Source organism: Lissotriton helveticus, chromosome 3_1 (assembly GCF_964261635.1).
Source record: "Lissotriton helveticus chromosome 3_1, aLisHel1.1, whole genome shotgun sequence".
In the NCBI taxonomy this organism is placed as follows: domain Eukaryota; kingdom Metazoa; phylum Chordata; class Amphibia; order Caudata; family Salamandridae; genus Lissotriton; species Lissotriton helveticus.
The window spans coordinates 1,379,267,166-1,379,555,523 of NC_136061.1; positions in this window are offsets into that span (position 1 = coordinate 1,379,267,166).

The following is a 288,358-nucleotide window of genomic DNA, read 5'->3' on the forward strand; positions in this document are numbered from 1 at the left end:
TCTCTCCAAGAAATCTCACTGAGTTTTGGTCTTCTGAGATTTTATCGTTTAAGTAAACATCTTTTTCCTCAATAGAGGCTTACATTACTCCCTTTTAAAGCTTGTGTCTCTTTACTCAAGGAGTGCTGCTGCTTTGTTGGATGGGGACTCAATAGCTGGCGTTTGAAGCAGGATGTGGTCTCCGTTTATTGTGGAGCCACACCCAGTTCCTTTGGCAGGTGAAGCAGGGTGTGGTCCCCTTTTTTATGGGGCCACACCGAGATGCAATATGACTGCCAGTGTTCTGTGGTATATAAATAAATAATACCGGATCTATTTTTGAATGAATGAATGAATAACAGACAGCTCAATAAAATAAGAGTCAAGATTCGAGGTAGTAGGAGTTTCTGCAGGTTTATTACAGCATAAGGACAGGATCAGGACAACCTGCATAGGAACAGAGGTGACAGGGCCCAGCAGGACAACTGGGGCCCAGCAGCTGCCGGGGCTTGATCTGGGATGAGCGCGCTAACTTTTAATAACAATACATGGACTTATATACATAGCGCAAACACATAGCATTACATTGCAGTAGGCGTAGCAGTGGGTGGAGCAGAAGGCGTGACGCGTAGCAGTCGCGAGAGATAACAGTAAAAGTAGGTGTAACTGGGAGTATACATAGACATGTGATGCAAACGTAACAGAATATGTCATGAATGGGCGGAAACATAGGAGGGGGCTACCTAAGGAGCCGGGACCTCTAATCTAATGGTGCGCGTAAACTGGCAATGACGTGTTACTAGGAGAAGCTGGGGGCTACGAACTCTGTGCTAGGAGCAGAGACTTGAGTCTGGAGGGTCGGAGCGACATGTACCTAAACCCTATCTGGTATCTGATGTTTAGGGAACATGTTGATATAAACTAGAAGTCATGAGGGGAAAAGCTAACTTGATTCTAAGACTGGACCATGCATTATTCTACATGTAGTGCGTGATGAAGAATATTAAATGACCATTAATACAGTATTTCTCTAACGTGGAGCCGAATAGGCTAGACAATGACGGAAACTATTGATGCAGTTCAGTAGCTTAGGAATGCAGAAGGAGGACTGAACTGATAACTGGAACTATAACATACTTTTGGCAGACTCAGAGGCAGAGCCAAGCTGCACCGGGCACTGCGAGGCAGGAAGTAAGTGAAGGGTCGAGGATACAGGTGGGGGCTGTATCGCTCCTCAGCGAGGCTTTCAGGAGACAGGAGCTGAATCTGTGGTCCGGGCCCTTTTGAGGCCTAGAAACGGGGACTTTATAATGGAATAACGTGCACACTGAGAAACGTGGCAACATTACTTTACATAGGCATGATATTCGTAGTATTCACGAGGACTGGAAAATGTCATACCAGAGGTGGACACAACTATAATTGCGTCATTAATCAGACATGGGGAATAACATATGCATATTGGTCATGCACACATAACATATGATGGATGAGTCGTAGGGACACAGAACATGGCAAAATTTACTTTTCCACATTCCCTCCTTGTCACTACGTATCCATCAGGAAACATCAATTTTCATGATACCGTCTATCATTTCATACAGTACCATTTGCTCGTCTCGAATTGTCTTGGAACGGGATTTAGAACGGGGCTTGGGACTAGGAATACAAGAGGTAGCACACATGCTGCAAATCGCAGGGCCACATTGTATACAGAGGCAGCAGCTAAATATGAACGCTACTGCAATACCTAGAAAGGACAGGACTTTCCATCCCCAGGCGGAAATTATATTCCAGAACCAACCGGACCATGTCCAGGTGCCTGGATCTTGGTGTAACAGATGGGCAATTTTATGGAGTCTGGTTATAGCTGAATAAACAGACGGCGCGTTATTTGGAATGAAAATGCAGCAACTAGATCCGATGACTCTACAGGCCCCGCCCCTATCGGCCAGTATGACGTCAAGGACGAGACGATTTTGCAAAACGACAAATCTCATAGCAGATTGTTCTTCGGTTAAGTTACCTAGAGCAGAGGCAGTCTCATTTACTACAGCTTCAAGGGTTCTTGTTAACCTACGGATCAGTTTACTATTCTGGACAGGTCCTACAAAGAAGAAGAAACCTTTATTGAAATCTGTATACTGTTCTAGAGTAGTTTCAGTATAATCAACAATTGGGGACTCCCTTCTATGTCTAATGTGTACTAGATGTGTGTTTCTGTGATAATCAGATGGGGCTAGGAAAACAGGTGGCAGTAGGAAAGCAATGTAACAGGTTCCCTCCCAATCGAGGGGCAGACGGACATATGCAGTTTGACCACAAATAAAATAAGAATGGCGTGAAGCTTTAAAAACAGATTTCCCACTGTCACTATACTGGACAACAGTAGTACATTCACTATGACCTACATGTATGGAACCATAACTACGGACACATAATTCGCCTTTGACTGGTAGTACTGAAATAGCAGGTAAGTCTGGAGTAGTATCAGACTGAACATTCAGGACCATGAAATTCGACGAATAATTACCTAAATTATATACTTCATTTTCTAGATCTAAACCTGTTCTGTGGGGGAAACCTTGCTTGTCTGAGAAACATGTACTGTTAAGAAAAGACATATCTGTTGAGGATGACGTTAACGTGGACCATGCTCCACACGAACCATTGTGTGAAAATGGATAAGGAAAGAGTGGCAGGACTCCCTTCGGTGTCTGGAAAGGGGGGAGTCGACCACACACCCAACAATTAGTGGCATTGCTGGTCTGGTGTGAATAATGTAACATACGGATAAATGTGTTGTTGCGCATAGCGAGGCGGTAAGAATATTCGTGAGGAGGTAGATCACTAAACGTGTGTTCTACTGTAGCATTAGCAGACATATTTACATGAAGAACTGGAAAATACAGATAGAATGCATAGCTGGTGCAGGAAATCATAATGCTGATGAATAATACGAAACTCAGAAAAACGATACATTGAATTGAACTTCGACTGACTCTCTCACTATGGGGGTCTATTTTATACATGTCAGAAACAGTCTAACCGTTTCACCTAGGGGAGGACTTATACAATCAAACTGACTGACTTATTTTACTAGACCTGAGCTTTAACTTATACTCCTGTTGCGGAGTTTTCTCTAACAAGGGAGGGGTTGTAATAATGTCTTGTGCGGGACAGTCCTTTAAAACAATGTCTCGACAGTTTTTAAAATCCTGGGAATCCTGGGAAATGTTCTTGGAGACTGGTTTCAATCCATTGAAAAGTTTTACATGAGAAAGATGGACCCATCCTTTTCTGCCTTCCAACTTGACGGCAGTACGGGTGGTCAAGAGGACCTGACGTGGCTCCTTCCAACGAGGTTCCAGCGGACTTGATCTGTCAAAATTTCTGATCATCACCAAGGAGCCTGGAACGATCTCGTGCGGTGCCACCTCGGTATTGTCTGGAAATGCGGCGGCAACCTGTGAACGACATGAGTTGAGGGCAGACATCAAGGAAGCTAGGTAATCTGTCAGCATATTACATGAAACATCGGTAATACTTCGGGGTCTAGGAGTACCCCACATGTTAGGGGGGCGGCCGAATACGACCTCATACGGGGACAGACCTGATCTGGAATGTGCAACCATGCGCATATAAAACAAAGCGACTGGCAGAGCTACTAGCCAGTCCACACCTTTTTCTTTACAAACTTTGGCAATACGGATTTTCAGGGTCTGATTATGTCTCTCGACCAGACCGGCTGCTTCAGGATGGCGTACACAATGAAACTTCCACTGGTACCCTAACAACAGGGAAACGTGCTTCATTAACTCTGAGGAGAATGGCTGGCCATTATCAGAATATACGACTCTAGGGAGTCCGTATCTAGGGAAGAATTCACGAACCAACTGCTTGGCAGTGGTCGCGGCTGTGTAATCTGGGACTGGATATGCTTCTGTCCACCTGGACAAAGCGCATACTACTACAAGGACATACTTGAAACCTCGACATCGCTCCATCTGAATATAATCCATCTGGAGGACCTCAAAAGGGTGGTCAGGGGGCTGGAAACCACCTTGTTCCACCGGGACACTTTTACCTGGATTAAACTGACAACATATCATACAGGTGCGGACTTTCTGCTTGGCTGCAGCTCGTAAATGCTTGTTGAACCAAATGTTCTGAATACTGTCTAACATAGCTTTTTCTCCTAAATGTGCTGGACTATGTGCGGTATTAATAATGACTTGAACCATAGAGTCGGGGAGAAACCATGTGGCTCTACCCTTCGTCAACCATCCTTGATCTGTCTGGACCCCTCCTTGTTCAGACCATTTCTTGATTTCGTCGGGGGTAGCATGTAACTGGATATCTATGACGTCTTGTGTAGGGTCCTTAACTGTCATGCATGTAGTCGGATCTGGAGTATGTGTCATGTTAACTGGAGTGTCTGGAGTCTGTGCTGTAAGCTTGGCTGTGCGGTCTGCTAGATCGTTACCTTGAGAAATAATGTCAGTAACTTTCGTATGTGCTTTGCACTTCATGATAGCAATAGATGTCGGTAAATGTATGGCATCTAACAGGGCTTGAATAAGGAGACCATGCTGAATCTTGGTTCCATGAGAAGTCATGAAACCTCTCTCCTGCCAGAGCACTCCGAAGTCGTGTACAACTCCGAATGCGTAACGTGAATCTGTATAAACATTAACTTTCAGGTTCTTGGCATGTATACAGGCTTGTGTCAGGGCGACTAGCTCTGCTGCTTGAGCGGACAGGGTATCAATACGGTGTGTTTCAATAACTTCGGTGTCAGTAGTCACTGCATACGCGGCGACTAGTTCTCCTGTACTAGTTCTCATACATGAACCATCCACATAAAGTGTCAGGTCAGGATCTGGTAACGGAATGTCTGTCAGGTCTTGTCTTGGCTTTGTCGTAATATTAACTACTTCCACACAATCATGTGTGTCTGGATTTGAATTAACTGATGGTAACAGTGTAGCAGGATTCAGGACGTTGCAGCGTCTAATTTCTATGTGTGGCTGGAACAGTGTCAATTCATAACCTGTTAAACGTGCAATTGTCAAGTGCTGAGTTTGTGTTCGGTTTAAAAGAACTTCTACGGAGTGTGGAACTTGTACTGTCAGGGAATGCCCTAAAACTATGGAATCACTTTGTCTGATAGCTAGTGCTGGGGCTGCAACTGACTTGAGGCACGCAGGTAACGCCTGGGCGACTGGATCTAATGTGCTCGAAAAATAAGCACAGGGCTTGTATTGTCCTGCTTGATCTTGTGTGAGAACAGATAATGCTGTACCTTCGCGTTCAGTAACGAAAAGTGTTAAAGGCTTACTGTAGTTCGGTGTAGCTAGAACTGGAGCTTGACATAGGGCTTTCTTTAACTCGTTGAAACTAAGTGTATGGTCAGATGTCCAAGGGAGGACAGTCGATACGGCTGCCTCCTGTGTCGTTAACTGTATCAGTGGCTTGGCTAGAAATGCATACTGGGGAATCCATTGTCTACAATAAGAAGTAAGGCCGATAAAGGCACGTACCTCCTTCTGGGTTCTGGGCTGGGGAAGACTCGCTATTAACTGGATACGGTCGGGTGTCAACTGCCTACCCCTCTTGGACAGCAAGTGTCCTAAGTATACCACTTGCTGGACACAGAATTGAAGCTTCGAAGGTGACACCTTGTGCCCCATCTCGGCTAGAAAATACAGGACTGTAAGTGATGCTCGCTCGCAGTCACGTTCAGAACGGGCTGTGATCAGTAGATCATCGACATACTGGAGCAGGGCAGTGTCAGTTGGCATGTGAATATTGTCTAGTTGTCTCTTGAGTGCTTGACTGTAAATACTAGGACTTTCTGTGAAACCTTGAGGAGCGCGTGTGAACATATAGCTCCTTCCGTTTAAACAAAATCCGAAAAGAAACTGGCTGTCTGGATGAATTGGAACACTAAAAAATGCATTCTTGAGGTCTATGACAGTGAAGAACGTGGCTTCGGAATCAATGGCTGTTAACAGGGAAGAAATATCTGGGACAACTGGGTACTGCGGAATAATACATTTATTAAGCTCTCGTAAATCAATCACTAATCGATATACTGGGGGTGCATTTGGATCAGTACGTTTCATGACTGGAATGATCGGAGAATTACACACATTGGAGTCAGTTTCTACAACTACTCCTTGAGCCATGAGCTCGTCAATAATTTTGGATAAGGCTGCTACAGCCTCAGGTGGCAATCTGTACTGTCTGATTCGTGGTAACACTACACCTGGCTTGAGAGTCACACGATGGGGTGTGATTTGCATGTAACCTACATCAGTTGGACCTTGCGCCCATAAGTGCTGTGGAACATTAGACAATCTGGAATCAAAATCTCGTAATACATAGTGACCCTTAAAGTCACGTAGGAACAGACGTATTCCCTCCGGGGAACAGCAAATAACTGCACCTAATTCTTTCAGTGTCTTAATACCTAATAGGTTTTCTGGACATGACTTAGTAAGTAACAGATCAGTAGTGCGGGACAATGGACCTACTTCTAGAGTGACTGGCTTTGATATCTCATTAACTATTGGCTTTCCTGAAAATCCAAGGGAAACATTTCTTGAGCCTGAGAGCGGAGCCCCTGGAACTTCGGCGTGACTAATTGTGGTCCTACTTGCCCCTTTATCGATCAGAAACTTTCTGTCTTTCCCTAATACTTGACTGTGAACATAGGGACCTTCTTGATCTACAGGTATCTCGATGAGAGGCAAGCCTACCTCCCTCTCCAGGCTGTTTCATGAATATGACTGGTACTCTGGATACTCAGACTGTGCATACTGGTACATCTGCGATGTAACGTGCTGTGTTGCAGCGATAGGCTGCGGTGCGGGAACTGTCTGTTGTGCATTCTGTGGTTGAGGAGTCTGTGAAACTTGTTCTTGTCTAGGCGGACGTGGTCTTTCTTTAGTCTTACCAGTAGCTATATTATGTTTCAGGACTGCACACTCGTTTATAAAATGACCTGGCTGTTTACAATAATTGCAGTTCCCTTTAACGGGAGCTGCAGGATGACTGGCTTGATTCGGACCCCTCTTCTGACTGTCTTGAGGAACAGATTGTGCAACTAGCACTTTCATTTTCGTGTCTTTCATACGTTTTCTCTCGTGTTCTTGCTCTTCCCTGATTCTATTCTGGTGGTACTGGAGCATCTGGAGCATCTGGGACGGAGTATTTGCTTGCCAGGTGCTTTCGACTTTCAAAACTCGGTTTTTAATTTGTGGGCTTGAATTCTCGACTAATTTGGTAACAAAAAGATGAGGGTATGACTCACTACTTGTCTTGAGACCACTGTTAATACTAAAACATTTTTCAAATCTAGAATAAAAATCACTAATATCTTCATCTTGTTTCTGTTTACAGGCTGAGATTGCATCCCAGTCTTCTTTTCTCGTTGTCAATAATCTGGGTAAAACTTGAATCAATAATTCTGGTAATTCTTTACATTTATCTCCAAGACCGGTACCTGGTACTCGTGCCTTGTCTTCAGCTTCTAGAACTGCCCAATCGATCTTTTTCTCTCCCACCTCCCATTCTTTTTCTTTTAACTTTTCATATACCCCTGCGGGCAGCAGGACCTTTAACATTTTAATGATATCTGGGTAAGTGTATTCTCCCATACGGAGCATGTCTTTTAATTCTCTATGGAACCCGGCTGGATCTTTGTCATGACAGGGAATTAATTTCTTCATTTCAAGAAGTTCCATCTTTGAAATCGGAGTGTATACAAACACTCGTTGCATTACGCCACCCGCCCCTTGGACTGGGTGGACTTCTCGTAACGGATTCTGTCTGTCTATGTAAAATGATTTACTTTCTGGGGGTGAGACATGAACAAAATGCGGATTCAGGAACGTTCTATACTTGTGACGCTGTTCTAGAATGACACTAACTAAATCGGTACCTAGACCTCTCCATCTATACTGGAGTAACTCGTTCAGAATATCATGCAATGGACCTGGATCAGAATGTTGACCCTCATACAGAGTAATGAGGTGCTGGATCATATACATACCCACCAGTCGTTGCTCGGCTGGGGGCAGTTTCAGAAACATTTGTGCCACTATTTCGTCTGGAAAAGTGGTAGAATCAGTAATCCATCGGACTGCTGATCGGGCTAGTTCTTGTTCATGCATAGTACCTAATTCACTGTAACCGACTCGTGATTTCAGAATGTGATCGGTAGCTTGAAATACTTGTTCTAGAGAACCTAGTTCTGGCGCTTGATGATGGAAAATAGACTTGCGTTCTAGGCGTAAATGGCGATCTGGAAATCTAGATTTTCCTACATACGCTATTCTGGCGGAATTCTCGTCTTCCTCTTCAGGATCAGAGATACTTTCTTTCTCGCTTACTTGTGCTGCTTTACGCTGGTCGTGTAACCTTATTATTTCTTTACGGATTTTCTTGTACATACTCTCCATGGCACCGCCGGTCTTGTGCTTACCCTCGGCTATATTATCACTCCACCTTGTCAGGATTCTCATTTCGGCGGGATCTTTAGACGGGTAATCTTGTTCTCTTATTAGACAATTGATCAGGAACTTTAATATCATGAGCTGAATCTCGGCTTTCCTTTGAGACATAATCTCGCCAATACTTTCTGGATCATCCCCTGTACGGATGAAACGATATATTCTGTCTAGATCTTCTTTCATATTCGGCAAGGTGACTAGATACTCGGTCACTCTCCTTACACGTAAGGAATATAAAACCATATTATATTCGCCTGGAACTGGATCATAGACACATTCGTTAAGGGTTTGCCTGATTTCTGTAACAGACTGATATCTAGGCGTACGCTGTGATGCTTGTGCATGTAATTCGAGTAATGTTAAACGCTTGTGTGGCGGCGGGGTTTGAGGAGGACCTCCTCCTACGGCCCCTAGACTAGAATCGTCGATTGACATTCTTCGTGCTGACAGGGTCGGTAGTTGTAACGTGGGCTGGACTTGTATGGCGGGCTGGACCGGGGGTACCGTAACAGGTACTCCGGTGTCTGGAGGAGCGGGAAGTGCCTGATTCGCAGGGACTGGCGGAGCGCGAACAGGATTTGCATATTCTGGGACTGTGTCGTCCAAGTAGGACGAAATAAAAATATCAGCTGCGGTCGGTTTATGACGTAGCTTGGTCGGAACTAATGGTGGCGGGAAATTACTGGATGCCTCTGGGGTCGCTTTTGGCAAACCTTCGGCAAGGAGAGGATACATACCCTTAATAAGGGCATGCCTCTGTCTGTCTGACTGTTCGGTTTTGACTCGTTCACCTATCTCGATTAATTCTCTTTCTTGGGCTCGTTCCTGGGATTCTCTACTTAACTCCGACTTTCTGACTTCCTTTTCCGTTCTTTTATGAGCTTCCTTACGCCATAACTCGATGGCATCTTTCTGTGACTGTCTGGCTTTCTTTTTCCATAATGCTTCTTCTACTCGCATGATACATTCGGCATCCCATGTACCCGATACGGGCCATCTATACTTTTCTCCTAACTGTTTGGTATATTCTACCCATAAATCTAGATACATTATGGCGCTTATGCCATGTTTCTGATACATAAAGGGACCTGGACTGTCCCTAGGCGGGACAGGAACTGCTTCCTCTAATAAACCCTTTCTAGTTTTTAACTGACGTAACTTGGAAAAGAGCGGCATTGTAAACTTGAATCGGAACACAATACAATACACGAAAAACAATAACAATTGGGAAAACAATTCAGGCATACCACGACATTGGAAATACATTGAACAACATTATAAATGACAGTTCGAACAGAATATTACCTGGAATACTGAGAACAGAACAGAACAGAATGTCTCGAGAACGGAACAGACTAGAATTACTGGATGCACTGCTGTAACAGTACGGAACATACCGGTCCCATAAAGGGACGCATCAAGACCCGTATCCACCTAGGTGAACACTTCGTTTGTGAGTCTGGGCACCACCAACCCACGGACCAGGAGTCAATTTAGATTGGTCCTGTCTAGATACTACCCCAGCAATGGTACTCACCGGGCAGCAAGAACGGAAAGGCCTCGGACTGGACTGGACGACGGACGACGAACTTCGGACTTCAGTTACGGGTGGGCCTCCGGATACCTCGGACCTTGGACTCTTGGCTTGGGCTCTGGTCGGGACTCGCCGCGTTCCTCCACCGTCTCGTTCGGATGCTGGACCGCCTCCTCCGTCTCCTCCGTGGGCCTGAGGGATACTTGAGGCAGAAATATCTGCACGTGGCCGGTATGGTTCCGTCACGGCTGCAGAGGGTCAGGGGGTCGGCGTGGCTTCACCGACGCGTGGGGAAAGGGCAAGTCCCTATTCGGGCGCCATTATGTGGTATATAAATAAATAATACCGGATCTATTTTTGAATGAATGAATGAATAACAGACAGCTCAATAAAATAAGAGTCAAGATTCGAGGTAGTAGGAGTTTCTGCAGGTTTATTACAGCATAAGGACAGGATCAGGACAACCTGCATAGGAACAGAGGTGACAGGGCCCAGCAGGACAACTGGGGCCCAGCAGCTGCCGGGGCTTGATCTGGGATGAGCGCGCTAACTTTTAATAACAATACATGGACTTATATACATAGCGCAAACACATAGCATTACATTGCAGTAGGCGTAGCAGTGGGTGGAGCAGAAGGCGTGACGCGTAGCAGTCGCGAGAGATAACAGTAAAAGTAGGTGTAACTGGGAGTATACATAGACATGTGATGCAAACGTAACAGAATATGTCATGAATGGGCGGAAACATAGGAGGGGGCTACCTAAGGAGCCGGGACCTCTAATCTAATGGTGCGCGTAAACTGGCAATGACGTGTTACTAGGAGAAGCTGGGGGCTACGAACTCTGTGCTAGGAGCAGAGACTTGAGTCTGGAGGGTCGGAGCGACATGTACCCAAACCCTATCTGGTATCTGATGTTTAGGGAACATGTTGATATAAACTAGAAGTCATGAGGGGAAAAGCTAACTTGATTCTAAGACTGGACCATGCATTATTCTACATGTAGTGCGTGATGAAGAATATTAAATGACCATTAATACAGTATTTCTCTAACGTGGAGCCGAATAGGCTAGACAATGACGGAAACTATTGATGCAGTTCAGTAGCTTAGGAATGCAGAAGGAGGACTGAACTGATAACTGGAACTATAACATACTTTTGGCAGACTCAGAGGCAGAGCCAAGCTGCACCGGGCACTGCGAGGCAGGAAGTAAGTGAAGGGTCGAGGATACAGGTGGGGGCTGTATCGCTCCTCAGCGAGGCTTTCAGGAGACAGGAGCTGAATCTGTGGTCCGGGCCCTTTTGAGGCCTAGAAACGGGGACTTTATAATGGAATAACGTGCACACTGAGAAACGTGGCAACATTACTTTACATAGGCATGATATTCGTAGTATTCACGAGGACTGGAAAATGTCATACCAGAGGTGGACACAACTATAATTGCGTCATTAATCAGACATGGGGAATAACATATGCATATTGGTCATGCACACATAACATATGATGGATGAGTCGTAGGGACACAGAACATGGCAAAATTTACTTTTCCACAGTTCTAAAAGGCAGGACAAAGTTCCTGTAATGTGCCCAAAAGTGTTGTAAAGTGCATTGTAGTCCAGGGACAGATCTCCCGTCCTCCTTCCAACTCTCTCACAAGTCATGTCACTGGCTGTGGCATACCACAGGGAGGAGTCGGAGAGAGTTCTGACAGGAAATACTTGATTATCAACGTACATTATGGTTGTGACGAAGGCTTAGTTTGAACCATATCTCCATCTCAATTAACTGCCTCTGGTCAGATTGAAAATGTACAATGTCCACCTTGCTCAAGAGGAGTTCCAAGGAGCATTAATGGGTCCAGATGTATGAAGATAGGAATCACAATTTCCTAATTGCAATTTCCTTTGAATCACAATTAGGAAATCACTATTTCTAATGTATGAAACTGTTTTAAGTTATATTAATGATTCCTAGTGGGGAACAAATAGACGTACCTTATGCATATTTGCGACCCATTAGGAATCACAGCCATCAGAAAGGACGGTGGCCTTCTAAGGTCAGCAGACCACCATGCCAGTGATTACTTTTAAATAAAGCAATGTGTTTATTTTTTTTAAAATGCAGCCCATTTTTCTTAAAGGAAAATGGGATGTGTTGTTTAAAAAGAAAAGAAAGAAACTTTGAAGTTTAGTTTTTTAAGAGTAGGCAGTTGTCCGTGAGACCACTACCTGCTCTTAAAAAATATTTTTACAACATTCTCGAAGGAGAAGGGGCCCCTAGGGGACCCCTTCCCATTTGTGAATGGGTTAGCAACACTTTTTAAAATGGTGGTAAAGTATTAATGTTTTGCGACCGGAATTCAGTCACACAATCTGTAATACATACCATGCTGATTCGGTATTTGGAAGAGATGCCCAAAGCACACTCCTTCCAAATACCTAAATGCAAAGGCAAATTGCTGTGTGTTAACGAGTCACTGAATCTCATTTTGCATTTTGTACATTAGAAAAAGCACTTTTCCGGTCGCAAATGACCCGATTCTGTGAATACAGCAAAATGCTTTTTACATCTGGCTCATAGTGCTTAAAGCATTGGAATTTTAGAATGTGATTAATTAAACTCCTCATTTTCAAGTAGAGGTTGTAATATGCATGGAATGCTGAAAATGTTTTGTACTGCAGCAGATAGTTGCAAATCAGTTGTCTCTTTTTTTTTATAAAGATGCTGAGCGTTAAGATGGACTAGCCTTGTCATCTGGATCCAAAGGGGGTGACGTGTGTTTCCACACATCTCTGAACCCACTGCCAAACATACCCTGACAATATGATGGTTAGAAGTATATGCAGAGAAGGAGACTAAGAAAAGAATCACTGGATGTTGTCACACTAACTGGCTGTACAGCAGGCTTAGTTTGCACTGCAGGAACATTCTTATCTAAAGACTAGAGGAACGTTCAGTATTTTATTATATTGATTCCACACCGAACTTCCAATAGTGCGCATGATATACATTATGACAATCTCTCTATTTCCTACTCTTTACGGTAATACGAAATTCCTAGAGCTGAAAAAGAATTAAAATTCACATCACCGATGCAAGTAGCACTTTAAGTTATTATAAGCTGCTTGCTGAATAACATTACCTTAAAGTTATGCAATACCGCTCTATGATTCAAATTACTTTCAATGTGACTTGTTCACAAGTTGTAACATAGTAAATGTACCTTAATATCATATAATGTACATGTGAAGCAATGCGTTAAAAACATGCGTCTCTACAATTGTTACAAAAGTTGGTGCAATGTGAGGATCATTATCCTTCCTATAGTGGAGTTTAATAGTGTAGAAAATAAGGGCCTCATTTATGAAAAGTGACGCATTGCTGCGAGAAAACAGCGTTGCGTCACTTTTCATTGCGGCCTCCTTCCGACACTAATGATGCATCATATTTACAGTGTGATGCATCATGTCGCAAGGAGTTACAGATACGTCAGTATTTCTGACTTATCTGTAGGCTCAAAAATGACGCATTGCTGGAGTGTGTCACAAAAGTGACGCAACTCTAGCAATGGGTCATTACACGTGGGCAAGTCCCAAGTGAAATGTGTTTGCGTCAGTCTTACGCCTGCAACAAGGCAGGCATAAAATATTGACGTATTTGCGGCCTAGATGTGGTGAAGTGAAATCTTATAGATTTCAATGCGTCACTTCTCTGGCCCTTACTTGCATCGGAACGCCCCCACTGCATACATTATACCTGGCGCAGGTATAATGTGGCGCAGGGGTTTACAAAGTGTTGCACCTACCTAGATGCGTCACTTTGTAAATATGGTGCAAGAAGTCAAATTTTTTATGCCGCTGGTGCGTCACAAAAAGTGACGCACCAGCGAGCTTATTATTACTACTGTCACAAGCACACAGTGTATATCCTGAGACACAAATACTGTACTAGAATACGTTTGTGACTCCAGGTTAGTCTTTTGTTGACTTGTAAGCAATAACAGACTTTGAGGTTTCTGGCAATCTTACAATAAGGTCCCAGCTTCAGCAACTAAGTGTCATGAATGCCTAAAAAGCAAGCTATGGACCACAAGGAACTTATACTATAAGTATTCAAGATAGCTATCACCACTTGCAAGTCTTGCAAAAGTCCTACATTGACTGTAAACCTGAGATTTTGTTGGTGAATTCTTAGGAAGACAAAGACTTATTTTAAAAACAAGAAGGATCTTTTTACCCTTCTTGTCTTCTCTCAATTGTTTAGCATTGCACATCTAGTAGAGACAGGAAGCCTCTTTCCAAGCAGCGCCCACAAACTGTGCACCTCACCATCATCTTCTGCTCCTGACAATTCATATGTTCAAGAGATTCATTGCAATGTGTTTCCCTGCGCAACTGGCACACAAAGGTAAGTGTATCTCACAGATTATAACACTGAGCTTCGACACGTTTTGGACGTCTGAGTGAAAGACTCTTACACCAATGTTAGTAATACTAACAATGCTCCTAAATGTACACACAGACCTACTCACTCTACTCATACAGAGTAACATTGCCCACAAGACTTGGTCTCTGTTGACAGTGGGCAGATTTAACCTAGTATGTTTCTGTTTGCTTAACAGCGCCTCACTGCGTTGGGCCTCTTTCACTCCTGAGTGTGAGGTGTGCTCCACTTATCCACATGATATACACTCATATTTAAGATACTGACCACTCCTAAAATGTTATGTATTTTGCAGTGAGTCTGTTCTCACACTCCCGACAACACATCTTTTATGTACAGTGATGTTTCCTGAAGCATGTTTTTGAACCACATGAACGTTACCGAGCACCTTCCATTTAGGCCAAACTAAATCTTATTTCCAACAATGCAATATTTAGGGACACCAGGAATCCGATGCCAATTGGAGAACTTTGTGGCATCCTCGGGGATTAGACCTACTGCGTAAATGCTACAATACCATAGAATGTAATAGACTGGCAATCTTGCATGCATTCACTTGAGCTGACTGGACTGAATGTTGGACGTCTGCAAACCCATCACTAAGTCATCCACTGACTCCTATCCCCTATAACCGAATGTGACACACACAAACTTGGGCTGATATATATATATATATACAAACACAAAAAATAGGCTACAGTGTAGTGCTTAAAGCTGCAGTTGGCAAGGTATCAGGACACACCAAGACTACTAATAGTAGTGCGCGAGGGAAGCCTGAGGGACATCAAACCACAATTTGAAGATGAACAGGCATGTGCATGAGGAACACTGTACATATTTAAATTCACCTGTATAAATATAGTGACTGAAGTTTGAAGTACTTTTCCCACAAATTTGAGAATTTATGTAAGTAAAATAATCCCCTTGTTTCTGCGGATTTTATCTCTCTTTGACGCAGAAATGTGAACATATTTCCACACATTTCATAATATTTGTCTCCATCTAGTCCTGGCTTTGGTCCTGGCCTGGGGGAGAAAACTTCATCTTGCAGAGTTTTTATTCGTAGCATGGATTGCTCATTGCTGGTGCAGCAGAGAGTCTTTAGAGGCTGAGATGGAGACAAGGGTGTGTGGTTCTGGTAGGATGCCCAGGCCAATCAAAGAGGTGCCTGCTCAAACTCTGATAATAAAGGTCAGCTAGAGTAAGTTAGGGTGCTCTTTAGCACCCTAACTTGGTCTAAATTAGCAATGTCCCTTGAGGAAACATCATTCAATCAAAACATGAACACTACATACGTGCCACAGCACAGAGTTACATGGAGGAAAAGTGATTACGATTATACATGGTGTGGATGGTCAGACTCCTCTCCCACCAATATAGGTACAATGTAGGTCTGGGTGATATTTCCATTATGCTGGTGTAGTCTCTGGTAATCACAGTAATTAAGTATTACCCTTGTTGTGTAAAATTCCCCAAATTACTCTATTATGCCATGTTGTGGAATGTCAACAGACAACCAGCTAGTAATAAGCACCTAAGGCAACAAGTCATCTAGGTGATAAAGAAAGACTCTAAGCTATGTAAACACCATCACTTCTGAGTGCTCCTGGACTCCCAGAATTCTGACCTGGAGCCTAACTTTATAGTTCCACTCCCTAGCTTAATCCACACGAGTAAAGATCTTGCTCACACCCCTTTGTTTAGTTCTGGCTTGTGGAAAAGATTTTGTTTATGCGATGAGGGAGCTCCTTGATGATGGAGGTTGAAGTTTGCCTCAGTCAGACATCATCTGTGGTCTTGGTACATCTGGAGTCTCTTCAGGAGTATTTTCATTTGATTCCACTATTTGCTATCTTGTGTGCTTTATCTGCTACCCAACGGGCATCTGCCTTGATTGACATGTTTCAACTTTCTTCATGCTGGGTCTTTTCATCTGCAGTGAGGCTTAGACTCTTCTGTGGTGTGGTGTCTCCCATCGACTGCATAAGCGGGGTTTTGAGACTACGGCCTGTTAGTTGTGGGCTTCATGTCATTTTAGCCATTTGTCCCTTCTCTGTGATTATTTTTTTAATCGTGTTAATTTATGTTCCTCTCTTCACTTTATCTGACATCCCTTCTTTTATTATTTCTATGCTTTCTTAGCTTTCTATTATACAACCATTTCGTTAAATATGGAGTAACATTACATTAATTATTTCTAAAGCTATCTGGGTAAAAGTGCTCTAGAGGAGATCTCTTCAAATATCCTTGGTCACTCATGTCCTGGCTGGGAGTAGGGGGTCAAACGGGAAGGGGCTGAACATAACCCTCAAAGTCCCTCACCCAATTTCTGATAAAGTGTCAGACTGTGGATACTTTAATACTTTAGCGAGATTAAGCTGCCTACAGCATATTGATAATCATGTATTTGATTACACTTTTCAATTTGATAACTAAACATTACTGATATGTTTAGATTTTTAATTATGTTTAGAGATGCCTGTTTTCTGGAATAACTGTGAATAAGTAATTTTTTTTAATATGAAAGGGCCGGCAGCATTACAAAGTTTGAAGATCACTGCTATAGAAGGTTAAATAAAGTGAGGTTACAACTGCAGTAAGAAATATCCAATGAATGGCAGTGATGTGACTTTTTTGCATTGAACTGTGTAAATACAGTAGAACAGACAAAGATAATAGTAATTGAACATAGAAAACTGAAATAGCATGATCCCACTTAAATCAGTTGTAAACAGTGGCGGCCAGCATGGATCCAGGGTGGTGAGGTGGGAGGGCGAGGGGGTAAGGAAGTATAATTGTAAAAAAAAAGAAAAATGTACTTACCTCCTAACTGCTCTGTCCGATGTGGTCTCTCCTCCGCTGAACAGGAAGCAGCCAGGCTCCCCTGAGCCAATCACAATGCTGCAATGCAGCGCTGTGATTGGTCTGGGTGCCTTGGTTCGGCACTCAGACAGGGACTGGTGGCCTGGGCATGTTCTCCATGCAGGCTGTAATGCAGCCTGCATAGAGAACATGCTAAAGTGTGCATGACTATTTGGCCAGTCCGAGAGGGCTCACCTCCCCATCTTAAAAGTTGTTACTTTTTTGAAAGTTTGCGACTAGACTTTGGTCGCAATACATTGCTACATCCCTCTTACCAAATTGCTACTTGGAAGGTCGCCTACAACACATTCCTTTCAATTTGCGATTAAGTTAAAGTTGCTAACTGACTTTAGGAGTATATAAAAATGTACAGACTCCTAGAGTGCCATTAGTACATGGAACCACTTATTTGGGGTCCTAAACACCAATTAGGACTGTTTGCAAAATGTTTAGGGCCTTATTTATGAAGGCCTTGCGCCGCCGGTGCGTCACTTTTAACATGGAAAAAAGTGACGCATCGGTGGCGCAAGGCTTCATAAATAAGGCCCTTAGTATATTTGACCATTGGCCCTAAACTTGAAAACAGGGTCATAGTGTGAAGGTCGAATTATTTTAAACATACATTTTGTATTTGTATAAATTGAGTATTAATGGAGCCATGAATAGGTTACTGGAAACATCCAAACTTCATAGATCAAGCTGCATTCTAGGCTCATATACATGCCAACATTTTAGAACAGTAAGGTGTGAGAATGTGAAAAAAAAAATCGTGAAATGTGTTTTTTCTCCATTCACTTCTACTGAAGCAGAAACAGTTTTAAGAGGAAGACAGCTAAAAGCCATTTTTGGCTTAAAAATCGCGAGTCTCTCGCCTGAATCGTGTCTGTTGTGATGTATGGACCCCGCTTTGTTTTCAATTGATCAGCACAAAACTGAGACATAAAAGCTACGCTTTGTGCCGAGGCACCGTGTTTTCAAACATGCCAAGCGTAAAGAGCACCCACGCAGATACTGTTGTTTTTTAATGCCACGGTGTTAAAATCTGCTGTGATATTAAGGCTAGCATGATGGAAGGCGACTGCCAATGCTCTTTAATTTCATGCTTGACAACGTTACCGGCAGGCGCACGCGACCTCGGCAGTTGCAAGCAACTTACAGGGAAAGATTCAAAATAAACACAAATCAGGTCAGGCAAACCGCAGTATATTTACTGTGTGTGGTGTACATGCTTGTTGAGTCAGGATTCACTAACGTTCAGAAGAGTTTAACGAATGCAGCTTTAGGTGACCTGTTTTATAATTTCTTATATCATTTCATTTAACGTGAACACATTTCCGTGCCTTAACTTACCCAGCTAACGGTCTTCTTCTGAGGCACAGATTCACTAAACCTTTACACGGGTGCTTGTATGCAAAATGGCGGGAACGGTGGTGTCAATCACATTCTCGTGCAAAAGGTTGTTTTGCAGCTTCAAGGGAGCTTCAAGGGAGTAGACAGCAAATTCAAATACCCCCAACTTTGATCCGTACCTCGAATGCCATTGGATGAGTGAAGTGAGTAAACCCTACCTACTTCAGATGAGGTCCCTTATTAACCCCTTCTGTTCATTTTTAAGCCTTTCATGTATATCCATTCCCCTTTTCACACTTTCATCCATCCTTTCATGATTCATCCATCCACTGTTTCATTATTAGGCAACCATTTATCTATTCACACAGACTTTTATCATTCCAGCCACTTTCTTTCTCTCACTCATGCAAATATTGTTTTAGCCTTACAAGTATCGCTCCATTTGCCCTTGCATCCATCCTTTCATCCTTTTTCAACACAATTTCTTCTTTATTTGCATATATCCTTCATTTCACTCTTCCTTCCAGCCCTTTCTCTCTCTCCCCCTTGCTCTCTCTCATTCTTTCCCTCTTAATTTCTTCGTTGTAATTAACTTTCCTTGCTTGACCTTCGTTATCAGTGTCATGTTTTGTAAGAGCTTTTGTCTGCAGAGTTACATACAGAAAAGGCTCATAAATTGTGTCAACACCTCCTCCGTTTAAGCTGCAAAAGGAGAGGTGGGGGTTAATGATGCCACTGGGCCACATAGTTTGAAACTCCTGATGATTGGTGCCTAGTGGGCGCGGCCATGTAATTTCCTCCACATAATAACTGGAAAATGTTCTGTCCACAGTGGGGCAGTAAGGGGAGTAATCTACGGTAGAGCGAGCCACAAAGTGATACCATTGTCCCTTAACCCCTTCCAGGAGGTGAGTTGTCACTCCACCTACCTTGCTTCCAACAACTGCGACCCTAATGCACAATAAAATCCAACCACTGACAATGTGCTTTGGTGTCAAAAAAGGTTGCAGTTTATTCAACATAACATGTTTATACATTTGCACAATCTTGGTTATCGTATTGCTCTCTTAATATTCATTCAATATACTTCCTTGTCTTTGCAATTATTCTCATTGCTGCATTGACCCAGCCTCCTCAAACTACCAAGGTGGGAGGGGCCACCTTCCTGGCCCTCTGTTCACGGGTCAAGGCTTCAACCTGGTACTGATTTGGGACCTGCCCGGGCTGCAAGTGCCATCCCGCTTGCCCTGCCCTTTCTTGGGCCCTCCTTGCTCCCCGGGGTCCCTGCCGTGTGGCATCCCAAGGACCTTGCTTGAGCCTCTACTCTATCTATCATGAGGCTGAGTCCTTCCATTTTTGCTCCCTTTGTACCCCAGCAGTGAGGCATTCCAAGGGTCCTGCGGGAGCATCACATCTATTCTTTCCATGGCGGTCGGCTGCCCTTGGTTCCCTTAGTGCCCCTGCAGTGAGACATCCCAAGGACCTGTGTGAGCCTTCCCTCTACCTTTTAGTAATTCTCTCTTTTTCTACATTTGTTGTGCTCCTTCCGTCTCACCTCTCCCCTTGCGGCAGCGACGCCCGTTCCTTCTGGTGTGGGTGGGGTTCCTTCTTCTATCCTGTGAGGAGGAGAGTATATGCCTATCTGGGCTGTTGCCCCTTATTTATCTGCCCCTCACCTCGTCAGCTCACCCCCCAGGATTGGGGGAGCTCACGCTTGCCCTAGGATGACTGATCCCGGTTGCCTCCTTTTTAGCGGGCTATTTACTCTGTGGGGGAGGAGCTTCCCGCAACCAGCCGGCGTTTGGCCCGGGCCCCTACGGGGTCCAGCTTTGCCTTCCTGGCCCAGGTTCATTCCATGGTGCACGGAAAAATCTCAAAATAGGTGCAGAAGCTGCCTAAATATTGTGTGTAGTGGCATTTATATGGGTGGGTTTTTTTCTGCACAAGATTTTACCACAAAATTTGGAATGAAGGGCTGCCAATGCATAAAGAGCATACCAGAACTTGGATAACTTCTTGAGAGAAGAAGTCATAATATTAAGCACCTCGGATTTTGAAAGTCATTTAGGTTTTTGGGAACCATAAATACCACTATAGGCACTTGAAGGGCATCACTTGCTGCATGTGCTGCACTTCTTCGTAGATCATCTTGATCTTGTAGTGGAAAGAAGGTGCTGAGTCTGTTAAAGATGTCTTAGACGGGTGGGACATCCATTGTTTCGCTGCAGGGTTTAGTGACTTCCTTGAAGATTGAGAAAAGTTCTTTGGTGCTGTGTGCTTTGGTGAGGATTCTGTCTTGGAGATTTTTCTTCCTTGTGGATTTGATGAGTTGGTGGTGTGCGGTGGTGGCTGCATTATAGTTGGTGTGTGTTTCTGGGGTTTTGTTGTTCCTCCGTGTGTTTTTGAGTTGTTTGCAGGAGCGCCTGGATTCTTGGAATGCAGGAGTGAACCAGCTTGCTTTCTTAATCTGTCTTCTGGTGGCTTTCTTGAGGGGGGCGAGTGTGTTGGTGCAGTTTGTGATCCAGCAGTGGAGCTTAAGTGCTGCATCTGATGTAGTAGGTCATTGGGTGCTGACGAGGGCGGAGGTGAGCTGATATTCGGTGACTTCATTCCAGCTTCTGCGGGAGAGGCGGTGAGCATGTTTGTGTACAGTGTTTTTTTTTCAAGGAGAAGTGGATGCAGTGGTGATCTTTCCAGAGGAGTTCCGTGGTGTGGCTGTAGGAGACGCTGTTTCTTTCGGTGAAGACGGGATCATGTGTGTATCTTGCTGTGTGCATGGGTGCGGTGACCAGTTGTTTCAGTCCTATGTTGGTGAGGTTCTTTAGGAGGGAGGCGGTGTATGAGTCATTGTGGTTATCCAGGTGGAAGCTTAGGTCTCCTAGTAGGATGTAGTCTGTGGATGCGAGGGCATGCGGTGCGATGAGGTCAGTAATGGTGTCTGTTAAGAGATCGTGGGGGCCGGATGGGCTGTAGATGTGGGTTCTATGTATAGTCGTTTTGGGATTGGTCTGGATCTGGAAGTGGAAGTGGACGGGCTCCATGTGGGTCATTGTGTCATTCAGGAGAGTGCTCATGCGGTGTGTGCTTTTGCGATGCCTCCTCCTGGATGATGGGGTGGTCCTTGTGCAAGATCTTGTATCCATTGGGAATCGCGGTGGCAATGTCGGGTGCAGAGTTGGCGTTGATTCAGGATTCTGTGAGGAAGGCAACATCGGGCAAGAAGGTGTTGAGGAAGTCCCAGATTTCTATGGCGTGCTTGTGTAGGGAACATATATATTGAGGAGGATGCAGCTGAGTGGTTGGTGAGTTGTGATGTCTGGTAGGTTGGGAGATGCTGCTTGAATACGGAGTGGGTGAAGGTGTGGTGGCAGTATCGACAGGAGAGAGGGTTGTGGGTGTTGTTCAGCATCGAGAGCTGGCAGTTGTTGGATCCAGGGTTGAGATTGTGAAGGCTGCTGGAATTGTAGCAGTGGTGAGTCTGAGTATCACTGTCTTTGGTGCTGATCATGGTCTTGCCCCTGATGGGCGCAGATGGGATTGCCTTTGGCACACCAGCGATGCGGCTGCGTTTAAGTAGGGATCAGGGGGAGGACAGGTCACCCGGAAGGTGGGAGCGGGAAGGATACACTGGAGGGGGGAGGAGCCACGGGGGCAGAAGCAGTGGGGAAAAGGAAGGAAAGAGTGAGAAGTGAAAAAGTGAAAAATTACAGAAGGGCAAAACGAAGGGAAGAGAAAAAGAAGGCACAAAATCAAAGAGGCAAAGAGACGCAGATGCAGAACAGCATAAGACTAGAGTGCTCTCTCATTGGACCACCAGGGATGAGGTGCAGGCAGGAGCCTGTGGGTGGAGGAGGGCCTCAAACACCCTGCAAAAAGAGAGCTCAGGAGCAGCACTTAGTGGTGGAGCTGTGTGGGGGGAGAGCAGTCACACTGACTAGGTCAGTGGTCTTGCTCTTCTTGCATGCAGCGGCTGCCAATAAGGAGGGATAGTAGGATGGAGGGTGGGTCAGCTGGGAGGCGGGAGTGGGAAGGACAAACTGGAGGGGGAGGGGCCGCAGGGGCAGCAGCAGCGGGGACGACAAAGGAAAACGAGGGAAAGAGAGAGGAGAGTGAGAAGTGAAAAAGTGAAAAGTGACAGATGAGGGCAAAATGAAGGGAGGAGAAAAAGAGGGCACAAAAGGTAAGAGCCTAAGAGAGGCAGAGCAGCAGAGTGCCCTGCCACTTGGCCACCAGGGATGAGGCACAGATAGGAGCCTGCGGGTGGAAGAGAGACTTGAACACCCTGCAAACAGAGAGCTCAGGGGGCTCAGAGGGCAGCACATAGTGGTGGAGCTGTTCAGGGGGAGAGCAGTCACACTGCCCAGGTCAGTGAAACCTTCTCTTCCATGGTAGAAACTGAGTAATGTTATATGTGATAGCGATTTATAAAGCACATGGCTGCCCTAACAAGGCTTCTCATCACTAAAAAGACAATTACTCAGGAAAGTTGCACAGAAAAATGCAACTTAAGACCCAGGTCTTTAGCCCGAAATTATCTTTGAAGGAGCTGAAACATAGAGAGGGATGGTGTTCCATATATTTGAGGCTGTGAACTTGAAAGTGTGTCTTACTTGTCTTGCATGATTGTTCTGGGGTACCAATGCTAGCTTCAAGTTGGAAGATTGGAATTGTTTTATTATCAACAACCAGTGTGCATCTCAAAGCTGGGATGAGATAGAGGAATGCTTAGGAATGTGGCAAAGTAGCCTGGCAGCTGCATTCTGGATGGATTGGAGTTTCTTCAGCAAGAATGTCAGTCCCAAATGCAGCACATTACCAGAATCTAGGCGAGATGTTAATAAAGCCTGGATTATGGTCTTTTGAGTACATGGTAGGAGGGCCCAAAGGATTTTCCTCAGACATCTGACAAGTCAAAGCAGCATGTGGTGTTTATCTACTGCTGGAAGGTTACCTTGCTCTCTTAGCCAGATACCCACATTTTGTACTCCCTGTTTGGGAGCGGTAGGTGGACCTGCATTGTCAGGCGACCATTGAGGTCCCCAGAGATTTTCCTGTTTTACTACCACTATCATGTAGTTCCTACAAGTCTATATAGGATCTGCACATTTAGACAACATAAACTAAGGGATTGGTGTTCACACTGATTCCAGACGTCCCAAAAGGATATGTTAGTCTTTAGACCAGCTAGCTCACAGTTCCACTATAAGCCCCCTAACCTTACCAAGTAGCGAATAGTGTCTGGCAACTATTGAACATGACAAACCTTGATTCTTCAGGGATCTTGGAAACAGTACAGCACTTTTTGCTCAGTCAAACGTGCCCACTTTGGCTCAGAGAGTTACACAGAATAAACGGTGGGGACATTTTCATTAAGCCTTTATTAAACCAGCGTCCTTCTAGTATAAATCATGTTTGCTGTGACAACCATTAGACAGAAACTGATACATAAGATAACAAGCACCAACAGAGTAATAAAAGGTAGAATTCTATCATGGTGATAAAACAATGAATATATGCTGGCAATTAGATACATGGCAGTAATCAATCATACTCCTACTATGCAGACCCTATCTAAGTGTACCTAAATGTACCTAGCATGTATGTGGGTGTAAATCCAAGAATCCCCTAAGAAAGATCCAACCCCATTACCTGATGGGAGAGAATCAAGGATCCCGTATTGGTCTTGAGTTGGACACCCCGCAAGGGATGTAGACCAGTGCGTGCTGGAGTTTTTGTGTGCAGGGACCTCAGCGGCTTTTCTCAGCATGGAAGCTTCTCCTCTGTGTAGTGTTCGGTATGGTTCTTTTATACCAAAATGATAGCCTCGGGGTGACTTACACAATCAATATGTTGTGAGTACGGTTATGCAAACGAGCCTAGAACAATACCTGCAATTATGCAAAGAAGTTCTTTCGCCCTAGGATGAAGATGACCATGACTTTTACGCAAAGTAAGTTCATGCTGTGATGTACATCATGTGCAGGGGACTTTTCAAGAATCCTCATGCATAATAAATTAGGCTAGTTTCCATGGAACTGTTCCACATTTATTCAGCACATAACTGGGTAAAAGGTCAGTGCTAGAACCGTCATGCAGAGCAAGATAGGACAAATGTAGGTAAAAGGTTGTGTAGCTACCTAGGCCTAGATTGGGGTAGATTGGTGTTTATAATACAACCAGTATATCAGTTCTACTGCTGTTGAATATCAGACAGTTCACGCCCAACCACACTGCCATTGCCAAAAGGCAGGATTAAAATTTTGGAGGATTCTTGTGAGGTACTGGGTTTTTAAGAACCGGCACAGAACCGGTAACCCAGCGGTGTCAGGGAATCAACACCCAGAGACCTAGGGTTCTTCCTGAGTCAGACCTACAGAAACTCAGAGTCTTCTAGGTGAAGTCAAAGATTAGTTTATTGGCTGCAACCAAGGTAACAGGTGTCCTAGAAGTACAATACGGGTATGTTCTCAGGAGACTGCACACTTTCACGAAGTCAGGCTTCTCTCTTTATACATGATATTCGGCCTTGGGCAAACATTCTTCGAATTCGTGGTATTTCATTTATAGTTACTGGTTACAAAAGAAAAGCAGAGTCATGATGACATGTACATATTTCACGTCGTGCTACCCATAACAAATCATCCGGCAAGGCCCAACATTTCATCAGATATCGCTGGACCCCCAATAAAAACGGTCACCTCCCCATCATAAAGCAAGTGAAGAAAAGGAGTGGAGAAAAGATGTGAGCGAGATATGGCAGGTGTGCGCGCTGAAATGGTTTTATGGCTGGTTGAGCCTAGATGCTATCTTGCTCGGCCACTGGGAGGGAACTGACCTAACGAGTTCGGCCTGGGGCAATGGTTCTAACTTGTACTGAGGTCAGGGAGAAGTCGATTAAGGAGTATGTGTCCTTGTGGAATCAAATTCAACTGGATTAAGGCCTATGTAAAGGGCAACATATAAATGGGAGTGGGGTTCAGAATGTAAATGACGATTTCGAGGTGAAATCGTCACTCGAATACGCCGAAAATACATGTACATGATGTACTCGTCATTCTCGGTCTTTTGATACCAAATTCGTCCTATTTCGACGAAGTTTTTATTCTCGAGTCCAGTACTATTATATGAATCCAGATTTTCAGAACCACAAACCCTCCTTTTGCCCTTACATAGGCAATTAATCTATCCTCATGTTAGTCTGAGTCCAGATCTATATTCCTAAAGTCATTGAGACGTTGCTGTAACATCATTCTAGTACTGAGTTCATCTCTTGACACAGGCTTCCTCACACATGATGTAGCACAGAGGCCACATATTGCAGGAGCACACTGTATGCATAGACAGAACAGGAAAAGAATGGCTAAGACCATCCCAATGACCATCAGAATTTTCCATCCCCAGGCAGATATCAGTTCCCAGAACCATCCCATTAATGACCAATCTCCTTTATCCACATGAATAGATTCGGAAATTTTATGCAGTTTGGAGATGGCCCTGTACACTGTTGGAGCATTATCTGGGATGAAAATGCAACAACTAGACTGGATCAATTTGCATACTCCACCTCGGTCCGCAAGTATTACATCCAAAGCGACCCGGTTCTGAAGGGTCATAAGTCGATCCGACTGGAGCTCAGCAGTCAGGTTACTAAGGGCACCAGCAGTTTCAGTCACGGTGGATTCAACTACCCTTGTCAATTGCCTTATGTTCCTGCTGTTAGCCATGGCTCCCCAGAACGGCAGAAAACCCATTGCAAAGTCACCAAATTCTTGACCTGCAGTATCTTCTTTACTCAAAACACCTCTAACTACCCTTGTCCGATGGTAATCCGCCGCTGCTGTGTAGGTGGGAGGTAACAGGAATGAAACAAAACATGAGCCCGAGAAGTCAGGGGGCAACCATGTATAGGCTCTATCATGGCAGATGAAATAAGTACCCTTAGCGGCTAAAAACGCAGGGGAAGTCTGAGATCCAAAAACATACGTTTCTGTACAGACACTCTTCCCTAGCTGAGCTCTGGGATTCTTGCCAATACCTTGCAGACACAGGTGACCTTGATGAGGTACGATCCAGATAGGGGACGATCTTTTGGCTTGCTGTTTCTCACTTAATGTAGTGCCATATCCGGTCACGTTCCAACCTACATATGCAAGTATCTCATCATCCGGGGTATCTTCGTAAGAGGTTACTTCCTTGATCATGTCAACTATACCTTTGACTAGGGCGCTAGTCTTGAGGTTGTCTTTTACAGAACGTAGGGGTTGGATTTCTCGTGCATATATGAACATTGTCCTATATGCCCAGACTGAACCATTGTGACTAAATGGCAGGACCAAATAGGGGATACCTTTATCCGTGGTGTGGGGCATGAGACCACACACCCAACAGTTAGTTGTGTTCATTACAAGTTGGTGTTGGTGTAATAACTGAACGAAGGAGTTATTAATGAACTCTAATCTCCTATTTGATTCGTGGTCAGGCAGAGGGTGGAAAGAATGAGAGGATACAGTAGGAGGAGGTGTGGGTGATGTAGTGGGCGCAAATGTCACATGAAAAGAGAATAAAACATAGCTTATCAAAAAGACCATTAGCTGGATAGCATAAAAATACACACTATTATAAAACTTTTCTTCGTCATCGTGTTAAAAAGTCTCTGCTTAAAGTTCATTTGTTTGGCAGGTCTCTCCACATCAGGAAACTCCATCCTCTCTAAAGTGCTGCCCGCGGTGGTAGGTTGCCTCTGCTAAAGGATGCTTCCGTCAGTCTAGGGCAACTCCCTTGGACCAACCAGAACTACCGACCTAACGTCGTCAGCTGCACCCAAAAGTCTTTAATCAACCGCGACCCTAGCAGCGGAACCCGGATGGCGGTTCGAAAAAACAAAAATAAGCAAGTTACCTAGATGGGAGATCTGCACTTTAAAAAATAGGATTTGGGGAAAAGACACATTTTATTAGTCCATGGGGTTTTCTCTTGAATCACAAAAGGAATCACTTTTAATTAGTCTGTTTTTCTTGGTCGTAAATTGTAGCGTCTCTTCCCGGGTACTGTCTGGTCCAGAAATAGTAGTTCAGGTTCCACAGAGTTCAGTTGTTCTGGTGGTGGCACAGTTTCTCGAAAAATGTTCTCGCTTTCACAGTCAGGGTTAGTTTCTTTTACACGTTCATCAGTTGTGCGCTCTGAGTCAGTGCCTCCTTTCTGGACCCATTGGTCATGTGGCAGAGGGAAGGGTATCTTCTTACAATGGATCCCGTGGACCCAATTGGCCTTCCCCTCCACCCTAACAGCCGACCCTGTAGACAGGAGGACGAGGTGAGGCCCGGTCCATCTGGGCTGGTCGTTTCTTGTTCTTTGAAAGTTGCGGACGAGGACCCATGAACCGGGGTCAATGGAGTGACCCGGAGTCTCAGAGACCGGAGGCAAGGCGTTGTGGACCTGTTGATATAAAACACGCAATTTAGCCGTCAATTCATACAAGTAATCAAGCAAAATAGGGTGTTGCAGCTCGCTAAACTTCGTGGGCCTAGGCACTCCCCATATGTTGGCTGGCCGACCAAAGATGATTTCATAGGGGCTGAGTTTCACTCGCGAATGCACAGTCATTCTGGTGGATAGGAGTGCTAAGGGTAGAGCGTCAGGCCATTTAAGACCTGTGCTCGCTTGGATTTTGGCCAATTTAAGTTTAAGCGTGCCATTGTAACATTCTACTAATCCAGCTGATTGGGGGTGATTTGCAGCGTGGAACTTCTGCCTAATGCCTAGCCCTTCACACACTCTTTTCATCACACGACCCACAAATTCACTTCCGTTGTCAGACCAGACCATTCTAGGCATTCCGAACCTGGGGAAGAACTCTTTCACAAGGGCTTTTGCTGTGGACAAGGCAGTATTGTCCTTTAGGGGATAGGCTTCTACCCATCTTGAGAAGGCACAAACAACCACGAGCACGTATTTTAAGTTGTTGCACCTCTCCATGTGTATGAAATCTAGCTGCAAAACCTCGAACGGATACGTAGGAGGTGCAAAATGACCAGCTGGAGTTGGGGTTCCCCTACCAGGATTGTGCTTCAGACATACCAAGCAATTCTTGACAACATTCTCTGCACACTTGGGAATCCCCGAATTCTTCCACACTGGGGCCAACAACTCGCAAATCCCTTTCACGCTGATATGGGCCATTCCATGAGCCATTGTAACCACTGCAAGCACATATGCATCGGGTAACAACCATCTCTGATGCTCGGTCAATTCAATCCAACAACCATTTGCATCCATTCTCCCTGTACTTTCTCTCCACGTGCTTAACTCTTTCTCCGTGGCCTCAGCTTGGATGGACTTCACGCTCTCTATCGTGTCCTCACATATTCCAACATCACCAGTCCATCTTTCTGGGCTCGCAACATACATTCGGCTCATCACATTCTTTGCAGTTTCCTTAGCGGTTTCATCAGCAAATGCATTTCCACGACCAACATCATCAGTCACCTTCTTGTGAGCACTACATTTCACGATCGCTATTTGCAGGGGCAACGTCAGTGATTCAAGAAGCTCATTCACCAACTGACCATGCTGAATCTTAGCTCCATGCGAAGTCAGGAACCCACGTTCTCTCCACAATCGTCCAAAACTGTGAGCCACACCAAAAGCATACTGGCTGTCGGTATAGACAGTCACTTTCATTCCTTTAGACAACACACATGCTCTCGTCAGTGCTACTAGTTCTGCGGCTTGAGCTGAACCATGTGGTATTCGTGCAGTTTCAATGACTGTGTGCAAAGTTGTGACAGCATATGCTGTAGTCACGTTCCCATTTGGGAGCTTAAAGCATGAACCATCTACCCATAATGTACCATCACATTCAGCAAGAGGAGTGTCGAACAAATCAACTCTCCCTTTCGTCTCTTCCTCTGTTCTAAGAAAACAATCGTGCTGTTCTGAAGCATCTGATTCTTCTGCAATTGGTAACAATGTGGCTAGGTTCAAGGTACTACACCTTTTTATGTGCACATGGCTCGCTAGTAGCGTCAATTCGTAACTGGACAATCGAGCACTCGTTAAGTGCTGTGTCTTGGTCCTATTTAGCAATGTGTCTACTGCATGCGGGACCATCACGATTAGTGTATTATTCATTACTAGACCAGCAGACTGTCGAATGGAAACAGCTGCTGCTGCTGTGGCCCTTAAACAACTTGGCAATGCTCGTGCTACCGGATCCAAAGTTGACGAAAAATAGGCGCATGGCCGCTGTCTATCTCCGAATAACTGAGTCAGCACAGACAATGCACAGCCATCCTTCTCGTGGACATACAATGTGAAAGGCTTACTGTAGTTGGGGGTACCTAACAAAGGAGCCGAACATAATGCTGTGCGTAATTCGAGAAAACTTTTCTGACAATCTTCAGACCAAGGAATGGGATTGGGTGTATTTTTACACGTTAATGCCACCAAGGGTTTGGCCAATAACGAAAAATTTGGAATCCACTGTCTACAGTACGATGTAATGCCCAAGAAAGCACGTACTTCTCTCTGTGTTCTTGGCACACTCAATTTTGCTATTGCCTGAATTCTTTCTGGGGTCAGTTTCCTTCCCTCCTTCGATAAGAGGTGACCTAAGTAGGTCACCTCTTGTCGGCAATATTGAAGCTTGGAAAGTGACACCTTGTGATGCAGATCACACAGATGACGCAATTATGTCAATGTGGCCTTTCTACAAATTTTCTCAGTATCTGCAGCAATGAGCAAATCGTCCACATACTGTACAAGAGTAGCACCTTTTGGTAAAACAATCGTGTCAAGTTGTGTTTTCAGAGCTTGACTGTATATTGAGGGGCTTTCACAGTAGCCTTGAGGAGCGCGTTTAAAGCGGAAGCTTCGACCTCCTAAACTAAAGGAAAAAATATCCCTGCTCTCCTCAGCAATTGGGACGCTGAAGAAAGCATTCTTTAGGTCAATCACTGAAAACCATGAAGCAGAAGCTGGAATCATAGTTAATAATGTGGTAATGTCGGGGACAACTGGGAATTGTGGCACAACTATCTTATTTACTTCTCTAAGATCAATCACGAATCTATACACAGGTGGCTGAGAAGGGTCAGTTCGTTTTAAAACAGGCAGAACAGGACTATTGCAAACATTGCCTCGTGTTTCTTCAATCACATCCTTTTCAATCAACTTGTAAACAATCGCTAGCAAAGCTTTTTCACCCTCATTAGATATTCTGTATTGGGGAATTCGTGGCATTTTGACATTCGACTTCAATGTTACAACATATGGTGGAATTTCTAAAAGACCTACATCATTAGGACCAGTAGCCCAAAGAATATCTGGGAGAAGTGCCAATTCTGCTGGAAGTGCATCTCTCGACAAATACATGGGAGAAACCACTTTCTTACCTAAAGTAAGTTGTACTCCTGAAGGAGAACAATACAAAGTCGCATACAATCTCTTTAACAAATCCAATCCTAGCAGATTCTCACCACAACCTGTCGTCAGAATAAGGGGTGCTTCGAATTCACAAGGACCAACAGAAAGAGATAACGGGTCAGAAATCGGATTTCTAACTGGGGCGCCAGAAAAACCTACAGAAACGTTCATTTCGCCAGACAAAGGTGCGCCAGGGAGTTTGGAGTGCATAATAGAACTCTTTGTAGCACCAGTATCCAACAGAAAAGGTTCTGACACACCTGATGTAATCACCTCAACGTAAGGTCCACTCTGATCTACTGGAACTGAAACAACTCCCTCTCTTTGTCTATGGCTGTCCTAGCAATCATTATTCTCCCACTGCTCATTTTCTGTGTAATACTCATCAACATAGTATTGAGCGGTCCTGTCAGATACATTATTCTGCTGATCAAACCTGTTCATAGAGTTTTGTGGCGGAAGGGGGCGCGCGTCCTGAGGGGCGTTTCCACGTCCTCTACCTCTAGGTGCTTGCTGACTGCCACGACCTCTAACGCCAGGAACTCCATTCGTACGTTGTGGCAGGGCAGGACAATTATATTTGTAGTGACCCTCTTGTTTGCAATATAAACACTGGTTGGGGCCTATACGGGGTTGAGCATACTCGAATCTTTACGAGTTTCTCTGATACTGTTGAGGCTGCTGAAAAGTATTTTGGTAGTGATTCTGACCATTATTATTTTGATTACCACCACCACGTGGCGGATAGGCTTGCTGTAGCAAAACCTTCGTTTTGAGTTCTCTAGTTTTCTTTTCTACTTTATCTTTCTCATCTTTGTCTCTATTCTCGTAGTATTGTGCAGTAGCTAATATCTGCGCTGAAGATGAGACTGCCCAAGAACTTTCTGAATCTTTTAATTTTCTACACAATTCTGGAAGCAGATTGTGCACAAATTTATCGACAAACAATCTCTGACCACCTTCTGTGGTCATATCTTGACCGCTGTGGTCAATGAATGTTTCTTCAAATCTGGTGAAGAAATCTGAAACAGTTTCTTCTTTCTTTTGCTTGCATGCAGACAACTTATCCCAATTTACGCGTATTGCAGGCATTATCGTTTTCATGTAATCTACTATTCTACCAGGGAGTTCTGCTATCAGAGGCTCAGGCTTGGCACCACCAACTTGTCGGGCATCTGCAGCAGTAATATTAGCCCACGTGTCACCTAATTCCTGGTCATGATCTACATGACGAATTTTACCCCATAAAGGCTGTGGAACAACATTCCCAAATAACATGTCGATATCGGCTAAATTCATTATACATGACCCAGCAGTTTGTGACAATTCTTTATAGTACCCTGCAGGATTTTTACGCAGATCTGGTAATGTTTGTTTGAGTGCTAAAACTTCAGCTCGCTTCCATGGGACATGTACCCATACACGCTGGAAGTGTGGCAAAACAGGTGGGACAGCAGTCGCGTCACCCTCTCTCCACTGTGGGGGAACTTCTCTCATAGGGTATTGTCGTGCCTTTTTCCTACTAGATGCACTAGATTCCGATGGTGACCCAGAACTGTTTCCCTTACTTCGATATGATAATAACATTTCAATTGCCTTTTCCACATCTGGACCTACAATCATACCCTCTCCGAACTTAAACCGTACACGACACATTTCTTGTGGGATGCATTCTTGATCATTGTCTTCCAAATCCTCGCCAAGAAAGACACACATCTGTTCGAAAACATATCTCTGTGTCGCTGCTTCCCATTGATGGAAGACTTCCATGACAGACTGTACATCATATTTTGCAGTGTCCATGACCCATTTCCGAGCTAAACTATTCAGGGAATCTCTCTCTTGATAATCAGGCAGTTGACTTCGCAACTGTCTTCTTCCTATGTTAGGGGTCGTAGCAGGCGACCCGAAAAGAGGTAAAAGAAGATTAGTAACAGTGCTGGCCATTTTCTGCCGAATGGAAGGTGAAACTGAAGGACAAACAGATGGAAAAACGGGGTGAGATAAGGCGGGGGTAGAGATGGCAGAAGAGGTATCAGGGAAAATAGATGTGGTACTAGGCAGAATCGTAGAGGGAGCATTAGGAGATGTAAAAAGTACAGTAGGCAAAATCGTAGAAAACATAGGTGAAACAGAAGTGGTCGGTGGGCCTGGAGGAGGCTGTACCGAAGAAGTAGGAGCCAGCTGAAGAACAGCTGGTGGGTGCTGTGGAAGAGCAGGAGGCGCAGCTTGTGCAACTAAAGGTTGCGGGGGTGCTGTGGCATTCTGCGCATAGGGGGGTGGTGAAGTTAATAATTGCGACATTAATGGGTCTTTTTCACGCTCTTTTGCTGCCTCTTGCTGAAGAGACGGCAAAACTGGATAACACTTATCTATTGCCATTTTACGTTGCCTGTGCAACTGCTCATTTATCTGCTCCTCCTCATTATCTTTAAACTGCGCGGCAGCTTGCATTACCGAAAGTCCCCCTTCTCTCTTATTTTTCTTAGCTAACTTAATTTCTTTTTGTTTGGCTTCTTTGCGCCATAAGCGGAAAGAGTCAAACATCGCCGGCCGGGCTTTCTTTTTAAAGAGTTTAACTTCAAGGTTGTCTAAGATTTCAGAATCAAAGCTACCATATTGGGGCCATTTTAAAACACCATCTTTCCTAGTGTATTTAATCCATACTTCGTTGTAAACGATGGGGCCTACCCCATGTTTAACATATAGCTCGTAAGTCGGAGTTCCAACTGGAGGAACCGGACATGAGTCCTCCAATCGGGAGTCCCTATTATTACCAAGACAAAACAAATTCCCAAGTCTAAGACTAGGCATCCTCGCTCTCTAGTCTAGTTCCAAAACTTCAAAGGATTATCGATTACGATATTTCTCGTGAATACACGAGTCCTTCGGTTATGGTGCTTGCAAGTACCAATACAAAACCTTTTGTATCCCAAAGATACCACAAAGTAAGTCCAACTAAGGACTGGGAGACGCTCCACTTATACTTAACTGAAAATATCGATGGCGTCACCAGAAGACTCGTCTCAGTGTTTCGCTCTACCGAAAACTTCAGGGGTCCAACTCAGGGCGATAGCCAGGGCAGCAGTCCTTGTAGCCGTCGGGAAGCGGGGAACCTCGCAGCAAAGACCTTCGGACCACGTCGACATGCAGGGGTCGATGAGGTGGTGGGCCCTCCTCCGGAATTTCCACACGAAGCTCCTCACGATCTTCAGGCTGACTGGTACCACTGGAATCGCCCCAAACGTTGGGCGCCAACTGAGGTACTGGGTTTTTAAGAACCGGCACAGAACCGGTAACCCAGCGGTGTCAGGGAATCAACACCCAGAGACTTCGGGTTCTTCCTGAGTCAGACCTACAGAAACTCAGAGTCTTCTAGGTGAAGTCAAAGATTAGTTTATTGGCTGCAACCAAGGTAACAGGTGTCCTAGAAGTACAATACGGGTATGTTCTCAGGAGACTGCACACTTTCACGAAGTCAGGCTTCTCTCTTTATACATGATATTCGGCCTTGGGCAAACATTCTTCGAATTCGTGGTATTTCATTTATAGTTACTGGTTACAAAAGAAAAGCAGAGTCATGATGACATGTACATATTTCACGTCGTGCTGCCCATAACAAATCATCCGGCAAGGCCCAACATTTCATCAGATATCGCTGGACCCCCAATAAAAACGGTCACCTCCCCATCATAAAGCAAGTGAAGAAAAGGAGTGGAGAAAAGATGTGAGCGAGATATGGCAGGTGTGCGCGCTGAAATGGTTTTATGGCTGGTTGAGCCTAGATGCTATCTTGCTCGGCCACTGGGAGGGAACTGACCTAACGAGTTCGGCCTGGGGCAATGGTTCTAACTTGTACTGAGGTCAGGGAGAAGTCGATTAAGGAGTATGTGTCCTTGTGGAATCAAATTCAACTGGATTAATGCCTATGTAAAGGGCAACATATAAATGGGAGTGGGGTTCAGAATGTAAATGACGATTTCGAGGTGAAATCGTCACTCGAATACGCCGAAAATACATGTACATGATGTACTCGTCATTCTCGGTCTTTTGATACCAAATTCGTCCTATTTCGACGAAGTTTTTATTCTCGAGTCCAGTACTATTATATGAATCCAGATTTTCAGAACCACACTTGCCTGAGTTGGGGGTCAGGGAGATGATGATCTGGGAATGATCTGCATAAGAAACTATGGTTTGACCACATGCTTTTACAATATCTGCTAGCGAGCTGGCAGAGATTTTAAAGAGTGTTGGACTCAGTGAATGATCCTTGCGGAACACCAAAAGCTGTAGACATGAAATTGACGTAAAAAGTCTTGAGGCTACCTGAAAGGAGCACTTGTCCAAGAAGGATTCAAACCAATCATGGGCATTGTCATGGATACCAAATTCCCTGAGTCTTCTCAGGAGCATGTGATGGTATACTGTGTCGAAGGGGCTCTAGAGTCCAACATGATGAGTGCTGCAGAGCCCACATTATCCATGGACTCTCTGAGTTCTTCTGTTGCATCTAAAAGAGCAGATGCGGTGCTGTGAAGGGGTGAAAGCCAGTTTGTGGTGAGTGCAGAAGATTGTGAAATCTGAGAGTTGCCAGTTATGTTTTTCAATAATATTGGCCTGAATCATCAGGAGACAGATAGGGTGAACATTCTCAAATGTGTTAGGATGCAGTGAAGGCTTTTTTAGGAGAAGTAGGGGGAGGTGGTAAATGAGGGAGCAAGAAAAGGAAAAATTAATGGAGAGGCAGAAAGAAGAAATGCCTTCAAACTTGGGTACCAAAAAATTTATAGTACGATTAAAAACTTTTTTGAAAACACATGCAGTGCTTCCACCCCTCTTCTTTTCCGTCGGTTGCATCTGAGAATACAATAACCCTTGGGCAAAGCAATTGCAATTTCTGGGGAGGAGCAATCATTCAGCCATGTTTCCATCAGGAACAAGGCGTCAGGATTATAATCTGTCACAAAATTAAAAATAATACATTTGTGTCTCGCAAAGCGGCACCATTTCAGACTTGTAGAGATGGAAAATATCTCTTCCGGCAGACAGCACGGCTAGAATACTCAGCAAGACTGTGAGTACAACCAAAGTTACAAAAGGTACATAGCAGAGATTTTTCTATAGGATGAAAGCTGCATGTGGATCCAGGAACATGAGCAGGGCACCAGGAGTGTAGCTGTCCAGAGGAGTCCTGGGAGCAATTTTTATCATTTAGAGCAGAGTTCCTGGGGTAGGGCCCAAGTCGGACATGGGTGGGTATAGAAGGGCTTGACTTTGGCACACCTTCAGAGCACCAGCAGCTCGTCCACACAAAGGCTGATTTTGATAGCTGGTAGGGTTTGTAGGTAGGAGAATTTGTTGGACAACTAGATCATACTAAAAATAGAGTTTAAGAATCAATTAAAAACAATTTCCTCAATGCACCAGTTGAGTGCCTCCCACGAGTAAAGTTGATAAATCAGTAACTCACAAGCGTAAATAGCATAAAACAATACATTACAAGCTGATTTGGAGTACTACTTCCCTGCATTCGTCTAGAATCAAGTGGTAAGCAAGGCCTCCAGCCCCATTTCCTAACAGAAGGTATTTCTAAGAAAATGGATACAGCAAATGGTTTAAAGCAAGAGTATATTTAGCACCTTTGATTTTCTCTTTATATATGTATGACCCTCCCACTATTTTTTACTAAATCTAAAAACTTATCCTTCCCTCAATCCCTGACTTGATAGAAAAACATTACACGCATTACTTTATGCTGATGATATAATTGTTTGGGACTAATCTCTGTTTGGTCTCCAGTGGAATCTCTCTTTACTATAATACTTATTCTCTAAAAATGAATACTGAATCAAGCAAGAAAGTGTTTTTTCGCAAAAAATATAAGAGGGGATTTTCGTTGCTAATTGGAAAATCGTGAAGGCAATTGTGGAGAACGTTACTAGTTGATATATTTTGGAGTGGTCTTTCCGTATAACCAGTCAAACAACCTATATCTCAAACACTTTGGAAATATTTCCACCCTTCATCTAGAATTGAGGCTATATTTAGCATTACTGGTATGAAACATTTTTGTCCTTAAACGTTATAGTTCAATATTTCCCTTAAAATGACTATAGGGGATTGAGTGTCTCTGTTGAGAAATGTTCTTTTTGAGCATAATTGAGGATAACATATTGTGATGTTTACTTCCACCCAGTAACAATTTATCCATTCAAGCATTGAGATCAGGACTGGGAATAATGAGCACATTAGCCAGAGTGACGAGTGCTAAGATTCACTGGGGCTTTCAAATAAAACATTCGGCGCATAACTCTTATAGTAAATTGATCATCATCAAGAAAACTTTATTTCGGTAAAATACCATAAAAAGTAGGCTAAAAACATGTAAGAACAGTACATATAGATGACAATGTGGGTCAGCTATGACAAAAATAATTTTTAGAGCATTATCTAGATAGAGACAATTGGACATAATTCATACATATTAGAACCCCATTAAAATGGTAAAAATAAATAGATTTGCACAAAACAGTAAAATTTATAAAAAGGACTGGGGAGTCGCTGACAGCCATTCCAGGCTTGAGCTCAGTCGATAAAAGTTCTGCGCTTGTGCCAAATAGCTGGCAAAATTGTGAAACGGCAAATACAATAAATCCAGCTGTTTCTGACTTTATCACTCTAAGTGCCTGCATGCAATGCCGAAAGCCCAAATATTTGCACAGGGGTACGAGCCAATACCTCCTTGGTCTGACGTACGACGGGCAAAAGAAGAAGACGTGGGGCTCAGTTTCAGTGTCACAAATGCATGCAGGGCAGTTTTTCTGGGCAATAGTCGACCACTTACTGGTAAAGGCTCGGAGGGGTAAAACTCCATGCCTCAATTGAACATATAATTTTTTTGCTAATATAGGGTATATGTCATATACAAATCGCTCAAACAAATAAAAGTCTTTTACAAAAGGAAAAGAAGCAGTAACAGAACCAATATGAGGATTACATAGTGCAGCATTAAGTTTGTCAGAACGATAGACTTTCGCAAGCATGGTGCGAGAGATGGTTTTGCATTCCCTCTCTGTTGGTCAGCCCAAAGAGCGGGGACTCCTAGCCTCGTGAACTCATTCTTAATAAAAGTGAGCCAAGGGATTTTCCAAGCGCTCGGAAAGGTCAGTATTTCTTTGAGTTCCTGTCTGTAGTTTGTCAGCTCAGATGTCACCCAGAGCCTGCGCCAAAACCTGAGAGGTTTTACTGCTAGCTCTTCATCAATTGATCTAATCCCCAGATCAAGCCTTAGAGGAAGGAGGGGTGTACTGGGTGGGAGTGCTAGCAGCTGTCTTAGAAATTTGCTCTTGGTCCTAGTGATTTCAGTCCTGTTACAGTGTCCCCATAGTTCGCCCCCGTACATAATGGCACCCCTTGCTTGTGATTTGTAGACCTCCAGCGGGTTTATTAGTGGACTTATTGGATAGTTTGAGAATTCCTCCCAAGAGTTGGGCCAGTTTTAGTTGCGATTTTGTTTGCTGGGGACCCCACGTCAGATTCTCATTAATGGTAACCCCCAGATAATCAAAAGTGTTTACCCTTTCAAGTCTCGTTGTCCCGAGACTTGGATTTGGTCGGGTTGTTCTGGGGGGATTGAAGATCATGAATTTGGTTTTAAGAGAATTGATCTCCAGTCCCCGAGCAGTGCAGAATTCTTCAAAACCATCCAATGTCCACTTTATACCCACTGGAGATTTAGAAAGCAAGAGGGTGTCATCGGCGAACATAATGGCAGGCAGCCTGTTGCCAGCCAACTTGGGGGCATCGTTGTCCTGTACTCCATTGAGGTGTGCGATTACCCCATTGACATAGAGGCAAAACAGGGTCGGTGCGAGCACACAGCCCCGCCTTACCCCCCTGTCAACAGGAAATCGAGATTACATGGCGTCGTTTTTTCCGCATCTAACTTGGGCAAAGTTAGCCTCATGTAACCTCATCAGGACGGATAGGAGGTGGATAGGAATGCCCAGCTCGAGAAGACACTCCAAGGCTTCCACCAGGGAACAAGATCAAAAGCAGAGCGGAGGTCCACGAATACCATATAGAGGCTGCCACCCTCTATTCTCACCGTTTTCCAATGCAAGAGTAGTAAACGAAAACTTTGGTCCACGGTGGAGGTATTCTTCCTAAACCCTACCTGATAGGGACTAAGAATTGTGAACTCCTCTATCCAGTCCTGTAAGCGATCCAAAATGAGTCTCACAAAGATCTTCTGGGGGACATCGATAAGGCTTATGGGTCTGTAATTGGATGGGAGCAGAGGAGAGCCCTTTTTGAAAATAGGGACAATCTCTGCACCCAGCCAAGTATGGGGGAACACCATGCCTCTCAGGACCGCATTGAAGATGATCTGGAGATATGGACCCCAAATTTTCGGCTCATGCTTAAGAAGGTCACCCAGGAGTTTGTCCAGGCCTGGTGCTTTGCCTGTGGCGAGTTTGGTAATTACATTACAAACTTCCGCCACCGTGAACTCAATCACCTCTGACTGCATAATCGGTCCAGATTGAATTGATATATTTTCATTGTCGTCAGAGAGGCCCTCGGTGGAGTACAAGGCCCGGTAATGGCCTTCCCAGACTTCCACCGCTATGTTGGATTCAATGGCTGCTTTAGGCTAGCTACAGCCAGTGTTAATAATGGACCTAAATTTCTGAGAGTCTTTGGTATCTAGCGCAAGTGATAAACTCGACCACTTGTCATAATCCCATTCCTCCTTCGCACACTGAGTTAGTCTTTTGTAGTGTGCCCTCCTGTCTTTGATTGCAGTTCTATTGTTATCTTTTATAGCCTGCAATAATTCTGTTTTAGCCTTCCTGCACATTGTGTTCTACCACGAGCAATGGGGGGCCCTGTTTCCCTTCTTAGGAGCCCGGGGATTAAGTACCTCTGCCAGATTGGATACTAAGCACACATGGAGAGCCCCCATCTTAATTAGATAGTCGGAGGGCAGTGGCGGATTGAATAGGGCTACAACCTCTGTAAAAGAGGGAATCGTCAGACTATAACATTTTTCTATCTATTCCGGGTGTTCCAATAATTTATGCCATCTTACTCTACGCCTGTCATTAGACAGGGTAAGATCACCAACGTTATCCCCGGAAGCTAAAGCACCACTCCTACTGATGTTAGGCAAACCCAGTTCTAAGATTAGGGCATTGTGGTCGCTATCCACTTTTGTGACAACTTTGAGATCTGATACATTTGGCCATAGCCTTGTTTCAACCAAGATGTAATCAAGATGGGACATTTGTCCAGGTTTGTTAAAATTGAAATTGGCTGGGGTATCAGAAGGGGTGCGGCCATTACATGCTCGTAGGGAGTGGGTTAAGGTTAATGCCATGATCTGTATAGCTAACGGGGACCATGCCCTAAGTGATGTAGCCTGAATCAGGGGGATAGACCAATGATCATCCTCTGCTGATAAGACAGCTTCACTTATACCCTCAAGAGGCTCGAAGTGGCAATTTAGATGGCCCCCCACCAGGAGGTAGGTGTCACTCTGGTTTGTTGAAATAAAGAGGGACAGGTCCTCAATAGTACTGGACTCTTTAGTTATGCTGACAGGGCGTGAGTAAACATTAATCAGCGCTAGCTGAAAAGCACTGGACTGGCAAGAACTACACATTGAATATCTTTGGAATAGGTGTTCCATGGCTTGACCGTACAACCCAAATGGGATCCAATCCAACTGGTGAGTCCCCCTAATGGGCGACCTCTCCCTCTCCATGCTGCCGGAACATGGAAGGAGGCGAAACCTGCCCGGTGTTGCTCTGTTCGGGCTCAGGTCTCTTGGAATAAGCACAAATCACATTCATCCATAAGAGAACCCCATTCAGGGCAGGTCAACTTGTTAGGCAAACCTGCCACGTTCCAGGATAGAATTTTTAGTGGCTCTATCCTTCGGCCCCTGGCCACATTCTTAGATGCCTCATCATTTCCCTCCTCAGTTAAACCCACTTTAGGTACTGAGGGGGGCGGAAGATTGCATTCCAAGAATAAGTCAACCACAGACTCCTTAGGTCTTTCAGTAAGGAGTGGGCTACGACTTGGGGTGGCTGGGGTCAATGTATCCACCATGCCTCTTGCAACACTCCTGCCCCCTATGGTGCTAGGGATTATTATACTACCTTCATCTGACTCTGCCCGCTCTGTCTCACAGACTATCCCATTTATACCCCCCAGAGTGGACCACAAGTTACAAGGGTTCAGTCAATCCACCATATCCAGGCAGCTATATCTATTTTGCAAGTGGACGGCCAGAGGAAGTAAGGGTTCTATGAACCTGCCTCGACTAGGACCCCCCACTGTTGGACACCCTACATTGTTCCAACCTTGATCATTGCCTAGACGGATCACTGAAATAATATCGACTACCAAAATATCGACTACCCAAAATATCGAGGAAAAAATATCTACAACCAAAATATCGAGTTTGTATGTACAAACAGGTAAGTACAAAAATATCGAGTACAAAATATCGTTTACAAAAATATCGTTGTAAAAAATATCGACTTTAATAAAAACAATGTTTAATTACATTAATATAAAAAATTAATTACTAAAATATAATTAACAATACTTAAATTAACTTTTAATAATTAAATAATTAATGAAAGTAAAAAAATAATATTTTTTTAATCATATTTCTTAAAGCATATATATATATAGTAACAAAATTTAATTAAATAATAGCCAATATTATTAACGTACAAATACAAAAGAGTAAAAATTACTATTCCCACTGCAAAGAGTGCAACAATGGATATATGACGTTACAACGCAACTTTTACAACGCACTACCATTACAACGTAAGTATTGGTAAGTATATAATATTTTTTTTTAATTTAAATTATTTAAAATTATTTAAATATAATTTAATTTCATTAAATTAAATTAATGTAAATTTAATTTTACTTTATTTTTACACTGTACCCCTGTACCCCTGTACCCCAAAACTGACCCTGAACCCTAAAAAAACCCTTTACCCAAAAACCCAAAACTGACCCTGAACCCTAAAAATACCCCTTTACCCAAAAACTAAAAACTGACCCTGAACCCTAAAAATACCCCTTTACCCAAAAACTAAAAACTGACCCTGAACCCTAAAAATACCCCTTTACCCAAAAACTAAAAACTGACCCTGAACCCTAAAAATACCCCTTTACCCAACAACTAAAAACTGACCCTGAACCCTAAAAATACCCCTTTACCCAAAAACTAAAAACTGACCCTGAACCCTAAAAATACCCCTTTACCCAAAAACTAAAAACTGACCCTGAACCCTAAAAATACCCCTTTACCCAACAACTAAAAACTGACCCTGAACCCTAAAAATACCCCTTTACCCAAAAACTAAAAACTGACCCTGAACCCTAAAAATACCCCTTTACCCAAAAACTAAAAACTGACCCTGAACCCTAAAAAAACCCCTTTAATTTAACATAATTAGCAATTACATTTTAATTAATTAACAAATATTATTTAATTACCAATTAATTAAATATTACTACCAATTAATACATTTACATATTTAATAAATAATAATTAAATTACTTCCCACCCTATTCCCCTATAAACCCACAACCCGCTACAGGAAATACATTATTTTAATTTACATAATTAGCAATTAATAAATTAAATTAAATTAATTACCAATTAAATTTTAAATAATTAACATATATTATTTAATTACCAATTAATTAATTATTACTACCAATTAATAAATTTACATATTTAATTAATTATAATTAAATTACTTCCCACCCTATTCCCCTATAAACCCACAACCCGCTACAGAATAAAATTACACAATAATTTAAAAAAAATCATTAATTAAAAATAATTATAACATAAAATGACACTTTTCACACATATTATAACATAAAACCACTATAAATAATTACATATTATATAAAAAACGATATTTTTTACTTTCGATATTATTTACAGTCGATATTACTTCACTTACCTTAAAAACGATATTTTGGCTGTCGATATTCTGTCCTGTCGATATTTTCTCCAAACGATATTTAAAACTCGATATTCTGTCCAAACGATATTTTGGAGTCGATATTATGTCTGTGTACCTGCCTAGACTAGTGCGCAATGAGCCAGGGGGGTAAAGGTGCGACAAGGGATGAGACTGGATACTTGACACAGGTCTGGGCTGGCTCCACTCGCAGATGTAAGTCACCATCCGTGTATCTCTAAAATTTATCAGGATGCAGTCTCCCATTGTGTCCTTTACTCTGTGGCCCACCCATGACACCCTGCGGACAAACATAATTTCCTGGTTACATGTGGCGGGAGTGGTCTGTTTTTATTGAGCCAGTCCGTGACTTTGTTCTTTAGTGACAGATATGATTCCTCGCTATCATTCCTCAGCTCAGGTACCCCAGCTAGGACCACTACATATGGGCTGGATTCGGGGGTTAAATCAATTCTTGTGGGCGGTGTTTTGTTGTTACGCTGATAGAGTGAGGATGCACCCTGTTCAGATCTAGATGTTAATATGTTTAGGGGATGCTGTTCACGTCTGCGGTTAGCAACATTCGATCCTTACCCTGTTTTGCCCATTTCCAGACTCCCAGCCCCCTGTACACTTTGATCGTCTGCCACAGACCTCGCTACACCCATGTCATTTAGGTCTGGTGAAATTAAAGGTGTTTGTTTGTTACTAACATTGCTTAGCCTAGCTAGGGCCCCAGAATTCCGATCAGAAACATTAATTAGAGAAAGTACATTTTTTTCAATGGCCGCCAATCTGTTTGTAAGGTGTAGTAAACAATCAGCAATTAGGGCCCCCACTTTGTCCCAAAAAGCAGTGTTCAATGTGGGCACAAGAACCTCTGGAGTATTGGGAGCAATCGGAACCGCTAGAGGTGTCTCTGGCTCTGGCTCCGACTCCTCGTTCTGGCCCAGGGTTTTCCGTCCATCCTCACCCCTCCTTGTCAGCTTTGGTTTGTTAGGACAGTTTTTCTTCGAGAGACCACCCTCCCGCTTCTTTTTGTTAGCACCTTGCGTGTCCATTGTGGGTTCCTTTCTTCTCGTGGAAGGGACGGACTTCGACCTGGTTATAGCACATGAAGGCTGGTCCTGTACCCGGTTCTCTGGCACAGAATCAGCCAGAACAGTTGCCGTTATAGTGTCCACCGTGAGGGGATAGTCAGTGCTGGTAATTGGACACTGAGCAGGAGAACGATCGAAGGTGAGCCCACCCTCAAATGAATACTTTGCAGATATTGGATCAAGTGATAGCCGTCGTTCCGTGACTGCTATCTCTTGTGCGAGTGCATTTGAAGCTCTTGTGATAAAGTAGTCCAATGTTCCCATCATGCTCCCCCCCTTCGAGCCCAACTTTTCCTTGTTGGCACCACTCGCCATCGCAATTATTAAAGCAGAACACAAGTTGGCGAGGCTTTTAGCAAAGCTTTGAATCTTACCGCACTTTGACAAACACCAATGTGCCGGGCCAGGCGTTAGAGAGTGAGCCCAGCCCAGCCTGCTCCGGGCTCGAACGGGCTCAAACGTGCCCACCATTGGCCCGGGCTTCGCCCGGGGCGCGTCCCGCGTGGCGGGGGGTGTATCCAGGGATATAGGCTATGGGCGGTAGTGGGAGGAGCACAGATGATGGTGGTTGCGGGGCTCCTGGTTGCTGGAGTCCTGCTTCGCTCCCTCTCTCCCTCAGTGGCCAGGCAAACCAGGTAGGAATCCAGAGAAAACAGAAACTGCTGCGAGCGGCCCCTGCGGTGCGGGGGCCGCAAGCAGTTTTGAAGGCGTCAGGGGAGAAGCACAGGTGATGGTGGTTGCGCGGCTCCTGGTCGTTGGAGTCCCGCTTCGCTCCCTCTCTCCCTCAGTGGCCAGGCAAACTAGGTAGGAATCCAGAGAAAACAGCAACTGCTGCGAGCGGCGCCCACGGAGCGGGGGCCGCGAGCAGTTTTGAAGGCGGTACGGGAGGAGCACAGGTGATGGTGGTTGCGGGGCTCCTGGTCGTTGGAGTCCCGCTTCGCTCCCTCTCTCCCTCAGTGGCCAGGCAAACCAGGTAGGAATCCAGAGAAAACAGCAACTGCTTACTGGTCTTACAATCAGGTGACATTTAGAGCTTGTACTGAATTATATGAAATGTGATCCTTGTATATTTGAAAGCTGCTCAAATATAGATGATGTCAGAAGAGGTATAAGCCTGGGCCTAAAATACCTAACCTTTAATTTGTTTAAAAAATGTATTTCTACTTCTCGTTAAAGCTATGCAGCAAATTTTGCTATGCGAGGCCAAATGCAATTATATATGGCAAACCTTCAGAAGCTTTTATTGTGCATATTGTAATTACAATCCTAACAGTAATGACCTGTCCTTACGGGTTAACCTTGCAAATTTGGGTAAACCAAATTAAATTTATCAAAACAGCCCTTATTATCCATTATTAACGCTAGATGAATTTCATGTTTTCTTGTCCACATATGAAACAGGCTCGGAAATTTGAGAGGCAAACTCTCTCCAAAATTGGCTAAATAACGCCAATTATGCTTCTCAATTTATATATGCACCACCAACAAATACCTATAGAATTTTTTTATGTTTTAACTAGTCTTAGACTCGTGTTAATCATTGCTGCTAATACTTTTCAACTATGACATGTATTGAATGAAATTGCTGACTTTGCAATTATGATCACGTATTTACGCTTTGTCTCAAACATTGGGTGGTAAATATTGAAGCAAAAAAAACTATGAGTGAAGCAGGGGGCTGTTGGTAATTATTGGTTAAAAAGTCTGCAGTAGGGTCACATTTTTGGAGAAAGGAGGGTGCAGGAACTGAGTAATGCTGTTTGTATACCCCTACCTTGAAGGTAGGGCAGAGACACAGGACCTGTGGGGGCTATTATTTATGAAGAAAGGCAGGGGCAAAGGATGAGAGAAACCAAGCTAATACCCAAATAGAACAAAGCCCATCTTTGGCTAGCGAGAAATATATTGATGACGTCTTTGATATTGCTTGTTTCCAATTACATACCCTTTATCCCTGAGAGAATATCAGGGCAATGGAATATGAGGCTTAGTCACTGTCAATGTTTCCCAGGCCCCTACTGAGAAAATCAGGGCGGGAGCACACTGCCTCATATCCTGACACTCAGTTTGCTCCAATGCATCATGGTAAATGCAGTGCATGATAACACTTACTTCAGTAACAGTCTGTAGTTTTTCATCCTTGTTGGTGCAACCAGTACTGTGTATCTCTAGACATGTTTTTCTTGCTGTGCTATTGGGCTGATGAGCTCTGGGGTGCACTGTGCTGTTGGAGTGATACTAAACCTGAGAACACTGTGAGCAGCATCGCTAGCACCCTAAAACTTCACTTGCAATGGCTGCACCAACAATGGTAACTACTAAAGACTTTTGACTGAAGTGAGAGTTATGATGTACTGCATTTACCACAATGCATCTGGACTAATTGTGTGCTGGTATGCCAGGCAGCATGCTCCCTCCTCATTTTGTGATTGGTTCCTTGCTGAGATATTGGGCTCACGAGCTCTGGAGTGCACATGTGCTCTGGGAGTTGTACTAAACCTGAGAAGACTGTGAGCAGCATCGCCGCCACCCTCAAAATTCAATTATCACTCTCTACCGAAGATGGGGAACAATTCTGAGCCACGTGTCTGGAGATACACGGCACTAGCTGCATCATCACTGTTGAATACTAAAGACTTTCGATCGAAGTGAGTGTTAACATGCACTGCATTTACCACAATGCATCTGGGCTTATTGTGTCCTGGTATGCCAGGCAGGGTGCTGCCTCCCATTTTTACTATTTGAACATTATTAACTTACATGGGCTAATGTCAATTAACTGATATGTATTATTGTTAGAACTGGCTATTTCTGGCTAGGCTAAAGCTGACGCCAAAGCCAGGCAGAAACCACCATTCTAGTCAGGGCAAGGGAGTCACACGCCAAGATAACCCCTGCTCACCCCCTTGGTAGCTTGGTACGAGCAGTAAGGCTAAACTCGGAGGCAATGTGTAAAGCATTTGCGCAAGCACACAACAGCAACAACATCCTCGGCACACCACAAAAGGAACTCCACACAAGGTTATATAAAAATAACTTCTGTATTGTCAAAACACATCAGATAGAAATCACACATGTACATTGTGCCAACTGGCACGGGCAATATTCACAAGGGATTATTTACAAGACAGGGCCACATGGGCCACTGTCAGAATCAGCACTTAGTAGAAATAGCACTTCTAGAACATAGAATATAGGATATAAAATCACTGTAGCACAAATTAGCAAATATAGCACACAACCAGTAACTACTGGTAACAGGTAAGTACCACCTACGCAACCCTAACCACCTTAGGAGAATGTCACGCAGGGGACCAGGACCTCACTAGGACCACCTATACTGGAAAGAACAACCACCTAAGAATAAAATACATTTAGGGGTATCAGCAAGAACACATTACACATGATGCATCACAACATTCAGAGGTGTAGGGAAAAGGTAAACACATGATGCATAAAACATTCAGAGGTGTAAGGAAAGAAAACACATGATGCATAAAAATACATTCAGTGGTGTGAGAACAGGGCACATGATGCATCAAAAACACATTCAGGGGTGCAAAGACAAGGAAATCACATGATGCATAAAAACATTCAGAGGTGCCAGGACACAACTCAATAGCACAAAAACACATGATGCTTAAAAACATTCAGAGGTGCAAGGAAAACCCACACAATTGCGCAAAACTCACATTAGGCAATTACCATCACATAGATAATCACATTGCGCCTAAATAAAATCACATACCAGCCCCCATCTAATAAAGGGCCTAAAGAGCCCTGTGTCCAGAATGTCAGGGCACGCTGCCAATGCAGCGCCAGTCAGGGGTGCGCCACCGGCGCAAAACCTAAACGTTGCAGGTGCCCACTACTTGCTGGGCACCTGGAAACATCACAAGACCTAAACGGTGCAGCTGCCCACTAATTGCTGGGCAGCTGGGAATCAAAACTGCGACAGGGGCTCTCACTAGTCCCTAGAATAAATCTGCGCCCTCTGTTGGAGCCCCACAGGCTCTGAACTGCGCACGTTGGAGCCACACAGGCTCTGGACATCCCACATGGCCAAATGCTGGAGCCACACAGGCTCTAAAACAAAGATGCCCCATGGAGCCCTTGAGGCTCTGAATGTACCTCTGGAGCCCTTCGTGGGCTAAACATGGCCAAGGGCCCCCATGAGCCTCAGAGACTCTTCACACAATATAGGGCGGCGGGAGCCTCTCGAGCTCTAAACGATTATCTCGCAGGCAGGCAGGAGGGGGCAGGCACCGGCAATGTGCCCCGACGCCCCCTCTAACCAAGAAAAATGGCCCCCGGAGCCTTCTCAGGGCTCTACAACAAATGCTGGCTAGGAGCCTCTCGGGGGCTCTCAACTCAATAATCACGTTGGGGCGGCCTACTGTCATCCGGGACCGCCCTAGGCACCAACAGCATACAAGGCCTCGCGCTGGCCTTAACACCCGCCCGGGGCTCCCCACCGCAGCCCCTCACTCACCGGGCTGTTTGCTGGCCGGGGCTCCTCCCGGCGGTAACTCCCTCCGTGGCTGCAGCAAGCGGGGCTCTCTCACTCATGAGAGCCCCGCCGATGTCGGCGGCCGCCATGCTCCTCTCCTCATGCCGCTCAGCTTCCTTTGGGCACCAGCAGGGCTCTCCCCAGAACACGGGAGCCCTGCTCACACCGGCGCTGCCATGCTCCTTCCTCCTCTGGCCGGGGTACTGGCCAATCAGTGCACGGCGGCGGGCGGGACTTCCTCCGAAAACCAGAAGTCCCGCCCCGTGTCAGGCACTACGATGCCTGGCTTTCTGATGGGGGCGCGGCGGTGATTACCAAAGGGGCAAAATGAGGGGTGGGCACCCTCGGTTTCAAAATAAAGAATAGCCGTGGGATGGCACCCACTAAATCACTTAATAAACGGGGTGGCACCCGTAATTTACAAAATAGCGCAAATCGGGCGCCAAGCAGGGTAGGCACCTGCAAGGCACAAAGAGCAGGACAGGGAGCAGCTCCACGCTGCAGAGCCCCAATAAAGCGCTCACACGCGCTGGGGGCACGGTCAGCCCCACAAGTCCTCAGAGGTAACCCCTGCATCAAGAAGGGTCACAGGTAGCTCAGGATTCAAGGACAAGGTCCTGGGCAGCCACTACTAGCAAGCAAAAAGGTCCCAGCAGTCCTGGAGGAGTAAAAGTGGAGCAAAACAGCTCCCTGCAAAGAAGAGTCCTCCAGCATCCAGGAAAGTCCATCAGGTGTCCAGGGGCTGGGCAGGGCTCAGGGAGGCAAGCCTTCCCCTGAGCCCAAGCAGCAGCATGCCCCTGGCAGGATTCAAGTTGGAAACAAGAACATTTTGGAAGGAGACACAGCCCCTTTTTATACAGAGAAATCCTTTGTCTAGCAGGGCGCAGGCAGTGTGAGAACCAGCTAGAACTGGTTATAGGGAATTCCTTTCACTGGCCAGGCTAGGGACATCAGACGCACCCCAGGGGGTGGAGCCAGCATTGTGTGGGGAAAACCCAGCCTCACTCAGGACCCTCAAACCAGATGGTCAATCCACAAGCAGGCCCAGGCTCACTCCTCCCCTCACATCAGCATGCTAAACACTCCATTCACCACCGGGGCAGACCCTCCCAGACTCTTGGAGCCAGGCTCACCAGCCAGCCTCAGCCAATCACACGCCAGACACAAATTACACAAATCTGCCAACTTCTAAAAGTGGCACTTCTACACTAGACACAATCATGCCGCATACATCATTACGCAGCATTCAATCTCACGAGTTCGCACATACCAAACTCGACCCTGCACTCCCCACACATCAGGAACTACCATGGGCATACATACTCCCCATTCATTCCTATTGGAGGGCAGGTCACTCACCACACATACACAGAGAGCTCACGCACTTTACACTGTACCACAGTGAAAAAATGCGCAGAGGCCTAAAATCACCAGCACCAGGTCACAGAAACAGGCTAGAAAAAAGCAAAAAGTTTCGGGGTGAACCTGCCAAAAGGGCCAGGTCCAACAATTATCATGCTGAGTAAAGGTAAAGATCAATCATTTGCCAAGGTGTTAGGCAAAGAAAAGCACCTGTTGATGTAGCTATTCTTGTTCCTGTGAGAGATACGCTGTTGAACATGAGCATGATTCAAAATGCTTTTATTTCCTTCAAGTAAAAAACATTTCTTTAAATCAATAAAATGATCAAATGTAAAAGCTCTCATTTCATATGTCATTACATATCAGACCCCAACGAAAAAGAACTTCTATTGCTTACCAAAGATAGTTATTAGGATGTAAGTGTACAACATGTAAAACTGCTTATCAAATCCACAAATTATAAAAAAAAACTCTTATAGACCAACTTATAGACCAACACCAACAGTAGCACAACAGTAGTACATCACCTCCAATGCCATCACTAATAACATCATCACCACCATCACCAATGTCATCACCACAAATGTCATCATTAATACCACCACCACACCACACTACTACCAATATAAAATAACCATCGTTACAAGGCAGAAGGAGGGTGTAGCACTTTATATTTAAATGAAACGGAAATTACAACCCTGTATTCCATATTCATAGAATTGTGTAGTATTGAGTTATACAATGAGAATAAAATTACTTTCTTTATACATAAAAGATAAGCAGTGGGCTTATGTTGTCAAGCTGGGAAAGAAGGGTGATACAAGAGCTCATGAATAAAATATGACACACCATTTATAGTATGACAGATAGTACAACTTTCTACCTGGAAGTCATAGTCAGTTTGGCAGTTGCTCATATGCAAGGCCACTCTCATTGTCAAAATTAAGATAAGTCCTTAAAGTTGGCCAGAGCTGATTGGTGTCAGTTTGCTTCCCCTGAGGCTCCAGGGAAGAGAGTACGCGATGAAGCCCCCTATGGCCATCTGTATGGACATCTGAAATGTGGTCGCCCGTCAAGGTTATGTCATTCTGCTTACTGATTACTTCTCAAAGGGCCCGATGTAGGTGGCCCAAATACCGGGTGGTAACGGTGAAATTCGGTAAATTTCACCGTTACCGACCGGTATTTAGGCATTTGTGATGTAGGGAAGGATTCGGTATTAAGGAATTGGTAAATACAGATTCCTTAATATCGATTCCTAATTGGCCTTGCATTTAAGGAATCTGTAATACCAATTCCTTAAATCAATGTAGAAAGCACATAAAAGAGTGCTTTTGGGCCTTAAGGAATCGGTAATTACCACCAACTTCAAGTTGGTGGTAATTACCTAATTCCTTTAAAAAAGCACTTTCTTGCTTTTTTAAGTGCCATGTGGCACATATCCATGCCCTTAGGGCATGCATGTGTGCCACATGTGCACACATGCACATTTCAGGGGTGCAACAATATCTCCCGGTAATACCGAATGTCTTCACATTCATTCCTATGGGCCTCCAAGCCTATAGGAATGAATAGGTAGGTATTCGTTATTACCGAATCTCAATTACCGATTCGGTAATAACGAATATTAAAAATTCGGTATTTTTTACCGAATTCTTACTTACATCTGAAATACCGATTTCTAAAAACCGAATTGGTAAAATTCGGTATTTAGAATTCGGTATTTCACTATTACCTACATCGGGCCCAAAGTGAACTGAAATCAACTGAATCAGTGATCCTAGCAAAGACTCTGTTATAGAATTTTAGGAAAACTGTTTCTTTATACAAAGTATTTCTAATATTATAAGATCTTATAATAAAGTCCAATTAACATCTCAGAAACTGAGCAATTTAAGAGACTTGGGGCCAGTAAAATACTAGTCAAATTGTCCTTCTAGGGCAGTTCGCATTCTTGACTGCCCACTCCGTCCCACAGCACGACCTCCACCGAGCTACCTATTGTAATTGCGCCACGAGGTAATAAAGTTTGAAATCAGGTGCCATCAACCCACCCGCCACCACCGGCAAGTTCAGTTTCTGTAGAGCCACCCAGCACAGTGAAGTTCCCCAATATAGTGTCAGTACAATACCATTCAACTCTTGAAGGAACATCCGCGGAAGGTCTACGAGCAGGGCCACAAAAAAATAGGGCAGAACCACCATCTTAGAGACAGATATCCGCCCACCCACCAACGGCAGCAGGGTGGTCCAGAAGGCCACTGAACATCATAGGGGAAAAACTGCACAGTCAAAATTGCCCGCATGGAGCATGTCTGCGGTTCGAATAATTGTCACTCCCAAATAAGGAATGGTGGCTGGCTTCCATCACAAAGTCGGGACAGTCGAGAGAGGTTTACTCACCCACCCCTTGATCGTCACACAGAGTAAATACAGGATTTAGTCCAGTTAACCTCCAGGCCAGAAAAGAGCACAAAATCCATCAAAGCCACCACAGCCCCCTCCTGATCTGAATCTTCCTCTGTCATATATAAAAGCATGTCATCCGTGTACAATAAGAGATAAAGGCAATCAGTGAAAAGCTGCAAAACCCGATAGTGGGCACCCTGTCGGACTGTCCGGGCAAATGACTCTAGAGCCAGAGCAAACAACAGAGGGGATAACGAGCAACCCTGCCTGGTATCTTACTCAACTGAGCACACTTCCAAAATCACCGAGCCAGTGTGGACCTGAGCCAACAGGCCAGTGTACAAGAGTTTCATTCACTTGATGAAGGGCACCCCAAAGCCGATGCTGAGCAAAGTAGAATACAAGAGCTCCCAGCTGAGCAATTAAAACACCTTTTGGGGATCCATGTAAAGGAAGAAAGAGTCTGACGGGAGACGTTCCCGTTTTTTGTTTATATAGCGCAAACTCGACCCAAATGTATCAGGTATGAGTGCTTTACATGAGCACTAGTTGCATTGCAGATGGACACATTCATTTTGTTAGACACGGGGAGATGAAGTGATTTGCTCAGCAACACAGGATGTTGAGCGCCGTTACAGAGACTCGAACCCAGTTCCTCAGAATCTAGGTTGACCACTCTAGCTGTTAGGCCACATCCTCTCCCCGATGTTCCGAGACAAGAAGCAACTGCCAAATGTAAGGCATGGTGCTACAGGTAGGAATAAAACCAGCCTGGTCAAGGTGGACCAGAGAGCACATGTGAGGTGGTATCTGGTTTGCCAGTACCTTACTCAGGATTTTATAGTCAGTGTTGAGCATCGAAAGAGGGCGATAAGAGTCAAGATGGAGTTTCAACTTCATATTCCCCTTTGAGAGGAGATAAGCTCAATGGAACTTCCAGATTCTCAAGTACATGTTGTTTAGCTCGAACTATGACCTTAACAAAAAATATTACAATTTCATCATATGGTTAATGCTACCTTTTTTAGTTTATCAACGGTAAGTGAAGTGTCATAGCTAAATTTACAATCGATTTGTAAGACCACAATATTTGAGGTCTGTTTGGTATGCAGTTCACATCATTGTATGCTCGCACTTATTCTGTAAGTGTTACGCATGTGAATGCATCTCTTGTTAGAGCTCGCAGTTCATGGTTCACAGGTTGACAGTATCTTTGCTCCCTCCTAATTGTTGGAACTCAGTACTATGAGTCGCCAATTAAAAATACTTGGTTTATTGAAATAAGGCTCCAGAGCAAGTACTAGCACAGGGCTTGGTGGATCTCCCAAATGAAAATATTTTGATTAATGAGGAAAATGTAGCATTTTTGGTCAGTAAAACTGATCGGAATTTATATGGATTAAATGCTATTTTACCGGGGTAGAAGGTACTCCCCAAAGTTTTTTTGGGAATTTAGTGAGAAACTATGCATTTTTAAAGCCCCTTAAGCTAATAACATTGATCAATACTGCTACGATCTTTATAAGGAGGTTGACTGACCTATCACTATCAATCTGTTGGCACTTTTTATTTTAGTGAATAAAGCATGTCAATGGACAATAGACTAATAATATTAGTCAGAACTATTATGTCTTACATTTTGCATGTTCTCCATGTCATTTAGTGAAGAAATGCCCTGATTATATTAATGACAAATGAAGCAAGTATTATGTACATGGTCTCTTTTGTTCCTGTTTATTTTACTGCATTTTTAAAGCAATCAAACTCCCCTAGGCAGGAAGCAACAACCAGTGGCGGCTTCCTCAGAATGGGGGTGGTGGGGCGGGGGGATGGATTTAAAAGAAATTAACTTATCTTCTCCACCGTGCTGCCACATGCCTCTCCTGCCATCTCACACCTCTCCTCCGTCCTCAGTCTGCTCGAAGCACTGAAAGCACCCAATCTTCTGGACTCTTCCAGCCAATCACGACGCTGAAGGAGCAGTGTTGTGATTGGTCTGAGCCAGGGCTCGAGTCGGGGTACCACGCGGGTGGACGGCGTCCCCCCACTTATTTTATGGGGTCTTACCGGGTGGACGTCGTCCCCCCTGCTAAACAGCTGGACTTCACTGTTTGGTCTCTCCGAGCTCCGATCTCGTCCCAGAGAGGACGCAGCGGTAAGGCGGGCTCATTCCACGAGCAGATGGGCATTTGAAGGAGGTGGGGCGGTGTGTAAGAACTGCACATTGTGGACAATCGAGGGGGGGGGGAGATGTGCGGACGGAGGACGCAAGAAGCCGCCGGCTGAGCAACAGATACAGGACCGGAGAAGTTAGAAGAATAGAGAGAAGCGGAGGGGGGGGGAGAAATACGGGGGGAAACTAAGGTTAGGGGAGACAGAAACAGAAGACTGGGGAATGGCAGAGTCCCGTTCTATTCAGTGCGAGGAAGCTGCGAAGGTGTTCTGGGGAAGGGGCGGAGGGCATTTAAGTTAGGGATTTGACATCTCGCCTCCTCCCTATGTTCATGCAATCACTGGCACAGCATGGCTGCGCTCATTGGCGTGAGGTGGTGCGGTGTGGGGAGGGGGTGGTTCTATTGGGTTTGTAAACACACAAGGAGGCAATTAGCTCAATTTTGCAAAACACCTTTCGTGACGTCACTTCCTGTCGTGACGTCACTTCCGGTGACAGCGTCCCCCCACTTCTTTTTTTAGGACTTGTGCCCTGGGTGAGATGCCTCATGGGGCTGGGATCAATCATCGACCAAACCGTAATATAGGCCCCACAGCAGCCTCCAGGGGCCCCATCAGTGGGTCCTGTCTCCTTAAACTGAATGCAGCAAACGTGTACTATTTTAGGTTTACAAACATGTAAAGAGGGTAGGATGACCAGAATTTTAAGCCAAAAATAGAAGAAGGACTACAGTTTTATTTCAAGCGAGCGCACAGAATAACAGCGCTCCTCAGCGGAGAATTACAGAACAGGCAGCTAGAACATACATAAAATGCAATTTTAAAACCCAGAAGCTTGCCTGTTAATTAAATTGTTCTCTTGAAACAACTGCTAACTATCCCTGCTTTGTAAAACGTAAAAAAAGCAAATGTTCAAAGAACAACAATGTGAAGAAGGAGGAAAAAAGCTGTACATGTTTCAATTAATTTGATAAAAAAAAATCAGGAATGTTTACAATATATACATTTTAGCAGTTTGATTTACTTTTCTAATTTCTAATGGCAGTGGTCTAGAAATTTTACACTGTAGTTTCAGATGATTTTCCTCTTTTCCCTGCAGACACCTGGAAATATTTCTGCAAATTGTCACAGATTTTTAGCCAACCAAGAATGGCTCAAAGGGATCTGCTACAGAGAGCCTGATTTTCATTAGTAGTCGATCATCTGGAGTAGAGATTCATGGGGATTCATAGGGGTCAGTGGCAAGAGTTTCTGACTATATTAGAGCTACAGAGCTGGCTGTTTGTAGCAAATACTGGCTCAAGAACAGACAATAAATACTGTGTCCAGAGGAAGGGAGTATAGAAATGTGTAGAGGATCCAGTATTAGCTGCAGGAAGTTCAGTGGTCCTGTAGGAGTTTCATCAAAGGGGAGGCCCAGAAACACACGTCTAAGGAAGGATAGCAAGAGATGGAAAGTTGAACAGTGGAGCCGTCATCAAGTCGAGAAAAGGCATTTATTAAACGTTTCAACACGTGAAGACTAATGCTGCTTCTGGGTAAGTTCCATTTTGGTTGCAATCCCCCATATCCACCTGAGACAGAATTCCAAGTCGGGCGGTGTTTGCCTATGCACTAATTGCATATATGCAATTTGCCCATTCGAAATGGAGTACCCCAGGCAACTAGCCCACAACTTTATTGTAGGTAAAACCTAGCAAGAACTCAGTAATCAAATAGCCTGAAATTCTGATTTTCACCCATTGAAGAATGCCCTCATGCAATTAAATTCATTGACTGAGGGTTCTGAAACTAACACAGTTTGAATATAGCAGTCTTTAAAAATGTTGTTGGCTCTCAGAGGAGCAGCGAGAAAGGGAGTGTAGGAGAGAGGACGGAAACAAATGGAGATATGCTGAGTAAAAGTTTCTTCTTGGTGATGCCACATACAGGGAGAAAGCAAGCATTTGCAAGTGTACAGCCGGCAGTAATTAGCAACAAAGCTCACGTTTTGGGACGGACGTTTACCCTTGCCCTGACTGCCTCAACTGCAACAACGTCTGGATCCCTAGTTCTGTTTTTTTGTCATCGGCGAACATAGCTCATGCGTGCCATCACATGTCCCTGGCTTGTCATATAGTTACTGCTTATCTATATATTGTGTTAAGTTAGCGTGAGCTTATTAAATGTTTAAACGCCATTTTTCCTTTTGCTGCTTCTGCACACGACACTTAATTGTTGATTTAGCTTTCAACCTACAAGAGCGTTGTGATTTACATGAGAATAATATGTTATTGCTCTGATATCAGCTTTGCTTAGTAAACTATGTCTGTACAGTGAGTGCTGAAGCCTAAAAGATAACTCGACACAATTATTGTGAAGTTTGATCTCCGCACCCTCATAGACATAGCATAAGTGCAGCTCCTGCCAAATTCTGGCTTTAGGCGGGTTTTATATTGCTTTGCTTGGGGCACACATACACACTTGATGCGGTTCGCATGCAGAGAGAGCTGGTGGAAGCAGATGTGATCTCTTCATACTAGGATCTTGAGGTATGGGCCCGCCCTGCTAAAACCCAAAGAGACCTTTTTAGATATTAATATAATATGCGAGTTAGGGAGGGTGAGAAATAGGTGTTGTTAACCCTTATTCGTTACAGCATGCTAACATGCTGTCACCTTTTGCTTTCTATGGACTAGTAACTATGCTGATAACTTTGCTTCTGATAATATGTTTCCTTGTATTATCTAAGATACTGTGTTTGAGAAAACGGCATTAGTAAATAAATATTTCAAATGTGCACGTGTCCTCATTTACTCCACCTTCTGGTTTGAAATGATTGTATAACGAAAGAGTGCTCATGTGTTCCACGTAACCTGAGGTATTGGAAGTTCATGTTCTGGTTTGTCTAAACATTGGGAGTTTGTTATGACCAATGAGACACTGTAGCTAGTCTGGTAAGGGGTTTTGGGTACTGAGGTGAGTTTTGGGTCACCCTAATTCACTGAGGTTCCAAATCTCTATGCACAGTTCTGTGGGAGAACGGAAACCCTGCGACAGGCTCACAGTTTGTAGTCTTTTTGAACTGGGAAGGACTCCCAAAGTTCTACCAGCATAGTGCTGAAAGGCTACTGTCTTTGCCAGGAATTAAGCAACACAAGCGTGGTGGTGGCAGCAAACATGAAGTGATCAGTAGAATTGAACAGGCCTTTTTACCTGTGTCACTGGAGTGAGGCCTACAGGCTCACTCACATACATTCTGCTGCTAAGTTCAGTCTTGGCCTCCATTAGGTTAATATGTATTGCTGTTCAGTGTGTGAATTTTGTATGCATGCACTGGGTGTATGTGTGCCTGTGAATGGTAAAGGACGTGACAAATTTTGGCTTTGATGTTGGAGGGCCAGGGGCGTAACACAGGCCCTTGCAGCCCCCGCATTGCAGGGGGCCCCTGCGCTCCAGGGGCCCCCTCCGCGGCCGCGCAGCCAGCCCTTACGTTACGCTCGCAGTAGATACCTTGCTGCAGCCTCTTTAATAAATTAAATGGTGCGTGGCACGCACATGCCTCCAGGTCTGCGCCGAGACTGGTAACCATTGTCATGGGCATTGTGCAATTAAAAGTGCGCGTGCGGAGATGAGGCATCCCTGAGACAACAGAGGGACTGCGCGGCCACACGCCATAATTTAATTATTACTAGCCACTGGCTAGCCTTGCCCTATCTTCTGCTACCCATTCACGTCTACCACAGAAGCTGCAGGCCAAGCATCAGGTGAGTGTCGGAGGAGCAAGGAGTCTCAGAGGGTGGGATGCCTCATGGGGCTGGGATCAAACCGTAATGTGGGCCCAACAGCAGCTTCCAGGGCCCCTATCAGCGCTGCCTGTTACGCACACAGACAGAACTTCACTTCTCTTGGCATTGGGTGCACCAGTTCAGTTGCCTCAAAACAGTTCTGCCTCATACATTACATGGTGCGTGCGGTGGGTGCAGGTGACCTGAGCTCCCAGGCCCAGCAGCACGGGGGTGGAAGGCAACTGCCTCGAGGCCAGAACCATTTGCATATTTACATACCTTTGTAAACTGGTTAGCGAGGCTTAGTTTTTTTCTGGTTCCAGTACCCCCTGGGCTCCCACTCTGCCTAGTCCTTACATTTGAAATTGACATTTACTGCTCTAGGGTGAGAATGCATTTCATGAAAATTAATATAGGTAGGGTTGCCAAAAGAAAAATGCTAGCAATGTGTTGTTTAAAGAGCCTGGAAAGACCTTGTGTTGACACTAACTAAGGTTATAAACAGGGCACAATTCGGGGGTAACGCAGGTGGATGGCATCCACCCACTATTTTCACAGAGTGGATGCCGTTCACCCTGCCAAGAATTTGGCCCCACTGAAAAATATGCTGAATGCGCCCCAGTGTAATTTGCAAACACCGGGACACATTCAGCAGTGCCTGCACGTTGTTGTCTGCTTTGGATCGCAATAACGTGCTGGCGGGGAGGGGGCTTTCTTAGTTCAGACACCTGCTGGGTCCATAACAAAGGTCGAATCTGAGGGGTCATCAGACCTTTTTTTGGAATCTCATGGCTGGCAGCAGTCAGGAGCCTCACACCTAGAGGCAAATTCAGCAGAGGGGAAACAAAGGCTCACACCTTGTTAGCACTTCACACATACTTAAAAGAGGCAGCTTTTCACTTAGTTAAGGCTCTGTTTGAGAGATATGTATGCGCTTTAAGAATGTCAGATGTGCTGGTCTTTCCCAGTATTTACATAAAATAAATAGCATTTACATAGTGCTTACTACCCCTGAGGAGGTCTTGTAAAAACTTAAATACCACAATTTTTTTTGTAAAGCACTACAGGTAGAATAAGTTTACGCTGACAAAAGGCAACACTGTTTTATGTGTAGCTTACAAAAGTGCAAATCTTCTGCCTAAATCAGGAAGGATTCCCTGTATACTGGAAATGTGCTTTAATGTACTCATGATAGACATGTTAAACATATATGTGAGGGCTTAAGATCTGATGTCACTTTTATGATGCCACTTCCTGTGCTGCCACCCGCCATGATGTCGCACACCATGATGTCACGCACTGTGATGTCACACGCCATGATGTCACTTGCATACTGATTAACTAGGTTAGTCCCCCCACTTCTTTTTTTAGGACTTGTGTCCTGGTCTGAGCAACCTGTTTGGGCGCTCAGGCAGTGCCTGTGAGCCTGGGTATGTTCTCCACGAGCTGTGCAACACAGCCCAATGGAGAACATGCCAAGGATGCATGACGGTTTGGCCAGCTGTATACAGGCACTAAACCGTCATGTGCACCTAGAGGAGTGCAAACTACTCCTCCCTTACTCTGGCGTTACAAATTCCAGCCTAGCCCCAACACCCGCATAGAAAAATAAAATTATTATAACGTCCTGTCATTATCATTTATTTTTTATTTTTTGCCCTGCTGAAATAGCAGTGAAGCAACACTCCTCCGCCTCAGCGGAGGAGCCGCCATGGGCAACAACACACAGTATAAATAGGGATGTCCATATGCAACTTCCTCTTTTCTTGGTGCTGAAAAAAAGTTGTGTGTGACAAGAGTGATTGTCTTGTGACTGAGCATTTTCGATATATGCATTGTGCTAGAAAGATGCGCGGTGGTCTCATTGTTGCAGTTTAACAGGGCCGTTGAGGGCGGCATATTACTTTGTAACTGTGTTATATTGGTATCAGAAGCAGGTGTTCACGCCACGATTGGTTGAATACTTTATACCCAGTGGTGTAGCTAGACCTTAAACCGCCCGGGCGGTCCTTGCGTTTGCCGCACCACGGCGGGCGCATTGAAGAGCGCGACGGTGCTGGTGATTTCTTGGAATGCTGCTGCCGCCCCGCGACAGCCACACAGAACAGCGGAGGGGGGGGAGGGGGGGGGGTGTGACGATTGCCACCCGAGATGGCAGGTAAGAGTTTGGGGGAGGCCGCCATCTCCAAATCACATGCCACCTGGGTTGGACCGCCCCACCTTGCTACGCCACTGTTTGTATCGCAAGAGACGTGCGCTGAAGGCAAAGCATTCCCTTTCAACACATGTAGCAAGTGACAGTGGATAATGTTTAATATGACATTTAGACCACATTACGGGGGAGAGATCTGTGGAATTTCCTCAAATGGCATAATAAAGAATCTCTCTCCTCCACCTAAATGCGCAGTATGCTTGATGCACCAATGGCAGAACGTGCAGTGATGAATTTACACTGCACCTAACCTGTGTCTCTGATTACAATGTTGTAGCTTTAAGTGAGTCTGGTGAAAGGTGCTCCCTGACAGTTGGATTGTAGAGCACCTTGGGCCTTATTTATGAAGGCGTTGCGCCGCCGGTGCGTCACTTTTAACATGGGGAAAAGGGAAAAAGTGACGCACCGGTGGCGCAAGGCTTTCATAAATAAGGCCCCTTGATTCTTGTGTTAAATCCCAAAAGATGTATCCCTAGAATTCAGTTCCCAAAAAAGTGGAAAGTGGAAAGGGGAATGCCGAGTCAACCCGGGGGAGGGGGCTGGGGGGGTTGTAGGCCAGAACATCATGGAAAAAACATATTGTAGCTAAAATATGGCCCAACAAAATATCGTCATGGTAAGTATATACAGGTGTGTATAAATAACATTTTTGGAACTCTGCATCTACTTACCTTGAAGATATGTGTTTTGTTGAGCTACATGCATTTAAAGTAAAGTATTGTAAAACTACACTAACCTAGATAAAGTTACAAGCAATATTTTGCAAGTCAGAATTTTTCCTATTTTTTTTGCAGCACAATATTTTTTCCATGACATTTGGTTAACACACCTGTGGGTTGGTGCTAAATAGAGGTGATGAGGCACAAACTCTGATGCTGAAAATCATGTCTGTCTCAAGGAACTGTTGCAATGTGCTGATTCAAACAATGCAAATTACAGGCTAAATTAACATGAATTCCTAGTATGATAACTGATAAGATCTTGATTTATTCACATGCTGGTGTTTTCTCTGTAGCATGAAGGGGAGAAACCTTGTGCTATGTTTCAATCTATGTGGGGGCTGTACGTGGCAGCCCTCATCCTCTTTTCAACATGCAGATAAGAATGTTGGTCATTATTTACAAAGGCCCCGATTCACAAAGGTAATCTGAGACAAAATCCTAACTTTACGACATTCGGTATTCACAGAAGGCATTTAAGAGTACTAAAGTTAGGATGCTGTCTCAATCAATCTTAAGTTTTGGTCTTAAATCAAATTTAAGACAAATTTAAGCTTAACTGAGACTAAATCCTCACTTTACGACTAGGATTTTATCTCAGTTAAACTTAAGTTTGTCTTAAATTTAATTGAAGACCAAATCTTAGGTTTAACTGAGAAAAAATCCTAAATTTAGTACTCCTAAATGCCGTCTGTGAATACCAAAAGTCGTAAAGTTAGGATTTTTTCTCAGATTACTTTTGTGAATCGGGCCCAAAGTTTTTTTTCCCAGTCTTAAACAGTATTAAATTAGGAAATATGGGTCTAGTTTGCACAGGTTTTTCTGTAAGTGTAAGGCAATATTAAAGGAGGCCGAGTATAACAGGATTCTTCCGTGGTAATTTCCCCTTCCCCCTTTCACTCATAGATGCACACTACAGACCCACACGTGTGCTGTTCCCATGAAAATAGGATAAAGCATACAGAAGCACTTTGCCTAAGTATACACATAGAAGCTGATTTACTGTGTGTTCATACAGCGCAGCAACAAACTTTGCTGCACTGTGTCGAGAGTAGGACAGTGCCATATCTACTTGGAAGGGCACTGTTTTCGATTCTCCCTGCACTGGTGCACAGTTTTGGCACAAGTACCATAGCACCAAAGTGCAGGTGTGTGTGTGTGTTTGTGTGAAACATAGGGTTTGTAATGGAAAATAACTCTTCCAGTAAAAAATACTGTACTCAGAAATGTTTAACACGTTTCCCACTTCCTATGTGTTCTGTAAGTTGCAGCATGTATGCAATGTTGAAATGTATCTGAAAAAGGAAACCTTTTCTCAAACTTTACCCGGGCCTCGACATAGTATTTATTTTTGGCACAAATTTCTATCTGCCTTTTTTAGTAGCTAGAGCTATGCTTCAAAATCCATGGGTGGTTGCATCGGGAAGCCCACGTGCCACTCATGTAATGCCCCTTTAATGCCAAGTAGCAGAAATTGCTAGTTTGCTTTGCATTACAGCTACTTTCCAACGCAGATAAGGATTTGCACTGGAAAGTACACCCAAACCAACATGTTGTGCAAATCGTGTCACATTTTGATGCAAACTCTGCACAAACTGTTAATACATTTTCCCACAATTAGTTTGCGGTTTAATTTTGAGGCTCTATTTGAGCTGCGGTGGGGCGGAGCTCTCTGTCATCTTTGAACACAACAGATACTTAATCCCATAAAATCCACCTAGAATCGTAGAGTATTTTCTGGAACGTTTCTGAGAAGCCCAGGATTGAAAGAGCCAGGTGAAATTAAACTTGGCCATGTGCGGTCTGGAGAAGAAACTGTGCCAGGGCGATACAGACAAATACTATATTGACCCAGAATTTTGGGCATAACTCTGGTTCCTCTACTTACTCTTTTACGAATTAAGCACTGTAGAGTCTGGTGTCTTATATAGTTCTAAAATCCCAAGTGTTTTGCATGTGTTTTTTAAAGAAAGATAGAACAGGACTGTCAACAAGAATTCGTAATGAAAGATAGGTCAGTTTCTTATTTTCTACTAGACCTTTCACCGCAGCCCTTAAGCTGCCTTGCAGCTCATCATGCATGATGTTCTTTTTAAGTCTGGCTTGACAGCTCAGCTGCACTAATGACATGTTGTCACCAGTTTAAAATATGCATAGAGTGGGAATGTGGCTACATTCAGGGCTTGGCCACTTTGTGCTAGTTTGTTTAGTGTACCTTTCCACCTCGTATGAAGTGCTTGGGCTGGACTGCATAAGGAGCTACTTTACATCTCAAACATTCACAGAGCCATCACACTTTAAACAATTTATATAATAGTTGCGTTGTATGCAAACAACAATACTTAATTTCTCAGTTTTTTCACTGCAGCAGTCTTTGTTGGTCTCCCAAACTGTTGCCAAAGATCTTTTACAACCAATACAATAACATATGCACATATAGTGGGCTAGTGGTGAGCCCCTTGCTCGTGATGGGAAGGCTTTCTTGTCTATTTAATTTCCCTACTTTTTATCAATGACTTTCAATTCTATTCTTTGTTTATCTTGCATCTGGAGCACTGCTTCTTTACAGTGTTCTGATTGAATGGCTTGTGTTCTTCCTCTGCTTGCATTAAATTAGTACTTTTGTTTTTTCTGTAGCACTCTGTGGGAGTGTATGTGCTTTCTTGCTCTCTCCCTCTCGTGCTGCTTCCCTCCTCAAATATCTGCGTCCTTGCCTGCTCCTTGTTGAGTCTCCCCTCCCCCGCTCCAGCTCGTCCGATGCTTCCCCCTGCACCCCTTTCCCTACTCCCTGTGGTTTTATCTTTTTTTGCCCGTACTGTACAGCTTTGGCAAAAAGCATTCATAAAGATAAGAGCTTGGCACTAGCAGTAAAAAAGGAGAGATTTAATGGCCGTGACAATGCTTAATAATGTTACAGCCAGGGCTAAGAATGCGAGCAAGAATGATTGCCATAGCCAATGCTTGTTCATGATTGGAGCCTTAAGCATAACCCACTTGTTATTCACCTTTGACTTCAGCAGGAATGGACTGGAAACAAAAATAATCCCCCTTGGGAAAAATATTCATACCAGACCCACACTGCTGGAGGATGCAGCTAGAATGGGGTCATTGGGTCATGCTTGGGACATGGCTGCCATCTCACTACTAAAGCCGCCGCCGCGCCCGCAGCCCACTGGGGAAATACAAGGGGGGGCCAATAGGCCCCCACGCAAGCATGGCGGGGCCCGGTCCCTCCCATAACCCGTCCCCTTCGGGGCCGCGTTCCCCGCCCCCTCGCCCCGGAAGTACTGGTGTGCTTCCGGGGCGAGGGGGCGGGGTCGCGGCAGCAAAGGGGTTAAGAGCCTGGGGAGCGCGGGAAGCGGCCTCTTTGTGCCCGCGCTCCCCAGGCTCGCTCCTCGCCCCACCGTGGGGCCGTTTAATTTTCCCCCTTTTTCTTTGTTTTGTAGGTCCGCTGCATCGCAATCGGTGGGAGAGCAGCAGAGGTTTTTCTCCGTTTCGTCGGGGGACGTGTGCCAGCCGGTTCCGCGTTGTGGAGCCCGGGAGAACAGCTGAGCAGCAACACTCTGGAGGAATGGACGAGTCTTCAGGCCCCGGGTGGCAGGGCTCAAGTGCGGGCAGAGACGGTAGTGCATTGGCCCTGACTGCAGCAAGACACTGGTTTGAGGTGAGCCATGGGCTGCGGGTACCGTGTGTATCCAGCGCGGGTGTGGTGCTGCATTCGGGGCAGCCGGTTGTGGGTGAAGCCTGATTGTGTAGCGTTACTGGTGCTAGGTAAAGCGCTCTGATGTTGGTCCGTTGTTGCCAACACAGGCATAATGTGACCTCTTGGTGGCTTCAAGGAGCTCTGTCGTTAGCTCAGGCTGGCCTCTCCGAGGGGGCGTGTGTGCTTCTGCCATGGTGATCGTGTGCGAGGGAGAGGTCGGAGGGACAGAGAAGCCTAGCGATGATTTACTTGCTTAATGAACTTGGAGTTCGGACAGAGATCTGTGTGGCATCATGAATGATTCTACACTTGTTCGTGATATATGATGCCTTAACATGTAATTAATGATCGGATATTTAAATGTAAGATTGCTGTGAGAATGTAAGATTGCTTTTAGTGACACTGTCTGCTCGAATACTGCCACTAGTACATCTGTAGCCTTTGATAGTTCGGGGCGACACTGCAGCACGTGCGGTTGTGCATTTACTCATTCGTGCACACAGCACCGCTGGCTGGCGGCAGATAAGGCGCGCACTGAATACTTCTGATGCCTTAACATGTAATTCATGATCGGATATTTAAATGTAAGATTGCTGTGAGAATGTAAAATTGCTTTCAGTGACACTGTCTGCTCGAATACTGCCACTGGTACATCTGTAGCTTTTGATAGTTCGGAGCGACACTGCAGCACGTGCGGTTGTGCATTTACTCATCCGTGCACACAGCACCGCTGGCTGGCAGCAGATAAGGCGCGCACTGAATACTTCTGTGCATAGAGCCTGCTCCTACTTAAACAGAGTTCATGTTTGGTTTAGCATAGACAACTCCAAGGTATTAACATTTACCGTATGGGCGCGCAGCAAATCCCCAGGCGTGCATCCATGTCCAGACAGCATATCACAATGTAGTGAGAGCTTTAGCCGGATCTATAGACACGTTTCCCTTTCGGACATGGTCTTTTTCATATTTGGTATTTGCGCCGCGCGGCCAGGCGCCGTGAATCCTTCCCCTATTCAACGGAGTCCCGTTCCCGCCTTTTTCAACGTTCACTACAGTTTTAAGTAAATGTTCTGCCAGACATTGGGCTGAATACCCGAAACGCACCGTTCTTCTCTTTTATTTTATTTTATTTTGTGAAAGGTATGAACCTGCGAATAGACGCGCTCCATTTATAATGGAGATTAAGCACGTGCGTATGCATAAATCCCCCTTCCACGCCTCGGTTTGGATTCCTGGCTGTCTGCGCGCTGCGAAACCGAAGCTGTCTGCGCGTGAGGGAAGTGCACAGCTGGCAGATAAGAAGCGTTTAGGCACGATACCTTCAATATTGTTTTTCTTCAATTCCAAGGATGTTCAGCACAGGGCCAGGAAGACTGTATCCATACCAGAGTTACAAAACAGTAAAATAAGTTGTATTTTGCATACACCATATGAACTAAAGGCTACTGCTAGAGATAAGCCTAAAAATACAATTAGCCATGCTAATACAGAAACCTAGCACGACTCTAACACCGTTTCTCTGTACTTTTACACAAGCCAAAGAATGTGTTTTACAAAGTGACGAGGCTTGGGTATTTGAATTCACTATTTTGTATTGTGCTATGAGTTCATCTCTTGCACAACAATCAATTGCAGATGGAAGCAATTTAACTTTCGCCCCGACTTCAAGGTGAAAGGTGTTTATGTACATAATTTGTGATTCTGGGCAAATCACTTGATCGCTATGTGTATAATTATGTGTAAAAGGTATTTTGTGTAATCCCCAGGTGATGGACACGATCTTGTAGATGTGCAGTGCCTTTTTTGCTTCACAGTTAGGTTTGCGCTGTATAAAGATAATTCCTACATTCATAAAACAAGTATTGCAAAGCGAGATCGACTGGCTTTGCCGGTAGCTCACAAGTTAATTAAAAGAATGGCAGGGCCACAAATAATTGCCTGATGAAATTGGAAGATCTTTATCTCTTTCTTTGAATCAAGAATGTCCAATGTAGGCCCGGGAGGGCTGTATCCATGACAGATTTGCAGGATAATCAACACGCTTTAAAATGTGTATATTTTGGATGCATTGTATCTAAATGCATTTAATATGTTAATTCTAATCTCAGAGATGCTGCCCATTGTATACCTACATTTGGGCATGAACACTTTAAATGATCATTTGTAAGTGTAGCCGTTGGAGGGAGTCATCCGGTAGCCCAAGGTTAACCAGCTTGCATACACTTAATGCTCGAGGAGTGGGATGCATAAAGCACTGCCTACAGACCTGAGGAGGAATGCACAGTGCAATGTTAATGTCCTCTTCTATCAGTATCCTTACCTTGCCAGGAGTCTGACCATTTAATTATTAAGATCGTGTAGCATTTGAGTATCTAATATCAGCGTGATCATATCAAATTGCGTCAGGGAGACTATTTAAATGTTAAGTTCCCCGCCTTCCTCATGCGGGTGTAAGGGATTGGGCAGATATATGCTCTGGGGTCGGTCTATGGGTTAGGGACGGTCACTTATGCCACTCCGAAACCTGAGTGAGAATATCTGGTGTTATCACCCTGCTTACGTTTGGTGTGTTGGTTCAGGGCCACAAAATATTTGCCTGCTGAAATTGGAAGATCTTTATATCTTTCTTCAAATTAAGAATGTCCAAAGTAGGCCCAGGAGGGCGGTATCCATGACAGATTTGCATGGGAATCAACACCCCAAATTGTTTATAATATTCAGATGCACTGGGTCTAAATACATTTAATATGTTAATGCTACTCTCAGAGAGGCTGCCCATTGCATACCTACATTTGGGCTAGAACACGTTAAACGATCATTTGTCAGACTGGTTGAGTGCAAGGAGCATGAAAAGCTGCACACATGGGGCTAAATGCTGTGACATTAGGATGACAATTACTGTTCCCCTTGTTTTACTTTCTGAATCAGCGACAAGACAGTCGTGGTGCTATTTATTTGGTGAATAGACAATGTAACCATAATTGGGGGGCGGGCACTGTAATTCTGATCCCTGTTTAACACCCTCCTTGTACTGACCCCGCCACCCCACAATATTTCTTTCTGGGTGCGGGAATTTATTATTGTATCAGAACGTCCACACCCTTCATAAAATAATAGATCCTGTCTGGTGCAACAGGAGGGATCTCAGTGCTCCCACAGACCAAGCTAAGGCTACTTATAACGATAACATGGCAGTGGGGTCTACGTAATCAATATATCTATCAGTATTATTGACAATACTAGTTCAGGGTCACCTGTGGGCTGGCTGATTCAAGTACACTTACGTGCGTACTTGCCTAGGTGGTAGGCCTCGAGTTGGTCGTAACAATGCCTAAGTCCCATCTCTGATACTGCTGGTGCTCTTCAATGGGCAGAAGGGTCAGACAGATTTGCATATGAACAGGGCTGAACTGGGGGAGGCAGAATGGGTTGACGAACGGTAACACATTAAACCCTGATCTGTGGAAACTAATGTTGCATCATGATTTACAATAGGTGGCGGTATACTATGAATTGATTGGACAATCATGTGTGGCAGCGGGAGGGGCACCTGCTGCTTGCAACTTGTTAAGGCAATGATGCTCAGTCTGGGATCATGAGAATAATATATATAGGTTATGGTTGCCCCTTAGTTATATTACGCGTTTACCACTGTCAGCCACGATCCAAGTCAACAGTCAGGCGCAAGGGGTTCGATACTTAGAACACGTATATCTCATCAAGTTGTGATTGGGTGGGTGCCAATGCAAACGGACTGTTCAATTTTAACTGATATCCTAATCATCCTTAAGGAGTCATGAGGGCGTTATGGTATGCACTGGGGACTCCATGCTTTGTGTCAATACACTACACACTGGGTAGTATTTGTTAATAAAGGCCAATTTTACAGGGTACTCTTCATAACACTAATACAGTCACGCTACAGGGGACACAAACTGAGGCTATGCTCCACACTTAGTCGGAAGTGTTTAGGAGTAGGCATCTGACGCTAATCGTATCTCAAACGTGGCAAGGGATGGCAATGTAAGACTAGCACATGTACTGCAGTTATCGCCAGAAACACTAATGGTTTGTGTTTATCTTTTCCATTTATGTATGGCCGGGTCCATGGTGGATATCTGGAGTGCTCCGCATCACAAAGCTGCTACAGGAGGACAGCCCAAGGGATGCTGACGTCAGGTAGAGGATGGCAAACAACAACGCAAGTGGGATGGTCGAGCGATTAAAAAACGCAGGAGGTGCCAACACAGAGTTGATTGTTTCGGTGTGTAAGCCCTTATATGGGGCTGGCGGCAGTAACGTAGCAGGATGTGGCTTCACAAAAAAAAAAAAATGGCAGTATTTGCCGTCACAGAAAAATGTATACCTTCAGTAACGGCGCCTGTGCACGCAGGGCCACCAGTGTCAGATATGCATAGATCACCAATTGGTAAGTGACAACGGTAGAGATGGGACAGTACACAAGGGTATGCAGTCCTAGCCTCGGCAACCCCAGGAAGGATAGGCCTATGCAACGCCTCGTTTCCCCGGTTCAGGAAGTGGGGACTTCCATGGTAAAAGTAGTATCATGCACTTAACACTTTCCAGGCGTAATGGCTGGGTGTGGATGGTTAGCAGACTGAACAGTATACCAGTGGGAAGGGTAGAATGTAGTACCAGGTACCCCCGGTCACAGCATCTGCAGGGAGCCTCGAGAGGCGTGCCCCCCACACCCTCATTCATGTTAGGACATGGGGTAACGGTGATAGGACCAGGCTGCACGTAAAAGGGGGGGGGGGGACTAGGCGAGTGCAAGGAGTCACTCAGTGAAGAATCACTCGATAAAGAGGATCAACACTTGGTTTGAGAAACTATTTCATATCCCACAGGGGGTCATCGCAGGACCAAGTAGACTAACAGTCGGTTGGTAATGAGGGGTTGACGTTTATTAGAGGCTCTACCCACAGGGTGGGGGGTCCGGTGGACAGAGTCAGCGATGCCCTAGGGATAGGGAATTAAATAGCAGGGGTAGAGGGTTTTTGGATTAGGAAGTTATGACCTTTCAGTGTAGGCGGTTTGGGGGGGGGGCCAGATAGTCGGTTAACTACCTGGCCTGTGGCGGTAAGGTCATTAATCGGTGAGCAGCATTTTAAGGTCCTTACGGGGGGGGCGGACCCATTCACGAAAGGGGCCGCCCGCGGGAGGGGCCATTTGGTCTCTCTCAGAACTTCAGGGGCAGGAGATGGTCTCCATTAATTTAAAGGGTGCGGGGGAGGGAGTCTACGCTTTCCTCAGGCTGGTAGCCACCCCTCACAACACTATGACGTCACTAAGGTGCGCGAGTGTCTGGGCCCTCCTGTTATGGTTAAATGGAGTTCGGGGAGCGCACGTGGGTGTAACGTGCCCTGGGTTGCGCATGCGCATCTTCAACGCGAGAGCGCAGCTGTAAAAGGATCTGACACCGGTTGGCGACCTTGCCGTAGGCCTTTATTAAAGTTATTAAAAAGTTATTAAAAAGTAATGGAAATATTAGAATGCAGTTTAATTTTCAGGATGATTAGATTACGTTAGGAGACACGCTGTATTAGCTATTTGTTAAGGTTAGCCCATCATACCATGTCGAAACGGATGTCAATCTAATATTCTGAAAAGTGTGCATTTTAATAATTGTCAGAAATGTTTATTTGATTAAAATTTTTGATTTGTTTTTATATTTTAATAAATACGGCCAGGGGGGGGGCCCCGTACCCCCCCTTGACTTCCAAAGACCCCCATGTGTTGACTGGTTGAATTGGGTAATTCAGTCGGTGTTCAAGGGGGGAGGTGGCCGGCAGTCCAAGACTATGATACAAGGGGGGGCCAATAGGCCCCCACGCAAGCATGGCGGGGCCCGGTCCCTCCCATAACCCGTCCCCTTCGGGGCTGCGTTCCCCGCCCCCCTCGCCCCGGAAGTACTGGTGTGCTTCCGGGGCGAGGGGGCGGGGTCGCGGCAGCAAAGGGGTTAAGAGCCTGGGGAGCGCGGGAAGCGGCCTCTTTGTGCCCGCGCTCCCCAGGCTCGCTCCTCGCCCCACCGTGGGGCCGTTTAATTTTCCCCACCCTCCATCCCTTATTAGCAGACCTTGGGGCTTGGCAAATGGTGAGTATCAGGTTTTGTCAATGTGCCGGAACATAGATATAAGGGGGACTTGATCCAGTAGGCCTTGAATTTCCTGTTTACTGGAAGGAAGTACAGAAGTTAAACGTGGGTGCAGTGCCGTGATTTTAACCAGTTTTTTCCTTAGGCCCCTTTTTTCCGCTTACAGGAGTAACTATATATGTAGATGTTTATGCTTTGCTGTGTGTTAACAATTTTATCCTTAGGCCTTTTTCCTTTTAGAATAGCATTGTCGTATTTATTATGTGTGTCTGGCGGTAAGGTCATTAATCGGTGAGCAGCATTTTAAGGTCCTTACGGGGGGGGCGGACCCATTCACGAAAGGGGCCGCCCGCGGGAGGGGCCATTTGGTCTCTCTCAGAACTTCAGGGGCAGGAGATGGTCTCCATTAATTTAAAGGGTGCGGGGGAGGGAGTCTACGCTTTCCTCAGGCTGGTAGCCACCCCTCACAACACTATGACGTCACTAAGGTGCGCGAGTGTCTGGGCCCTCCTGTTATGGTTAAATGGAGTTCGGGGAGCGCACGTGGGTGTAACGTGCCCTGGGTTGCGCATGCGCATCTTCAACGCGAGAGCGCAGCTGTAAAAGGATCTGACACCGGTTGGCGACCTTGCCGTAGGCCTTTATTAAAGTTATTAAAAAGTTATTAAAAAGTAATGGAAATATTAGAATGCAGTTTAATTTTCAGGATGATTAGATTACGTTAGGAGACACGCTGTATTAGCTATTTGTTAAGGTTAGCCCATCATACCATGTCGAAACGGATGTCAATCTAATATTCTGAAAAGTGTGCATTTTAATAATTGTCAGAAATGTTTATTTGATTAAAATTTTTGATTTGTTTTTATATTTTAATAAATACGGCCAGGGGGGGGGGCCCCGTACCCCCCCCTTGACTTCCAAAGACCCCCATGTGTTGACTGGTTGAATTGGGTAATTCAGTCGGTGTTCAAGGGGGGAGGTGGCCGGCAGTCCAAGACCATGATAGGAGAGTGGCATAATGGCCAGTTCGACCCTGCACTGCAGACTCGTGTAAGGATCTAATGCCTGCATAAGGAATGCGGTTGCCATCAATGTGCCCTCCAACCACCATCAAACAAAGCAAGTCCAAGAACGACTTTAGATTGAAATTGGTTTCCGTGTGAAACTCCGCACATATAATTTAATTTCCGCAGTGGTCCATAGATGTATCTAATTAAAGGCCTGGAGAAAAGGTAAACTTTTTATCTGCAGCAGGCCAATGCTGCCAGGCTGAATTTCCCTTTTTAAAGTAAGGTCGAACAAACGAAAGGTTATTCCTGCAAGCAGCCTAATCAATTCTTATTGGTTGTTCTAAATCACTAGAGCACATTTGCAAGGTGAACCAATAAATCAACTTCCTGCTGGGTATTGATTCTTCTGTATGTGAATAGGATGACAATATTTTCCACAAAAAATACACTTGAATGAGTTACTTCGCTGTGATGGGAGGTAGCACGTGTCGATTGCCTGTTCTTTGTCAAAGTGCTGAACGTTCCCACAGAGAAACCTTAGACGATTCTTGCAAATAATACGAGACTTAAGCGACTAGCAGGAAACAGGGGTGGCAGGGCAAAGGCGGGGGTGGGAAGGGGGGGGCGGTTAGGAGGGGCGCGGGGAGGTGGCATGGGGACAAATTACATTAAAAAAGACTTACCTCCTCACAGCAGCTGTCTCTCCACCGCCGTCTCTCCGCATCTCCGGTGAGTCCTGGAAGCAGGAAGCACACAGGCTCCCCTCAGCCAATCAAAATGCTGCAATGCAGCTTTGTGATTGGTATGAGCGCCGTGGTTCGGCGCTCAGATGGGGACTATGAGTCTGTGCATGTTCCCCGACCCCACCAGGCTATGCAGTACACCCTGGTGGGGAACATGCAAAGTGTGCATGAATGTTTGGCCGGCCCAAGGCGACTGGCCAAACTGTTATGCGCACTTAAGTGCATGAACCACTCCTCCCCTACCTATGCCACCAGCCCCGCCCTAACCCAGACCCAAACTTATGAAAAATATAATGATAATAACAAAGTTATTGTCATTTATTTTTCCTTTTTCCCGCTCTGAGAGCGGGGTGGGGGGCGGGGCGGGGGCGACGTTCCCAGAGACAGCGATAAATAACTATCAGATACCAGTGTGACCGAAAATGACAGCTGCTTTAAGCCTGCATTTCATTCCAATATACTTAGGCCAATTAATTGCAATATGTGATGTTTCTGCACATACTACAATGATGAGTTTTGTGATAAAAATCAGCATGTTAAACCAGCCGATATTAATCAAGGGAAAAAACGCCAGTTGTTAACAGAGCATGCGGATATTGGTGTGTAAGAATGTACATCTGCATGTTATTCCCTAAAAATGTTTAATTGTGTGGTATTTATCACATCCGAGAAATTCCAACTGAGATGAGACAAATGTTATCAGATATGATAAATATCGCTCCAATTACAGGGCCACTCATAATGAGGGCCAAACGTGCTGGGCTGATTCAGATAATTTTTCTACTCATAGGGCCTGATTGACATTGTGGTGATTCATTGTGGAGATTCCGCCCGAGTGCAGAGACTCCCCCATGGCCTCCACGAGTGTGGAGGCCCTTTGTGAATCAGGCCCATAAACTTTTGGAATGTTTTAGAGAAAAAGGCCACTCTGAAGAAGGCATAAAATGGACCGTTATTAAAAAAGTGAGACAGAGTACAAAAGCAGGAACTACCACCGATAAAGAACTATTGTAAATATGGCTAAACTTGACAAGATTTAAAATGAAATTGCATGGGGACAAATGCAGTTGATGGGATTTTCCAATGTTCATAAACTGCAGTGTGTTAAAGCCCCCACTTCGAGTTCGATGGCATTGGGGGAACAGGAAAATCAGATACGATTTTACAAACAATTTAATTCCGTACAGTAAATCAGCTCCCATACTGTGTAATTATAACCTAAACCCCATGGAGGCAGATTTACAAGCCCCTTGCGCCACTTTTACGTCATTTTTCCCATGTTAAAAATGAGGCAAAAGTGGCGCAAGGGGCTTGTAAATCTGCCCCATGGAATGTGGTATTTATGTGTGAGATGGATTTTACCGTCATAAAACCATATTGAATTCCCAATCCCCGAAGGTTAATCCATACATTTACCACCTGCTTCGTGCTAGTGATAAATGTATGCAGGAACTTCTGGTTGGGGCTGAGGGGCAAGGGTGGAGGGGTGGAGGGGTGGGAAGTGAGACAGGGAAGAGAATTGTGTTTTCTGTTAGGAGAGAGCACTGTATGCTTCCCATCAGAATAAACACAGAGAAGTAGAATAGGTTTGTGCGGCAGCCAAAACTTCACACAATATTACCAATGGAGAATTACCGCACAGTAAAATCAGGTTCGGATCTCCCACCACTGGAAAAACCAGATGAAAACCCGACCCACTTGAAATGAGGAGTGGAATTCCGTGAAGTAAGGCCATTCTGCCTGAGTCATGCGGAGGTCCTACGGGAGAAAAAAAGAACAAAGAACCAACTGTGCATTTTGACCTTTTACTCACCTCATGCTGATTGGTTAATTCCGCATTTCCCTTACAAATCTGGCATACTTCCTTTGGAGCACCAAATAAGCTAGGACAACCGTACAATTTGAGCAAATTCCAGGAAACTAAATTGTGTGTTTCGTTTAAATACACAAAGGCAGCATTAATCCTTCCCTTCACGATAGACTGAAACCATTGTAAGAGATGACACTTAGGACAAACTCTGCAAACCAAAATGGAGAACAGGGATGTATCTATGTACAGAATCTTTGTGTGCTTCTTTGCTGGGAAAATTATTTTCGCTTTCTTTAAAACACACAACATATTAAAGGCTGTAGACGGATGAGGGTTACCAATCATTCATAAAAACTAGGGGGCATATTATCAAGGACCAGTGATAAAATTATCGCTGTTTTATCGGCAGGAAACTGCCGATAAAACGTCGATAATGGGTTTGATAATACGCCCTTTTTATTTTTCATAGAAGCCCATGTTAACACCATAACATGGGCTTCCATGAGAATTAACAAGGGCGTATTATCAAGCCCATTATCGCCGTTTTATCGGCAGTTTCCTGCCGATAAAACAGCGATAATTTTATCACTGGTCCTTGATAATATGCCCCGAGAATCTCTAGCCCTAACGGCACATACACTAGCCCCTAAAATGCTGCTCTGTTGTTGCACTAAAGCTAGTCTTCACCATGCCTACTGGATGATATTCGGTAGAAGCTGCTCACTGTCAGTTAACTTAAATAAGGGGAGTGCATTTCCTCAGAGCACAGGCAACAACCAGAAGTACAGTAAGAACTGAGCTATCAGGAATTTGTTCTCTTAGGATCCCTGGTGGATGTCCAAAATGAATTGATTGAGTTGTAAATTCAGAGCTGCCCTAAGACTGTATGTCATCTCCTAACAGTGTTTTTTTTACCACAGCTAGACCCGTACCATTATTTCCCTAAAAGTCCGTTTTTGAACCAAGACGGGTAAGGAATCCCTTGAGAATAATGATATTGTTTCTTTAGAAACCGTTCAGTGATAAGGCAAATGAGACTGTATGTGCATCAAAAAGTGCACTGCATGTTGTTTACGATCAGGAGTGTGTGTGCAAGTAGTTAACCGCATGCGGCTATTTTCGCGCTGCGTGGCTTTTTGAAAAAAGCCGCGTTACATGACGAGCTGAGCTCGTCATCAGCGTGCGAGCGGCGCAACTGATGACGAGCTGAGCTCGTCATCAGCGCCGACGGGGTTAAGATTTCTTCGACATCTGTATAAAGTCTTGCTTGATAGTAGTTTATTAGTGATACTACAATAAAAATGATTATTTGACAATTTTAAGTACAGCATCTGGTGCACAATGTACACTGGCTGGAAATAGTCTCCTGGCAAGAAGTCCTTGTGATATGAATAACTGATTTGTATTTTGTTCCTACAGGTTATTTTACGACATTCGGAGAATAAAACATGTTTATTCTGGCACTAGGTAAACTTCTTCTATGTTGCCCAACTTACAATCCTGATGAATGCCGAACCAGTAGTGTTGAAACATGTCAATTACATGATAAATTCTTAATAAGCCTTCTTCATTTTTAACTTTATGCTAGGGAGGTTTCAGATAAATAATACACTAAACTACTACTGCAGAAAGATATCTTTTGATTCCAGTTAGTGACTAATCGTACCATAAGATCAAGGTGAGACCCTGAGAGAGTGAATATAGGTATGAAGATACTCACACAAACCACCCAGAACAAAAGTGTTTGGTTGGAGTACACCTTGCAAATTTGTCCTTGATGAGCTTAAGATGAAGCGTTTGCAACAAACAAACAAGTATTGGACCTGTGAGGCTAACACAAAAAGTTGGAAAGGTGGAATCACGTTTTCTTCCCAGCTGGCAAGGCAAACCCTGTCAAGAACGCAGGGAGGTCTGGGACATTTACCTGGAAGGCAGAATATGCCCCTCCTGTCCCATCGGTAAATGGAATTAACTGTGACCTGCCAGTCATACTGTGACCTCCGACCTATGAGCATAAATCTCCGTCGGTGGATCGAAGCACGAGGAAGGGGTGTCGGAGTCTAACCCGAGTCTTGGCACTTGTGGGGCGGCCTCGGGCTCTGAAATCAAGTCTGAACACTCACGTTTAAGGACAACGAACGCACCGCGTCAAAGAATTGAAAACAGCCGAGTCCGGGCCCTCAGTATTTATCCTCTCATTTAACAAGCTTTCTCCGTGGAGCCGATGAGCGGGAAGGGGGAGGGAGTGAAAGCGCGCGTGAGTGCAAATCTCCTGTCCTGCGTGCGCGTAGACAGGGAGGGAGGGGGAGATCTGGAGCGAGCTGAGCCCTACGCATGTGAACATCTCCTGTTCACGCCTGTGTCCACATTGCCAGTCCATCTCTTGCGCCTGCCCATCTCTTGTCTCGCATGAGAGACAACTCCGTAACAATACTTCTCGCTGGCGGCAGCGCGCAGGCTCGACCTAAAAAGAACGGGCCCTGATTTCCTTGCTTTTATGAAAGACTCTAACGAACTCAGATATTATTCATGAGTGTATGTGCAAAGAAACACACCAGTTATCATTAATCAGCACATTCATGCCTGTGGGCAAAATGGCAAACAGTCATAGATCAAGTGAATATTTTATAGGTTCTGTTTTGTTACCCAATATAATTCACTTTTTCAATAAGCTGCAAGTGAGACAATGCCCCTTTTTGAGTTCTCATTCGCATTTCTTTTGACTGATGCTGCTGGGTTTTTGCGCACTGAGATACTGATGTCCAGGCCCCTTGCATGTGCTCTGATCCCTAAAACATGGTTAAATTGGCTAACTCCTAATTGGTTTATTTAGCTTCCTTATAAGGCCTGAGTAAATGATGCAGAAAATTCACCTATGATATAAAAAGTTAACTGTCACCTGTGGACCGTAGCACTTATTATGCCATCCGCTATTGAGAGAAGGAAACCATGGCTTAAGGCCTACATCAGACTACTGCATGTGAAAATTGTGCACGGACTTGTCAAAATAACCTTTTTGACAGGTGAAAAACCCAACTTCTAAATACCAATAAGTAACTCCAGTGTAGGCCTTGTAGCCCACAAGGTAGAGTGTGTACTAATGCAGCGTAAAGAGTGGCAACATTTTTATCTCACTATAACATTTCATACCATACACACTACTGGGCCCATAAACAAAAATTTAAACGTTTCGGTCCTCCAAAGAATCTTTTTGTTACGCTAACAGGGACTTGGATAATTAGAGAACGTGAGGCAAATTCCTTATGAGGACCTGGAATAAAGAAATGCCAAATACATGCCTATATCTGAAAGAAACACGTTAGTTATAGATTCCTTACCTTAGATTTACCCCCAGGCGTCAGACTGGATCCGGAAACTTTTTTCCGTTAGCAGTAACTCTGCACGTCAGAAGGTGGCATCGGTCAGCTCCACGTCCATCATCGGCGTCATGGTTGCTGGGATGACGTTGAAGCAGCTACTTAGACACCGTCCTCGCGTGCTGATGTCAGTTCTTTCTTTTTCTGTGCCAGCCAGCGCAGATCCAGGAAGAGCGGTACCTGAGTCATTTTTTGATTACGTTTTTCTCAACTTTTGTTGACTTCTTGTTTCGAGTCTTCAACTCCGAACAGGTGCACGAGGGATGACCGGTTTCAAGGCCAGCGGTTCCTGTAACTGACTGATGTCAGGACCGATCCGCACCCCGTGTGCTTCTTTTGTCTGGAGCGCGACCATGACCCCAAGTCGTGCTCCAACTGTCGGCTGTTGACGCCGAAGGTTTTGTGGGAGCGGTCCCAAAAACTGCTTGAATGCCGACAGTCGGCTCCGCGCTGTGAGAGGTCCCGGTCAAGAGGGAGGTCGAGGGACCAGTCACTGAGCCATCGCCACTCCGGTTCCAAATGATTGAAGTCTTTGCACTCTGGGTTGGGTAAGTTGAAGCATAAGACAAAGCCGAAGAAGCATAGTCGCTCTTCGACTTCTCCTCGCCGGTCGACCGATCCGACGAGGCACGCGGGTGGTGCCACTCCCGCGGCTCCGAGCGCAGAGTCTGAAGAGTTGACTCTGAGTTTCCCTCCCTTTCGGGACCCGGAGTGACTCCCGCCCAGGTTCGTACATTCTACGAGGTGATGCATGCCATCTTTGGGCAAACTGACCCTGCTGGTGTGCCCCCAGGCCCCGTGGACTCGGTTGGGGGGCCTAGGTCTTCGCTGCCGGTGGCTCTGGCCCGGCTCCTTGGGCCCGCCTTGGATACAGGTCTCGATCCGGATTGGCACCGGTTGACCACCGGTGCAGCTTCCTCCGGTACCACTACTACGTTTGGCGCCGGTCAGCTCCCCCGCTGGCGTCGACCCCTGCCTCCATCCTGACCCGGCCTCCATCCGAACTTGGACATGGAGCCTGACTGGCATCCACTCACACCAGATCCGGCGCCGATTGGTACTTTTGTCCCTGTGTTTTACTCTGGCCAATTTCAGCCAGATTGGCAGCCCGAGGAGGGTGAGAAGGATTGGGAGGGGTCAGGTGACCCTTTAGCTGACTAGCTAGAAACTGAACAGGACTGGAGAGAGGAACTAGGGGTTGTCAGTGGTCTTGACACTTTTCCTGACCTTGGCATGTTGTCTCCTCCTACCGTGGCTACGGAGGAGGGAGCGTCATATGCTGTGGTGTTGTGTAGGGCGGCAGAGGCTCTCAACCTCAAGCTTCCAACGGTGGGGGTCAGGACTATCCTCCTGACTGAGGTGCTTCAACCGGTGGCGAGCGCTTCTTAGCCCCTGCTGCCGTTTAATGAGGCCCTCACCATTGTCCTTTTGGGCACGTGGTCCAGGCCCAACACTGGGGCTCCTGTGGACAGGATGATTGCCCGACACCACCACTTGGCTCCAGGCAACCCCACTTTCCTCTCCCAACGCCCCAACCCTTGAGAGCTTGGTGGTCCAAGCCTCCACCTCCAAAAGCGCCTTCCCTACCGCTCCACCGGAAAGGGATTCCAAGAAGCTGGGCTATCTTGGCAAGACATTTTTCTCTTCTGCCAGATTAGGACTGCGGTCCATAAATTCTGCATGTCTTTTGGGCTGTTATTTGCACTTAGTGTGGATATGGTGGTGCAAGTGCTGCGGAGGAGGCCCGGGCAGGGCTCTCCCAGGCTGTCACCACCGGGAGGGATGCAGCAAAGGTTATGATCCTTTATGGGTTAGACACCGCCGACTTACTGGACAGGACCATTTCAACGTCGGTAGCGCTTCGTCGCTACGCCTGAATGAGGTCCACTGGCTTTTCAGGGGATGTCCAGAACACCTTGAGGGACATGCCCTTTGATGGCCATCGTCTTTTTGGCAGCAAAACAGACAACGCCATAGAGCAGTTCAAGGACTCACGGGCTTTGGCCAAGTTCTTGGGCCTCTCCTCCCATCCCGCACAGTCTGCTTTTTGCCACTTTCATGGCCACAGAAGGGTTAACCCACTATGTCCCACCCAGGGCCATAGGCTGCAGCAAGTTACCCATCCTTCGTGTGGCCGGGTATGGGGAAACAACCGGATAGGTTCCGGGGGCCAGCGTGGGGGCCAGTCCACCAACCGCCACTCTGCAGCAGCCTCCTAGCTCGACCTTTCAGGCCCATCAAATGCCAGTGGGCGGCAGGATTCGCCATCACCTCGCCCACCGGGTCACCATCACTTCGGACAGGTGGGCTTTGCAGATAGTCCAATTGGGCTACTCCCTCCCCTTCGAGACTACCCCACCAGCCATGCCACAGCAATCCCACCACATGTCGGAGGATCATCTTGCCCTTCTCCAGCAGGAAGTTATGGCTCTCTTGGCCAAGGGAGCCATCAAGTGCGTTCCTGTTACAGTAGCATGTCGTAGTTGTTACTCCTACTACGTTCTGGTTCCCAAGAAGGACAAAGGCCTGCGTCCTATCTTGGACCTCAGGAAAGTCAATCGCTTCCTCCGGAAGGAGAAGTTCAAGATGTTGACGCTTGGTCAGGTCTTGTCTGCCCTCGACCCGCAAGATGGATGGTAGCGTTGGACTTGCAGGATGCTTATTTTCACATCCCCGACCTGCCGGCCCACCGGCGTTACCTGCGGTTCATGGTAGGTCACAAGCACTTTCAGTTTTCCATGCTCCCCTTTGGCCTTACCGGCACCCCTCGGGTGTTCACAAAGTGATGGCAGTGGTGACACCACCCGCAAACACCACCAGCTGATCCGATCCACCAAGAAATCAGCATTCAAGGATCGACTCGACAACAACGCCCACAACAGCAAGGAACTCTTCAACATCGTCAAAGAGCTTACCAATCCCAGCGCCGGCACCAACAACATCACTCCCTCTCAAGACCTCTGCGACTCTCTAGCATCGTTCTTCCACAGCAAAATCACTGACATACATAACAGCTTCGGCGACCAGCCCACTCCCCTTACCTCCGAACCGAAGCCCCCCACCACCACCCTCAGCACCTGGAACCCGATCAACACCGAAGACACCATCCGCTTGATGAACTCCATCCACTCCGGATCGCCAACCGACCCATGCCCCCACCACATCTTCAACAAGGCCGACTCCATCATCGCACCCCAACTCCGAGATATCATCAACAGCTCCCTAAACACTGCTACCTTCCCGGAAAGCTGGAAACATGCCGAACTCAGCGCCCTCCTGAAAAAACCTACTGCAGACCCCACTGAACTTAAAAACTACCGCCCCATCTCGCTCCTCCCATTCCCTGCCAAAGTCATAGAGAAACCGTCAACAGTCAGCTCGCCGCCTTCCTCGAATCTAACGGCTCCCTCGACCCCTCACAGTCCGTCTTCCGAGCCAAACACAGCACCGAGACCACCCTCATCGCAGCAACAGACGACATCCGAACACTACTCGACAACGGGGAAACAGTTGCCCTCATCCTCCTGGACCTCTCCGCAGCGTTTGACACGGTCTGTCATAGCACCCTTGTACAACGCCTCAGCAACGTCGGGATACAAGGAAAAGCATTGGATTGGATCATCTCGTTCCTCGCCGGAAGAACCCAGAGAGTCCGCCTCCCCCTTTCAGATCAGAGGCCACCGAAGTCATCTGCGGCGTACCACAAGGATCATCACTCAGCCCCACCCTCTTCAACGTTTACATGAGCCCCCTCGCGACCATCGCACGCCAACACAACCTCAACATCATCTCATACGCTGACGACACACAGCTGATCCTCTCCCTCACCAAAGACCCAAACACCGCCAAAACCAACTTACACGAAGGGATGAAAGACGTAGCCGAGTGGATGAAGAACAGCCGTTTAAAACTGAATTCAGACAAGACGGAAGTCCTCATCCTAGGATCATCCCCCTCTGCATGGGACGACTCATGGTGGCAGCCGGCCCTGGGCAGCGCACCCAAACCAACGGACCATGCTCGCAACCTGGGATTCATCCTAGACTCCTCCCTCTCAATGACCAGACAAGTCAACGCCATCTCATCATCATGCTTTAACATCTTACGCATGCTCCGAAAGATCTTCCGATGGATCCCCACCGAAACAAGAAAGACGGTCACCCAAGCACTCGTCACAAGCCGACTGGACTACGGAAACACCCTCTATGCCGGAACCACAGCCAAATTACAGAAAAAAATCCAACGCATTCAAAACGCCTCCGCCCGAATCATCCTAGACATACCCAGCCACAATCACATATCCGGTCACCTGAAAGACCTTCACTGGCTCCCCGTCAACAAGAGAATAACGTTCCGTCTCCTCACCCACGCACACAAGGCCCTCTATGACCTAGGACCCAGATACCTCAACACGCGCCTGACCTTTTACACCCCTACCCGCCAACTACGATCGTCCAATCAAGCCCTCGCCGCGATTCCACGCATCCGAAAAGCCACCATGGGAGGAAGATCATTCTCCTACTTAGCGGCCAAGACCTGGAATTCGCTCCCCACCCACCTCCGCCTCACACAGAACCACCTCTCCTACAGAAAACAACTCAAAACTTGGCTATTTGATAAGTAGCGAACCCCCCTCCTTCAAGCGCCTTGAGACCGTCTGGGTTAGTATTGCTGGGGTATCTATTCTAAGGTAAGGAATCTATAACTAACGTGTTTCTTTCAGATGCACAAGTTACTTACCCTCGGTAACAATATATCTGTAAGAAACATTAGTTAGTTATAGATTCCTTACCGCCCGACCCATCCTCGCCGTTCTGCTAACTGATTTCTAGGGTTAAGGACATCCTTTCACGGCCCAAGTTTTGGGCACCAATGGTCAGTGTCTTGCATGGCTCTGCGTTTCTGGTGCAGAAAGTCGTGTACAGAACTGACGTCAGCATGCGAGGGCGGCGTCTAAGTAGCTACCGCAACGTCATCCCGGTGACCACGACGCTGACGACAGACGCGGAGCCAACCGACGCCACCCTCCGAGGTGCAGATGTAATGCTGACGAAAAAACTTTCGGGATCCAGTCTGATGCCTGGGGGTAATTCTAAGGTAAGGAATCTATAATTAACTTATGTTTCTTACAACTATATTGTTACCGAAGGTTAGTAACTTGTGCTTCATCATCAATACACTATTGCCTAGAAATCCACAATGGTATAAGACAAAGAATATTTAACTCCAAGAAATGACACACTTACAGTAATGATTACTCATTGAAACTTTATCTAAGCCTCAATTTGAATGGTCAGAACATGAAATCACAATTTATAATCAGATTTAATAGCATTTAATTAGTACAAATAGCCACACAGTATAACACAGATTCAATAGGAACATTTTCCGGTTTCCATGGGAAAGAGAGAGAAAACATGAAAAAAGATATTGAGACTCAACTTTTAGATCACACAAAGCAATTATGTTTGCGATATTGCCCATCTTCGATAGAGATCTCAATACGTCAGAACTGTAGCACAGTGTGCCACAGTAAGGAGTCAGTTAGCCCTTCAGCCGAAATGTTCTTTCCTGCTCAACTTTACCAGCTACCAAAGCACAGGTTCCAGAACAGTAAGGAAAGTTCAGTTTAAGGGTTTGGCATTCAAAGAAAAATCAGAGTTCAGTCCGACTGCATGTCAGGCAGGAAAATTGGAAAATGATACAAGTGGGGATCTGTGCACACATTTTCTTAATATCACTTCAATCTTGTTATTCAATACATAAAGACCAACAGTCTTTCATCAGGTCACTCTGCCCACGACTTCATCAGGGCTCGGGTCGGACTGTCTTATCAGCGCTTTCTTGCACTAATTAATGTGCTCTCCGCCGGTTACTACTTCCGCATACACACGCGGACGCCAGAGAGGCGGAGATACCGGATCTGCCGAGTACATGATATCAACACTAGTGTTCTATTTGTTTACTGGTACTGACCAGCTTATTCGTTGCTGTTAACTGTCAGCGTCAGCACATTCCCAAACAGCCGAGACGGAAGTACAACCGGCGGAGAGCACATTAATTAGTGCAAGAAAGCGCTGATAAGACAGCCCGACCCGAGCCCTGATGAAGTCGTGGGCAGAGTGCCCTGACGAAACACGTGTTGGCTGGACGTTGTGATTAAAGAAATCGTGAAGAAAAACATCAATCAAGACTATATGTGCATTACTAAACGTTTTACTGTTGGTCTTTATGTATTGAATAACAAGATTGAAGTGATATTAAGAAAATGTGTGCACAGATCCCCACTTGTATCATTTATATGGGGATTTAGGTCCTAGTGGAGAAGTGTGGCTCACTGGTTAGAGGAGGCAGACCCTGATGCAGAGGTCAGACCCGGGACCAGGGTTCAATTCCCGACGCGGCAGGGTCTTGAGCCCAAATGTCCACGGACTCGATAATTCTCACCTCGGTGCCTACTCGAATCATGGGTTCACACTCTGCAGCTCTGGGCAATAGCTTGCTTAATCTCCACTACGGCCCCCCCCCGCGGCGGGATGCCTGGTCTTCACCTTGGGCATGCCCAGTAGGGGTAATCCCGCAGGGAAAGCCAGGACGGGTTCCCAAAGCAAGCGCTAAGAGACCTGTCGGTGATTTGGCGCTATATAAATCGAAATTAACATAACATAACATACTGGAGGTGTTGGGTTTTTCCTCCTTTCTGTAGCACCTTTTTACAAGGCAGCAGAAGTGATAAACGTGACACACTGTGGGCGGCATTTCTGATCGACCACAAAAAAGCCCTTTTCCAGTATTCAGAGGAAAATTGGAAAATGACAGCCAGCGCTGACTCCTCCTCCAAGGGGCAATTATACTTCCAAAAGTTTACAGTTTACGCCACAGAGTATCCTTTTAGTAAGCTCATATGGTTTCTATTTGTTATTCACAATGGGCTTCTCATGGTGTGATCAATACCTCACTAAGAAATCCGAAAGCATTAAGTAATCCTTTTACAAATTCATTAAATTCCAATTATGTTTAATTTCAATCCTTTCCTCGGAAGAAAGTAACTTTATTTTTCTCACAGTCTTTCTGTTGCCGGCACTTTCTCTGGATTTGCAACAGTATTGATACATTTCTGTCAAAATATGTTGCTTAATCAAAGTGAGTCTATTGTTGTAGAATACAGAAAAGAAACTTCACAAAAAAGTTCCCACAGCTGCTAAAGTGACTATTTCAGCTAGATTCTGCCTTTTGAGCAAATAAAAAGAAAAGCATCGGAGGCCTACATGAAAATTTCACTGAATCATTACCATGTTATGTTTAATACAAAGCACACATTATTAATTGTATTTCGACTTTTGTAAATGGTTCAATCATTCTTCTTCTCAAAGGTTATATGTCACTATTTGGCACTACTAAAAAAAAATATTTTGCACGTTTATCAGTTTCAAAACAATTATTTATGTGTCATTCTTGAACACACGTTTGTATCATGTAATGTTTAAGTAGGCAGCAGGTTTACATACTATAAATCATTTCTAAGTTAAGCATTTTTAGTAATTTCAGGTGCCTTATTATGCAGACATTAATTCCCTACAACACATTTTTAAAACTTATCGTCATTACATTTCCCAAGTTAACTAAGTTTCATTTCTCAAAACACATGGTTACATCCATTACTAAATAGTCAATATTTTCTCTCTTTTTGGTTTAGGTCTTCCTATTTAAATGTTTTCAATCACATTTGCATGCTTTTACGATGCAGTATGAGATTTCACGTTTTCTTTCTTCCAATTAGCCAGTTAACATAGTTTAATTCAACAAAATTATTGTAAATCTCTTTTGTTAGTGGGAATTGATAGAGGCAACTATCATTTAACTTTTACACTCCATCAGTACCATATGAAAATGGGATATGTAGAAATTGAAGGTTACTGTGTCTGGTGAAGGCTCTGGCAGTCCTATATAGAAAACTAAAGTACTGATTAAAATATGAATTCTGTATCTTGGATTTTGGGCCAGCTAATTAAATTATTAAACACCTCTTTTTAATATTTATTAAAAACCCAATTTAGTGGTGAAGTTTGATTTTTAATACATATTTAGGCGAAGTAATTTTTAGAAAATGTCCTTTTCCATGCCATAGGCACCTTGAGGCAAGTTTGTATTAGCTCTCCAGTAGGTGTCAATCAAGTGCTTGAGCATTATGAGGTTTGAAAACTCAACCCTGCTGAATTGCCATTTCTGTTTGATATTTGATTTGTGAATGAATGTTTCAACTATGCCAAGGATTACGTCTTTAAAAACGTTGGTTAATCAATTTGCTAATCTAAATTAAGTGTGCTGGACCACTGTGTTGTTTTAAAATTTGGAGATTTTGTGTATCTCGGGAGGCATAGAGGTTTTGAGTCTCCGGCATATCTAGATACCTAGAACTCTACTAAAGATAGGTGCAATCTGTTTTGCCTCAATCCCCTTTCTATTTGCATTGTAGTGTTAACTTTGGGCTGATTAGCACTGTCTGATGAACCTTCTTGTACAAATAATGGACTTCGATGACAATCAAGAGGAAATGTTGGGGGACTTATTTAAATCTAAGGGACCCAAAACGGGCATCTCAAAGACATCAGCCTTGAAAAATGAGGGCCTAAAAGAAAAATTCTATAGACTTGAGAAGTTAAAGAAGCAGGAACTCGCCAAATGGAAAATATATTGAAAATAAAAAAACACCTCGAGGATTTAGGATTTTAATATTCCCCAAATATGAAGACTTGGAGCAAGATCTCCTTGATGAATGGGAAGAGGGCTTCTATGATGCCTCATATCGTATGATGAGGATTCCTAACTCTAACTCAGAAAGAAAAGTCAGTAAGATAAAGGATATCATTCTGAAGCTAGACAAATATTGTTTTGAGATGAATCTGAAAGAGGCTGTGCAAAAGAATAATATAAAATCCTAAAGAAGGAGTTAGCAGCATATCAGATTTATCTGAAGGACAAAAAACAGAAACAAATATTAAGAGATGAGGTAGGCTATGTACCGTCCAAATCGGTTCTAAACCAAGGAAATGTTGAGAAATCTATAACTGTGTCTCCTCCAGTACTATTTCACTTTCATCCCAATAAAGCGATCCTGGGGAGGGACCTAGCAATTTAGAAACATCAGCTTTTACCTCTCTTTTTTTAAGGGAGGTACAATGATACAGATTGGGAAACAAAAAGAAAAAACAAAACTTAGAACAAGGAGGGGAGGCAAGAAGCACAAGAACAGGAATACAAACAAGATTGCAAAGAAAAGCACAGATGAAGAAGTAAGGGACTTATTTGTGGGAAGTCGCAATGAAAATGTTACTGTTGGGGACAGGCCTACACCTAATGAGTTGAGTATCATTAATCTGTCAACTAAGTCACTAACTGACCATGAAAAAAATCATTCTTCAGAAAGGCCTACATTTCTGTATAACTAACACATGTAATTTTGTAAATAGCCATATTGACTTGTACAAATTTGTTCAGAAATTGAGATTAAAATCTTTTTCTGAAGATAACCCCATGGTTCCAAATGTTCAGTCTGACAGAACCGATATGTCAACCTTAACTATCTCAGATTTAAATGTCACTCATTTGCTTGCGACCCTAGATAGTGATGATAATGATGTTGATATTGTTGAGACCGCTTGAATGTTAGAGATATATGAAGACACCGCTATTGACAATGCCTTATGGAATAGATCAAAAATTATGCCACCAAAGACACAATACTCCTTTATAGACAATTTCTATCAGAAAGTAACACAACAACTTTACCAGCTGGAAGACAAACACACCAACAATCCACATTGCAAACATGACTTTAATGTGTCTAAAACGGACAGGGCACTTTTAACATCTTTAAGAGACAACCCAGAGTTGGTAATCTGGGAGGCTGACAAGGGGAGAAACATTGGGGTGATGAATCATGCTGATTACATGGGAGAGATAGAAAGTCAGCTACCAAATACAGATTGCTGTGCCAAACTGAGTGAGAATCCCATAAACAATATAAAAAAAACATCAATGCCAGATTACGAGACTGGCATGAATCTTGTCTCATTTCCGATGAAGAGTATAAATACTTACAGGCACACGACTCCAGGCACCCATGTATCCATATCCTTCCCAAAGTCCACATAAGAGGGACCTTTCCCCCCGGTAGACCAATCATATCAGGGAACCGGGGTCCACTAGAACGTCTCTCTAAATATGTGGATGGCTTTTTGCAGCCCTTTGTAAAAAACTTGCCATCATACCTGAAAGACACTCGGGATGTCTTATGTAAACTCGAGGACTTTGTGTCGGACAGCCGTGATTTATTGTTTGTCACCATGGATGCTGAGAGTTTATATACATGCATCCAAAGAGAATGTGGTCTAGATACCCTTAAATACTTTTTGTATAAGCGGAACGCTCGACATTTGGAACACACTCTCATGCTACTTGTGTTGGCTCGGATGCTTTAAACCATGAATGTATTTTTGCATGATGAGAAGTGGTTCCTACTTATGCAAACCTTTTTATGGGTGTGTATGAGACTGAGCATGCCTGGGGACCAGGCTCACAAGAGTGGAACATCATATTCTATGGTAGATACATAGATGATGTTCTACTAATTTGGAATGAAGGTGTTGATGAGTTGCTTGCATACCATGAATACCTCAATCAAAACTCACACAGACGCTTGTGAAGTACAAATCCAGTAGGCAGACAACTTGCACAGTGATTGAATAGAAGTGTTTCCTATTCTGGTAGACCTGTTCTCTGGCATGTGGTGGCACTAAGTCAATATGTGTGCCAGTGGAGAAGTCTGGCTCAATGGTTAGAGCGGCAGACCCTGATGCAGAGGTCTAGCCTGGGACCAGGTTTCAATTCCCGCCTCGGCGGGACTCGGACTCAATTTCCTCGGACCTGATAATTCTCGCCTCGTGCCTATTCTAACCATGGTCCCACGCTGCGACTCTGGGCAATAGCTTGCTTAATCTCCACAACGGCCCCAACAGCGCTGGGATGCCTGGCTTCACCTTGGGGGTGCCCAGGAGTGGGCATTTCACAGGGAAAAGCCAGGAAGAGTTCCACAGCGGTATGCGTATAGCGCCAAGACACTCATGAGTATAAGTGCGCTTTACAAGAACAAATCATTTCATTTCATTTCAATTGCTCCAGCCACATGTGGTAGGCGACCCAACCATAAAACTCACCCTTCAAATTGGCTAAATCCGGATGCTGTGGAAAATGGATGAAGCTGTTGATGTGTCTCATCATTGAAGATAGAACTTCTTGTAGCACCCCTCTGAAAGTTGGTAATTACATTTCACCAGGTACTGCCACAGTGTATTGGAAGTATCATTTGGCCACCAAAATGAAGTACTGCCATGAGTTTGACAATTGGTATAATAGAAAGGGGGATATCTGTTGTGAGGCTGAATATCTGTTCTAGCTGATGACATAACTCCAGTATAGTTTGCCTATTCAAATTCTTGTTCATATCCCAAACTTCCATGGTGGGCAGTACACCTGAGACTGTCGTCTCCTCACTGCCCCAGGGTTCATATGTCTGCATTGGAAAATACATTTGTACATTTTGACACATTTCCACAGCAACATATTTTGTAATTAACTCTAGAGTCATGTAGTTCTACAAAATATATACGGTTTAACTACATATTTTAATCGAACAATATCTTTTGACCTTTTTGCTTCACAAATTAAATTTACAGCCTAAGATAAAAAAAATAGAAAATTGTAAATAATACCTTTGAAAGGTATCATTTATGCACATTTTAAAAAATATTGCCTTCTAAAAATACAGTCAATGGAGGTGTAAACCTTACCATGCTAATATCGGTTTCCAGCACAGTAACGCACCACATATAAATGAGTACTTTTAAAAGAATGAGTGTTCATCAGAGTTTGAATATGTGAACAAACTAGCCCCCATTTTGAGTGGTGGTGACACACTTAACAGTCAGAAACACACTATTTTAAACTTCTAAGATGGCTGGTGCCTGACCTCGCCGATAGGACAATTGGAATCAGATGGGCGCAGCAGAAGTTCATCGCATAGCAGGCAGTAAACTCCATGACTGACACTGCCATAGGCTGGTAAAAGTAATGTCCTAAGGCCAATGGCTGTCTCCGTCTATGCTGATGATGAGGTATGTCGCGTGCATGTATTCGTTATATGGAAAAATCTCACCTGCCTCCTAACACTGCTGCCATCAAGACCTCCTCTACGTTTGCTGCTGTCTGTCACCTCTGGAAGCAACAATGTCAGGTCGAGCAGGAGAGAGGTCCACAGCCTTCTTGCCAGAGGAGCTGGATTTGCTGGCACAAGAGGTCCTTTCCCTATAAGGCCAGAACTATGTTTCACCAGAGGCACAGGTACATGTTTGAAATGTATATGGGAATCTGTCCAACAGTTTTTTTCGATTAGCACAGGCTGCAATGTCCCTTTGAGTTCATGAGTAAGGTGTAGTTGGTAATGTGAACTGTCATATATTGTGTTCCTTACAGAGGACTCTGATGTTGGGGATTGAAAACTTACATCATGCAAATTAGGAAAAACACGATTTACTCTTTACAATTGTACATAAAAATGTTTTTGGTACAAACAAAATGGAAATCATTTTTGCTATGTGTATGGTCCCACAAATTACTCAGCCTATATCAGGGTTCTCTAAACAGTTGTATAGGAGCTATCAGTAGCTCCTAGAATCCTTTAGAGTAGCACACAGACTTACGGTCATTTATGAGATGGGCACAAGGTCATTTTTGCATGTAACCATTAAGGGGAGGCTTTGTTCGTGTGACATCAGGATTATAAGGCTGCAGATAACAGGGCCTGGCAATGAGCAGTGCTCAGTCAGGCTAATGGCTGGACTGGGGCTGAGTCAAAGGGACAAACAACTGAAGCACTGAGGTACTTCTGTCATGCTCATATATCCTTGCCAGGTCAAAGTTTGAGGTCTGCTTAAACATATGCCCCTGAATGCTTTTAATCTATGACAGTTGAAATGGAGAGTTACCACATTTATTTAACTAATAATTACATTTTTCTCCCATTTCAAAGTGTGTCATGTCCACACTGCAGGCCCCTTACTCATAATGGCAACTATTCACTGTGTCATAAGTATATATGTTTAGCCTTCAAGTTCACAATCTTTTACACTGATCAGAAGTAGGTCACATCACAGAATATGTAGGAGCCCCCTAGAATATATGATGTCACAGGCCTCGATTGGTGAGTTTAGACCATGACATGGGATGAGGGTAGGCAACAGGGCAGTGCAATAGTGTGTCTAAAGATATTGATTTTGGTCAGCATGTGACAATACCCTTGTATGCTAACTTGTGAGTTATTCTAAAGATAGTTGTAGAAACATTTTGTTATATCAATACAGACAAAAAAAGTCACCTAACCATTTATTTTTTCTTTTATTTCTGTATCCATACATATCAATGCCCATCAGATGTGAGACATATGTAAGGCCATCACCAGGAAGGTGTGGACCCTGAGGGTCTACAAGTGGCTCTGTATTCATTGCTGCAAGAGGTGGGAGGGCCTATGATGATGGACATGAAAGTCAGCTGAAGTTCAGCTAGGAATGTTCTCCCAACGTGTGAGGAGTGTGCACCGCACTGTGATCCCCTTAAAGGCATACATTCTTGCAGTGGCCTATCCGGAGCTTGATGGGGAGATGAGGGCCTAATGACAGCAACAAGGGTGTAAGTTCTTATCAGAGTTTTACTTTTTACATGACTCATTTTTTGTTGCCGACTATATTTTTCCCATCGACATTAACGGTGAGCCATGTCCAGCGCAAAAGAAGAGTTTTTCAGGGTGTAAGTTTTGCACATTTTGTATGATGATGTGCAAGGGTCAGGCTTGCTTGCTGCACTCCCTTACTATATGCAGTTTAGGATGGATCTAATCAAATTTGCTAGGGCTGCTATTTGTTCCCATTGGTTCGAAGTCCGTCCCTGAGTGCTGCTAGGTTTTACTGCAACTGTCTTGCTATCCATTTTATTGTTTGGACAGCATACAGAATATCTATAAAAACAATAAGAAATTCATCCTCTTTAGTCATATTTTTAGACTCATGAGTTATCTTGCTTCACAGCTCAATAGGATGGGGATAGTATCGGTTTATAAGTAATAACGCACCCATTACATCTCCTCAGTGTCTTAATCTTTTATAATACATTAATTATTTTGAATAACTTCTCGTTAGCTTACGAATAAGTCATGATCAGTTTAACGTATTAATGGTATTTGAGGTGCAACCTTCAACAGCACAGAGTGGCATGTAGATGTCCACGAAGCATTAAAATGAGTTAATTCTCTTTAATTTTATTTGTACATTGTGAGTGCCTTGTTACCAGTCATGACATGTAGTACATAGAAATCGTACATGTTTCTCAGCCATGTTGTCCAAGGTACAATCCCAACGATGTGTTTATCTTTCTATTGTAGCCTCATTTTTTATTACTTTTTTTCTCTAAAGCTTAACTTGAAAATGTAATCACAATCATTTGAAATGCATTGACAATCTTCAGTAACACACAAAGGCATCATCATTTCTGCCAGGCACCCAAAGGACTTGCTCCTCTTGAACCATATTTTAAATTGTAAAAGAGAAATTGCCAAGGACCTTTGGCTAAGAGTGCTGTGCTTAGTTATTTGTTAAAAGTATTTATCAATAGTTGAACATGCAGTCACGTTCTCTTACAATGATATAACACTGCACACAAAATATTTTATATAAATCCATGATTGACACTTTATAGCCGTGTGCTACAACAAAGAATGATTTAGCAAGCTGCGGTTCTACTTTTTTTTTAACTTCTGCCCGAGACCATTGAATTTATGCAATTCTGTGGCTTGACACATTCTACATTATGGTTATAAATATTTGCCACATAATCCATCAGTTGCTGCATAGTTTGCAGAATTTAACAAAATTAATTTGCTGTTAAATTGACAAAAATGTAAGTAATAATTTCATGCAATATGCCCTAATATGCAGCTTAATTTGACAAATCTTGCTGTATAGTTTAGTAACACCTGTCACATATTTTGCCCATCCTGTGCCTCATCGACCCACAGGTGATATGTGCGCTCAATAAATCTCAACGACTTATGACCTCAACCATTATTAACTTGTATTTTTGTGTACCGATTCAAATTACATGGTCTGACATTTTGTACTGCCATTTAATAGGGCTGTATGTTACCTGCACCATTGCTGCTAGCTGAATACTGATTATGTTTTGCAAGTAGTCATGCATAAAATTGAATAACATTTTAGAAAGAACACATTCATGTACTGAATCAATTGTAAATATTTTGTTGCTTTTTTTCAGTAATTTCAAGCATTTCATTGTCTTCTTCGTATATATTTTTTCATTTCACAATGATGCAGATGAACACAATGGAGCCAGTGAGGTTTGTGCAATGTTATCACAAAATGTACCTTTTGGATGAATGTGTGCATGTTAAACTTAGTTTGAGGCAAGTAAGTTAGTGTACAAAGGTGCAAAGAAAAAATATCCTGAGCTGGCCAATGCCAATCCTATTGTCTTTGCCAATGCTTGTTTTCTATGGGTCGATGTTGCTGTATGAGTGGTTGGCTATATGTGATACTGGCCTTACTACTGCATATTTTTTGGCAGTGGTAACTTACACATGGAAGTTTGGCTATTTCCCCTCCTTCATGGGGTAGAGGCATGTAAGTCTACATCAGCAGTTCTTATCCTTTGAATTCTCTGCCCCCCACCCCCAGATGGATCAATATTAAAAGCTGGGGAATAACACTCAAGCAATTTCCATGATTTGAACCCCCCAAAAATGCACAAAACTACAGAATACATCAAGAAAATACACAAATCATGAAATATTTTCCTGAATTCCCAAAAAAGTATATAAAAATCTAAATGTCAATCAGAAGCTTTTCAAAGTTTGATTTTATTTCTAAAAACAAAGTGCTATACTAGAATTTAGCATACTAATTTGTCTTTTTTGCTCCAAAAGCATCCTCTCATTTTCATCAGCACATGCTAGGTGTAAGAACTGGGGTTACCAATTCCACTGCGGTAGCTTGGCGCGAGCGGGAAGGCACACGAAAGCTAGGTGTAAAGTAGAAGTGCAGCACACACTCACACTGAGACAGGGAACGCACGCAATGAAATGACACCACACCAGCTAGTCGTTTTAAAACAAGATGCTTTCATCTAGATTTGTCTCATTGCAGGTAAGTAATTCATTATTAGAAACTAAGCATCAATTCCTCAGGCAACATTTAATTGTAGAAGCATAGGTAAAACCATTCTTTTAAAACACAGGCAACATTTCATTATGTAGGCATAGCATTTTCATGGGATAGGCATATGCAATAACATTCCTCATTCACTGGTGTATTATGGACAACATTGCATAAGACCACTGTCAAGGTAAAGCCTCCCTTATGCATGTGGAGTATCACAAGATCAACCTCTGCTTAAAATGGCACAACCAAACAGGAACACAGTTCCCTGCTACAGGGCAGGGTGTCAGGAAATCTCCCCTAGCCAGGGATTAGCGTTATGCACCAAATACAGTCAACAATGGGGGCTAATACCCAGTTCAGGGGACCCTCAGTCACTCCTCCCTTTAACTCGGGTCCTTATCAGCTTAACTAGGGCCAACGGGGACCAACTACAGTTCCCCAAGGGGAGGGGCGGTCACGGGGCTTCCCTTCTGCTCACCGGAGGCACGCTTCCATTCCAGTCTTCGGCCCTCCTCCCTAGGGGGTTACCTGGCTCTTCGGTCCTTTGCGGGACCCTTGCGATGTGATGCAGGCTTATGGGCTGAAAGGGGGGCTTGCGCTCTCTGGGGAGCCCCCTCGTTGGTGTCCTGAGCCCCCTGGTGGTGTTCGGGCCTGTCCGGGCTGGTACAGGCTGGTGGGGGGGGACTCTCCCTCTCTGTGGAGCCCCCGCGCATCTTCCGGACCCAGGCCTCCAGGTGCTTCCTGGGCCCAGAACCAATAAGGTGAGGGAGCAGGTGGGGTTCGCCTGCAGCCGCCAATGGCAACGTGGCCTGCGGGAGTCGGGCAGCCTGGCCCACTGGCTGCGCGGCTGGCGGGGGCGTGGCCTGTGACGTGGCCGTCACCCCGTCACGTGATGCTGGCGCAGAGCTTCTCAGGCCTAGCGCAGCCTCCCTGGGCACTGCGGCGGCCCTCTCCTGGCTCCGGAGGCCGCTGCGGGGTCAGAGACTGCATCGCGGACTCTTCCCAGAGAGCGCCGGGGCTGCGGCAGTGATGCGGGTCCTCAGGTGCACTCCGGGGCAGCGCTTTCTCGGCGACCGGGCCGGGCCCGCAACGGTGATCGGGAAGACTTCTGCCTCATCAGGCAGTGTAGGGGCCGCGGCAGTGAGTTCTTCTCACCCCCGCGCCGCACGGCCACCAGCTGCTGCGTGTGCCCCTTGCCTGCCTTGTGCCTCGCTGCTGCCTCGTTTGCCGGTTGCCGGCTGCCGCCGCTGCGGTTGTTTTTGCCCTTTGTTTTGACGATAATTTGTGCCTGCTTTGTTTTACTCTGAATTTGCCCTTGTTTTTTAGATTATTTGTGCCTGTTTTGTTTCAAATTCATTTTCCCCGTGTTTTGCTGTTCCTTCCTTGTTGGCCGCCTACCTCGCCGCCCTCCGCCCTCCCTTCCCGCCAACGCCGCTTTTCCCCGCCCTTTTTCTATTCTGTACCCTCCCCGCTCCCGCCTCCCAGCTGCTCCGCCCACCCGCGCACTTGGCCTTAAATGGCGACCGTGCGACGCAGGTGAGTGTGACCCACTTGTGGGACACCCCCGCGCCGCACGGCCACCAGCTGCTGCGTGTGCCCCTTGCCTGCCTTGTGCCTCGCTGCTGCCTCGTTTGCCGGTTGCCGGCTGCCGCCGCTGCGGTTGTTTTTGCCCTTTGTTTTGACGATAATTTGTGCCTGCTTTGTTTTACTCTGAATTTGCCCTTGTTTTTTAGATTATTTGTGCCTGTTTTGTTTCAATTTCATTTTCCCCGTGTTTTGCTGTTCCTTCCTTGTTGGCCGCCTACCTCGCCGCCCTCCGCCCTCCCTTCCCGCCAACGCCGCTTTTCCCCGCCCTTTTTCTATTCTGTACCCTCCCCGCTCCCGCCTCCCAGCTGCTCCGCCCACCCGCGCACTTCGCCTTAAATGGCGACCGTGCGAACGCGCAGCGTTGACGCGCAGCGGGCGCGCCGATTGTGCGCCGAAGGCGCGCCAAAGGTAAGCCCGTCTGCGCCCGTCCGCGCCTGGACCGCGCCCAGGGCCAGGACCCCTGGCCCACGAAGATCCCGACCGACCCGCCTGACGTACTCCGCCGCCACCCTCGCCGCTCTCAACACCGGCCGACTCCCAGAATGCCATCAAGCCACTCCAAAACGTACCCACGGAACTTTCAGCTGCCTCGCCTGCAAGTTCTCCTGCATCCGGACCTGCCCCGCACCAGCTCTCGCCAAGTCGAACACCAGCAGCACCCACCTCAAGTGCATCCTGCTCAACACCCGCTCCGTCCACAGACACGCCATCGAACTCTGGAACCTCCTAGACGCCACAGCCCCTGACGTTGCCTTCCTCACGGAGACCTGGATGAACGCCTCTTCAGCTCCCGACATCGCCATCGCTATCCCAGAGGGCTACAAGATCGTCCGGAGGGACCGAAACGCCAACCAGATGGGAGGAGGCATCGCCATCATCCACAGGAGCACCATCCGTCTCACGACCAGCACCGACAACACCCTGACCAGCGCCGAACACCTGCATTTCCAGATCCACACCAACCCGAACACCACCCTCAGAGGCACTCTGATCTACCGACCCCCTGGTCCACGCACGCAATTCAGCGAGGACATCGCCGACTTCGTCAGCCCGCATGCCCTCCCCTCCGCTGACTACATCCTCCTGGGAGACCTCAACTTCCATCTGGAAAACAACAACGACCGCAACACCAGCACCCTGCTCGACAACCTCGCCAACCTGGGACTCAAGCAACTGGTGTCCACCCCCACCCACCGCGCCGGACACACACTCGACGCCGTCTTCTCATCCAGCACAGACATCGACTTCAGCCACGCCACAGAGCTTCAATGGACGGACCACAGCTGCGTCCACTTCACCTTCAAGAGAACGACGACCCACCAACACCAGCAACAGGCCGCCCGCAGAAGCTGGAACAAGATCACAGCAGTCCAGCTCGCCACCTCCCTGAGCCAGCACCCTCCTGCCAGCTCAGCGAACCCCAGCCAGGCCGCCGACAACCTCACGAAGTGGATCAGCAACTGCGCGGACGAACTCGCCCCTCTGAGGACCCCGCCTAGCAGACCCGGCAGCAAGAAGGCCCCATGGTTCACCGACGAACTCAAGAGCTCCAAGAAGAACTGCCGAGCCCTCGAGAAAGTCTGGAAAAGGGAACCGACACCGGACAACAGGACCTCCTACAAACTTGCCACCCGGAAACACCACCAGCTGATCCGCGCCGCCAAGAAAACAGCATTTAAGGACCGGTTGGACAACAACGCACACAACTGCAAGGAACTCTTCAACATCGTGAAAGAGCTTTCCAACCCCAGCGCAGGAAACAACGACGTCACCCCATCGCAAGACCTCTGCAACTCCCTCGCTTCATACTTCCACAACAAGATCACGGACATACACAGCAGCTTCAACAACCAACCAACGCACACCATGACCGAACAACCACCCCCCACCACCACCCTCCACGCCTGGACCCCGATCAGCACCGAAGACACCATCCGCACGATGAACTCCATCCACTCCGGATCACCGACCGACCCCTGCCCTCACCACGTCTTCAACAAGGCCGACGCTGTCATCGCACCCCACCTGCGAGACATCATCAACACATCCTTCGACACCACCATCTTCCCTGAGAGCTGGAAACACGCCGAACTCAGCGCTCTACTCAAGAAACCAACAGCGGACCCCACCGACCTCAAGAATTACCGCCCCATCTCGCTTCTCCCGTTTCCAGCCAAAGTCATCGAGAAGACCGTCAACAAGCAGATGGCCGCCTTCCTCGAGACGAACGGATCCCTCGACCCCTCACAGTCCGGCTTCCGAGCCAACCACAGCACCGAGACCGCCCTCATCGCCGCCACCGATGACATCCGAGCCCTGATGGACAATGGAGAAACAGCGGCCCTCATCCTCCTAGACCTCTCCGCGGCATTCGACACTGTCTGCCACCGCACCCTAGTGCAGCGCCTCAGCGACGTCGGAATTCAGGAGAAGGCACTGGAATGGATCATCTCCTTCCTCGACGGAAGAACACAGAGAGTCCGCCTACCACCGTACAATTCAGAGGCCTCCGAAGTCATCTGCGGCGTCCCCCAAGGATCATCTCTGAGCCCCACCCTCTTCAACGTCTACATGAGCCCCCTCGCGGCCATCGTACGCAAACACAACCTCAGCATAATCTCCTACGCCGACGACACCCAGCTGATCCTCTCCCTGACCAACGACCCCGCCGCCGCCAGAGCCAACCTGCACGAAGGGATGAAAGAGGTAGCCGAGTGGATGACGATCAGCAGCCTGAAACTGAACTCGGACAAGACGGAGGTCCTCATCCTGGGCTCCTCACCCTCCGCCTGGGATGACTCCTGGTGGCCCCCCGCCCTGGGCACCGCACCCAAACCGACAGACCATGCACGCAACCTGGGCTTCATCCTGGACTCCTCCCTCTCCATGACCAGGCAAGTAAACAACGTCTCCTCGGCGTGCTTCAACATCCTACGCATGCTACGGAAGATCTTCTGGTGGATCCCCACCGAGACCAGGAAGACCGTCACCCAGGCCCTCGTCACCAGCCGTCTGGACTACGGCAACGCCCTATACGCCGGTACCACCGCCAAGCTCCAGAAGAGACTCCAGCGGATCCAGAACGCCTCAGCCAGACTCATCCTCGACATCCCACGAACCAGCCACATCTCCGGACATCTGAGAGACCTTCACTGGCTCCCCGTCAACAAAAGAATCACCTTCCGCCTCCTCACCCACGCACACAAAGCCCTACACGACCAAGGCCCGAGCTACCTCAACAGCCGAGTCAACTTCTACGCTCCCAAACGCCACCTCCGATCAGCCAACCACGCCCTCGCCGCCGTCCCCCGCATCCGAAGAGCGACTACAGGAGGAAGGTCCTTCTCCTACCTGGCCGCCAAGACCTGGAACTCCCTCCCGACCGACCTGCGCCTGACCCAAGACCACCTCTCCTTCAGGAAGAAGCTGAAGACCTGGCTGTTCGAGCAGTAGCGGCACCCCCCCCCCCCCCCCCCAGCGCCTTGAGACCCTACGGGTATGTAGCGCGCTTTATAAGTGTCACTGATTGATTGATTCAGATAGTGCTTTAAGGGCACAACGCTCTGGGGCTAGGCACTAGGGCCACGGCGGTGAAATGAACAAGTAGCGCTTCAAAGGGGCAACGCTCTCAGAGGCACATCGTTCACGGGGGCAACAGGGCTTGGGTCCAGACCATGTGGTGGGGCATAAAAGCAGCCTCTTTCAGCTGCGAGGCTGGCGATAGCGCTTGGAGCAGTACAGCGCTTTGGGGAGAAGGCAGTCTCTGACAATACAGCGCCCAGGAGGCTCAGCACAGGGGCACAGTTCTTGGCAGGACAGGGCACAGTGCAGCTTGGGGACAGTCACAGCTCAGACAGGGCAGCGCAGGGGCACAGTGCAGGTGGTAAGCACTGGTTACCTGGTTGATCCCCCAGCAGTTTTCACTGTAGGTAGGGGTTTCCTAGCGGCGCTGGATGGTTTCTGCGCTCTTCTTAGGTAGCTTCTAGGGGGGAGAAGAAGGGGGGTTGAGTTGGTGGCTCAGAGGCAGGATGGTCACTTGGCTCACTGGGGGTGGTTCCCTGTGTTCCCCAACGCTGGGCCAGATCAGTGGGCTTGGTAGAGTCCCTCACCTAACTTAGAAAGAAGTGCCTAGGCCCAGTCAATTCCAGTGGTGTAGGTTCCTCCCCTAGGCCCTACTGCCTAAACTCCTGCAGAGGTTCCCCCAGGTCCAGTGATGCCCCAACTGACTGGCAGGTTTCCCTCCTTCCCCTAAATACCCCTAGGTCAGGTGACCACTCTCTCAAGGCGGCAAAGTGTAACCCCTCCCCTATTCCAGAAGGTTTCAGGAGCTTCCACAGTCTAGGCTATGGGCAGAAAAGGCGGGAGGGCAGTGCTTCTGTATCCTAATGTCCCAGCCTGCTCCTGACTACAAGTGTTGTAGCACTGATTGGCTGTAGTAAGGCGCCCAGAGACCTAGGTTCAACAAAAAAGATGGTGGAAAAAACAAGGCAAAGGGCGCAAAAACGGGGTAAGACCACCCTAGGGCTGACAGGTCTAACACTAGGGCTTCGATTGAGCCCACCAATTATCCATACTGCTAAGTATACCAACTTAGGGGCTCATTACAATGTCGCTTTCATGGTCATGCCATGTTTAGTTCTTATGGTTATATTGTCTGCTTGCTTATATTATATTGCCTTACATGTGTTTAACAGCCCTTAAGAACTCCCTATGTTTCAGGACGAAACACATTGGCTGTGTCCTCTTTCTCCTTTTGACAATGGAAGTGAAGAAATAAAGGAAGAACATTATGAATATATGTGCCTTTGTGGGCTGAATAACTAAACTTAACCTTTCGTAACTTTGCTTGTTGTTACCATTTTCGGATATTAGGCAGAATGTGAAATTTCTTTTGTAGATTCATTGTCTAAATAAGGTGCATCTTCTGCCTGTTGTGATTTCTCTAAGTATTGGGGCATTCCAGATGGTTTGCCATAGGACTGAACACCTTACACTGTGGGAACTGTACAGTGTGCAGTAATAGCATACCACAACCATTCTACAAGGGTTCCTAACTAACCTGTATCCCTCTGTGTTCACTTGAACACCGCTAGCAACGGGAACCTGTGCTAAATTTACTGTAAACTCCTGTGAGGGATGGCGAAAACCTCGGACTCACCTGGCGAATCTGGGCTACCTGGTCACCATATTCCTGTAGCAACACCTCAAGGCCTCGCCATACGTTTCACCCATAGCATATTTGAAGATGCTGTGTTTTGAATACTTTAACCGGAGGTGGCAGCTGCATATTTGTCTCTTGATACCTGTAAATCAATAAGGATGCAACCACCTACTGATACTTCACAGCTGCTCTATTTGTGAGTTCATTGGATGTATCTGAAAAGTGTCATGGCAAATCAGCATTGTGCACCAGGTGTCAGCAGCATGGAACAAAGACCTTGTATCCACTTGTGTAGAAGAAATATTAGCTGAAATGTGAGTGCACACAGGGAGCTGCCACAGAACTCTTCTATATGCTCATGTTAAACAAGTGAAATCGCTATGACTACAAGATGCTTGTTTAAGTCTTCATCCTGGCCAAATTAAATTAGCATGGTGGAAATTCCAGATGACCAGTTACAAATGGTTTCTTTTGGATCGATTTGCTGGCAAATGGGTTATTGGACATCTACTAAATTGATAGGAGAACATTTGAGTAGATTCCTGCTGCATTTTGGAACTGGTAACTGGGATCTACCAGTATCTCAGGTGTTTTTGATTTTTAACGATTAGAATGCAGGAACACATAGTCCGAAATCCCGCAATCAATTTGCCACAACTGAAATCAGTTGACACCATGTGAGTCTGATCAAAGATATCAGTTTGCTGTATCTTTTAACACCTTAACCGCGGCTGCAATTCGGCCGCGGTGCGGGCGTTCTTAAGGGTGGGCGGGACTGCGACGGCCAACGGTCGTTTGCAGCACCAGGGAGGGAGTGCTCCGACGGGAGCACGGAACAGGTTAAGAATGCTCCTCTGGTTGCCTGTCAGTATTTCTGATTTGAAACTCACATTAACTCAGCACAAATGCAGATGTTTAATGTGTGCGTAAAACAGGATGAATTAGCAGCTTAATCTGTTTATCAAAGTGTTCACTGGAAGCAAAGATTTAGGTCAGCCTGCCTATCAGGCAAAGCACTTGGACACCATCTTATCTAGGATCAATAAACGTCTCATTTTAAAAGATCTGAACCAAAGAGAAATGTCTATAGGGAGTGAGGAATTCAGTGGCGGCCACTATTTACCAGGGATGGCAGGGCGGGGTAAGAGGAGTGTGGGGTGGTGTAAAGTAAAATAAAAACATTTTTTAAAGACCTTCAGGTTGGCCATCCCGTTGGCCACCGTCTCTCAGTCTGGGAAGCAGGAACCAGGAAGCACCCAGGCTCCTGACTCCCCTATCCAATCACAACTCTGCAAAGCAGCGTTGTGATTGGCTGAGCACTGTGGTTCGGCGCTCCGATGGGGAATGAAGGCCTGGGCATGTTTTGCACCCAGGCTATAATGCAGCCTGGGTGCAGAACATGCAAAGTGCGCATGACTGTTAGGGTCGGCCTGAGAGGTCTGGCCAAACAGTTATGCGCATTTTAGAGTGGAGCAACCACTTCTCCTCCTGGCCCCTGCCCTGGCAGTCCAGCCCCACCCACACCAGGAAACGGAAAACTAAACTGATAATAAAGCTGGTTATTATCATTTTAGTATTCCTTTAGTTACTGCTCATAGAGCCGTGGGGCAACGCTCCTTTGCCTTAGCGGAGGAGCGGGGTATAATAGGGGGGTTTACTCAATAGGAGTCCCTGGGACCTGGGTTAACTAAGTGTTATAAGGAAGGGGTCCCATAAGGATGAGAAACACAAACTATAACATAATACAAAACGCAATCACATAGACATTGAATCAAACCACCATGTTTTAATCACAATGGGGATGAATAACAAATAGCAACAATAATCACGTATTAAAAATGGACAGGTGGAGCATAGCCCCAGAGGGAGGGGGAGTGCGTGATGATGTGAGGATACTGTGATGAGGAAGGGTTAGGATAACAGAATAATCAAAACTTCAAGCCACAATAGTTTTGATAGTTACACAAAATGTACAAGAAAAACCAAAAAGAGCTTGGATTACAAATCAAGGCTACATCATACTCCACACAGTACAATACATGAACGGTTGGACCGTGGAGTTGACGTTTTAAATGGTTGTCGACGTTTCAACCCTCTCAAAATTGCAGGTCCTATTAAATCCTTGCGGTGGGGTCTTCTTCAGGACAAGGGAGTTGGGGCAGACCACCTATGTCGATATATAATGTATTGTATTATTATGCGGATTAAACTCAGGGAATTGAATTACATTCATTTGGATAAAAGGAAGAAAGCACACGGTTCAAATTACGATGGACGGGAACATGCGCCAATGCATAAAGACGTTGTGACACCCGAATTGTGGGATGCCAAAAAATAGATTATTCGCATTACCGTGAATGGTGGCACTTGTTGCAAAATACAAACGTGAAATGCTGTGTACATCACGTATGGTGACCCCCTGACTGACGGGTGTCGTTAATTAATAAATTACCCCGTGACTGGGAAGGTATATTTAAAAAAGGAAACGTAGTGAAATGGAAAATTGGTAGTCCGTGACCAGAAGGGGTGTAACTGGCATGACAAATCCGGACACGCATACCCAGGAATGAAAGTCATTACCTTAATTAGACCGATTTGGGATCTGGCATAGTTGAGGGGACATCCTGTTTGATGTTCCTGTGAGGAAATGTACAAGAAAAGGGAGGGTGTTTGTTTTTCGGACCAGTAGATATACGTCTGGACCGACACATTATACATTCATTACGGCAGACAGGCAGCCCGGGGGCACTTACCCCGTCAATCCGAGGACAGCGTTCAGGGTCAGATTCGATCGTCGAACAGATCTGTGCGTTAGGTAAAAGGAGAGTGTGATTAAGAGGGGGCGCTCCTTCTAATGTTGGGAAACGCACGCTTACATTACAATCTGGCTCGGAATCAACCCGGGTTCGCAATGGCGATTTTCGGTTCCTGATTCCTTAAGTTACTGTGGTAACGGAGTCATGTGAGGACTCGAGCTGGAATGGAGCTAAATGAAAGACTATTTGGCGGTTGCTAAGATACCGCGTGCCGGAGTAATACTGGAAAATTACAGTGCTACTCATTGGTAGCGTTCAGTGAGACCACGTGGAAGTTTGAATAAACAATCATTGGGAAATTCAACTAATACATACCAGGGTTACATGAGGACAGCAAAATTCGAGACGCTTATAGATGTTGATGCAGATAAGCAGGTATACCATATCACGTGCCAGAGGGGTTCACTGGCATACCCTGCGCGAGAGGGCGCATCCTATGGCGGGTGGTAAAAACGTGTATCAAATCATTGTATTGTATGATATACCCAGCGGAGGAGCAGCGCCTGGAGTAATTAAGAACATCTATTCATACCATCTTCTCAAATTCCAGCAGAATTTTGCTTAAGCTTGCAAATGCATTTCACTTTTATTATTGCTGACTCAAAAAGGTATTGGTGAAGCTAAATACGTTGTGCTAGACCTTATTTAACTGTAGTAAATGGTGTGCGAGGGGATCTTGTTTAAGACTAGCAATGTGCATAGTTGCATTCAACCGTATTGTTTAACATTGTGTTACTATTTGGGTGACTGGGTTGTTACATGTGTGATGATGGATGGAGGCCAGCCAAGTATGCCGTAATTAACATTATCAGAATGGTCAACGATTGGCAGCCCCTGAAGAAGAGTTAAGGCATGTACTACACGGTATCTCCCATCTACTAAAGTAATTACAGCGAGATTTAGCAGCAAATTATGACTTCCATCTCATCAGCGATTTACACTGGTCCCTTTAGATTTTCCAGTTCACAAGTGTCAGCACAACTTAGTATGGAACACAAACACTCTCATTATTACTGGGGTATTTCTCCAAGAGCAATAACTCCAGGTGAAGTACCACAACTTGCAATTCAAAGTTTCTCCATTCTAGGAATTATCTGGGCTAAAAATCCGGACCTGTTAATTCTGGGGATGACTTTGTGGATGCTTGGGCAAGGGCTGTGGGTAGCAGCACTGCCCAGCTCCCACCCAATCCCTGCAGCAGCTTAGGGAGAAGCAGACAATTCCTCCCGCCCCCCCTAAGCAGACAAAAGCCTGACAAAATCCATGGACATCAATTCAGCAACATGCCAATGGTAGGAGAGGTTATATCAAACAACATTTGTCCCCAATGACATCACAGAAAGATGCATTGCTTGATCTTTAATCTGATGTGATCCCAGGAAGTGTTGTCAATGAAAATGAAAACCATGGAATAAGTCCAGTGCCTGTTCTGATTAAACCTATTTTTAAGGAAGATGGTGTCAAGATATGACAGTGGCACAGATATCACCTGCCGAGGTACAACCATCATACGCCAAAGGTAGTCATATGTATTCACAGCCTAATATGCTCAGGCACAACTATTGAATGCTCGGGCATTTATCATCACTGCTCTACTCTCCATCTTCATGCTAGAGTGCCATACAACGCTCATACTATGCCATATTGTGAATATGTATCTGGTAGACGAAATAACTGCATTCATTTGCCATGTCACCCTCTTTTACCTCTTCCCTTCTCTCATTTTAAATCTCTCTCCCTTGTCACATTTCTGTTATATATTTCTCTAAGTAGCTCTTCCTTCACATATCTTGTCCGTTTTTGTTATCACCTTCCTTGCTTCATGGCTCAGATCATCTCTCTCCATGGCCCTATCTTTCTCTTCACATAGAATTTTCTTCCTTCGCCTGTTTTTCAATGTTTTTTCTTTCTAATGTCAATTTTCTATATAATTTGACTCTGTTTCTCACCAGCTGCCATCTCTTTATCATATACCCTCTTTTTTCAACTGTCTACTCTTATTAGCCATCTGTTTTTCACCTGTTCATTAACTCTGACATATCTCCTCTGATCTCTTTCTTTTCACTCTCACCTGTTTCCCACCTTTCTTCATCTTTTGCTTTCTCACCACTCTCTGTATCTCCTCTTTATCTGTCATCTGTGGTTTCTCTCCACCTCCCTTTTCAGCTTCCTCTTTATAGCCTGTCAACTTTCATTTTTACCAAATCTCTCACCAATCTATACCTCTCTATATTCTCTTTCAGGTGTCTCTATATCACCTCTAGTACCTCTATCACTACTATCCCAACAGCTCTTTAATCCATCTATCATCTATTCCCATCCTATCTCACCAACTCTTTCAGTTGTTTCTTTTTATTTTGCCTCTTTTTCATTGGTCTGTTTCTCTCTTCTGTCTCCCTCGCTCACTCTGGGCTGTCTCGAACCAGCCTGCTTCTCTGCCTCCCTCTCACCTGTCAAACCCTCAAGCTTGTTTCCCACTTTTTGTCTTTTTACTCTCTTTTCCGCACGCTTGTGTCTCTATTACCCCTCTCACTTATCTCACATCTGTCATGCATATCTCCCACAGCTGTAGTCTGTCTCCTCCAGCCAGAGGAGTAGCTTGGTCAGTAAGATGGGGGAGGAGGGGGGTGAGCTTCAGATTTCCCAACACTTGTACTGGCACATAGTGTTAAAATACATTATACGACAAGCAGGGTGCACAAGAGGGACTGAAGGGGCAGTGGAAAGGGAGATGAACGTGTATTGGTAGGGGCACTAAGTGAGAGGAAACACAATATTTGTGAGATAAATGTTTTTGAAGTCTTTCCGAACAGAAATAGATAATGTGTGTGTGGGTGTGTTTTTGTTTTTGTCTGTGTGTAAAACTTCTTGGTGAAATCCGACAGACACCTCACCTTAGCCAAGGCCTAGGCCCCAGTCAACTACAGGCCTATTTCTTTGCTGCCGGCTCTCGCAAAAATTTTGGAGAAGCACGTTCAGACGGTGCTCTCCAACTTCTTGGAGACTCACGAGATCCTGCATGCCACCCAGTGTGGCTTCCGTCCAAACCTTAGCACCGAGACCGCGCTCCTCGAGGTCTCTGAAACCATTAAAGGGGTGCTGGATACCGGGGGCAAAGTCAAGCTGGTGTTGTTGGATTTGTCGGCGGCCTTTGACACCGTCCCCCATGATGGCCTTCTCGCAAGACTCTATGAGATCGGCCTTCGGGGGACGGTGCTCAGCTGGTTTTCTTCCTTTCTAGCTGGTCGCCGGCAAACGGTCTGGGCATCTCCAGACACCGCCGTGATGCCGCCTCTGGGAGTTGGGGTCCCTCAGGGCTCTATACTGAGCCCGACCCTCTTTAACATCTTCATGACCCCTCTGGCGGCGTTGGCGGAGTCGTTTGGTGCCCGGATCGTATCTTATGCCGACGACACCCAGCTCCTCTTCTCCTGTGAGAGAGGTGGAGACTTTGATGGGGAGAGTATCCGGGATTGCCTTGGGGCTGTTTTTAAATGGTTCCAACTGAACAGCCTCAAGTGCAATTCCGATAAGTCCGAGGTACTCTTCTTTGGGTGCGACACAGAGCCAATCTGGCAGGCCTGGTGGCCCATCGATATGTTCCCCCCGTCTTGTTCTTCCCCTATGGCTAAGAACTTGGGAGTCAAGATGGACAAGGGGCTAACGATGAAAGCCCAGATTCTTGGGGTGACTGGCACCTGCTTCGGCCTGCTAAAGATGCTGCGGAGGTTTTTACCTCTGCTGTCAGAGGAACACAGGAAGCTGACCGTGCAGGCTCTGGTCGGTTCCAGGTTAGATTATGCCAACGTTCTTTACCTGGGCCTACCAGAGTATTTGCTGCAGCGGCTTCAAGTCGCGCAGAATGCGGCGGCTCGGGCCATCTTCGGTCTAAATAGACGAGCCAGCGCTTCGGGTCTATTGCTGACTCTGCACTGGCTACCCATCCGCAAACGGATCGCCTTTAAGGCAATGACTCTGGCCTATAAGGCTCTCCATGCGGTGGGAGCAAAGTACCTCCAAAAGAGACTGGCCTTCTACCATCCGGCTCGCTCGTTGAGGTCAGAATCTTTATTCCTGGCGGCTGTTCCGCGAGTGAAGAGAGCGCGCCTGGGTGGCCGCTCCTTCGGTTTGCTGGCTCCACAGATGTGGAATTCGCTTCCGCTCTCACTCCGGGGGGCCACCAGTCTTCTTGCTTTTAGGAGAGGTCTTAAAACCTGGCTGTTTACCCAGTAGGCCTCTCAGCAGCCCTTGTTACCATATTTGTCTTGTTTTCTCATTTTAAGTGTGTTATGTTATGGCGACGCAGCTTTCCTTACCTAAAGCGCCGGGACACTCTTTTCGAGTATCCGTTGCGCTATACAAAAGAAAAAATAACATAACATAACATAACAAAAGCACCAGTACCCAACTATTTATCACAAAATAGATTTATTAGGTGGGTGTAACACCCCAAACATCCCATTGAAGCTACGCCCCTTCCCCCAGCTCTGTATTCTTTCTCTCTTTCGACAACAGGATGTGGGAGCACACAGCTGACCTCTCAGGCAAGGTTCGCCCCTGTCATTCTGGGAAATGCAGTCTCTTGTAGCTCGCTCCGATATTTTCGAGTATTTCGCCAAGGTTGGCGCAGATAGTGCTGATCTCTAGATACGTGTTTCTGGTTTATTAACCATCACCAGTAGAGAATACAGTCTTGTATTTTGGGGTTTGCTGAGTAGGTTGCCAAACATTATATCAGGTCTGGTACCTCTCACTGGCAAGCAAGTGCTTAATCCACAAGCTTGTCAGCTCAATTACTCACGGGAGTACTTTAAATAGACAACAGGATGTGGGAGCACACCGCTAACCTCTCAGGCAAGGTTTGCCCCTTCTTTCTCTCCTTCACACACATGCATAGAAACGCCTTCCTTGTCTTTCCATTTCTCACCTGTTTCTTTGCAATGTCCTCTTTGTCTCTTCCCTTCTTTCAGCTTTCCAAGGTCCTCTCTCACTGGCCTCTACTAGATTTCCCTTTCTCATCTGCTAACCAGGGACAGCCAACGACGACATAGAGAATCAAGTTTGCAAGTTTGTTACTTTTTTGTGTTTATGTTTTTTTCATGCATTCATGCACTGGCTGCGAACTAATCGGAGGGGAACCTCAGAAAGGAGCCATGAGGACAAGGGGTGTAAAAGGGAAGCATTTTGTTTTAGTCAATGCGCTTTACACTATTACATTATATTACAAAATGGAGAAATGTCCCTGTTCCAAGCAGGCTACAGAAAGTAAACAAAGCCCAGAGAGCCCATCTTAATTTCTATTCCTTTAACTGTGTTTGCTACCTTTGAGGCCAGGGTTCGCAAAAGCCAGGCCAGGGGCCACAAGGACAAGCCAGGGGTCGCAGCCTCGACCGCTAGCAAACACTAAATGAGGTCCATGTCAAAACCGCTTGACCCATTCTCTTGAACCCAACCTCTTGACCCATCACCAACCATTATGGCCCTCCCACACCAACACTTTGACTGCTCGGAGCAGGAGGAAATATCAGGATTTGTTTGGGGTGGAATTGCGGGAAACTGTGCGATAAAAGATCCAGTGTGTCTGGGCCAAGAAGGTGTTTCCCAGTCTAACAAATACAATTTGGAATAGCCAGAATGTGATGTGGGTAAACAGGCCAGAATCATAGATTCTAATTTTCTTTTATACCCGAACAAAATGCTGACCAACTCTTAATGAGGCCTCTGAGCCTTATAAACAAAAGCCTAGATTTACGAACACTTTGCATCGGGGTAGTGTAATTTTTTTAGATTCAACCCGACCCAAAACATATTTCCGGATTTAATAAGCCATGCAAAGTCCGATTCGCCCTACTTAGTGAAAATATGTAAATCCACAGAGCGCATAGCACTGGCTTGCCATGCCTTGAGCCGAGGACATGTTCTGTGGGTGGAGCATGGGTATTCCTGTCTAACCACCATGGATTTTGGTGAAACCCATGATTTGCTAAAGTCAGTAAACCTGGGATTGTGCCAAAATGGTGGCCCTACTCAAGAGAGGCATATATCTCAATTTCTCCTTGTTATTTCTCTTTCCATGTGTGCTGCAATGTGCAGCACACTAGAGGAGGAATTTGCCCCCAAGGATTGTTTAGTGCAGTAAGGCACCACTTCCTGGCCATAAACAATCGTGCCCATAATGCAGGCACTCTTGTGCCAGGGTGCAAAGGTGCCTGCTTGGGTGCCAGACACCCACAAGTGTGGCAGAGCTAGGAGAGAGCTGAACTGTGCCATATATATATATATATATATATATATATATATATATATATATATATATATATATATATATATATATATATATATATATATATATATATATATATATATATATATATATATATATATATATATATATATATATATATATATATATATATATATATATACCAAACAAATGCCCTTAAGCTTTCACAGGACGCACACGGCAACCAGCTCACCTTTCGATTTATCACTGGCAACTCTCCATTGATCCAGGTTTCATTAATTTGCCTGACGCGTTTCAAGACTTTACATCCCTTCTTCATAGGCAGCTTATAACAAGTGAGTTCAGTGTGCTTTCCTTTATTTAAATTTCTCATGCTTCTGATTGGTTGTTTCCCTTAGTGGGCTGTACTTCGTTTTTAGAACAAACATTTAGCATGATGGGACTTGTGGTCGGTAAAAGCAACATTATTTCACCTCAAGTGGGTCCGTATTCACTTGTTATATTAAAAGCATATTTCTCCTTCAGTAGGATCCTCGAGGTACGAGAGCGTTAATTAAGTCTGGCTTGCTGCGCTGTATTGGTCACAAACAGTTTCTAACCACAGCCTCTTATCTTTAGAAGATGGTGCAGTCCTGTCACGACGGGGCCGCCTTGTGAATAGATGCCAAACAAATGCCGTTAAGCTTTCACAGGACGCACGCGGTAACCAGCCCACCTTTCGATTTACCACTGACAACTCTCCTTTGATCCAGGTTTCATTAATTTGCCTGACGCGTTTCAAGACTTTACGTCCCTCCTTCATAGGCAGCTTAAAACAAGTGAGTTCAACTCGTTGTATTAAAAGCATATTTCTCCTTCAGTAGGATCCTGGAGGTACGAGAGAGTTAATTAAGCCTGCTTTTAATACAACGAGTGAATACGGACCCACTTGAGGTGAAATAATGTTGCTTTTACGGACCACAAGTCCCATCATGCTAAATGTTTGTGCTAAAAACGAAGAACAGCCCACTAAGGGAAACAACCAATCAGAAGCATGAGAAATTTAAATAAAGGAAAGCAAACTGAACTCAGTTGTTTTAAGCTGCCTATGAAGAAGGGACGTAAAGTAATAAAAAAGGCAAATTAATGAAACCTGGATCAAAGGAGAGTTATCAGTGGTAAATCGAAAGGTGGGCTGGTTGCAGCGTGCGTCCTGTGCAAGCTTAAGGGCATTTGTTTGGCATATATATATATATGTAAATATAGTTCCGTTTAACTCTGTCCCTTTCACGCTATGCAGCACATCAACTTCCTTTGCTGCACTGCATTAAGTTAAATGTTAGTAAATATGTCCTAAAGTAGAAATTGCCACTATTGTGAAATTAGAATGCCCCTCTATTATTTATTTCAAAGGGTGGCAGCCATGGTAGACATTTCACTTTACTGATTATAAATGTCTTCCTTTTGGCCAAATAGAAGAATCTGGATTTTGGGGTAGTTAAATAAATGCACCCCTTTAAAAAGAAATACAACTCTGTTATCTAATAAAACTACCAGGGGGACACCAATATACAGTTGCATCCTTCCTCTTGACATTCTCTATGACCCGCAGACCACATAATTGAATCATGATAAGGCCTGTTTTGCCTTCCATCCTTCTGAGGTCAATTGAACAACCTCAATAAGTGAAATTGGAATGTTGACACCTATCAAAGACAAAAGGAAAATCCAAAGAAACTAAGAACAGGACCAATGCCTGATTCGCTTTGAGAAAGTGACAGCTGCGAAACACATGTCAGCAATTCAAGACTGATGAACTAAAATTGCTTTGTGAGAGTTTATGCAATTGAATTAACGGACAATACGAATGGAAATGCAATGAAATAAAAAGTAACCATAAATACATGAACTTGTGGAATCGGGAACTTTATTCTAAGATTTAAGGAGCATAGTGCATAGCGCCACAATCAGTGGTGGTTCTCCGCTGAGGCGGAGGAGCATCACCCCACTGCTTTTAAGCAGTGTGACAAAAGGAAAAAAATAATTATAATGTGTTATCATCATTTTAATATTTCCAGCTGCTTTGCGAGCAGGGGGTGGGGGGCGGGCTGTTATGCTTTCGGAGCAGGGCAGGGGAGGTGTGGTTTGCCCACACCAAGTACGCATGAATGCTTGGCTGGCCCTTAGGGGCCAGCCAAACAGTCATGCGCACTTTGCATGTTCTCCACGTTGGCTGCATACAGCCTGCGTGGAGAACATGCCCAGGCCCCAGTCTCTGTCGAAGCGCCGAACCACAGTGCTCAGACCAATCACAACATTGTATTGCAGTGTTGTGATTGGTCAGGGGAGCCTGGGTGTGCTTCCTGGTTCCTGTTCCAGTCTGACGGAGGCGAGACGGAGGAGAGACAGAGCAGAGCCACAGGATGTGGCGATAAGTTACGTTTTTTTTTGTTTTTTTACATTTCTCTTCCTCCCACTTCTCCCCCCTAACCTCCGCCCTGCCACCCCTGATCCATGCGAGCCACCACTCGCAACAATCATTATCTTTTTTTATTTTAGAATTATGCCAGCATTGTTTTCAGTGGTGATGCTATCATAGAGGCACTGCATGCACTGGACTTACAATTGGATTACTCAAACGTTCGTCAATAAACATATTTGACTCTAGTTCAGAGATGGACATGGAATTAATTGGAATTTTCACCCAGTGCTTAATTTGAGCCAGTGGTTTTGGGTGCTTAACACCAGCACTTTATTGCCGGCACCATCACTTAATTGCTACAACCTGCAATATGACGGCTGTCACATGGTGGTACTATTTGTGTACTTTAAAGATGAGCAGAAAAACAGTTGTTTGTTAATTTAATATACAGTAAAAACAACTATTATCTGCCATCCAAGCTATTCTTAAAGGTTTATATTTAAACTAAACAACTGCCAATACTGTTTTTTATGTTCTATGATGCAATCTATACAGTCATATTCTAAACGAAGACAATATGCACACCAGCCTAGTTGGTTCTGTCTGAATTAATCAATCTTTTATTTTCTTATTTCTCCCTGAAATAATTTTTTCAAATTATCTACATTTTTAAGATCACAACACATTAAGACAAACATTTGTATCAATGACATTATACCTCATCAAAAAATCACAATCACTCTCATTCAACTTTCATGCTCTCACTCAATTACTTGAACAAAATTCTCACACATACACACACTCGAAACAACAACAAATATTTTGTCTATTTACAACACTATTCAACTTAGAACATTTGAAAACAAAGACATAGAACTCAATATTATCCACATTTCATCATTTCATACAAAATGCAACAATCAATTTAAACATTCTTATGGCATTAAACAGTCTACGTGTTTCAAACTCTTCTTGTTAGTAGAGTTCTCTTCAGGACCACATAGTTTATCTTAATCTGAGCTTACTTAACCCGTCGCCAGACATTCCATCTTATCTCCTTATGCCCGAAATTGCTTCAAAATCCTCTCTATACCTGCAGTATTTTATATGCTTGGATAAATAGTCCGCAGATCTTCTCTTGCAATTTTTTGGGGACAACCGCTCCGAGAGGCCTGTTCCAAATCCACCTCGCGCCGAGAGGGAACAGGGCGTCCTATCGCGTTGTGATCACAGATCACAATAGGACGATAGGACGCCTCTACTAACAAGAAGAGTTCAAAACGCGTAGACCGTTTACTGCCATAAGAATGTTTAAAGCGATTGTTGCATTTTGTATGAAATGATGAAATGTGGATAATATTGAGTTCTATGTCTTTGTTTTCAAATGTTCTAAGTTGAATAGTGTTGTAAATAGACAAAATATTTTTTGTTTTTTCGAGTGTGTGTAATTTTGTTCAAGTAATTGAGTGAGAGCATGAAAGTTGAATGGGAGTGATTTTGATTTTTTGATGAGGTATAATGTCATTGATACAAATGTTTGTCTTAATGCGTTGTGATCTTAAACATGTAAATAATTTGAAAAAATTAAAAAATTATTTCAGGGAGGAATAATAAAATAAAAGATTGATTAATTCAGACAGAACAAACTAGGCTGGTGTGCATGTTGTCTTCGTTTACAATATGACTGTATAGATTGGATCATAGAACATAAAAAACAGTATTGGCGGTTGTTAAGTTTAAATACAGGTCAGTGGCTTGGCCTTACTGTTGGGAGCCCGAACCCAGTTGTGATAGCAATTTTTAAAGGTTTGGCAGCCTCAAACAGTCTGAATAGTCACACTTGTAGCAGTATAATGGTTAGTAGTCGTGTAAGTATAGTACCAATGTGTGATGCAAAATGTGGTGGTCTCCTGACGAGGGCCCCAGCAGTTTTACAAATTAAGCACTGTTTTCACCACAGCTCTTCAATGTCCAAAAACGAATATGTCAATAATTCGAACCAGTAGAAGTCATGCAAAGCAGGACATTCTAGCAAGAAGACTAAGTTTGCTGTGTCAAGATCTGAACAAGAGAGATTGGATTGTATCAAACTTCTTCAGCTTGCACATTGGTATAGCTCTCTGAAGTGCAGAAATTGCAGTGGCACACGATCCCAGGGTATGAAGACCAGTGAGATGTGGCAACACTGACTAGGCTGTCTTCTCTCCTGCTATTCCCTGCATAATGTACTTCAGTACTCCATATTGTTACGAAAGATGTTTGCATGCAGTGGTTAATTTGTAAAAGAATAAGCGCCGAAGCCTGAGGCCTTGTCTATGGAAGGTCAGGGTGTAGAATAGAAAGGCTGTGCAGTCTTGATTCCACCTCAAGCCTCTTTAATTCACCAGCAGACGCTCCCTGCCACGTTACCTCACTCTTGAATGTTACTTTTCATCCCAACTTTTTCTCTTTGTTACTGTTTTTCTATCTCTTCCTCGTTCTTTCCCCCTTTTGTGTTTTTCTCTCTCTTGCTCTGGATCAAAGTCTGCTGAGGAAAAATAAGTGCTGGTTCCCAAACATGAGTGCAGTTAGGTGCCAGGTGCAACCACCAGCTCAAATTAAGCGGGGAGGTTACATGCGATGTTTCCTTTATGGTCTTCAGAGTTGAAAGGATGGTATTTACGATGCTCTGTGTGCATCACTGGTCGTTGCTGTGCTCGACACAGCATCCATCTGCTGTTATAATCTGGGTACCCTGACTTTGCACTCTCCTGCGGGCCCACACCACGTCGATGTTAGTGACGTAACACAACTAGAGGAGTCCCCCCTGCAAAGTACATGCAAGGGCCCCCCCAGGCTCCAGACCCAGCCCGGGGCTCTCAGGCCAGGGACCTCCCGGTTCTGGAGGGGTTCCCCCCCAGAGATCCCCTCCCCCCCCACACTCCAGCTCGGGGGCCTTTGTTACGCCACTGGTCGGTGTTCCATTCAGCCTCTTCATTTGCTTGTGTAAAAGTAATTAGGAGTACAATCACCAGCGCTATCGATTTTTGGGGCAATCTGTAATTAAGATCAGCATGGCCCCCGCAGCAGAGTTTGCTTTCCCCAGGTGCAGCTCGAAGAGTTTTAATATTCTTGTTTCTGGTAATGGAATCTGTCAGGTGCCCGTGAGGAGAATGAATGGCCCGAGACAAGAGTGAAACAAGATGACAAAGTGCAGGCCTGCCGGTACAGTTTAGCGAAGATGGCTGAGATATGATAACAGTCGCAGTTGAGGTTAGCCTTGAACTGTGGTAGATAAAGCACAGGCTGTAAATAGGCTTACTTGTGTTTACCTGCGCGGAATGCTGGATGCCTCACCTGAATGTTTGACTTTCTGCTTTGCATGCAAGAACCTAGCACGTATTTGTCATGTTCACTTTCTAGTTCTGATAAACAAATCAGGGAAAAACATAAGAAACTATTACCTGGAAAACATATAGATGAGCAAATTTACCTAGGACTTACATTGTCCTTATGTGACGCAAGTCATCGGAAGGTAAAGCAGCACAAGTTCTTTGTATGGTTTGCTAAATACAAATGGTCTCATTGACAAAAAGTGGCACAGAGCTGCAAGCCAATTAGCTGTGGCGAGCTGCGTCATTTTAAAAGCACAGGGATGCATCATGTCAACAACAATACGACCCATCGGTGTGCTTTCCCCTACGCTGGCGCACTATTGGCTGCCATGCACCAGCGCAGACACCCTTGCTTCACGTTGCAAAGGTGCCTGTATGGCGGGAATGAATGTTTTTGTGCAGGAAGGTACACCTGCCAGATTTACAAAGTTCTGTAAAGCTGGGAATGCTTTGGAATCCTAGGCCTCTCAAAGGGAGGCGTTGGAGTGGTGCAAAGAGAAATACTTTTATTTCTCCTTGTTTTTTCCTCGTTCTATGCATGCTGCAGAATGCAGCATGCATAGAAAGGGGAAAATGCCATCAGTGATTGTTGCTGTGCAGGAAGGCACACCTTCAGGTACAAGAAGGTACACCTTCCCACATAAAAACAATCACTGTTGGCATTTTCTTCTTTCTATGCATGCTCCACAATGCATCACACATACAAAAATGAAAAACCGAGGAGAAGTAAAAGTATTTCTCCTCGTTGTGCCACTCCTATGCCTCTCCTGGGAGGCAAGGAATTCTGATGCATTCCCAGTTTGCAAAACTTTGTAAATCTGGGATTGTGTCAGGTTCCAGAAAAGTTGCGTGGGAAAACCCTCAGCAACACCCATGGAACGCTCTTTTCACATCGAGTAATGCCTTAAACTTGCCCATATTTACAAGGTCGTGAAAAGTCACGCAGGGTGACTTTACTAGGCCTTGTAAATAAGGGCAGGCACACTGCGCCTCAGGTGCATAAAAAACTGTGATACACAAGCGGCACCATGACCTTGTAAATGAGGCCCAAAGTGGGACAATTCGGTGCATAGCACTGACTTGCATCACTTTGCGTCGGGTGGGCGTCATCCACCCATGTATTTTGACACAAACCCAGATTTACTACAGCTTGTAAACCTGAGTTTGTTTCCCCCAAAATGGTGTGTCTACCCAACCGATGCGTAACCTGGAAAAGTATCTTTCTTTCTCCTTGTTAATTCCACTTTCCACATATGCTGCATACACAAAAAAAAGCAATATGTCTCTAAATATTGATTTTGGGCACGAAGGTGTTTAAAAGTTTTTCACTACCATGACATGTAAAACTAAAAGTATGCGTTCTGTTTTAAAATACATTGCACCCTGTCCTAGGTGTGACTTATATGTATTACAAAAGAAGGTTTGGGTGTGGCAAAGGGTTTATTTTGCCAGGTTGCCAGGGAAGTTCAAAACTTCACACACAGGCTACAATGGCAGGCCTGAGCCATGCTTAAAGGGATACTTAAGTGGTTGGCACAATCAGTGCTGCCGGCCCACTAGTAGCACTTAATTTACAAGCATTGGGCACATGTAGTACCACTTTACTAGGGACTTATAAGTTATTTAAATATGCCAGATGTGGAAAAACTAATGGTACCACATTTTAAGAAGGGAGCACACTTACTTTGGCACTGGTTAGTAGTGGTAAAATGCACAGACTCCTAAGGCCAACAAAAACTAGAACAGGAAAATATGGAAGAGAACCGGGGCACGCGCAGGCGATTGGGGTCTGTGGACGCACACGTACAGGCACGCGCACATCTCCTGTCCGGCTTCCTAGGCAAACCAGCATGCAGGTTCACTTTCGCCCCTCATTTTCCCCCCATCGTTGGAGCGGCCCGCAATAGCGGGTCCGCTCAGGAAATAAACATTGATACTGTGCCTTCATCGGCACAAATTGAGTATCCCCACTCACCCGGTCTGTGGGGGGAGGATACTCCTCAACGGTGGCTGGCCGGAGCACTCCAGCTCCTCTACACTTCTGGCTGCACGACAAAAGGCTCTCTCCATAGGCATGGTAGCCTTGTACTGCTGTGTGCCGCTCTTCCTCTCTGCTGGTTGCACGACGCAGGGCTCTCTCCATAGGCATGGGAGCCCCGCTCTGCTGTGTGCCGCTCTTTCTCTCTGGCACTGGGGCTCTCTCTTCAGCACGAGAGCCCCGGAAGGGGACAGCCGATGCCTGCATTGGCTGCACGCGCTACCACTGGGCATGAGCCACAGGGCCTGCAAAAGTTGCAGGGCACGCGAAAGTTGCAGCTACCATGCAAGTTGCAGGTGCCGCGCATGCACAGGCAGTCCTCGCCCTCCCAGCCCTCGCCCTCCCAGCTAACTCTGGGCGAAGCACTACGTTACGCTTGCGTAGTTTGTGAAGTTTGCGCAACTTCGCAATACGCGAACTGCACGTAGCACAGTGCAAACATGCGTAGCACATCTTAGCGTAGTGCAACGGTCATTTGTGGCTTGCTAGCGGTCCTCAACGTCAAGTTGGCGACCGCGAGCAAGCAAAATGACATCCTCGCGAGACTTTTTCCTTGTTTGCAATCACCATCACCAAGTTGCCGATCGCGAGCATGGAAAATAATCCTCCAGGCAAGATTCTCAACGCGGGGAGGTCAGGTTTCTCATGGCGCGTGCTCGCGACCGCTCGCGATGAGAAAATACCAGTCCGCATTGAGAAAGCTGCAGCTCGAGTAAAAATCTACTCGAGCAACAGAAAAGAACAGCTCGCACTGTGCAAGATGCTGTTTTCAATGATTGCACAGTGTCGGATGCTCGTCTGCACTGTACAATCATTGAAAACGACATCTTGCACAGTGCGTACATGCTACTACGCATTTCGCGTAGTGCTACGCGTAGATCGCGTAGTGCGAAGTGCACTTCGCGTAGCGCTACTTCGCGAACTACACCCACCCCTACTCCCAGCCCTCGCCCCCGGCCCTCGCCCTCGCAGGTCTCCTTCCCGGGCCGGATGTGAAGTTGCTCTCTGTTTTGCTTTTTTTTTTTATCCATTTCACGGCAAAGCAACTAAATAAAACAACCGCTGATGTCTTGTTTAATGGATGGATTTACACAATATACTGGGCGCCTTGGGGTCGAGAGATTTAGAGAGAAGCATGTGGGGCTTCGTTCATAAGCGGTCTGGCCATGGTGGTGCCCCCCTCCCTTCCCCCTTGCAAGCAGCTAAACTATTTCTGAAGCACAGGGCTCCAGGCCCTGAGGAAGGCTCCGCGAGGCAATTGGGTGCAGTTCCTGAGAAAGCTGACCGGAACCAGGCAGACTGACTGGACAAGGGGAGGCCATCCTGGAGGCCAGTGCAAAGTGGTGTAGTGTCCAATATCCAGCCCGATGCTTGCCCTGGTGGTAGCAGCAAATCAAGGGGGCCGATTGGGGACTTGGCTTAGGACACTGGACAGATGATGGCAGAACAGAGGCCCAATGTGAGAGCGAAGGAGACCGGAGTTAGTGGGTGAGGCAGATGTTAAGTGGGGGCAGAGAGATTGGGAGCAGTGGCCCACCTCATGTAAGAGACAGTGTGGGTGTGTGGTGCCTCCTTCCCTCATGTAGAAGGAATGTGGCAATTTCTACGTAATCAGCCTGAAGCTATGGTCTTGTCTCGGCTCGGGACGGCCCTACCTTGGTGCTAGAAGTGAGGGGAGGACCTAAATTTGTAACGCTGCAGTCCCGAGATAACAAACTAACAGCCCACACACACAATAAAATCTAACTGGTCACCGTACTATCAGCTAGAGACGTTGAAACCCAGAAGTGGTGTGGTGTAGACAGTGGAAGGGAGATGCACAATCTTGTTTCATTAGTAACATTCTGAGTGTTAATAAAATACAGATTCTGACTTCTAAAGGACTGTTTTTTTAATGTCTTCTTCCTCTAACTGCCCCGTCCCAGCCCCATGTGGGTGCTTTATGTGGAAGCCTGCTTTCAATGCTCCTGTCCTGGTGTGCCACTGTTGGCATTTACAGTGATATTCAAAGGTGTCGAGCGAGGATGCAGGCATCCTTATGCCATCAGCTCTTTGTGCCTCGCCACAAATCATACTGTCCTTTGCAGGGTGCATGTTTTGAACAAATTATTCAGTAGGATGCTCTGCACAGAAATCACCAAACACCGCTGTTACTCGCAGCACACGTTTGTGTAGGGCAGCCACTGGGACCTATGTAAGGCATGTGTGCCTGCAGTGTTGTGCTTGGTGTGCTGCGAGCGCTTTCAATGACCGGGCTGTTGATAACCTAGATGTGCACACAAACCTACCGTAGTATATCTGCTCTTAATCCTTCCGTCCCCGATTACTCGTGGTAAACACTGGCAAAGGCAAGGCTGCAAAATGTGTATCTGACTGCGTAAAGGGTTAGTGGTGTCTGTTAATACAGAGCAATTTGTTGTTGTAGACAGGTACTGCTGCTGAGAAATAACCAAACAGTTCAACCGGTTCGCTTCCGGTGCGGGAGAACTGTTTCTGCTGAAGGTTTGTTCAAATTCGCCTGTTTGCATCTGTAATATGTTAGAAATGAAAGAATAAAATCGCTGATATCAAAGGCAAAGCCAATAGGTATGGTTTTAATGTGCTACAGTCTGCAAACAGGCATCTACAAATGCACACAGGCCTTTTGCTCCATGTTTGTGTAGCTTGAAGCACAACAAACTGGGGAAGTTTTTTAAAACAAGCATTTGCAATGCAATATGTCTCGCATTTACGAGAGCTTGAGCTAATGGCATTGTAAATGACAATGCATTTTTTATTTCTGTGTTGGTTTTTACAAATGCGAGACCTATTGCATTGCAAATGCTTGTATTTATTGTAGCAGAGCGCCAAGATTGAGATGCAGCTCCACAACCACTTCTGGTAGAGTTTCACTGTACCTTGGAGCACCAGATGGCAGAAACAATGGCGAAGGGGCCTAATAGCAGTGTTCCCACCATCGAAAGAACGACAAATAAAGCAGGTTTGCAGTCAGAGGTGTGACCGGAGTAAGTACATATTTTAATTCAGTGGATTAAAACCATAAGCTTTTAACAAAGTCATAAAAGTGCAGAGTGTCCAAAAGTGCCTAGTGCCGAAATTTTTACAGCTGAAGTTTACATAATGCAGTCTGTGCAAAAAAGCAGATTATTGAGCTGAGTAGAGAAGTTTTAAAAGCAATCTAATACACGTTTTAAAACAAAAAATGGAAGGATGGTTAGCATGGGGCTGGAATGCAATTAAGCCATATGACAGATTGCAGTCCTTACTATAGGAACATCAAAGCCTTATGTTGCTAGCAGGTGTTAACGGCGATGCAGCCTTTCTCTGTGCTAGGCACTTGAGGCCCGATTCACAGAACTAATTTAAGATGAAATCCTAAACTTACTACTTTTGGTATTCACAGAATGGATTTACGACTACTAACTTTACGTCCGCACTCGGGCCGGAGATTCCAGCCTGGTGGCGGAGATTCCGGCCCGGAGGTGGAGATTCCAGACCTGAGGTGGAGATTTCGGCCGTGGCTAAGTCTCCGCCACCGGCCGGAATCTCCACCTCCGGGCCGGAATCTCCACTTTCGGGCCAGAATCTCCACCTCCGGGTCAAAATCTCCATTTCCGGGCAGGAATCTCCGCCACCAGGCCGAAATCTCCGGCCCGAGTGTGGACGTAAAGTTAGTAGTCGTAAATCCATTCTGTGAATACCAAAAGTAGTAAGTGCATTCTGTGAATACCAAAAGTAGTAAGTACGTTCTGTGAATACCAAAATTAGTACATTTAGGATTTTATCTTAAGTTAGTCCTGTGAATCGGGCCCTTGGTCTTCATATTTTGGGGCTTATTTACACAGCAGCAACTGCTGCCAATCCAACTTGGTGGGGAGGAGGGCAATGGGGGCAACGCAGGGAAAAAAATAATTTAAAAAAGTTTAAACACTTTCCTTTCACTGCCAGCCCGAGTTCTTCTGCTCACTCGCTGGCCCACGTTCTTCTGCTCCCTTGCCATGCCTCGCTATTCCTGGCACTATAATCCCCAGGGGCACAGGCTCCCAGACTCCCTACACAATCCCAGCGTTTCTCTCATGCAATTATTCCCTGCATGAGAGAAACGCTGGGATTGGGTGGAGCGGGTCAGTTTAACGCTCCCTGTGGACAGGGAGCATGTGCCCTGAGCACTGATGGTCTCTCCCAGGAACAGCCGAGATATATCAAAGTGCACATGTCGGTTTGGCGGCCAGCCAAACATACATAAATAAATAAACCTACATAAATAAATAAATCCAGTATTTGTTACGCGCAAACTAATCACCCCTAATGGTCTCAAGACATTGGGGGATGTCGGTGAGATTAAGGGAGCTATTGCCCAGAATCACATGGTGCTGAGCAGAGCTGCCGCTGGCGATCGAACTATGAGCCCCACGCTCCGGAGTCAGCAGCTCTTGCCACTGTGCCACACCTCTCCCAGGACAAACTTTAAGGGCCTACTACCACTCCCACCCTGCTGATGCAGAGACATGGCCCCACCCTGCTCCAGGCTCACGGTTGTGGACTAGAAGTGAAAAATAAAATGAAAATAAAATAGGTTTATTGTATTTTATTTTTCTTCTGTGTGCTGGCATTTCACCATAACTGAGGAGCTGCCCTTGTATTTACAAGCCCCTTGCGCCGCTGGTGCGTCACTTTTAATATGGGCTAAAGTGAGGCACTGGTGGTGCAAGGGGCTTGTAAATAAGCCCCTTCGTTTTCTAAATTAGTTTAGCAACTATTGTGTGGCTTCCTTAATACATCCACACATGAAAGAGCTTATGATTCCCCAGGCTAGGGAAATCCGAGCAATAAAGCCAGCTTTAAGTAACAGGTTTCAGAGTACTAAACTTGTTTTCAACTCCTGACACTTTCGACACTTATTGACTTTTATAGACAGTAAAGGCGATTAAGCAAACTTGTAACAACCTTCAGCTTTATTGAATCCAGTCAAATAGCATCCTTTACTATTCTAAACGGACAATATATTGTTCTGCGAGGTTTGCCCTGAAAAGAAGGAAGTTGTTTTTCAGTAAACATCAAAGTACTTTCTAATTCCGCAATTTACAGTACTTTTTTAGCATAATATTGTGAGGCATAGGTTCAAGAAAGTGGCAGACTGAGACGTTAGCCATCATGGCTTAACGCCTCACTCTACCACTTCAGAAACTCAAGTCTGTACCAGATTTACAACAATATGGTGCCGCCTTGCGTTTCCTCCTGCGCTGGCGCTACACTTAGTAGTGTAGCGCCAGTGCAGGTACCCTTGCAGGTACCCTTGCGCCATAGATCAAGGGTGTCTGCGTACAGGGGAGAGATTGTTTATGTACAGGTTCCTGTACATAAACAATCTTTAAATGCCATTTTGTCACTTCTGTGTGTGCTGCTTAATGCAGCACACACGGAAGTCACAAAACAGATTTTTTTTAAAAAGATTGTTGATGTACAGGAAGGGGGAACTTCCTGTACATGAACAATCCAAGGCATTTTGCTTTTTCCATGTGTGCTGTACAAGACAGCACACATGGAAAAAGCAAAAACTAGGAGAAATAATGCATTTCTCCTCGTTTCGCCAACTTAAGACCAGGTTTTACCTGGTCTTAATGTTGACACTGCCCCCTATTTACGCTGCCCTTGTAAATGGGGGAGGCGTCAAAATCAATGGGTGTTGCAGTGGAACGCCTACCGCAACACACACTGCCCACCCCTTTCACGCTAAGCATAAGGAGGCCTTATTTACAAGGCAGTGTTAAGCCACCTTGTAAATAAGGCAATGCCCCTATCGCCACCACAACGTCTTAAAAAGTGACGTTGTGGTGGCGGATGTGGCTTGTACATATGCCCCTGTGTGTCTCCAGAAGTTACACTAGTGTGTTGAACAAAGTGGATCTGTAATGCAACACTAGCAATGAAAGAGTGTACTAGGCACGTGCTTCATACTTTTTTCAGCACTGTCAAGGACATTTATTGCATATACAACTAGAAGAAGGCACTCTGGTCTTGCATGTACAATTGCAAGCCTTGTGATCCTTGCCACAAGACAGACATACCAGTGTAATGCACGAGTAGAGTTTAGCTGCTTCGCCATGTTAACATGGGGTCTGCTGACTCACAGCTCTGGACATCTTTATCTTCCTTATAAGTTTATTTCTTCTGTGTCTCATCTCACAGGATTCAAACAAACGTTTTCTGCAGCAGTCCAAAGAGCAAGCAGGGTAAACGCTCGTGCACTTCAGATTGCGCTCATCTGTTGCGGGAATGGAGGCTTTACTTGGAAGGGTTTCACTTTGGTTTTATTGTAAGCTGTTTACTGTCTTATCTGGAAAGCAGATCACAGTCCAAGGTTTTTGCAGAGAGCTGGGTATCCTATGGAATAGGAATTACGAGTCATTTTATAATTATATTAAGTCCCACACTGTTTTTCCCGCATAGATTCTGGCAGGTCAAACCCAACGAATTTGTGGGGAAAAGACCCATTCAAACAGCAAAAATGTGGACTTGAGTGTGGTAAAAACCAGTACTTCATGCCATGCCTCTTTTTCTTTTTCAAATTGAAAATTTGGAATAAGAGGTATTTACCCCATGTTTTAAATGCCTCACCCATGGTAATGCTATTTATCAGGAGTGGTAAATACCACACCACATTTCACCCAACTTGCAATGAGATGAAAAGGTTGTTTAACAGACAGAAGGGGATGGCTCATTCACTCATCCTTCTGAAGTCTTCAAATGATTACTGTTCTGTTGGGGTAAAGATAATACTGATTAATGAGTGTAAGACGCAATTCAATTTGAGTTATAGAGCATATGAATAGCAATCTTGCCTACGAAAGTCCTTGAATTTGGTAATAATTGTGAGGATATAAATATGAATTTATTTGACAGTTTCAATGCTTTTGTGGGTTTTGTGCCCCGATGCTTTATTTGCAGTATTTTTCACACTTTTGTACAAGAGATTGACATTTCCCTAGAACTAACGGAAGTTAATAGGAACCGGCCTTTTTGATGTCCAGCAGGGCTTTGTCAGTCAGTGGTGTGAGACATCTTTAATTTGCGTCCATGTGTGAAACTCCAGCCTTTCCTATAGGGTAGCTGATTGGGAGGAAGGGAGGGCAGGGGCAGAGTCAGTTGTGTGAATGGTGTGGCTTATAAATGACAATCGCTAGCCACGATCCACTAGGATTTCTGATTATTTGTTTTCTTTGTCAGACTTATCAGTGTGTTGAGCATGCGCTGATGAGATGTACAATGAATGTGTTTATAACTTGCATGTCACATATTTGAATGCCAGGAAGATAGCTCAGTGGGTTAATGTGCCAATGTGCAGCATACAACACACTGACTTGATTGTTGCTGAGACCATTTCAGTATTTCATCCCACAGAGGTTGCTGTGAGTATTGCTTTGAGATTTTGGTGAGTGTGTGCCCCACAATAGATAAGTGCTTCATTGCTTATTGTTATTTCAATCTTTTGAATAAATGCAAAGCACATATCTGTACCCAAACAGGGGCCGTGTTACGTAAGGTGCCTCGGGGGCGCAACGGGTGTTTACGTCCACTTTGAGCCCCCCCCCCCCACCCGGGGCACTTTGGTATTATAGAAGGGGGCGCAGACGCTTGTGCGCCCCCTTCTATAATACAGATAACGCTGACGCACTTAATGAGCCAGAGCAATCAACAGAGGGTGTTCCCTCATTTGCATTGGGGCATGCCCTATGCAAATTAAGGAATTCTGTTGACTCTATGCCCGCACCCTAATACAGACGCCTGCGCACACTGAAAGAAACCCTCAGGATGCGCACTGACAATGCGCGATTTAAAAGGTGGCACTCTGTCAGTGCATATCCCGACAGCAGCCATCTTGCAGGGGTAAAGGCAGGGGCTTAACACAGGCGTTCACACCCCCTGTGGTGTGGGGCCCCTAAGCTGCATGGGGCGCCCTCAGCACAGTACTCAGGCCTGAGAGCTCTGGATTAAATCTGGAGCGGGGGCCCCTCCGTGTACCTCGCAGGGGGGCCCCCTCAGCTGTTGTTACGCCACCGGGTAAAGGAGGTCCCATGGACCCCCCCAGACATCCCCTTGCAGGTGGGTGCAGTCTGTCACTACACGCTATCACTTACCTCTCCTTTTCTCTTAGAGCCTAGACACAGATTAATCTTCTGCCAGTGTGCTACCCAGTCCCATTTAATTATTCCAAATTGCCTTACCTATGGCAATTATCCTTCTTTGGCTCAATTCCTTCGCCATTATGGCCTTACCCCTTCTCTTTTCATCCAGTCTCTGGGTCCATGATTTAGTGTTTGTTTTTTACTCTCCCCCTACAGCACTGTACCCTTACTATCTGTAACCTGGTCCAGCTACTGGCCTAACATTGTATATAGGCCAAAATGCCATCGACTTTCACAGCGTAATTTACGGCACCTTTTCTCATGATTGCCCACCCAAATTATCTTGTACTATTTGCATTGATCGTATGGGCATCACCATGAATACACTATATATATATAAGTTGTTTTCTTTGCGCCCTCCTTCCGCTGTATATACTCTCTCACATGTCACCAGCCCCGTTCACTCCTACACGAGCACTTGTACACAGTATTACACAGGTTACATGTCATTTAATGTAACACAGTGCTTTATTTGACTTTGAATACATGACTGAATATAATCAAAAGTTTCTAATTTTTCACGTCTCCGCAATTTATTGTCTCCCTGCTCCCCCTACCTTGCTCACAGCAACTAATTGGGCTCCCTCAGAACTTGCCTTTCAAACAATACCCTCTGAGACACTGTTGAATGCTACACACTTCTACTCTGGTCTCTACCGGGTTTATGGGCTCCCTCCTGTAGTTTGTTATTGTGTGTGAGTTTAAAGCATTGAAATAGTAACTGCAGGACATACTTACAGGACATTTAACTAGCTCAAGCACTGCTAGTGATACTCGCCTTTTCTGAGGAGGAGGAAGAGTTATTATCTACTTAATTTGTCACATCTGGATCCTGGGTTTTAATTATGGGTGTGCGAAATTCATCAAGTTAGCTTTACTGTAAATACATTCATTTTTTTAAATGATGTGAAATTATGCGTAATTAAGTGAAACGCAAAATTAACACGTGGTGCTATGTTTTAGCATGAAATACATCCTTGCGTCTATTTAGGACATCAGCCATTCACGTTCTGGTCGTTCACATTGTTCCTGTGTGTTCACTCTATATTTTTGTACCGAACACTGTGTAATTTTGCGATGTTGCACACTATCATAATTTTGGGAATTTCACTTAACAAGAATATTACAAAATGACTCAAATAATCACGTGAGATTATGTAAGTGTAACAGAAATTTACCCCCAAGGCCTAGTTTAAATCCCAGATTTTCCTCTTGACCAAGCCGTTTGGTGGCGAGATTCTCACGTTAGCCTTCTATACCAGGATGCTAGATGCTTGCTCCAATTGTTGGTTACTAATAGACAAATATAACAAATACCTTCTATAGTGAATGGTGAATCAGTCACTTCTCAGTCTGCTTTTTATTGTGTAATCCTCACAATGCTGAGCAGTCTCTGACCTCATTTCTGACAACAGAGAAGTTATTCCAACATTTGCTTCTGCACTGGATGCTGCCTGCTGTGCTTGTAAATTTGTGAATAAATTACAATGTGTCCGGGTCTCCAAAGGATCCTTCTAATTGGGAAATAAATCTCGCTGAACAATGGTGAACATATGGCAACAATCTATGCATGTCCAGTTTGACAAGTTTTCATTCTTACTCTGCAGGTGGTGCATGATTTATAAAGAAAAGATATAAGTGCAAGGGCCCAACGTGCAGGTGCGGCTGGCATTGCTCGCGGATGGGTGGGCACCTGCATTTTTCTCTAGGTAGTTTTTGACAGGGCAAAGGTAAATAAAGAAATTAGGGCAGAATTTCCAAAATAATTCCTCATTTTTCTGAGATACATCAGAGACAGAGATATGTACCGCACAAGGTAAATACCGAACACAATTTTGTACCGAGTGTGGAAAACTCGCCCATTTGTAATCTGGCCACAATCCTTTATGCTTTAAAATTCCAATCCTATTAGCACTGTCAGTGCTTGTTTTGTTACCGGTTTCTCAAATATATTGTGCTTGAAAGTGGAGAACTCTGCGCACAGCTCATTCTGGTACAATGGCTAATATAATCTCCAATCAATTTATGTATATATTCCTCTTCATAAAAGGCCATAACACCATACAATCCTGATTAATGGCTTACGTTCATTAATTAAATAATTAGTTTATGATGCTGCAATAAAACAGAGCAATGTCAATCACACTGGAGAGACTGAAATACATTAATAATCTATTCGTTTGTTTTCCAAGCACTGTTATCCTCTGCGAGGCTGTCTTTTGGAGAAACTGCATTTTTTTTTACTATCCCATACAGCAATATCAATATCTGGCTTTTCTAGACCACTTCTTGTTTTTTTTTTTTAGACCAGCCTTTAAAGAGATAAGAAACATAACATACAATGCAAAGTCACAGTTGTGCAATCTCACTGAAATAGGGAGTGCGCAATGAGGTACATAAAGATTTATACAAACTTTTGCTAAAGGCGTTAGGCATATTGCAAGGGTGTACCACACGCGCCTGAACCCCCTGCCGCATAGGGGAAGGAACCATTTAGGGGGCATCCAATCTTCAGTAGACCCCATTGGGCCCAAGACCAATGAATATCTGTGAGACTTGGACTCATTACATTCTGCGCGGGGGAGGAGGGGGCATCATTTTGCGTTACACAGCTTGTATATTAAGCTGGGTCTGGTGGTGAGCTGGGTCTGGTGGCTCAGTGGACTAATGTGTCCACTGCAGACGCCTGTGTTTGACCTAACGGTCACAAGTTCAAATCCCAGTTGGTCCACTCAGCCTTTCATCCATATGTGGTCGATAAAATGAGTACCATTGAGTTGGTTAACAATAAACACCTGTTATTCAGCGCCAATACCTACGGGTGAACGTGCGCATTACAAATACACATTATGTTATGTTATTGTTTAGTATTCTGTCAAGCAGCCATGCAGATTTTACCTTTAGAGCTGGTAATTGAGTCTGGGCAAAGAAACTGTGCAATTACAGAGGCGGTGAAGCTCAGAAAGTCATTTAACTATGCACAATTTTCATTTCCTTTCAAAAGGCCAGAGCTCTACAAGCAGTGCATTTTGTCGGTTTGCTTGCAGCATCGTATTTCCCATCTATAAAGCACTGAATATGATTGTTGACTGAGCGGTTAAAAAGTGAATGCAATGCAATAACAGTTTTGTACAATGCACTCCATCAGGGCACAAGCCTAGTTAGCAAGTGGGTGGACAGCCACCCACTTTTTTCACAGGGTGGACGCCGTCCACCCTGTTAAGAAGTTGGACCCTATTGTAAAATATGCTGAACTGTCTCAATGTAACTTTCAAACACTGTGACCCTATAACATACAGGGTGCGCTTACCTTGTTTGTGTCATGGCACACCTTAAAACAGGTGCTCTGGGCACAAACAGGAAAAGTGTGCCCTATTACAGTGAATGCGCTGCTCCCAGGGACCCTTGGTGGCAGCACATTCAAGTGAAAAACAGAGCGGTTTTGAAGCAGCCGCTCTGTGTCTCATTGTGCATGTGGCAACCTGCCTGCACTTTTAAGAGAGAAGAGCAGTAGTGGCCGGTGGTGGGAGTGCTGTGGGGCGAGGTGGGAATGGAGCACGGTGGGGGGTAGTAAACTATGGAATATGGCCCAACGGAGGTAAGAAAACAAATAAATAAATAAAACTAATTTAGTTGCACGCGCTGCATCGCATTTGGCAAAGCAGCACGCACAATGAAATTCGTTTTATTTATTTATTTGTTTACATACCTCTGTTCGGACGTATGCCGTAGTTTACTAACCCCCATCCTGTTCCTCCCCCGCCTCACCGCCCCGCAGCACTCCCACCACCGGCCGCTACTGGAGAAGAGAGTTCCCCTTGCAGGCAGATGCAGTGAGTGACTGCACCTGCCTGTAATGGAATGTCAAGAGGGTTTCGATCAGGGGGCACACTGTTAGTGTACCTTCTGAGAGCTTCTTTGCCTCTGCGCCCATGTCTATAATACGGTGTAGGTGCGAAGAGAAAGGGATTCTCCCATTTGCATGGGGCCATGCCCCCGTGGAAATGAGGGAACACCCTCTGGTGATAGTGCTAGCGCTATATGTGCACCAGAGCTATCTGTATTACAGAAAGGGCCACACAAGTATCCATGGCCCTTTCTGTAATACCAAAGTGCCACAGGGGTGCACATGCCCATTGCACCCAAGTGCACTTTCCATAATAAGGCCCCAGGACACATTTATTAGCACCTGCATGTTGTCTGCTTTCAATCTGCAACAAAGTGCAGACAGGGAGGGATTCTTCTTTTTTCTGACTCCAGCAGTGCCCATAATAAAGGCTGAATTTGAGGGGTCATCAGGCCTCCTGTTGTTCGAGTCTCCTGGCTGGGTGCGGTGTGGAGCCTCACACTTAGATGCAAACGCAGTTGAAGTGAATCAAAGGTACACATCTTGTTAGCGCTTCATACTTAATTAAGAGAGGCATGTTTTTGACCTTTTTCAGTCCCTGTATATGAGATATGCATGCACTGTGAGAATGTCGGATATATTGGTTTTCCCAGTATTTAAACAAAATAATTTGCATTTATATATTGTTTACTATCCCTGATGAGGCATTGAAATAACAATGTAAATACCGCTATGTTTTCTGTAGAGCTTCTCATCCCAATGTAAGGTGTAAGAGTGCTTTACTTCGCATGTACACCTTACATATACAATAAATCATAGAAGTTTGAAAATCAATGTACAGGAGGTGTTACATAAGACCGAGGGGGCTACAAGGTTTAAAAGTCACACATCATTCTTCATAGCTCACTGTGCTATTTTAGAAGGATTACAGTGCAACTGCAAGTAACATAAGAATCGCAAAGCAGTAACCCACTAACCTAGCTACATAAAATAAAATCTGTCATCTGCATGTTACATAATGTGCTTTGAAGAAGACACATTCTATGCTACTTTGTGTCAAAACTGGGGATAGATAAAACACAGATCTTTCCAGCAAGTGCATTATCCTACCATTATTATTCACTCAGATTTTTTGGAAACAGAAATATGTCCTCAGCAAGTGCCTTAACCCTATAAGATATTTTAAGATGCAGGCTTTGACACCAATTAAGCAGATCAGAATTACTGTCAGTTTTCTCCTTGTTGGCAATTTCTTTGTGCCAGAGTTTAAATAAATTAATATATAAGTTGAGGCTAAGGTTTTGCATCAGGTTGCGCCACTTTTCTGGCACAACCCTGATGCAAAATCAATTTTGGAATTTACAGTGCCACACAAATCCAATCTGTGTGGCTTTGTAAAAACAACAAAAAAAATGGACACAAGGCAGCACATTGCCCTGCCTTTCGTTACCTTACCTCAGGTAGGCATTACATTGGTGGTGTTTGGGCGTTCCCGTGCATCCACCAATGTATGTTGACACTACCTCTTATTTACATAGCCTTGCATACATAAGTTTGCACCAAACTGATGAGTCTATCTGACGCTGGCCTCTCTCACCTTCCCAAATACCTAATCATACAAAAACAAAAGGAGGGAGCCCCTGGCCTGCTTAGCTTGTCTCGCTACACTAGCCCAAGAGGTTCACCCTATGGTATTAAAAGGACTCTCACCCACTGCAATTCCAAGTGGATTAATTTGTCAAAGAGCCCTTGCTTAGATTCCTAGTGTATCTGGGTGGGCTCAAACGTGGTAGCCAAGGAGGCTCTTTGGTTAGTAGGTGAGATCCTAGATTTAAAAGAGTCTAGGGTGTCCTGAGGGTTAGTTTTATTTTCTAAGGTCATGCTGATGAACTTAAAAACACAGTGGGGATTCACTAAGCAAATTAGTATCTCTGAATCCCTTTGTCCACATGTTTCAGCCATCACACCAATGCCTCATCCGGCTAGTTGACTTTCATCAGGACCTCACAAGGAACCCATTATTATCCTACTCGTGTGCATTCAATTGCAAAACTTCCATTCACCAAACACATACCACCATACATACCGACCCATTTTGTCCCTATGCTCGCATTTCTTTAGTAGTGTTCAATTTTGAGCTCCATGAGGGTAAGAAGGCAGGTGGAACTTGTTGTCAAACATTCATCAAATATCTGTTCACAGCTTTGAACCTGTTTGGTTCCTTCTTACCCAGAATCCTAGATTCTTATTGTACATGGTGCAACATTTTAGCCTATTAAATCAAACACAAGAGAGAGATTTGCCTAGGATCATACAATTTGTCCAAGCTGGGAAGCCAAGACTGATCCAAAGTTTTCTGCTTTCACATTGTTCATTTCAGCCATTAAATGGACATCTCCTTATTTCTCCCTGTTTTAAATCATAGGTTAATGCTTTTTCTTTGATTCTTGTCATGAGGTTAAAGCATGGGCAGCAGGCAGATGTTGCAACTGTACACTTTTCACTTCAAATAAGGTCTGCCTTGTATAATCCTGTGCAAAAGTATCTAAATCTGTCATACCACAACAAAGAATGAATTCCAAACATTTGAAATTATGTGCTTTATTTGCCAGTTCCAATCACTAAATATAGAAGAGCTGTTTTCCTTGAAAGGAAGACAAGTTGCTTTTTTGTATCTCTGGAATTTCGAGAGTGCTGGATATGGCTGTGTTAAATTTTGCCAAGTTGTTATCCTGCCAAGGCATGGTTGTTGTTGTATTCACCCTCCTCACACCTACCTACTGCAGCAATGTTGCAAAGTTTGCAATGTACTGTATTATAACACAATAACCCAGGGCAGCTCTTTTGTTATGATGCTCCTAGGTCTGAGAGACTGATGTAATTTAGAGTTATGCTATATCTGAAAATAATGATCATGTGTGCTTACTGAGGGCTATCTCTTGCTGAATGAGTTTACAGTGACTAGGCGGACCCATAGTTCAGTGTAACTGTAAACAAGTAGGTCATGTAGGCTGTCACTGGTGCACCATGTTTGCAGAGACAATGACAGCCAATTATTGAGAAGGGAAATCTTTTGGATAAATCATTTATGCACTCTTTATCCCAAGGGATTAAATGAAAGGATGGATTTGAACTGCTTTTTATGACATTCATGTACAGTAATACATTCAAGATCTGATATACAGGAAGTTATTTATGCTTTATGAAATGTATTGACAATTATTAATGTAGTTTTCAGCCATATGAAATAACTACATATTGATTCAAATTCATTGTATTCAATTTGTTTTGCGTAGTAGTAATGGTGATGTATAGATACCATAGCATTCTTTAATATGTTCAATTGCAACTCGTGAAAATTACATCTTTGTATACATTGTTTCGAAGCTGTCATAAGAATTTCACCACAAATAGCTAGGACATCGTTTAGGATCGGTACAACAACACTCTTGTGTTTAAATGCACATTTGTAACTATTGTCGATAAAGTTTTGTTGAACGCTAGCCCTTTTTCCAAAAACTTGTCTACCTGTTTAAACCATAGTAGTTCTAGATGTTTTTTATGTTTACTACATCGCTCACGTGATCGGCACCACAGACATAGAATAGGAATCATAGACTCGCCAAAAACACAGAGCGTCGCACACCTACGGTAACGAGGAAGGGACGCACTTTAACAGCCCGCAGGTAAGAACTTGCATGATACATCTTCGCATAGAGTATTAGTATCGTCATAACAGCTTAGTTTCTAAGATTTTAACACATTGGTCTATTTACTCTGCAGCGCACAGAGAACGTTTACAAAGACTTAAGGTTAGTGTGTTTACCACGTTGGCAAAACACCGGCTCGTTTTCAAAGCTGAGTATTAGATTTCACTTGGGACATAAGGTAACCCGTTTGTACAGGCGAAACACACCGTTTGATAACTAGATGTATGTGATAGAAAATTGTAAAAACAGCTATCCGCATTTGAAACATGACACACTTATTGATATGTATGCAATTGAACCAATAAGAAGCATGTTTTATGCATATTACCAATGTTTGTTTTAACATTATCTGGTACCAATAATGATATATGATACTGTTTTCAGATATAAGAAGTCCCCTGATGAAGGGCTATATGTGCTTGAAATGCATTGGGCAAATAAATAACCATTGAATATGAAGTGAAATATTCATAAAAACTTGAAGAAATCAAAAATCTTCGTTACCAATAAACGAAAGATGAAAATATAAAACATTTGAACTTGTGGTTTAATCAACGAAAACAACATAATTGAGTGCAAGGTTGGAATGTATCTTGTGTCACAGGATCCATGTTCTATTTGTATCATTTCGATCAATCCAGCAGCTCAGTAGGATTGCCATCCTATGCACCACCGAAATAGAGGAAAATCATACAACCATTATTGATCAAGTATATAATTGGAGTGCTGAACCAAATTCCAATTGGTTAATACCATATTTGCAGTGTAACATGGCTAGGATATTCAATGGGCCTTATTTATGAAGGCCTGCGTCACTTTCGCAACGCCATTGCGTCACTTTTAGTGACACAGCGGTGGCGTAAATAATTCACCATGTTGCGTCAAATTTTTGAAGTGACGCATCTAGCAGATGCGTCACTTCGTAAACTCCTGTGCAACATTATACATGCGTCAGGTATAATGTGTGCAGGGTGGGGGATCCACCGCTAGAAAGGGTCGTAGGAGTGGCGCAGTTAAATCTATAAGATTTCACTGCGCGACTTCTAGGATGCCAATGTGTTTTCCTATTTTTCTTTCTACTTTCTTCCCTTTCTGTCTTTCTATCTTGCTTTGGGTCAAGGGATTTCCCGGATGCACACTGACCGCTGCTACCGTCACTTGAACACATGTGGGAATCGCAGGTTAAACTGGGCGGAAACCCTACATCCATGAAACTAACGAAGGACCCCTGTGTCTTTGAACAAGTTTGCGGGGCTCAGAAAAACAAGGACAAATTAGAGCCCCTGGAAGGAGGAGAAAAGAACGTCATGGACACACATGGGAGGAACGCTGGAACCACCGCAAGGTTTGAGGTAGAAGGGATCTGTAGCTGACTGGTGAGACAACCACTAGGCGGAAGGAAGATGATGCCACTGACCTCGACGGGGCCCTGGAGCGCTGGACAAAGGAATGGTGGACATCGCCCAAGGACGCTGAAGAGCCGCCGCAACTCAGGAGAGTTGTGGCATAGCGGGCAAGTGATGTGGGGGAAGGAGTGGGATGGGAGTTTTATGGTGACGGGACATTGCACCTTATGTTTTTCACTACACCTGGTTTACCTAATGGCTATGGTTTTCTTTTCTGCATTCTGACAACTTCAATGTAAAGAAAGTATTGAAAGCCAGCCGCTGCATGAGGGGAATGTGATGGTCACTGGATCTATGGTTGACTTGATAGAGGGCGTTTACTTTATAAAGAAGGAATCTGATGGTACATCAGGTTACAAGGTGTTTGTGCAGAGCACAGAAGGACCAATAACAAACAGACCCAACCTGACCACACGGATACAAGAAATTACGTAGTGCTTTAGCTCTGTAGGAGGAAGGAGAAGGGTCACGGGTTGTTAGTTGGAACAGAGCTTATAATTCACATGCATGAAAGGGCACATCCCCAGAAAAACAATGGGGACTACTTCTAAAAGTATGACTCCAGGGTTGACCCTTATGCTAGTCACGATCAATACTATAGTGATGCCTTATGATACGAATGGAGAAACCCAGGTATACAAAACTGGATGTATGATGTTACAACACATACTTTTACAACGCATGCCTTTACAACAAATTTTTTACAACGCAACATCCTTTACAACGCATTCCATTACAACGCATGCCATTACAACGCATTTCCAAAAACTACCATTACAACGCATTCCATTACAACGCATACTACCTTTACAACGCATACCATACCGTTACAATGCATGTTTGGTAAGTATTGGATAGTATAGGGGTAAAAAATACTATTCTAACTCCAGGGGGTGCAACAGTAGGGTAAGTGTTGGATAGTGTAGGGGTAAAAATTACTATTCTAACTCCAGGGGGCGCAACAGTAGGGTAAGTGTTGGATAGTGTAGGGGTAAAAATTACTATTTTAACTCCAGGGGGGCAACAGTAGGGTAAGTGTTGGATAGTGTAAGGGTACCATGCCTTGTAATGGCATGCGTTGTAATGACATGCGTTGTGATGGTATGCGTTGTAATGGTATGCGTTGTAATGATTGCGTTGTAATGACATGCGTTGTAATGGATCTTGCATTGTAAAAGTTTTGTTGTAATGGTAGTGCGTTGTAAAAGTTGCGTTGTAAAGGTTGTTTCCCTACAAAACCCCTACTCACCGCTCTTCCTTTCCCGAGACGTCTGGTGGCGCCATCCTGAGGGAGAACACCTAAAAGGGAGTGATAGAAACTGGACCACAGTTACATCACACAGAAGGACAACCACATCACTATTTCAACCCAATGAAGAACCCAGAGACCTGTTTTTTTCTATTGGACAGCCAATACAAATCCAACATTCAGAAACCTAAACAGCCTCCACACCCTTATATCTGGATATTTCTCCTACACATGGTGTTAGAAGTGGGATCTGGCGACACAGAGGCCGTGGTCAACAGAATGGTGAAGAGTCAGCAGGAATTTGGAAAGCTATGAAACAATTCCTGAACACAGCCGCAGAGGATACAGATATTCTCCATAAATCACTGACTAGCCAAGCCCAATATCAGGATACAGCCATAGGGAAATTGGCAGATGTTCTTGGTCAACAGCGGGGCCACACCACTTTGCCCTCAGTGGTGTTGCAAAAGTATGTAGGGGGAGAAGACCCCCAACTCCTTTTTAAATAATTAACAATTTCGAGTGCATGACACAGGCTGTTGCTTGGAACAATATTTGGGTACTTTACTGGGTACTTTACTGTCCGGAGACATGCAGACTCCCTACCAGGCATCCAGTCCTAAAGGAACAACTCCCTATGGAGACATTAAATAGGAAATCCTCAAGTGATTGGGTATTGATGAGGAGACCTATTGATTGAGGCTTTGCCAGATCCCGAAGGGGCCCAGGAAACCCTTTGGAAACCCTTTGGGCCCTAGTCAAAGATATGAAAGATCACTGGTTGAAGACCCTTTCTGAATCCAAAGAGTAGATCCTGGAACACATCCATTTAGAAGAATCTCTGGCCTCCCTACACCCTCCTGTTCAGAGATGTCAACATGCCCAGCTGACACTAGGCAGAGCATTGTCAGTTGCAAAGCCCTTTAATCGAGCCCAAGAGCTGCAGAAGGGACATGAGGAGAATTGCTGGAGGAACCCCGGGCTGGGAAATCAAATAGACCCGGGATGGTCATGAAGACTGCAACTCTATTTACTGGGCCATTGCCAAGACCTCCCCTCCTAGGTCCACAGTGCTTTCAATGTGGTGGTTATGGACATATTGCACGTCATTGTCTCCAACAGGCAAAACCTATGGAGGGTTGGTTTTGTCAGGTCTCTCTACTGTAACTCACCCAAGTCAGGTCCTCCTTATCATTGCCACATGACAGTAAATGATTGACCTGTTACAGCCCTGGTGGATATAGGGTGTCTCCAGAGCATTATGCATCCCCAATTGCTCCCCTGCAGGGTAAACCAAAACCACAGGAACAGTAAACATTCAATGTGTTCATGGTGACAAGAAACATTATGCCATGATGGATGTTCATATCCAGCATCAAGCCGTCCCTGTTGTTGCTTTACGAGTAGGACTTATACCAATACTGTCCGAGCCATTGAATGGAACTTGGAAAACTTGGTACAAGAAACGTGAAAGGAATGGAATATGTGACGGGAAAGAGCAGTCTTCTTCCAGGTTGAGGAAAATGAGTGGCCTATGCCAAAAGGAAGATAAAGTAGGAGACAGAGAAAAGAATACCCCAGATGGTGTTACCTGTAGGCACATATGACTACATATGGAACTTTTGGGCTGCCCAACAAGAGGACCCCATATTTATGAAAGCCTGGAATGTTGTTACCGAACAAGAAGACCCCAGACAAGTAGGTCGCCAATTCTTTCTAATTGAGGGATTGTTGCATAGGAAGGGAAGCAGAACCCCACCCCAACCGTTGTTACTACTCACACCCTTCAGAGAAAAGGTGCTATTCCTTGACCATAGCCATTTATTGGGGGGACAGTTTATCACAAAAAAGGCGGAGAAATCCATTTCATACAGATTCTACTAGCCTAAGATATACCAACAGGTAAAAAGATATTGCTGGGAATGTTCTGTATGTCAGAAGAATAGCTGTTATCATCTTAGTAGGGTCCCCCTGTTTGCTTTAATGGCAATGGAGGAACCCTTTACTAGGCCTGGGCATAAAATTCCGCTCCACTCCCAGAGTGTGCGAAGCTTTGCCACTCTGTGCTTCGCGTAGAACGCTGAGTTCTGAAAAACTCCTTGAAGCGGTGTTTTCCTTTCATGCAGCTCACCAACGTTAAGTTGGCGAGCAAGAAAATCATACACTAGACCACCTCCTTCTTGCAAGAAATGTGCTTGCGCGGGCGTGTGCGCATGCGCAGTTTTCTTAAGCAGAATCCGAATGGCAAGGAAGAGGAGAAGGGCAGCCCGGGGATGCCGTGGAAAGAGGTAAGTTGTTTTTAATTGTTCTAAATTACTGCTAACGTGTATCTTAAATGTGGGGGTGGAGGCGGGCGGCGTAGCAGAGCTACTCGGAGTGCCACCGAGTTTGTTGCCAACTCCCTGGCACTCCGCGTAGCCCCGCTACGCACACTATGCCCAGGGTTACCTATGAGGTGGTTGAAAAAGTGACTCCAATTAACAATCGAATCGAAATGTATTCAAATAAAAAGGTAACACAAATCTACCACATAAACCTTTTAAAGACATGGGAGGGTTCGTTATTTGTTCTGATGGGAGAACCTTGGAGGAAACCCCATTGTATGATCAGTGTATAGACCCTGACCTCCCTGTAAGCTTAGCTCACAGTCTAACAATCCACTTAAGACCCCTTTAAGAGGTCTTCTCCCTTGTCCCTGGTTGAACTGATTTAGTAGACCACCCCATAAATACTCCTCCAGGGAAGAATGTGCAGTTAAGGCCATAGCGCTCTCCAAAGCTCGATGAGAGGGCATTGCAAAAGAGGTGAATCAAATGCTACAGATGGGGTAATTGACTCCATCAATTAATAAAATTGCCCCACTGTATTAGGGTCCATCACACCTGATGGTTTGGTAAATGTCTGCTTTGATTTTAGAGAAGTAAAAAAAAATCACCAAATATGACACCTATCCCCTCCCCGGTTAGATGAAATGATAGAGTGAGGGCGGCCAAATATATTCGCAACCTAGACTTATGTAAGGGGTACTGGCAAGTATCCCTGGGAGAAAAAGACAAGGAGAAAATGGCTTTCTCCACACCAGGGGGTTTGTTTCATTTCACAGTGTTTCCTTTTGAGCTACATGGTGCCCCTACTACTTTCCAAAGAATGATGAGCACCATACTAGCCCCACAACAAATATTCAGCTGCTCACATAGATGACATTGTCATCTATAGCTCTTCATTGGGCCTACAACTCAGCCACTGGTAGACTGTCATCCAAGTTGAAGGCAATAGCGGTCTAAAGATAAACCCCACCAAAAGCCATTTATTGGCTAGGAAGTTGAAATATCTTGGGTTTCTCTTGGTGGAAAGTCACATTCGACCTCAATCTGAGAAAATTGCAGCAATCTCCAAAGTGGCCATGCCCAAAACCAAAAGGGATCTGCATCCTTTTTTGGGACTCCTCGGCTACGACTGAAGATTCATCCCTTGTTCCTCAAAAATTGCCGCTCCCTTAATGCATGTGTTGAAAAAGGCTTGGAAGACCGCACAAGAACTACGGCAATCCTCCCTTGCCATGTGTGGAGGCCTTTCAGGCCCTGAAACAATCCCTCACCTCTGAACCAGTGCTTAATTAGAGCTGGTGATTTGTTCCTGGTGCTCAGCACCGGCACTTAATCAACACCGGGCACTTTTCAAGAGCACCAGTAAAGGACACATTTATTTATGGAAGACTGAGTGGATGTTGAGCTGACGCCAAAACTTTAACCTGGTTCCCCAGCTCTGAAGTCGGTCACTTTGGCAATTGCGCCACATCCTCTCCCCATTTTCATGGTTAGTTGTTTGTTCTGTTTTAGGCGGTGCTAACAGGAGAAATAGGCTGGCTCAAGCTGCCTTCTGACAAGAGCCCCAGCACTTATTTTTTTTTACCAATTAACTACTGCTCTGAACCTGTTTTCGCCATTCCTGATTATACCAGCCCATTTATTCTCCAAACAGATGCCTCAGAGGTGGGTCTTGGCGCAGTATTGTCTCAGACCGATGAAAATGGAGAAGAAAGGCTGATTGTGTACATTAGTAGGAAACTATTTCCCATAGAAATGAACTATGCCGTATTTGAAAAGGAAGCTCTAGCCATCAAGTGGCCCATAGAGACCCCCCAATACTACCTGTAAGGACATGAATTCACCCTAATCACGGATCATGCTCCCCTTGAATGGATTGCCTGTAATACAGGAAACAATGACCTCGGGGTTAATCCCTATGCTAGTCACAATCAAGACTATGGTGATGGATTCATTATGTATAGAGAAACCCAAGTAGAAAAAAACTCTTTCTTTCCCGAGACTCCTGGTGGCGCTATCATTACGAAGGACATCTAAAAGGAGAGATAGAAATTGGAGTAAAGTTACACCCCTGGAAGGACAACCACATCACCATTTCAATCCATTCAACACCCATCAGACCCATATTTCTCCATTTGAAAACCAATATAAATTCAACATTCAGAAATCTCCACATCCTTATATCCACCCAGCCCTCCTACTGCGGCCCATTTACTATCAAATTGACAGCAGGAAGCCAACTTTCCACGCTTTGCATTGGTCCTCATGGCAACAGTTCAAAGCCACTACTGTTGCTTGTCTCATCACAGTCACATTTCCTCCATTCTGCTTTTCCTCCACCTTTCAGAAGTGTTTGGCACAATTGTTAGCTGTACCATGCTTACAACAACTCTCTCTTGAGAGGCGTTATGGATTAAAAACTAAAACTGTTCTATTATTTTCCCTTCAACTATTCATTCGCTGCCTCCTTGTGCTCTTCTTTCACCACCACCACACTACCATTTGGCGTATCAAATGCTGGGCCAGGGATTCATTCTTTTCTCCTTCTTCACCGCCTGCCTTTGTGACATCAGCATCTCTTCTGATTTCTCATACTATCCCTGATAGAAAATACTCAGATCTTCTTCCTTTCCCCCTTTCTTGCTCTACCTTCATACTAATATTTCTGTCTAGGTCACAGTGACCAAACCTCGAATGGCCCATCGGCACCCTTATCTTCAAAGGCAGAATTCATCTGCTTCTCTTCTCTGTTTATCGGCCCTCATAACCCTTCGCTCTATTGGAGCCTTTCTGCAGACAATTCTGCACCCCCACATCGTCCTTCCTTCTCATAGAAACTTCACCCGACAGTCTAACACCCCCCAACTCCATGGACAGGAATTAAAGGATTAAAGCTCCTGCTTTCCCCTGCAGTCATTAAATAACTTCTATATGGCTCAAAATATACTTCACCATCAAAATCAATTTGATGCTTGATCAATATATTGGCCTTGAGAGACCCAGGCGGACAAAGTAAGCATTCTGACAAGCTTATGGGAAGCCTTGGCAATTGCAAAGGTGAGAATAGAGTTGGATAGTCGAAATGTTTTGCAAAGAAGAATTTATCAATTTTGAAAGGAATCAAAAAGAATAAAAAATCAAATCATCAGTAGTTTAGCAAAGAATGAACTCGCTGCTTGAAGGATTTGACTTACTTAGGTGTATGGTATAGTGTTTTATTGGGTTTTCTATTAACTATTTTGTCACTGAGTATCCGGATTTGAAGATGCCTTCTTTAAAAAAAAAATCCTTGCTTGACCTATTTAGAATTTGGCATTTTCGTGTGAGATGACGAAAATTAGCTGATGTACTGTTCATCAAATACGTTCTTTCTTAACTTCATTTAAAGGTGGAAACACCATGGCTAGCGGAATCGCCAGTGGAGGTTCCGCTGGTGCAAAATCCTTGGCCTGCGGCTCACGCCCCACAGGCTCATTGCATGATTCACGCTGGAAGACCCTGAATTTTTACTTTTACTTCTACTTGTAACGGATTTTGTATAGGCAATATCATATATAATGATCACTCTCAGATATTGGCCAAATGCCTCATGTCACAGTGTCACTTGTTAAGAACAGCTTCATGATCTCATTCTAAACCTTTACTTGACTAAAATCTCTGTCTCTGTCCGCCCACATATAATCAATAAAGACATGCTACTGATAGATAAAGTTCTAGAACACCTATTCTGTTGCACTCAGGCTCACAAGTACTAAGGTATGTATATGTAATATATATCACACAATTATTTAAACAGGGGGTCCTAGGGAGAAATATTTAGAGACCAAACAGAATTTTATCCCCAAACTAAACCATTTATAACACAAGAAAAAACGTGGGTCTTTAGAAATGAGCATCAACAAAAACAAGCTAGTTTGAATTGATTAAAGGAGTCCTCTTAAAGAGGACGGAATCCCATCACCCACCGAGGTGGCATGCTTCATCATCTGGGATCTCCTCTTAGTTGCAATCCCTAGGGCAACTAAGGGCTGCAACCTTCTCAACGGAGGAAGGGAGCTCACGGATATTTTAAAAGTAGTATAGGGTGGAATCTAGTATGATCCCCAAGATGTGGAGCCTAAAATGTTTTCAATGGTGATGATTGCAGTGCATTTGTAAATATGTGTAACAAAAAGTGATTTTAAAATTGGCTACCAGGACACAGAACAATTTTAATAGGTGCTGTCCAGGTGTCAAGAATAAAACAGTGCGTCTGCAGTTTCAACCAAATAACTGCAATAGTCCAAAGAGATGACAGGTCTACATGTTTCAGCCTATAGATCCAATCTGATCAAGGCTTTCAACAGGACCTAGAAATTACATCGCAACTGCAAAAAGTGTGATTGTGCAAAAACAAGTATAGTCTCAATAAAAGTGGTTGGTACGATACAACCTACATTCAACAGTGAGTCCAAATGTGTCCGACTGTCACAAGAATATTGGACACAATCCTGTCTCACGTCCGGCCAGGGGTACCGAGGGACAGAGGGGTGCCTCACTTCCTGAGCGGATGCCAGGTGAGGTGAGGAGTGCACCAGCATAAAGACGGGATTGTGTCCAATATTCCTGTGACATTCGGACAAATTTGGACTCACAGTGGAAGAGTTGTGGGCGGCCAGGGTGCCTGACTCCGGACCTCAGGGTTCACGGTTCGATCCCCGGTGCCGGCGGCAGGTTAGCCCAGCACCATGTGACTCTGGGCAATAACTCGCTTAATCTTCCTGCCGGCCCCCAGCGCCGGGACACCTCTCCGGGGGTAGCTGTGCGCTTTACAAATGCTGATTTTTCATTTCATACAACCTCTGAGTACAAGGGAAAAGCAAGGTATTGATTCAGCCATGCTCAATGCAGGAACATAGCTTCCAAAGGTGTGTGTTGGATGCCAAGTGTGGTGGCACTGCTCTTACCACCCAAAAGCAGGCCCTTGACACTACACTGTGTTGCAATATTTATTTATAGAAGCAAAGGCAAGCTTGCACTATTTATTAAAGATGTGCAGACTGACATTGGTAATATACCATCAGATGGTGCCAGGTACATGATCTTGCATGTTTTTATGTTCCAACCAGGACATATTTTTAACTTTTAATCCGTTGTTTTGTGAGGCTCTGCTTCAGTTTGTTGATAGAGCCTCACAAAAACCTTTGGTATTTCAATGCAGGAGTCTGTGCCTGAACTCATGGTAACTGTTTTGAATTCTGGAGGGTCCCCTCGGACCTCTATCCTTTTGAGATCAGTAAAATGAGTACCATTGAGTCGGGTAGCAATACACATATGTTATTCAGCTCCAAGATTTGAACATGTGCTTACAAATCTGCTCATTACTTCAACCTTCATGACTTTTAGAATTGGCATTACAGTTGGTGATGGCATGTACTTAATTAGCATATCTAAAGCAAATGTTGTGAGGTTACTTTGGGCTTTAAAGTATCCAGATGCTCATATTCTTTGCCTCTTCTCTGCCATTAAAATCCATATTCCCACATTCGTTATTTTGAGACCAAATATTACTACATTTGATTTTGCTGTGTTTACTTTCAATCGGGGTGTAACTGGGGGAGAAAATATACACGGGATCCAAAATAAAATTCGCCCCCTTTAGTGCATTAGAAAGCTTACAAAATGGCCCAAGTTTACAAATGTGGACAGTTTAGAACTTGTACAGGATGTATAAGTTTTGCAAGATATGGAAGACTGAGTGGATTTCAGCTAGGAGCAGGCAATGCTTGTCTTAATACCTTGAAAATCAACATTAAATAATGGCTGAGCAGATCATAAAACAACCCCAAAAACAGTCATGAAATGGCCAACATGCTCACCTGTCAGTTCAGCCCATCGGGCACTGCCTGATTGGTCGATAGGCCAGTCGAACCTGCTCAAAATGTATTGCTTTGATAGAGTTCTTCCAGTAAGATCAACATATATTGCATCCCAACACTGATGCTGTCTATAAGCCAGTCTACAAGCCAGTCTCATCGACATACTGCAAGATAAATCACTGTCAAATTATCGACCTACAAAATATCGACCTACAGGAATATCGATGCAGAAATATTGAAGGCAAGAATATCGACATCCTATCTACAACATCGTAAGTACAAAAATATCGAAAAAAATATATAGATGTTAAAAATATCGCTGTTAAAAATATCGTTTTTTTCCTGTAAAAATATAAATGTAAAATAAAGTAAATAACACTAATAAATAAAATAAACATAATTAAAAATATCTAATAATGTTTAAAATTAATAAATAGTACATATATAATAATAATACATTTATTAAACATATGCATAAAATATATCATATAAACATAAGTTGTAATAATTATTTTAATAATTTATAAGTTAATAAAAAATATTATAAATTACAAATACATTTACAAACATAAAACTAAAACATATATTAAAAAGTAAAGAATTACGTTTAATAAATAAAAAAATATATATATACCTTTAATATTTTAAAAATTAATTATATACTACATTATCTAAATTTATACAAAAAAATTAAATAACTAAATAAATAAAAATACTATTCAAAATCCATAAGTAAGAAAATACAGTAATAAAAATGTTGGATAGCATAAAACTTAAAATTACCATTCCCACTCCAGAGAGCGCAACAGTAGAGAAACCATTGTATAGCGTAAAGGTAAAAATTACTATTCCAACTCCAGAAAATGCAACAGTAGGGAAAACATTGGATAGCGTAGGGGTAATAAATACTATTCCAACTCCAAAAAGTGCAACAGTAGGGAAAGCTTTGGATAGCGTAGGGGTAAAAATTACTATTCCAACTCCAAAAAGTGCAACAGTAGGGAAAGCATTGGATAGTGTAGGGGTAAAAATTACTAATCCAACTCCAGAGAGTGCAACAGTAGGGAAAGCGTTGGATAGCGTAGGGGTAAAAATTACTATTCCAACTCCAGAGAGTGCAACAGTAGGGAAAACATTGGCTAGCATAGCGGTAAAAATTATTATTCCAACTCCAGAGAGTGCAACAATAGGGAAAGCGTTGGATAGCGCAGGGGTAAAAATTACTATTCCAACTCCAGAGAGTGCAACAGTAGGGAAAGCGTTGGATAGCGTAGGGGTAAAAATTACTATTCCCACTCCAGAGAGTGCAACAGTAGGGAAAACATTGGATGGCGTAGGGGTAAAAATTACTATTCCAACTCCAGAGAGTGCAACAGTAGGGAAAGCGTTGGATAGCGTAGGGGTAAAAATTACTATTCCAACTCCAGAGGGTGCAACAGTAGGGAAAGAGTTGGATAGCGTAGGGGTAAAAATTACTATTACCTCTCCAGAGAGTGCAACAGTAGGGAAAGCGTTGGATAGCATGGGGTAAAATTTACTATTCCAACTCCAGAGAGTGCAACAGTAGGGAAAGTGTTGGATAGTGTAGGGGTAAAATGTACTATTCCAACTCCAGAGAGTGCAACACTAGGGAAAACATTGGATAGCTTAGGGGTAAAAATTACTATTCCAACTCCAGAGAGTGCAACAGTAGGGAAAGCGTTGGATAGCGTAGGGGTAAAAATTACTATTCCCTCTCCAGAGAGAGGGAAAGCGTTGGATAGCATGGGGTAAATTTTACTCTTCCAACTCCAGAGAGTGCAACAGTAGGGAAAGCGTTGGATAGCATAGGGGTAAAAATTACTATTCCCCCTCCAGAGAGTGCAACAGTAGGGAAAGCATTGGATAGCGTAGAAGTTAAATATAACATACTGATAAATAATTGTTGTAAATAAAATATTTAAAAATTTAATTTTTAAATAACTACATCATTTGCAAATACCCTTTAATAATTACTAAAACATATTAAAAATAGAATAATTAACACTAAATTAACAATAAATACCAATAAATATGAATCATTAATAAATTAATAAATTTCCAATTAATAAAAAGTAAAAATATCAATTACTAATTGTAAAAAACTTAATTACCAATTAAAAAAATGAATTGCCAATTACAAAATGTAATTACCAATTACAAACCTTAATTACCAATTAAAAAAATTAATTAGCAATTAAAATACTTATTTACCAATTAATAATTAATTAGAAATAAAAAGAATTATCAATACCAATAAAAAATAAATATTTACTTAATTACAATTAAATTACTTCCCATCCAATTCCCCTATAAACCCACAACCCGGTACAGAACTTAAACGCAAAAATTAATTAAAATTAAATTACAATTACTAAAAATTAATAATTAATTTACTATAATTAAATTACTTCCCACCCTATTCCCCTATAAACCCACAACTCGCTCCAGTACTAAAACATAAAATTAAATTAAAAATAACATTTTCAATATACAAAAAATAGTGCACATATAATTTAAAACAAATAAAATACTTAAAAAAACATATAACACATACATATAAAATACATAATAAAATACATAACAAACAAATATCGATATTAGTAACATCAAAATTAGTAACATCGATATAATTAATATCTATATTACTATCGTCGATATTACTTACATCGATATAAAAAAAATCGATATTACTTACCTTAGGGTCGATATTCTGTCCAACGATATTCTTGACCTCTATATTCTTCACCTTCGATATTTTAAACTCAATATTAATTTAAGTCGATAATTAGGAATCGATATTTTGACTGTGCACCCTGCAAGACATAGTCTAGCCACACCTCTGTCCTTAGCAGGCATACATGTATTCATCACTGCAGATTCCAAAACTAAAACATACACGTTAAACACCATGTGTGCCAAGACGTATTCTGTTTTGAACCTCTATCGGTGTATACTTTCTTTGAGATAAAACAGTTTTGTCCCATTCTTTCTCTGATCCCACGAACTGCTATATTGCAACAGAACTGCATGAAGAGGAGTCGAGGAGATGCTTCAGTCTTTCAGTTTTCATCCTGTAAGTATTCTGTTATTTCTGCCATGCAGAAATCTAGAAAGCATGTGCCTAGCAGACTGCGGGGAGTGTTAACAGAGTGATGTGTCATCAATGACAAAGTCAATTATTTATCTGAAGCGCTCATATTAGTGCTAAACCCAGTTTGGTACCAAGGTTCCATTGATTGGTCCAGGCGTCCAGATCCTCAAGCAACAGCTTGGCATATAGTTCGCCTCAAGTTCAAGCAGCTCTGTCAACCTGTAACCGGAGGGGTTCAAAGGTGATCATTTTTTTTTAAAGAAAGGAACCCCCTTAAAGATTCAGAAAAAACAGTCAAGAAATTGCAGTAATTGAATAATAAATGGCGTAAACATTTGGCTCAAAGCAAAGTCTCATATTTAAAGAAGATAAAAGTAATGCTTTTAGTGACAGGTGGCCTTAATTATTGTTGTCACCTTGTCTAGGGTCAATTGTCGAACATTTGTACCATGATCTGCACCTATTATCATCCCAGTTTGCCCCTTGGATATTTATGCATTCATTTTTTTCTGCCTCCTGTTTTGCTGTCCGGAACTGGCAGTGCCAATTAATCAAATGCCACTAGATCGCCTGCTGTTGCTGCTTCTGTTTCACACTGACCCTCGGTACTCACAAGCCAGGGTCCGGCATACAAATTTCATAAAATTATGCGAATGCATTAGATAGCTGTGGCACCACTTGCCTGGTTAACGGAATCACAACACTGTGGCCTGTGAGATCATTAGCCGAGGAAAGCTGAGGCCTTCAGTGTTGAAGGACCTCCCCCCTGACGATGCTGGGGTGGCTCCTTTGCAATGGTGGAGGAGCGTCGCCTCACTGCCTGACAAAGAGACAGCAAAGGCTAAATAAAACGATGTTCTTGCATCGTTTTATGTTGCATTTGTTGGCTCTTACCAATGCGGGAGGGAGGGGCGGGGCCGAGGCATGGGAAGGGGAGGAGGAGTGCTACCTGCACTCCACTCCCTAAGTGCTCATGTGTGTTTGGTAGACCATCTAGGCTAGCTAAACCACATATGCACACTTAGGTTTCTCTGGAGGGATTGGATGGGAGTCTGTCCCAGGGGATGCTGGGATCCAGGAGAGGCGCACTCAATGTGATGCTGGAGGCAGCGGCTGCTAAAGGTAAGGTTTTTTTTAAATCTATTATTTCTAAATTTGTAACAGGCACCCCCCATGGGGTTACCTCCCCTCTGCTTCCTCCACCCGCCACCTTTATTTGTGGCAGCTGTGCTGCTGTGTTGGTAAAGTCATCCCCAGGAACTGAGTCACAGCAATCAGGAAAGCCTCACCCCACCCTTTCCCAACTTGCCACATGGAGGGATCATTAAGACTCACTGACCACACCACACCCAGTGATGACTTGGTAAAAGGTGGAGTTAAAGTTACAGAGACGGAAGGAAAGAAGATGAACTCTAGGGCCTGCTCACTGCAGCAGTTACAGGGTGTGCCTCTGACAGCTATGGTCACAACTCTTGCTGATGCACTGCGTAGGCTCCAGCATTCAGATTCCAGCCTCCAGGCCTGAGAGGAGTGAGTGTGCAGCTTTTCACTGGTGGCAGACTAAACAACTCTAAGTCCTTCTTGCAAATGACAACGCCCATTTCAAACCACAGGGGATGCTTCGGTGACCAATTCGGCCATTTTGTATGGGAATCACAGGCCAGTCCTGTTCATAAGTTATCTCCATATATGGTGCTTCGTGAGTTCTACTGTCGCCTGTAATTTTAATCAAACAAATGTTTTGCCTTGCCAGCCTTAGTCATGCCAATGAACTTCTCGGTGCCCTTCTGCAAACCGAGCTTCATATATTATGTGAAAAGAAAAACAGTTTAAAACACTGTTTAAACACACGCACCAGAAGCGACTCCCCTCAGGCTGCATAGGTCGCCTGTCTTCTGTTTAAAGTAGCTCCCCCTAGCACATTCTTCCATGTGGCAGATCTCAGGCTGTTCTGTCTGTCTGCCCTGAGCAATGTTTTTGCTTGGCAACTGTTGCTACACAGTAAGCTTGACTGCATAAGAATGTCTGATAGTGCCTCAGGCACAGAAGGGTGAAAGTTGGATAGGGTGGTTGTGGTATTGCCGTGTCACACCTGGAATCAGGAACTCTGCTGGGTTCCAGATATCAGGAGAGACAGTTTAGACCCAGGCTCATTAGATATACCTTGTCTCTCTTTTTCTGTGAATAAATAATCTTTATCCAAATCAATCGATTGTCAAAGCGACATCATTTCACTGGCGACGAGGATGGGATTTGTGGTTTTGTGAAAACTCAATGGCCACGCAAGGATTTGTTGACTGATAGTGTTCAACCTTTCTATCATGTTGCCCAAGAGTTATCTGTGGTTGAGGGGATTTTGTTCAGAGGGTTCCAATTGGTAGTGCCTGTAGAATTGCAGTCCAAGATTTTGGAGATGGCTCATGAGGGTCACCCGGGCATGACATCCATGAAAAGAAGAATTAAAAGCGAATTTTGGTGGCCAGGGATGGATAAATGTATAGAAAGGTATGTTAGGGACTGTATGGATTGTTGTTTGAGTGACAAGTCTCAGAAGCATGTTGTATATGAACGTCTTCCTGTTTCTAGACCTTCACGGGTCTGGGAGAGTGTATCTTTAGACATTGCAGGTCCTATGTCATTCAATAAGAGTATGATGTATGCCATTATTTTGGTTGACCAATTGTCCCAATGGCCAGAAGTAAAGATGGTCTCTAGCATTACATCAGGAGCTGTGATCAAGTTTTTAAATGAAGTATTTGAAAGAGAAAGTTTCCCTGAATCTATTACAACTGATAATGGAGTACAGTTTGTCTCTCTAGAGATGAAGGAGTTTTTAGCGTGTCATGGTATTAGACACAAACGTGTTTCAGTTTATTATCCCAATAGTAATGGCATTGTAGAGAGATGGATCAGGGTGTTTAAAGAGGGTCTCCAGTTAGCGTTACGAAGTTGCGGTGATTGTAAGCAAACCATAAGTGAGATTCTGTGGTGCTATAGAAATACACCTAGAAGCATGGGTGATCTCTCTCCTTTTGAAAAGATGAGAGGGAGGAGATGTGTCTCCAACATGAGCCAACCTTGGATGAGATTACTTGACTCGTAAAAAGTTATAGATAGTAATTCAAATGGTGATAATTCTTCTCTGTTTAATGTCAATGATTGGGTTCGAGTCAAAAAGGGGAAATTAGTCAAGTCAGGAGAGTCACGTTATTCAGATCCCTTGAAGGTCATACGTGTTGGTCGGCAAGTTCTAGAACTTTCTGATGGTAATGTGTGGAGCATGTCCAAGGTAGTAAAAATCCCGATGTGGTTGTGGCCTAAGAATACTGTTCCACAGTCTAGTATGCCATCCAACTCAAAGTCCTCCAACAGTGCTAGTAATTGGAGGAAGTTCTCTGGTTCAACGTCACTTCACGGTGTTCCTGAAAGTAAGATTGCCGGTTGTCCTGCCTCTAATACTGTTCAACGTACACAGAGGAAATGTCTCACTCCAGTGCGGTTTAAAGATTATCAACTATATAGATAACTTGATTTATTTCATTTACAGTGGTTCATCTCATTATAGAAGTTGTTGTTTTCATTATCTGAATCAAAATGTATTTTGTTTATCAATTTCTATATTTCCATGATTCTGTTAAGTTGCTTTCTTATTTCTCTTTACAAAGGGGAATGTGTGGTATTGCCGTGTCACACCTGGAATCAGGAACTCTGCTGGGTTCCAGATTCCAGGAGAGACAGTTTAGACCCAGGCTCATTAGATATACCTTGTCTCTCTTTTTCTGTGAATAAATAATCTTTATCCAAATCAATCGATTGTCAAAGCGACATCATTTCAGTGGTCTTGTGAGAGTGGGAGCTAGGGGGTTACTAGAGGTGGGTGAGCCAGCAAATTAACAGGGACAGCCGAGCCCAAGCCAAGTCATAAAAATATTTGGGGGGCTTATTTACAAGATCTTTGCGCCACCGCTGCGTCACTTTTTCCCATGTTGAAAGTGACGCAAAAGTGGCACAAGGGGCTTCTACAGCTGCCCCATCATGTAAGAATATGATACCGTATGTTCAAAATTAGAAAATGTGTATTTTTTTAACATGCGGAAGCTTTTCACTATACTGCGCCAGATTATATGGCTGCAATGAGACGAATTGATTAAGAGTGAGAGTATTTAAACATGCCTGTCTCTGCCTTGACGACAATGCTTTTAGTAAACTAAGAAGCAATTCAGCTATCATATGTACACTATGTGAGGCCTAAATACTTATTATAAACGGAGCAACATTATAGGCTAATAAATAAAACATAAGAGATTTTTGTACAGTGCATATTCTGAACTGCTGTCGTAAGTGATTAATAACACACAAAAAACGAGGCTCAGTGAGTATTTGCCTTGAACCACACAATTTGGTCAAGCAGGGCAGTTGGGATTCGGTGCACAGACATAATATCGACTCCAAAATATCGTTTGGACAGAATATCGAGGAAAAAATATCGTTTGGACAAAATATCGACTGGACAGAATATCGACAGCCAAAATATCGTTTTTAAGGTAAGTGCAGTAATATCGACTGTAAATAATATAGAAAGTGAAAATATGTAAGTATATACTATAGATAGTAAAATAAATTGTTTTTATTTTTAGGGTTCAGGGTCAGTTTTGGGTTTTTGGGTAAAGGGGTATTTTTAGGGTTCAGAGTCAGTTTTGGGTTTTTGGGTAAAGGGGTATTTTTAGGGTTCAGGGTCAGTTTTCAGTTTTTGGGTAAAGGGGTATTTTTAGGGTTCAGGGTCAGTTTTCAGTTTTTGGGTAAAGGGGTATTTTTAGGGTTCAGGGTCAGTTTTCAGTTTTTGGGTAAAGGGGTATTTTTAGGGTTCAGGGTCAGTTTTCAGTTTTTGGGTAAAGGGGTATTTTTAGGGTTCAGGGTCAGTTTTCAGTTTTTGGGTAAAGGGGTATTTTTAGGGTTCAGAGTCAGTTTTCAGTTTTTGGGTAAAGGGGTATTTTTAGGGTTCAGGGTCAGTTTTCAGTTTTTGGGTATTATTTTATTATATTTTATTACTATATATATATGTTTAATAAATATGAAATAAAAAAATATTTATTTAACTTTCATTAATTATTTAATTATTATAAGTTAATTTAAGTAATTTTAAGTATATTTTAGTAATTAATTATTAATATTAATTTAATTTAACACTGTTTTTAGTAAATACGATATTTTTTACAACTATATTTTTGTAAACGATATTTTGTACTCGATATTTTTGTACTTACCTGTTTGTACATACAAACTCGATATTTTTGCTGTAGATATTTTTTCCTCGATATTTTGGGTAGTCGATATTTTGGTAGTCGATATTCTTTCAGTGATCCTTGGGATTCAGCACTTCATTTGTAAAAACCTCAATTCAGGGCACTTCTTAAGAGGACATTGCACCATCGCCCCTGCGGCGCTGCCAGTGCCAGTATCAATGCAGGTTCTAATCATCTTACTTGTCTTCGATATGTTGGACTATTCCAGATCACCGAAAGCTTAAGATCAGCATATATGGCTGGTGTTATAAATATGTTCCCAAACTTTTTATTTGATTTATAGACCATAATGTGGTACACTGTAAACAGACAGACAACAGGTATTAATATCCCCCATGACAATTTACGGAGAAGCAAAGAAAAATAGCAAAACCAACAACAATAATAATACAACCACTGGTAGCACCACATCATATTCTGACCTATAGATCGATTGCTCCACACCTTCCAACTCACCTGCTCCCACCCTCTCAGAAATGTGCTCTTTCTGTGAACGCTCTAATTTTGGCCTCCAGGAACTTCTCTCTCTAGAGGCATGGCTCAAGATGTATCCTACAGAAGGCTGTCCATGCTTCTCAAATGTTATAGTATTTTTGAGGTAACCCCGAGCTATATAAAAAGGATGCTAGAACCGTAAACTATGAACCAGCTCCCCCTTCCAGCACTCAAGTGAGGAAGCAAGAGCTTTCTTCCATGCCCTTACAACATCTCGCTTGGCAATAGTAAGGCCCAGGCACAACTTGGCCTGACAATATCTGCATGGCATAGCAAGGGGGGGCAGTCAGCCCCGGCGCGAGGTTTGGGGCTGGTGGCCTCCCCCTTACCTGCGGCAGTCGTGGGAATCTCCTGTACTCCCCAGCTGTATAAGGTGATACTGGGAAGCTACTGCCACCTCACAGGGAGAGGCCAGTGCCTCTCCTCAGTCTTTGTCTGCCAGGGGGCCCAGGTCATGAACTCGTGACTGAAGGACCCACAGTATAGCGTTGCTGTCTGCATAGTTACGTGTGCAGGCGATGAGGGCCTTGGCGAAGCCCCGGTGGGGGCCTTACAGTCAAAGACCCATGGGCACGTTCCACAATGAAGCACGAGGCAATGGAGTCAGGTGGGAGCCAGGACTGAAGCTAGGCTTAGTAATTAAATCGTTCGTGTTCGGACCTCTTGTCCCCTACTGGGATACCCACCACCTGGATGTTATTCAGCATCCTCTGCCCATGCCACCAGCAGGGCCACCATACATTGCAGAATCTTCACTTCAGACTGGCAGACCTGTAAGGAATCTTCTGCCTCAGGTAATCTGTTCTTCATGGCAGTGACTGTACCCACACTATTTTGCAGATTCTGGTGAATGAGCGAGAAGTCTGTTCGGAGCTTACCAATGATCCCCTCAATGGAGTTCTCAGAGTGTTTGCAGGATGAAGGACACTTCTGCAGGGTGAGAGCTACCCCCTGCACCCAGCACGTCCAAATGGGGGCACTGCGGAGAAGGTGGGTTTGGTGTACATGTTGACCTTGCCCTGTAAGGAGTGCCAAGGCTGCCTATCTTTACCCAGTGTGTCCAGCAAAGGGGAGGATCCACCTCCACACCCAGATCTTCAATATGTAGGTGAGGCGCAAGAGGGGTCAACCTCATTACCAATGCGGTGTGGAGGCTGTGCCCTCAGCCTCCCCTGACCTTGGCTGTGCATCAGTTATTAGTGCCCCTTCAATCGTTGCGACCTAAAATAGCTGCAGAGTTAGCCGCCACACATGTTCTCAGACTAGGAACTCTTATATGCGCCCCACACTGCCCGATACAGTCGCTGATCCCACTGGCACCAAAGTTAGGGAGGACAGGATACTGGGGCCCACCACCCACACCCCCTATCAATGGTGATCTCTCAATCCCAATTAAGAGAGCAGGCCTTCAGCTCCATGCCCCATTGCCCAATGCTGCCTCCGAACTCTCCCAGCACCAGATCAGGGAGGAGCCAGCCTCCACACCCCCTTGCACCCCCAGCTCAGAAAACAAGCACTTGAGGGCACGGGTCCCTCTTAACAGAAGCCGGGAAGGGCAAGGAGAAAGTCCGCCGTAACTGGGGCCCAGGAGGCTCATCCGCATGGAATACCTTTGTGGCCCAAACCAACCGCTGCTTTCTCACCACCACAGGGCCTCCTGCCTCCCTTTCCGACAGGGCCCACCGGCAGCTCACACCCCAGCGTCAGCCCGTGAAGTAGTCATCAGTTGCTCACCTCCATGTGGCCAGGGAGTACAGGGGGGCAGAAAAAGAGAGAGGCTCCAGCCACAGCCCTGGCAGAGAGGCGTCTGCCTACCTCACAGCCCTACCTAGTGGTGGCTCCTCCAACAGCTCAGCTGTGCCGCAGCCAGCCCCCATGGACATCAGAGGGCATGCAGGCTCAAAAGCTGCTGCGCTCCGACAGCTGACCTCTGCCTGATCTACACAACAGGGTGCTCCACCCTTGGCTCTAATGTTCATCCAGACCACCAGCAAGCAGTTGATAAGGCAACATCTGCATTTACCTCATCGGATCATAACGGATTTCATGCCGCAGCAGGACCTCGCGAAGGAGCATCCGCCATCTACCGCAGCCAAGCCATGCCCCTCAGTGTTATTAATTTTTAATGTATATTGAATTATGAAGCACTCATTGATATGCTCTCCTGAATAATAGATAAACAGCACCACCAGGTGGTGGACTGTCATAAGTGGCATTGTAGAGAATTGAGTGTCAGAGCTGAGGGCTCAAATTAAGCACTACCTGGATTGATCCCAGATTTTCCAGTTTCACAAAATGCAATTCAGTCACTAGCTGGATATCTTTTTCTGACAAGAAAGGTTCATGCTTTGACCTTAATTCTTGGAAAATGCGATTAGAATGTGGGTTATTGTCAGAATCCAAATTTTATTTTTGCCACTTTTACAGAATCCTAATTTTATTTTTGCCACTTTTACACAGCGCAAACCTTGCTAGAGACATGAAGCCACATTTTCATTTTGGAAAAATTTTCATAGCACAAACCTTGCCAGGGACATAAGAGTGCTTTACAACAGATGCTCACTATGTTATGCACCTTTTTTTCTGGCACAGGAAGATTTGCTGGTATTCACAGACTGCTGAGCTGAGGCTGGATTCGAACTCAGTACCCTATGTTGCATGGTGGGCAGCTGTAGTAACTAGGCCATATTGCCTCCCTTGAGAAGTCATTTTGGGATTGAGCTCGAGCTGAGCCAGAGTCAGGTAATTGGTTCGAGTCTGTCTCAAGCTTTTCATATGAAGACGTCCCTATCACCGGCTGAACAATAAATAACTAACTAAGCGCTTAGTCCACCGTACGTGACCAGTACCCTAGAAGTAAATGTGTTTATAAATATCCTCAATCTGAATACTTCATGTCTTGCTGAGTTCCGCTGTTAATAGTTTAAATGTGAACCAGGTTACACTGTATCCGGCCTTCTCAAAATATATTCAACATAGAACCACTTGCACTGTTGATTATAATGTTTTTTTCTTAAATGCAAACTCATCAGTAAAGAATTAGAGCCAGCATGCACCTAAGAAATGCTTTCAAGTTACCTATACGTTATGATCATTCAATTTTTAATTTTCTAGAGAGTCCATCAATGTAAGTCTATGACATTTAGATGCATTAACCCCTATACTTGTGGTGCAGTCAGGGTGTATACAGTGCCTAATTTGTAAATGAATGAGTGACAGTGCCTGAAGCTCAAAATAGACAGTGCAATTTTGTGTTTGATCACTGAATGCCATGGCTGGGTATTCTGGCTACCACCACATGCCTCTTTAATCGACTTAAAGACCTATGCAGGTCCCCGCTTTCACCCTTTATCACAATTTTCTGTCTTACTCTTTCTCCTTCTTCCTCCTTTATTAGTTTTTCCCTCTGATGCTCTCTGGAAATGTCAGACGAGGAAAAAAAAAAGTCCTGTTCCCCAAAAAAGAGTGCTGCTGAGCCCCACTGGCAACCACCAGCTCAAATTAATCACTGGGTGTATATGAATTCAACCATGATCCGTTTAAGTGTATATGGTCTGGACTGAACAAACTTATTTTTCGCTCCACTTCATCTTATCTCATATCGAATTCATCCTAGAGAAACCTACATGTCATTCTGAGTATCCGTCTTGGGGTAATATGGTGTAGAATGACTGATTGGAAGAATGATTTATACTGCAATGTAGCAAGAGATGTGCCCACATGCTCTTCCGTAGGTCTATTGCCAGACAGCGCCTCCTCATCTCAGGAGTGCTGAGTGTCGGACTGGGACAGCAAATAGGCATTGGCACTAGAATAAGAGTGTTCCCCATTAGCGAATCAGATCGCCAATAATACGGCCCATATTTGCAAATTGGGGGATTTTGGAACGTGTACAGACAGGCTATATAGGTGTTTTGTCGTGTATGGAGGACTGCATTGATTTGAGCTTTTTGCAGGTAATGTTCGTAGTAGTACCATGTAAATCAACATGAAACCCCAGTCCACCAGACTCTTCTGTCCTCCTGTCACCATAGTGAATCAGTGATAGCAGTGAGTTAGCGTTCTTTGTGACTTTCTTTATGTAGCTCATACAGTCCCAAGCTCTTTCACAGTAATGTGTAGTTGTATGCATCTATTAATTGCAAAAAAGGGAGACTGAGTTGGTCCATGAATGGGGCTGACAAATGGGAACTGAATCAAAGATCATTTATTGCAAAGCATTAGGTCCACATGTTGTTTTGTTGAAGGAAACTTGGAATAGGGATTTTAGTATTAGTATGGCTAACTCAACGATTGTCGATAGACTTGATACTAGTACTATAGGCAATCAGCTTTAGATAAGTACAATGTGACTGTATTTGCCTGTCATAATAATTTTGTAGAGATTAATTGTACAATTAATCAATTTTTTCAATCTTCTGAATTTCTTACTTCAGCACCCAAGGGCAAAAAGAGGGACAGTGCAGAGACAGGGTCGGGAAGAGCTGGGAAGGAGGCGCCGAACACCTGCTCCGCTGCTGAGAGCTCTGCTCAGCCTGGTAAGTCCTATTATTTATTATTATTTCCCTAATTTTGGGTTTTATGATTGTTATGGGCTTAGGGTATTGGATAGTTAGTGCTGGGTTCGAGGACGGGAGTTGCTGCCTGAAGACTGGTGTTGCTGCCAGGAAATAAAGTTGCTCTGACACCCTTACCTGTTGTCTTCCTTTCACGTGGTTCCGAAAATGGGATATGAACCCACATGTGCAAAGCACAATGGGTTCGCTCTTCTACCTCAGCCCATTATGCTACTTTTACATTTTGCCTTGTTTATATTTTTATACTATCTCCTTTTTTTCCAACTCCCCTATTCAATTTTTGTTTAATTGCTAGTGTCCCTGCATTATCTATTTTTTTCCTTATTTGCTGGTTTTTTGGGGGTAGCTGACTTTGTCCTGTCCATACTATTCTCTAGTTCACTTATATTCTGCTTTGTTGGTAATCTTTCCCTTGCCCCTATATATCATGTGGTACTGTAGGGCTAAGAACAGATTTTTGGTACTACTTTGGACTAATATCTACTATGAAGAATGCAAGCCCAATAAAGCAGTAATAGAGTTATGGCCTCTTCTATCTGCAACTCAGCAAAAGCTCACATGATGAATGCTAAAAACGATGGCTTGATGCATACAGGGAAGAACGGAAGGTTAAAAGAATGGATTGGTGAAATGGTATATGAGTGAAAGGATGCGTGGGTGGGTGAAAGTGTCTGTCAGTGGGTAAAGGGATGGATGGGTGACAAGGTGAATGAAAGAAAGTGTGGATGCTGAAAAGGTGGATTGGAAAGTTTAGTGAAAGACTGGATGAGAGAAAGTAAAGCTTAAGTCATGGTGGTTATAGGTGAATATAGAAAAATGAACGGATGAATGAATATATGGATTGCTTGCATGAATAAGCAATGGAGCTCTTCTGGACAGGGACATGCTGCTCACCTATTTCGCTTGCTTTGTTTTATGGCTCTCAAAGCTATGTTTCAAAGTAGGTGGTATTTTTTAAATGTTGTTCTACTCTCTTGATTCACTGTTTTTATTAAGAGAGGCAGATATTTATCCCACCCATCATCATTCGTCACTCTCCTCCCTGACCATGTCATTTCACCAAATTGCCACCCAGGACCGAAGTGCAGTATGGTTAAATTTTTTACTGCAGTGTTGGCTGTGCAATGTGCATCTGCTTCAGTTAATGCAGCATTTACAAAGTTTGCAATGCATTGCAAACCGAACACATAAGATGTGTTTCCCTTTGCCCACTCAGTCACCTCTTAGTACTTCACTCCTTTATTCTTTTATACTTTTTTCCGTCCTAGCCTACCAAAAAAGTGAGCAATCCATTCTTGGCATGTGCCACATTTTATGGCCATGTGAGGTGATCCCAAAATATATTTCATGGTTTCCCATAAACAGATTCACCTCTTCAGATTTTTCCCTTTTTACTTTCATTAACTACAGTGACTGAAGAAGCCAAAGCTTAATAGTCACATAACAAATCGATGATCAGTGACACCCCTCTATTCTGTATCAAAAGCTCTACCTAATCCCTCTAACTTGCCCTTCAGTAGAGTAAGTCAAGTATCCTTTCCTTACTGCCCAGCAAATGAATTTGTTGGAAATAATTCATGATGGTGGTCGTGGCCATTGAGTAAAGTGGGACTAAGTGCATGATTCGATTTTAAGTTTAGCATGTGATATACTCTGTGATGAATGTGCCAAATACAATCTATATAGCCCCTTCTTTTCCCAGTAGTGCAGTGCATCATTTTCACCAACATCTACTTACGACAGACAGGATAACACCCGCATTTTATTTGTGAGGTGTGTGATGATCTTATTCCTTATTCAACTGCATCTTTGGAGTCGGGGTAGAAAGTGAAAGGCATTTGGAGAAGAGCAAGGCCATTGGAATTAAAGATAGATAATTGTCAACTACGGCTGCCCCAGCTGCAGACAATAGCAAAGTATCTAACGTGCTGGCTAGCATGCCTCCATTAGTTTAGGACAACACAACTTGTATTCCATAGTGCATAATGCCTTCCTCATTAATGAGTGGTAATTTATTTTTATTTTTCCATTCAAAGTGTCTGTTTACTTACTAGAAAAGACTTTACCAAAAAATCAAATCATTGTGTTTTTAGTCCAGTGTTATTCTGGCTTAACACTTTTCTGCTGCTGTTATTGCCGGTGTTCTTGTTGCTGGTATTATTGGATGCAGTGAGACAAGATTGCCCTCTGTGGAAGTTAAAGGAGGCACCCAAAACTGAAGGGTAGGACTCTAAGGGGGCCAGTAGGATGGCAGAAGGACCACCACCACCGGGCCGGTGTTGGCCGTCCTTCTGCCATCACTGAGCATTTTACCCACAGCCCAATTTGGATGGCGGTGGGTACCGCAGCGGACACAAAGTCTGTCCGCTGCTTCACCACCAAAGGCAATCCTCCCGATTGCCTGGCGGAGGGTGCAGGGCACCTAAAATGGTGGAATTGCCTAGCAGGCACAGTCCACCAAATCAGGATGTGGGTAAACAAAGCCCTTTCCATGGAAAGACTTGCGGGGATTGGGTTTGGGGGACCGTTGCGGGCCCCCCTTGTTGGTGGGGTGTTGCCACACTGGGATTTCCCTTCACTGTGCGGCAGGCACCGAGTGGTGCCTGCCACGCAGTGCAGGGAAATGCAGTGCATGCCATTTTTACATTGCGAACGGTGCTGCAGCCTGCAGCACCATCCGCAATGTTGAAGGCCCTGGATGCGACTGCCAGTATGGCGGGTGCATCCTAATATGTGTGGTGGGACCGCGGCATGTCTGGCGGGTGGTCCCAGCACCGCAATGATGGCGGGCGGACTGATGTCCACCCGCCAACGTAATGAGCCCCTGAGTTCCAGCCATTCTTCTTCCAGGTCTCCAGCTTGCTCAACAATCCACCTCTTGTATTTTGAATCACCCCTTTCAGAAAAAGGAATGGAAGTTGGCAGAACTTTTTTGTACCATGGATCAAGTAGTGTGGCACGGTATTCAGACAGAATATCAAGTTGGAAATGTCGACTTACACAAATATCAAGTTGGAAATATCATGACATAGAAATATCGAAAGCAAGAATATCGTGGTCAAGAATATCGAATTTAGGTAAGAAATACTGTTTTCGAAAATATAGAAGTCATTAATATAATTTGCAAAAATATAGTTGTTTAAAATATCGATTTTTTAAATTAGTGTTATGTATTGTAGTTTATATGTAAAATGTATTTGATGTATTTTTTAGTATAAGTATTGTTTGTTTTTTAATATATGTATTATATTTTAAGTAGTTATCAATTTTATTTTAATTTAAGTTTGCGTTTTTTAGTTCCGTAGCGGGTTGTGGGTTTATTGAGAAATAGGGTGGGAAGTAATTTAATGATAAAAACTTCATGTTTATTTTTTTTATTATTATTCATTTAATTGAGATTTTATAGTGTTAATTGTGGGAAGTACTTTGTAATTAATTATTAATTGGTTTTTATAAAATATTAATGAATTAATTGGCGATTATTAATGGTAATTTTGTAATTTGTTTTAGGTGCAGGTTGTGGGGTTTATAGGGGTAAAGGGTGGGAAGTAATTTATGTTTATTTAATTAATGATTAGTTGTTAAATGATATTAATGAATTATTTGAAAATTAAATATGGAAATCGTGTAATTAAGTTTAGGTGTGGGTTGTGGGTTTTATAGGGGTAAAGGGTGGGAAGTCATTTAATGACACTAACATCATGTTTATTTTTTATTTACTAATATTTATTTAATTGAGATTTTATAGTGTTAATTGTGGGAAGTAATTTATTTTTGATTTATTTATAATTAGTTGTTAATTAATATTAATTAATTGATTGTAAATTAAATTTGGACATTTTGTATTTAGTTTTAGGTGCGGGTTGTGGGGTTTATAGGGGTAAAGGGTGGGAAGTAATTTAATGATAATAACATCAGGTTTATTTTTTATTTACTAATTCTTTTTAATTGAGATTTTATATTGTTAATTGTGGGATGTAATATATTTGTAATTAATTATTAATTTGTTTTTAATTAATATTATTTATTAATTGGCAATTATTTATGGTAATTGTGTAATTTGTTTTAGGTGCGGGTTGTGGGGTATATAGGGGTAAAGGGTGGGGAGTAATTTATTGGAAATTAATTATTATTTGTTAATATTAATTTATTGATAATTAATTATGGTAATTGTGTAAAACAATTAGATGCAAGTTATGGGGTTTATTGGGGTAAAGGATGGGAAGTAATGTATTTTTGATTAATTTATAATTAGTTGTTAATTTATATTAATTGATCGTAAATTATTTATGGACATTTTGTAATTAGTTTTAGGTGCTGGTTGTGGGGTTTATAGGGGTAAAGGGTGGGAAGTAATTTATATTTATTTAATTAATAATAAGGAGGTTGATTCTAATCCGTACGACGATTCGAATTCGTAGCCGTTTCCATCCGAATCATCCAAATCCGTCCGAATCGCGTAGTATGATCCATAGGAAAAAAATACGTCCAAATCGTTGCGAACCGTACATAAAGCAAGGGGAAATCCGTACAATACGGACCCTGAAAGTGAACCGTACGAATCGTGAACATGCCGTACGACCCGACAAGTACGATCGGGACCGGTGACCGAAAACACGATTCATACGGAAAACGTCATATGAGCAATTCGTACGGAGAGCCACACATTCACATACACACCGTACCCCTGCAATCATGGGGGTACGCACCATACCCCTATGCTCTGTACCGCTACGCACCATATCCTGATGCACCATACCCCTAAGCACCATACCCCGATGCACCGTACCCCTACGCACCATACCCCGATGCACCATACCCCTATGCACCGTACCCTGATGCACCGTACCCCTACGCACTGTACCCCGATGCACCATACCCCTACACAATGTACCCCTGCAACCATGTGGTGTACTCGCGTATCCAGGGGTCCGTTTCGCACGCGGTTCGAGTCGAAATCTGCTTTAACGGACATTTTAAACTCCCGTAGAAAAAGAGTTGTATGGAGTGCTGTCGTAACGAATCGTACTTGCTGGGTCGGAAAAAGCTGCTTTGATCCATACGGATGTCGCGTACTGCGTGTTCCGAATGCGATTTGTAGGTATTTGTAAGTCGTATGGTCTTTCGTATGATTCGTACGGAGATCTTCTTTGGGTTCGGATCGTACTTCATTAAACGTACGGGGTCTTTGAAGGTGTACAATTTGTACGGGAAAAATGCTCCGTACGGCTATTCGTAGGGGATTTTTCCGAATCGGAATCGACCCCAAGTTGTTAAATGATATTAATGAATTATTAGAAATTGTGTAATTAATTTTAGGTGTGGGTTGTGGGGTTTATAATGGTGAAGGATGGGAATTAATTTATGTTTAATTAATTAATATTTCGTTGATCATTGATATTAATTCATTAATTGATATTTGATTAGGGTAATTGTTGATATTTTTTCTGTGTGGGGTTTCCTTTTCTATGGGTAAAGAGGGGAGAGTAAATTAATTTTACTTACTTTATAATTAGTTGTTAAATACTATTAGTTTTTTTAATTAAAAATAAGTTTTGAATGTGTAATTAATTTTTATAGTTTAATTTCAGCTGTGGTTGTGGGGATTATCGGGGTAAAGTGTGGGAAGTTATTTAATTTTTAATTAAATGTAATTTGTTTATTAATTAATAATATTTCTTTAATTGGTAATTAATTATGACAAGTATTGAAGTACATTGGAGTGGGAATAGTAATTCACACACAGACACTGGATGATGTCATCAGTGATGTAATTTGAGATGTCATCAGTGATGTCATCAGTGATGTCACTGATCATGTCATGAATGATGTAATATGTGACATCATCAGCATTGGATTGCGGATGCGCGAAATATATAGTTAGTGCAACTAACTATATATGGAATTTCATTGGTTTTTTAAAAGCTAATATCTATAGCTGTAAAATATATTCTTTATTACGTGACGTATCACGTAGCCACGTGAGACCCCTCATGACGCGTCGCATAACCGTGACGTATCGGCTCTGCAGTGCAAACAAAACCCGTAACGTAAGCGCGCCAGAGCACGCTTACAGATATATATATTTTTTTTAACCTTAATTAGACAAAATCCACACGTGCACATAACTTGAGGCCTTGCAAAGGCACATCAAACAAACAGTCCCTACAATTTTGCCAAGTTTGGTGGAAATCTATTCCCTTACATTTTTTTTTACTGTTTCTCTTGGTTTTCCCCTTGTTACGCTTACCGGGACGCTACCCGGTTCGCGTACCGGGAAGCGCCTCTACCGCGAAAAATCGCAAACATTTTTTTTTTTTTGCCCCGTGGGGCACTTTAATAGCCCCCTCATCAATCCTAGGGGGTCAGGAGGGGTCTACCTTGCCCCCTTTCCTTCATTTCCCCCTTCGTTTTTCACCACATCTTGTCTCTCGATCCTACCGAGAGACAAGATGGCGGCCGCTCCGGACTGTTTAGAATGTTGACAGACACCGGAGAGCCAATCAGCTTCGCTTCGCGAAGTTCCGTTACGCGTCAGGTACGCGAACCGGGGCGCTGCCCGGAGCGCGCTTACAGATATATATCTTTTTTTAAACGTTAATTTCTCAAAATCCAGTGGAGCACATATCTTGAGACCTAGCAAAGGCACATCGGGCTAACAGTCCCTACAATTTTGCCAAGTTTCGTGCAAATCCATTCAGCCGTTCGGGCTAAAAGTGAGGCCAACCGCCCTATGGAAATTAACATGGGAAAAACACGTTTTGGGACCCCCCTTTTTTCTCAGCCCCCCCTTGACAAAACCCCCCCAAATTTTCAGTGGCTGCTCAGAAACAAAATGTTCCATTTTCCTGAAAATTTCAGCCAATTCCGTCCACAAACGCCAAAGTTATTAGACATAGAATTTTCAAAAATCCCATAGAGAAAAAATCCTAACTATATATACCTACTGGCGACCGCCAGTAGGTAATATATATATCAATATTTTGTACAACTATATTTTTGACATTGATATTTTTGTTTCAATATTTTTATACTTACCTGTTTAAGTATAGGGAGTCGATATTTTTGCATTCTATATTTTTTTATCGATATTTTTTACTCCTATATTTTTTACATCCATACTCTGTCAGTGAACCGTGTGGCACAGATGTACTCTCTGGATGAAATGTTGTGATGTTGCAGCCTTGTATTACAAGCCAAACAAAGGATTAAGCTCTCAACCAAGGCACAGGTTTTTTTTCTTTTTGTTCCCACCTGCGAGGGCGAACCTTACAGACCGCTTCTTTAGCTGGTTGTGTATCAGATGCAACAACGGGATAGCTTGGCCCGTCATACTGTCCTCCTTGCTAACTTCCTATGTGAAAAACTCAAAAGGGAGTAGCATCTGTGTAAGGCATTTGACTAGGCCCCATTTGTCCGTATCCATGGTCATAGCTTTTCCAATTACATCCCCTTCTCTTTGAATGACATAGTCATTGATCCATTTGTACTGCTCAAACAGAAGTTGCAACATGTAATATGTTGAGTTCCAATGTGTTGGCACCTCCTGTATCAGGGATTTTTCCTGGTACTCAATTAGCATGCTGAATAATCTGCAATTGCTTCATGGCTTTAAAACAATAGCTGAAATGAGTGCAGATTCTTCTGCAAGGGTTAGTATGTTGCTGATTATGGGGTCCATTATGGTGTCGGGCGGTGGCACCACCGCGGTGCTGGCGGTGCGAAAAAATGCATTTTTCCACCCATGAGCAGTGGTTCTCACGTCCGCCATATTAGTATGGCCAAACATAGACCATTTCCCCCCGCTGCGGTGTGACGCGCACCGCCATCAAAGTGCGCCCGCCACCGCAGCAGTGGGAGCCAATGGAGACTCACCGCCGTGCGGAATGACGTCCACCCACTCCACAAATTAGGATGCCCCAAACAAGCAGATGCAGTGGAGACACTGCACAATCAGAGGCGGTGGAAGCTCGACAGCGGAGTGCGAAACCAGACTCCCGGCCCACACGACCGCCATGGACCCAGCTCTACATGCCTTACCGGTGCTGTACCTGATACGTCACCAGCAACTCATGGACTGCCGCGGACCCGCCGCAGGTACGCAATTACACAACACACAACACATGGGCTAACATATGGTCCTAATCCACATCAAACACCCTGCTGGGGCCAGGAACACATCCACAAGGGGCCCCACACATGACCCACCTGCCACCAAGTCACATCTCCGCGTCCTGGACACACATCTTCCACGACCATGCAGCAATGTCCCAGTCACGTCACTGCTGCAGTGAACACAAGGGAATACATGCGCACAATGCAGAAGGCAGGGCCAGCAAAAGGCATGGGCAGGGCACAAACACCACAGGGCCAGACCTCCTCCCACCACGCATTGGCACACCCCATGAAGGCACATGCCATGTGCCCCTCCTGTGCACCACCTTGCACAAAAACAACCCAGGTCAATCCACACCCTGCACCACACAACAAACATCCAGGGAGACAGCAACAGCAGGAGTGGCTGCACAGGAACACACAACACACAGCACAGCATCACAGGGCCAGGGAAACACATACACCACAACACCACCACACTCGGGGTAACAAAAATGAGTACAAGCACCAAATGAACACATACAAGGAACAAACATACAAATGGTCACACAGCCTGCATAGTCACACATACATACCACAGACTGACACACAGACACATACACAACCCAAATGCCAACAGCAATCGAGCACAACAAATAGGAAAGCCAAAGTGGAATGCACACAAATTGAAGGTCATGGAGACACATAACAAGCATGTGTACATCACATGCAAGAAAAGGAACACAGAACACCCCCTCAGATCATCAAACCACACATGGCTGGAACAGTCAGTGAAGTCAAACCACAGACATCACAGTGCAACAACACAGGGAGACAGCAAGGCAAACCATGTATAGGCACAAGGAAGAAAGCAAGGCCCTGAAGTCAAACTGTGAACAGCCACACATGCATACAACTAATTCACAGGAGTACACCAGCAGCACAACACACAGGGCCCATTGACACAACCCATGACTGCCAAACACCAGGAGGTATGTACACACATAACCCCCCTCACACTAGCAGCACACAACACCAGTTCCAAACACACTGAAAGCTGGCAATACTTGCCAGTCCATACACACAAACAAACACACACCCTGGGTGTAGCCACAAACATCACACACACAGTGATGCCAGAACAAATGTCTGCATAAAAACAACAGACAAACACATAACCCAACAGAAACACACACAGAACCACATTAAAAACAGACATGCCCTGTGCAGCCAAACTGTGGAAAGGCAATGGGAGCACAGACACAACAGGAGTGCACAACCTCATCACTCAGGAACAATGCACAGACATAACATAACAACCCACAAAAGAAGCGCACCATCATCAAACAACACAGCCACATCAAACAAACAACAGACGCACAGGCTAAAATATCACAGAGAAAACAGAGCAGGACATCAGGGGATGCACACCAGGCAATGACAAGGCAACATACATACACACACAGCACTGCACGCACAACAAGCAATGTGTGCAGACCAAGTATACCAGCCACACACATACATGAGTGACTCAACATCAACCCACACAACACAAATCAGCACAGCACAAAGACAACATCACACCCAGGAAGTAAAGCAATACCACAGCCAACACACTTACATCCAACACTTTAAAAAAAAAATGTTATTAGATTTTATTTGGCAGTGGAAAGTTGCGGGTCCCTCCACATCCACGGACCATGTAGGTTAAAAAACTGGGTATCAGCACAGGGAAACGCCACACCGGGGGGCGCCACTGAAAGAGGAGCAATCCGATCAGCAACCACAAGCCGCAGGCTGCAAGAAGCAGTACGTAATCACCAGCTGAGTCAAATGAGGCAGTGAAACACTCGATAACAGTTACTCGGCATTACTTGCTACTTGCTACTTTCCTGCAGCAAACACATACGAAACGAACCGAAGTTAGAGCTGTAAATATTTTTTCGAAAAGCTGCGCTGGGCTATCTGTTTGCAAAATGTTCTTCCCTCCCGGGAACCTGGAGCAGGGAGCGAGCTGCTCACACAGCCCACGCCACGGCAGCCATCTTGCCTCATCCAACACAACAACAACAGATGCACAAGTCTGGGATACAAAGGTGGAATCAACTTGACCTGAGGACTGGGCAGCACACACAGTTGAAAAGCAGATGAGCAACCATGACTGACAAACAGCACAAGAACATCAGCAATAAAAAATTGGGGAAATATCCTGAGTGGCACATTGCTCCTGGCCAAAGAACTGTATCACAAAGCACAGTGTCACAAATGAAGTGATGAGGAGACACACACACAAGGAAACCAAGGGGACAGCTGACATCTAAGTGAAGTGTACTGAAAGTCAGTAGTGGACATGGCATAAGTGCACCGTGCACAAACAGAGGGAGTGCAGACCCACAATGGGTAGGCATCTGAAGCACAGATAGGGTATGGCATGCCACCGCACACAACATGCCACACTGGAGGCAAAAAGGCATCATGTCACAGCAATGCATGAGAAAACACAACCACAATGTGAGAATGTGGGAAAGGAAGGTTAGTTGCTCTCTCCCTGGGCTTTATTGTCTTGCTATACGCAATCGTGCAAATCTTGCCACTCGTTTTCATTTAAACTTGACCCGTGTTTTAACTTTGCTTAATTCTTTGTTTTTAAAACATTATTGCTGCTGCTATCTTTTATAAAATGTTTTTAGTAGTTGGGAAGCTGATTGTTTTGCATTGATTCTTAAAAAAAAAAAACAGACCACTCACCTGCACTTTGCTCCACACATACATTAGAATCTCGGAGGGATACTTCCTGCTTGGCCACCATCTTGGGAAAGGCGCTCTAGCAGGGGGGGGGGGGGACTTGCTATAAAGCATGCGCACTGTGCAGACGCGCCTAAGGAAAGCCTGTCTGCGCTCATCAGTGTCCCGGAAGTGGCCAGCTCCAGCCACACTGCCCGTTTTCCATCACAGGTGCATGCGGAACGCAAGTCATGGAGCAGGGAGGAACTGGTATTAATTGGTGAGTCCCTGAGCAGGTGCGCTCATGTTTGGACCGTGTTTGAAAATATAGACAGTATTTGTCCAAACTGTAATTTTAGATTTCTTCGCACGGGGGGCCCTACACCCTTACCCGATCATATTTCTTTTACCCGATTGGTCGGGCAAAATATTAAAGCAGCCCTGATTAATGTGCGGTCTATGGGAAAGCACGTGTCAGACATCTTTGATCTTTTGGTTGATAACCAGCTTGATCTTTTATTCATAACCAAGACTTGGTTAAATGATTGCTCTGCCCCGGCTATTACATTAGCCATCCCTATGGGGTTTAAAATTGCCAGGGTGGATCGCAAAACAGGGAGAGGGGTTGCTGTAGTTTATAGGGAAAGCTGGATTTTTACGCAGGGGTATTCCCAGGATTTTATGGAGGGCGCAGTATTGCATTTCTCCCTCACTATCTCTCCTCACTTTTTGATGGGAGGTACGCTTATATATCGGCCCCCTGGGTCCCCTAGCTCTTTTCTTAAAATGCTGGATGAAGCCATTGTGCATAGAGCTTTAAAATACTCTAATTATTTATTGCTCGGTGATTTTAATATTCATTTTGATTGTAGAGAAGCTCCCGATACTCATATTCTTAATGAGTCATTGGAAATTGACCAACTGACAGAGTGAATCAACTCCCCCACTCATAATGGTGGTGATACTATTGACGGGATCTGCTCTAAGTTTCCGCTAATGGTATTTGACCCTCTCCCGGTCACTCGGTCGGATCACTTTTTAATTAAATTTTCTTGGTCCATTCAGCCTTCTACTTCCACTATGAATACTCCTGTGGATAGACCTCCTCCTTGTATTGAGCCGGCTGCTTTTGGTGGGGTCCTGGCCAATACTCGTCCAGATATGTCAGGGGATTTACCGGAAGCAGTTGGCAGACCTAAGATTTGGTTGGCCGGTGCAGTGGAGAATTTCTCTGGTTCTCTAGGTCACAAAAGAGCAAGAAAGTCCCTGTCCCAACCCTAGTTTTCTAAGGAGTTAAAAGAACAAAAATCTGCATGTAAAAAGCTAGAACGGGATTGGAGACAGGCCTACAGTCCTCTAGCTAAAGCAGCTCTTAGGAAAGCTCAGAACAACTATTACTCTATGGTGAAGGTTGCCAAAGGCCACTTTTTTACAGAGCGTATTGCCCAATCAAAAAATAATTCAAAAGAAATATTCTCAATTGTTCAAAGCTTCCTTGATCCACGTGCTGAACAGAGGACTTCTCCAGGATCTAATGATTGGTGTGAACAGCTTTCAGTTTTTATTATTGATCAAATTAAAGCCATACAGGAAAGCTTTGGGTTCTTCAACCAGCCTCAGGAGATCCAGCTCCATCCTAAAACGGCAAAGCCGGGTTTAGTATGCCCTTCTTTGACTACATTTTCTACTATTCCGCTGTCCGACACCCTGACTATTCTTATATCGCTCAAATCAGGCTCTCCTACTGACACCTGTTGAGCAAGGCTACTGGCGGCAGTTGCAGATATAGTTAATCGAAAGTAAACAACATTGTTAATATGTCCCTTCAGACCGCTACGAACCCACCTGAGTGGAAACAGGCAAAACTTCTCCCCTTGCGGAAAACCCTCACTTAATCCCACAATCCTGGCTAGCTACCGTCCTATCTCACTTCTCCCGGCTGTGGCGAAGGTGTGAGAGAAAGTTGTCCATAAGCGCTCTCTGAGTTTGTTGAGATCTCGTGCGCCCTCCACTCCGCCCAGTCGGGCTTCAGGGCGTCCCACAGCACTGAGACGGCCTTGGTTGAGAAGGTGGAGGCTATTGGAGAGTGTCTTTATGCTGGCGGCAGAGCAGCATTAGTGCTTTTAAATCTCTCTGCCGCGTTCGACACCATGCCTCACCAACAACGTTTGGCATGGTTGTCTCACATCGGCATTTCTGGGCAGGTATGGAAGTGGCCTGAATCCTTCCTAGCCAATAGATCACAGCAAGTGTGGTTGCCTCCTTTTTCTTCTACTCCTTGAAGTCTGAATACGGGCGTCCCCCAGGGCTCTACCCTGAGCCCTCTTCTGTTTACTGTTTACATGACGCCCCTGGTCTACTCGGCAGAGGAGTTGGGTGCTAAGATCATAACCTATGCTGACGATACCCAGCTCCTCTTCACGTGGAACAAAACAGACTCCTCTCCGACCATTGCTAAGAATTGTCTCGCTGAGTTCTTTAAGTGGCTAGCAAAGGCCCAATTGAAGTGCAATGAGGAGAAATCGGAAGTACTCCTCTAAGGTCCTTGCCCCCCTGATTTCAGAGAGGATATTTGGCCTGTGGGCTATCCTATGCCCAGTTCTTCCGGGTGTCCAGCAAAAAATCTGGGGGTCTGGTTCGGTGAGGATCTCAGATTTCTGCCTCAGATCATTAAACTGGCGGGTGTGTGCTTTGGCACACCGAAACGGCTAAAGAAGTTTCTGCCTCTTTTACCTAAAAGGGCTAAGGAAATGGTGACCCGCGCGCTTATCTTGTCATGGTTAGATTATGCCAACGCCCTGTACATTGGTCTCCCAGCATATCAGCTAAAAAAGTTACAGATTGTCCAGAACGTGATGGCTAGAGCCTTGTTGGGTATGCCAGGCAGATCCAGTGCTAGCTAGAACCTACGAAACCTGCATAGGCTCCCGGTTGAACTGCGGGTACGGTTTAAGGCTCTTAAATCAGCCCATGGCGCCCTTTACAAGGTAGGGCTTCAATACCTTAGCAGACGGTTTTCGTTCTATGAGCCGTCTTGACATCTTCGATCCACAGGCCAATGCCTTGCGGTGGTTCCTAGGTTCCGCCAGACTAGGTTAGGCGGTAGCTCTCTTTCCGTTAAAGCGGCCATGGCTTGGAATGCCCTGCCCTTTGAATTACGAAACACTGAGAGCCTCAGGGTGTTTAAAAAACAGCTTAAAACCCTGTTATTTAAGTAATATTTTGCTAGGCCATTTCCTTTCTCTTCTCTACCATTAGGCTTTCACGCCGGGACACTTCTGAGTAGCCGCACGCATTATAAATGGAGGCTAACATAACATAGAGGAACAAAAAAGGAGAGCAAGGGTTGTGTTCACCAAGGTGAACGGGGAGTACTCCTGTACCCCTGGGTATATCAGTAGAAAACAAATGAAGGAGTACCACCAGCAAGAATTCACAGATTCCTATTGGGGTGGAAGGTTTAGACAAAAGGGAGAAAGTCTCCTTTTGTTAGAAACCCCTCACTCATCACCTAGTGATGACATGCTTCATCATCGGGGTCCACCCTAATGACCTAGCGTCATCAGGGTGTGCTACAACACCTGATTACAGTGGAGCAGGTTGTGAGTGATGGTGCGTGAAAAAAGAAAAGGTAAGTGTGTTAAAAATTGTCCTGGTTTGAACTTGAAGAAAATTAAATTTTTATTGGCAAGCAACTGGACAATGTTAAAATCGTGGCGAGATAAAGTGAGGGCAGTAATGAGCCCGTGTATCTCTGTATGTGTTAGGTCTACATGTTTCAACCATGGGGGTTATAATGAACCAGGTTTTCTTCAGGACCTTAAAACCAGGTTGGTGGACGGACTGCGTCCCCTAAAAGACGCACCCAATCCTACCAACTGGGACCACTGGATGGCAAAAGTGTGCCCGTGGTATCAGCTCGCGCCGCAGTGGGTGAGCTACAAAAATCAAAATGCCTGTAAAGGAAAATACGGATAATTGTCAAATATTGAGCGTTTATACATGCCTGTTACGTAGTGCAGTGTTTCAACATTGTGCCGGCATGCTGTCAATCCCAATAAGTCTGTGAATTGTTTGGTAACACCAATCAATGTTGCGTTACCGGGGTAATAGTCGGCTCCAACTTAACCACTTAGATGCTAAGGCCCGTGGACCCTCTTCATGTAATTTCCATTGAAATTAATGGGCACTCCATGACGAGCTGAGCTCGTCATGAGCGTCCAAGGGGTTAAATCAATTGAAGGAAGGATGTGAATGTGAACAATTGGGGGCGGTGAAAATTAACCGCAACTTGCACATTAAATAACTAAAGTGCTGTGTTTTCTTATATATCTTCACAACTTTCACGCAACTCAGTAATTATTGTGGCGTGGTGCTATCTCGCATACTGACTAGTTGGTGCGAGGATATATCGATTTGATCATGCATGCACTGCCATGCTAATTTGCAAAACATAAAACAAGACAAACACGCCAAAAGTACGAGACAAACAAAGAACCAAGGCTCACTCTCAGTGGAGTGTTCGAAGACTTCATAGGGCAGGGGAGGTTACCCTCACATTGAAACGTACTCTGAAAGAGAGAAGTTTCCAAAGTGGAGCGTTAATGCGAGGGAGACCGGCTTCTGAAAGTCAGAGCCGTGTCCTGAGTGCGCGCAGTGGCACTCGATACATTAGAACTGCCCTGGTGAAACGGGCAGGATTGGTTAGATTCTTACTTACAGTTAGGCAGCGAGGACTCTGGCCGGTAACCTACTACCTTCTCTGCCCCGTTAGTATTGGGCTGGGCGTCGGCGGTGGTAATTATCGTCAGCGCGCTTCTGTGATGGGCGTGGTTTGTCCTCCCGATCACGTGCGCGGTATCTAGGCGACCGGGGAGGCTGCATGGATGGTGGCTGCACAGGGTCATGGTAAACGTTGCCATTGTGCGTTCGATCCCCGGTTCGGGTTGCCGAATACCGGTAAATAGGGATGCTGGGTGATAAAACAAGCGGAACATGTTCCTGCCAATGGATATATTGATTAATTCTGTAAATGTAAAATAAACAGAATAACCCACAAGTATATTTGAAATGGTCGGAAATATGACCGGAAATGGACTGAAAACGGGCCAGATAAAGGGAGGGCAATGTAGTTACAGAGCATTAGGAAATGAAAGGTGGCATATATTCTAAGTGCCTGTAAGGGTAGCTATACGAAGAATACTGGGCAGGACTGAAGGTGATCCTAAGTGGAGGTAGTGATATTACATTAAATAGTACTCATTTAGGGAATTAGGGAGTTAGATGGACTGCCCGGTGGGGAGGCCATATGCTGGACGGTTGGTACTGGGTAGACATTTGGTAGTATCATTTAAGTACTGAAGCCCAAGGGATATTATCATTCAGGCCTGTGATGTGGGTAGATAGTCTGTAGACCCAACGCTGTTCTTTTTCATATAGAAGTTGTTGCGAATTAGGTCCTGTCGGAATTTGTTCGATGATGGTCCACGTCATGTCATTAGGAGTATGATTCGCATCTAGGAAATGGTCCGTCAGTTTTGTTGCGGTTTTCTTGCAGCGTATTGTGCTGCGGTGCTCGCAGATACGCTGCTTGACCTTCCTAGTGGTCATGCCGATATAGTTCTTTCCGCATGTGCATGTAATCATGTAAACAACATTGGTGCTGTTGCAATTCGTGTGTTTGCTCTGTTCCCATATTTTTCCTTCTTCAAGATTCAATGTTTTTGTATTCTCCGTCAGGTGGCACACACTACAATCCCCGCATTTGAAGTGTCCAGTGACTGGTGGCAGATTCCACAGTTCTGTAATGCTTGGGTTAGGGTTGTTAGGTTTAACTTTTGGTCTTGTGTTGACTACGCTGTCTTTTATACTTGGTGCCTTTTTGTAGGAGAAAAGCGGTTTGTCCCATTTGAGCATGCCAGTATTTAATATTTGCCAATGTTTGTTAATACTCTTACTCACTTTGTTAGATATAGTATTGTATGTTGTGACACAAGTGAGGGGAACTGGGTCATTTTGTACCATTTTTTCTTCTAGGAGCGCGTCTCTAGGTTGATTCCTAGCTCTTTTCTGGCATTTCTCAATTATCTTGTCAGGATATCCTCGTTGTTTCAATTTGCAAGTGAGATCTTGTGCTTGAGTTTTGTAGTCCGATAGTTTACTACAATTGCGTCGTAGTCTCAGGTATTGACCATAGGGCAGGTTTTCTCTGAGCGGGCGAGGATGGAAGCTCTCGTACCTCAGTAGGTTTTTCTTGGCTGACGGTTTGAAATGTGTTTTGGTTGTCAATTCCTGCCCCTCCTTGTTGATTTCTATATCCAGAAAGATCATGTGTTGTCTATCATAGCTGTGGGTAAATCTGAGGTGTGGATCGCAGGTGTTGATCCAGGTGGTGAAATTCTTAAGTATTTCCTCAGGTCCTTGCCAGATTGCTATGACGTCGTCAATATACCGGCGCCAGAACTTGATATGTTCAATGTAGGGGTTCTTCTCCGTCAAGATATGGTTTTGTTCAAAGTCATGGACGTATAGTCCGGCTATGGTCCGGCTATGCTAGGAGCAAAAACACTGCCCACGGTATATTGACGACGTCATAGCAATCTGGCAAGGACCTGAGGAAATACTTAAGAATTTCACCACCTGGATCAACACCTGCGATCCACACCTCAGATTTACCCACAGCTATGATAGACAACACATGATCTTTCTGGATATAGAAATCAACAAGGAGGGGCAGGAATTGACAACCAAAACACATTTCAAACCGTCAGCCAAGAACAACCTACTGAGGTACGAGAGCTTCCATCCTCGCCCGCTCAGAGAAAACCTGCCCTATGGTCAATACCTGAGACTACGACGCAATTGTAGTAAACTATCGGACTACAAAACTCAAGCACAAGATCTCACTTGCAAATTGAAACAACGAGGATATCCTGACAAGATAATTGAGAAATGCCAGAAAAGAGCTAGGAATCAACCTAGAGACGCGCTCCTAGAAGAAAAAATGGTACAAAATGACCCAGTTCCCCTCACTTGTGTCACAACATACAATACTATATCTAACAAAGTGAGTAAGAGTATTAACAAACATTGGCAAATATTAAATACTGGCATGCTCAAATGGGACAAACCGCTTTTCTCCTACAAAAAGGCACCAAGTATAAAAGACAGCGTAGTCAACACAAGACCAAAAGTTAAACCTAACAACCCTAACCCAAGCATTACAGAACTGTGGAATCTGCCACCAGTCACTGGACACTTCAAATGCGGGGATTGTAGTGTGTGCCACCTGACGGAGAATACAAAAACATTGAATCTTGAAGAAGGAAAAATATGGGAACAGCGCAAACACACGAATTGCAACAGCACCAATGTTGTTTACATGATTGCATGCACATGCGGAAAGAACTATATCGGCATGACCACTAGGAAGGTCAAGCAGCGTATCTGCGAGCACCGCAGCACAATACGCTGCAAGAAAAACGCAACAAAACTGACGGACCATTTCCTAGATGCGAATCATACTCCTAATGACATGAGGTGGACCATCATCGAACAAATTCCGACAGGACCTAATTCGCAACAACTTCTATATAAAAAAGAACAGCGTTGGGTCTACAGACTATCTACCCACATCACAGGCCTGAATGATAATATCCCTTGGGCTTCAGTACTTAAATGATACTACCAAATGTCTACCCAGTACCAACCGTCCAGCATATGGCCTCCCCACCGGGCAGTCCATCTAACTCCCTAATTCCCTAAGTGAGTACTATTTAATGTAATATCACTACCTCCACTTAGGATCACCTTCAGTCCTGCCCAGTATTCTTCGTATAGCTACCCTTACAGGCACTTAGAATATATGCCACCTTTCATTTCCTAATGCCCTGTAACTACATTGCCCTCCCTTTATCTGGCCCGTTTTCAGTCCATTTCCGGTCATATTTCCGACCATTCCAAATATACTTGTGGGTTATTCTGTTTATTTTACATTTACAGAATTAATCAATATATCCATTGGCAGGAACATGTTCCGCTTGTTTTATCACCCAGCATCCCTATTTACCGGTATTCGGCAACCCGAACCGGGGATCGAACGCACAATGGCAACGTTTACCATGACCCTGTGCAGCCACCATCCATGCAGCCTCCCCGGTCGCCTAGATACCGCGCACGTGATCGGGAGGACAAACCACGCCCATCACAGAAGCGCGCTGACGATAATTACCACCACCGACGCCCAGCCCAATACTAACGGGGCGGAGAAGGTAGTAGGTTACCGGCCAGAGTCCTCGCTGCCTAACTGTAAGTAAGAATCTAACCAATCCTGCCCGTTTCACCAGGGCAGTTCTAATGTATCGAGTGCCACTGCGCGCACTCAGGACACGGCTCTGACCTTCAGAAGCCGGTCTCCCTCGCATTAACGCTCCACTTTGGAAACTTCTCTCTTTCAGAGTACGTTTCAATGCGAGGGTAACCTCCCCTGCCCTATGAAGTCTTCGAACACTCCACTGAGAGTGAGCCTTGGTTCTTTGTTTGTCTCGTACTTTTGGCGTGTTTGTCTTGTTTTATGTTTTGCAAATTAGCATGGCAGTGCATGCATGATCAAATCGATATATCCTCGCACCAACTAGTCAGTATGCGAGATAGCACCACGCCACGATAATTACTGAGTTGCGTGAAAGTTGTGAAGATATATAAGAAAACACAGCACTTTAGTTATTTAATGTGCAAGTTGCGGTTAATTTTCACCGCCCCCAATTGTTCACATTCACATCCTTCCTTCAATTGATTTAAGTTGGAGCCGACTATTACCCCGGTAGCGCAACATTGATTGGTGTTACCAAACAATTCACAGACTTATTGGGATTGACAGCATGCCGGCACAATGTTGAAACACTGCACTATGTAACAGGCATGTATAAACGCTCAATATTTGACAATTGTCCGTATTTTCCTTTACAGGCATTTTGATTTTTGTAGCTCACCCACTGCGGCGCGAGCTGATACCACGGGCACACTTTTGCCATCCAGTGGTCCCAGTTGGTAGGATTGGGTGCGTCTTTTAGGGGACGCAGACCGTCCACCAACCTGGTTTTAAGGTCCTGAAGAAAACCTGGTTCATTATAACCCCCATGGTTGAAACATGTAGACCTAACACATACAGAGATACACAGGCTCATTACTGCCCTCACTTTATCTCGCCACGATTTTAACATTGTCCAGTTGCTTGCCAATAAAATTTTTATTTTCTTCAAGTTCAAACCAGGACAATTTTTAACACACTTACCTTTTCTTTTTTCACGCACCATCACTCACAACCTGCTCCACTGTAATCAGGTGTTGTAGCACACCCTGATGACGCTAGGTCATTAGGGTGGACCCCGATGATGAAGCATGTCATCACTAGGTGATGAGTGAGGGGTTTCTAACAAAAGGAGACTTTCTCCCTTTTGTCTAAACCTTCCACCCCAATAGGAATCTGTGAATTCTTGCTGGTGGTACTCCTTCATTTGTTTTCTACGGCTAACATAACATAACACAATGGCAGTGTGGAGCAGCAGGTCTGCACAGTCTGCACAAACAGTATCAAGACACATGGATGATCAACAAAACACAACACTGACGTGCCAGTCACACACTCTGCATACTCACAAGTGACAAAAACAACAAGTAGGAGTCAGACAGAACTGCAAGTACTCACCAACACACTGCACAGTGCACAACATACAACTCACACATGTGCATACAACCACATCCACAGGGCTGAACAACCCAAAGAACAGGCACCCAACTCCTGGGTGACACATGAGTGTAGTTGACAATGCAGGGGCACACACACAACACTCCCTACAGAGTCACCCCTTCACACTTTACACTTCTTGACTACCCAAGAGCACACTTCTAATTAGGCCATGGGACCAGGATGACTGGCCAATACAAGATAACCACACAGATACACTGCTAGGCACACATAAAGGAAGAACACACATACATGATGACACTGGCCAGCCTGCCTGCAAACCTGTGGACAGAATCACACTGTGCTGGCAGTGCCCCCAACCTGACATGTGAAGAAAATAGCTAACATTAACAAATCATGTAAATGACAACTGCATCACAGGTAAAATTGACATCCTAGACACCACAAGTATCAGTGTCAGGAAGAACTGAAGTCCCTGTCACCCCTGTAAAAAAAGAGTAGGCGAGCTAAGACATTGGCAATGTTGAAGGGGCACACAGAGCATGGGGCACAGTCAACCATATACAAACACCAAAATAACTATATTCAGTAAGGACACTGACAAAACAGGCAACGGAAATAACTGTCTTTATTCACGTATTGCACAGATAGGCACCAACAGTAGAGAAGAGCAAGGCATAAAATGCTGAGCATATCCATGAGAAACTGCACAGGCAAGGGCAAAACAAGAAGGCCAGTGGCCAGTTCAGGGTACAGAGCATGTCCGTGAGAATCTGCACAGGCAAGAGCAAAGCAGGAAGCCAGTGGCCAGTTCAGGGTTTAAAGTGATTACATGAGAGGCTGCACAGGAAATAGTCCAACACAGCAAAGAGCAGGAAGGCCAGTGGCCAGTTCAGGGTGCAGAGCATGTCCATGAGAATCTGCAAAGGCAAGGGCAAAACAGGAAGGCCAGTGGCCAGTTCAGGGTGCAGAGTGAGTACATGAGAGGATGCACAGGGAATAGTGCGACTGTACCTTTACCTGATCAGCAACACAGTCAGGGGGTAACAATGGGCAGTACAGGCCCAACTGTGTGAGAGACAGGTGTGTGAGGGGGACGACCACTCAGACTTGGCTGTCAGGTGGACTGGGAGTTGGCTGTGTCTCGGGGACAGTAGGAGCATTTGACCGGAAAAAGTGGCCCAGCTGAGATAGAGCTATCAATGGCTTGGCAAGCCGGAGGGCAGCTTGGCCCAGGTGGTGTAGTGGCATGTGGAGGAGCAGTCATGCTGACGTGCGACACAGTGTGGCTGGGAGATTGTGGAGGGGTGCCTTTCCAATTCTTGGGGATTCTAAATGGCTTCCCTGACTTGGGATCAATTAGAGGTGCTGTGGACACAACAGGCACACTCACCACCAAAGCTTCATCAGGTGCAGACACTGGCACTCCCTCTGGGGACTTGCTGGAACCAGCGGAACACTTCCCCTGGCCTCGCCTTTGCCCCTCCGTCCCCTGTTTACTAGGTGTTACCCCTTTAGTGCCCTCCTTCCCCTGCTTCACTGGGCTTGGAATGTGAGTCGAGGTGGTGAGTGAATCTGCTTTGGAGCCCTTCTTCGGTGTACCCTTGCCATGCATCACCTTCTCGGTGGGCACAGAAACTGTATGTTTCACTTTGTGAGATGCTTTAGGGACAGGAGAGTCCTTGGCTGGGGATGCCTCTGAGGCATATGAGCTTGGAATCTGCTGCCTCGTTTTTTGGGCTTTGGTGTTGCCTGATGGGCTTTTGTCTTTGCGCTCTGGGGTGGCTTTGCACTTCTGTGGGGATGGTGGCTGCGTCCGGGAGCGCTTTGGTTGTTGCCGCTGTGTGCTCCGTGTGCCGTATCATGACTGTGAGGTCTGTGGACCATGGTCACTATCGTCAGACGTGGCCGCAACTTGGGGGGTGGACAAAGGCCCCGGAGTTGGACTGGGAGTATGTGCCTGTTGAAGGGCAGACGTCACTGTGGAGGACAAAGCCTGGACAGTATGGTGCAGCCCACCCACGTCTGAATGTATGCCCTCCATGAAAGCAACCACCTGGGCCAATTTTTTGTCGTGATCAATAAAGTCATTGACGAGAGCTGTCTGCCCTACACACAGCTGGCGCAAAAGCTCCACAGACTCAGCACTGATGGCAGCAGGGGGAACATGGGCAGGGGCAGCGGTGCAGGTGTGAAGTAAACTCATCCCCTCTTACTGAGCCGGACACATGAGCACCAAAGGAAGTGGTTGGCAGGGTGGGCACTGGCCGCTGCGTGGTTGAAGATGATGCCAAGTACCCGTACCCTGTGCCCGCCAACATGCATGCATCCCCGCTGGTATCAGATGATGTGGTACTTTGCGTCTCATGCTGGGATTCCTCCTGCAGACTTCGGTCCCTCTCTGAGGCGCTGGTGACATCTGTATCACTGGGCTCCTGTGCAGCTGTTGTACTACTTTCACCCCCACTGGTGTCCGGCTCCTGTCCCTCCATGACCACAGGAGATTCTGCATGAGAGAGAGATGCAGGGTTAGGTCAGTGGCAGCAACACAACAAACCTATGCAAGCAATGCATTACAAAAGATGACATAATCTACATGTTGCACACCACCCTCTGAAATCACATCGCAGCAACTCACTACATAGACCCAAACAATGCGTGGAACCCAGGTTTTCAGTCATGATTGGGCCATATAATGGCCATATAGCATAATACCCTGCTTGTGACTCTATTCAACCAGACACACAACTAGCTCTGCACACACCTAGGGACATGATGGGCCCACACCACTTGTTGCCACTGACATATCTGGATGGAACAGGAGGGGACAACACAGACACAGACCACAACATGACAGTCCACAATGGCGAAGAGCCCATGCCAACCACCATGTTGTACTTTGTGGCCCAAAGACTGGTGCACATTGTTGTCAGATGTCTAGGCCTCAACAATCTGGGTCCATGCAATGGACGCATTGATGAAGTCACACTCAGATTAGGAACACTACCAGTCACTCCCAATGTGATTCCCCAGACTACCCCAATGCTGAAGAAACAACTCAGACTGCAATGGAAATGCACTGCACAGAGAATTACCTTTGTAAGTATAGGTAGGGCAAATGCATCACACTGGCACCCAGCCCAGCAGCCACTTACATGCCACTGCATCACATCACCAACATCACATAGGCCAGCGCCGGCAAAGGCTCTGTACACATACAGCAACTCTCAGCCAAAGTCACCCTCCCCAAATACTGACCCCTGCCTTGTTGCTGATGCTCCTTCAAACATGCATCCAGCTCAGGCTGAGTCACCGCCAAGATGCCGTGCCAAACGCCCAGTACGAGGAAGGAGCCCCAAGGTCATCTCTGCCACGTTTTTTGCCAGCCAGCTGATGTCATCCCACCTCTTCTGGGAGTTGGTGCACCATCGGTTAGAGACCCCGAGAGCTCGCACCTTGGCTGTAATGGCCCTCCACACAGCCTACGCTGGTGTACCTTGAGCTGCATAGTGAGAGAAGAGGGACCCCCTCTAAAATGTACTTTCAGTTCAGGGAGTAGAGGGGAAAAAGACAACAAGCAAGTGAGAATAACTCCCTCTTGACCTATAAATACATTTCTCATTGGAGTTTGCTCTCAAACACAGAGCATATATCAACAAAGTCTACACAAAGTGTAAGTTATTTTTCATTTTATTTCATTCTTAATAAAGATTAATTTTTTCATTTTTGTCATAGTTTACCATTGTAACACTTATAAAAATATAGACATATTACAAAAAAGCTTCCAGAGGAGATTACTTTTCAATTTATCAAACTATACATATATTTTAAAATTCATAAGAACACAGTTAAATATCTACAAATCACAGGTAAAGAGCCACACACGCACAACACATACATTCTACCTAAGCATCCATCCCATCACAAAAACACCAACAATTGTGTCCTATAGCATTGAATCTGGTGTCCACTACATGACCAAAGTCATGAGATTTTTCTCATGTTGTATATATTGTTTCAGACTTATATTTCAGGTTCAGAGGCCCTATACCGCACTGTATCTGTCGTGGTCCTGAAGAAGGTGGTCCGCATTCTTGCTATTTCCACCGAAACGCGTCGACCTTATTTTTCTTTTCGAAAAATCTCATGACTTTGGTCATGTAGTGGACACCAGATTCAATGCTATAGGACAGTGTTTCCCAAACTGTGGTCCGCGGACCCCCAGGGGTCCCTGACACATTCCCAGGGGGTCCGCAGGCAGCAGTTTTAAAAGCACTGCAAAGTATTTTGTTTAATTTGCAGTTTTCAAAGAACAATAAAAGTGTCGAGATAACGCCAGTGATTAATGTCCCTGCTGGAGAGAGATGAGAGTTTTGTCTGGTGGCAGCTTTGACTTATCCAATGTAGCACAGAGGGTTAATATGCCTACTGCAAGGAAGTGTACCATGAATTTTAAGAAACAGTATTTTATGTGCATAGGTCAGTGGGTTACTGCTTTTGTCACAGGGATTCTTTTGTTACTCTGCAGTTCATAAGTGACAGTCGTAATCTAGCAAATCGACCTATAAACTGTCATCAAAGAGCTGCTTGCAAACTGTAAGGTACAAGTTAGTAACTTATGTTTTTTCCCAGTCTTTCATTATCCTGATGCTGCTAAAAAGGTTTATTTGGGTGGAAATACATTTTTATTGTTAAGGTCAATGCTAACCACTGTGTTATTTTCTGAATCCCGGATTTGTGCTTCTCCAGAACAAGCACTCTTTAAAAATGCCTACCAGTATGAATGACGTGAATTCTACACCTAGTAGTCCCCTTTGCCTTATGTAACATTTTCTATACACTTATTCACATGTAGGATTCACTGTCTCTAGATGTGTGTGATGTAAAGTGCTCTGACATCCTACAATGGTACAAGAGATGCTATAAAAAATGAAATACACTTGACAGAGCGGGTCTATGGAGAGGTGAGAAGCACGGTGGAGGGTGATAGTGGGGGAATCATTGAAGAACCCCCAGAAAGATTGTCGTATTCTGGTGGATAGTCAGGTCTTCATTTACTATTCTTTAAAAGCTACTACAATTCAATATATAATGATATGTGTTGTAGACTGCACTATTGTTTCCTAAATTGCTTGGGGAAAAGCCACCCAAAGTCCCCTTTGTAGTGGCCAGGCTCACTCACTGCACTCAGTGTGCACCGTATGGGGACTGGTCTGAAATCATTTGCCAGGGCTGCTTTTGGGTTTCCAGTCTGGCCCTGGCAGGAGCAGGAGCCTCGCACTGCAAAATAAAGCCAACCATTGAAAAGTTAGTCACGGAGACGCAGCACCAACCATCCCATTAACTTTTTTTGTTTTCTTGCAAATTCTTTCAATATAAAATACAACAGAAGTGGCGAAGAGTGTCGCTAGCCTCCTTGGCTTAACAACACACTCCGCCACTTCAGAAACGCAGGGCTGCACCATATTTACAAGAATATGGTGCAGCCCTGCATTTCCCCTGCGCTGGCGCTACACTTAACAGGGGAAGGTTGTTTTTGTACAGGAAGGTCCCCCCTTCCTGCACATAAACAATCTTGAAGTGTCATTTTGTCACTTCTATGTGTGCTGCTTACTGCAGCACACATGAAAGTTATAAAATGGCATTTGAAAAAAAAAAGATTGTTGAGGTGCAGGAATGGTCACCTTCCTGACGATAAACAATCCAAGGCGTTTTGCAGAAACGAGTAGACATGAAGCATTTCTCCTGGTTTCGCCAAGTTGAGACCCGGTTGTCCCTGGTCTCAATTTTGGCGTTGCCTCCCATTTACGCTGCCCTTGTAAATAGGGGGCAGCGTCAAAATCAATGGGTGTTGCAGGGGAAACGCCCACTGCAACACCCACTGCCCGCCCCTTTAACGCTAAGCATTGGGTGAAAGGGGGTCTTATTTACAAAGCAGCGTTAAGCCGCGTTAAGTGGCTTAACGCTGCCTTGTAAATAAGGCGAAGCCCCTATCGCCACGGGAACGTCACAAAAAAGTGATTTTCCATGGTGATAGGGGCTTCTAAATATTCCCCTAAAATCGTTAGTAATTTGAGTATTTGTTTTGTGTGCACACGTGTGTTCCTTTTTGTTTCGAATTACTGTTTTAATGTTTGAAATTTAAATCCTACAAATTGCTTGGGGGTCCCCGGCTTCCAGTGGTGACTCAATGGGGGTCCTCAGGAGTCAAAAGTTTGGAAACCACTGCTATAGGACACAATTGTTGGTGTTTTTGTGATGGGATGGATGCTTAGGTAGAATGTATGTGTTGTGCGTGTGTGGCTCTTTACCTGTGATTTGTAGATATTTAACTGTGTTCTTATGAATTTAAAAATATATGTATAGTTTGATAAATTGAAAAGTAATCTCCTCTGGAAGCTTTTTTGTAATATGTCTATATTTTTATAAGTGTTACAATGGTAAACTATGACAAAAATGAAAAAATTAATCTTTATTAAGAATGAAATAAAATGAAAAATAACTTACACTTTGTGTAGACTTTGTTGATATATGCCCTGTGTTTGAGAGCAAACTCCAATGAGAAATGTATTTATAGGTCAAGAGGGAGTTATTCTCACTTGCTTGGTACCTTGAACTGCAGGCATGGGAGACAAGAGGGGGAAATTATCATTGACACAGTGTAATGTACCAACATCCATCAGTATAGCAGCAAGATACAAACTCATTACAAATTCAACGATATCTCCATCAGAAACTAGTGTACATAGCACATGGGACAGCTGCATGGGATAGGCTGATGTGATTGCATGCAGTTGTGAGGGGGAACACAGTCCCTGCACATATCACACACATGCAGGATGCCAGCACTGGACCCCCTATGTGGCCTGCACACATCTCCAGTCCATTGTTGGGTAGAGCAACACATACATCACACATCAACCTGTGTCTGGGGGTGGACTCTTGTGTCCAAGACTGAGCAGCACTCAATGTCCCTACCCTGTGAATCGATAACTGTGTCATCGGTGTCGCATTGAGGGACATGGACTCACAAACAGAAATTCCTCAACACAAGGCTGGTTGTGTGCAATCTACAGGGCTGAGATGGCGCATAGCTGTAGTGCAATGAGAAAATACCTAGGAAATACACAGGAAGTGAAGTGATGCGTCCTTGTCTTTGTGGGCGGGACTGTGCTGGGCATCTGGGCTCACACTGAGATGGACAACAGGGGCACACACAGCCTTTCAGCCAAGCAATCACTGTCCTGACTCCTGCATTACCAACCTACGTCTTCACTGTATGGCTGACAACACAACACAGTTCACTCATACCTACAACTGCTGGCAGGGACACTTGTGACATTGGGACACATACCTTCGCCCTGGAGACAGCATGTTTGTCAGTGCATGACACAACCCCACACTCTCAGGCACATACTGCATCAGTCCAACTACATGTGTGCCCCCCCTGCCCGACACATCCACTTTTGAGGACTTACCACGACATGTGGGGCACCAAACGGCCTTGAATACTGTGTGAGCACCTCGTCCACCAGGACCTCCAGCTCCTCGCTTGTGAATTGACTGGCACAGATGTTCTCTGTCCTTGCCATCACTGTGGACATGGAACAACAGCGGTGGAATTGGGTGGTGAGGGGTCTCTGAAAGCAGTCCCTGGAGGCAACAGCAGCAGCAGGTCAGGGGTCCCTGGCAGCAGCGTCTGGGAGCAGTGGAAATGTGAGGCTCCCTCCCACACATATATAGCCCCCTAGGGTAGTTTCAAAGGTTCCAAGCTGCAGCAATTGGTGGTCCAGGTCTGCCTCTTTCATAAGCAACCAATGACCGCCTCTGTGGTGGCCGAGCACGCCCACCGTGATTTTCAAAATTGCATCTTGCTACCGCAATCATCGTTCCCATTGGCTCTAGGGCATGTTCCATGGCGGCCACACACCGCAGGAGCTTGGTGTGCGCTTCCCCGGTGGTGCATCTTTCAAAAGCATCCAATGACCGCCTCCGCGGTGGCGGAGTATGCCTACCGCGATTTTCAAAATTGCATTATGCTACCGCAATCATCGTTCCCATTGGCTCTAGGGCATGCTCCATGGCAGTGACACACCGCAGGGGCCCGGTGTGCGCTACCGCAATGGTGCATCCTTCAAAAGCATCCAATGACCCCCTCCGCGGTGGCAGAGCACGCATTCTGCGATTTTCAAAATTGCATCATACTACTGCTATCATCGTTCCCATTGGCTCTAGGGCATGCTCCATGGCGGTGACACACCGCTGGGGACAGGCGGTAGCTTCTGCGATTTGGGTGCCGGAGCATGCCAAGCGCCATTTGGACATGTCTCTATACCAATCACTACCGCACTTGGAGTGAATGGGGGATGCTGGTGACACACCGCTGTGGACAGGTGGTAGCTACCGTGATTTGGGTGCCATATAATCACATGATCGGTACAAAAGGGGGTGGTGATGGACGGAGCATCAGAACCAATCAAACACTTACACCCAGTCAAAAGATCTGGGTTTGATCCATCACCGTTTTTTAGCCCACTCTGCCACCCCAGTTCAGACATGGCTATATGCAAATCAGTCTGACCCTGTGCCTCATGGGAACAGTCCAGCCTGAACTGCCAAGCCATGCCTTCCCTGGACCGGAAACAAGCTTCCGAGGACCGGTTTCTGGCATTCCAGCCGTCTTCAGCCCGGCTTGCTTGAATCCAGTGGCAAAGTGAGCAAGGGACTCACGTCTGAGCATACCCTGCCACACTTATGGCGGCCAAAAACGGTACAAAAGGGGGTGGTGATGGACGGAGCATCAGAACCAATCAAACACTCACACCCAGTCAAAAGATCTCGGTTTGATCCATCACCGTTCTTTAGCCCACTCTGCCACCCCAGTTCAGACATGGCTATATGCAAATCAGTCTGACCCTGTGCCTCATGGGAACAGTCCAGCCCGGACTGCCATGCCATGCCTTCCCTGGACCGGAAACAAGCTTTCGAGGACCGGTTTCTGGCATTCCAGCCGTCTTCAGCTCAGCTTGCTTGAATCCAGTGGCAAAGTGAGCAAGGGACTCACGTCTGAGCATACCCTGCCACACTTATGGCGGCCAAAAGCGGTACTAAAGGGGGTGGTGATGGACGGAGCAGAGTGGGCTAAAGAACGGTGATGGATTCAACCCAGATCTTTTGACTGGGTGTGAGTGTTTGATTGGTTCAGATGCACCACCCCCTTTTATACAATCACATGAGACACCGCGATTTGGGTGGCGGAGCATGCCAACCACCATTTGGGCATGTCTCTATACCAATCACTACCGCACTTGTGTGAATGGGGGGTGCTGGTGACACAACGCTGGGGACAGGCGGTAGTTACAGCGGTTTGGGTGGTGGAGCATGCCAACTGCCATTTGGGCATGTCTCTATACCAATCACTACCGCATTTGTGTGAATGGGGGGCTGGTGACACACCGCTGTGGACAGGCGGTAGCTACCGTGATTTGGGTGCCATACAATCACATGAGGCACCGCGATTTGTCTCTTTACCAATCACTACCGCACTTGTGTGAATGGGGGGTGCTGCTGGCACACCGCTGGGGATAGATGGTAGCTACAGTGATTTGGGTGCCATACAATCACATGAGGCGCCGCGATTTGGGTGGCGGAGCATGCCAACCGCCATTTGGGCATGTCTCTATACCAATCGCTACCACACTTGTGTGAATGAGGGGTGCTGCCGACACACAGCTGGGGACAGGCGGTAGCTACCTTGATTTGGGTGCCATACAATGGCCATCTGGCACACATCAACAGTGCACAGTGGCCACATGGTCAATGGCACATCATTGTGCACACGATGCCAATGTTCCATTTACTCCACTGGTGACTACACATGCCATGTTTGTGTATGTGTGTCATACATTGGCCAGCACTCCCTCACATGTCACTTATGAATTTGATGGTCGATGAGGCAGGACAGTGTTGTAGTGGACTTTACAATGTGTACACATGTCAATGCGTTGAGGTGCAGTGATATTCACAGCAATGCTTGTCTCAATGTATGATGTAGTTTCTTGCATGGCCTCTTACGTCTGCTCATACACACAATTGTCATTCAGGTGCCAACTGTGGTCATTTTGTTGTGGATGTGTGCCAGGTTGAAATGACGCATTAAGGTGTGACAGGTACATCAGCTAGGTATGAGACAGTGGGGTTTAATTGTTACACATATGCTGGATGCCATATTCCCAAGCATGCCCATGTGTAATGTGGCCATATCCCTATGTGCAATCATATTGACCAAGGTGGTGTTTGAGGTACTTGTTTTGTGTAAGTTGACAGGTGTGCCCTTTATGTAGATGAAGGTGTCCCTTGATGTCAGCTGGCCTGTTACTCAATTATTTTGGAAGTCAATGTTGGCTTTGTGTCATCCAGAACGTGAAATGCTGTGCCCATCTCCTGATGTATTGCAGTGACTTGTATCCACTTTCATCTCAACTAGGAGGAGGGCAAATCTGCTGCGTCACTTGACAGTGCGGGAGGCCATGGAGGATGTGGCGATCATCCGGAAATTCAGTCTGGATAGAGCCACCCTAAAAACCCTTTGTGATATGTTCGAGCCCTACCTGCAGCCTCGCCGGACATATCCAACAACTTTCACCCCATCTTATAAGGTGATGGCAGCCCTGCATTTCTTTGCCACTGGATTGTTCCAGCAGACAGTAGTCAGCGCTGGTGGGATGTCACAACCGATGTTCAGCATGGTGCTGCGTGATGTTCTGTCCACCATGATGATATACAAAGACAGATATATCCATTTCCCTAGGGGTGCTGAATTGGCAGCTGTGAATGGAGACTTCTATCCCCTTGGGCACATCTCCCATGTTGTTAGTGCCATTGATTGCACTCATGTCGGTCTTCTGCCACCACAGGCAAGTGAGCACATTTACATGAATTGCAAACATTACTACTCCATAAATGTGCAAGTGTTATGCCAGGCAGAAATGATTATCTCCCACGTGTGTGCAAGATTCCCAGGCTCAGCCCATGACTCCTAGATCCTGCGTAACAGCATTGTGTCCCAGCTAATGGCTAATCTGCTTCCCGAGCGGGCATGGATTGTGGGTGAGTATGCCTAACTGTATAGCGCCCTGGGTGTGTGACCTGCTGCCCTCTGCATCAGCGACATTGCAATGTCTTTTTGTGTTTGTCATGCCTAGGTGACTCTGCATATCCCAACCGTCCCTGGTTGCTGAGCCCACTGACGAATCCCAGGACCCCAGCTGAAGTCCGCTACAATGATGCCCATGGTAGGACACGTCATGTTGTGAAGCGTACTTTTAGTCTGCTGAAGTCACGCTTCCGCTGCCTGGACATGATCGGAGGTGCACTGATGTACTCGCCTGGGAAGGTTTTTCAGATTGTAGTGGCATGTTGCATGCTCTCCAACCTAGCCATTCACAAGGAGATTCCCCTGCTCCTGGACGATGATGAGGACCCAAGGCCCCCACCTGCAAACCAACCGGTGTCCAGTGATAAGGAAAGTGGAGAGGAGGAAGGTGTTGACCTGTGTCAACAACTCATCACCCGCTATTTCACTTGAAGATGGGTGACAATGAACAACATGCCCATTGTCTGATGATCTTGCTGCTGTCGTGAAGGGGTATGTGAGACTTGCAGCAGCAGCCAATTGTAGACTCAGCAGTGGTAGGCACTGTGTCCGGGACAGGTAATTTGAAGACATCTACAGGAAGTGTCTGTTGACACTTTTGCCCAGTGTGACATGTACATGTTGGCTCATGTAGATGGTAGGTGTTGTGTGATGTCTGTGATGCCACACCCACACCAGTAAGTGTTGTTCTGTTGTGTTTCCCTAGGAGCCTTCAACATATCCTTGCCTACATACAGTACATACTCCTGATACATTATGGACATGTCAAAGACGGTACATTCTGCAATAGAGACGGAGCCGACATGACAACATGTGTGTAAGGTTTTTCAATTTTCAATGTTGACATGTGAGGGGGTGTACATTTCCATTGAGGTGGTGGTAAAGCAGTGAGTTGACAGTCATGCAAAATGAGATAGTAGAGTAGTCACCTCATTGTTGTGGTGACCCAGTCCAACAAATATATGCCATTCCCAAGGCAGTGTGGGGAAGGACAGTCCAAATGGTCTATGCATTGGTGAAGAGGGTTGCCATCATGGCTGACTCCGTGACTGGCGTTTTGCAGGTGCTTTGCCTCCAGATATTTCCAGGCTTTTCTTAGGACGGCCCCTTGGTCACTTGGCAGGGGTGGGCCCTCCTGCAGTGCCAGTGGCGTCTATGGACTCACCCCTCTCTGTGGCCGCAAGGGAGGATGGTGAACTGTCATCTTGCGGGACACCAGAGGGAGGTAGAGGTGTGGGTTGCGGCGCAGGCCTGTCCCTCAGTAGTGCCACTTTGCTGGCCCATGAGGACCACCATTTGTCCAATGCAGGTATCGATGGACCTCATCAGCAGTATGAGCTTGCGTAACAAATCTTCCAACCGGCCCGTTTGTCCCCGGGCCTGATCATAAGCACCAAGGACACTAGTGATGTGGTCCAGGGATTCGGCCCCAGCCTCCTGGTGTCTGTGGGTGACCATGCCCCTCACACCTGCCCTGCTGCCACGGACCTGTTGCCTCACCACTGTGTGCACCCACATCCTCTCCCTGCAGTCCTCAGTCAGTGGTGTGGGCTGGTCATCCTCAGGGACAGGGAGCGTGTTGCAGGCAGCACTGGTGGTGGTGGTGGTGGTGACCACACAGGCCATAACAGCAAGGTCTGCAGTGAAGTTGTTATTGCAGCAGATGTGGTGGGTGGGACGATGGGGTCCTGGGACCTGTTGCTCCCTGGCACACCAGATGGATGCACGCAGCAAGCTCTGTGTTAGCTGTGTCATTCACTGTTTGTATACTACACAATTGACTGATCATCACATATTTTCCAATGTGCACTTCTGTGCCTCCTGACATGATGCAGTGGTACATGCATTAGTTGCCCATGGTGTGAGGTGTCAATGCATACCATGCAACCCATGCCTAATTTATGATTACAAGGACCCGTTGCCATCTAGGGGCTGGCACAACATGTTTCTGACTTGGGACTCTAGGTTGATTTGTCTGACCTGGCAGACGTTTACATGTGGGCATGGACTGGCCATTGTCATCTCCTGCATACCTCTGTCATGTCATGTGCATATCTTGATTTGTAGCACCACACATGATTTCTCATTTATGGAATGGACTTTGTAGCTCTGGCACCATGGCAATCCACATGTCAAGAAGTGATGTGCATGTTTGTGCCCAGACTTTATTCTACATCTGCATTGGTGTGTGACACTTTAGTAGCTTGTGACTGTTTCCTTTGCCTTGCTGTGTGCACACTGTGTGTTGCAATGGGCTAGGTGTGCATAGTTGGGCAGTGAGAGGTCTGGTGTAGTCATATGGCACAATTTCTTTTGTGACAAATGTGTGGGTGCACGTACTGGCTACTTACCTGTTACGTGCTCACATTTGGCTTTGTTATGTGACACATCTGTGTGTGTGTGTGGTGGAGGCTTACATCCTGCTCAGTGGTGTCATAAGACAGCATGATATGTCTATCTACCTGTTAGTTTGTTGGAGGTGGGCCATTATGTGCCACATGCATCTGGGTGTTATTGAGCACTGCATCCTGCTGGGCTGTGGGACAAGGGTACATGGTGGGAGTGTAGTGCAGGCCTCTCTCCCCCACACAGCCACCCTCCCAGGGTAGATGGCTACCTAGTTGTGAGTTTGTTTGTGGTGATAGATTGGGTTCCAACTGCTTCTGGGTGTGTGTGGTACTCCTTCCTGCTTAGGGGTGGAACAGGGATGCCTGGTGGGAGTAGTAGTGCAGGTCTCCCTCACACACACGGACACCCCCCCAGGGTAGATGGCAACCTAGCTGTGAGTTTGTTTGTGGTGATACATTGGGTTCCAACTGCTTCTGGGTGGGGGTTCTGCTCCTTTCTGCTGAGGTGTGGGCCAGGGGGCATGGTGGGAGTAGTAGTTCAGGCCTCCCACCCCCAAACTGCACTCCATGGCAAGATGACTACCTTCCTGTTAGGTTGTTTGGTGTACTCAATGGCTTCAGACTGCTCCTGAGTGGGGTGGGGTGGTGTTCCTTCCTGCTGAGGTGAGATGAATCTACTAAACAATAAACCCATCATTGTCGACAGTGCAAAATCCCTTGGTGTCATTCTAGACTAAAAACTCAATCTAACTCCCCACATCAATTCTATTGCAAAATCTGCTCGCTACCAACTGCGCCTTCTCTGGGGAATCCGTCGCTTCTTCCCGGAGCAGGACCTTATAACCCTGGTGCAATCGCTGGTCCTCTCCAGACTAGACTACTGCAATTCTCTTCTTACTGGCCTCCCCAAATCTCACCTGTCCCCACTTAAGTCTGTCTTCCATTCAGCAGCTCGTTTCATTTATGGGGCCAAAAGAAGCGATCACATCACACCGATGTTATCCACCCTCCGCTGGCTTCCCTTCGAGGCTAGAGCTATCTACAAGACCGCTTGTATCACCCACAAAGCCTTGCACTCCTCCTCTCCCCGCTACCTGGCGAATAAACTGAAACTCTCTGGAGGCTCTAGACCTTCACGCAATGCGGAGAATCTACTGCTTGAACCTCCCACTTTCAAGAAGGAAAGAACAATGGCCCAATCCTTTTCAGGCAACGCAGTGAGAATCTGGAACTCCTTTCCGCCCCAGCTCCGGACCACCGCCTCCTCCCAGGCCTTCAAAAGGGACCTCAAAGTTCTCCTCCTCCAGAGACACCTCCAAAAGTAATTCACGCCCTCTTGCTATTTGTGAGGAAGACTTCCCACTACTGATAATTTCTACTTTCCATGACCATGGAAGTGCCTTCCAAGTGTATTCCTGTGGTTGGAGTGTCTGCCTTTTTGCAGTATTTTCCATGTACTGGTGTTCGGTGCCCTTTTGTAACATGCACACACCACTCTGCCCTTGTAACACACGGTTGCTACCTCTCACATGTTTTTACCTTTGATACTTGCACAAGTGTCACCTTGCCTACGTAACGCTTGTTCTTGTGCTGGAGTGTCTAGCACTTATTGCAGTACTATACCTCTAATTATACTCTGTTTTCTCTTATAACTGTACACTTGTCACTTTTCCTCTTGTGCACTTTTAACTACCTCATGTATTTTTGGTTGCTCACAATTTTTACTACCTCAAGTATTTTGTTTGCTCACAATTGTCACTATTACTTTTACTACCTCATGTATTTTGGTTGCTCACAATTTTTACTACCTCATGTATTTTGTTTGCTCACAATTGTCACTATTACCTTATGTAAGTAACGTATGTTTTTGCAATCTGTTCTTTTGTAATGTTTCTCATTATGTTTCATTTCTGTTCCTAATGTGAAGCGCTCTGACGCCTTCGGGTAAAGTCCGCGCTATATAAAGATGCATAAATAAATAAATAAAGGTGTGGGCCAGGGGGCATGGTGGGGGTAGTGGTGCAGGCTTCCCATCCCCAAACAGCACTCCATGGCAAGATGGCTGTTAGGTTGTTTGGTGTACTGCAATGGCTTCAAACTGCTCCTGGGTGGGGGTGGTTCTCCTTCCTGCTGAGGGACAGGGGGCATGGTGGGAGTAGTGGTGCAGGCATCCCACCCACAGGCAGCCCTCCCAGGGAAGAAGACTAACTACATGTTATTTTGATGTGGGTTGTGTAATGGCTGACAGATGCTTCTGGGTGGGGTGGAGTGAGTGCTTCATCCTGCTCAGGTGTGGGTCAGGGGGCATGGTGGGAGTAGTAGTGCAGGCCTCCCACCACCAAACAGTACTCCATGACAAGATGGCTACCTACCTGTTAGGTTGTTTGATGTATGGCAATGACTTCCAACTACTCCTGGGTGGGGGTGGTGCTCTTTCCTGCTGAGGTGTGGGCCAGGGTACATGGTGGGAGTAGTAGTGCAGACCTCCCACCCCCAGACATCCCTACCAGGGAAGATGGCTACCTACCTGTTAGGTGGGGGTGATCCATACAATGGCTGCATACTCCTTCAGGGTGGGGGTGGTGTTCCTTCCTGCTCAGGTGTGGGCCAGGGGGCTTGGTGGGAGTAGTGGTGCAGGCTTCCCACCCCCAGACAGCACTCAGAGGGAAGATGGCTACCTATCTGTTAAGTGGGGGTGATCGATACAATGGCTGCATACTGCTTCAGGGTGGGGGTGGTGCTGCTTCCTGCTCAGGTGTGGGCCAGGGGGCATGGTGGGAGTAATAGTGACATCCCACGCCCAAACAGCACTCCATGGCAAGATAGCTACCTACCTGTTAGGTGAGGGTGAGGCTTACAATGGCTGCATACTGCTTCAGGGTGGGGTTGTGTAATGGCTGGCACATGCTTCTGGGTGGGATGGGGTGAGTGCTCCATCCTGCTCAGGTATGGGCCAGGGTACATGGTGGTAGTAGTAGTGAAGGCCTCCCACCCCCAGACAGCCCTCCCAGGGAAGATAGATGCCTACCTGTTAGGTGGGGGTGAACCATACAATGGGGGTGGTGCTCCTTCCTGCTCAGGTGTGGGCCAGGGGGCTTGGTGGGAGTAGTGGTGCAGGCCTCCCACCCCCAGATAGCCTTCCCAGGGAAGAAGGCTACCTACATGTTAGTTTGATGTGGGTTGTGTAATGGCTGACACATGCTTCTGGGTGGGGTGGGGGTGGGCTCCATCTTGCTAAGCTGTGGGACAAGTGTGCCTGTTGGGAGTTATAGTGCTGGCTGCCTGTACACATGCCCCCATGTTAATGTTGGTGGCTACGTTTGGGGTGAATGGGAGTGGGTGAATGTTGGGTCTGTGAGACATGTTTTTGTGAGTGTGTGGTGCGGATTAATGTTGTTTGTCCTAGGTGGTATAGCTTTGAAGTTGAGCAAGACAGTACAAATCAGTGTGGTAGTAGCCATTTGTTTGTACTTACCAGCCTGCACTCTCTGGATGCAGTATGGCAAGCACCTTCTCCTCCCATGGTGTGAATGTTTTTGGTGAAATGGAAGGCCCCCCGCCAGTCCTGTTAGCCAGCTCATGGTTCTTGCTCTTCTTCTCTTTGACAACCCTCTTCAGATGATGCCGCCGCTTCATGATCTCCTTTTTGGATCGCGGGGTGGTCCCTACTGCATTGACCCTTTGGACTATCCTTGCCCACAATTGTGTCCTTGTGGCTAATGGTGTCTGTTGGACCAGGCCACCAAACAATTGTTGTTCCACTCTGACTATCTCATTTACCATGACTGTCAATTCACTCTCTGTGAATTTGGGCATTTTATGTGTTGCCATGGTGTGTGGTATGCAAAGTGTTTGTGGGTGCAGGGATGTGAGTGATAGGTGTGGTGGTGATGTGTATAGTGTGTGATGTGCTGGGGGTTGGTGGTGCAGGTGTGGAAGTGGTGGTGGTGCTGTGTGTGGTGTGAGTATTGCTGGTGTGTTGCTTTGCCTATCCTTTGTTGTGAGGGTTGATGGCCTTCAGTTTTGGAAATTTGCAAAGGATTGTGGTCAGGGGGCTGGTTTTATACTCAGCTATGTGGGTGTGTCCAAATTGGGTATTGCTTTCAGGTATGTTGTGTGTGTTGTCCTGGGAATTGTATTTTTTTTGCCATGTGTTTGTGTCATTGGGATGTGTTTTTGTGTTTGGGGGCCATGGCTAGTTTGCTATGTGCACTGTTTGGGCTTGTTGTGGGTTTATTGCTTCCGCCGCCCTATTTTCCATGGATCGTTTGCAGTAGTGGCTATGCTGCAGTTCTTCCTCCGGCTCTCCCATTCATTCCAGTGTGCGACCATGGCGATCAGAAACAGCGGAATGTACAGCGGGACCGTCGGGGATATCCTAATTTCCTGTGCGGTGTCTCTACTATGCTTGCGGTGGGTTTGTGTTTTTCCGCAACGTGTCCGACCACTGCGAATAGATTTTGACCATCACCGCCAGCTACGGGCGTTTTTTTTTTTTGGCCTGTTCCTCCGCGGTCTGTGTTTTTTGGCGGATGATCCTAATTTGACCGCCGGTTTTACCACGGTCCCGGCGGGCGGTTGTTTTCCACTTCCATGGCAGTCAGGGTGGTTTTCCGACCGCCATCCTAATTGGCTCCTATGTCGTTTTTTTTTTAAAGTCTTGCATGACCAGGTTGATGTAATGCAGCAAATACAGAACCTTGAAATAGCCACCATCTGCCTTGGCCTTGAAGATGTTACTGCCATTGTCCGTGGCAACAAATCCAATTCTGAGACCTCTGGGTCGCAGCTATTCATACACCTTGCTGTTAAATTCCTTCAAAATGTTTGGAGCTGTGTGTGATTTCTCCATGGCAAAACTGACTACTGCTGCATGCTGCTGAATGTTCTTAAAACTTTCTTCCACACCAAGTGTTGTTAGCCTTTCCTTTATGCTGCAAAAGAGATCCAGTGTGCAGTGATGCACATGTAATCAGTCACCTGACAACTGGTCCACATGTCTGGTGGATAGTGTGAACAACACTTTGCTGCAAAGATTGTCCTACCAATTGCAGCACATCGTGATGCAGCACGGAAACAGCAACACTTGTCAAATAAGTCTGACTTGGAACCTTCCATTTTGTTGAGATGGCTGCCACAAATTCTAAAAATCCCACACTTCCCACAAACGAAAAAGTGAGGAGGTCCAGCGCTAACATTTTAGCCAGCTTCCCATTGTACATTGGGTGTTTGTGGTCATAGGGTACCTCCTCCCTAAACATGCCCATAATAGTAGCCTGTATTTTTTTCTTCTTTTCTGGGATCACTAACACAGGTGAATTTTGAGAAATAGGTGGGGGTGGTAGAATCAGTACGCATTGTGGTGGAGCAGTCAATTATGCTGTGGTGTCTCCATCTCACTGAGTCTTTTTCTGCCATTGTAGAATCTCTGAGGTAGGTGATTCTGCTGGTGCACTGCTGGGGACAGGGCTGCTTTGTGTGAGGATGTCACCTACTTCTTCCCCATCATCACCTCCAACTGTGATTACACTTGTAGTTGATGTTCCCGGCTCCACTCACCTTCACCACAACAACCACATTCAGCAATTTTTGTTAAGGTGCTCCTCCCACTGGATTGCGTGGTGTTTTGTCATATGGGTCATTTGGCCTCTAGTACCATAATGTCAACCAGACTTACCTCAGTGAGCATTGATGTGGCAAATGGGGCATACTAAAATGTGCTCCCCCTCTTTGCTAACTGTGAAAAAGTCCCAAACTAGGTAGAGGTACTTTTTTACTGTGTCACTGCCAACACCTGAAGAATAACTGGAAGTAGCTGGGGGTGTCATTGATTGCCTCACTGCAGTGAATACATCTACTGAGGTAGGAGTTGGTGCAGGTAACATCGACGGCTTTGCAAATATGGTAGCTGCTGGTGTTACCTGTGCCACAACCCTTGGAGCAGGTTGAATAACAAAGTTGGACTCCTCCACAATGACTAACTCATTGTCGTCACCGTCCTCATCATCCCCTTTCTAATTCTAAGGTTTTCAGGAGCTTTTCTTTTCCCTTGCATCTCCTGGACTCTGCTGGGGTCCACTCCATGTCCCTATCATCATCAGCAGAAGAGGTGCTTGAGGAACATGGTGGTACCCTTCCTTTTCCATGCTGGAGGTCTGGGAGTCAATGCTTCTAAAATAGGCGGTTCTTGCTAGGGAGGAAGATTGACCTCCTGTTCTGCTCCAACATTAGTAAGATGTACTATTGCTGGCTGCGGCTGAAGTTCACTTTGCTCTGTTTCCTGAAACAATTGGGTACTATTTCGCAAAAGGGACAAATCCAATTCAAAGTCACTGCTGGTTGGCGTCACCATTATTATAGTGGCTGCCTCACAGACAGGCATGGTATTGGGCTTAGGTTGGGGTGGTGCTGTTAATGTGGGATTGCGGCTCTCAGTTTGCTCCCCGAAGGCTGGTGCGGCAGGCAGACAACATTATCCGAAAAAGATTTGAGCTGACATGCCAATGGTGGGAAGCTGCTTCTTCTCACTGACCATTTTCCTGGAAGCAACTTTCTTTGGGGCCATCTTAAAGCTCTAAGTTGGCAGTGGCAGTAAGCTGCACAAGCAGAAGAAGGATTGACGTCACTGTACAGGCCTTCTGTTTGGCAGTACTGCGGGTGATGTCTCTTCTTCGCTTGTGCACCTAAAAGCATACAAGCAAGAAAAACAGTTAGTGAAACATGGCATGTTTGCAGTTTGAATTAGTACAGACAAAGGCAATATTAGTGTGGTTGGTATGCCCAGATGTGGATCCCATGCTCACTACACCACTGGATTCAAGCTAGCCTGGCTGATGAAGGGTGATTCCCTGAAACCAGTCCCAGGATGCTTGTTTCCGGTCCAGAGAAGACCTGGCTTGGCAGTTTGGGCTGCACTGCTCCCACAAGAAACAAGACTGATTTGCATATGGCTGGTTCCAAACTGGGGTGGTGCGGTGAGCAAAAGAATGATGAATTTAACCCAGATCCTTGTGATTGGGGTGAATGTTTGCCTACCCAGCATTCTGTGCATCTATTGATTCTTTTGCACATGGTCAAATGACAGCATCAAGCAAGGACGCATGGGGAACAAAGAACACATGCAAGCCAATGGCAATGATACCCTGGCTCGATGCACAAAATAACTGCCAGCCACATGGCCAAACAGCAACAGCAAGCGAGGAGACATGGGGAGCAAAGAACACTTACAAGCCTGTGGGAAAGGCACACTGGCTGGATGCACAAAATGGCTTCCAATCACATGGCCAAACAGAAACAGCAAGCAAGAAGACATGGGAAACAAAGAAATCATGCAAGCACATAGCAAAGGCACACTGACTGAATACAAAATATGGCTGCCAGCCACATGGCCAAAAATCAACAGCAAGCAAGTAGGCATAGGGAACAAAGAGCACATGCAAGCCTATGGACACAGACTCCATAAAATGGTCCCCGAGCACATGACATGGAGAACAAAGACAAATCAACGGTGGCCTATAGAAAACACACACACACACACACACATACTAGACAAATAAAAGAGGCATGGTAACACAGAAGAAAATGCTAACATTAATTCAGCAATGCCAAAAACAAAAATTAATTGAGCCACACAGATGGGGGCGCAGTCAAGCATTTTGCCAGGGCCGGTTTTGGTTCTTAATCCGGTCCTGTGCATGCCCTCTATCACACGAACAACACCCTCATACAAGAATTTTTTAACTTACTTGTGAAATCTCAAATGCAAAGTCATTAAAACCAAAAGTATATATGCAGCAGACAAGGAGAGTGATCCTTCCAGCTCCAAATCCAAATGCAAAGTGACCAGGAGATGGGCAAAGCACTGGGAGTAGCCTGTTGGACAGGAACAGAAAGTTGGAGCCTCTTTGGCACTTCCTGCTCATTGGACAAAATAAGTTTAAAAAATGCTTTTCACAGAAAAAAGCAACTCCAACGGTCTGGAGAAGAAAATCCACTTGTAAAGCTGCTTCTCAAGCACAAAAGCAACTCAAGTGGTGCTTTCACCACCGCAAGCACCACTACAATGGCAACGTCATGGCCGGAAGCCATGAGAGCAGGTGCAGAGTGGTCGCGAATGGAAAAAAACCTCTCTTTGCGCCCGGAAGGTGGAATCCCGGGAAATCCGCACTCTGCCACGGAGTACCCTAATTCCGCAAACTCCTCGAGTGCAGCAGATGTTACTGCCCAGGCCTGGAAATAGTCTATTTTACTGTTTTAATGAGGGGAAATATGATTTTGCCTTTTAAAGTAGGCCTGCTTCTTTCACTCCCACTCTGCCACAATATCCTCTATTTCTATGATTTCCACTACCAACTTGACCCAGCGCCCTCTACCTCAATAACTCCCAATAAGGCCTTGTATGTAAATGAAGCAGGTTTCATCCCATCTGCCTTTAGTGGTCCAATCAAGTTTTATATTTGATCTGTGAATGTGAATCTTCTAGATTCACAAGATTCACTTCCTCAATCAAAAAGATTTTAAACAAATGTTTGTCTCCATTGCCCACTACTTTGGCCCAGATGCATCCAGCTAAAAAACGCTCGCTAAGGGGCAGATTCTGAGAATCTGCCCCTTTGCGACCGGTATTTTTGCATTTGGGATGCATCATCCCATCAAATCGCAATTTAAGAAATCGCAAAATTGTGATTACTTAAATTGCTATTGCATTTAAGGAATCTCAAATTGAGATTCCTTAAATGCAATGCATTAAAGTTAAAAAATTAGCGATTTCGCTAATAGGGGGCACAAATTACCATGAAGTTGAACTTCATGGTAATTTGCAAAAACTTTGAAAAAGTGAATTTTTCAAAGTTCCATTTTACACACAGACATGCCCTTATGGCATGTATGTGTGAAAGATGTACACATATGCAGATTTCAGTGGTGCAACAGGGTGTCCTTTTGACACCCTGGCACCCTTGAAATTGCAATCTCAATTTGCGATTCTCTAATTGAGAATCACAAATTGAGATTATCTTCCCATTCATTCCTATGGGCCTCTAGGCCCATAGGAATGAATGAAGAGGTATTCCTTAATTGCGACTCGCAATTTGCGTGTCGCAATTAAGGAATTATAAAAAATCGCTATTTTTTGAGCGAGTTCTTCATGCATGGCATTTTGCTATTCCTTATTAGTGAATCCTTATTTTTCTCTAATAAGGAATCACAAAATGGATGCTTGATGCATCTAGGGGTTTATTATTTCATGTAAAATGTATCTGATCTAAACCGATTTGAAATCTATTTATTAGTAAATTATATCAGCCTCTTTCACAACAATCCAGTTAATTTGCTGACATTATTCTCTGAGCGATCAGCTATCACCAGAATATTGACTTTGAGCCTTAGTTGACTTTGAGGCTGCTTCAGGACCGCATTAGGCACAGGGGAAGTAATTCGCTTAACATACCCTAATGTAATGTCCCATAATATATATTTTTTTAAAGAAGTCCATTACTATAATAGATACATCTTTTGAATTAATGTTGAACTATTCTCCCCACTCGGAAATAATTGATTGAATTCGATTAATTCTGCCTATGCAGTTTGTTGAGCCTGGTCTATATTGTAGAGAAAAGTTGTTTTTTATGCCTTTAAGTCCACATGAATTAATTAACTACAGTTTAGAATAGACACATCTGGCAAAATATTTTGTAAGTGGTGGACATAATATTTCTGTATTAAAACGCTGTCACTGGGCCAGCATAGCAGGTTCCTTTCTTTATTGCTTGCACGCCTTTCATCACCGCCCACAGTCCGTCTTGCATCTTTCAGACCTCTCTACCCACATCCCATTTCTCTTTCTGATACAAGTGAATTTAATACGCAAATAAGTAATAAACACCCCTTCTCATAAAAAATAATTATGTGAACATAACAGTGTACAAAATTGATGTATGGTTTATTCTCATTAAAGGCATACTTCGTTTATGATACAGCTTCCACAATTTTTGGAGAAGTGTCAGCAGCATTTTAGAGGCTACAACGATAAAACTGGTTATTTTCCAAGCACAGTTGGGTTTCATTTTGCTGTGTTTTTGGAAACCTCTTAGGTTTTTGCATTAAATGTCTCATAAAGTGCTAGCTCAATCTGCCAATCTTCTAGATTGCATTTTGTTGATTTTCTTATAGTTGCTGTATATGGAAAATAAACGTATGATAGACAAAACTAAAGAAATTAAATCTCTCGGAAAACTGAAATGTTCAATCAAGGGTAAAGGTGAGAGATACATACACTCCAAATAACACAGTGCTGGTAAAAAAAAGCAAGTTGACTGTCTCCATAGTGAGTTAAGGGGTTCATGAAGGTTTTGGCCTTCATTGTAGCTGTTTAACTTTGTATATTTATAGTATGTGATGCGTGGTACATTAATTCACTATACTTTCGTTTCATTTAATTACCCAACAGTCTCCGAGCATGCCATCTTGCCACAAGAACACCCCCAAAACCCAAAAATGTCTTACGTTTTTGGGGCCCGATCAACATCAACGAATTGAAGGTCTTCCTGTAGGACAAGGATCTCTTTTAAAGATGAAACAAGCACTGGCAAAAACCAATTGGTCTAGCCTTTCACATATCTACAGTTACCTCAAGTAATTACTACCAGCTGCAGTCCGTGCAGGTAACAGCGGTGGGGTCGGGTCGGGGGGGATTTCGAGGGACGATGCAGAGGGAAAATTAAATATTTATTTAATTTATCTCTGCATTGTATATATATCTGGTCTTAAAATTGGTGCAAACACTTGAGTCCACATATTAGATGTTTGGCTCCTGAACAGCGCTGCAAGGAATATTGCTGTGCTGCCCTTGGCCAAAACAAAGGGTCAGGGATGTGCCCTATCAGTAAGATAAGGTGCATTCCTGTGCCCCATTTATGAAAAGTGATGCATCGCTGCGACAAAACAGTGTTGCGACAATTTTCACTGCGCCCTCCTTGCGACACCATGGATGCGGCATAATCAATGTACAGCGCACCATGTCGCAATCAATGACAGATACGTCTGGACTCCTGACGTACCTGGCAGCGCTAAAGTCACGCATTGCTACAGTTGTGTTGCAAGCATGATGCAACTCCAGCAATTCATGGAGTTGCGTTACCTTTATGGCCTGCCATGAGGCAGGCATAAGGTTTTGATGCAGTGCTTCCTAGAATTGTCACAGTGAAATCTGAGAAACTTAATTGCACCAATCCCACAAGGCTTTGTTGCGTGGAAACGCCCACCCTGCATACATCATACCTGACGCAGGTATAATGTGGCACAGGGCTTTACAAGGTCACGCATATATCTAGATGCATCACTTTGTAAATACAGCGCAATGTAGTGCAAGATTCACGCTGCAACTAAGTCCAGAAAATGACACCCGGGTGGCATTAAACTGCCCAAAGAGGCTCAGAATTAAGTCCCCCTCTATTTTTCCCCTACGATGGCGCACAATGGCTGTCATGCACCAACGCAGGCACCTTTGCGCCATGGTGCAAGGGTGACTGTGTTGCGGAGTTGATTGATGTTGTGGCTCCATCTCCACTTTACTTGAGGCGTCGTGACTAGTGAACCAGTTGGCCTTCTTGGAGTGTTGTTTGCCCGATTTATCCTTGAGAGGTGCTTGCGTGTCTGCGCAGTTAGAGATGCATCGGTGGAGGATGTGCTCTGCGGTGTTTGGTGTTGATGTCTGTAAGTATTGTTGGAGTGGTGGTGCTGAGGGAGTTGACAAGAAGTTCTTCTGTGGCCCAGCTGCAACAGGGAGGGGGCAATGATGGTGGTGATGTACGGTAGGCGTGGTGAAGGCGAGATGTATGCAATGATGATTGGTCCAGGAGAGTTTGGTGGTGTGGCTGTAGTTGAATAGTTGAATGTCTCCGCTGGCGGAGAAGACGGGGTTGAGTGTGTGTTTGGCTGTGTAGGTTGGTGCGGTGACTAGCTGCTTGAGTCCGATCTTGGTGAGTTTCTCCAGGAAGCAGGTGGTGTTCTGCTCACTGGGGTTGTCCAAGTGGAGGTTGAGGTCTCATAGTACGATGTACTCGGTGGATGGGACAGCCTGTTGTGCGATGAGGTCTACAATGGCATTGGTGAATGAGGGGTCATGAGACCGGCCCCTGTAGACGAGGGTGCCTTATGAGGGTGGAGCTGGTATTGGTCCGGATCTGGAAGTGGATGTGTTCTGTGGTCTCCATTGGGTCATTAGAGTGTATGTAATGGCAATGCCTTCTCCTGAGTGGTGGTCCTTGTGGGAGTTGTTGTAGCCGTCAGGGACGGCAATGGTGATGTCCGGTCTGGAGAGGGGTTGCTCCAGGTTTAAGTGAAGAAGGTGATGTCTGAAGAGTTGGCATCGAGTAGGTCCTAGATTTCTGTGGTGTGTTTGTGGAGGGACCACATGTTGAGGATGATGCAGTTGAAACAGTTGGATGTGCTGTTCGTTTCCTTGGCAGCAAGAGGCGCTGGTGTGTTTATGTGGCAGAGGTGCGTTTTCAGTTTTGGCAGGTGCAGGGTGCAAGGGTATTCTTCGGTGATGCTAGATGGCAGGCGGCGTGGCATCCAGGGATGAGGGCAAGAAGAGTGCTGGCCTCATAGTAGTTGAGTGTCTGAGAGGCAGGGTCTCTGGTGTTGGGCGCGTTACAGGGGCAGACGGAGGCAGATGGGCTTGCCTTCGGTACACCAGTGGCACGCCTGCTGCACATGGCTGCACAGCATCTGCCATTTAGTAGAGCTGCAGGGGGCTGGACAGCAGGGAGGTGAGAAATGTGGGAAAGTACTTTGGAGGGGGCAGGGATATGGGGGACGCAACGGCAACAAGGGAGGGGGCAGTGAAAAAGGAACTGAAAAAGGCACAGGTAAAACAAAGTCAAACAAAGCAAAAAAAAAACAACAAAGGAAGAATAGCAACAGAGAAAAGCCTAAAGATGGACAGGAACAGCAAAAAAGAGGGACAGGAGGGCAGTCAAGCTGCAGAGCAGAGACACTCTACCACTGGACCACCGGGGATGAGGCGCAGGCAGGTGCCTGCAGGTGGAGGAGGAAGTCAAACACCTGACCTCTGGGTCAAAGGAACCAGCAGCAGCAGCAACCAGACGGTGCAGTGCTGTGGAAAGAGGAGGTCCACTAAGGGACAGTCCCCCATACACCCAAAAGCAAACTAACAGGGGGCAAGGAAAGGCAGTACCACCCATTGCCTCTTCTGATCTAACAGTGACAATCAGATTTCGTGTTCCCCAGTGAGTAACAGCGGATCAAGCTGCATACTCAAGGGCCTGGGCCCGAACCCTGTGCCCCTTGCACTCACTGTCACCAATGACCGATCTCAGCGATTTGAGCCAGTTAATGGAGTCCCCCACCAGTCTTGTGCAGTGGCCTCGGCGATGTAGGTCAGCAGCAGCACAGGGATTGCTCAGGACACTGTGTGTGTCATCCACAGGTGCTAGGCCTGGGCCGACTCGACCCCCCGTCCTCTCTGCTTTGCTTCCCACCTTCTCCTCACCTGGACATTGACACCGGGGCTCAATGCGCTGCACTCTCTCCAAATCTGTGACTCAGCCAGCAAGAGCCTCAAGCAGGCGGAATTTTACAAGCCTGGGTACAGCAGTCACCGCCAAGTCCACTGGGGAACCTCCCGATGCAGGTGATGCAACAGGGCCTCCTTAGACATGAAGTTGCAGCGCTCCTGCCAACAAGTTCAACGTTGCTCAGGGGCCTCACACAGTGTCCAGCAAGTACAACATCCTCTGGCCTGTGATGCAGAGACGCATGGCCCATCATTGGTAATATCCTCTGTGCACCCCAGTGTAGTGGTGGCACATGGTATGCGATGCAGACCTCCCCACATTGGTGTGCAGGAATGCCTTTACCATTCACAACTCCAAGGGGTGCCTGCTGCTCTACTCACAGAGGTCAGCAACGTGTCTTGATGCGACCTCCCAGACTTCACCACAAGGTAGGGGCAATCTCCGATGCCTCAATGTCTACCACCATGGATCAGCAACTCCACAGCACCTCTGCCTCACACTGTGGGTCACAGACCCAGGCCCAGCAAGGCCTCCGGGCCCCGAGGACTGTCTGTGATTTCAAGGTTTTGGCTGCCATGGTGTTGCAAGGAGAGCACTATGAAAGTGTTGCCATACTGGTTTTTCCCAGTGATGTGCCTCTTTGTTTTATAAATGTAGCCCTGAATCTGCATTTCCTCTTCCCCCATCCTCGCTGTTGGGGGGTTTGGTGATCCGTTCTGCATTCCATTGTTTTTTTAATTGGAGGTGGACTTATAGGCCATTAGCCACTAATTGGCCTTTCGCCACTTTTCTGTCGCTAACGTCAACATTTTCTATCGCCGTGACGCTAGTGTTAGCAGCAGTTTTCACCTTGGTTAGCTGATACTATTGCCATGTACCGACGTATTGTAAATACATCGCTAACAGGGTGATAGTTTTTGCTGATAGGCCACGTTAAGAAAATTACGGCTAACTAACGCTAACGTTAACGCTAAGCTGCAGTTCTTGTAAATATACCCCTCTAATTTTAAATTGGCACTCCCGTGAGAGTCTCTCGAGCCTCTTGCAAACCCAACCATCCAAATATACAATTAATTTTCAATCTTAAATTATCAAAAACTACTCAACAGATTTACACCATTTCACAAAAAGCACAAGCTGTGGACCAAGATCTATCTTCCTTCCAAATTTGATGTCATTCTATTAAGCAGTTTTTGCTGTAGCCCTGACTAAATAAGTCTATGGAAAATGCATGGGGAGTTTGTGTTTTGCGACCTCCCTTTTTTTCACGTACCCCACTAGACGGATCACCACAAAACTTTCCATGCACAAACTAGTCAATAAGTAGCATCTTTTCAGAAAGGTTGTGAAGTTTCGTCAAATGGTGCCAATGTTATTATCAAAAAAATAAAAGATCATCCTATGTAACAGATGACATAATTATATTTACCCAGCGGTGCCCGCTACTAGGTAATGCACACACACACATACACACACGCACACACACACACGCACATGCACACACACACACATAGCTGCAAAGAGTCCAGTCTGCCGCGGCAAAACTTGTGCTGAACCTGCGGCGTAGTGCGCCATCTACGCGTGCTTTGAGAGAGCTCCATTGGTTACCAATCAAGGAAAGGGTCCTCTTTAAATCACTCTGTCAGGTGTATAGAGCAGCACACGGGATGGGCCCAATCCCTTTACAAGAAAGGTTCTCTTGGTACCTTCCGCGGAGACAGCTTCGGTCTTCTGGTGCTAGCCTATTAGCTACCACGAAATTTAAACGCTCACGAATGGGAGGGAGGGCCTTCAGTGTGGTGGGAGTTCAGCTGTGGAATGAGCTGCCACAGAGGATCAGACAGGCTACCTCGCTGATTGAATTCAGGAGGAGCCTGAAAACCTGGCTTTTCCCAAAAGTCTGATCAGTACGCTCCTACCTCTGACTAGTACGCTCCGTGCTCTCTCATCAGCACGCTGAATGGGTGTTATTATATCTTAGCGCCAGGATACCCGTAGGGTGACAGCCGCGCTTTACAAGTACAGATAAAATACAATACAATACAATATAAACATGCGTATATATATTCACAAGTTGGCCCGGACGTCTCTGGCTCTGCTGTGGCAGCTTCGTTTTGCAAACCAGGGTACTGGTTGGTCTGGGCCCACCGCGGATATCAGGAAGATGCAAGGCGGTAGTGAGGTTATTAACCTCATGCTGGGCGGTGTGCACTGCCACTGCTGCCCCCGCTGCAAAGAATCCTGGTCTTTGGGGCCGAAGCGGTCAAGGGGACCCGAGGAGGCACTTCTGTTGAGACTTACAAGCAGGAAAATATGGTTTTAAAATGCACGCATCACTCCCTGCACCCCCGCACAACCACTTGGCGTTAATTTCACCCCGCACCTTCTACCGGGATCCCCAAACAAAGGGTTCTGGGTCCTGTAGTTCACCACAACCAATGTGAACCAACACAGGTGAGTGGACAATCAGGGGGCAAAGCGGGCTTGTACCAGCAAGATAAAGGAGGCAGGACTTACCACGAGCTTGCTGCATACCTTCTGGACACTTGGGGCCAGATGTAGGAGCCAAAATACCGGTCGGTAACGGCCGATTTCGACCGTTACCGTTATATTTCGCGCACCCGCAATCCACTGCTGATGATGTCACATATTAGTGATGTCATTTGAGATGTCATCAGTGATGTCACTGACCATGTCATGAATGATCTAATATGTGACATCATCAGCAGTGGATTGCGGGTGCGCGAAATATAGTTAGTACAACTAACTATATAGGAGCAATTTCATTGGTTTTGTATGAGTAAAATGTCCAGCTAACTATAACACCACTAAAACTTATAGTTTTTTGAGTGAATTTCAAAGGTTTTTTAAAAACTAATTCCTAACTATATAACTCCTGAAACCTATGTTTTTTTTCAGTGAATTTCAAAGGTTTTTTTAAATGCTAATTCCTAACTATATAAGGCCTGAAACCTATGGTTTTTTCAGTGAATTTCAAAGGTTTTTTGAATGCTGATTCCTAACTATATAAGGCCTGAAACCTATGCTTTTTTCAGTGAATTTCAAAGGTTTTTTAAATGCTAATTCCTAACTATAACTGGTGTGTAACCTATGGTTTTTTCAGTGAATATATATATATATAAAATTTCTATGGCAAAATGAAACCCCTCATTTTGTTCCTTTTCAAATTAAATGTATTAAGTGTTACCACTTTATTCCAATCAAGATGACTTCAGGTGTGCCATACTTTTGTCATAAGTAAGACTGTTAGCGTTCTAGTTGTTCTTTAGAACACTCTGGGACATTCTGTCATTGGGCTATAGTTGGGCTACATCTGGCTGATATTTGGGCTACGTTTGGGCTCTTTTGTCTCTGGTGGCCATCTTGGGAGACTGCATATCAGAATTCTTTTAATGAAATATAAGAGGATTTGAGAAGTCACTCAAAATGTGCCCTAATTTTTCTTTCTTCAGCACTAATCATAATTTCTATGGCAAAATGAACCCCCTCATTTTGTTCCTTTGCAAATTAAATGTTTTAAGTGTTAACACTTTATTCCAATCAAGATGACTTCAGGTGTGCCATACTTTTGTCATAAGTAAGACTATTAGCGCTCTAGTTGTTCTTTAGAACACTCTGGGACATTCTGTCATTGGGCTATAGCTGGGCTACATCTGGCTGATATTTGGGCTACATTTGTTTTTTTTGTCTCTGGTGGCCATCTTTGGGCTACATTGGGCTACATTGGGCTACATTGGGCTACATTTGGGCTCTAACATATATATAGCCTAATGTAGCCCAATATATATTTTTTCAAAGTTAATTTTCGTAAAAACCACTGGAGCACATATCTTGAGACATAGCAAAGGCACATCGGGCTACCAGTCCCTACAATTTTGCCAAGTTTGGTGGAAAACCATTCAGCCGTTCGGGCTAAAAGTGAGTCCAACCGCCCTATGGAAATTAACATGGGGAAAACACGTTTTGGGACCCCCCTTTTATCTCGGCCCCCGCTCGACGAATCCCCCCAAAACTTTCAGGGAAAGAGCGGAGCGCCGCGGGGCAAAGATAATGAAAATTTCAGGAAGATTCCTCAACCGGCGCCAAAGTTATTCCCAATAGAATGTTGCGATTTCCCTATGGAAAACAATCTTAACTATATATACCTACTGGATATCGCCAGTAGGTAATACAATTTCTATGGCAAAATGAAACCCCTCATTTTGTTCCTTTTCAAATTAAATTTATTAAGTGTTACCACTTTATTCCAATCAAGATGACTTCAGGTGTGCCATACTTTTGTCATAAGTAAGACTGTTAGCGTTCTAGTTGTTCTTTAGAACACTCTGGGACATTCTGTCATTGGGCTATAGTTGGGCTACATCTGGCTGATATTTGGGCTACATTTGGGCTCTTTTGTCTCTGGTGGCCATCTTGGGAGACTGCATATCAGAATTTTTTTAATGAAATATAAGAGGATTTGAGAAGTCACTCAAAATGTGCCCTAATTTTTCTTTCTTCAGCACTAATCATAATTTCTATGGCAAAATGAACCCCCTCATGTTGTTCCTTTGCAAATTAATTGCTTTAAGTGTTAACACTTTATTCCAATCAAGATGACTTCAGGTGTGCCATACTTTTGTCATAAGTAAGACTGTTAGCGCTCTAGTTGTTCTTTAGAACACTCTGGGACATTCTGTCATTGGGCTATAATTGGGCTACATCTGGCTGATATTTGGGCTACATTTGTTTTTTTTTGTCTCTGGTGGCCATCTTTGGGCTACATTGGGCTACATTGGGCTACATTGGGCTACATTTGGGCTCTAACATATATATGGCCCCAAAGTTATTCCCAATAGAATGTTGCGATTTCCCTATGGAAAACAATCCTAACTATATATACCTACTGGCTATCGCCAGTAGGTAATACAATTTCTATGGCAAAATGAAACCCCTCATTTTGTTCCTTTTCAAATTAAATGTATTAAGTGTTACCACTTTTTTCCAATCAAGATGACTTCAGGTGTGCCATACTTTTGTCATAAGTAAGACTGTTAGCATTCTAGTTGTTCTTTAGAACACTCTGGGACATTCTGTCATTGGGCTATAGTTGGGCTACATCTGGCTGATATTTGGGCTACATTTGGGTTCTTTTGTCTCTGGTGGCCATCTTGGGAGACTGCATATCAGAATGTTTTTAATGAAATATGAGGATTCGAGAAGTCACTCAAAATGTGCCCTAATTTTTCTTTCTTCAGCACTAATCATAATTTCTATGCCAAAATGAACCCCCTCATTTTGTTCCTTTGCAAATTAAATGTTTCAAGTGTTAACACTTTATTCCAATCAAGATGACTTCAGGTGTGCCATACTTTTGTCATAAGTAAGACTGTTAGCACTCTAGTTGTTCTTTAGAACACTCTGGGACATTTTGTCATTGGGCTATAGTTGGGCTACATCTGGCTGATATTTGGGCTACATTTGTTTTTTTTTGTCTCTGGTGGCCATCTTTGGGCTACATTGGGCTACATTGGGCTACATTTGGGCTCTAACATATATATATAGCCCAATGTAGCCCAATATATATTTTTTCAAAGTTAATTTTCGTAAAAACCACTGGAGCACATATCTTGAGACATAGCAAAGGCACATCGGGCTACCAGTCCCTACAATTTTGCCAAGTTTGGTGGAAAACCATTCAGCCGTTCGGGCTAAAAGTGAGTCCAACCGCCCTATGGAAATTAACATGGGGAAAACACGTTTTGGGACCCCCCTTTTATCTCGGCCCCCGCTTGACGAATCCCCCCCCAACTTTCAGGGAAGGAGCGGAGCGCCGCGAGGCAAAGTTAAGGAAAATTTCAGGAAGATTCCTCAACCGCCCCAAAGTTATTCCCAATAGAATGTTGCGATTTCCCTATGGAAAACAATCCTAACTATATATACCTACTGGCTGTGGCCAGTAGGTAATATATACAAAACAATCTGTTATATTTTATTAAGGCAACACAGGATTATAAATGTGGCTGTACATTTTAAAAGCCCACATTATTCCCACTGTGCTAAATGTTTTATGTGATATACACATATAAATTACCGATGCTGTCTATAATATCAGTATTTTGAGCAAGCTAAATGTATGCACTATGAGCAATATTAAGTAAAGTAAAGTAAAGTAAAGTCCTCATTTGTAAAGCGCACAATCACCCGTAAGGGTATCTAGGCGCTGGGGGCCGTCGGGAAGATTAAGCGAGCTTTTGCCCAGAGTCACATGGTGCTTGGCTAACCTGCCGCCGGAGCCGGGGATCGAACCGTGGTCCCCATATTCCAGCGTCAGTCGCCCTGGCCGCGGCGCCACACCTCTCCCCCTCTATTTATCATGTTACGCTTTGTCTGAGTAATCTCAGTATCTAATTAACTGCCATTTGCTCTGCATCATTGTAGCATTAAAATGATATTGTTGGCAGTTCTATTTACACATAAAGTCGGCAGAATAGCTGTTCGACAATTTGTTACAGATAATATTTGTGTTACTTTTTTCATTAATCTCTCATAAGACACCATTTTGGAATCTGGTAACTTTTATTTAAACAAAAGTGCTCCAATTCTATTGAATGATGGAATGTTTATCATATGAGGAGCATACAGACTTCTTAATTGGTTGTATTCTTTAACTCCTTCTGTGCCCCCGTCGGCCGTTGGCCATAACGAGCACTACCTCGCTGGTGCTGGGAATGGTCAACGGCCGACGCGGCCCCGCCCACTCCGCGGAACAGCCTCACTGTGGCGGAATAACGGCAGCGGTAAACGGGTTAAAACAACTTGAGTCTGTGTTTATTCTGCTCTCATCAAAGGCAACTAGATACAAACTAGACAATGTCCTAACTCGAAGCAGAGCTCCACATGGCAAACCTTCCCTAAACACTACTACCAATATTAACAAATGCTGGATCTATTCTTAAACCTTGTGATTTATGAATAATGAGGAGCATATGCTAGACAAACTGGAAACTGTTTCCGTCAAACAGAATCTTTCACAAGCAAAAAACGTGTAGTACATTGTCAAATCTGCTTTGCGCTGTCAATCCGATCAAATTTAATCACAAGGTATGTAACCTCATTCTTATTAGGATAATTAATAAAATCAAAAACTTTACCCATAGCACCGCTAACCAAACCTTCTTCAACATTTAAATTTCAGCGCAAAATCTCCATTCAGTTTTCGCATAGACTTAAACATTTCTCCAATCCTACGGTTTGTGAAACACTTTTTCTAATGAATCCAGTTTTGCTAGAAACATTTATTTTAGAAATACAGTGACACTCCTGATGTTTCATTTAATCTATTGCCTATGGTTGCAAAAGTTCTTACTTCTATAATTCCAGCAATTCATTGTTCAAACATGCACACTCCTTCAATTGAGGCTTTAGGCACACAATGTGTATACCATCTTGTATAATACTGAATATTAGTTCTACTGCAGTCTGCATTGTTGGATCCAGTTTTTAACAAGACGACTTTCTTTTGAAAGAACACATAACCTAATATTAACATATTCAATATCAGATGCTTGTTGCATTTTCCTGATTAGGACATCATAATCCGTTCTCAGAACCTCTTGCATTTTCAAATACACAAAAGAAAGCATTAATTATGACACCGTACACACCTCATCATTGATGAACAGTTTCAACTTTTGTAACACTCTTGCACTTCTTGACAAGCTTCACCAGATAACTTTTAGTATTCTATTTTGTTGTCATGTTCCACAGGTAGAATCAAAAGTCGATGCAAAGTAATACCCTTGATATTTTGTGGCTGCCATAACCAAACATGCTGAATTACACTCTAGTTTTTTGTAGAAAAGCAGTAAAAACTTGTATTAAGACACTTTTACCAGTGCCAGCTTGACCACTGACATACAACAGTATAGGTTTCCATCTTGAGCATTCACACTCTTTCTTATCATTAAGCCATCTATGCTCAATGATAGCTTTCAACTTCATATATACTTTCATTTTTTAATCATTTAGCTGTGCAACAAAATCTGCCAAATCAATTGTTACCTGTCTTGCTTGCTCCATTGCAGTCTCCACTTCATTCATTTCAATAGCAGCCTCATTTTCAATTATTGGCTAACCAAGTGGGACCTGAATTTGAAGAGCTGAACTTTGGCTACTTTGCGTACTCTCCTTAGCCACCTAAGCAGTAATTTTATCTTCCGGTTGAATTTCATCATTCAACATTTTCAAGTAGTTTGCAAATACTGAGCACTCAATGCCATCCTTTGCAGCATTGAAAGAGTCTTTATAGCAGTCAAATTCTCATAGTAATTCTGTTTCACAACACCAAGGTTTAAACAGCAGCAAAATGGCCAAATAAAAACTTTTCTTTATTCAACAGTCTGGCAACTCAGTTTTCTGTGGTTAATAAGACTGCCTTTGCTATGTTGCACCATTTGCAACTAACTACTGCTAATCTACATTTTCCGTCACACTGTATCGATATTTGTAGTACTGGAATACTTCATATAGACAAATCTTTTCAAGATGTATACTCCATTCTAGATAGTGAGAGCCTTATAACGAGTTTGGCGGTCCACAGTCTTATGGAGGTGAGCCGTCCGCTGTATTACGAGTTAGCTAGATTGGCTGTGCGAAGACTGTGGATCGACAGCCGGCACCGCCAGCACACCGCCAACAGCCGAGGTCACAGTCAGCAGATGGCAGCCTCCATTGGGCAGTATAGAGGCACAATATCACTGTCCGTATTGCGAGATTACTTCCCAACAAGGCAAACGTGGCAGTCGGACCGCCACCTAAAGGGTAACAAAAACGAAGGGTTTAGGGGAAATACTCACCCCTTTCCAGTTCTTCCCAGAAGATTCTGATGTGATTACTTTCTCCAGGTCCCCCCTACACAGGAGCATCTTCACCCTGATGAATACAACCCCGTCATCGGCGAAATACAGGTATGTGCTTTGGTACCATGTTCCCATTACTGGGATTGCCCACATCTGGGTCAGACTCTGACAATGGGTAGGTGTTATATTTCCACATATATCATGCATATGTGTCCATTGCGATATATATGCAGTCAGAATGCACACACAGGCATCTATATATATGGAAATGCATTGACTACCACAACAAGACCACCGAACCCACTCTATCAGCCCCCGGGAAAATCGTAATAAGGATGTCAGAAGGGCACAGGTGCAGCAGTCTCCTAGCGGTCACGGTTGTGGTCCTTCGGCGGTCGGACTGCCAAACTCGTAAAAATGACTTAAGTGTCCAACATGTTTGTTTTTACAATGTCTGCACTATCTAGCTCAAATTCGGCAAGATATTGAATTTCTGGAAAAGATTTCAAAACAATGTTTCAAGTTGGTGCTAGGTCTAGATTCACCCAAATAATTCCTTTTGATTTAGAATATCAACTCTCAAACAATTGCAACATTCATTGGATCCAATTTTCATGTTTGAAAGCATCTTCAAACTTAAGCTGTATAACTTTTGTCTTAGAGAATTTTCAGGAGAGATCTATTTCCACAAATCTTTCCTCTCTGTCTTCTCAGATTTTGTTATTTATTAAGTAACATAACAAGCAGCAGCTATAGAGTTGAATATCCATATTGGCCTTCCACACTTTCAAAATGACAGGATTGGAGTCATTAATATATTTCAAAGCCTCTGTTCTCCTGAGGTTGTAGATGTTTTTTGGTGATTGACGAGTCTCACTGTAGACATAAACCTTTACACTCTTTCTTTTGAAATAAATGGTCTTGGATATCCAAAACAAAATTTATGTCTGTATTTTCTCCGACAGTACTTTCCACATCTATGTGATTGCTAACACAGTACTACCAGAAGAGGATTGTATGCTAGCACGATGAGTATGGGGGTGCAGGATGGAAGGAATACGACAAAGAGTTCAGGCAAGTTAAGGCAACTAGCCCCACTTTGGAGTGGGGTCAGGTCGACATTGTTTTATGATTGTGCCATATGAAGAACCCACGCCCTGGTGCTGCCCCCAGTCAGCCATTTCATTTGGGTTCCTCCAGCAGCCCGGTAGGGGGGAAGGGGACATGCTGGGATTTCAATAAGTGTTTCTGTTCCAGGCCCCTCAGGATGAGTAAATTTAAGCACGCCTGCTCATTCTGTGGCCTGTTCTCACATCCCAAATCAAAGTGCTTCAAGAAGTCTAAGGATAGAGGGGGGCAAGAAGCAGGATTGATGACCCGCTCCTAGTCAAGGCCCCCTCCCTAGTGAATTAGATGGCAATGATCCCATGGCTTAATATGTATGGTAGCCAGGTGGCAGCCCAGGTCCTGTTAGAAGGTTTTAGAGAGGGTTTCAGGATACTAGCCACAGGGTATGTGGGTTTTCCCTATTGCAAGAACTGGCAGTCCCTGAGATCCAACCGGGAATTGTGTCTGCAGCAAAGATTGTCAAGGAGGTGGGCCTGGGTGGAGTGCCGGCACTTTTGAGTCAGTACCCCTAGAAGGTTTTGTCTGCTCTCCTTTAGGGGTGGTGCCCAAGAAGGATCCCGGGGGATTTTTGGTTAATACATAACCTCTCTGTTCCTAGGGGTCAGTCTGTAAATGAAGATATTGATGGAACCCTATGCTTTCTCAAATATGCTTCCTTGGACCAGGCAATTGTGATGTTCCAGGACTTGGAGTCGGGCAACCTCCTTGTGAAGTCAGACATAGAATCAGCATTCCGACTTCTCCCTGTGAACCCTCAGGATTTTCACTTGTTAGGTTTTCAGTTTGAGGGGTCATATTATTTTGATAAATACATGCCTTTGGGTTGCTCCTACTTTGAGAAGTTCAGTTCTTTACTCAAGTGGGTGTTCAGGCAGAGAGAACGAGACATCGATGGGTCTTGCATTATCTCAATGATTTTCTCTTCCTGGGTCCACCCGGCATGCCAGGACGCAGCAATGCGTTGCAGTTTTTCTGGGCATTGATGAGCGAGTGAGTTTGGAGTTACGTTGGCAAGAGGCAAGACTGTGGGGCTGTCAACGGTCATTGAGTTTCTGTGGATTGAATTAGACTCAGATCCTGGTGTGTCATGGCTACCCAAGGGGAAGGTTTACTCTTTTTTCCAGTTCTTGCAGGATTGTTTGGGTGCAGAGAAGGTCACGCTGCATCAGTTGCTGAAAGTGGTTTGGCAGCTCAATTCCACTTTAAGGATCATCCCCATTGGCTACTCATACTGCACAGGCGATGTCGGGCCTGAGAGAGAAGCACCACCACATCAGGTTGTCAAGCAAAGTGCAGCAGGACATGCATATTTGGCTGACATTCCTCCAGTACCTCAATGGCACGGGGATGTGGCTCAGAGGTGCCAGGTCCAGTGAAGAACTAGGCCTTTTCACGAACACAGCAGGCAGTGAGGGTTTTGGTGAAAACACCAAGGAGTATAGAGGGAAAAACAAAACTACGGCGCCCTCCACTCAATACATCATTACACAACCAATGCCGTAGTTTCTGAGGCGTTTCTCAATTCTTGATCTGTAGACAAAACTGGATAAACCACAGGTGCTTCCAGGAAAACTCTAACCTTTAGAAACTTTCAAAATTGTCTCAGTCTAATGCCTTAAATAAAATAGCCCCTCTCTGATCCATATACATTGAAACAGCACATGACCCACAAACATTTAACACACATGAAAAAAGGTGGGGAAGGCGAGGTGGCACCTCACGGGCGCACCACCAATGGGACCCCTGGCTGGTACTCACCAGGATGGCCCTGTTCTCATCATTGGTGCCATCAAGCCTTAACGGAAACGTGTCTAAACCCAGGGTGGGGAGACAGTGAATGGTGCAGTGGACACAACTTATATGTGACAAAACCTACGACATTAGACATATAACATACAACATATAAGTTACTGTGCAACTAGAACCAAAAAAAACCTTTATTCGTGTTCTATTCTTTGTTGCAAAACAGTGTACACTTAAGTATAAAAAAGAGGGATGTGAATACTACCCATCGATTCACACCCTACTTACAGCCGACATGTTTCATTGCCTTGGTTTTTATCAGGCAATTTCCTCAGGGCAAACCAATAAATGCCACTGCATAAGCCACTGGCCGCAATGTGCTAGAAATAAACAAACATAACTGAGGTTACCTACTATCTGCGTCTCTATTATTTAAAAAAAAAAAATTGTTAAATTTTTTTAGTTTAGCACTGTCAAAAACGCTCATGCTGTTATAAGGAATAATTACCCTTTAGTTGGCTCTGGCTCTCATACCAGCCACGAGGAATATAAAAACAGGGATGCAGCTCCCATAGGTAAGCATGCTCCAATCTCCCTTCGATTATCATACTGAAATCAAGTGCCAGACAAACATATATTAGCTATTCTTATAACTTGTTTGACTTTTCATCATTATACAACAGAGTATGCCCCTCATAAGTTTACCAGTGGAGAATACTCGTCCGGCGTCTTCTCAGCACTCGAACGCCGAGGCAATGCTAGGCTGCTCTATTTACTTTTTCATTTGCCGGTTTCCGAGATTTCCCATTGGTCACAGAGTTCACATGACATCCGCGGCCATTTGTATACGGTCCCGATGTCGAATATAGTATCTGATTTCCGGAATTAACTGTTCCTAGAGTGTGTGTTTGTATTCTATCATGTTATGATGCAGTTTGCATCCTCATTCAATCCTTAAAAAATAATCATGAATCCTCATCTAGCGTTTCATCCGCACTCGCGTGCCGAGATAATACTGGGCTAGTCTGTTTACTCTAGTTTCAAAGTCTCTGATTGGTTGCGGTGTTCACATGACACCCACAGCCATTTTTAACCAGTCTCAATACTATGTTAAGTATACATATTGCGTGGGCCTTCACTCAAGATCTGAGAGACTACATCCTACCGGCCATCTTAGGGCAGTCTATCTACACTCCTACCGATGTATCTTGCGCTCATTAGCGCCGAGCCTCACGAAGTTTATTAATAAAATCGGGCTGTATGGAGTTCAACAGGGATGTATTAATCAGAAGGGGGAATCCACATGTTAACCCTCTCCAAAATTAATATTATACACAAATCAGAAAATGATAATAACAATAATGAATAAATATTTTTATATTTCCATTATCATCAAATCCTAAATCTGTATGAGGATGTCTATCAAACCAAGAATATATCTCATTGTGTATAAACTATCCCAGTTATTCACAGGAGGGAGCAATTTTTTATTATTATTGCAGCCGCAATAGATCAGTAGCCACTGTACAAAAGAGCATCCACAAGCGTATTTCAACGCAACTTGTTCCACTCCAAAAGTTCGTTCAGTCCTTTCTGTTCGCTTTGTTCCTGATATATCCATCTTGTTTCTTTTGTGACCAGGCGTCTCTCCATAGTTTGAACATCTCCCATCACTCTTTCCAGTACCACCCATGTGAACGTATGTTTATTGCGATGACAATGTTGCACGAGTTTAGTTGTTAATTTTCCACTCCTTATTGTGCTTACATGTTCTTGGATGCGTAACTTGATCTTCCGTGTGGTGAGTCCTATGTACTCCAACCCGCATTCACATTTCAATCTGTATACTACATTAGTAGTGTTACAATTACTGAAGTGGTTCAATGACCAATTCCTTCCAGATTGCAAAGTTACTGTGGTGGTCTTATTAGTGAGGGGGCACACTGAGCAATTTCCACATGGGAAATGTCCTTTTGGGACCGCTGTTGTCTCTGTTTCTGAACTAGCGTTTACCCTAGTGTGCACTAGTTTATCTTTTAAATTTCCAGCTCTTCGAAAAGCAAAACGCGGTGGTGGCATCTTAAAGTTTGTTGTGGATAATAAGGACCAATGCTTTCTGATCGACTGCCGAATTTTCGTGGCCATAGGATCTCCTGTACCGCACAAATTGCCCCACCGGGAGATTGTCTCTTAATGCTCTTGGATGATATGATCGGTACGATAGTAACGAATTCCTGTCAGTGGGCTTTTGGTGCACACTTGTACGAAAACCTCCGTCTGCCGCTTCAATGTCTAGATCAAGATAGACAGCTCTGGTGTGATGGTAATTCCAGGTAAAGTGCAGGCTGGTGTCTTGTGTGCTCGCGATGCTGCTACTAATGCAGCATCTTGGGGAATGCATGAGTACAACGACTCAATGTCAATAGGGACAATCTCCCGGTGGGGCAATTTTTGCGGTACAGGAGAAATTGCTCCTCTACTGAAATATATAAGGAACAAGCAGATGTACTGAGCGAGAAACTTGAAGCCCGCAATTATCCATGCAGAGTCATCAAACAGGCCAAGAAAAGGGCCTTGAATACACCCAGATCTGTCCTGCTAGAGGCTCACGTAAAGGAAAAGAAGGAATGTCTACCAGTGGTTATGACCTATGATCCTATGGCCACAAAAATTCAGCAGTCAATCAGAAAGCATTGGTCCTTATTATCCACAACAAACTTTAAGATGCCACCACCGCGTTTTGCTTTTCGAAGAGCTGGAAATTTAAAAGATAAACTAGTGCACACTAGGGTAAACGCTAGTTCAGAAACAGAGACAACAACGGTCCCAAAAGGACATTTCCCATGTGGAAATTGCTCAGTGTGCCCCCTCACTAATAAGACCACCACAGTAACTTTGCAATCTGGAAGGAATTGGTCATTGAACCACTTCAGTAATTGTAACACTACTAATGTAGTATACAGATTGAAATGTGAATGCGGGTTGGAGTACATAGGACTCACCACACGGAAGATCAAGTTACGCATCCAAGAACATGTAAGCACAATAAGGAGTGGAAAATTAACAACTAAACTCGTGCAACATTGTCATCGCAATAAACATACGTTCACATGGGTGGTACTGGAAAGAGTGATGGGAGATGTTCAAACTATGGAGAGACGCCTGGTCACAAAAGAAGCAAGATGGATATATCAGGAACAAAGCGAACAGAAAGGACTGAACGAACTTTTGGAGTGGAACAAGTTGCGTTGAAATACGCTTGTGGATGCTCTTTTGTACAGTGGCTACTGATCTATTGCGGCTGCAATAATAATAAAAAATTGCTCCCTCCTGTGAATAACTGGGATAGTTTATACACAATGAGATATATTCTTGGTTTGATAGACATCCTCATACAGATTTAGGATTTGATGATAATGGAAATATAAAAATATGTATTCATTATTGTTATTATCATTTTCTGATTTGTGTATAATATTAATTTTGGAGAGGGTTAACATGTGGATTCCCCCTTCTGATTAATAGATCCCTGTTGAACTCCATACAGCCCGATTTTATTAATAAACTTCGTGAGGCTCGGCGCTAATGAGCGCAAGATACATCGGTAGGAGTGTAGATAGACTGCCCTAAGATGGCCGGTAGGATGTAGTCTCTCAGATCTTGAGTGAAGGCCCACGCAATATGTTTACTTAACACAGTATTGAGACTGGTTAAAAATGGCTGCGGGTGTCATGTGAACACCGCAACCAATCAGAGACTTTGAAACTAGAGTAAACAGACTAGCCCAGTATTATCTCGGCACGCGAGTGCGGATGAAACGCTAGATGAGGATTCATGATTATTTTTTAAGGATTGAATGAGGATGCAAACTGCATCATAACATGATAAAATACAAACACACACTCTAGGAACAGTTAATTCCGGAAATCAGATACTATATTCGACATCGGGACCGTTTACAAATGGCCGCGGATGTCATGTGAACTCTGTGACCAATGGGAAATCTCGGAAACAGGCAAATGAAAAAGTAAATAGAGCAGCCTAGCATTGCCTCGGCGTTCGAGTGCTGAGAAGACGCCGGACGAGTATTCTCCACTGGTAAACTTATGAGGGGCATACTCTGTTGTATAATGATGAAAAGTCAAACAAGTTATAAGAATAGCTAATATATGTTTGTCTGGCACTTAATTTCAGTATGATAATCGAAGGGAGATTGGAGCATGCTTACCTATGGGAGCTGCATCCCTGTTTTTATATTCCTCGTGGCTGGTATGAGAGCCAGAGCCAACTAAAGGGTAAATATTCCTTATAACAGCATGAGCGTTTTTGACAGTGCTAAACTAAAAAAAAATTATTATTTTTTTTTTAAAATAATAGAGACGCAGATAGTAGGTAACCTCAGTTATGTTTGTTTATTTCTAGCACATTGCGGCCAGTGGCATTTATTGGTTTGCCCTGAGGAAATTGCCTGATAAAAACCAAGGCAATGAAACATGTCGGCTGTAAGTAGGGTGTGAATCGATGGGTAGTATTCACATCCCTCTTTTTTATACTTAAGTGTACACTGTTTTGCAACAAAGAATAGAACACGAATAAAGGTTTTTTTTGGTTCTAGTTGCACAGTAACTTATATGTTGTATGTTATATGTCTAATGTCGTAAGTTTTGTCACATATAAGTTGTGTCCACTGCACCATTCACTGTCTCCCCACCCTGGGTTTAGACACGTTTCCGTTAAGGCTTGATGGCACCAATGATGAGAACAGGGCCATCCTGGTGAGTACCAGCCAGGGGTCCCATTGGTGGTGCGCCCGTGTGGTGCCACCTCGCCTTCCCCACCTTTTTTCATGTGTGTTAAATGTTTGTGGGTCATGTGCTGTTTCAATGTATATGGATCAGAGAGGGGCTATTTTATTTAAGGCATTAGACTGAGACAATTTTGAAAGTTTCTAAAGGTTAGAGTTTTCCTGGAAGCACCTGTGGTTTATCCAGTTTTGTCTACAGATCAAGAATTGAGAAACGCCTCAGAAACTACGGCATTGGTTGTGTAATAAGTGAGGGTTTTGGTGCCAACCTGAGCCCTGCCTGGTGTGCTCCACACTGGCCTGCAGCCTGGGTGTAGTCTGGGCTGGTTTCCAACATAGGTTTCCTGGAACCTGTTCCCATACTGGCGGTGCTGGCCATTTGACTGGATCAGTTCCGCAACCAGCTGGTTATAATTTGGTCTGACAACATGACGGTGGTTGAGTGCATTAATCAACAGGCTGCCAAATGTAAGATGATGCTCAGCTTATTGAAGGAGATTGTGCTGCAATGCTTACATTATTGTATTGTTTAGGGCCAAGCATGTCCCGGGGGTGTTTAATAATGCTGCTGATTCTCTATCTCGTTTCAAGATGTAGGTTCTCAGGTCCCACCACCCAGAAGCAGCGGAAGCCCAATGCCTTTTCTGGATCACCTGTGGTAGCTTGGTGCCCAAGCCTACTGGACCTCATGTCAGCCAGTTTAGCATCAAGGACGAGGCAGGCCTATGATGGGGCATTCAGCATGTACTGTAGTTTCTTGGGAACAGGGTCGGAGAGGTGTGGCCTTCATCTTCTGTTCTGTTGTTCTTGGGGGCCCCAAGAGATCAGGTGCACTCTGCAGCTTGCGCGTGACTCCATATGGTGGCAATTTCCTTTTTGTCTAGAATGCTTTGCCACCTGGATGTAACCAGATCATTCATAGTGTAGAGGGCCTTGCTATGATGACAGCGATTGCAGGGAACCAAGCTAGATGCCAGGAACCCCATATGTGTCGACAAGTTGGCTGCAGTCCTGAGTGTTCTGGGTAATATCTGCAGGTCCCCTTTCAGGGAAACATTTGATTTTTTCAACTAAATTTGAAGATTGCAGGGGATTCTGGTTAGGAAAACGTTGGGGGGGTCCATGCAAGCCACACACCACTGGACTCCATTGGGTGTCTATTTTTCAGAAATGTGTGGGTTTGGTAGGTTTCCTAGATGGCCGCCGCGCTTGGGCCAAAAATCCAGGTACCGCCCCTTGCAAAACCAGGTTGTTTTGGGATAAGTCATTTTGATGTCACCACAATATGTTTTGGACCCTTGCCTGTCGCAGGTACCTGGACCACCCATACGAGTGAGGTACCATTTTTATCAGGAGGCCTGGGGGAATGCAGGGTGGTAGGAAATTTGTGTCAGCCCGGTGATCCCACAACTTTCCCACACAGAAATTTGAGAACATTTTGTTTTTTTCAGCTAAATTTGAGGTTTGCAGGGGATTCTGGGTAGGAAAAAGTTAGGGGTCCATACAATCTATATTTCCCTGGTCTCCCCTGGGAGTCTAGTTTTCAGAAATGTGTGGGTTTGGTAGGTTTCCCTTGATGGCCGCCAAGCCCGGAGCCAAAAATACAGGTGCCTCCTCTTGCAAAACCACGTCGTTTTGTGATAGGTAATTTTGATGTCTCCACAATACATTTTGGGCCCTTACCTTCTGTGGGTACTTGGCCCACCCACATGAGTGAGGTACCATTTTTATCCGGAGATATGAGGGAATGCTAGGTGGTAGGAAATTCGTTATGGCCCAGTGATCCCACAACTTTCCCACACAGAAATGTAAGAAACATTTGATTTTTTTCAGCCTAATTTGACATTTGCAAGGTATTTTGGGTACAAAAACATTAGGGGGTCCACGCAAGCTACAGCTCCCTGGACACCCCCGGGTGTCTAGTTTCCAGAAATGTGTGGGTTTGGTATGTTACCCTGAATGGCCGCCGAATCTGGGGCCAAAAATCCAGGTGTTCCCCCCTGCAAAACCAAGTCATTTTATGATAGAAAATTTTGATGTCTCCACAATAGGTTTTAGGCCCTTCCCTGTTGCGGTACTAAGCCTACAAACACAAGTGAGGAATCATTTTCATCTGGAGACTTTGGAAAATATGGGGGGTGGAAGTTTGTAGATCCACTCTGATTCCAGAACTTTCCATTACAAAAATGTGCGGAAAATTTGTTTTTTTACAAAGTGTGAGATTTGCAAGGAATTCTGGGTAACAGAACTTGGTGAGAGCCACACGAATAACCCCATACTGGATTGCCCTGGGTGTCTAGTTTTCAAAAATATATAGGTTTACTAGGTTTCCCTAAGTGCGGCCAGAGCTAGGGTTCAAAAGCCACATCTAGGCATTTTGCAAAAAAGGGTCAGATTTCACTGTAAAAATGTGGTGTGTCCATGTTGCGTTTTGGCCCACTTACTGTTGCCAGCAATAGGCCAACCCATACCAGTGAGGTACAATTGTTATCGGGAGACCTTGTGGAATGTGGGGTGGGTGGAAGTTTATGAATCCACACAGATTCCAGAACTTTCCATCAAAGAAATATGAGGAACATGTGTTCTTTTCACAAAGTTTGAGGTTTGCAAGGGATTCTGGGTAACAGAACCTGGTGAGAGCCACTCAAGTCATCCCCTTCTGGATTTCCCTGGGTGTCTAGTTTTCAAAACTGTAAAGCGTTGCTAGGTTTCCTTAGATGGCGGCTGAGCAAGGGTTCACAATCTATAGCTAGGCACTTTGCAAAAAATGGGTGCAGTTTTCACTGTAAAAATGTGATGTGCCCACATTGCATTTTGGCCCTTTTCCTGCATTTTTATTGGGAGACGTTGGGGAATGCAAGGGTGGGTGGAAGTTTGTGGATCAACACAGATTCCAGAACTTTCCATCACAGAAATATGAGAAAAATTTATTTTTGACAAAGTTTAAGGTTTGCAAGGTATTCTGGGTAACAGACCCTGGTGAGAGCCACACAAGTCACCCCTTCTGGACTCCCCTGGGTGTCTAGTTTAAAAAAAATGATAGGTTTGCTAGTTTTCCCTAGATGCCGGCAGAGCTAGGGTTCAAAATCTATAGCTAGGCACTTTTAAAAAAATAGGTCAGTTTCACTGTAAAAATGTGATGTGTCCACGTTGCATTTTGGCCCTTTTTCTGCCTGGGGCACTATGCCTGCCCACACATGTGAGGTACCATTTGTATTGGGAGACTTTGGGGACTGCAAGGACGGGTGGAAGTTTGTGGATCAACGCAGATTCCAGAAATTTCCATCACAGAAATATGAGGAAATGTGTTTTTTGACAAAGTTTGAGGTTTGCAAGCGATTTTGGGTAACAGACACTGATGTGAGCCACAAAAGTAACCCCCTCCTGGATTTCCCTGGGGGTTTAGTTTTCAAAAATGTATAGGTTTGCTAGGATTCCCTAGGTGTGGGCAGAGCTAGGGTTCAAAATCCACAACTAGGCACTTTGCAAAAAAAGGGTCAGTTTTCACTGTACAAATGTGGTGTGCCACTTTGCATTTTGGCCCATTTCCTGTTGTGGGAACTAGGCCTGCGCACACAATTGAGGTACTATTTTTATTGGCAGACTTTGGGGAATGTGGGGTGGATGAAATTGTGTGGATCCACACAGATTCCAGGCCTTTCCATCACAGAAATGTGAGGAAAATATGTTTTTTGTACAAAGTTTAAGGTTTGCAAGGGACTGTAGGTAAAAGAACCTGGTGGGAGCCACACAAGTCACCCCCTCCTGGATTCCCCTGGGTGTCTAGTTTTCAAAAATGTGTAGGTTTGCTAGATTTCCCAAGGTGCAGGCAGAGCTAGGGTTCACGATCCACAGCTAGGCACTTTGCAAAAAAAGGGTCAGTTTTCACTGTAAAAATGTGGTGTCTCCATGTTGTGTTTTGACCCTTTTCCTGTTGCAGCAACTAGGCCTACCTACAGAAGTGAGATACCATTTTTATCATGAGACTATGGGGAATGTGGGTGGGTGGAATTTTGTGGATCCACAAAGATTCCAGAACTTTCATCACAGAAATCGGAGGAAAATGTGTTTATTTGTTTTACAAAGTTTGGGATTTGTAAGGGATTCTGGGTAATTGAACCTGTTGAGAGCCACACAAGTCACAACCTCCTGGATTCCCCTGCATTTTCTAGTTTTAAACAATGTTTAGGTTTGTTAGTTTTCCCTAGGTGTTGGCAGAGCTAGGGTTCAAAATCCACAGCTAGGCACTTTGAAAACAAGGGTACATTTTCACTGGTGTGTCCACGTTGCATTTTGGTCCTTTTCCTGTCGGGGGCACTAGGCCTACCCACACAAGTGAGGTGTTATTTATATCGGGAAAATTAGGGGAGCACAGAATTGTAGAGCAACTGGTATTAACTATTGAGTTTCTATGAATTTCTGCCTTCCAAATGTAAAACAATGTATAAAAAAAGTCCTATAATTCACATGCTAGTATGGGTACCCACAAATAGCTACTGCTTCTAAACTCTATTCTTTGTTGCCGTTTTGAAAATACATATCCTTGATACCTATTTTTTTTATAATTTACCACATGAATTGCTATACCCTGTACACAATGTAAAACCATTGCAAGACACAGATGCATTTATTGGCTCTGGGTTCCTCGGGTTCTTGGTAAACCTACAATTCCTAGATATCCCCACAGCCAGAAGGCTTTAAAAAATCTGTCATACTTCGAAGAAGTCACAGGTGAAAATGTTGGCACAAATGACAGTTTTTTTTCAACTTTTTTTCAATGTGCCTTATTTGTAACTGTTAATTTCTTTTTTAAAAAACCTTGAAGGATCTACACGAATGACCCCTTGATGAATTCAGAAGTCTTATCTACTTTTCAGAAATGTATAGCTTTCCTATGCAGAGCATGAAAATAGATATAGCGTGTCTTCAAGAAACACACATTAGGTGGAGTGATAGAAATATGTTCAAAGATTTGGGTCTGCAATTATTAGCTTGTACTAGACAAGGCACCACCACAAAGGGTGTGGCAATCCTCATGAGGCAAGGACGGGGACGTCTAAAACGTACTAAGGTTGATCAATATGGAAGATGGGTAATAATCGAGCTTGAGATAGATGCTAAGTTATGGACAATCTGTTCTATCTATGCCCCAAACTCAGATGACCCCGAGATCATAAATTATCTAAGTCTAGAATTAGCGGACTGGCCGCACTCGGTTATTTTTTGTGGAGATTTGAACATGCATCTAGAAGGGGGGATAGATATATCAAGTGATGATCTATATCCAGGTTTAAAAAAGAAGACATATAATGCAGTTAAAGGCTTAGTAGCAGAATAAGAGACGTGGGGTATGTAAAAAACCCTCTCTCACCTGGGTATACTTTTTTCTCCAATCCCCATCAGAAATTTGTTCGTCTAGACTATTTTTTTGTGAATTCTGGAATAATAAATAATATTGTATTTGAAATCTTCCCCCGAATAATTTATGTCCACAATCCAATAGTAATAGAGGTTGCGATAGATATCGCTCTGCCCCAACTTTAAGATCCTGGTCATTTGATCGGAAATTACTAGCTGATCCACTGTATATAGATACAATGAGGAAATGGATCAAATACTTTTTTCTTTTCTATAGAAGTAGCACATCTACTCAAATTGTGTGGGATGCTTTTAAAGCTGGGGTCCGGGGCGAAACACTTTCCTATTCAATTAAGAAACAAAAAAATATTAAAGAAAAAATAGAACAGAATTTAACCTAGTTCGAGAGTGGGAGGAAAAACTTGCTAAAGCTATCTTTAAACATCAAGATACTGAACAAATTAAGACTACATTGGATATACACAAGGCTAGGGTCTATGAAACATTTGCAGCTAAACTAGCGGAACAACTTGCGAGATTTAGATCTCAGATCTATGAAATGGGAGAAAATTCTGGAAGGATACTAGCAAAAAGAACTAGAGAGAAAGAAATCTTAAATTCTATCAATGCAATACAAGACGAGGCAGGTCAGGTTCATAATCACCCAGACCAAATTCTCGAGGTATTTCGGCAATTCTATTCCCAGTTGTATAAAAATGATAATGTGCCTTATTCCTCGGATATGTTCGTAAATTTTGTTGGGGAAAATAATATTACAAAATTAAATGATTTACAATCAGATTCCCTCGAAGCTGACATTACATGGGAGGAAATTGAATCAGCTTTGTTTTCGCTGGCTACGGGGAAAGCTATGGGCCCTGATGGCATCCCTCTTGAATTCTACAGGATGTTTAGAAATGTTATGAAGGAAGACTTACTGATTACATTCCAGGAAGCTCAGAGAGGGTCTCCACCAGCTTCGTGGAGTCAATCCATATGGATGGCATTTCTCAAAAAGGACAAGCCTCCACTTAATCCGGCGTCTTTTAGACCGATATCCTTGATAAATGCTGACAGCAAGGTCTTCTCAAAAATACTTGCCACCCGGATGTCAACAGTGATACCCTCCATTTTTCACGATGGCAACACGGGTTCATCCCTAATAGAGATACTGCGGATCATGTCCGAAGAGTATTTGCTATGATGGACTGGGCGCAGGGTACTAATACATCTATCGGAATCACCCTTTTGGATGCCGAGAAGGCATTCAACAGGGTGATATGGCCTTATCTTTGGGATGTTTTGGCTTTGAAAGGTTTTGGACCAAAAATGATAGTGGCACTAAAAGCTTTATATCTGTTACCAACCTCATGTGTTAGAATCGGGTTCTGTAAATCTAGTCCATTCTGCATCTTTCGGGGTACTCGGCAAGGATGCCCGTCATCTCCACTTTTATTCTCTATATATATTGATATTTACCGTAATCAACTAAATCAAGAGGAGGAAATAAATCCGGTGGAGGTTGTAGGGACTCCTTATAGAACGTTGGCATATGCTGACGACGTGGTGGTGACCACCACAGATATTGTAAGGGCAATTCCGAAGATCGAAGAGATAGCGGAGGTGTTTGGTGCCTTTTCGGGCTATAAATTAATCTCTTCAAAAACTCAAATTTTATTTGTTGGTCAAATCCACCCACAAACCTTAGCATAGTATCCACCGCAACATACTTAGGAATTAAGATTTCAACCCCGATTTCTAATATTCCCAAGCTTAATTTTCTACCCATCCTTAGGAAAGCAAATACCACTTTGTAACGTATTAACCACTTACATCTGTCATTACATGGCAGAAATAATGTATTAAAAATGTTAATAGTTCCGCGATTTCTGTATCTCTTTCGAACCATATCCCTTGACTTTCCAATAGAATTTTTTAGACAACTGGATAGAATGGCCGGAAGATTTTTATGGGGATATAAACGTCACCGCAGAGCTTATAAAAAGCTGACTCTCCCAAAGGATAGAGGAGGATGGAGTACACCAAACTTCTTATTCTACTGCCTAGCATCAATACTGCAGTTCATCAATCCCTTAATTATTGGTACCAAAGCCCCAATTCACGAAGCACATTTCCCCTCCATTTACGAATTTTCTTTAGGGGTAGAAGCTCGTGACTGCTTTCTAAAAATTATAGAAGCAAGCTATTTCAAGAAAATGTAATTTAAGATTGTAACAGCAGCATACTGAGCATGGGAGACTATTAAACGACATTTAGGGATTCCAAAAATTATGAGATATACCCCTTTGTCGTCCAAGCATATATTGCCTGCTATTTTTAGGGACCATATTATGTTAAAATGGAGCAAAAAAGGAATTAATTGTATCAGTGATTTATGGTATAATGATGAAATGATCTCTTTTCAGAATCTCCAGGCTAAGTTTAATATTTCAAAGTCAAAGTCAAAAGCCAGCTTCATTCGATTAGTTAAAATCATAAAAGCAACAATACAGTACAATTTATAAAAACAGTTGTTAAAAAGTTATTTTACATATCGTATAATTCATATGGTTAAAACTGTAAATCAGTCAAAGTGCTATGTAAATCCAGTCAATAATTTAGATGTTAAAACAAAAACAGTACATTCGCAATGTAATCATAAGAAGAGTAGTTAATTTAAGAAATATTAGCTAAATCTGCAATGTAATGAGGGCGCCCTTCCATGTCCTTCGGGGATAGCTTCCTGGTTTTTGTGCGCATAGCTGCGACCAGAAAGCTAGCAACCCCGAAGATTATCTTGGTACTCCCTAGTAACTGCAGATGAAGAAACACTGGGCGCACCTGAGTAAAGCCTGCTTCCCTTAAAATAGGGACCAGGTATAGTTTTCTACTCTTCTTGAAATGCTCACAAAACATTACAAAGTTTAAAATGGACTGCTCTGAAAAATTATCGCAGCTACAGGGTATTGACTCATCTGGCACCCCCCATACAGGGAAGACTCCCAGAGAGTACTGGATGATGTTGAACCTAAATCTAACAAGAAGGTGTCGATGGTATGGACGGCTTACAATTGTTAGAAAAGGTTCAATCGACGGTGTGGTCAGGAGGAGAAAATTTGCTCTTGCTCTGGGTTTAATCAACTCCTCACTCTCCCGCTTTAACGCTGCCCTCCTCAGGAAATTTTCCTTAATCCATTTCACGTCCCCCTTGCAGATTGTATTAGGGTGGCTAAAAAGGTTGGGCCTACCAAGACTTTCCAGGGCGCCCTTCACATAAGCTAACCACGGGATCTTTAAAGCATTATCCAACACCATACAATCCCTAAGAATAATGTGGTTAAGCCTAATTTCATTATTCAGCCAGATTTTAGCCCAACATACCAATGGTTCCAAGAGAAGCTGATCAGTAATGAAGCCCAGGCCTAACTCTGTGTGTAGGGAAAAAACTGGGGTGGATTGTGGAACACTTAGTAGTGATCTTAGAAACTGATTTTCCACAATCTGCAAATCACCGGTTGAATACTAACCCCACAGCGCTGCGCCATAGGTGGCTATGGAAAGGCATTTTGTTTTGTACACTTTCAGTAGTGCCTCCATTGGACGTGAGCCTAGTCGCTTTGCAAAGCTTAGCAAGGCTGAGGTTGAGCGGGTTACGGCAAGTGACTTAGCGCACACCTGCGGTTTCCATGAGCCCTTCTCCTCAAAGATCACACCCAGGTAAGTGAAGACCTGTACCCTTGAGACCCCCACACCACAACAACTAAAACTTTTTAGTTTTTTTGGCCTTTGCCGCCTCCCGGCCACCATAACATGAGATTTTTTATTATTGACCACGAGGTCGAGTTTCGCCATAAAATCACCAAATGCATCCAGAAGCTTTTGTAGCCCCACTCCCGTACGAGCGAGGAGGACCGCATCGTCTGCGTATAGCAGAACAGGCACTGCAGCCCCTCCCACGTACGGGATGTCAAGTGTGGACCCCTCCAGTGCTTTATCCAAAGAGTTGATGTATAAGGTGAATAAGAGTGCGGCTAAAATGCAGCCTTGCCTCACTCCTCTTCTGGATTTAAAGGGTCTGGTGGTATTGCCATCCTGGGTTATTCTAATGGAAGCTGATAAGTCTTCATGAAGGGCCGCCAAAAAATCTATAAGAGGAGGATCAAACCCTATCCCAGCTAAAATGGCCCATAACTTGGTCCTATTGACCAAGTCAAAGGCTGAAGAAAGGTCCATAAATGCAAGGTATATATGACCCTCTTTTGCCACAGTATATTTGCTAACCAGTATGTGTAAATTCAGGCACTGATCAATTGTGCCCCGTTTCTCACGGAAACCATACTGGAGTTCCGAGAGCATCCCCTTCTCTTTAGTAATGTTGCTCAGTCTAGTCAAGATAACTCTGCCGAGAATCTTGACAGCGGAGTCAATTAACGATATCGGCCTGTAACAGGACGGATTGTTTCTTGGCCCCTTCTTATATATTGGGACGATAGTTGAGGTGTCCCAGGATTCAGGGAACCCCGCTGTAACCGTTGCATTAAAAACGTTAGTAAGTATTTTGGCCCAAAGGAGTGGACTCGAGCTGTATAAGTCTGCCGGAACACCGTCGGGTCCTGGAGCCTTGTGTTTGGTCATCTCAACTATTGCCTTGTTGACCTCCACTTCATTGAAAACAACAGGGGGGGCTTCTGTCGTGGGCTGATGGAACCTACTGGGTGCTGGGAGCATATCACTCTTGTAGATCTTACTAAAATGATCAACCCATTGATCTTCAGAGATTACACAGTCCATGACAGTATTGGTTGATGTAGAAAAATAAGGATGGTTAATGACCATCCAAAATTTGGACCTAACCTTCAAGGTATTGGTCGATATTAGACTATCCCAAGCCTCACTTTTAATAGACTTTTTCCGCTTTTCAATCGCCTGTCTATATTTTTTCCTAAGCCCAACCACAAGGTCTTTATTTCTTGGCTGTTGTTTTAGGGCTTGAAGTAAATCCTTATGTGTCCTTGAGCATTCTTTATCAAACCATCTTGGGGTGGAGAGATCAACCTGCTTCTTAGTGCAAGTTAATTCCTTATTAATGTTAAAACAAATAGTGGAAAAAGAACTAATAATGGGCGGCGGATGTGGTCGCTTGTAGGTGTTCCAGCGGGGAGCCGTTTGCAGACAAAGACCAAACGTGAAGATTTCCTCCTGCCGCTATGCCCATGGGGCACACTATCCCGTAACACAATATTCTGATCGTTTCTCCTACAATAAGGAGGTTATTGAAATTGAGGAAGAATTTCCTAAAAGGAGCTTCGACAACTGCAGGTCGTATGGTTCCGTATAATCACTGCTCGGGTCTGAGCGCTTTAGCGTGCTCTGATCATTGAGTAGTAGAGTATTGTATTTTTGGTCCTGAAGAATGCTGAGCTTAATTATCGCTCCGAAAGCAGAAACATGTTGACCGTATTTTATATTACTAATTCCTTTCTTTCACTTGTTTAATCGGACTAATTGGTTCACTGAATAAACCTTTTTATAGTCCTGAAAAATAATTATGTTTTTCAATCACTGTTTTTAAGAGAGTTAGAGCCACCCTCTTATTAAAATAATTTTGAGGAGTGGTCCATACTCTTTTTAACTCACTTTCATTTCTCTAGCTACTAAGGAGGACCCAATGAAGACAACTGGCTACCAGTGTTCCATTGGAGCCTGAGGGTTCTTTTAGCTAGACCTTTGAGCACGTGCACTCTATTTTTCCTACTGTAAATAACTGTTTTTCTTGAGGCTTAGTAGCGTCCTGAACAGAATTTTGTTTACCTACTGTGTTTGGTATTTGTTTCAACACTCTCTTGTTGTTTGATATATATATTTTTTCCTAAGCCCAACCACAAGGTCTTTATTTCTTGGCTGTTGTTTTAGGGCTTGAAGTAAATCCTTATGTGTCCTTGAGCATTCTTTATCAAACCATCTTGGGGTGGAGAGATCAACCTGCTTCTTAGTGCAAGTTAATTCCTTATTAATGTTAAAACAAATAGTGGAAAAAGAACTAATAATGGCACTACCCTCAGATGTACTATCCATACAAATTGACATGTCGTCTTGGGAGTTCTGTACAAGGTTATTCATAAAAGAATCCGGCACCACCTTTGCCCATTTTAGTCTGCGGCCCTGGTCCTTAGGGACAAGGGTATCACTGAGACCCCCCAGACGCTCAACCTGGGTGACGCTGTTGAGGCCCATGTTCAGGAGCAGGACCACTGGGTTGTGATCGCTAAAGGGGGAGGGAATCACTTCGTAAGATACCACCATGTCGATTAACCCTGGTGTGATAAAGATATAGTCGATGACCGTGCTAGCATCTCTGCCAACAAAGGTTGGTGTTCTTACGTCCTCCCATGACCCGTGTGCCTCGTACAAGTTTTGGTTTGCTAATAAGTTCTCCAAATCCGCCCCCTGTGGAGTGTGCTCAAAATGAGTACTGAGAGCTCCTGGTGGGCCCAATAGCTCCTTATTCTGACATCCCCAATTACACGGATGAACATTAAAATCTCCCAATACCAGGGTTTCGAATAAAGCAGATTGCTGTGACTTATATGTTATTAAAAAAGAAGTTAGGGAACTCAAATGTGAACAGCTTCTATCTCTATCAGGTGCGTTATAGAAGTTGATTATCAAGATTAAGGGGGAATTTGGTCTTGCCCACTCTATGCCTAGTATATTATCAGATGAAAACGCTATTTTCCGTGCAGAACCCCGCAATTTTAAGGAAATAAATATATACAGGCCCCCCTTGTGTCTGCCACCCTCCCCAGGGGTGGCTTTAGTAGAAAAGCTCCGATACCCATCCATGAAAAAATCCCCACTGGAATCCCAAGTTTCCTGGAAACCCAGGATATCATATTGTGTGATTAGATTTAACCATCTTTCATCAGAGACTTTCTTTTTTAGCCCAGCAATGTTCCAGCTCATTGCAGTGACATGGCGACCACTAGCTACTGTAGTGACAACCCGAGATGGTGAAACAGTGGGTGGTTGTCAATCATTTGTATCTAGCATAGAAGTGTTTAGAAGAGGATGGAACCTATTGCTGAGTGTGATCCCTGGCCCATGACTGGGGGTATGCTCTACTTCGGATGCTATTACTAGAGCACTATTTGGCCTTACCCGCAATACTGCCTGCTGGGTTTGATAGGATACATGAGTCTTCACTCCCTGTCTCTTCACACTGCCTAAGGGGACTGGGGCATAAGGGAAGTTTGTTTTGGGTTGAAGGTAGGAGGGGGGGGATAAAAGTACCCTAATGGGAGTGGTCTGATGCCTCCACTCCCTGGGTCAGAACCATCCCAAAGTAGGGAATCTGCAATGTTGGGTGTATCAAAGTTAACAATCACGCAATCTCCAGCAATGCATTTAGGCCTCCGCCCCACCCATTCTACCCTTTGTGCCGCTATAATATGTTTACCCACATCCAGACTGCCACTGCTGAACTGGCCACACCATCTCCTAGTTCTATTTAGCAAATCTAAATCGGATTCCCTCTGTTGTGGTTTAATGCGCGGAATCCCTGTTAGCATGACAACTAGGCTTGCTGCCTCCGGGGGGAGATCCACTGGGCGGCTCAGTCTATTACTGGGCTTACTGGAGGGGTGCACCTGTGGTCTAGGGGTAGGTAACGTATCTGCCCTCCCCATCTCCTCGACCCCTACTAAATGGGTCCCCCGTGCTAAATCAATATTTTTATCAAGTGACAAGGATGCAGGTAAATGTTGCGAGCTGTGCACTTCCATTTGTGAACTAGATAAAGCCGCAGTTGATGTTATAACCCTCGCCTCATGTTCACATGCCACTCTGCTTCTAGTGTGGGGCTGACAGCGTGGGCAATGTATATTAGGCTCCGTGAGATATTTGTCAATCCTTTCACATTTTTTCATAATGTTATCTACACATGATTTGAGAGTGTCCACAATGTCTTTGGCCAAATTCACAAGTAAAGGTTCCAAACGGGATTCGATTAAGCCCTCCACTACCTCAACCAAATTGTCCTGGAGGCCCTGGAATGTCTGTTTATCCGCTTTAGCGCCATGTACTTCATGTGACTTCTTCCCCCGTAAGTTTTTAGCCTTATGTCGCGTGTTTACAGTAGAAACCACATGTACAATATCGCTATCCAGGGCATGTGGAGGGGTAATGGCCCTGGGAGCAGGGGAGGCAGTAGAAGTCGCGACTTCTATAATGGGTTCGAGGGGGATGTGTGTAACATGCTCAGGAACCACTGTGTCTATTAAATTCCTCCTCTCTGTATCCGAGCGGTCAAGGCCCAGTTCTTTTTCCGCACTAGCAATTTCATCGTTTAATGCCCCTACTGCAGATGTCAGGTATGAAATAATGGTCTCTGATTTCTTAGGGACTTTAGCCTTCTTGCCTTCACCACCAATCGTTGTTGGCTTGCGTTTTCCCATTGCGAAGGGCAGAGTCTCTGGCCCTGCCCTGCTTCCTCCTGCCAACGACTGCCAAAGACTGTCCCGCCCTTGTCCCGGGCTTCTCCCGGACGCTCCCGCGCGCGACTCGCGGGGCGAGTGGGGGTGTCAGCCTTTTACAGGCGCCTCCGGGCGCTCTTAGCACGTCACGGGCGCGCTGCCGCCCCAGGGGCTGCTGGGGAGTGTGGTCCGCTCGACCGGGCTGCCTCCCGGCGTCCTGCTGCTGCCGCCGTTCCCCTCACGGCTCTGGCCCGCTGGCGTGGCAAAGGTAGGTTTTTGGTGTTCCCCCCTGGGCTCCCGGGGTGTCAGCCTTTTACAGGCGCCTCCGGGCGCTCTTAGCACGTCACGGGCGCGCTGCCGCCCCAGGGGCTGCTGGGGAGTGTGGTCCGCTCGACCGGGCTGCCTCCCGGCGTCCTGCTGCTGCCGCCGTTCCCCTCACGGCTCTGGCCCGCTGGCGTGGCAAAGGTAGGTTTTTGGTGTTCCCCCCTGGGCTCCCGGGGTGTCAGCCTTTTACAGGCGCCTCCGGGCGCTCTTAGCACGTCACGGGCGCGCTGCTGCCCCAGGGGCTGCTGGGGAGTGTGGTCCGCTCGACCGGGCTGCCTCCCGGCGTCCTGCTGCTGCCGCCGTTCCCCTCACGGCTCTGGCCCGCTGGCGTGGCAAAGGTAGGTTTTTGGTGTTCCCCCCTGGGCTCCCGGGGTGTCAGCCTTTTACAGGCGCCTCCGGGCGCTCTTAGCACGTCACGGGCGCGCTGCCGCCCCAGGGGCTGCTGGGGAGTGTGGTCCGCTCGACCGGGCTGCCTCCCGGCGTCCTGCTGCTGCCGCCGCCGTTCCCCTCACGGCTCTGGCCCGCTGGCGTGGCAAAGGTAGGTTTTTGGTGTTTAATATTTCAACTTTGGATTATTTCAAATATTTTCAATTACATAGCTATTTTAACAATTTATCATTTGAGCAACGCTTAGGGCTCCAGAAAATATCTTTGATTGAATCTTTATACACTAAAAGAAAGATAGGCTTTTTTTAATAATTTACTGATTTCATTTTATTCAGATGACTTATCAGCAGTACAAGATCGATGGGCAATGAAGCTTGGGGTAACAAATGTGCTGATAGAAGATTCTATTCTGATGGCGAATTCCATTCTGTTAATGGGTAGATCCCATACCCAGCACTATATGGTTCTTTTTGATCTATATCATACCCCCGAAAAAATCTCTAAATGGGGAATATTCTCAGGTACAGCCTGTAAGAGATGCTTGCTGGAAGCAGCGGATGCAACTCACATGTTTTTTTTATGCCCACAGCTTTCATCAGTACTTACTGAGATACAGACTTTCTTGTCCTTAATGCTTGGCTTTAATGTTATCCTAACAGCAGAGCTGGTCTTGATAGGCACATCCTCTGATAACATTGTTGAAGATAAGAAAAAGTTGATATTTATTTGTATGTCCGTTTACCGGGCCTGTATTACTCAGGAATGGATAAGCCCAGATCCGCCACAATTTCATATCTGGAGGGCCCGGCTCTTAGCGAAGTATAATTTAGAACAGGCAATCTATGCTGTGAAAGGACGTGCCAGAAGATTAATGGGGGAGAAAATATGGGCTCCAGTCCATCAATGTACACAGGCAGAATTGGGGAGCTAGAAGTTTTCTGTCTTAAGTTAACTAAAAAAAACTATTAGTTGATATGAGCACTTGTAGAACTGTAATGATTTTTTTTTTCTTTCTCGTTTTTTTTTCTTTTTTGTTTCCTTTTTATTATGCTTGTGTATTTTTTATCAAGAATGCAATATGTATCTAATTTGCTTGCAATAAAAAATAAAACTTAAAAAAAAAAAGAAATGTATAGCTTTCCAAGATTCATTATTGCTTTCATACCCATTTCTACCACTACCTGGAAGGAGGTTTAAAGCAAAAAAGTAGCACAAATGCTATGTCACAGTAAAATGTCAAAACTGTGTTGAAAAGTTTGGTTTTCGGACACAAGTCTGCCTTTCCCTGAAAGCTGGGAAGATAGGGACTTCAGCACCACAAACCCATTGTTGATATCCTTTACAGGGAAAAACACATACACTTTCTTCTGCAGCACTTTTTCTCCATTTTTCCCCAAAAACCCAAAATGTAGCTGTATTTTTGCCAATTTTTGTGTCCCCTCCAGGGTAAACCACAAACCCTGGGTAACTTTAAAATCCCCATGAAGTTGGAAGAAAAGAACATAACATTTGGTGTGGATACCTGGGAGCAAGGAGGGGCTGTCAGTGCCACTGCTGCCGCTTGGGTGAAAGGAGCGGATTTCTTAGCTGCCTACACATCGAAAAGTTAAAAGCATTTTAACTTTTTTAAAGCATTTTAACTACAAATTACCTTGGCTTATTTGCACAGCACTGTTTACACGTGTCCCCTGCCCTGGTCCACCGTGGCTGGTGCCGTCTGTGTGGAGGGTGGGGCCAAATTCTTACAACTAATCAGCTGACACCATCACGCTCTCCCATATCAGTGGACGAGCCAGCGAACGCGCTCAGTGGGCGCATGGCTGGCGCTCCGGAGACATGCCAAAGGCAGGCCCGTCTGTGCCCCTTCGTGTCTGGCATGCGTCCAGCGCCAGCCACGCTGCCCGTCTCTAACCGGATACAAGAATAACCCTGTCTAGGGTACAAATCCTTGAGCTAAAACAAAAGGCCTGTCCTAAGCCTACCTGTTTAGACCCCTGCTTATTGGAACAGGAGCTACACGGTCAGGGGTTACACTGCAAGTCATGCTTCTTCAAATGTACTAAAGAGTTCCTGAGAAACAGGTGTAAGGCCATCGCAGGGGCCACACCTTCAGGGTTATGGACCTCCAGCAACAGGTCAACTATCAAAATCAAAGCATGTCTAATTAACTGCAGATCTCTTCCCAAGCATGCAGATATTCTCTAGCTATTGCTAGAATCAAGTGCCTGGGATCTCATCTTCCTCACAGAAACATGGTTGAGAGAGAGATCTAACCCCGATATAACGATGGGCATCCCAGAGGGCTATAAAATAGTTATGGAAAACCGAGGTGGTAATAGATCAGGGGTGGACTTGCTGTGATCATAAGAAACGAATGGGAGATATCGCACAAAAGGATCAAGCACACTGACGTGATGGAAGCAATGTCCTTCAATGTCACAATTTCCCCTATTCTCTCTATTGGGGGAATGTTGGTCTACAGACCACCGGCTTCCAAACCCGCTGAGTTATTTGGTCTCGGCCTTAGGTTGCGGGTGCCCCACTACATATCCCTACACCATGTGGCAGGCACCGCATGATGCCTGCCACAACGTGCAGGGATATTTAAAATGTGTATTTTCTGTGCTGCGGCGTGTGCTGGCAGCCCGAAGCACATGCTGCAATAAAAAACATACACATTGAGACCGGCTTGAAGGCGGTTGCATTGTAATCCCCATGGCAGGACCGCCGATAGCTAGTCAAGCGATCCTATCCCCGATACGATGGCGGATCCGTCCGACCACCATCATAATCAGGCCCATAGTTTGGTTTCTCTGTAGAAACTGAATAAAAAGGTGCTACTTCTCATCAAAAGTTATCAGTACTAATATATGTATTTTTTATTTTCTCTACACCTGAACATACCAACTCCTCATTTAGCCAAGACTGCACTTCCGGACCAAAGCAACGTAAATGAATATCTTCTCAAACATTTTCAACTTCTAACACCATACAGAAGTACTTTGTTCATTTCTCCTAAACACAATGCAGGACTTTTCGAAAGTAAATTCTTCTAACTTTATTTTGCATTTTTTAATGATGACCAGCCAACATTTAAAAAATGGTGAAAGGTGCTAGTGCCCACATTCCTGGATAGGCACGACAATGAGTGTCCATGTAAATTGATGCATTTCCTCACTTTGCATGAATCTAATGCTTGTAACATTCCAATTTTTGACTTCACACTTCTAATTGAAAATGGACATCGAAAAATTCTTATGTTATCAATTGATTTCTGGCAAATATTACAAATGCTACTACACTCCCATTAATACACAGGAGCATGTCTACACCTTCCTTATACCTCTTCACTTATCACTTCCTCTAATTCCTTGTTTTACCCCATAGCAGCGGCCATTTGTTTCAACTGCATGCACTAATGCATTCTGTTGTAAATAGCTTTCTTCATTACAGAAAGCCTCAATGGTAGACATATGCTTCCATTCTCCTTTGACGATTTTTCAAAAATTACTTTAATTAATAAACCATTTTTTGTCTTCTTTCCTTCCAAGACAAAGCTGTTTCATCCAGTGTTTTTAATCTGTTTATTAGTATAAAAATAAATACTCTGCGCATCAAGGCAAATATCAACCACCCTCTCAATATATTCTTTTTGTTTTAGTGCTGCCCTTCTCTTCTTACTAGGGATTGGCGGAATTTGCGAAATTGCCTTTCCCAAAATTCCGCGAAACAAAAAAAAAACTCCGCGAGCACGCGGAATTTCGCGTGCTTGCTGAGATTTTTGGGGGCGGGGCTTCTTTGCGAGTTCATAGTGCTTTTCCAACACTACAGCTGCGTAAAATGCCACAAGAGTTGTCTCCAGTGACCAACTGTGTGTAACTTTGCCGAAAGGCGCCGGGGTCCCTTGAGTGAACTGTCCACCATAGTGGGTAAAGTGCAGGAAGACGGTGCACACCGCTAGTGTGTGGGGCGGCGCCAAACGGGCGGGGCTTCAATGCGAGTTCACATGCCTGTTGTGTTCATAAAAGGTCAGAGACCGATCAGAGCAGCAGATGAGGAGAAAGAAGCTCCTGGTCACAGGAACTGCATGGGGTTTGCGCTCGTGAAAGTCAAGGATGCAAAGACCTCTATCAAGCATCACAGCTAATTTCCGACTGTAGATATGGGGAGAAAGCACACCTGACCTTCCTCGACAAAGCTCACGATTCTTTTGGGATGATTAATGAGTTACTGAATTTCAGCTTCAGCTCGGGCATCTGCGTTACTTATATCTGTAAGTGCTTCCTGTTGAGGTTTAATTTTTGTGACAGGAGCATTGTGCCAGAATGAATCCTGCCCTGCATATTTATCCAAGAAGACGCCACCGTTTTGTGCAATACCTCTATTCAACTGGAGTACTTCCTACTGGCTAATCAGTAAGTGCTAACTCATTGGGTAAATGTATAGTGCTTTTCCTACACTACAGCTGCGTAAAGGGCCAGAAGAGTTGTCTCCAGTGACCATGTGTGTGTAACTTTGCCATCATACCGAAGGGCGCCAGGGTCCCTTGAGTGAGCTGTCCATCATAGTGGGTCAAGGGCGGGAAGACGGTGCACACCGCTAGTGTGTGGGGCGGGGCATCTATGTAAGTTCACATGCCTCATGTGTTTATAAAAGGTCAGAGACCGATCAGAGCAGCAGATAAGGAGAAAGAAGCTCCTGGTCACAGGAACTGCACAGGGATTGCGCTCGTGAAAGTCAATGATGCAAAGGCCTCCATCAAACATCACAGCTAATTTTCGGCGGTATATATGGGGAGAAAGCACATCTGCCCAGCCTCGACAAAGCTCACGATTTTTTGGGGCTGATTAATGAGTTACTAAATTGGAGCTTCACCTCGGGCACCTGCTTTATTTATATCTGTAAGTGCTTCCTGTTGAGGTTTAATTTTTGTCACAGGAGCACTGTGCCAGAAAGAATCCTGCCCTGCATATATTATTTATCCACGAAGATGCCACCGTTTGCGTTTTGTGCAATACAATTCCGTTTCACCGCGGATCGCGGACGTTTTGACATTTTCGCGTTGAAATTTCGCAAGTTCCGCAAGCGGAACGGAATTTGACGCCCACACTTACTTCTTACACTGCTTCATGTTTCATTCCAAATTACCCTATTTCTAAGCATTCTCAATTGTATTTCTTTAAATTCTTTCTCCTTCCTTGTCAAATTAGGTATTTTCTGACTTACTCCTCCTTTGTGAGTTGATTGTAAACCACGCTTTTTATTTGAAACTTTTTCCAAATTTTTCCACATTTCCCATTTTCTTTATAATGCTTTAACGAACTCCTTTGTTCTTTTACCAGCAGCTCTTTTTTCCCCATCGTGCTCTATTTAACTCTCAATTTTAAGCAGATGCTTCTCTTTTTTTTGTTTTTTCTCCTGTGTGCCTTTATCAACATTGTAAATCTTCATCTTTAAACACAAGTAGATATCTGGAAAGCAAAATAGAATACAGTTAACTTTACATTACATACTTTTAGATTATAACATAAGCAAGTGAGTAGCTACATAAGTGGTTCTATCACTGTATAAGAGGCTGTGTAAGTGTCTGAGTATGGGTTTATTACTGGGTATATAAGTGGATCTAGGGGTGGGTGACTCGGTGTGGGAGGGGTGGAGTGGATATGTGAGTAAGTGTATCAGCACTTCTGTGGGTGTGTCATTTGATGTGTAAGTAGCTGGGTGGGTGTGTGACTGGGTGTGTTAGTGACTGTATGGGTATCTAAATTGGTATGTAAGTGGCTGTATGGATTGGTAACTGGCTGTGTTACTGGATGTTTGGATGTGTAACTGTGTGTGCAAGTGACTCTGTTAGTGGTAGATTCAAAGGTCCTATGTGTGTGTGCGTGTGAGTGGATGTGTAAGTGTTTCGGTCGCTGTCTGACTGAGTGTGTAAGTGGGTGTATGGTTTTATAAATAGGTATGTGAGTGTTTATATGGGTGGGTGACTGGGTGTATAACTGGATGTATGGATATTTAAGTGCTAGTGTAACTAACTGTCAGGGTGCTGGGTACACGAATGGCTGAATATGTGGATGAGTGTGTATTACATTGCCTGTCTGGGTTGTCTGAATGACCATTTAAGGGCATATATACGTGAGTAAATGGATGTGTGAATGGTTTTATGAAACTGTGACTGAGTGTGTCAGTCACTCTTTGGCTATATGAGTGGTGGGTACATAAGTGCTTTTGTGGGGGGTGCAACTGGGTGTGTAAGTGCCTGACCGACTGTGTGAGTGCACACAAGTGACATACTATTAAATTATATATTATAAGCAAGCACCTACATCTAATTTCAAACACATTCATTCATGCTGGCTTAAAAAAATAACAATATTTTCAGTATAGTAATTCCTCTTGCTCTTTTGCTGCTCACTAAATTTACAAAAGTACCAATAATGGCTACCGTTACTACTGCACTTTCACTCATACTTTGAACGTAGCAAATCACAGACTTCCTTTCATCTTTCATTATTGTTACACCACTCCAAAATGGTCACCTTTTTATCCTTTCCATGTTTCCTGTAACAAAGCCCAATTTGGCTGTTTTTTTGCGGATCTGCGGATCCAGTTTGGTGCTCAGCGCGGACCCCTCGTGAGACTCTGTGGCAAATCTGAGGAACCACACGAAAGCCCTCAAAAGCAATCAACAATATGTTGTTAATGCTTTTCATTTATATTTCATTTTGTAAAATATTGTCAATTACATGACATACACTCCCTACTGAGCACTTACTGCACAAAAGTCTGCTTTTCAGTTTCATACTGCAGTCTCTTCAGTTCCCTTCCCCCACACTCTTTTAGCTTCATTTCCATTGCAACCACGTTCCCAATAGTCTCTGCCTAGCAGTAGGTCAAAAGTTCACAAGACTTTCTCTCAATAGCATACTAGCTTCATATTAACTGTAGCAGGTAGGGTTGACTGTTTGCAACATACCTTTTTTATTTTTCCAAAGCCAATCACAAAGTTAGTTACTTTTATTCTTAAATTCACTAGCCTATTTTAGTTCCCTTCACATCTCCAACATCGAATCAAATATGTTCTTTGATATTTTACTTTCTGTCCTCCATTGTAACTGCCTTTTATCTTCAAAACTGCCTCATTCTGCTGTGGCCTTTTTCTGTGTGCTAGTCCTGCTTGTCTCCAAAATGGTCAGAGTTTGGATTCTGGGCCATAGTTTTGTGTTTTGGGCAATACAGGGTGCTAGAAACACTGGCATTGACAGAGACCTAGGTTTACCTCATGTAGACATTATTTGGGCAGGCTAGATAGGGTTAAAGTGGCATCAATTGCTTCCTTTGGTTGAAAGCATTGTGAATTGCCAACATCCAGACCTCATGATTGTGCGCTGTGGTGGCAATGACCTCTGCACAATTACTGGGGTAGGACTCAAAATACAAAAGAAACATACCTACACTAAATTACTGTCACTTTTCCCACATACTGCCTTGGTATTCTTCAACATTTGCCACAGACAGTAGTGGCAGCGGTCAACCCAATGTTGTCCCCGGATAGAGAAAACCAGGAAATATGTCACTAAAGCTGTTTCTGCATTTCTCTGAGTTAGCAACATGGTCTCTATGTACCAAAGCAACTTATGCTCCATTTCACAGACACAGGAAACTAGGTGTTTCTCAACAACTTAAAAGACTGCATCCTATGTGTAATTATCATCTGCACAACATAAAGACAAAGGCTCTTTTCAAGCCAACCTTGTTTATAACCAACACTGGTTCTTTTTGTTTTCAAATCCCCTTTTTCTAATTTTGACTCAGATCCGCTGATCTGCCACAGATCTTCTGCCAACTAAGGGATCTGCCAGCTATGTTGCAGGCAGATTCGCAGATCTACTCCCAACCAAAAGCACACTTTAATACAAAACAACCTCGGGTTTAATAAAGACATATCCTATTAAAATGTACATAAATGTATGACTGCCTGTGTGTGGGTATGTGGGTAGCTGTTTAAGTAACTCTGTGGGTGTGTGGGAGGCTACATGGATGGGTATGTGAGTGGGTGTATTAGTAGGTGTGTGAGGGTTTAACTGGGTGTGAGAGTGACAGTTGTTGTCTAGTGCCTGTGTGAGTGGTTTTCAGGATCTGTGAGTGGGCGTGTAAGTGACTGTATGAGTGTGTGAGTAGGTATGTCAGTGGTTGTGTGGGTATATATGTGGCTCTGTGAACATGTGATTGGGTGTGTGACTAGCTGTGTGGGTCTGTAAGTGCTGTATGTGTGAGTGAGTGGGTGTGTTAGTGGTTGTGCAGGTGTGTAACTGGGTATGTGAGTGTGTGGCAGATGTGTGACTCGGTGTGTTACTGCTGATGTGGGTTTGTGAATGGGTATGTGAGTTGCTTTATAAGTATGTGAGTAGGTGTGTGAATGGTTGTGTAAGTGGGTACATGGGTGTGTGAGTGCCTGTGTGGGTCTGTGAGTGTATGTGTGACTGGTTCTATGGGTATGTAAGTGGGTGTATGAATGGCTGTATGTGTGTGTAAATGGGTGTGCAAGTGGTTTTCTGGGTCTCTGAATGGATGTGTGACTGGCTGTATGGGTGTGTAACCGGGTATGTGGGTGGTCCACATCCTCCCTTCTGTTTTATCGATGGCATTTAACGGTCTTGAGTCTAATGCACCTTTGGATCGTAGGCAGCATGGCGGACCATGTTGCTCATTTTGAATAGGCAGAGATTTTTGTTGTCTTGGTCTTTTATTGTGCACTATGTGGCTAGTCTATATATTTATTGTACTATAGATTATCCCTCAACTGACATTTTTAGTATATTACCAATGTCCATTTTTAGATTTTATTCTATTTATATGAGTTGTATTGTACTTGCACTTTTATGGTTGTATGACTGAAATGACGTTGTCTATGATGATGGTTGTGTAAGTGTGCAAGTGTGTGCATATGTGCTGGGTGTGTACATGTCTGTGTGGTTCTGTGAATGGGTGTGTCACTATCTGTATTAGTTTGTACACATGTGTGAGTGTCTGAGTGGGTGTTTGAGTGCATGTGTGGCTCTGTGAGTAGATCTATGAGTGGTTCTCTGGGTCTCTAACTGGGTATGTGAGTGGCTACATTGGTGTCTGAGTTGGTGTGTGAGTGGTTTCTGGGTATGTGAGGGGATGTGTGTGTCTATATGGGTGTTTGAATGGGGAGTGTGAGTGGTTGTGTGGGCAATGTACGTGGGGTATATGAGTGGGTGTGTCAGTGTCTGTGTGGGTTAGTGAGTGGGTGTGTGAGTGGTTCTCTGGGTCTCCAAGTGGATGTATCAGTGACTTTGTCAGTGTGTGAGTGGGTGTGTGAATAGCTGTAGGAATGTGTAGTGGGTGTGCAAGTGGGTATATGGATAAGTGAGTGGTTGTGTGAGTGTGTGTGAGTGTGTAGTGGGCATGTGAGTGGATGTGAGTGTCTTTGTGGGTCTGTGAGTAGATGTGTGACTTGTTCTTTGGGTTAGAAAGTTGGCACCTGAGTGGCTGCATGGGTGTATAAGTCGTTTTCTGGGTCTCTGAATGGGTGTGGGACTGGCTGTATGGGTGTGCGAGTAGGTTTGTGACTGGTTGTGTGGGTCTGTAAGTGGGTGTGTCACTAGCTGTATTAGTGTGTATATGGGTGAGTGAATGACTAAGTGGGTGTGTGGGTCATTGAGTGAATGTATGAGTGGTTCTCTGGGTCTGTACATAGGTGTGTGAGTGGCTATATGAGAATTTATATGGATGTGTGAGTGGTTTCTGGGTCTCTGGGTGTGTGAGTGGCTGTATGGGTATCTGAGTGGGCGTGTGAGTGGTTTTCTGGGTCTCTGAGTGGGTGTGTGAGTGGTATTGTGGGTGTGTGGGTCTGTGAGTGGGTATGTGAGTGGTTCTCTGCATCTCTGAGTGGATGTGTCAGTGACAGTATGGGTTTAGGAGTGGCTGTATGGATGTGTGACTGGGTGTTTGAGTATCTGTATAAGTGTGTGAGTAGGGGTGTGAGTGGTTTCCTGGTTCTCTGAGTGGTTGTGTGAATGTCTGTTATGGGTGTGTGAGTGATTATTTTAGTGGTTATATGGGTGTGCATGTGGGTGTTTGAGTGTGTGATGGGTGGGTGTATGAGTGGGTATGTAAGTGGCTGTGTAGGTCTCTGAGTGATATGTGAGTGTTGATGTGGCTATGTGAGTGGCTGTATGGGTATGTATATGGCTGTGTGAATGGGAATGTGAGTACCTGTGTGGGTCTGTGAGTGGGCGTGAGAGTGGTTCCCTGGGTCTCTGAATGGATGTATGAGTGACTCTATAGCCATGTGAGAGGGTATATGAGTGACTGTATGGATGTGTTAGTGGGTGATTGAGTTGGCTTATGGATGTGTGTGTGGTTGTGTAGGTATGTGAGAGAATGTGTGAATGGGTGTATGTGTATTTTAAATGGCATCGGGCTCCATGGATCCACTGCAGATTTATACAGGGGTCTGTGCTGGGTGCTGCTGTGGTTCTGCAGCCCTCACACATGCAAAAACATTTTTACACAATTTCTTCCCCACTAGGGGTCCCTTGCAGACCCATGGGGTCAGGATAACTCTTTCCTGACCCCTTATATATTATTTCTACTTTATTTTCCGCTCTGGGAATTGTGTCCTGATGCACAAAATGGTGGTTGCAACCTTTCTCTCAGGTTGTGGCCAGCCAATCATGGCATTGCTGTTGGAGTGTGGATCCACAACTCTAGATATACACAAATCTTTTTTCTTTAATAGTTCCAAAACTACTGAACAGATTTATACCAAATTACAAAAGCATGGTTTCCTGGACCAAGATCTAGCTTTCTCTCTGCTGATATTAGAGACCAAATACCACTGTTGGGTTTTCTTTAGTGGGCTCCATAGGACTGGTTGAACAAATGATCATGAATTTCTTGTGATCTGTTTCACCTCCTATGAAGAAGAACAGGGTGTTTCAGATTGTGGGGCATACTACTGTGAAGAGATGTTCTTTAGAAGGTCTACATTTAGGTTCAATTATGTCATAAAGTGAAGCAGGTCAAAGATGGCCATCTGAATTGTACTCACTAGTTCTGGAAGGTAGGTCAAGATTTACAAAGCCATTTAGCATTTGCAAACCCTGTAATTCACTAAATGACAGAACTTGCAACCCATAAATGGCTTTTTGAAATGTACTAAACCCATTTTGCAGTTTTGGTAACAGTTTACAGATTCATAAGATGGGTTTAGAAGAGTATAATGAAATACTAGTTTGAAGATGTGTGTTAGGGCATCACTTCCAAATAGCAATTTGTTATGATATGAATCAATGCTTTGTAATGAAGTAGAGTTGCAAAACTTTGAATTTTTACTGACTCTCAACATCAGGTGATAGACAATTCGCAAAAGTGAAGGGGTCCCCTTTGGACACCTTTACACTGGTGAATGTAAAAAACGTTTGTTTGGGAGTAGGTAGTGATCTAGGGGACCACTGTCTACTATCAAACAAGCTTTTAAAATGTGTATTTTAATTATCTTAATGCAGCCCGTTTGCTTTTAGGAAAACAGTTTGCATTTAAAAGAAATAATTAATGAACAATCACAGACCTGATGATGATGCGTCAAAAAGGTAGGTCACCTTCCCTGTGATGGCTACTAAAGGTAGACAGTCACAATTTGGGAACTACCTCATGAATATTAAGGAGGTAGGTCAGATTGTGACTGAATATGTTTCCAAATTTTGTGAATTGACCTATTGGTGCATATGCAAGTTATTTACATGTTTTGATCTTGAGGAATGCTATTTTCACGAGAAATGGATATAAATGATTAAATGCTAGCAAGTGCCAATTTAGTACAGTTAAAGAAATGACAAAATGAAATTGTGCAAACAAACCCTGAGGATCATGTTGACAAAGGAGGTTCCAGAACTGAACAGATCAGGGAGGGGGCATGTGGGGGCTGAGAGAGGGAAATTGTTAGAAATTGAGGTTTCTGGTTGGCAGAGTACACACCCTGTCCAAGCAGGAGCCACAATCCTAGTCAGAGTAAGTCAGATACACAACCTAAATTAACCTGTGCTTACCCTCTGGTAGCTTGGCACAGAGCAGTCAGGCTTAACTTAAGAGGCATTCTGTAAAGTATGTATGCGACACTTAAATTACAGTAACAGTGAAAACACCACAAAAAGACCCCACACCAGTTAAGAAAAATAGATATGTATCTGAGTAAAACAAGACTAAAATATCAAGAATCACATAAGTAGAACTCAAGATAGTTTTTTTTTTTTAAATGACATCGAAAAACAGTGCTTAGCGCTAAAAGGTTACTTTCCAAAGTTCAGGTCGACAGTGATGGAGGGCAGCCCGGCTACAGGACCCATGCAGGGCTCACTGAAAAAGTACTTTTGTATAGAGCAAGTGTCAATGCATTGGCTCCGATTCACACAGTTGGGTCAATGCATCGGAGTCAATCCTCGCAGTCAGTGTTGAAGAATCGGCGCTGCGTCGAAGTCGAGCCTTGCAGCGGCATCTTCGGTTCGTCATTGTGTCGTCATTGAACCTCGCTGTTGGGACCAATGTCGTCGTCGAACCCGCACTGCATAGGCATCGAAGGGCACTGCAGCAGTTCTGATGGTCACAAATTATTCACTGCATCGATTTTTGCAGGAAACAGCTGCAGAACCCGCTTCTGAGGCACAACACTGGAGGGGGCACCTCATTCAAGAGTAGGACTGACACATGGCAGAGTCCAGCAGCACCAGCAGATTTGCATGAAGTCTTTGTGATCCTGGGACTTTAGAGAACAGGAGATAAGCCAACAAGCCCTTGGAGTAACTTGGGTGCAAGGATGTAAAGAACAGGCCCAGCGCTTCTGACTCCCAGGCAAGAAGGAGCAGGCATCAAGCCGACATAGTAGAGCAGGTAGCAAAGTGCCAGTCCCTCCTAGGGCAGAGCTATCTGCAGGCAGCAGGTCAACAGAGCAATGAAGGTAGCAAAGTGGCTTTCCATCCTGCAGCACAGAAGCTCTTCTTCTAGGCAGAATGTCCTTGGTTCCTGCAAAGTTCTGATTTGGTGGTGTCATGAGTCCAGTACTTATACCCAAATATGCCTTTGAAGTTGCGGAGACTTCAAAGAGGCCTTTGAAGATCACAAGGTCTATACCTTTCCTGCCCTGGCTCCAGATTCACTATGGGGGGTATGCAGCTCTTTGTATGGGGACAAGCACAGGCCTCTACTGGTGCAAGTGTCAGCTCCTCCCTCACAATCTACCTCAGGAAGACCCAGCAGCCTGGTGATGTGCCATCAGGATGCGAATGTCACACCCCAGTTCCCTTTGTGAGTGACGGTCTAGAAGGAATGCACATAGCCCAGCTGCCACCCAACGCAGACGTGTATTCAGAGACAGGCAGAGGCACAGAATGGTCGAAGTAAGACAATGCCAACTTTTATAAGCTGTGTAAATAAAGGGGGGTTTGGCCCTTAAAGACAACCACCTTGGGCCTCTGACAACAGTAAACACAATACAGCATCAGGTGGCTGAGAACTTCAAGTACAGCTTTACTTATACATAAGGAACATCATACTCAATAGACATGGCCTATTAAAAGTATCATTTTCATACTTACAATTTAAAATCCGACTACATCATAAGTTGTGATTTTAAATTGTGAGTCTAGAGACACCAAAGTCCAAATCTGTATCTTTACCCAATTGGAAATTACACTTAAAAGATGTTTTAAGGCAATCTCAATGTTAACCTATGGGAGAGCTAGAACTTGCAGTAGTGAAAAACGAATTAGCAGTGTTTCACTACCAGGACATGTAACACTCAAAAGTACATGTCCTACCTTTAAATACACTGCACCCTGTCCACAGGGGTGCCTTGGGATTACCCTATTATATGTAATAAAAGTGAAGGTTTGGGCCTGGCAAGTAGGTTAACTTGCCAGGTTGAAATGGCAGTTTAAACTGCACACACAGGCTTGGCAGTGGCAAGCCTGTGCCATGTTTAAAGGGCAACTGAAATGGGTGACACAATCAGTGCTGCAGGCCCACTAGTAGCATTTAATTTACAGGCCCTGGGCACAAAGAGTGCACTCTACTAGGGACTTATAAGTAAATTAAATAAGCCAGTTGAGGATAAGCCAATGTTATCATGTTTAGAGTACAGGGCATATGCACTTTAGCACTGTTTAGCAGTGGTAAAGAGACCAGAATCCTAAAGCCAACAAAAACTAATTCAGCAAAAAGGAGAGGAGGAAGGTAAAAAGTTTGGGGATGATCCTGCAGAAATGCCCATTTTAACGGAAATGCATTTTGATAATGCTCTAATTGGCAAAGAAATGGGGTTGTATGCCACAATCTTTTGGCCCATAAACATCTTGCCACTCATGCAAATTTCCTGCTGAGGGGGGAGTCAAGCGGCATGTGTGGTCCAAATTCCAATCAGAACAGAAAACCTTTGAAAACTGCATCAATTGCACATGAGTGACACATCAGGTGCTATACAAATGCTAATTAATCACAGTAGCATCTCAGGTTTACACATGGATGGGCTGAAATCTGCCCCAGCATGCTTTCCTTTCCTCTACTCTTAGTAGTCGCCCCTATCATCATGCTCACATGGAGCAACATGCCTACTTGTTTGCGTTGCGTAGAAGCCATGCCTGAACTGCAAGCAATGCCTCTAAAGAACAGATGTACTAAAACACTGGTAGCGACAAGTGGTTGCAAATTGTGCACTGGATGTTTACTACCTGTCTTTAATTTTGTGATGCGCCATATGTATTTATAGGTTCCATTGAAAAATCTCCATTCACAACAGGATGGCAGAATGGCCTACCTAAAGAATATTCATTTGGCAGATCGTATTTGTGACCCCCCTGTGATTGGTGACAAACATATGAACGGGGGCCTGCAAGGAACAGCAGATCACCATCCCTTTGTTTGAATTCTCTAACGAGAAACAGTTTGGTTTAAAAGCCGCCCATGCGTCTTTAAACAACAAATGCTGTTTTTTAAAAAAGTTTTTCCTGTGGGAAGATGCTGGAGAGAAGGTCCAATGGCCCACTGCCTACTATTCTGAAAGCTGCCAGCAACATTCACAAAAGGGAAGGTTTCCCAAGGGGGTCACTTTTCCTTTTGTGAATTAGTTACCACCTCCTTAGAGTTGATGACCGATCAGTGGTTTGCGATTTCAATTGTTGTTGCACACCACTGATATATATCATTGCAAATCACAATCAGGGGGTGGGGGGGAGTCTCATTCATGCCTCCTCCCAATTGCCATTTTTCAAATCGCAGGGCTGGCGATCACAAAATTACTTTCTACATCTGGCTCTAAATCGCTGATGATATTTTAAGGATCGAAGTAGTCTGCAGTGGTCAACTGTATCAAACAGTTCCTATAAGTCCAAAAGTTCCAGCAGATGGGGGTCTCATTTGACATGCTACAATGGTTGGCATCTAAAATCTTTAGAGTGGTTCTAGCAACACTAGTAGAATTTAGACGAAATTGATTGAAAAGATCACTGTGTAGTTCGTGGGGTGGATCTATATAAGAGTATAAGTACATGTTTATGATTGTATTGATTCCACATTTGGGCCCTGTCAATTGTATCGCAGGCAGTTTGTAGGTCAATTAAACTGCAGAAGCAAGGGGGATGTTTTCTTACTGAGCTCCAATTTGACAACGATTAGGGAGGCAGGCATGGTGGAACATCCTTTCTGGAATCTCCTCTGCATTAACCGTCTGAGCAGTACTTTCAACAAAATATCATTATAGGGTTTAGCAATGCGAAAAATCTATAATTTAGAGGTTGATGTTTTCTTCTTGATTAAGGACTGGAATAAGGATGGATCCTCTCCAGGTATTAGACATATTACAAGTCCCTGGGTACGGGAGACATTCGTTTTTTTGTTTTTTCTAAATAAACTCTAACATTTTGAAAAGTTTGGTGGCCATCCATCATGGCTGAAGGTACCCTATGTTAAACTTTTCCTACATTGACAGTAACCTCAATGATGGCAAATCCTGTCAATGTGAGAGTTGTCGAAAGGGCCCCCTGCTCTCCCATCTGTGCTCCACCATCACATAATTCTTTAAAATGTCCCAACATAGTACAGACTCTTCCTACATGTAGGAGTCAATTTAACCCGCTTTATCCAAGGTTATGTGTGACTTTCTTCTCAAATCCATTTCATAGTTTCACACAATAGTGATATACGTAGTCTCAGGAAATTATCTGTGTAACTATCGTATTCAACCATCGGAGAACACTTTTTCAAGTTAAAAATGCACAGCCATTCTCCTAAAATGCAATGTAAGCACAAACATGTACTATCTACTTGTGGAATCTAAGTAACATATGTGTTAATTATGTACATTATTAACATATTCATTAATTAGGTACATTTGGCGGTAAGAATAATCCATTGCGACTAAGTATCCTTACTGCCAACATAAACATAATGGTCCGCCCGCCAGATTTAGAAGCAGGTAGACCTTTGGTGTAACCAAGGTGGAGACTTCTCCATCCCCGCCATGCTTATACCCCTCTGATGGCCCATACGAAGTAAAGGCCGTGAAAGGCTGACCTCTATGTTTGCCCATCTAATTTAGAAGGGCGGACATATAGGTCAGCTTTGACTGCCCGTCACCCCCAGGTAACCCTAAGGGTAAGAAACAGTGAAAGCTGCTCAGTACTACCCTCCCCAATGGTAGGTAACTCCCATGGTGAGGGGAGCATTTTTATTTTATTTTAAAAGAAGACAATCTCATTTCAAGATTTTCTTCTTGAAAGTAAAATAAAAACCTTTGACGGAGGACCCCCTCATGTCCATCGAGTTGTATATCAAACTTAAAAAAGCATTGACAGGAACTGTTGTGATGGCTGTTCCTGCCAATGATTTTGAAATAACTGCCTGCTTGCCAGTCATTTTTAAATTTGGTGGGCAGAACACCCTTGGCCTGGCGGTCGGTAAGTCTTAAGCCAGGACGATGGCGAATACCCCGCCCGCCAAAACATATATCAAGCACTTAGGGCCATATTATCAAGAAAGGGCAATACACTATCGCCACTTTTATCGGCAGGAAACTGCCGCTAAAGCGGCGATAATGGGCTTGATAATATACCCTTGTGAATTCCCATAGAAGCCCAGGTTCTGGTGATAATGTATCGCCCTTTCTTGATAATATGGGCCTTAGTTTCCACACGGACGTAGAAAAGTAGTAACTTTTAGGGGTGACCATCACGGTTTCAGACACACTTTTTTGGCTATCCAAATTGCACAGAGCTTTAGGTGGGATGAAAAAAGTGGAGGGAGGCCTCTAAAAGAGTCATGGGCAAAGAATCCTTTCAAAGCCATGTGACCAGAGTTGCTTTTACAGTGTGTCTCTTAATGATTATTTGGGAGCCTTCCTGTGATTTTTCTGTTATCGCATCCAGACATATCACACAACAAAAAACATGCGCCTAAAACATGCCAGATGTATTGTAACAACAACAATGATTATGTTGTGACAATTAGAATTGAAAATGTTTCAATTTCAATTCTGAACATTTGGTAAGGGTAGTGGTCTTAAGAGTCACCTGTACACGCAACATTTATTTTCTTTTGGTACTGTAAATTATTTCAACAGCCGTACTCGTCTCCTTCAAACACTTTCACATAAAACAGTATTTAATGTTGGCACATACGTGACCATCTATCCGTGCACTCCGCGGAGAGGCCACAGATTGGATGAGCATGAAGTGTGACTACCTTTATGACCAACTGACAGTCACTGTGAGAAACTGCATTTAGCCTCGACTTCAGGACTCTCAATCATTTCCCATCTTGAACTCCCACCCAGAACCTGACCTCACCCAGAAACCTAGAGGTGAATCAGGCCACAGTAGGCAGTATACAAGAGTCATAAGAGGCATGTAAAATACGTCTGGAAAAAGCAAAAACTGTTACAGAATGTGTGATGCAGTAAAAGGGCAAATGTAAAGAAGGTCTGCATCGCTGACTTAGATTTCCCTAAGGCTTTTCACTATCATTGTTGAGAAATTGATCAATGTTTTGTCTGTGTAGTTAAAGCCATTAAATTAGGGCCTAGCATGAACGCGTTTCAAAGTCGGTTTTTCATTACTGATGAGTGTGAGACCTGTCTAGACCTGCCCCACCTAAAGCCCTCATTACTCCAACTAAATCAGTCAAATTGTATGATCTGTGCTTGGTTTTCAGGAAAAGGGTAAGGATTGCCAGGAGAAAATTATTTTAAAAGAGAAAACAACTGTAAAAAAGATTCAGCACACCACAGGTTGCGTGGCTTGACGCAAAGAAAGGGTCAGAGATCCCATGGTTTGTTTCTTGACATGATTAGAATGTTTATTATGGTTTGAAAGGTTGGCCTCTAAGATGCACTTATACATGTCACATTGTAAAGATAAGATAAAGAAAGGAAGATTCTGCCTGAGGAGATAACACTTGTAATAAAAAAGGAACCAGTTTTAATCACGACTTTACACTGCCTTGGAAACCGACCGGTGATTAACTAGTCATCATCAAAACAAGACTTTATTGTTGCTGGTCTACAAAGAAAAACAGATACATTTTATAATGTCTTTTTCGAAATCACGTGGCAGGTATTGACACAAAGTGACAAGGAGGGGAAGAGCAGAAGTGATGGAAAAAATAGATCAGAAAAATGTTTGGTAATAATGGGGTAAAAAGCCAATGCAAAATAACTTAAATATTGGGAAGATAAATGTTGTCAGACCCCATGGGGGGCGGTTGAAAAGAGGAGTCAGAGGCTACTGGACTCTACCCGTGGTGGCTGAGGTCGTTTGCAACTGGTGTCCCGTGATCCGGTCAGCAAACTGGGCCAAGTGCAGCACATTCCGCCCTTGACTCTCAGGTTAGGGCCTCTGCTCAGAATTCAGTTTTGTAATGTCACAATACCTTCAATGTTTCAGTAAAAGGAAGCAATTTAAGTACACAACTGTGCTATATATCACATAAGCAAAATATTTTGAATCAGGGGTACTTTTGAAACAGGGGTAATATTGAATTGGGGCTTTTTAACTTAGCAACACTTACCTTTACTGCACGCATCACGCTGTTTGTCCTCCCCAGTCCACCGCATCAGCTAACTGCTGATTTGGAGGAGGGAGGTCCCTGACAGGAGGTTTTTTCCAACGGAACACTCACTTCCAGTGTGCCACCCCAATTCCGCCATATTGGAGGAGAGAGATTCTAGTTGTCCTTCCATTTAATCAGCTTCAGCTACAAAATCGGTTTATGGCAGGGACCCCAGGTCAAATCCTGACCTACCCAGTGGAAGATTTACGGGCGTTAGTTAGCCTTTGGGAACCACACCTTGGACAAAAGGCTAGAAGACACTCTGAGGTCAGAATATATACTGGGAAACAAAGGGGCTGGCGGGTGCATGGCCCCACGACCATCTCCCCACATAACCACAGAGTTTGGTAACCTGCCAGGACTTAAGGTGGCAGTTTTAAATACATGCTCACTGCAGGATCATAGCCTTGAAATCTTCTCGCTCCTCCAGGAAAGGGGCTATGGACATCCTGGACGTTACTGCAACCTGGCTTGAGGACACCTCAATCCCGGATGTCGTGGCGGCCCTCCCTGGGGATTTTGATGTCCTATGGCACAACAGACAAGGAAAGACTAGAGGAGGGGGAGTTGCAATATTCTATAGCAAACGACTAGCTGTAGATAAGATAGCGGCAGAGGGCCTTGATAGCGTGGACATTTTGGGGGTTAAAATTGGCACCAAATCCTCCTGCTTGACACTCCTAGTGACCTACCGCCCCCCAGGATAAACCCGAAGGTTCATTGAGCTTTTCACAGAAATCATCAGTGATCTGGGCTCACGGTACTAACGACTCCTGGTTGTGGGGGACTTTAATTACTACTGGGATAAATCACTGAGAGAATTATTGGCCAGTCAATTTGAGGAAGCCATGAGCTCGATGGGGCTCCATCAGCTGGTCGCCACCCCAACCCATATCAAGGGACACATTCTCGACCTCATTTGGACCACTCAGCCATTGGCCCAACTAACAGAGATTAGCCCCTGCGCCTGGTCAAACCGTTCATTAGCTGCTGGATTCCGCTGACCAGCCAACCGACACAACCACCCCCAGAGTGGAGAGTGGTGCGTGGCTGGAATAAAATTGAGGCATGCAATCTAGTGGGTACCCTGCTCAGTATCCCTCCTAAAAATTACATAAAAGGCAACATCTACCAGGAGAGTGAGGCCCTCACTGACATCTGAAGAGAGACCATAGATCAGGTGGGAAAGAGTCAGGAACAAGGGCATAGGGGCCCTCTGGTTTAATGAGGACTTGAGGGGAAGGAAGAAAACTCTTCGCCAATCTGAGAGGCTCTGGGGCAAATTTTATGACCTAGCGGTGCTCACACGGTACAAAACTATGCTAGCCACTAACAAAAAATCTATCATGACCAGGAAGGCTGAATACTATGAGGCAAGAATTACAGATGGTACAAATAAACAGAAAGAATCTTTCAGAATCCTGAAAGAACTCAGCCAAAAATCAGAGCAGAAAACTGTGGAAAAGTAAATTTTGCCGTGTTCTGTGTCCCTACGTGTCCTCCATCATATGTTATGTGTGCATGATTAAATATGCATATGCATTCCCTATGTTCGATTAATGACGCAATTACAGTTGTGTCCATCTCTAGTATGTCAGTTTCCAGTTCTCGTGAATACTACGAATATCAGGCCTATGTAAAGTTACGTTGCCACGTTTCTCAGTGTGCACGTTATTCCATTGTAAAGTCCCCGTTTCTAGGCCTCAGAAGGGCCTGGACACCAGATTCAGCTCCTGTCTCCTGTCTCCTGAAGCCTCGCTGAGGAGCGATACAGCCCCCACCTGTATCCTCGACCCTTCACTTACTTCCTGCCTCGCAGTGCCCGGCTCAGCCTGGCTCTGCCTCTGAGTCTGCCAAGAGTATGTTATGATTCCAGTTATCAGTTCAGTCCTCCTTCTCTGCATTCCTAAAGCTACTGAATCGCATCAATAGTTTCCGTCATTGTCTAGCCTTTACGTCTCCATGTAAGAGAAATACTGCATTTAATGGTCATTTAATATTCTTCATCACGCACTACATATAGAATAATGCATGCTCCAGTCTTAGAGTCCGTTAGCCTCTCCCCTCCTGACTCTTAGTTCATATCAACATGTTCCCTAAACATCAGATACTAGATACTGCTTAGGTACATGTCGCCCTGACTCTCCAGACTTCAGTCTCTGCTCCTAGCACAGAGTTCGAAGCCCCCAGCTTCTCCTAGTAATACGTCATTGCCAGTTTGCGCGCACCATCAGGTTAGAGGTCCCGGCTCCTCAGGTAGCCCCCTCCATGGTTTCCGCCCCATTCATGACATATTCTGTTACGTTTGCATCACATGTCTATGTATACGCCTCTGTTACACCCACTTTTCACCCTTATCTTTCGCGACTGCTATTGACCACACCCACTGCTCCGCCTATCGTATGTATTGTAATGCAACTGTTTTAGTATATATGATCGTGTATTGTTATTAAATGTGAGCGCGCTCATCCCAGATCCAGCCCCAGCAGCTGCTGGGCCCTGCCATCCTATTCCTATGCAGGTTGTCCTGTTCCTGTCCTTATGCTGTATTAAACCTGCAAAACTCCTACTACCTCGAATCTTGACTCTTATTTATTGAGCTATCTGTTATTCATTTATTCATCCAAAAATAGAGGTATTATTTATTTATTTACCACATAATGGCGCCCGAATAGGGACTTGCCCTTTCTCCACGCGCCGGTGAAGCCACGCCGGCCCCCTGACCCTCTGCAGCCGTGACGGAATCATACCGTGCACGTGCAGATATTTCTGCTTCAAGTATCCCTCAGGCCCACGGAGGAGACGGAGGAGGCGGTCCAGCATCCAGACGAGGCGGTGGAGGAACGCGGCGAGTCCCGACCAGAGCCCAAGCCGAGAGTCCAAGGTCCGAGGTATCCGGAGGCCCACCCGTAACAGAAGTCCGAAGTTCGTCCGTCCGACGTCGAAGCAGTCCAGTCCAGTCCGAGGCCTTCCGTTCTTGCTGCCCGGTGAGTACCGTTGCTGGGGTAGTATCTAGACAGGGTCAATCTGATTGACTCTGGTCCGTGGGTTGGTGGTACACAGACCCACAAACGAAGTGTCCACTTCGGTGGATGCGGGTCCTGACGTGTCTCTGTATGAGACCGGTAAGTTTCGTACTGTTTCAGCAGTGCATCTAGTTTCTGTTCCAGTCAGTTCTGTTCCCGAGAAAATTCATGTATTCTGTGTTCCGTATTCCAGGTAGTATTCTGTTCGAACTGTTATTTTAAATGTTCTTCATGTATTTTAATGTCGTGGTATGAATGGGGAATAAGTATCGTGTTCATTGTGTATTGTATTGTGTCTAGATTACAGTCCAGTCATGCCCTTGTTTTCTAAGTTACGTCAGTTAAAAACTAGAAAGGGTCTGCTGGAAGCAGCAGTTCCAGTTCCGCCTAGGGACAGTCCAGGTCATTTTATGTATCAGAAGCATGGCATAAGTGCCATATTATATCTAGATTTATGGGTAGAGTATACCAAACAGTTAGAAGAAAAGTATAGATGGCCCGTATCGGGTACATGGGATGCCGAGTGCATCATGCGAGTAGAAGAAGCATTATGGAAAAAGAAAGCCAGACAGTCACAGAAAGATGCCATCGAGTTATGGCGCAAAGAAGCTCATAAAAGAACCGAAAAAGAAATCAGAAAGTCCGAATTAAGTAGAGAATCCTTGGAACGAGCCCAAGAAAGGGAATTAATCGAGATTGGTGAACGAGTTAAAACCGAACAGTCAGACAGACAGAGGCATGCTCTTATTAAGGGTATGTATCCTCTTCTTGCCGAGGGCCTGCCAAAAGCGACCCCAGAGGCATCGAGTAATTTCCCGCCACCATTAGTTCCGACCAAGCTACGTCACAAACCGACCGCAGCTGATATTTTTATTTCGTCCTATTTGGACGACACAGTTCCAGAATATGCAAATCCTGTTCGCGCTCCGCCAGTCCCTGTAAATCAGGCACTTCCCGTTCCTCCAGACACCGGGGTACCCCTTGCAGTACCTGTTACGGTCCCCCCGGTCCAGCCCGCCATACCAGTTCAGCCCGCATTTCAATTTCCTGCCACACTAGTACGAAGAGGATCAGTCGACGATTCTAGTTTAGGGGCCGCAGGAGGAGGTACTCCTCAAACCCCGCCGCCACATAAGCGTTTAACGTCAGCCGAATTACATGCACAAGCGTCACAGCGTACGCCCAGGTATCAGTCTGTTGCAGAAATAAGAAAAGCCCTTAACGAATGTGGCTATGATCCAGTCCCAGGCGAGGATAGTATGGTTTTATATTCATTACGCGTAAGAAAGGTGACCGAGTATCTAGTCACCCTACCAGATATGAAAGAAGATCTAGACAGAATATATCGTTTCATCCGTACAGGGAATGATCCAGAAAGTATTAGTGATGTCATGTGCCAAAGAAAAGCTGAAGTCCAGCTCATGCTATTAAAGTTTTTGATTAATTGTCTAATACGAGAACAAGATTATCCGACCAAAGATCAAGCCGAAATGAGAACTCTGACAAAGTGGAGTGATAATATAGCCGAGGGTAAGCACAAGACTATCGGTGCTATAGAGAGTATGTATAAGAAAATTCGTAAAGAAATAATAAGGATACACGAACAACGTAAAGCAGCACAAGTAAGCGAGAAAGAAAGTAACTCTGATACTGAAGAGGTAGAGGACGAGAATCCCGACAGAATAGCGTATGTAGGAAAATCTAGATTTCCAGATCGCCATTTACGCCTAGAACACAAGTCTATTTTTCATCATCCAGCACCAGAACAAGGTTCTCTAGAACAAGTATTTCAAGCTACCGATCACATTCTGAAATCACGAATCGGTTATAGTGAGTTAAGTACTATGCATGAACAAGAACTGGTCCGATCAGCAGTCCGATGGATTACTGATTCTACCACTTTTCCAGACGAAATAGTGGCACAAATGTTTCTGAAAATGCCCCCAGCCGAGCAACGACTGGCGGGTATGTATATGATCCAGCACCTCATTACATTGTATGAGGGTCAACATTCTGATCCAGGTCCGTTACACGATGTCCTGAATGAGTTACTCCAGTATAAATGGAAAGGTTTAGGTACCGATTTAATTAGTGTCATTCTAGAACAGCGTCACAAATATAGAACGTTTTTGAACCCGTATTTTGTTCATGTCTCACCCCCAGAAAGTAAACCATTTTACATGGACAGACAGAATCCGTTACGAGAAGTCCACCCAGTTAGAGGAACGGGTGGCGAACTAGAACGAGTGTTTGTTTACACTCCGATTACAAAGATGGAACTCCTAGAGATGAAAAAATTAATCCCCTGTCATGATAAAGATCCAGCAGGGTTCCATCGAGAATTAAAAGACATGCTCCGTATGGGAGAATACACGTATCCAGATATAATTAAAATGTTAAAGGTTCTGTTGCCCGCAGGGGTGTATGAAAAGCTCAAGGAAAAAGAATGGGAGGTGGGGGAGAAAAAGATCGATTGGGCAGTTCTAGAAGCTGAAGATAAGGCACGAGTACCAGGTACCGGTCTTGGAGCAAAATGTAAAGAATTACCTGAATTATTGATTCAAGTTTTACCCAGATTGTTAACAACGAGAAAGGAAGACTGGGATGCAATCTCAGCCTGTAAACAGAAACAAGACGAAGATATTAGTGATTATTATTCCAGATTTGAGAAATGTTTTACCATAAACAGTGGCCTCAAGACAAGTAGTGAGTCATACCCTCATCTTTTTGTTACTAAATTAGTCGAGAATTCAAGCCCACAAATTAAAAATCGAGTTTTGAAAGTCGAAAGTACCTGGCAAGCTAATACCCCGTCCCAGATGTTACAGATGCTCCAATACCACCAGAATAGAATCAGGGAAGAACAAGAACACGAGAGAAAGCGTATGAAAGACACGAAAATGAAAGTACTAGTTGCACAATCCGTTCCTCAAGACAGTCAGAAGAGGGGTCCGAATCAAGCCAGTCATCCTGCAGCTCCCGTTAAAGGGAACTGCAATTATTGTAAACAGCCAGGTCATTTTATAAACGAGTGTGCAGTTCTGAAACACAACATAGCTACTGGTAAGACTAAAGAAAGACCACGTCCGCCTAGACAAGAACAAGTTTCACAGATTCCTCAGCCACAGAATGCACCACAGACAGTTACAGCTCCGCAGCCTATCGCTGCAACACAACATGTTACACAGCAGATGTACCAGTATGCACAGTCCGAGTATCCAGAGTATCAGCCATATTCATGAAACAGCCTAGAGAGGGAGGTAGGCTTGCCTCTCATCGAGATACCTGTAGATCAAGAAGGTCCCTATGTTCACAGTCAAGTATTAGGGAAAGACAGAAAGTTTTTGATTGATACAGGGGCAAGTAGGACCACAATTAGCCACGCCGAAGTTCCAGGGGCTCCGCTCTCAGGCTCAAGAAATGTTTCCCTTGGATTTTCAGGAAAACCTGTCGTAAATGAAATATCAAAGCCAGTTACTCTAGAAGTAGGTCCATTGTCCCGCACTACTGATCTGTTACTTACTAAGTCATGTCCAGAAAATCTGTTAGGCATTAAAACACTGAAAGAATTAGGTGCAGTTATATGCTGTTCCCCAGAGGGAATACGATTGTTCCTACGTGACTTCAAGGGTCACTATGTATTACGAGATTTTGATCCCAGATTGTCTAATGTTCCGCAGCATCTATGGGCGCAAGGTCCAACTGATGTTGGTTATATGCAAATCACACCCCATCGTGTGACTCTCAAGCCAGGTGTAGTGTTACCACGAATCAGACAGTACAGATTGCCACCTGAGGCTGTAGCAGCCTTATCCAAAATTATTGACGAGCTCATGGCTCAAGGAGTGGTTGTAGAAACTGACTCCAATGTATGCAATTCTCCGATCATTCCAGTCATGAAACGTACTGATCCAAATGCACCTCCAGTATATCGATTAGTGATTGACCTACGAGAGCTTAATAAATGTATTATTCCTCAGTACCCAGTTGTCCCAGACATCTCTTCCCTATTGACAGCCATCAATTCCGAAGCCACGTTCTTTACTGTAATTGACCTCAAGAACGCGTTTTTCAGTGTTCCCATTCATCCAGACAGCCAGTTTCTTTTCGGATTTTGTTTAAATGGAAGGAGCTATATGTTCACACGAGCTCCTCAAGGTTTCACAGAAAGTCCTAGTATTTACAGTCAAGCACTTAAGAGACAACTAGACAACATTCACATGCCAACTGACACTGCCCTGCTCCAGTATGTCGATGATCTACTGATCACAGCCCGTTCTGAACGTGCTTGCGAGCGAGCATCCCTTACAGTCTTGTATTTCCTAGCCGAGATGGGACACAAGGTGTCCCCTTCGAAGCTTCAATTCTGTGTCCAGCAAGTGGTCTACTTAGGACACTTACTGTCCAAGAGGGGTAGGCAGTTGACACCTGACCGTATTCAATTAATAGCGAGTCTTCCTCAGCCCAAGACCCAGAAGGAGGTACGTGCTTTTATTGGCCTTACTTCTTATTGCAGACAATGGATTCCTCAGTATGCATTTCTAGCCAAGCCACTGATACAGTTAACGACACAGGAGGCAGCCGTATCGACTGTCCTCCCTTGGACATCTGAACATACACTCAGTTTCAATGAGTTAAAGAAAGCCCTATGTCAAGCTCCAGTTCTAGCTACACCAAACTACAGTAAGCCTTTTACACTTTTCGTCACTGAACGCGAAGGTACAGCATTATCTGTTCTCACACAAGATCAAGCAGGACAATACAAGCCCTGTGCTTATTTTTCGAGCACATTAGATCCTGTAGCCCAGGCTCTGCCTGCGTGCCTCAAGTCAGTTGCAGCCACAGCACTAGCTATCAGACAAAGTGATTCCATAGTATTAGGACACTCCCTGACAGTACAGGTTCCACACTCCGTGGAAGTTCTTTTAAACCGAACACAAACTCAGCACTTGACAATTGCACGTTTAACAGGTTATGAATTGACACTGTTTCAGCCACACATAGAAATCAGACGCTGCAATATTTTAAATCCTGCTACACTGTTACCATCAGTTACTTCGAATTCTGCCACACACGACTGTGTGGAAATAGTTAACATCATGACAAAGCCAAGACAAGATTTGACAGATATTCCATTTCCAGATCCAGACCTGACACTTTATGTGGATGGTTCATGTATGAGAACAAGTACAGGAGAACTAGTAGCCGCGTATGCAGTGACTACTGACACTGAAGTTATTGAGACACACCGTATTGACACCCTGTCCGCTCAAGCAGCAGAGCTAGTTGCTCTGACTCAAGCCTGCACACACGCCAAGAACTTGAAAGTTAATATTTACACCGATTCACGTTACGCATTTGGAGTTGTACACGACTTTGGAGTGCTCTGGCAAGAGAGAGGTTTCATGACTTCTCATGGAACCAAGATTCAGCATGGTCTCCTTATTCGAGCTCTGTTAGATGCAATACATTTACCGACATCCATTGCTATCATGAAATGCAAAGCACATACGAAGGTTACTGACACCATTTCCCAAGGTAATGATCTAGCAGATCGCACAGCCAAGCTTACAGCTCAGACACCAGACATTCCAGTAAATAAGACACCGACACACACTCCAGATCCGACTACATGTATGACAGTTAAAGACCCTACTCAAGATGTCATAGATATCCAGTTACATGCTACTCCCGATGAAATCAAGAAATGGTCTGAACAAGGAGGGGTACAGACAGATCAGGGATGGGTGACGAAGGGAAAAGCCACATGGTTTCTCCCCGACTCTATGGTTCAAGTCATTATCAATACCGCACATAGTCCAGCACATTTAGGAGAAAAAGCTATGTTAGACAGTATCCAGAACATTTGGTTCAACAAGCATTTACGAGCTGCAGCCAAACAGAAAGCCCGTACCTGTATGATATGTTGCCAGTTTAATCCAGGTAAAAGTGTCCCGGTGGAACAAGGGGGATTCCAACCTCCTGACCACCCTTTTGAAGTCCTCCAGATGGATTATATTCAGATGGAGCGATGTCGAGGTTTCAAGTATGTCCTTGTAGTCGTATGCGCTTTGTCCAGGTGGACAGAAGCATATCCAGTCCCAGATTACACAGCCGCGACCACTGCCAAGCAGTTGGTTCGTGAGTTCTTCCCCCGTTATGGACTCCCTAGGGTCGTATATTCTGATAACGGCCAGCCATTCTCCTCAGAGTTAATGAAACATGTTTCCCTTTTGTTAGGGTACCAGTGGAAGTTCCATTGTGTACGCCATCCTGAAGCAGCCGGTCTCGTAGAGAGACATAACCAGACTTTGAAAATCCGTATCGCAAAAGTTTGTCAAGAGAAAGGTGTAGACTGGCTAGTAGCTCTGCCAGTTGCTCTGTTCTACATGCGCATGGTCGCACATTCCAGATCAGGCCTGTCCCCGTATGAGGTCGTATTCGGCCGCCCCCCTAACATGTGGGGTACACCCAGACCCCGAAGTATTACCGATGTTTCAAGTAATATGCTGACAGATTACCTAGCTTCCTTGATGTCTGCCCTCAACTCTTGTCGTTCACAGGTTGCCGCCGCATTTCCAGACAATACCGAGGTGGCACCGCATGAAATCGTTCCAGGATCCATGGTCCTGGTTCGCAATTTTGACCGCTCAAGTCCGCTAGAGCCTCGCTGGAAGGAGCCCCGACAGGTCCTCCTCGCTACCCGTACAGCCGTGAAGTTGGAGGGACGCAAAGGCTGGGTGCACCTTTCGCACGTAAAGAAATTTTATGGACTGAAACCCGTCTCAAAGAACATTTCCCAGGATTTGAAGGATTGCCAAAGTACTATTCTCAAGGACTGTCCCGCAAAGAACAATGATACTGCACCCTCCCCGTTAGAGAAAACTCCGCAACAGGAGTATAAGTTGAAACTCCGGTCTAGTAAAATAAGTCAGCCAGTTTGATTGTCTAAGTCCTCCCCTAGGTGAAACGGTTAGACTGTTTCTGACATGTATAAAATAGACCCCCATAGTGAGAGAGTTAGTCAAAACTCAATCCGATGTATCGTTTTTCTATGTTTCATATTATTTCTCAGCATTATGATTTCCTGCACCAGTTATGCATTTTATCTGTATTTTTCAGTTTCTCATGTAAATAAGTCTGCTAATGCTACAGTAGAACACACGTTTAGTGATCTGCCTCCTCATGAACTCTCTTACCGCCTCGCTATGCGAAATAATTCTTTCATCCGCATGTTACATTATTCACACCAGACCAGCAATGCCACAAATTGTTGGGTGTGTGGTCGACTCCCCTCTTTCCAGACACCGAAGGGAGTTCTGCCACTCTTTCCTTATCCATTTTCGCATAATGGTTCGTGTGGAGCATGGTCCACGTTAACGTCATCCTCAACAGATATGTCTTTTCTTAACAGTACATGTTTTCCAGACAAGCAAGGTCTTCCCCACAGAACAGGGTTAGATCTAGAAAATGAAGTGTACAATTTAGGTAATTATTCTTCGAATTTCATGGTCCTGAATGTTCAGTCTGATACTACTCCAGACTTACCTGCTATTTCAGTACTACCAGTCAAAGGCGAATTATGTGTTAGAAATAATGGTTCCGTACATGTAGGACATAGCGATTGTACTACTATTGTCAAGTATAGTGACAGTGGGAAATCTATTTTCAAAGCTTCACGCCATTCTTATTTTATTTGTGGTCAAACTGCATATATTCGTCTGCCCCTCGATTGGGAGGGAACCTGTTACATTGCCTTCCTACTGCCACCAGTTTTCCTAGCCCCATCTGATTATCATAGAAATACACATCTAGTACACATTAGACATAGAAGGGAGTACCCCATTGTCGATTATACTGAAACTGCCCTAGAACAGTATACAGATTTCAACAGAGGTTTCTTTTTCTTTATAGGACCTATCCAGAATAGTAAGCTAATCCGTAGGTTAACCAGAACCCTTGAAGCTGTAGTCAATGAGACTGCCTCTGCTCTAGGTAACTTAACCGAAGAGCAATCTGCTATGAGATTTGTCGTTTTACAGAATCGTCTCGTCCTTGACGTCATACTGGCCGATAGGGGCGGGGCCTGTAGAGTCATCGGATCTAGTTGCTGCATTTTCATTCCAAATAACGCGCCGTCTGTTTATTCAGCTATAACCAGACTCCATAAAATTGCCCATCTGTTACACCAAGATCCAGGCACCTGGACATGGTCCGGTTGGTTCTGGAATATAATTTCCGCCTGGGGATGGAAAGTCTTGTCCTTTCTAGGTATTGCAGTAGCGATCATATTCAGCTGCTGCCTCTGTATACAATGTGGCCCTGCGATTTGTGGCATTTGTGCTACATCATGTATTCCTAGTCCCAAGCCTCGTTCTAGATCCCGTTCCAGGATAATTCGAGACGAGCAAATGATACTGTATGAAATGATAGATGGTATCATGAATATTGATGTTTCCTGATGGAAACGTAGTGACAAGGAGGGAATGTGGAAAAGTAAATTTTGCCGTGTTCTGTGTCCCTACGTGTCATCCATCATATGTTATGTGTGCATGATTAAATATGCATATGCATTCCCTATATTCGATTAATGACGCAATTACAGTTGTGTCCATCTCTAGTATGTCAGTTTCCAGTTCTCGTGAATACTACGAATATCAGGCCTATGTAAAGTTACGTTGCCACGTTTCTCAGTGTGCACGTTATTCCATTGTAAAGTCCCCGTTTCTAGGCCTCAGAAGGGCCTGGACACCAGATTCAGCTCCTGTCTCCTGTCTCCTGAAGCCTCGCTGAGGAGCGATACAGCCCCCACCTGTATCCTCGACCCTTCACTTACTTCCTGCCTCGCAGTGCCCGGCTCAGCCTGGCTCTGCCTCTGAGTCTGCCAAGAGTATGTTATGATTCCAGTTATCAGTTCAGTCCTCCTTCTCTGCATTCCTAAAGCTACTGAATCGCATCAATAGTTTCCGTCATTGTCTAGCCTTTACGTCTCCATGTAAGAGAAATACTGCATTTAATGGTCATTTAATATTCTTCATCACGCACTACATATAGAATAATGCATGCTCCAGTCTTAGAGTCCGTTAGCCTCTCCCCTCCTGACTCTTAGTTCATATCAACATGTTCCCTAAACATCAGATACTAGATACTGCTTAGGTACATGTCGCCCTGACTCTCCAGACTTCAGTCTCTGCTCCTAGCACAGAGTTCGAAGCCCCCAGCTTCTCCTAGTAATACGTCATTGCCAGTTTGCGCGCACCATCAGGTTAGAGGTCCCGGCTCCTCAGGTAGCCCCCTCCATGGTTTCCGCCCCATTCATGACATATTCTGTTACGTTTGCATCACATGTCTATGTATACGCCTCTGTTACACCCACTTTTCACCCTTATCTTTCGCGACTGCTATTGACCACACCCACTGCTCCGCCTATCGTATGTATTGTAATGCAACTGTTTTAGTATATATGATCGTGTATTGTTATTAAATGTGAGCGCGCTCATCCCAGATCCAGCCCCAGCAGCTGCTGGGCCCTGCCATCCTATTCCTATGCAGGTTGTCCTGTTCCTGTCCTTATGCTGTATTAAACCTGCAAAACTCCTACTACCTCGAATCTTGACTCTTATTTATTGAGCTATCTGTTATTCATTTATTCATCCAAAAATAGAGGTATTATTTATTTATTTACCACAAAACCATACCTAAGCCGGCAGACTGTAATAAGTTCCAGGGCTTCTTACTTCAAAAAGTCAAGGACCTTCTATCTAGTAGATATTGGCAACACTCAAACCCATCAGTGCCTGCTGGAATGGGATCTAGCCCCCTGCATCCCCGGCAAGCTACTCACCTCTCTTCCTAACTTAGACCTAGCCTCCCTGTCACTCCTGATGAACCATGTTAAATCAGGCTCTCCGGCGGACCCCTGTCCTCCAAGGGTATTTCGAATGGCCCTTCCAAGGGAAAGAGAGGCAGATCCTTGATCTGCTCAATCGCTCCCTGGTGACAGGCTCTATGCCCGCCAGCTTGAAGGAAGCCAAGGTTATCCCCCTACTAAAAAAACAGGGGTAGATGTAGCTAATCTGAAGTACTACAGGCATTCTCCCAGCCCCTTTTCTTAGTGGAACAACATGTCCTCAAAACACTCTTGTTGTTTATTGAGAACAATAGCTACTGCAGGTATGGCAAGCTGACTTTAGGGCCCACCACAGCACAAAACTGGTGATACTGTCAGTTATATATATAAACTTTATTCGGCATCAATACAATACCATAAAAATACCAATAAAAAACATTTAAAAAGCATAAGTCGCACAATAAAACCAATTTCAGCTACAAATACATGTACCAAACAATCCATAAAAAGGGATTGGCATCATTGGCTAATATTTTGACACTCATCCAAATTTCATATTACTAACAGGTAGGCCTAATTAATTTGCATTTCTATAAAAAGTACCCTTGCCCACACAATTCATTTATAGGGCTCTTAACCTCATGGTAATAAATTTACTGTAGTCACTCCTCACCTCTTGTCTTTCTGGACCGCAATGCCGACCTCAGGAAGTTCACAGTAGAAAAAAGAGTTAACACCTCTGAGTACAATTTCAGGAACAGTAAAGCAACCTTAGCCTGCTTAAAACCCCCCTTTTTTAAAATACTTTTAAAAAAACCCTTCCCAGGATTTTCATAATGGGGCACAGTAGCACAAAGTGAAGGGTATCCTGCGGCGACCGTAGGTCGCAGCCGCACGGACCCTTCAACTCTGTGAACCTGGTGTAACCTGCCGGCACCGCTAAACTATGGTGTAATAAGTCTAGCCTGAAGCGTGTCATTAAAAATCTGTCTTGAGCATTGTGTATTAAAGACAGATACTGTTCCATGCCCAAAACAAGATTTGGTCAGGATATACGCTCTTACAAAGGGTTTATTCAATTCACTATCCTCCCTCCGGTCAGCCACATATTTTGTGAATACCGCGGCGACATGGGCCTTATCCCGCGGTAATAATTTTGTTGGATTATTAAAAAAGTCTGCACACCCCAAGGCTGACAGGGAATCCCTCACATATTTTAACCATGGGATTTTCCTTCCCTGATCTTGTGCCAAACAGTCCTTTATGATCTCCTTAGTTAATGAAGCTTCGGGGTTTGTCCAAAACTTGATCCAACACTTAACGGGGTTTAATTCTAACCTATCTCTCAGATACGTTACACCCAGTTCCTCATGGATGATGAATGACGGTGTACCTTGCGGAACTCTCAGTATTTGTCTTAAAAATGTAATCTCTTCGATTTGGACACTTTGAGAGTTAATAAAACCCCAAACTTCGCTCCCATAAAGTATTTTGGCACGGCACTTTGCGTTGTACAATTTTAATATTTGATCTGGCGACCAACGCCCCACCCTCCATGCAAAATTCATAGTGGCACCAGTACAACTCACTAGGGACCGGCATTTTTCGTCTAAAAGGGATTTAAATTTAAGGCGGCTATCAAAAAAAATCCCTAGATAAGAAAATGTCTGCACTTTTTCCAGGGCGTGTGCGCCAATCATATATTGGGATTTCCTTTTTGGCGTCTTTCCTGCCTCCATAATATAAGATTTAGACAGGTTAGCAGCCAAATCAAGACTTTCCATGAATCGAACAAAACCAGAAAATTAAGGGTTTAAAACGTAATTTAGAACGATTTAGCCACGAGTGGGCTTTTCCTTACACAGAAGACCAACACTACCATCAAACAGTTGACCCTAGCTCAGGGCCACAGAATGCAAGCGGAGGGAGAAGACAGGGAAAAAGGACGCCACAAAACTGGGCTTTTGAAAACACAAGCAGTGAGGATGAGGACCACATTGCTCCACAACCACCGGGCAATACACGAGTAAGATTCAATCCTCAAGAGAGCACAGATCAGGACTTGGCAGCACTTTTCCGTGCTTTTTCAGGACAACACCCCACAAACAAAAGAGGGACTGGAGACAGAGGCAGAGGCAGGGGACGAGCACGTCAGAATCTCAACTCAACGTGGCAAATGTACTCTCCCGAGTCACCCGAAGCCGGGGCCAAGCACCACTATAAATCCAGATACTAACATAGTGGTGAATTTGTCTAACTACACACTGACGGATAATGAAAATAGAATCCTTAACAAGGGTCTTGGTTATGTACCAACACCCAAGCATGACAGCAAGCAGGGGCGAATTTAATGGCCTTATGAGGAGGATTAAACTTAAAAAGTTTTTTGCAGGCAAGAAGGCTATCCCTACCTCACCTTTTTCTTCTAATTTACGACGACCCTCTACTTTTACACCACTTAACCATCAAGTGGGGCCTGAAGTTACTGCGTTTGAACAAAAAGTCCTCGCAGATGTGAGAGACTTAGAACAAAAACAGAATATAACAACACACAGTAACATGACAAAAGCAGACTGGATGGCCATCAAATCCTTGCAGGACAACACCTCCATCAACATCAAACCGGCCGATAGGGGTGGGGCGGTGGTGGTGATGAACACCACAGATTATGAGACCGAGATCCAATGATTGTTAGGAGAAAGACAAAACTACAGACCCTTAACTAAGGACCCGACCAAAGAACTCCAAAACATCATATCTTCCATGGTTTCTGAAGCAAAAGAAAAGAAATGGTTGACAGCAAAGGAGGCTGAGTTTTTGATAAATCCTTCTCCGAGGGTCCCGGCATTTTATATAGTGCCCAAGATCCACAAAGCCCAACGTCCACCTCCTGGGCGCCCCATAGTATCGGGCATCCAATCAATATTGGAACCTTTGTCGCAATTCGCTGATTACTATCTCAGAGAATGTGTTGTCACCATCCTATGTCCAGGATACTACAGATATTTTGAGACAGTTGGAAAATGTGATGTATGACCCAGCACAACAATTTTTAGTGACTATTGACATCGAGTCACTATACACCAACATCTCCCAGGAGGCCACGCTGCTGGCAGCAGCGCGCTCCCTGGGGGACTGTGAGTGGTTTCACGACACCTCACAGACGTTTGTGCTGCAATGTATTGAGATTGCGCTCACGCGCAATTTCTTTGCGTACAAAGAACAGCTGTACCTGCAAACATCGGGGACATCGATGGGGGCCACATTTGCCCCTAGTCTGGCCTGCATATATGTGGGCCAGTTTGAAGCCAATTACAAATATCATCCTTCTAATCTCTTCCAGGGGAACACTGTCCTCTGGAAGAGATACATTGATGACATTCTGTGTATCTGGAGGGGACAGAGGATGATCAAAACAGGTTCCTAGCTTGGAATAACAATTTGGACCATTGTCTGAGATTCACGTGGAATGTGGATCGCTACAAAGCTACATACTTGGATCTGGACATATTGGCAGAAGACAACGGACTAACCACATTCGTTCATCAAAAACCGACGGATAAAAATTGATTACTGCACTACAGGTCTTATCACCCGAGGGCTCTTAGGGATAACCTTCCTGTAGGACAATTTTTATGTTACCGTCGCAACTGCTCGTCCACTGATGGCTACCTGGAACAAACTGAGGATCTAGCATCAAAATTGATCACTAGAGCATATCCCCAGAAAGTAATTAAACAAGCTCTCAAACGGGCGCTCAACACCCCGAGGGAAGCCCTACTGGAAAGAAACATTAAAGAAAAGAACGAATGCATACCTGTAGCCACCACGTTTGGCCCATGTTCGACTAAAATCCGACAGATCATCAGGAAACACTGGCATTTGTTGAGTACGACATCTATGAAAATGCCACAGCCCAGATTTGCTTTCAAGCGTTCCACCAATTGCGATTCTCCTATTAACATGACTGTAGAATCTGGATTTCATTAAAGACACGGAGGCTAACATTATGCATATAACTTTTAATGCAGACCCCAAGCAGCCGCATATGTCACAAAGCAATAGTTCCATATAGAACATTCTTAACAAAACAATTCCAGTAAGCACTAGGCAATCAGCCTCTTTTAAATGAGGAGTAAAGGAGAAAGGAAATGTCCCAATAAAAACTTCAACGAAGGGTCAACGAAACTTCACAAAATCAAGAAAGATGAAGGATGAACAAAATCTCCAAGATCCATAGGGAAGGAATCAGGAACATGAGTTCACGAGAGGTTATCTGAAAAGAAAAAAGGTGTAAATAAATCCAGAAATATAAGCAAAGATCAATCCTGACAGGGAACATAAGAATATAAAAGCAAGTTAAGTATTCAAATAAACATATCACATGAATTAAACAGTAAACAAAAATCAACCATCAACCACCCAAGGGAAGGGTGGGAGGGATAATGTTAGCCTCCGTGTCTTTAATGAAATCCAGATTCTCTAGTCATGTTAATAGGAGAATCGCAATTTCATTACAAGACCGGAGGCTACCATTATGCATGTTGGTAACCATGTAAGACAACATCAGACATATGAGTGATTGGTTTGCAATAATGATGAGCAAAAGTTCTAGAATTCGACCAATCAGCAGCTTTAAGAATATTATCCAACTTACCTCCTGACCAAAAGGACTTACTGGCCATAGCAACCCTGATAGAGTGCGGTTTGAAGATACTTAGATCAACACCAGCTATGTTCATAACAATTTTGACCCATCTTTCAATAGAGGCAGAGGAAATACCCTTATGAGGTTTAACGAAGGATATAAGTAACTGATCAACACCACATGGGCGAAGAGCATGCATTCTCAATTCATATTGTTTCATACAATCCACAACACAGAGGGCCCGATTCACAGAACTGACTTAAGACAAAATCTTAAACTTACTACTTTTGGTATTCACAGAAGTTAGGATTTTGTCTTAAGTTTGTCTTAAGACAAACTTAAGACAGACTTAAGACAAAATCCTAACTTAAGTCTGTCTTAAGTCTGTCTTAAGACAAAATTAAGACAAAATCCTAACTTCTGTGAATACCAAAAGTAGTAAGTTTAGGATTTTGTCTTAAGTTAGTTCTGTGAATCGGGCCCAGAGTTTTTTACAAATATCAAAACGTGGATAGAAAATAGAATCCGACATAGTCTCGGTCCTTCTGTGGAGTCCAAATTTGACACCAAACATATCATAAGACCTATAGGAAATATATAGAGCTCTAGCATCAGAAACTCTACGACAGGAAATTAAGCAAAGAAGAGTAGGTAATTTGATAGAAAGGTTCTTTCTGTTCAAAAGAGAGTTATCTGGCCAACTACAGAAAAGGTCAAGAATTAATTTAATATCCCACAAAGATAGATATCTAGGTTTTGGAGGTCTTCTAAGTCTGATACTTTTAAGGATTCTACAAATAATAGGATTTTTACCTACCGTCTTACCATTGACCAAGGAATGACCAGCAGAGATAGCCGATCTATAACAATTGATAGATCTATAACTTAGACCCCTGTCAAATTGTTCTCCGAGAAAATTGACTATATCAACGATAGGTGCTTCCACGGGATCCAAGTCCCTTTCCAAGCACCAACGTAACCAAACTTTCCAAATGTTGTTATACCGGTAATGTGTTCCAGGGGCCCAAGATTCTCCGAGGAGAGTTGAAGCTGTTGCCGAAAGCCTTGCGAGATCATTGGATCTCCTGACACACTCCAGGCAAGAAGGTTCAAATTCCCTGTTTGGACAAGAGGGTGAATTTGACCGTCTATGTCGGTGAGAAGGTTGTTGAGAGAAGGAATCAGGAAAAGAAGTTCGTAAGACATCTCTAGGGTAGTTGGGAACCAGGCTTGGGAAGGCCAAAAGGGAGTTACCAGGACAATGGAGGCGTGTTGATGTCTCACTTTCTGAAGGACCCTCTGGATCATGGCAAAGGGAGGGAAAGCATAAGCGTTGACTCCTACCCATGATTGGAGAAAAGCGTTGACTGCTAGAGCACCCGGGTCGGGCATGCAGCTGTAATAATGTTCCAGTTGAAATGTCAACCTGCTCGCAAAAAGATCTATTTGGAAGGGACCCCAGAAGTTGTTGAGGGATCTGAACACTAAGGTGTTGAGTTTCCAATTGGAATGATCCAAAAGGAATCTCGAATTCCAATCCGCAGAAAGGTTCGATTCCCCTGGAAGGTATGCTGCTCTTAGAGAGATCTTGTGTTCCAAGCAGAAGATCCAAAGTTTTTTTGCTAAGTTTGACAAGTCTTCCGACTTTGTTCCTCCCAGGCGGTTTATGTAGGCAACGGCGGACATGTTGTCCATTTTTAGAATAACTGATCTGCCTTGAAGAGAGTGTTTGAAGCTCATTAGAGCATAAAGGCCTGCAGTCAGTTCTAGGTAGTTTATATGGTGTGAAGACTCCTCTTGAGACCAAACTCCACCAGTGTTTTGATCTAGGAGACAGGCACCCCAGCCATGAAGGCTCGCATCTGATTCCAAAATAAAATCTGGTGTTGAACCAAAAATTGCTCGGCCGTTCCAAGCATCCAAATTCTCTAACCACCAGGTTAGTTCTGAAATGGATTCTTGGTTCAGGGAAACACGGTCTCTTTACCAGAGATCCGATCCCAAAGCTTTTCCTTTTATCCTTTGAAGGGCTCGATAATTTAGAGGGCCTGGAAAGATAGCTTGAATGGAGGATGAGAGAAGACCCAGGAGTTTGGCTAGTTCCCTTAAGGAAAGATTTTGATGTTTGAGGACATGTCTTATCTCCTTTCTGATTTTGGAAATCTTCGGAGGAGGAAGAAGGAGAAGGCAATTGGTGGTGTCTACAGTGAAACCTAGGAATTCCATGGACTTTGAGGGAGACAGTATTGACTTTTCTTTGTTTAAAATAAATCCTAGTTTTTCTAAAAGATCCATTACAGTCTTGAGATCTTGAAGAATTTGAGTATAATCTTGAGACATGATAAGGATATCGTCTAGATATATAATCATATGAATACCCTTTTCTCTTAGAGAAGAGGCGACTGCTCTCATTATTTTGGTGAAACACCAAGGGGCTGATGACAGGCCGAAAGGGAGAGCTTGGAATTGATAAAGCCTGTTCTTCCAAATAAATTGTAGGAAGGGTTGATCTTCCTTGGCCATGGGGATGGTAAAATAGGCGTCTTTGAGATCTAGTTTGACCATCCAATCTCCTTCTAACAAGAGATCTCTCAGAAGATGGATACCTTCCATCTTGAAATGTCTGTAAACAAGGTATTTGTTGAGTTCCCTGAGATTTATGACGGGTCTCCAACCTTTGTCCTTTTTTTCTACAAGAAAAAGAGTGCTAACAAACCTCAGAAATTCCATAGAGACTTCTACGATTGCGCCCTTCTGGAGCATCAAAGAGATCTCCTCTTCTATAATCTTCTCTTGATCCGGAGAGAGGGACATTTCTCTTGGGAAAGAAACCTGAATCGGAGTATCTATGAAATCTATTGTAACAGTGTTCAGAACCCAAGGATCCTGAGTAATTAGTTTCCAGTTCTGGAGAAAGAATCCTAGTCTGCCTCCCACTATCGTGGGAGGGGACGAAGGAATCAAAGCACTTACTTTGTGGGTTGGCGTCGTTAGACCCTCCTCTTGCTCTCGAACCTCTTGAACGGAAGCCTCTTCCTCTTGGAGGGTAAAATTGGGGTTGGTAGGAGGACTGGTAGCTACCTCTTGCGTTATAACCTCTGGATCTACCGTAGGGCCTACGATTAAATCGGCCGAAAGATTGTCCCCTTCTTCCGGCCCTGCCAAAAAGGTTATTGTTGTTGATGTTGAAGTCCGTTTTCATGTTCTGATGGGCTTTATCCAGGGCTGTAAAGGTGGACACGTATTTACCTAATGTTTTGATTAGGTCTTCGCCAAAAAGTAGGCCTTTAGGATTAAGTGCCGGTTCTTTATCGGCTAAGTCGCTTAATTTTGGGCTAATCTTAGTGAGAACGACTCTTCTTCTTTCAGAGTTGAGACTGGCATTGGAGTTTCCTAAAAGTACCAGTGCCCTTTGACTCCAACCACGGATAAGATCAGTGTTCAAGGTGGAACCGTTGATATGACTATCTTCAGCGGCATCAATAATTATAGCGAGGGGACCTAAAATATCAAGAAGTCGGTCTTGACAAATTTTAAGGGATCTCTCCATACGCTTCCTGGGGTCCCTACCGAGCTTGAAAAGATATTTTATCAGCTCGGGATCGAGATTAGGTGTTTGACAGACTTTACCCTCGATAGAAGGTCTTGAGCATTCTGCTCGTAAGAGATTACGGGTGTCTCTCTCTAGAGGATTCCTGATCCATTTGGTAATAAATTTACTATCGTGGTCCTGAGGAACCCAATCAGAGCTTCTAGGATGTTTGATGTTAAGAGGTGAAAACATCTCCTCGCCTAGAGGGTCTAGAATGCTATCCTTTGAAGAGGAAGGTAAATTATCATCAAAGGATTCAAAATCTTGGTTATCTTCATCCAACTCAAGGATGTATTAATCAGGGAATTCTGAGGCAATATCATCATGGTCATAGTTATTAAAATCATCATCCTGGATGAATTCATTACTCTGAGCACTTGGATAGGTTGTGCAGCGGAGGACACCTTTATAATTTGTGCCGCGGGGCACACCTTTAAATGTTATGCCGCTAGGGACACCTGAATCGTCTGAGGTAAGATGACCTCCAGTAAAATTTGAGGTTCTAGGACCTGAAATAGTGCTCTTAGGGGTATAACCAATATTTTTAGTTTTTTTACTTTTCTTACCCCTTATTTCAGTGAGGTCATCATCATTTTCAAATTCATACTGAAATTCATCATCCTCTTCTGGTGAAAAGGATCTCTTAGATGCCATGACTTTAGAAAGTGTAGAAAACATACAAGACCTAATTTCTTTATGTATCAGAGATTTAAATGCCTCATTTTCAATGTTGGGGAGAGAAACATTATCTTGGTCTGAATCAGACATAATGAGGATGGGGAATAGAGAGGTATAAGAATAAATAAATAAATAAGTAAAGACCTCTCTCTTTTTTTTGTTTGATATAAATATATAAATATATAAATCAATTCAAATAAATGTAATTCCCATTTTTTTTTGGGGAGAGAGATTAGACTAGATGTGGTGGGAGTGTGAATCGTTTTTGAGATTGTAAATGAAATACAATCTAAACTGGAGTTAAATTCTAAAAAAGTGGTAGGAGATGATAAATATGTCCAAAACAGCTGATCGTGTCGGAAAACTGCCAGTTTCCTCGAGCGCGATCAGCCGGTTTCCCAGAAACGCTCATTGTGAGCTGGGAGACTGAGGAAAGCACCTAAGCAACGATAGCACGCAGCATGTGTGTTGCTAACGGTCTTTCCTCAGTTTTGGTAAAAAACACAGTCACAGGCAGTGGTGAGGGGAGAAACTCGATAAAGTTATTGAACGAGGCAAGGTATGTCAAAGCGCAAGCCGCTTTAGTCAAAATCAACAAATATAATTCGATAGCGCGAAGTGAGAGCGCGATTACCAAATAATGTGAGCAAACAGAGGTAATGAAAAGAGCGATTACTAAATAAAATAATGAAAGGGAGCCGACCTCCATAAATTAGAGGACGGGCGAACAAATCGGGGGAGGGAGAGGGAACAAAACGTCTCAAGGGAAGCATGAGCAAGGAAAATTGAACAAAAGCATCACATTTATCAGGTAATATTGGCAGAAATGTAACAGTATAGGTTACTAATAAGTATAGGTTATAGATAGCAGTAAAACAAACAATAACGAAAATGACTAGTAATGTCAAAGGAGAGTAAGAGAAAAACAGGACTTATCTGCTTGGAGCCGCATTTAAAAGAGGCTGATTGCCTAGTGCTTACTGGAATTGTTTTGTTAAGAATGTTCTATATGGAACTATTGCTTTGTGACATATGCGGCTGCTTGGGGTCAGCATTAAAAGTTATATGCATAATGGTAGCCTCCGGTCTTGTAATGAAATTTAAAAGACCGGTTGGTACACACTAGACCACCGATAGTAGTGAAGGAATCTGGTATTCCACCGGGACATCATCCCTGTGGAAGTTGCACTGTTTGTGTCTTAACTGGGAGAACTAAGACAGTTACCCTGTCCAGTGGCAAAGTATGGCATCTCAATAAGTTTAGTAATTGTAACACCAATAATGTCATCTACAGAATTACCAGTCCGTGTGAGAAACACTACATAGGACTCACCACAAGAAAGATTAAGACACGAATTCAAGAGCACTTGAGTACCCTAAGATAAGGCAAACTCACTACAAAATTAGTGCAACAGTTCATCACTCAAAAACACCAACCTAGGGATCTACGGTGGGTGGTTTTGGAAAGAGTGAGTGGTGACTTATTCAATATGGAGAATAGATTATTTAAGAAAGAGGCACGTTGAATTTTTCAAGAGGGCACGGACCGCAATGGTCTGAACGATGTTATAGAATGGAACAGAATATCCTGCACATGAGTCACTACACTAGCAAGAATATCCTGCCCATAAGCCATCATACCATCTATTCAATATAAGAAAATTAATACCTCAGGTTATGATTAACAACACCCTAGACCGCAGGGAACCAGTATAGACACTATTACTCGGACAATCTGTGACCTATTGAAAGCCATGGGCGTAACCTGCACCACTGATGGTGCCGGGGTCGGCACTGTATTCAAGAGGATGGATGCAGAGGAATTAGGATTAGTATTAAAGAAGCTCATAGTGTCCACATTGGGTAGCTAAGCTCCCCCTTTTTTGTACTCAATAAAGAAAACAGTGCCGATGTAATTTATGTGCACGGATGCAGAGTCTAGAGCAGTGACTGCTTCCGGGTGTAAATATATGCAGAGCCCACCATCTGTGGGGCTGTAACTCTGGAAATAGATAAACCGGGATTGGCCATATCTACATCAGGGCACATATTAGTGTGCGTTCATGATACATTTTAATAAATGTTCTCCTCTCCCTCTCTTTAATAATCTTTAACAATATATAAAAATAAGGAGGGTGCAAACATTAAACTGGGGCAAGATCGCCACAGAGTGAGGCTCGAACCCATTTTCAATACTGGGAATCGAGCCCCACTGTAAGATGGCCGCGGCACGTACCGCCGGCAAGCCCTCATCACGTGCAGGAGTTACAATCAGGAAATGGGCGTGACCAAAAACGCCGAAGTAGCGAGACAATCCGGTATCCACATAAAACTGCAACGGCTGTCATAGCAGATACACGGGGGTTGAGCGGAGGCCATTTACCTGCACAAATACTGGTAAGAGTGAGTGACTGGTGGGGTGTATTACCCGGGAGTTATGCGGGTGTAAGGAGGCATTTTTAACAAAAACTCCAAGATGTAACGGACGTGCGAGCCTGGCACAGCGCTGGAGGCAGTTCACAGAGTAAAGTATAAGTTCGCAGACTTGGCTCCGGAAATAACCCAGGAGCTTTTTAACAATATAAAGTTGGATTGGGCACACGGGGTGGCAGTAAGTGAGTGAGCTGTATGCTTACTACAGCACTGACCGAGGGCAGTTGTCCGGTACAGGCACCGGTTTGTGCTGATTCTCCTACGGGGGCGCTGGTATATAAGCAAACAGCAGCTACCTGGTAAATTGAAATATGGTTTAATGAGCGCAGATTTTTGAATTGGAAAATATTGTTTCTCTACAGGGGACAATCGAGAGATTAGTGTTATGTGGGCAATGAGTGTGAGTGGTACTGTTTTATGTACAACTACAGGTACAATAAATAGAGATTTGACGTGCAGAGATCGCGCAGACCCAAAACCCTGATGAAATTGCCGGTAAATCTATCACGGCAGTGAAACATGTTGGTTTAGTTTTAATAAAGCAGGCACACAGCATGGAATAAAAGTAATTAAGCTAGTGGAGCTCTGCTCTTTTTAAACGGTGGTGGTGTCACACTTTGAGATCAGAGTGGTTGCACCGAATTGGGTCACTTACACAGAGCACATATTTGGTTTATGTTGTCTGCACTGTTTGTCATCCCCTCTTTTTGTTATAGTTGGCAGATGCTGATGATGATAACGTGAGGATACAGACGAGTACCAGTCTGTCTATTCCTCCGCGGGTGTTGCTCCAGTGAGGCACAGCCAACTCCCCCTCCCCCTTTTTTTGAAAGTAGTTTTCTTAGAAGGAGTGGTGAGGGCGCGTAGTTGTCTGCAGTACCACTCACATTTATAGACAAATTTTTAGATTTGAGCTCATGACTATAGTGGCATAATTAAGCAGGAGGGTAACGATTACTCACTGTGTTTCCTGACACCTTATGATAAGGATCTGTTGACATATATGGGAAACAGTTGTTTCTACATAATATAGGGACAGGTCTTTTGTTGTTGATATAGGTTAGCAGCCAAATCAAGACTTTCCATGAATCGAACAAAACCATCTATGAGGTATTGTAAACCTCGGGGGTTCCATGCGAGAAGTACCGCGTCGTCTGCATAAAGCAAGACGGGGACCCCCCTAGTTCCAATCCTTAGCGAGTCCACCCCAAGGCAACCAGCACCTGCTCTAGACCGTTTATATAAAGTGTAAATAAAAACGGGGCCAATATACATCCCTGCCTTACCCCCCTTATGCATGAAAATGGTACGGTCAGACACCCCTCCTCATTGTATCTTACCCGTGCAGAGGTATCCCTATGTATGGGTCTTAAAATGTGCACTATGCCCGGGTCCACACCAAGAGCCAACATAATTGCCCATAGTTTCTTTCGATTCACACGGTCGAAAGCCGCTGTCAAATCCATGAAAGCCAAGTACACCGTCTCTTGACTGGCTACGGTGTACTTGGCTGTCAATAGGTATAGATTAAGACATTGGTCAGCTGTCGAACGTCCTGAACTGAACCCATACTGGGTAGCAGTAAGTATATGGTTTTCCTCCGCCCAATCTTACAAACGATTTAGAATTGCCCTGCCTAGGACTTTCACGGAGACATCAATTAAGGAGATGGGGTGATAGCAAAGTGGGCTATCTCGGTCTCCCTTTTTGAATATGGGTACGATTGTGGCTGTAGACCAGGACGCAGGCATACCTGACTCTAAAGCAGCATTAATAACTCTGGTCAGGATTGGCGTCCACAACTGTACCTCACTCAGGAAAAGATCAGGAGGAACCCCATCAGGCCCTGGAGCTTTGTTCCTCGTCAATCCTTCTATGCCTGCCTGTATTTCGCCTAATGAGAATTTAATGTTTCCTACTTTCCCGCCCCCTTCCTCGCCCACTATATTTTCCTATATCGTGCCATAGGTATATAGCCCACTAAAATGCGCGTGCCAGGATGCTGGTAGGATGTGATTTGCTATCTTTGGGTCATTAACCTCTTGAAAACAAGGGTCATTAATAACCTTCCAGAAAGCAGTCATGTTCTTTGACTCTACAGCTTCCCTCATATTCTCCCAAGCCTGGTGTTGCCAAGCGGTTTTTCGGCATTTAACTGCCTGCTTGTAGAGTACCCGACAAGTGGACACCCTGCTCTTTTCCCTAGGGACTGTTTTAAGGGCCTTTTTCAATTCTTTGGCAGCCCTAGAGCAATCCTGATCAAACCACCTGGGTTCCTCCTTGCTACTCCCATCAGATTTGGTCCTAAGTAGGCTATCTATGTACTTAGTGACATCTTGGTGTGCTGTAACCAGCTCAGCCCCGTCCACCAATGGGTTTAGGCACTTCCAAACACATTGTTGTTTGTCTGCTAGTAGAGCTCTATAGAAGGCAACGCCATCTGCCTGAGACCATCTAAGTCTCCTCCCCTGGTCGGTAGCTAATAAAGCACCACTCTTCCCCATGCAGGGCAGGGATTTTAATAAATTTGGGTCCCTGAGCGAAATAACCAATGGGTTATGATCAGTAAATATGCTTGACCGTATCTCAAACCATTGGACCCTGGTCCTCAATGAGGTAGAAATGAAAATATAATCAATGGAGGCACAGCCTCTTCCCTTGAAAGTTGGATGAACCAGGCCGGTATTCCCTGTTTTGATCAAGTACATGGTATTTGTGAGGGCACAGAATCCTAACAACTTGTTTAGTTCTTTCCCCTCCTTTGTGTGCTCTAAATGCGGGCCCTCTTCTAGTGGGCATGAAGACCAGTTCCCTCTTCTGGGTTCCACGTTTGGGCATATGTGACAATTAAAGTCACCTAATAATACCAACTGGGGTACCTGGCCCCCCTGCTCATATATGCCGCTTACCCTCATCTCCAATTCCTTCAGTCTTATTAAGGGCTGTCCCGGTAAAACATCATTATAAAAGTTTACAAGAATTAACTTAAGACCCCTCATATACAATCTTACCCCCTGTACACATTCTGAGTCCCATCCTAGATCATCCCACCTCCCCCTCAGGCTTTAATCCACATATATGATTAGGCCTCCCTTCGCTCTACCTACAGTTCCCTTACAGGCCGGGACAAAGTACATTTTATAGCCCTCCAGGGCAGACCAGCTACTGTCCGTCTCCCATGGTTCCTGGAGGCAGATGACCTGAAAGCGCTTTATGTAGAGTAACCATTCCCGGTTGGGTAATTTGGACAAAAGCCCAGCTATGTTCCATGAGATAATCTTAATGGAGCCATAACTATGAATGTCTGGGGAATCTGCTGTTGCCCTTATTGCGTGCCTGGGGGGGATACTATAGGCTGGAGTGTTCCCTATCCTAGTTGAACCACGAGAAACTTCAACAGTAGTCAGCGGCATGGGCTCCTTGGCCTGCGACCGTAGTGTCCCTACCCTGCCTATAGTCAGGGGTACTTACAACAAGGGGTGGTGAGGGACAGAGTCTCTGAATTAAGCAGAATACTCTCACCCAGTCAAAAGATCAGGGCTAGATCCAACACCGTTTTTTAGCTCATTGCACCATCCCAGTTTCAGAACCTGGCTGTATGCAAATTAGTCTGTTCCTGTCCCAGTGCATGATGGGAACAGGACAAACCAAACTACAAAAGCCAATTCTTACACTGGGAAGGAAACAAGCTTCCGGGGACCGGTTTCTGGCATTACAGCCGTCTTCGGCCCGGCTTGCTTGAATCCTGATGGTGCAATGAGCAAGGGACTCATGTCTGAGTATACCCTTCCACGCTTAGGGTGGACAAAAATATTTACAACAAGGGGTGGTGAGGGACAGAGTCTCTGAATTAAGCAGAATACTCTCACCCAGTCAAAAGATCAGGGCTAGATCCAACACCGTTTTTTAGCTCATTGCACCATCCCAGTTTCAGAACCTGGCTGTATGCAAATTAGTCTGTTCCTGTCCCAGTGCATGATGGGAACAGGGCAAACCAAACTACAAAAGCCAATTCTTACACTGGGAAGGAAACAAGCTTCCGGGGACCGGTTTCTGGCATTACAGCCGTCTTCGGCCCGGCTTGCTTGAATCCTGATGGTGCAATGAGCAAGGGACTCATGTCTGAGTATACCCTTCCACGCTTAGGGTGGACAAAAATATTTACAACAATGGGTGGTGAGGGACAGAGTCTCTGAATTAAGCAGAATACTCTCACCCAGTCAAAAGATCAGGGCTAGATCCAACACTGTTTTTTAGCTCATTGCACCATCCCAGTTTCAGAACCTGGCTGTATGCAAATTAGTCTGTTCCTGTCCCAGTGCATGATGGGAACAGGGCAAACCAAACTACAAAAGCCAATTCTTACACTGGGAAGGAAACAAGCTTCCGGGGACCGGTTTCTGGCATTACAGCCGTCTTCGGCCCGGCTTGCTTGAATCCTGATGGTGCAATGAGCAAGGGACTCATGTCTGAGTATACCCTTCCACGCTTAGGGTGGACAAAAATATTTACAACAAGGGGTGGTGAGGGACAGAGTCTCTGAATTAAGCAGAATACTCTCACCCAGTCAAAAGATCAGGGCTAGATCCAACACCGTTTTTTAGCTCATTGCACCATCCCAGTTTCAGAACCTGGCTGTATGCAAATTAGTCTGTTCCTGTCCCAGTGCATGATGGGAACAGGGCAAACCAAACTACAAAAGCCAATTCTTACACTGGGAAGGAAACAAGCTTCCGGGGACCGGTTTCTGGCATTACAGCCGTCTTCGGCCCGGCTTGCTTGAATCCTGATGGTGCAATGAGCAAGGGATAGTCAGGGGTACAGCATGCAAACCTCCCGCCTCCTCAGGTAATATACTCTCCTTGCGTCAATCAGTATCATCTAGGGCTGAAACATTTGCGAGCAGGCCATAACGGTTAGATAAGTGAACCAGAGTCACCCCTCGGGCATAACCTGTCTGAGCAGTCCTCTGATTATCACTTGAGTTTATTCCCTTACTGTCTCTATAAAAGAAACTCAGTGGTAACATCTTAATAGTCGAGTCATCCTATGCTCAAAAGAGCCCCTTACCCTGTGTGAGAAGATCTTGTACCAGTTCGGGGAACCTGAAGTTTAAAATCACTGTGTCTCCCAGGAAGCACTTCCTAGTACAGCCAATCCAGGACACCCGTCTCGCCATTAAAATGTGCCTGTGATTGGTGATATTAAATTGCAGGTTCCTGTTCAACCAATGGGCTGACTTATTGATTACATTTGTGGAGTTTCCTCTTTAGTTCCACCAAGCGCGGGAACCCCTGTCAAAACTAATGTATAAGGGCAGGTCGCGGGTAAAAGATCTATCACAGGCAAAGCCCTGGAACCTCTAACCCAGTCATCTTGTACTGACCGACTACCCTGTCTTGCTGGTGCTTTTTCTTCTAGGTCCCCTCTGTTTTCCCAACTCTCAAATGACTTCACATTCTGATCTACGGTTCCCTCTCTTGTGTGGCTAGTGTCTCGCCTATAGCGTCTTACACATTACCGACCCTGGGCACCACCGGCAAGGCATTATTAACAGCTTCTGTTAATTGCTGCTGTCGTTCACCACCATGTGTTGCGTCACTTTGTCTCTCTGGGAGCAATACGGCCCCTTGAAGGACAGAGGCTTCTAAAGACCCAGAACTATCTTCTGTAGGTGCCACTACAGCGTTCACGTACTTACTAATCTGGGCAAGCAACAAGGTCACTTTCTCTTCTGTTTGGGTAATTTTCTTGTGTAGGGGCTCAAAATGTACTCAACATAGTTTCCAGCCTGGTCCACATTTCTGCACCTTCTCCCCCCAGATTGCCTGCCTTCCTACATTTTGTGCACTGAAAATTCTCCGGTTGCCCTGCTAAGGTTGTAACTCTGCCCTGGGTAGGAGCACCTTTCCTATTTGGTTTGATGTTCTCACTTTTATTCCCCTCCCCTCGAGTTCGCTTGGTTTTTGCCAGAGGATCCACTGATGGAGTAGTGTCCCAACCGGTCTCACTTCCATCTAGTCGGGCCCTTTTTGATCTAGTAACCACCTCCCCACCTTCCCTTAGAGTTTTTTCGTTTCTAATTGAAGTCGTGGCCCAGACGTGGCTCCCCCCATGCGACCTGGCTGCCCTGGCTCACCGGTCTCCTCTCCTGCTGATATTATTGTGCGTGACGCCACCTGTGTTACCTCTATAGTCTGTGCAAACAGTTCTATCCCTTGTGGGTCTGTAACCTCTGGGCTAATGACAATATGATTGCCATTTACGGTGTCTTTAGCTACTGGGTTATCGGCTTTAGGTGTCCTAGCCAATGCTATGGGCCCCATAGATGACCTCTTCTGTAGTGCAAATGGGTCCAGTGAGAGTCTCTTTTCTGCCAGTTGAATCTCGTGCACCAACAGCGACTCCGCCCTCAATAAAATTGTGTCCCTTTTGCACTACCCCCCGCACTTCCCCCCGCCATGGAGTCCCTCGCTTTCCTCCTACTCATCCTGTTAAATAAACCAATCACAATTCGCGAATAACCCCAAATGACCCAATGTCCATCCACCCAGACCACAGAGTCCAAGATCTAAAAATCACTCTAGGAACAGACCAAGTGGGGCACAGTGAAGATGTCCTCACCTCGCCTTGTCCGATATATGATAATAGAGTCCAGGCGGTGGGGTCAATGCTCAAGGATTCGTGAGAGGCTTCAAAGCTCCTGAGAAGTTAATGGCGTGGCCCAGCCCAGCCTCTTCCAGCTTCTGACGGGCGCGGGACGCGCTCGTTCTTAAGCGCCTCCTGGCGCTTCTGGATGATGCCAACAGTGTGCGCCTCCCGCAGGGAGGCAGCCAGGAAGTGTAGTTCACTATCAGCCTGGGGCCGCAACAACAGGACCAGCGGCACGGCGGGAGTCTCCGCCAGCAAAGGAACCAGGCTGCAGGGAAATGCGGAGCAACCACGGGCCCGAATGTAAAACCAGCAACAGGCTCATATTTTAAACGTGTCCCGCCTGTCAGTTCTGAATGAGCTGAGGGTCATGGCCGATAATAGAAAGCCGAATGCCCGGTCCTATTGGATCTGTCAGCGGCGTTTAATACGGTTAATCACCCACAGCTTCTGGCACGGCTCTCCGATTTGGGCATCCGTGCGCTGGCACACCAATGGCTCGAGTCTTCCCTATCAGGTCGCTCTCAAAGGGTCCAACTGGGTGAGCAGGTGTCAAACATTGGCACACTCACCTGTGGTGTCCCCCAGTGCTCAGCACTGTCGCCTTTCCTGTTCAACATCTACCTCCAGTCACTTGTGGCCGCACTGATGCGCATGGACTGCCAAGTATTTAACTATGCGGACGACACACAATAGATTCTCCAGATCGATTACTCCCCTCAAGCCCAGGCCCGTGTGCAAAACATACTCAGACACACAGTCAATTAGATGACAGCCAACTTGCTCAAGATTAACCCTGGTAAAACTGAGGTCCTCGTCATTTCTTCTAAAAACAATCGCTGGAATTACCTTTTTTGGCCACAAGAGCTGGGCACCACCCCCACGCCAGTTCCGGTTGTAAAAAGCTTAGGCATCAAGATTGATGACAACCTCTCTATGGCTAATCAAGTCTCTGCTGTGGTCGGAACATGTGTGGGCTTATTGAGACAGCTACGGAGACTTGTCCCGCTCCTCTCACCAGTCACACTACAGATGGTCATGCCGGCTATGATCGTGTCCAGACTGGATAATGGCAATGCTGTATATATTGGCCTCCCAGAGAAACTTATCAAAACGCTGCAGGTGACCATGAATGATGCAGCTAGGCTGATATTTAGGCTTCCCAAACGAGCTCGCACCACTCCCCTGCTGCAACAGCTGCACTGGCTCCCCATTAAACAGAGAGCCAAGTTCAAAGGCCTCTGCATCACCCACAAAGCTGTTCATGCCGAGGCCTACGTCCTACGTCCTACGTCCATGCCAAATCGACGTCCTTTTTTTCTAACATCCTGAGGATTCTAAAGATACCCAGGGTTTGTGGATTCCCCTGGAGTGGACAGAGAAATTAGACAAAATACAGCAAAATTTGGGTTTTTCTGTTTTTCCCCTGCAAATGGCATCAGCAAAGTGTTTGAGGTGCTAAAATCACCATCTTCCCAGATTTTAGGAACAGGCAGACTTTTGTAAGAAAACCAACATTTTCTACACAGTTTGGGCATGTTACTGGTACATAGCCTATGTTTCCTATTTTTTGTGCTTTCAACCTCCTTCCAGTGGTAGAAATGGGCCTG